Source organism: Mixophyes fleayi, chromosome 1 (assembly GCF_038048845.1).
Source record: "Mixophyes fleayi isolate aMixFle1 chromosome 1, aMixFle1.hap1, whole genome shotgun sequence".
In the NCBI taxonomy this organism is placed as follows: Eukaryota; Metazoa; Chordata; class Amphibia; order Anura; family Limnodynastidae; genus Mixophyes; species Mixophyes fleayi.
The window spans coordinates 440,923,648-441,212,005 of record NC_134402.1 but is presented as its reverse complement, the minus strand read 5'-3'; the positions used below and the strand labels follow the sequence as shown (position 1 = coordinate 441,212,005).

Sequence of the window (288,358 nt, the reverse complement as noted above, 5' to 3'; positions counted from 1 at the left end):
CATAGCCAATGAGCCTAAGGATCCAATAGTTTTTTTGCAACTCACCATGTCTCAAGGATAACTGCCTTTTCTGAGGTACCAGTTGCTACACTGCCCGAGGTCCCAAAGATGACAGCCTGCACCAGGTCCCAGAGATGGCAGCCATCCCTAGGTCCCAGAGATGGCAGCCGTCCCTAGGTCCCAGAGATGACAGACTGTCCCTAGGCCCCAGAGATGACAGCCTGTCCCTAGGTCTTAGATGACAGCCTGTCCCTAGGCCCCAATGATGACAGCCTATCCCTAGGTCTCAGAGATGACAGCCTGTCCCTAGGTCCCAGAGATGACAGCCTGTCCCTAGGTCCCAGAGATGACAGTCTGTCCCTAGGTCCCAGAGATGACAGACTGTCCCTAGGCCCCAGAGATGACAGCCTGTCCCTAGGTCTTAGATGACAGCCTGTCCCTAGGCCCCAATGATGACAGCCTATCCCTAGGTCTCAGAGATGACAGCCTGTCCCTAGGTCCCAGAGATGACAGCATGTCCCTAGGTCCCAGAGATGACAGCCTGTCCCTAGGTCCCAGAGATGACAGCCTGTCCCTAGGCCCCAAAGATGACAGCCTGTCCTTAGGTCCCAGATGACAGCCTGTCCCTAGGCCCCAATGATGACAGCCTGTCCCTAGGTCTCAGAGATGACAGCCTGTCCCTAGGTTCCAGAGATGACAGCTTGACCCTAGGTCCAAGAGATGACAGCCAGTCCCTAGGCCTCAGAGATGACAGCCTGTCCCTAGGTCCCAGAGATGACAGCCTGTCCCTAGGTCCCAGAGATGACAGCCTGTCCTTAGGTCCCAGAGATGACAGCCTGCCCCTATGTCCCAGAGACGACAGCCTGCCCCTAGGTGCCAGAGATGGCAGCCGACCCTAGGTCCGAGAGATGGCAGCCTGTCCCTACGTCCCAGAGATGACAGCCTGTTCCTAGGTCCCAGAGATGACAATCATCCCTAGGTTCCAGAGATGACAGCCTGCCCCTAGGTCCCAGAGATGACAGCCTGCACAAGGTCCCAGAGATGGCAGCCATCCCTAGGTCCCAGAGATGACAGCCTGTCCCTAGGTCCCAGAGATGACTGCCTGTCCCTAGGTCCCAGAGATGACAGCCTGTCCCTAGGTCCCAGAGAAGACAGCTTGTCCCGAGATACCAGAAATGACAGCCTGTTCCAAGATACCAGGGATGACAGACTGCTCTGTAATCCCAGATGATAGCTTGGTGTCCTGAGGTCTCTTGGATGCTTGCCTTGACTCCAGAGACTTCTGAGGTAAATGAGCTGCTAGAGGATCCTGAGGCATCTTAGTTTTCAGAGTACTTACCATTTTTCTATGGAAATCTTTCAGTTACTTCTATTCTTTCAGCAGTCTCTTAAACAGCTCCGCTCTGCAACAAATTTTTATGCAAACCCAAGGAGCCGAGTGGCCACAATGTTGCAAATATTTTGAGTAGAGTTGTTCTGGTATTGGTTTTAGTTTTGAATCTGGATTAACTTTGTGTTTTGGTTTTGGGAAAACCGCCCTTGCGTGTTTTGGTTTTGGTCTTGGATCCCGATATTTTTCTAAAATCCCTATTTTTTTTTTTTGCTAAAATCACATATTTTTGCTTTTTTTTCCCCCTACATTTTGAACACCTCACAGGTTACAATATTATTTTCAAACACTTTCAAACAAAGACTGCAGATTTAGAAGACCAAGACTATTATTTGTAATTGACGATGAGCAATGGAGCAATGGATCTCTCCTCTTTGTATGTTACCTATATAACACCGTACATTGTGACTACAGATTTGGAAGACCAAGCCTGCCAGACCTATTATTTCTATTTCAGCAATGACAATTAGCAATGGAGCAATGTGTAAACTCTCTTGTAATGATAATAGAGCTGCACGTTGTACAGAATCTCCCTGAATCCTCCTGATCATCAGCACACGTAGAAGTCTTCAGGGGAAGTGAGAGCGTTACTCATTTGAACAGTACTAGACGCTATGGCATGCAGATGAGACCCCCTTCATTTGAAAAAAACCCAAGTCCTAAGCATTCATTACTGTAGGTCATATACTTGTACTATTTAAAGTTTAAGAAAATATTACGACTGTATAACAATTAATGTTGTGTTTGATTCATTTTAGGCGCAAGAAAATTGATTTATAATGGAATAGGAATAACGTGGGCTGGTTTCTATAAGAATACCACAGGACTAACAGAAAAGGAAATTGTTTATAGCAATTCAATATTCTCGGTAATACACAGTATTTTAAATAATAATGGAAAAGTTGTCTCTTTTAGAGAAATCTGAATTGTGTTTCTATTTACACCATGCACACCTGGAGACATTTATGAAAACTGGTCCAAAGGAAAACAATGGTGTTGCTCATAGCAGCCAATCAGATGTTTGCTTCATTTTGAGAAGTGTACTAGATAAATGACAGCAATAATCTGATTTATTGCTGTAGTAAGCACCACATTTGGCCTTTGCATCAGTTTTTAAGCTTGTGTGAATAACAAGTTAAGATATGCCAGTAGTCATGTCCAGGTGCATGATTTGCCAAATATATACCTAGCTTAGCAACTCTTAACTTTAATTTTACCGCAAATTATGCAGAAGCAAAAAATATGCAGTACACCTGAATTATTCATGAGAACATAGTCTGTAAGTTCAAAGTGTCTTCTGCCTGAGCGATGTCACCTGTTCCTAGATAATTGATTGGCCAAGCCTACAATCAGTTTTCTAGGAGCTAGTGACATCACTGAGCTTCTTTCTTAATGTACATTTGGAAGTAAAACAAATGTTCTATAGTTGTTACTTGAAATAAGTGGGTTTAATACTTGTTTAATACTAATTTATGCCGAGATAATCAACATAAATTAGGATGTTTGGGTAGTTTGGTGTAAAAGATCGTTTCTCCTGTTAATATTTGTCAAAAAAGTTTAAACCAAACATATATTTATGTATCTGAATGAATATATTACATTATGACTTTTTATGAAGTCATAAAAACACAAATTGTATGATTTCAGCATCCAGATACTCTGAGCCTAGGAGTGTTGACATTAAAACCAGACGCTTTCTTGGATCCGCATTATCACTTAAATGCGCACGAGTTGGGATATGTACTCAGAGGCTGTGGTAAGGTAAGCAGGTTTAACATTTCCAAATTAGTATTCTGTCTCAAATATTAGTAAAAATACAGTTGCCTGATATTTGCCATGAACACAAAGTGTACAGTCAAGTCCATAAATATTGGGACATCGACACAGTTCTCATATTTTGGGCTCTATACACCACCACAGTGGATTTGAAATGAAACTAGTAAGATGTGCTTTAACTGCAGACTTTAAGCTTTAATTTGAGGGTTCCAGAACTGTAATGGCTTTTTTAGATGTTGTTTGCCAAACTCTAATCTGATCTTCCTGTTTTTGTGGCTCATAAATGGTTTACATCTTGTGGTGAACCCTCTATATTCACTCTTCTGAAGTCTTCTCTTGATTGTTGACTTTGACACATATACACCTACCTCCTGGAGAGTGTTCTTGATTTGGCCAACTGTTGTGAAGGGGTTTTTCTTCACCAGGGAAAAAATTCTTCTGTCATTCACCACAGTTGTTTTCCGTGCTCTTCCGGGTCTTTTGGTGTTGCTGAGCTCTCCGGTGCATTCTTTCTGTTTAAGAATGTTCCAAACAGTTGATTTGGCCACACCTAATGTTTTTGCTATCTCTCTGATGAGTTTGTTTTGATTTTGCAGCCTAATGATGGCTTGCTTCACTGATAGTGACAGCTCTTTGGATCTCATATTGAGAGTCCACAGCAACAGATTCCAAATGCAAATGTCACACCTAGAATCAACTCCAGACCTTTTACCTGCTTAATTGATGATGAAATAATGAGGAAATAGCCCACACATGTCCATGAAATAGGTTTTGAGTCGATTGTCTCATTAGTTTTGGTCCCTTAAAAAGTGGGAGGCACATATAGAAACCGTTGTAATTCCTACACCATTCACCTGATTTGGATGTAAATACCCTCAAATTAAAGTTGAAAATCTGCAGTTAAAGCACATCCTGTTAGTTTCATTTCAAATCCATTGTGGTGGTGTATAGAGCCCAAAATATGAGAATTGTGTCGATGTCCCAATATTTATGGACTTGACTGTATATTGTGTTAGCACCTTAAGAGTCAGGCAACCACCCAACCACTGACGCGTTTTACCATTGTGCCCACTTGATACTTCCCAACATTTAGAAGTGCACAACTGACACAACCTAAGTAGAAATGCTCAAATTATTTGATTGGAAATTTATTTGGTTAGTTCAAGGACCTCAAACTTGTTTGTGACATGGTGGTGATAATTGGGCCTGATCGATTTAGGTTCATGGTTTAGAGCTCAAGTTTGCATTTAAAACTTCCCAAAAATATTTAAATACACTATAAATTGCTGCTTGTTCAAGATTAAATTGCTACATTTTATAGACTTTGTAATATTCTCCTAATTCGAACAGTAAACATTACTGAGCTCAAATTCAAAGTTCTAGTTCGCCGTTCACATGGAGAACTCTTAGAAATACTATATAATGTAGCCAAATAACCTTGAACAAGCTCGAACATGTTAGATCTGGGTGGAATATGGTCGAATCTGTTCGCCTTGCTTGAATTTCGTTTTTTAACTAATTAGATGAACTGGTTTGAAACCACTTTGAAATAAACTTGAGCAACTCTAATACTAAATCCTGGACTGATTCACAAAAATTTCTTCCCTGATCCACCAAAACATGCACACATTTAATTCAGGCTACATCCACTTTCAAATAAAGCCTGCCCCCTTTTTTAACCTGCAGCTGTAGGTAGTTATACATCCTTTGTCAGTGACAATAGAAGCAGCTCTTTTTTGGCTGCACCAGTATTCATAAGACTGCTGTCTATCAAGGGTCTAGTAACATTACTTAGGTAAGAGACAAAAACCTTGGGCATGAGGCGTATAGTTTGTACTGAATTCCAAATATTAACATACAAAATGGCTGTCTCCACTGTGTGTAAGACACACTACCAATGGAGGTTGGTGCACTGTGGCTACCAATGGAGGCTAGTGCATTGTGGCTACCAATGGAGGCTGGTGCATTGTGGCTCCCAATGGAGGCTAGTGCATTGTGGCTACCAATGGAGGCTGGTGCATTGTGGCTCCCAATGGAGGCTGGTGCATTGTGGCTACCAATGGAGGCTGGTGCATTGTGGCTACCACTGGAGGCTGGTGCATTGTGGCTAGAGATGGTCACTGACCCCCGTGTTTTGGTTTTGGATTCGGTTTTGGATCTGGATTACCGTCGTGTTTTGGTTTTGGTTTTGCAAAACTGCCATTGCGTGTTTTGGTTTTGGTTTTGGTTTTGTTTGGTTTTGTTTTGCTATTTTTTGGGAAAATCCATGTTTTTGGGCCTAAATTAACCCAATTTAGTGCTCCAACTGTTTTAGAGACAAGTAATCTAATTGTTGAGGTAATAAATCATCCAAAAAAACAGTTTAATTCTTCGTTGGTAGGCCTATTCTACACACAAAACAGATTGTCTTCCTCTCCATCTATGCATATTGGCAATGCAGCCATCGTCTTTGAATGTATATTACACCCTACACTTATAGTTAAATATGTAAAGAAATGGAAAAAGCCAGTTTGGTTTCTGTCTCTCAAGGCCCCCCTCCACTTGTATAAAATACCAAAAAATTCAGCCATTATAGACTGTACAATATTAATTGACATGGAGAAAGCCAGTTTGGTTTCTGTCTCTCTAGGCCCCCCTCCACTTGTATAAAATACAAAAAAATTCAGCCATTATAGACTGTACAATATTAATTGACATGGAGAAAGACAGTTTGGTTTCTGTCTCTCTAGGCCCCCCTCCACTTGTATAAAATACAAAAAAATCCAGCCGTTATAGACTGTACAATATTAATTGACATGGAGAAAGCCAGTTTGGTTTCTGTCTCTCTAGGCCCCCCTCCACTTGTATAAAATACTAATAAATTCAGCCGTTATATACTGTACAATATAAATTGAAATGGACAAAGGCAGTTTGGTATCTGTCTGCATCAGATCCTCTCTCCACTAGGAGTAAAATAGAAAACTATTCAGCCGTTATATAATCTAGAATATAAATAGAAATTGAGAAAGGCAATTTGGTATCTGTCTGCATCATAATCATCAACATCATCATTAGCGCCCTCGTCGCCTACACAAATCTCCCCCTCATCCTCTTCTAATTCCAAAGTGGCATCCTCAATTTGGGTATCACCAGCTACACTCGGGCTATTAAGGCACACATCAGCAGAATGCTCACGATTAGACATCCCACTGTTGGATGGACTCTCCACAGGGATTGTTGTCATTTGTGAATCAGAGCAAATATTCTCCTGTAATGCCTCACTGTTATCTTGCAGCTCGGCTTTGACGCGTAACAATAGTTGTGCACCAATTGTAGGCTGGGTAACTTTTTGGGATCTGCCACTAATAGCCAAAGGTGAAGGCCTCATTCTCTCTTTGCCACTGCGTGTGTAGAATGGCATGCTTGCAATTTTTTTTTTATCGTCACTTAACTTTTGCTCAGTTACACTTCTTTTTCGCTTCAATACAGTAAAAAATTTTTTGGTTTTTGTTTTTTGCACTAATTTGAAAACACTCTGTTGTTTGACATCGCCTTGGCCAGATGACGTACTGGGAACACTAACATCAGGACTGGTGACAGAACCTGGTTGCTCATTCAGATCATATGTGGACTGCTTTGAATCCATTCTGAGCGCAAATCACTGGGGAGTGCTAAAAATTATTTAGTAGATACTGCTGACAGATATGACTTTTGACAGCCAGAAATATTAATGCACAATTAGGGAGGACACCCCAAAAGCACTGAGGAGTGCTAAAAATTATTTAGTAGATACTGCTGACAGATATGACTTTTGACAGCCAGAAATATTAATGCACAATTAGGGAGGACACCCCAAAAGCACTGAGGAGTGCTAAAAATTATTTAGTAGATACTGCTGACAGATATGACTTTTGACAGCCAGAAATATTAATGCACAATTAGGGAGGACACCCCAAAAGCACTGAGGAGTGCTAAAAATTATTTAGTAGATACTGCTGACAGATATGACTTTTGATAGCCAGAAATATTAATGCACAATTAGGGAGGACACCCCAAAAGCACTGAGGAGTGCTAAAAATTATTTAGTAGATACTGCTGACAGATATGACTTTTGACAGCCAGAAATATTTATGCACAATTATGGGGGACACCCCAAAAGCGCTGGGGAGTGCCAAATATGAAGAAAAAATAATAAACCTCTATCCTCCTCTCTGCACTAGCGATTTTGGTTAGAGCAATTGCAAGAACAATATTGTATTCTCTGTCCCTGCTCTAATTAGCCTATGACTACACCCTGCTTTCTCCCTCTGTCAAATGGCGATGGATTGCTGTGGAGGCGTGTATTTATAAAGTTGAAGTATCGCGAGAACCGAGCCCCGAGATCCGACGACGTCACAATGACGTTCGGCCTCGATTTGGATTCGGAATGGGCGGGAGAGTACCGAGCTGCTCAGCTCGGTACTCGGATACCCAAAGTTCGGGTGGGTTCGGTTCTCGGAGAACCGGACCCGCCCATCTCTAATTGTGGCTAACGATGGAGGCTGGTGCATTGTGGCTACCAATGGAGGCTAGTGCATTGTGGCTACCAATGGAGGCTAGTGCATTGCGGCTACCGATGGAGGCTGGTGCATTGTGGCTACCAATGGAGGCTAGTGCATTGTTGCTACCAATGGAGGCTGGTCATTTGTGGCTATCGATGGAGGCTGGTGCATTGTGGCTACCAATGGAAGCTGGTGCATTGTGGCTACCAATGAAGGCTGAAACATTGTGGCTACCAATGGAGGCTAGTGCATTGTGGCTACCGATGGAGGCTGGTGCATTGTGGCTACCGATGGAGGCTGGTGCATTATGGCTACCAATGGAGGCTAGTGCATTGTGGCTACCGATGGAGGCTGGTGATTTGTGGCTACCGATGGAGGCTGATGCATTGTGGCTAGCAATGGAGGCTGGTGCATTGTGGCTACCAATGGAGGCTGGTGCATTGTGGCTACCAATGGAGGCTAGTGCATTGTGGCTACCAATGGAGGCTAGTGCATTGCGGCTACCGATGGAGGCTGGTGCATTGTGGCTACTGATGGAGGCTGGTGCATTGTGGCTACCGATGGAGGCTGGTGCATTGTGGTTATCGATGGAGGCTGGTGATTTGTGGCTACAGATAGAGGCTTGTGCATTGTGGCTACCGATGGAGGCTGGTGCATTGTGGTTACTGATGGAGGCTGGTGCATTGTGGCTACCGATGGAGGCTGGTGCATTGTGGCTACCGATGGAGGCTGGTGCATTGTGGCTACTGATGGAGGCTGGTGCATTGTGGCTAGCAATGGAGGCTGGTGCATTGTGGCATGCATAGTATGCAATAACTTAATATATATTTTATTTGTCTTAAAATAAACCGCACCAAATAAAACATTAACACATTTAAATTAAATTCAATTAAAAAATTTTTTTTTTCCATTAGACATCCTGTAATTTTAACTAACCAATGCATATGTCTCGAATACTGTTTCATTAAGGAAACCCTACATAGTTCATCTGTATGCAAAGAAAATAACTTTTCTGCAATATATTTCTTTATTATATCCAGGTCGGAATGACTGGGGCACAAGCCATTGAATTTGACATTGGCGTTGGGGACACGGTCTATTTCCCTATTGGGGTCCAGCATTACATAAAAAATACATGTGAAGACGATTTTATTTTGATCCGAGCTTTCAGTACATCCGGACAGGTAATATCTGAGACCTATATTTAAATGTGTCCTTAGTATTGGTGGAATTGTAGCCTATGACACCTAATGCAACACTGCTGTTAATCTGTCAGATGAAGGGCAAAATTGTACCCTTCATGGTCTGTTCAAACCCTTCATATATGGAGGGTAGAACTCTTATGTTTAGATAATGCTTTGACAGTGAGGATCATTTGTGAACTCTAAAAAAGAATGCGGTGGATCCCATTTCCCAGACCTTGGAACAGCCTCCGGGAAAACTATCTGCGTCTGACATTGAAGGGTTTACAGACCCACCCAGAGATGTGTATGGTCAAACAAGGGAAAAGTCACAGTTAAAACCAACACCGCCTTTATTAATAAAAATGTGGGAACATCATGACTGTCTTTATTACATTTGTCTTTGAATAGTTGTGTACTTACAATTTCTGCAACAAGCATAACTGATCAGGGCAAGATGTGCCCCATTAAAAGTATAAGGGGTAGAAGCGATCTCCACCATATTTTTTGTGGAGAGAAAAAACTTGCCCCTTCACTGTCCATGCAAATCTATGTATCTCATTAAGATAATCCTGAAATGACATCTAGTTTTTTCACATGGGTTCAAAAGTGAGTGCACTCCTGTGCTCAGGGCCGGATTAAAGGAATGGAGGCCCCTGGGCTAAGGGGGCCTCTATTCCCCCGTGAGGCCCCCAATATGATCCGCCCACTGCCTGCCATCCCCCTTGAGGCCCCCCCAAGCACTTACCTGTCAGTACAGTCCTCCTTCCGCGGCGCGCTGTAAGCTCCTTACTGAGGAGATCTCGCGAGAGTGAACTCTTGCGAGATCTCCTTAGTAAGCAGATTACTGAGCTCCGGGGACGGATAACTGCAGTGACAGTGCTCAGCAGCATTGACCGCCCTTGGACCGATTAATAATGCTGCTGAGAACTTTGAAGGGCCCCCTGGATGCCCAAAGCCCCTGGGCTATAGCCCAGTTAGACCTCGGGTTAATCCGGCCCTGCCTGTGCCTAATCTGTCCTCGGTAAAGAACATCCACAACACGCCCAACATCTTCTAATCAACAGAAACAAATTGTGGCTTTGTAGGTGCTGCTTTCTTTGCCACAGATCCATGTTCTTCTACATAAACCAAGCAAATTCGCGCAAAAGAAAATGTGTGACAGCACATAAGAGAATCTGTTTCAGGGATAGATAAGGATACCTTTAGGTAAAATATTTTTATTTTATGGTCATGACATAGGGAACAATACACAATAAATTATTCTTTTTCACGATTTCCATAGTTAGTTTTACACCATTAATACAACTCCAGATAATTTCTCCAATGTGTAACCAGCTAATTGTCCAATTATAATGATACCAAACATATGTACTTATTGCAAACTCTGATGTAAGATATGGATAAGGGGCCTGATTCATTTTGGTACTTAATTAAGAAGTTTCTTATTTCAGTCTCCTGGACAAAACCATGTTGCAATGCAAGGGGTGCAAATTAGCATTCTGTTTTGCACATAAGTTATATACTGACTGTTTTTTCATGTAGCACACAAATACTTGATAGCTTATTTATACACTGAAATTTAAAGTTGATATTTTTGTGCTACAGGAAAAAACAGTCAGTATTTAACTTATGTGCAAAACAGAATACTGATTTACACCCCTTGCATTGTAACATGGTTTTGTCCAGGAGACTGAAATAAGAAACTTCTTAACTTAAGTACCTTAATGAATCAGGCCCAAGAGCCATAGAATTCAATTAGCCTTTCGGGCGCAAGATTTTTTACAAGAAATCTCAGCTGATTTTTCCTCGCACCTGTATGGGGTACGAGGAAAAATAAGCTGAGATTTTACTATAGTAATGGTAAAATTGAATGATCCCATTAGGGCTAATTGAATCCCCCGCTTAGGGTGGAAGTATGAGGGTACAGAAACAATAAGCAGCGGGGATTTCTGTTCTCTGTCACATATTTATCAAGGGTCGAAAAATCCTTGTTCGAAAACCAGAGTTTTTGTTGATAATACGGCTTACTGTTAGGAACCCCAGCAGCCAGTACCACAAAACCCGGAGTCCACTCCGAATGTCTGGTGTTCACTGTTGCCCCTAGTGGTGGGGACAGACTTGGCTGCAGACAAACGGAGGGTCGTGAGATGTGTACCAGCTGCGGAGAACCCAGGAAGGGAGAGTTATGGCAGACAGCGTATCCAGAGAACAAGTCAATGTCAGGGGTCACTTGCAGAAAAGAATAGTCAAAAACACGCCAAAGGGTCAGGGTCACGAGCAGGTCAGCAGAATCCGAGGTACAGGCCAAAAGATCAGGGACACAGGCAAGACGGCAAAATCGAGTAAGCAGGCAAGGGGTCATATACGAGTAGTCAAAAATCCAAACGCAATACACCAACTGAGGCACAGGAGCAGGCTAGGCACAGGAGCACTGAACTATAACCGGCAGGGAGCCCTCCCTGCCTTATAAAGAACCACTGGCCAATGGGGTAAGAGGAGCGACCAGCCCTAGAGGCTGTCCTATTGGCCCTCACTTGCTAATTAGCGCGCGCGCCCGGCTGCACCTAATGCCGGGACGTGGCGCTATGTCCTACAGCGTCAATGGCCGGGACATGACCCGGAAGTGATGTCCCGGTTGTCATAGCGACGGCCGGGACGCGGAAGAGAGAGTCGCGGCAGCTGGGCACCGCCGCGGCTCGTAAAACTTACGTTCTCTGCACCTTCTACATCAAAGGGGTTAGCGCCAGAGATAACTTTATTATCCCTGGCAATAACCCTGCCACCCGTAAGAGGTACAGTAGTATGGAGAACACTATTTAGCAAAGTAAAGCAGTAAGTTAACTCTTTCCACTCCTGGCTAGTGTCACTGGGGCAGCTGAGTGTCGATCAGCTGCCAGGGTGAAATTTTTTGATAAATTCTGGCAATAAGTGATATATTGTTTATTTTTATAACTGCATACTTATTGCCACCTTGGAACTCCGAATAATAAAACAGACCTACCGTCTTGGGAATGGGAATATATAAGATAGGAAAACAAGGTTTTCTGTGTTTTAAGGTTCATTTTTTTTTTTTTACTTCTAGCAATTTTTTCGTTTCACGGGGTGAGACTTTTTAAGTATTTGTCTGAATGGTCTCCTTTGCACACCAACACTAACACAATAGCAGCTTGCATGCTATTAGAGTTCTAAATATCTTAATACAAGTGGTTAATATGGTACACGTCCCCTTATCAAGCTGAATGAGCGTGCTTGCTATGCGCACTATTTTAGAGCTGGTCACCAATGGAAACACAAAAATAAGTCAGCAAGCTTACATTTTTATCTCTATAATTGAATTTAAATAAATACACCTTAAAAGTCATTTGGCTCTTCTTGACACCCCTTGGCTGTGGGCTGCACTTGTGGGAGTATTAATGGCAGTGCTAACATCCCATGTACTGGCAGGACCATGCTCACTGCGCTCCAGGGAAACTTTTCATGACATCATTAAGCTGCCAGCTCTCAGTATGGCTTTGAATGATCACATGATTACTGTCCCCCATCTACCCTACCATCCTAACAACTAATTTAAGTCACCTCTAATTCTATCCCTTTATTACACAGAAAGGTAGGGACATTGTTTTATAGCTGATTTTTCTGAAGAATGGTATGGTTAATAACTGTATATTGCAATTAGGCAAAACTGTATATTGCAATTAGGCAATAGTATGCCCTACTCAGGGCATACTATTAATGTTATAGTTGTTTTTCAAATGTCTAAAAGATAATGGTCTGGACTCTCACATCCCCTCCTTCTATATTGACTACTAATTTTGCTTGTCGAGTTATCCCAATGGGGAAGGTTTTTTGTCGGAAATTATAAAGGTCTATAGCTGGTGTTAATAGAGTTCACGCAAGAGTTAGGATTTCTCAGGAAATTAAGGGTGACCTGATCATTTGGAATAAGTTTTGATTCATTTCAATGGTATTCGTCTTTGGATTAAACCAGCGGTGTCTAGTAGAGAACTACAACTATTCACGGACGCGGCAAGTTCAGTTGGTTTTGGAGCTTACTTTGAGGGTTCCTGGTGCGCGGCTCACTGGCCTACAAAATGATTTTCATCTGGGTTGACAGCCAATTTACTTGCACTGGAGCTTTTTCCCATCATTGTGGCAGTTAAGTTCTGGGCTTATCGTTTACAAGATTGTAAAATAGTTTTTTCGTGTGATAATTTAGGTGCAGTTAAGGCAATATATCAATGTAAAAATGAACTAAAACCCTCAAAATAAGTGTATGAAACAGGGCATCCCATTAAGTGACATCTGTCTACAAAGAAACCTTCCCTGGTGTGAAATCCCATGAAACCAAAAGGTGATGGGTGTAAAGGCAAAAGACGAAACGCTGATTCTATGTCAACGGTTCAGGGAGCTGCGAGCTGAAATCCGACTTAGTATTACTGTAATAACGGTAATACTTTTAACACTGCGGGGAAATTCAACAATTGAATATACCCCTAAGGAGGAAATGCACTATTGAGAGGTTTTGTGTATGGTTTTAAACCGCCGTATAACGCATGCAGTTTTCATATAATTAGGAGCAGTCCTTTATGTATAGAGGCTGATCCTGATTGGTTGACTATGTATAAAGTAGGTGGGCTAACTAGAGTGTAACTCATTTGGAGTCAGTAGCTCAATCAGGAGCAGTCCGTTTCGTCTGTGTGGGTTTTTTTCCCCCATACGGATTCCACTGAATCCAGAAAATAAAAATATTCCAGATATGTATTTATTATGGACACTGTACTACAGAATAAATAATAATAGGAACAAAGTAATTATTTATTTTTAATATTAAGGGTGCACAGACCAATATTTCTAATACTAAGTGGCCACAGATATATATTTATTATACTAAGGGGCCACAGACATATATTTATTATACTAAGGGGCCACAGATCTACACTATATGGACAAAAGTATTCGGACACTTGACCATTACACCAACAGGGACTGCAATGACAGTGATAACAGCTTCCACTCTTCTTGGAAGGCTTTCCACAAGATGTTGGAGTGTTTCTGGGGGAATTTGTGCCCATTCATTCTGTAGAGCATTTATGAGGTCAGGCACTGATGTTGGACGAGAAGTCCTGGCTCGCAATCTGTTTTCCAGTTCATCCCAAAGGTGTTAGATAGGGTTGAGGTCAGGGCTCTGTGCGGGCCAGTTAAGTTCTTTCACACACCAAACTTATCAAACCATGTCTTTGCTTTGTGCACTGGGGCACAGTAATGTTGGAATAGAAAATGGCCTTCCCCAAACTGTTGTCACAATGCTGAAGCATTAAGATTGCCCTTCACTGGAGATAAAGGGCCTAGCCCAAACCCTGAAAAACAGCCCCATACCATTATCCCTCCTCCACCAAACTTCACAGTTGGCATAATAGTCAGGCTGGTACATGTTTCTACTGTTCCACAGTCCAGTGTCGGTGTGCTTTACACCACTCCATCTGACGCTTAGTATTGGTCTTGGTGATGTGAGGCTTACATGAAGCTGCTCGGCCATGGAAACCCATTCCGTTAAGCTTCCGCTGCACAATTTTGTGCTTACATTAATGCCAGTGGACGTTCGAAACTCTTCAGCTATGGAATCAGCAGAGTGTTGGTGACTTTTACGCACCATGCGCCTTAGCAGTCGTTGACCCAACTCTGTGATTTTACGTGGTCTTCCGCTTTTTTGCTGTTGTTCTTAAACGCTTCCAATTTCTAATAATATCACTTACAGTTGACAGTGGAGTATCTAGCAGGGATTAAATTTCACGGACCTTCTTATTGCAAAGGTGGCATCCTAGCACAGTACCAAACCTGAAGTCACTGAGCTCTTCAGAACGACCCATTTTGTATCACAAATGTTTGCAAACGGAGACCGCATGGCTGGGTGCTTGATTTTATACACCTCTGGCAACGGGTCTGATTGAAACACCTCAATTCAATAATTAACAGGTGTGGCCAAATACTTTTGTCCATATGGTGTATATTTATTATACTAAGGGGCCACAGATATATATTTATTATATTAAGAGGACACAGATCTATATTTTGTTATTATACTAAGGGAGCACAGATCTATCGATTTACATTATCTAAGGGGGCATAGGTCTATGTTTATTATACTAAGAGGGTACATTTCTATACCTATTATACTAAGGGGGCACAGTTTTATTTTTGCAACATTCTTTATTCTCCTAAGGGGGCCAACCTTTGCCTTGGCCGCTACTATGGCACTACAAGTGCAAGTATGCACTAATGCACTATATTTGAACATTTTAACCCTGGTCACCACAGACCAGGGGTAACAGGAGGGGCCCACTCTTACTTAGCATTGGACCAGTCATCTCTAGGTGCAGGGGCCCAATCACTTGTTTACCCACCCACTAGAAGAGCGAGCCAAATGCTGAATTGCATGTGCCCTTATAGAAGAGGAAGGAGGCTTTCTTTTCCTTATTTATTTCAGTATCATATCCAAAAATACTGCCATTTTTGTGGAGGATTTACATGCAGTTTTGCAAGCTACATGTTCCTAATCCCACAGTTTGTATACCTGTCATTTAACAAAAAAAATTGGGATATTGTGTGAGGTTTGGCCTTTAGTAAATGTCACGTTTCCAATAGCACATAGAATCCTACCCAAATGTGGGGTTTTACAAAACTGCACATTAGTACATTCTCGCCTACGGCTAGTACAACTATTCTCTTCCCAACTATGCAGAATAATGGACATACTTATTTTTCTTTCAGGTCTACACTTTGTTTATGAAATATTATTTTCAAGCCATACCTGTAAATGTATTGGCACAGCTTTTCCAGAAAAATGAAAGTGATTTTAGACAAATTCATGCTAACATTTATAATATCAACATTGTGTCTTCTTATGGAAATATCTGCAAAGTTCCGCAAAGGACAACCCCAGCAACTACATCAGAATCAACAACAAGCTCCTCTTCAACAACATCATTTCCCTCAACAATCCTTCAGGCTTCTACAACATTCAGAGCAAATACAACCACACTCATTACCACGTCATTACCAAAATTAACTGGAGCAACCAAAGCAACAGCCGCTACAACCAGGACATCATCCTCAATGACCTTTGCTTCAACTCCACCAACTAGAGCAACAGCCTCTACAACCACATCACAAGCTACAATAACTACCACCACCACTGAGTCGCCCCAATCAAAAACTCTAGCAACTACAACACACACTACAACCACACCAAGACCCTTAACAACTGTAACAACAAAACCCAGTACCACCACAGTATCTTTCTCTACAATTGTAGCAAGTACAAAGCCACTTACTAGCACAACAACACCCTCTTCAACTGCTCAAGATACTACAACAACCTCACCCACCAATTCCGCAACATCCCCCTTAATATCTTTACCAACTACAACAACATCCATTACTTCCGCAACATCACCTTCAACAACTTTACTGTCTACAACAACACCCACTAGCACTGCAACATCCCCCTCAGCAACTTTAAAAACTACAAAAGCATCCTCCTTAACAACTCTAGCATCAATAACAAAACCCACAACACCTGTTACGTCTTCCATAAAAACTGTGTCATCTACAACACCACCCAGTAAACTCTCAACATCACCCTTAACAACTTTAGAAAATACAACAACACCCACTACCAATACGGAAACACCCTCAAATGCACTGGCAACTACAATAACACCAATTACTACTGCAACACCCTCCTTAACAACTCTAGTATTAATTAGACCTACTACCTCAGCACAGTCTCCCTCGACACGTATATCAACTTCAACATCCACTATCTCTACAACTCTTGAAACGACAGGGACATCAACTACTACTGCAACATCTCCCTCAACTTTAGAAACAACAACACCAACTACAACTACAACATCACTCATATCAACTCTGGAAACTACAGCAACACCCACTACATCTCCAACAACTTTACCAATTATAACAACACTCATTACCTCCACAACATCTACCACAACACCATTAGGAAATACAACGCCATCAACTAGCTCTGCAACTTCACCCTTAACAGCATCAGCAACAAAATCAACACCCAATACACTCGCAACTTCACTGTTCTCAACTCTGGAAACTACAGGAACACCAACTACATCTCCAACAATTTTATCAATTAAAACAACACTGATTACTTCCACAGCATCTCCCACAACAACTTTAGGAACTACAACACCATCAACTAGTCCTGCAATGTCATCCTCAAGAACATTAGCAGCAAAAACACCCACTTCAACTGCAACACCACTCATATCAACTCTGGAAACTACAGCAACCCCCACTACATCTCCAACAACTTTACCTATTGCAACAACACTCATTACTTCCACACCATCTCCCATGACAACTTTAGAAACCACAACACCATCAACTACTCCTGCAACCTCACCCTTAACGACATTAGCAACAACAACAACACCCACTACACTGGCAACATCACTCTTATCAACTCTGGAAACTACAGCAACACCCACTACATCTCCAACAACTATACCAATTACAACAAAAATCATTACCTCCACAACATCTCCTCGAACAACTTTAGAAAGTACAACAACATCAACTACTCCTACAACTTCACCCTTAACAACAATAGCAACTACAGCAACACCCACTACATCTCCAATAACTTTACCAATTACAACAACACTCATTACTTCCACAACCTCTCCCACAACAACTTTAGAAACTACAGAGACATCAACTACTCCTGCAACCTCACCCTTAACGACATTAGCAACAACAACAACACCCACTACACTGGCAACATCACTCTTATCAACTCTGGAAACTACAGCAACACCCACTACATCTCCAACAACTTTACCTATTACAACAACACCCATTACTTTCTCAACATCTCCCACAACAACATTAGAAACTACAACACCATCAACTACTCCTGCAACTTTACCCTTAACAACATTAGCAACTACAGAAACACCCACTACATCTGCAACATCACTATTATCAACTCTTGAAACTACAGAAACAACAGCTACATCTCCAATAACTTTTCCAATTACAACAAGACTCACTACCTCCACAACATCTCCCACAACAACTTTAGAAAAAACAACACCAACAACGACTCCTGCAACTTTACCCTTAGCAACACTAGCATTTACAACAACACCCACTTCAACCGTGGAAACACCCTTATCAACTCTGGAAACTACAGCAACACCCACTACATCTCCAACAACTATACCAATTACAACAAAAATCATTACCTCCAAAACATCTCCTCGAACAACTTTAGAAAGTACAACAACATCAACTACTCCTGCAACTTCACCCTTAACAACAATAGCAACTACAGCAACACCCACTACATCTCCAATAACTTTACCAATTACAACAACACTCATTACTTCCTCAACATCTCCCACAACCACTTTAGAAATTAGAACACCATCAACTCGCCTTGCAACTTCACCATTAACAACATTTGCAACAATAACAACTACACCCACTGCACTCACAACATCACTATTATCAACTCTGGAAAATACAGCAACACCCAATACATCTCCAATAACTTTACCAATTACAACAAGACTTACTACCTCCACAACATCTCCCACAACAACTTTAGAAACCTCAACACCATCAACTAGTCCTACAACTTCACCCTTAACAACAATAGCAACTACAATAACACCCACTACAACTGTGACAACACTCTTATCAACTCTGGATTCTATACCAACACCCACTATATCTCCAACAACTTTACCAATTACAGCAACACTCATTACTTCCACAACATCTCCCACAAAGACTTTAGAAAATGCAACACCATCAATTACTATTGCAACCTCACCCTTAACAACAATAGCAACTACAACAACACCCACTACAACACTGACAACACTCTTATCAACTCTGGATTCTACACCAACACCCACTACATCTCCAACAACTTTACCAATTACAACAACACTCAATACCTCCACAACATCTCCCACAACCACTTTAGAAAGTACAGCACCATCAACTAGCCCTGAAACTTCACCCTTAACAACATTAGCAACAACATCAATACTGTCTACACTCGTAACATCACTCTTATCAACTGTGGAAACTACAGTAACACCCACTACATCTCCAACAAATTTACCAATCACAACAACATTCATTACTTCCACAACATCTCCCACAACAACTTTAGAAACTACAACACCATCAACTACTCCTGCAACTTCACCCTTAACAACATTAGAAACAACAACAACACCCACTACACTCACAACTTCACTCTTATCAACTCTGGAAACTACAGTAACACCCACTACATCTCCAATAACTTTACCAATTACAACAAGACTCACTACCTCCACAACATCTCCCACAACAACTTTAGAAACCTCAACACCATCAACTAGTCCTGCAACTTCACCCTTAACAACAATAGCAACTACAATAACACCCACTACAACTGTGACAACACTCTTATCAACTCTGGATTCTACACCAACACCCACTATATCTCCAACAACTTTACCAATTACAGCAACACTGATTACTTCCACAACATCTCCCACAACAACTTTAGAAACTACAACACCATTAACTAGTCCTGCAACCTCACCCTTAACAACATTAGCATCTGCAACAACACCCACTACAACTGTGACAACACTCTTATCAACTCTGGATTCTACACCAACACCCACTACATCTCCAACAACTTTACCAATTGCAACAACACTCATTACCTCCACAACATCTCCCACAACAACTATAGAAAATATAACACCATCAATTACTATTGCAACCTCACCCTTAACAACATTAGCATCTACAACAACACCCACTACAACCGTGACAACACTCTTATCAACTCTTGAAACGACAGCAACACCCACTACATCTCCAATAACTTTACCAATTACAACAAGACTCACTACCTCCACAACTTCTCCCACAACAACTTTAGAAACTACAACATCATCAATTACTACTGCAACCTCAACCTTAACAACAATAGCAACTACAACAACACCCACTACAACCCTGACAACACTCTTATCAACTCTGGATTCTACACCAACACCCACTACATCTCCAACAACTTTACCAATTACAACTACACTCATTACCTCCACAACATCTCCCACAACCACTTTAGAAAGTACAGCACCATCAACTAGCCCTGAAACTTCACCCTTAACAACAGTAGCAACAACATCAATACTGTCTACACTCGTAACATCACTCTTATCAACTGTGGAAACTACAGTAACACCCACTACATCTCCAACAAATTTACCAATCACAACAACATTCATTACTTCCACAACATCTCCCACAACAACTTTAGAAACTACAACACCATCAACTACTCCTGCAACTTCACCCTTAACAACATTAGAAACAACAACAACACCCACTACACTCACAACTTCACTCTTATCAACTTTGGAAACTACAGTAACACCCACTACATCTCCAATAACTTTACCAATTACAACAAGACTCACTACCTCCACAACTTCTCCCACAACAACTTTAGAAACTACAACACAATCAACTAGTCCTGCAACTTCACCCTTAATAACAATAGCAACTGCAACAACACCCACTACAACCCTGACAACACTCTTATCAACTCTGGATTCTACACCAACACCCACTACATCTCCAACAACTTTACCAACTACAACAACACTCATTACCTCCACAACATCTCCCACAACCATTTTAGAAAGTACAGCACCATTAACTAGCCCTGCAACTTCACCCTTAACAACATTAGCAACAACAACAATACCATCTACACTCGTAACATCACTCTTATCTACTCTGGAAACTACAGTAACACCCACTACATCTCCAACAAATTTACCAATTACAACTGGACTCTCTACCTCCACAACATCTCCCACAACAACTTTAGAAACTACAACACCATCAACTACTCCTGCAACTTCACCCTTAACAACCTTAGAAACAACAACACCCACTACACTCACAACTTCACTCTTATCAACTCTGGAAACTACAGCAACACCCACTACATCTCCAATAACTTTACCAATTACAACTGGACTCACTACCTCCACAACATCTCCCACAACAACTTTAGAAACTACAACACCATCAACTAGTCCTGCAACTTCACCCTTAACAACAATAGCAACTACAATAACACCCACTACAACTGTGACAACACTCTTATCAACTCTGGGTTCTACACCAACACCCACTATATCTCGAACCACTTTACCAATTACAACAACACTCATTACTTCCACAACATCTCCCACAACAACCTTAGAAACTACAACACCATTAAGTAGTCCTGCAACCTCACCCTTAACAACATTAGCATCTGCAACAACACCTAGTACAACAGTGACAACACTCTTAACAACTATGGAAACTACAGCAACACCCACTACATCTCCAATAACTTTACCAACTACAACAACACTCATTACCTCCACAACATCTCCCACAACCATTTTAGAAAGTACAGCACCATTAACTAGCCCTGCAACTTCACCCTTAACAACATTAGCAACAACAACAATACCATCTACACTCGTAACATCACTCTTATCTACTCTGGAAACTACAGTAACACCCACTACATCTCCAACAAATTTACCAATTACAACTGGACTCTCTACCTCCACAACATCTCCCACAACAACTTTAGAAACTACAACACCATCAACTACTCCTGCAACTTCACCCTTAACAACCTTAGAAACAACAACACCCACTACACTCACAACTTCACTCTTATCAACTCTGGAAACTACAGCAACACCCACTACATCTCCAATAACTTTACCAATTACAACTGGACTCACTACATCCACAACATCTCCCACAACAACTTTAGAAACTACAACACCATCAACTAGTCCTGCAACTTCACCCTTAACAACAATAGCAACTACAATAACACCCACTACAACTGTGACAACACTCTTATCAACTCTGGATTCTACACCAACACCCACTATATCTCGAACCACTTTACCAATTACAACAACACTCATTACTTCCACAACATCTCCCACAACAACCTTAGAAACTACAACACCATTAACTAGTCCTGCAACCTCACCCTTAACAACATTAGCATCTGCAACAACACCTAGTACAACAGTGACAACACTCTTAACAACTATGGAAACTACAGCAACACCCACTACATCTCCAACAAATTTACCAATTACAACAAAACTCACTACCGCCACAACTTCTCCCACAACAACTTTAGAAACTACAACACCATCAATTACTACTGCAACCTCACCCTTAACAACAATAGCAACTACAACAACACCCACTACAACCCTGACAACACTCTTATCAACTCTGGATTCTACAGCAACACCCACTAAATCTCCAACAACTTTACCAATTACAACAACACTCATTACCTCCACAACATCTCCCACAACCACTTTAGAATTCACAACACCATTAACTAGCACTGCAACTTCACCCTTAACAACATTAGCAACAACAACAATACCGTCTACACTCGTAACATCACTCTTATCAACTCTGGAAACTACAGCAACACCCACTACATCTCCAACAACTTTACCAATTACAACAACATTCATTACTTCCACAACATCTCCCACAGCAACTTTAGAAACTACACAATCAACTACTCCTGCAACTTCACCCTTAACAACATTAGAAACAACAACAACACCCACTACACTCACAACTTCACTCTTATCAACTCTGGAAACTACAGCAACACCCACTACATCTCCAATAACTTTACCAATTACAACTACACTCATTACCTCCACAACATCTCCCACAACAACTTTAGAAACTACAACACCATCAACTTCACCCTTAACAACAATAACAACTACAATAACACCCACTACAACTGTGACAACACTCTTATCAAATTCTACACCAACACCCACTATATCTCCAACAAATTTACCAATTACAACAACACTCATTACTTCCACAATATCTCCCACAACAACTTTAGAATTTACAACACCATTAACTAGCCCTGCAACTTCACCGTTAACAACATTAGCATCTACACCAACACCCACTATATCTCCATCAACTTTACCAATTACAACAGCACTCATTACTTCCACAAAATCTCCCACAACAACTTTAGAAACTACAACATCATCAACTACTCCTGCAACTTCTCCCTTAACAACATTAGAAACAACAACAACACCCACTACAACCCTGACAACACTCTTATCAACTCTGGATTCTACAGCAACACCCACTAAATCTCCAACAACTTTACCAATTACAACAACACTCATTACCTCCACAACATCTCCCACAACCACTTTAGAATTCACAACACCATTAACTAGCACTGCAACTTCATTTTTAACAACATTAGCAACAACAACAATACCGTCTACACTCGTAACATCACTCTTATCAACTCTGGAAACTACAGCAACACCCACTACATCTCCAACAACTTTACCAATTACAACAACATTCATTACTTCCACAACATCTCCCACAACAACTTTAGAAACTACACAATCAACTACTCCTGCAACTTCACCCTTAACAACATTAGAAACAACAACAACACCCACTACACTCACAACTTCACTCTTATCAACTCTGGAAACTACAGCAACACCCACTACATCTCCAATAACTTTACCAATTACAACTACACTCATTACCTCCACAACATCTCCCACAACAACTTTAGAAACTACAACACCATCAACTACTCCTGCAACTTCTCCCTTAACAACATTAGAAACAACAACAACAACAACCACTACAACCATGACAACACTCTTATCAACTCTGGAAACTACAGCAACACCCACTACATCTCCAACAACTTTACCAATTACAACAACATTTATTACTTCCACAACATCTCCCACAACAACTTTAGAATCTACACAATCAACTACTCCTGCAACTTCACCCTTAACAACATTAGAAACAACAACAACAACACCTACTACACTCACAACTTCACTCTTATCAACTCTGGAAACTACAGCAGCACCCACTACATCTCCAATAACTTTACCAATTACAACTACACTCATTACCTCCACAACATCTCCCACAACAACTTTAGAAACTACAACACCATTAACTAGTCCTGCAACCTCACCCTTAACAACATTAGCATCTGCAACAACACCCAGTACAACAGTGACAACACTCTTAACAACTATGGAAACTACAGCAACACCCACTACATCTCCAACAAATTTACCAATTACAACAAAACTCACTACCGCCACAACTTCTCCCACAACAACTTTAGAAACTACAACACCATCAATTACTACTACAACCTCACCCTTAACAATAATAGCAACTACAACAACACCCACTACAACCCTGACAACACTCCTATCAACTCTGGATTCTACAGCAACACCCACTACATCTCCAACAACTTTACCAATTACAACAACACTCATTACCTCCACAACATCTCCCACAACCACTTTAGAATTAACAACACCATTAACTAGCACTGCAACTTCACCCTTAACAACATTAGCAACAACAACAATACCGTCTACACTCGTAACATCACTCTTATCAACTCTGGAAACTACAGCAACACCCACTACATCTCCAACAACTTTACCAATTACAACAACATTCATTACTTCCACAACATCTCCCACAACAACTTTAGAAACTACACAATCAACTACTCCTGCAACTTCACCCTTAACAACATTAGCAACAACAACAACAACCACTACAACCATGACAACACTCTTATCAACTCTGGAAACTACAGCAACACCCACTACATCTCCAACAACTTTACCAATTACAACTACACTCATTACCTCCACAACATCTCCCACAACAACTCTAGAAACTACAACACCATCAACTAGTCCTGCGTCTTCACCCTTAACATCATTAGCAACTACAACAACACCCACTACCCCTGTAAAACTCAGTACTACTGCAGCATTACCCTCAACACTAAAAGAATCTGTATCGTTTATATTTATTGATGAAGAGGATTAGTAAATTAATAATTATTAAGAATACCAACATAATCACCCTGACAATGCAACTGCAGTTGTGGAATCCAGTCATAATTTTAAGATTATATAGGCTGAAGAATGAGTGTTCCTGCATTTAAAATGTTTTATGCTTTGATAATTTTTGGAAAAACAAAATAAAGTATGATTATTTATTCCTATGAAATGTCAGTGAGCTTCTCATCAGTTTCACATTGTGTTGGAAAGTACAAGATGGCCCAGTGTCTCAAAGTGACACAATGACTGGTGTCTCAAAACTTATTCTGGGCAGCACCATGGCACAGTGGGTAGCATTGCTTCCTGACAGCAATGTGATCATCAGTTCAGTTCCAACCCGGGCCCTATTTGTGTGGAGTTTATCTGATCTCCCCATGTTTGCCTGGGTTTCCTCCCTCACTCCAAAAACATAGTGGTAGGTTAACTGGTTTCTGACTCAACTAGCACAATTGTGGGTTTGTAGGGAATATAGATTGTAAACTCCTTAACCGTCAGTCCGTTACCCACAGGCCAGTTGTCCCTGAAAGATCCCCAGCTCTTTTTACGGTTGGTAGTCTTTGGGGTAGGGAAGGGAGGCTTGCTCGTCTATTGAGGGCCCCCCCCAAAATTGTGCCCAGCCAGTCTGGCGCTGGTTTCTACTTTGTATCCTTGTTTCAATGTTGACTTGGGGGGACAATAAAATATACAGTAGTCGTCATTATCAACTTCTTACCCAGGCCATTTAAACAGCCTGGCCCTGGGAAGAAAATGATGATGACGACTGCCTCATTTATTTGCCATATGCTTCTATATACATATATACATTTTATATATATATATATATATATATATATATATATATATATATATATATTAGCTGAAATCCCCAGCTTTGCCCAGGTTTAAGTTATTAAGTTATTAAGTTATCAATGAGGTGGATGTTACTGTCAACATTTTAAAATTAATTAGCAGCTTCAGCACTTCCAACACACCCATGAGGTGGCTGCCCAGGTTCATTTTTGTTTTTATTTTAAATGTCATTCAAATCCATCTAATAGAAGGCCCAGAACAGGCTCCCTGGTCAAAGTTCTGCCCAGCGTACACCAACGGGAGGTCCGATCGGGAACCGAAACCTTCTAAAAGCTGGCCAGCATCCCACTGACAGCATCCCCTGCACCTCACATTGGTTTCATGCCAGTCGGTGCAGAAGTGTCTGAATGTGTAACCAGACAGACAAACAAACCAAATCCATCCAGTGGAAGGCCAAGATCAGGCTCCTCGGGTCAATGTTCTGGTGCGTGTACACCAACGGGAAGTCCGAACAGGACATTAACCCCCCCTAAAGTGTCTTCTCAGAGCTAATGTTACCAGTCTGTGAAGTTTTTGTCCAAATCCATACTGTAGAAGGCTCAGAAGAGGCTCCCTGGGTCAGAGTTCTGTCGAGCATACACCAATGGGAGGATCCAACTGGACTACTTTGCATTGGTTTCATCCCAATCAGTGCAGGGGTTTCTGAGTGCAAACAAACCAAATCCATCCAGTGGAGAGCCCAGAAAAGGCTCCACAGGTCAAAATTCTAGCCCATGACGAAATTCAAGCAGTAGACCCGTTCAGCATTAGCGGGTGCAAGGCCCTGGCCAATTAGGGAGATTGGTATTGTTTGCTTCTGGATGCATACTAGCTTGTGGGCATAAGACCCTGGCCTATTAGTAGGTGTTGCCATAATGGAGGGAGATCTTGCAGAAGTAGTGGTTGTTGTAGTAGGTAACTTTGTTGAGAGTAATGATGTGTGTGTAGTGGGGGATGTTGTAGTTTGTGTTACTGGTACCAGAGTTGATGAAGTTGTTGTTGTAGTGTCTAGTGTCTAGAGCAATTGAAGAGAATATTGCAGTGTTAGTAACTGCCTTTGTAATTGCTACAATTGTAGAGGATGATTTTGTGGCGGTGGTACTGGGTATAGTTGTTGTTGCCATTGTTAAAGGTGTCAGTGCAGCTGTAGTGTATGTGGAGTTGCTAAAATTATTAATTGGGATGATTCAGTGGTAGTGGGTGTTGCTATAGATGCTACAGTTATTGAAAGTGATTTTGTAGTGGTAGTTGTTGGAGTTAGCAATGTGGTTTTAGTGGCTGTTTCTGTAATTAGGGGACTTAAGGATGACGTTGGGGTGGTAGTAGCCACCACAAGGTCAACCTCGTTGTGGTGGTAGTCCTCTATTTATCAGTGCTGTTGAATTTATTGTTGTGGGTTTTGTTGTTTTTACTGTTGATAATGCTGTAGTGACAGTGGGTGTTGCTGTAGTCTCCTGGATTGTATTTGCTGAAGATATGTCTATGTTTCCAGTAAATGTTGTTGAAGTCAGAAAGATTGTCCCAGGAAATGATGTTGTTGAACGATAGCTTGATTTTTGATTGTGGTGCACTTGCTGATGTTGTCCTTTGTGGTGTTTTGCAGATATTTCCATAAGAATTGGTGATATTTACAAAATAGTCTGTATAGATGAACGCCATTAAATTGAGACAGTGTTTGCACCTGAGCTTACATTTACCTTAAGGGGTTAACAGCAGTTACAGGTCCGACCAATGACTGTATCATGGGAGGGTCTTGGGTTCCTTTATAGGTCCTCTCACTGACTGGTTGCCTCATTCTGCTTTGCAAGATCCAAGGAGAAGAGCTACAGGAAACAGATAAGAATTTTGTATCTAACAACCTTTTTTTTTTTGTCTCGTCCTCTATAATTCCCTTTTATTTTTTCTCTGTTTTCCCTTTTTTTTCTAATTCATATACATCTCTTTATCCCCTTTTTTGTTGCATTTTCTTCCCCCCATCCCCTTACTTAATTTTTCCTCTGCCCTCTCCTTTTACATTTCTCCCAGCTCCTTCCCCTTTATCTTCTTTTCCCCTTCCTATCAGAGAATATGCCCCTGCTAAATCAATTCGTCTCCAGCTCGGGACGCCCCCTCCCTCCAATGTTTCCTTCTCCTCCCCCACACGCCCAAATAGTCATCTCAGGTCATCTATCCCTCCACCGTCCACCACTCAGCTAACCGCTCTCCCTTACCAACACTTACCTGCTCACCGTAGCATGCGCAGCTCCCTCCAGTCGCGCAGGGTCCAGGAGCGGTGACCGCGCGCTTGCGCAGATCTTGCGCCCTGGGACAGGGAGCCCATCTCCCCAGCCCCCGGAGTGTAAACAAGGTGTGGGCAGTTAATTCAGGTGGCTGCGGGTAGAAGCAGCTCCCCCCGCAGAGCCACCTCCACTATCCTCAACGATTTTGTCCTTGACAGTCCCCCCCACTTCTGCATACAGTCAGGGTTTACTTCCAGGTAATCTACCAGCAGGAAGAACCCCACAGCTTGGTTCTAGTAGCCACATGGCATGCAATTAACCCCATATATGCCCGATATAAACGTACAGTTAACAGAACAATACCATCCGGCCCCCCATCAGTTATTTTTCCCACCAAGCCCATTCTTACCAAACAGTAACAGAAGCGCTGCATGGGATGCACAATTTTATAGGAGTCCTCCGCATGCAAGCATGGTCTCTATATCAAACGACACATAGCCAATACGAGACAACTTCGTACCACAGAGGTTTTTCCCCCAAAGAAAGTGACAAACTACAAGGGCAAAAGAATTCATGTATGACACCCAGGGTTTTATGCCGCAAAGGGAGTTGTCTGTGAGGCATTAACCGAACCGCGTTACAGGAAATACCCCATACACCTCAAACAGAAATCCCTATAGACATAGCCAATTACATCATCAAGGATTATCTCCCTCTCTTTTGTCTCAAGTGAACTAGAGTGTACTTGGGAACACTGCTAGGTCCATGTGGTCATAAACAGTACAGGGCACTGGCTCATTCAATCCCTCCACACACTACAGTCCCGCTATAACTCGGTGGCAGAATATATTATTGATTATCACCACAGCAGTGTTGATAACCCATCTCAGTGGCCTTTCCACCATTAGATTTCCTTGACCTTCCCAGGTGCCAGGTTACTTCATTACCCCTCCACTCCAGGGAATGGCAGGGGCCCCAACACAGAGAGATATGAACCTTATCCCCTCATTCCTGCACATAGTAGACCAGTAGCCACATCTAAATTCGCCTTACCCAGTTTAATTGCACACGAGACCACACGAGTGCTTGAAGTCAGCTCCAGCTTACCAGATGCTATCAGGGATTTGTTTTCAGTCTTTCAGAGCCAACATCCGAATACAGATACAGCTCTACTGTCACAACTTAGAATATTCTGCTTACTGGTTTTGGCACTACTCACCAAAGAGGCGCAGAGTCTAACGTGTTCCAGGTCTTCACCAGGAACCCCCGCAAGCGAGTATGGTCTTAGCTGCAGGAGACAGGCAGGTCGCGGCCCTCAGAGGGAGCAACCAGTGAAGCGGTAGGATGGAAGCAGAGTCAGGCAGGCTGGGTCAGAACCGAGAAATCAGGATATGCCACAAGGAGAATTCAATATCGTAGTCAGGGATAGCCAGGTCAGAACCAAAGGTCAGGATATGCCACAGGGAGAATCCAATATCGTAGTCAGGAATAGCCGGGTCCAGGGTCAGAAGCGCAGGAGAGAATAGTCAGCAAGCCGGGTCTAGTACACAGGGAGAACAGAGGGAGAATGGTCAGGAACAATCCGGGTAATTCACAGAGGAACAAGAACTGCACAGGAACGCTGGAGCTAGGGTGGACCTAATACTCTGGCACTCTCCTGGCACTAGGAGAGTGCCAGAGTGGAGTTTAAATACCTGCACTAATCAGCGGTGGTGGTGACGCTGAACACCACCGCCGGAAATACTGGAGAGCGTTCCGTTGCCTAGCAACGGAACGCGTGACCGCTGACCCGGAAGTGTGCTCGGTTGCCTAGCAACCGAGCGCTCAGCGGCAGTAACAGGCATCCGTCCCTGTGCAATGGACACAGCACTGGGACGGCGCCTGACATCTACCTCAGTTCTCCGGCGGGGGCACGGAGGAAAACGAAGCAGCACCGGACATTCGACCATCTGTCCAAGGAGTGCAGGCCCTCCTGGCTGCTTCGGAGGTTTCTGAGGAGCAGACGAATACTGGTACCCCAGCTGCAGGCGCAGTGTCCAAGATCATTATACCCGGTACAATTGGTAAGAACAACTTTAATACTACACAAGTCTCGTAACACTAGCCCTCCTGGATAAACCACTAGTGAGGACTCATCCGATTCAGACCAAAAGTCACGTAAACTTATTAAAATTCTGCAGACAAAACTGCTTTGGAAACAAACAAGCAAGCCCCAGCAGGTTCTAGGCCCTGACAGGGTTCTATGGGCTGGGGATTTAGGGCGAGTTGAGAATTAAGCTTTAATGTGCGACAGTAGGCCAAGTGCCAGGGATAAAATTAAAAGGGGAACGTGTGTTGATATGTTCACGCTTACGGAAACGGGCAGGAAGAGTTTCATAGCGGCTTGCGACAAATATGGCATAGGTGAAGAAAGTTATTGGTCATTCCCCAGGTGGGTCAACGGTTACTAAGTATTCGCAGCCGTCTACACAGAATTTCGGTCCGAAGAGCATATCGAGGTATGGCATTACTTGGACTTAATCAGTGACTTGTATGTAAAGGACAGCCCCACTATTTGGAAAGCATATGATGAACTTTTCAGGAAGAAAATGAGCTAGGCTCCCTCTCGGCTTTAAGGATATCAACACTTGGATGCACCTAATGAGGCCCAGTAGCCAAGTTCCCAACTTTACCAACACTAGGCGGTTTCCTGGGGTGGGGAGGGAGCAATCACCCCACCCCGCCAAAGAAAAATGCTTCGCATTTAACTCAGGTCACTGACTAAGGGGCCCATCAGGTAAGTACATGCACATTTACTCAACTTGTAGTGGCCAGCTTACTGCCTCGGTGTGCAACATATTCAGAGCGAGCGGAGGTAGAGGACGGGGAGATATATCAGCAACTCCTTGTCAAGGCCAAGTCCCCAATTAAATTAGAAGAACTTAATATGTGACTCAATCTTTAAAATGACAAAAGTTCAGCAACCCTAATTAGAGACGGTTTCCAATTGGGTTTTAAAATCCCAGTGCAAAGAATGTTATAGCACCCAATATACCGTAATCTTAAATCGGCCTTCTCATTTTCCGAGGTCCTTAATAGTAAAATAGCTAAAGAAATTAGGTTTGGTCGGATGTTAGATCCATTTGCCCGCTTACCTATTCCCAATTTAGTTGTGTCCCCGATAGGGGTGGTTCCCAAAAAACAGATGGTAACTTTAGACTTAATCAGCACTTGTCCTACCCTGAGGGCGAATCTGTTAACGACACTATCGATCCCACGGTTAGCACAGTCAAGTACCAATCATTCGAGTCCGCCCTGTCTTTAGTGCAAGAATATGATGGCTAAAATTGACATAGAGTCAGCCTTTCGTCTGTTACCCGTCCACCCTGAATCATTATAGTTCATGGGTTTTAGACACTGCAGCGACTTCTACGTAGATGGACTGCTCGATATCATGTGCCTTGTTTAGCAGCTTCCTTCACTGGTGCATTCAGGCTGAAACCGGTCACATGGGAATAGCTCACTATCTCACTATCTGGATGACTTTTTAGCAATAGGCCCAGCTCATTTCCCCATATGCCTAGGTACGTTGCAATCAGCACAGGCTCTATTTATGGTACTAAGAGTCCCCATTGCCCACAAAAAATGGAGGGTCCAACCCAATGCTTATCATTCCTAGGCATAGAAATAGACTCATCGGAAGGAACCTCATTTGTTACATAATCTAAGTGTGTATAAGTGTGTATTGCTTCTAAAAGCTACTGGCATTGGAGTTTCGGCTGCTGACCGTGTGCTGAGGATTTTGTCTGGGAGTATTGTGGCTATTGGATTATAAGCTTTTCCTGGATTTGCAAACTCATTTGCTCTGCCTGGCTTATTCTATTAAGCACGGACATCATCATTCCCTTATAACTTTGACTGGTAAAGAAAACCTATTTTCGTTATAAACAATTTGGGGTTATTGAACACTGGGTTGTTACTGGGCGATGGTTGAAGTTTGGTGAACACTGGGTGTTGTTTAAATTATTGTTTGATATATATATAAGCTATTGTTTCCAGTTAGCTGTAATAAAGATACCGTTGTATCCACACCTTTTCTTTGCCTGTGTGATCCTGAACCCCTAGATACCAGGACTTTCTTCTGGGTTTCTACCCTAACATCCTGGTATCATCACAGGCAGAGTATTCTGCCGTAAGCTACAGAGAGCCACTGCAGGGAGAAATAGACCACATGCGGCAGTTCGCCTTTCAGTAGAAATAAAAGATGATCTTAGAGTTTGGCTGAAATTTCTGAAAGATTTAAATGGCAAGAGAATATGCCCCACAGCTCCAATAGACCTCCAATAGAAAACTACTTTAAACTTAATTTGTTCACTGACGCTTAAGGCACCCACGGCTTTGGCGCATATTTAAATGGTCAGTGGTGCGCTGAGCGATGGCAGAAAGCTGGCACAAGAGCGGGATAGTAAAAAACCTACTGGTCCTCTAATTATTTCCTATTATAGTGGCCGTTGAGTTGTGGGCTGTCTACTTAAGAGGCAGACACATAGTTTTTTGGTGTGATAATTTGGGTGCAGTCCAGTCCATGAATAAGCATGGCGCATCCTCACGTCACCTCATTTTACGCTGCCTGGAACACAAAATATCATTTAACGCTCGCATGTCCCGGGGGCCAAAAACAGCAAAGCCTATGCTCTATCTCATAGATTTAAAGAACCAGCTCCTCAAGCCAACAGCATAGGCATTCTCTGTCCCTCTTGTGTTTGGCAGATCATCACGCCAGCATAATGGGGCTGGTGGAATGCGGATTAGCACAATCCACAGATGTGGCAGTCACAGACTAGCCTCCCCTAGTGGACACATCAGAGTCTTGTCAGAGGAACGCAATTATGATATTTATGTGGCCGAATTTCAACGATGGGGCTTCTAAAACGAGTATGGCCGCTACATTGGCTGGTACTTCCTGTATAGCCCGCCTTATAGGATTATTTGATTTCACTACAGGATTTATCATATCGAAAGCACTTAAAGGATGGACGAGGCAGAGACCCATTCCGGCAGACTCCCGACAATTGATCACAATACAATATTAATACAATTGATGCTGGCTCTGACATCAGTCACTAGAGATGATTATCAACGACTGTTGTTTCGCACTGCTTGCACACTAGCCTTTTTTGGTGCTTTCAGAACTTCTGAAAGAGTCGTTCACTCTGAAACACAGAACGTATCAGGATTACTAGCCAAAGATTTCATAATATGGAGCAATCACCTGACTTGTAAGATAAGTAGATCCAAAACGAACCAGGCCGGTAGAGGCAACTGGTTACAAATTCATGAACACCACAATAAGGATATATGTCCCGTTACCCTAGCCCCGCAGCTTAACTTAGTCAGACCAGATAGCCCAGGTTGCTTAGATCACCAAAACTGTTTACAGCTCACTAGGTACCAATTTCCCGCCATACTGAAGCAGTCAATAAAAACCCTCGGTTTAGATCCGTTATTATACGGCTACCATTTATTTAGGATTGGAGCGGCTACATCTGCAGCCTTGTCAGGAGCATCTGTGGATAACATAAATGGGTTAGACAGATGGAAGCCTACAATGTTTGAGTACCATGTTGGTTGTTTTTGTTCTGTTTGTCTTTGCCTTGTTTCCGTCTTTCTCTATTCCCATGAAAACTACTCATCCACTTTCTTCCCACCCCTCTTCCCCCGCCCTTCCCCTCCTGCATCCTTCCTTTCACACCTGGTTAACCAAGGCTCTTCCGCTTGCTGCTTTTACGCGAGGGCATGATTGGATTTTTCCCATTTTTACCCTGGATCAAGGCCTCATCAGTGGTGAGCCTACAGGGTTTTATTCTGGTTTTTACCTTCGTTTGGGTGACCTACCTACTGATCTAAGCAAGGGAAAGTCTCTGGATCTTATTATATAAATTAGAGCTGACTTACAGCTTATTAGAAACCAGATGGTTGACAGTTACAATAGGCTGGTTCGCTTTAATACCCCGGCTAACTTGGAGGTCTGCAATCCCACAAAAGACCATTTTAAGAATGGCTAGGAAGCTCAACAGTACCATTCGGAAAGTAACTAGGCCCCTAGCGGGTTTTGTCATCGATCACCCAACAACAACGGCAGAAAAGGAACATCTTTACAAGAGGGACGGGGTTCACCTAACAGATAAGGGACTAGATATTTTTATCGAGTTGATATTGTTGGAACTGAGGGTTTTATTCGCTCGGATGGTGGCCGGCTGCGTTGCCCATAGGGCCACAGCGTGGTAGGAAGGCACTACGATCAGCAGCTAATACATATGGGACTATCGTGATTGGCCACAGGTCGCTGTCCCCTTCGAGGCAACAGTAACTCTTTGGTCCTTCAGTGAGGAGGGTCCCTTGTCCGGCTCAGTGAGGTAGGGCATTGGGAGTTTAGAAGGGGTGCAGTCACTCTGATGCCAAGTTAGCGCCAGCCAGGCCATTAAGGACTAGTTTACGTTTTAAGTTGATGCAGTTCGCCATTTCCCCGCTTGATTTTGGTTATCAGTCTGGTAGCTGTACCACAGTGCCCTATCTCCACCACCAAATTATTTAATAAAACTGTGACCTTCTTTAGCCACCTTATATATGTCTCCTTGTCTTTATTTTAGATAAGTAAGTTAAGTAAAGGTCTTGTGAAGGGGAAGATGAGCATACACAGTGAGCAATTTATATAATTGTTACCAGGAATTTGTCGAAAACCAATCTCATATATTTGGAAAGTTGTGCTAAATTATTTACAGGCATGGCTTGAGCCATGTTAAGTATTCTGCATTATTGTTAGAGATCAGCTGTAAGGAGGTAGATTTACTAAAACTTCTAAAAAGGAAAAGTGGAGGTGTTACCAATAGCAACCAGTCAGAACGTAGCTAACATTTATCTGGTACATTCTATAAAGTTATAGCTAGAATATGATCAAGCATTGATGTTACACTACTGACTGACCTTTTCCTCTGTATGAGGCCTCTGCCTGCAGATAATTAACTTAGGGCTCCTTTCTCCACCCCAAATCTCACCTAAATTAACAGCATAATTGGGAATTGGTTCCCATAACATATTTTACCTTATTTGGCATCTAAATGAAAATATGGGGTAGATTTTGTGGCCTGAACAAGTTTCAGATCATGTGGTTGTTGAAGTTTTAAATTTTGAAATTGTGGAAGCCATTAGTTAACTGCTCCTGCCTTTCCTCTATCACCTCCTCCCAACATCATCCTCATCATCACCTACCCAAGCCAGCAGTAGGGGAGCATAAGGACTTGCCACCAGCCAGAGGGGGTACAGCCAAGCTCCACAGCCTGTGGGGGCACCAGTACCAGGCTATAGGCTTGTGGGCAGAGTCCAGGCTATAGGCCTGAGGGCAAGTGTGACGGAAGGACCACCTATGCCACTGTGTCTGTTGTTGCTAGGAACCGACTGGGCTTACTTCCCTTCCCTTTCGGTATCCCAAAAGCACCCTCTAACCACAGTAGGAGAGGCTTACAAATAATGCCACAACTGGACTCCTTACCGGCATCCAGTACCGGGTATCTTCTTGGTAACTGACGCTGCCACTGTATCCCATTACTGGTGTACCTGGGCTGGTACTCCTGGGGGTAAATGTATTAAGCTCCGGGTTCTTCAAAACCCGTGAGTTCGGCAACTTCGGCGTTTAAATTTAAAGTGGCGCTGCCTGTAAAGGGAAGGCAGCGCCAGCCAATGTAACCATATAAGCTCACAGACTTCAGCAATATCTCTTAGGTCTTGATGAAACTAATGGTGTTGAATAAAACACATATGAAAAATCCACAAGAGTGTCCACTTTGCATAAGGTAGGATAACCTAAAATAAACAAAGTTGATTGCATAAAAAACTGACGCGTTTCTTTATCCAGTTGATAATTTCTTCAGAGGGGAAAAGGTCTAACCAGTGGTATCACAGTCTGTAGAGATTCACTAGTATTGTGTTTACATTTTTAACACAAGTCAATATATGAGTGCACTCTAACTCATTTAGCATGCGTAGTGTTGACACTAATGTTGTGTGCTCACTTTAGGCTGTACTTGTGGGATGGGATGGTTTCACAATGTTACCCAAATGTGAGCTCTAACAGTGCATGTTTTCTGGATCACAAGTGAAATAAAAACTATGTCAGTCAGTAATGAATAGACATGTGCTGAAGTTAGGAAAACATGCACTTAGAGCTCCCTGAGGACTGGAGTTGAGAAACCCTGGTTTATAAGATCATATCAGTTTACAAGCGTTGTACTAATGTAAATAGCACCAGTCGTAAAAAAGCATGTAATTAACACCAGTGCGTACGAGGCCTTAGAGTCATGTTCACACTCTTACATTTGTCGCATAAAGACACAACACTTTCCAAAGGTAACAATCAAGTTGCTGCTTAAGGGCGACAAAAACACAGAAAATACAGCTTTCGACGTGACTGATGTCAGAAGCGGCATCAGAGGATAAACCAAGAACAACAAGGTCGGATTACAACTACTTTCCTTTTTATATTGCTTATTAAAGTTTTAATAACATCATGAAACCGCTTACCACTGTAATAATATTGTAATGTACTGTATAAGCAATTTAGGAATGCAGCCAAACCAGAGTGTGTGCGATACTAGGAGTGCCCAAGGGCTGGATCTGCCACATTTCATAACAGTAATTATGATTAAGAAACTAAGACAGAGGATTATTTAATAATGTTTCGTTTAGACAAGTGTTTAGTCCACATCCACAACGTGGTGATCTCTAATCCAACTTGCCCCAGCAGCTATGTAGTAATGGCACTTACATGGCCATTCAGTCCATCCATCTTTCCACAAATCAACCAATAGGTGGAAGACGGTGCTAGTGTGTATCCTGAATACAATTCACATATATAATAACGTTTATAAAACACCAAGGGGTATACTTACTAAACTGCGGGTTTGAAAAAATGGGGATGTTGCCTATAGCAACCAATCAGATTCTAGTAATCATTTATTTAGTACATTCCACAAAATGACAGCTAGAATCTGATTTGGTTGCTATAGGCAACATCTCCACTTTTTCAAACCCGCAGTTTAGTAAATATACCCCCGAATTTAAAGCAGATGAGGAAAAAGTTTTCAGTCTCCCACAATTCCGTTGGGCAAAGAAAGATCACCGTGATTATTTCAAAATTCTTTCAGAAGAAGAAAGCTTTGGGGCTAGATTTACTATCAGGCGTGATGCATGGCGGCTTCAAACCGCCATGCATCGCGGCGGTTTTCCGGCGTGTTTGCATTGCAAACAGCCGGATTTACTATAGGGCGACTTGAGGCTTCAATTTAAAATGACTGGCGATGTGTGGCGGATTGAAAAAGCTAAACCGCCGGCGGTTTTGTTCAAACCGCCGGCGGTTTGGATGAAACCGCCACAAAACCGCCACAAAACCGCCAGCCAAAAGACAGGACAGGACAGTTTTAATACCTGCTTCAGAATGGCTTGATAGCTTAAATATGCTGTTTGAACTATTTTGCCATTCAGAACATTAGAGAAAGTACCATTGACATTTAAATTATGTTGGCAATCATTATTTATTGATTAAGGGGCAAAATGAATAAAATATTATCTTATGAGGGAATAAAAAATTTTCATTATATAAAGGGGATAAAATTATTTAATTATTACATTATTTGGACAATATGTCATGACAAATTGTGCAACATAAATAATTATATCCACCATTAACAATCTGTTATTAATATTATATATTCACATTTTCTACAAAATATAATGCTATAACAGTGTCCCTTTAAAAAAAAAATATAAAAAAAAATTATTTTATAAATTATTATTACATTTATTTTGTCCCTTTAGCAATAAATAATGATTTTCCAAATGATTAAAATATCAAAAGGTGCTTTCTCTTATGTTCTGATTGACTAAATACCTGAAACAGCAGCTGCTTGAACAATCTCGCTGCTCACAAGCAGCGCTTTCATTTTGGTCTATTGAATGGCGGTTTTCCGGCGGCTTTATAAACCCCCTAATAGTAAATCCGGCTGTTTGTATGTTGAACATTGTTGAAACCGTCATGGCGCTTTATACAGAGGCGGGTTTGAAAACATAATTTCTGGCCGTTTGGACGGCGGGTTTAGCCTTAGTAAATCCGGCGATGGCTAAACCGCCGCCAAACCCGCCGAAAGTCGGCGGGTTTACAAACACGCCTGTTAGTAAATCTAGCCCTTGGTTTCAGATATGAAAAAGCAACAAAAAACATATTAATTATTCCACAAAAATGGAATAATTAAAACCAATAAAAAAAAATCAAAAAATTATTAGCAGTGAAACCACTGGAATAGAAATCACACAAATACAGAATTCTTTCAAAATATCCAACCGGGTTACAGGTGGGTTCTTACTAGGGATGATCACTGTCCCCCGTGTTTTGGTTTTGGTTTTGGTTTTGGATCTGGATTAACTTCGTGTTTCGGTTTTGGATCTGGATTAACTTCGTGTTTTGGTTTTGGATCTGTTTAAAAAAAAAAAAATAATTGCTAAAAAATGGTAAAAGCACATAATTTGGCTCTATTTTTGCTCCTACATTATTATTAACCTCAATAACATTAACTTCCAGTCATTTCCAGTTAATTTTTGTCAAGTGACAAGAACACTGGTACCCCTCCTGTGTCTGTGTGAGCAATGGCACTGAGAAATGGCACTGGAGAATGGAGAGTTATAAGAACACTGCTACCCCTCCTGTGTCTGTGTGAGCAATGGCACTGAGAAATGGCACTGGAGAATGGAGAGTTATAAGAACACTGCTACTCCTGTTTCTGTGTGAGCAATGGCACTAAGCAATGTCAGTGGAGAGTGACAAAAACACTGCTATCCCTCCTGTTTCTGTGTAAGCAATGGCACTGAGCAATGTCACTGGAGAATGGAGATTGACAAGAACACTGCAACCCCTGATTCTGTGTGAGCAATGGGGTTGGCTCTCCTGGGGAGGGAGGTACTTATGGAATCCAAAACCCCAAGATCTGACAACGCAATGATGACGCTTTGCCTCAATTCAGATCCGAGGGCGCGCTAAAGTACTGAGCTGGCTTGGCTCGGTACTCGGATCTGTGACGTTCGGGTGGTCTCGTTTTTCGGAAAACCGGCCTTAAAACTAGAGATGGGCGGGTCCGGTTCTCCGAGAACCGAACCCACCCGAACTTTGGGTATCCGAGTACCGAGCTGAGCAGCTCGGTACTCTCCCGCCCGTTCCGAATCCAAATCGAGGCCGAACGTCATTGTGACGTCGTCGGATCTCGGGGCTCGGTTCTCGCGATACTTCAACTTTATAAATACACGCCTCCACAGCAATCCATCGCCATTTGACAGAGGGAGAGAGCAGGGTGTAGTCATAGGCTAATTAGAGCAGGGACAGAGAATACAATATTGTTCTTGCAATTGCTCTAACCAAAATCGCTAGTGCAGAGAGGAGGATAGAGGTTTATTATTTTTTCTTCATATTTGGCACTCCCCAGCGCTTTTGGGGTGTCCCCCATAATTGTGCATAAATATTTCTGGCTGTCAAAAGTCATATCTGTCAGCAGTATCTACTAAATAATTTTTAGCACTCCTCAGTGCTTTTGGGGTGTCCTCCCTAATTGTGCATTAATATTTCTGGCTGTCAAAAGTCATATCTGTCAGCAGTATCTACTAAATAATTTTTAGCACTCCTCAGTGCTTTTGGGGTGTCCTCCCTAATTGTGCATTAATATTTCTGGCTGTCAAAAGTCATATCTGTCAGCAGTATCTACTAAATCATTTTTAGCACTCCTCAGTGCTTTTGGGGTGTCCTCCCTAATTGTGCATTAATATTTCTGGCTGTCAAAAGTCATATCTGTCAGCAGTATCTACTAAATAATTTTTAGCACTCCTCAGTGCTTTTGGGGTGTCCTCCCTAATCGTGCATTAATATTTCTGGCTGTCAAAAGTCATATCTGTCAGCAGTATCTACTAAATAATTTTTAGCACTCCTCAGTGCTTTTGGGGTGTCCTCCCTAATTGTGCATTAATATTTCTGGCTGTCAAAAGTCATATCTGTCAGCAGTATCTACTAAATAATTTTTAGCACTCCTCAGTGCTTTTGGGGTGTCCTCCCTAATTGTGCATTAATATTTCTGGCTGTCAAAAATCATAACTGTCAGCAGTATCTACTAAATAATTTTTAGCACTCCCCAGTGGTTTGCGCTCAGAATGGATTCAAAGCAGTCCACATATGATCTGAATGAGCAACCAGGTTCTGTCACCAGTCCTGATGTTAGTGTTCCCAGTACGTCATCTGGCCAAGGCGATGTCAAACAACAGAGTGTTTTCAAATTAGTGCAAAAAACAAAAACCAAAAAAAATTTTACTGTATTGAAGCGAAAAAGAAGTGTAACTGAGCAAAAGTTAAGTGACGATAAAAAAAAAATTGCAAGCATGCCATTCTACACACGCAGTGGCAAAGAGAGAATGAGGCCTTCACATTTGGCTATTAGTGGCAGATCCCAAAAAGTTACCCAGCCTACAATTGGTGCACAACTACTGTTACGCGTCAAAGCCGAGCTGCAAGATAACAGTGAGGCATTACAGGAGAATATTTGCTCTGATTCACAAATGACAACAATCCCTGTGGAGAGTCCATCCAACAGTGGGATGTCTAATCGTGAGCATTCTGCTGATGTGTGCCTTAATAGCCCAAGTGTAGCCGGTGATACCCAAATTGAGGATGCCACTTTGGAATTAGAAGAGGATGAGGGGGAGATTTGTGTAGGCGACGAGGGCGCTAATGAGGATGTTGATGAGGATGAGGTTGTTTGTGTAAGTCCTGCACCAGTGGCAGCAGTTCTGGCACGTGACAAGAAAAAGGCCATTGTCATGCCTGGGCATAAAACAAAAAAATCCACTTCTTATGTGTGGAATTATTTCTACCCAAATCCAGACAACAATTGTATAGCCATTTGTAGTGTATGTGAAGCCACAGTCAGTCGAGGGAGGGACCTTAACCATCTTGGAACCTCGTCTATGTTACGCCATTTAACGAGAGTTCATGGCAAAGTGTTGGGAAAAGCTGAAAGTTCTTCCCAAAAGAATACAAGCACTCCCTCATCAGCTAAGACCCTCCGCTCACCGACATACCGACGGCTACAAAATACACCCACCACACCATCCTCATTAATATCCTCAGTAGCGCTCGGAGTTAGCCCGGCATCCCACTTAAGGCTGGATGACTCCGGCACTATTATTGATTCCTCTGAAAAAAGCGTTAGTCCTGCTGCTGCTGTTGCTGCTGCTGGGGGTGAATCGTCATCCCAGAGGCAGGTTAATAAAATGAGCAGTCCTACATTTCAGCAATTAACTGTGAAACAATCATTTGCGAGGGGAAGCAAATATGACAGCAGTCACCCAGTCGCCAAGCGAATCACAGACGCCATGGCTGCAATGTTAGTGTTAGATCTGCGTCCAATCTCCACAATAAACGCAGCTGGTTTTTCACAGTTAATTGAGGTTTTGTGTCCGCGTTACAGAATTCCATCGTGACACCATTTCTCCCGTAAAGCTATTCCACAACTATACCAAAAAGTGTGTAAAAATGTAGAGATTGCGCTGAAAAATGCCATTCTGTCCACTGTTCACTTAACCACAGATATGTGGACAAGTGGAAGTGGCCAAACCAAAGACTTTATGACTGTGACAGCCCACTGGGTTGGTCATTCACCTTCACCAACAGGAACAGCAGCAGCATGTACACCACTACGTAACATTTGTCACAGGCAGGCCACTCTTTGTATCACCGGCTTCACTAACAGGCATACGGCTGACAATTTGTTACGCAAACTGAGAGATGTGATTGATGCATGGCTTATACCACTCGAACTCTCCCCAGGGTATGTCATTTCAGATAACGCCAACAATATAGTGCGAGCATTACAGCTGGGTGATTTCCAACATATTCCCTGTTTTGCTCACACCATCAACTTGGTGGTGCAGAGCTTCCTACGAAATAACCGTGAGGTGCAGGAGATGCTTTCGGTGGCCCGTAAAATTTCAGGCCATTTCAGGCATTCAGCCACAGCATGTAGGAGATTACAGCAGCTCCAAGAGCAGTTTAACTTGCCCTGCCACCAACTTAAGCAAGAGGTGGTAACTCGGTGAAATTCCACCCTGTACATGCTTCAGAGGATGGAGGAACAGCGCAAAGCCATCCAAGCATATTGCACAAGTCATGACATTGGGAAAGGAGGGGGGATGTATTTCACTCTTGCACAGTGGGGAATCCTTTCAGTGCTGTGCAAGGTGCTGAAACCATTTGAAGTTGTGATATGTGAGGTCAGTGCAGACTCTGCTAGTTTGAGCCAAGTCATTCCTTTAATTAGACTATTGGAAAAGCAGCTTGAGAAAATGAAGGAGGAGCTGAAAGCAAGCAATTCAGCAAAGTATGTTGGCCTTGTCGATCAAGTACTTAATTCGCTTCACAATGATCCTCGAGTTATTAAGATCTTGAACTCGGATCAGTACGTTTTGGCCACTGTGCTTGATCCAAGGTTTAAAACCTACATTGAGTCTTTACTTGTAAATGAGCGAGATGTGAACTTTTGCAAGGAGCTATTGCTCAGCAAGTTGGCCGCTGAACTGGGCCTCGGCTTGACGACGTGTCCTCCTTCACTTTCTCAAGCTGTTGCTCGTAAAAAATTAAATTTCCAAAAAAGAAGCAGGGAAGACACAGGGGGCAGACCAGAACAATTTAACATCTGGGCTGGTTTGAAGGATTTTTCAAAAAAATGTGTCACTTTGCCCATAACTCCATCCAATATGAGTATAAACATGCAAAGGATGGTGGAGGATTACTTTCAAGAGGTAGTTGATATGGAAATATCAGACAGTCCCTTTCCTTACTGGGAAGAAAAGCAGGCCATTTGGAAACCCATGTACAAACTTGCTTTGCAATACTTAAGCTGCCCACCCTCCAGTGTGTACTCCGAACGAGTGTTCAGCACAGCAGGGAACTTAGTCAGTGATCGCCGTAGAAGGTTACTTCCCAAAAATGTGGAGAAAATGATGTTTATAAAAATGAACTACATCTTCCACGAGGAAGGCCTTCACCATCCAAGACATCCAAGCACTGACTGTTCTCTAATGGCGGATTCAAGCGGCGATGAATTGATAGTCTGTGATGATGATGTACACACTGATGAGGGTGAGGATTAAGCTGAAGATGATGCCGATAACATCTTTTTAAAACTTTCTATGTAAGTGTAGGGTGCAATCTACCCCCAAAGAGGAAAGGGACTTGTGGCATTTCCATATCACATACCATCTTGAAAGGCTGCTGTTAGGGCAATTTATCCTTAAGGGTAGGGTGTCATAGACAGAGTGACCCTAAACTGGCTTTGTCCATTTTTCATAATATTGTACAGTCTATAATGGCTGAATTTTTGGGTATTTTATACAAGTGGAGGGGGGCCTAGAGAGACAGAAACCAAACTGGCTTTTTCCATGTCAATTAATATTGTACAGTCTATAATGGTTGAATTTTTTGGTATTTTATACAAGTGGAGGGGGGCCTAGAGAGACAGAAACCAAACTGTCTTTCTCCATGTCAATTAATATTGTACAGTCTATAATGGCTGAATTTTTTAGTATTTTATACAAGTGGAGGGGGGCCTAGAGAGACAGAAACCAAACTGGCTTTCTCCATGTCAATTAATATTGTACAGTCTATAATGGCTGAATTTTTTGGTATTTTATACAAGTGGAGGGGGGCCTTGAGAGACAGAAACCAAACTGGCTTTTTCCATTTCTTTACATATTTAACTATAAGTGTAGGGTGTAATATACATTCAAAGACGATGGCTGCATTGCCGATATGCATAGATGGAGAGGAAGACAATCTGTTTTGTGTGTAGAATAGGCCTACCAACGAAGAATTAAACTGTTTTTTTGGATGATTTATTACCTCAACAATTAGATTACTTGTCTCTAAAACAGTTGGAGCACTAAATTGGGTTAATTTAGGCCCAAAAACATGGATTTTCCAAAAAAATAGCAAAACAAAACCAAACAAAACCAAAACCAAAACCAAAACACGCAATGGCGGTTTTGCAAAACCAAAACCAAAACACGACGGTAATCCAGATCCAAAACCGAATCCAAAACCAAAACACGGGGGTCAGTGACCATCTCTACTTAAAACCCTCCCTTCATATGTCTTGCTGATTGCTAGGTTTCTCTTGAGTTTTTCTCTCTCCATACAGGGCAGACACAGTTCTATGGGAAGGCATTTGCAGTCAGCAACTAATTCATAAGGTGCTTCCGCTGATTGGCCGCAGGTCACTGCCCTCTTCGAAGTAACCTGGCTCTTGGTCCTTTTGTGTGGAGGATCTCTTGACCTGCTTTGTGAGGGCAAATCATTGTGAGTCGAGAAGGGTTGCACGCAGACACGAGATTTAGCCAATCATAAAGGATAATATCCTGGGACCAGTAGTTAGTGCCGGATGGCCATACACTGGTTACTGCTATTCGTTGTAGCCGACTTGCAATTTGCCTTCTCCACCACCATGTCTTGTTTTAATAAACTGTGACTTTTATTTGCCCAAAAATTTCTGGTGTCCCTGTCTTTATTTTATTTATAAGAAAATAAAAAGAAGCATTAACAGTATGCAGTTTAATAGTGCAGCCTGAAAATAGATTGTAATGTAAAGTTATTAGTACACATACCATTGTTGGAAAAAATAAACAGCTCTGAATGTGGGCCTCTCCCTCTAAGGCCCTTAGGCATTATTTTAATTAGCTTTTGTTGTGTGACACTGATCTCATGAAGACCAAGAAGGCACCAATGCAAGCTCCCTCTCCGTGGCCTCTTGGGTCCATAATACAATAATATTAAATCCTTAATACAATGAAAAAATAACACATAACAAGGCATTTCCCATCCCAGCCATAACCCGCCCTATAGTAAATGCGGCACTTTGGAGCACTATACTGCTGGCAATGTGTGATGCTTTGTTTTGCTTTGTATTTTTTAAACTTTTATTAATTTTAGTAAATCTCACCCTTAATGTCTTTTATCTGTTTATTTGACCTTAAGTCAATACACACATATGAAAAGAGGAAACAGCATCACACGTCACCATATCACACTATGATTCTGCCAAGGACAAACATAACTCAAATAAGAGGAGAAACAAAATATAATAATACTACATACTGACATTTATATACATTTATTTAAATATACAAATTAAGTACAATAATATTTACACGGTTCAGAGCATTTTTAAAAGATTTTCCACTTCCAAATGACTTATTTGCATGTACACACCCTCCGATGATTTTACTCAATACATTGTTTTTTATGTCTGGCTTCATTCTGTGCGTTTCAGCCAAGTATCTCTATTATCAGGCACAGATTCTGTTTGCTGTTTGCTTGTTCTTGTTTTGCCTACAAAACAGCTCTGCACCCCTCTCTACATTGGCCATGATTTCATCAAGAGAGCTTCTTGCTAATATCCCAGGACAGTGAAAATAAACAACTCTGCCTGATGATATAAATACATGGAAGGAACGCACAGACAAGAGCAAAATGTATAGTAAAAGTCTTGAGTGAGCATACAATATGAATTGTTCTCATACTGGGAATACCAGGCGATGATTGCTGCTCACTTCACAAAAGAGTTTAATCTTTGCATATTAATGTTTAATAGACATGCATATAAACATAATTGTAATGCATCACCTAGAAAATGATAACTATAAATCACAACTGTATAATGAGCTTTAAAATTGTTTTCATTAAACAGAAACCTATTTATGCATACTGTGTGGTGTTCACATTAGTCATAGCCCCTGCAGTAAGATGACATATTAAGATGATTCAAAATAAATATTTAGAAATCGAGTTTAATAAATATACCATTATGGTGAATGTAATTTAATTTCAATACACTGTTAATTTATTTCTCTGGGCACTGGTCATGAAAATGTGGGGATTGTGACTAAACAGCCATTGTGAGTGGATGCGTTCTTGCTGGGCTCCAGGACCATGTCCTAATATTTCACTCCATTGGATCCTGAGAGCCCACTTAGCCAGATTCGCTCCCCCACCCCGAATGCAGAACATTGAAATAACTTTCTGTCGCAGTCGACAGCATTGTGTTTCTCCCCACATAGGCCTGTCTAGTCCTCGGAGTCCCCAGAGTCCTCTATTGCTCTTGTTGGTAGGGATTAATGCCGCTGTTGTGACTGCTAGCGTCTGCTGGTTAACTCTGCAGTGCAGGTGAGTGGGGTACTTATCGGACCTAATTAGCGTTGAGATGATTGGACGCTGCATGCTGTCTCCATTGGCCATGTACCAGACCTGCTGTGCCGTCCAGTCCATCTGGGGTGTTTGCTGTGCATGTGCAATGCGGTCTGCCAGAATGTCTACTGTTCATGCACAATGCTTGTTCTTTACTGCATATGAGTGTCATAGTGCTGTGCGGACTTAACTCCTTGTCGATTATCCTGATCAGGGTCGCCGAGGGGGGTACTAATTACCCGGGCGTGCCAGGGGCCCAGGCCGGGGCCCTCACTGCCGACTGTTTTTTTCTGTTGGTTTTTTTTAAACCTATTTTTTTCTCCTTCACTGGCGTGGGAGCAGGGTACTAAATAGGAAAAAGAAATACTCACATGATCGCGGCACCGGTGTCCCTCCTCCTTCCTCTCTCCTCCATTGCACTGAATGTTTGATATTCAGTGAGGAGCGGCGCAGAGAGGACAGAAGACAGAAGTGAAGAGATGAGATGAAAGAAGGAAATACAAAGGTAAGTAAAGGAACGGAGGCAAAGGGAGGAACACAAAGGCACTGAGTGATGAAGGGGACGGGGGGGGGGGAGGCAGGATGGCACAGTGAAGAAGGAAAGGGGGGAGGCAAGAGGGCACAGTGAAGAAGGAGAGGGGGGAGGCAAGAGGGCACAGTGAAGAAGGAGAGGGGGAGGCAAGAGGGCACAGTGTATTCAATAGGGGAGCAGCATGGCACAGTGATGAAGAAGAGGGAGGCCAGGATGGCACAGTGATCAAGGAGTGAGGGGCAGCATGGCACAGTGATGAAGGAGAGGGGGGGCAGGAGGGCACAGTGATCAAGGAGTGGGGGGCAGCATGGCACAGTGATGAAGGAGAGGGGGGCAGGATGGCACAGTGATGAAGGAGTGGGGGGCAGCATGGCACAGTGATGAAGGAGAGGGGGGCAGGATGGCACAGTGATGAAGGAGTGGGGGGCAGCATGGCACAGTGATGAAGGAGAGGGGGGCAGGATGGCTCAGTATGATTAAGGGGGAGCAGCATGGCACAGTGTGGTGAAGGGGGAAAAGCAGTATGGAGGGCGCAGTGTGATCATAAGGGGGCACAGCGTGGTGATGATGAAGGGGCACAGTAATGTGTGTGTGATGGCACAAGGGGCTTGTGGTAATGTGTGTGTGATGGCACAGGGGGCATGTGGTAATGTGTGTGTGATGGCACAGGGGGCATGTGGTAATGTGTGTGTGATGGCACAGGGGGCATGTGGTAATGTGTGTGTGATGGCACAGGGGGCATGTGGTAATGTGTGTGTGATGGCACAGGGGGCATGTGGTAATGTGTGTGTGATGGCACAGGGGGCTTGTGGTAATGTGTGTGTGATGGCACAGGGGGCTTGTGGCAATGTAGTATGAGGTAGGTGGTTGCTAATTAATGGGTGCAATTTTGTTTGTGGGGTGATGGTGGGGCAATTTAATAGTGGGGACTATTAATTTAAGATGGGGTGGTTTGGGAGCTATTGAATGTGGGGGTGAGTTTGGGGAGAATGAGGTCTCTTTATTAAATGTGACTTTGAAATTTTTAATGGCAGTGATGGTTGCGGGAAATAGGTATATTTATGAAATGCAAATACTATTAATTTATTGCTGGGGCTGTTTACAGGGAGGGAAATAGGTTTATTTATTAAATGGGAATACTCTTTTAATGTTGGGGCTGGAGAAAGGCCTAATTACTACTCGTGGGTCCTTGGAATTTTCTAAATGTATCCTTTTTTTTTCCAAATAGGGCCCCCAACATTCCAGGATCCAGACAAGCCGCAACTAAAGAAACCTGCAGCCACAGGTGATGAAAGTGACAAGAACAGGTATGAGAGAGCGGAACAGTCTGTGAAATGTTGTGATTCTAGTGGGACAATTCCAATTTTTGGTGAGTGTTCTGCCCAATGTAAGGGGCAGGTCAAGACTTTGAACTCTTAATGTACACACTGCATTCTTTATATACTACACTATGGTGCTAGATGCACCTTTGTGGAAATTAATACACAACAATGCAGGGTTTTTTTCTGTAGGAGGGTGGCCTAGTGCTTTTCACCTGCTAGCCACGTCCCAATGGTGCATGGCCACGCCTCTAATTGTATGGGGGGGGGAATTTCCATGCTCAACTCTAAGGGGGGACCCATGAAGTTGTTGTACCAGGGCCCTGAATTCCTCTTTCCAGCCCTGACCCTGATATCATAAGCTTGTTTACTATATATACAAACCTGTATCCTGTATTCAATAAATCAATGTTCTGGTTAAGAGAAAACGTGTGGATTAATCTCTTCACTCACATCTGCTGATACCTGTTGCAATCTAATAGGCATCTGCCAATAATTAGCAGGAGCAGTGTCTCCCCTCATATAACAAAGTATATTGATTACTAACAGCATGACCAGTGTCATCACCCCACAATCTGTTAGCAGCATCCTTGGGGGCCCCTATAGCAATCCAAATTCCAATTCTCTCGCCCCTTCCTGAATGGAGTCCCTTGCACAAGCCACAGATATATAATTAGATCAGCGATGCTTTCCTGTCCGTGCATTATCCAATTGAGGGCCAATTTAAAAGTCCCCTCATCAATCCATGCACACAGCCTGGAGGTGCAGGCCATATTCAGTACTGGGGACAGACGCGGGCTGGGAGAGGCGTGGCTGGGGGGCACACAGGCGGCCGCATCTCATGAAAAGGGATGCGGCCTCCTGTGCGCTGACGCGGTCGCATCTGATGTCATCAGATGCGGCCCGGCCCTAATAGCGGCCAGACCGAGCGGCCCGGGGGCCGATGCCCCCCTGCCCCCCGGGCCAGCCCGCCACTGACTGGGGAAGTCCCTTAGTCCTATACTCACAGTGTGTTCTCTCTAGGCTGGGCACAGGGAGCGTTTCACCCTACTTTCTGCAGCTGAGTGAGTAATGTTGTCATCAACCTCTATGTGTCGTTCGCGATTTGCTGACATTATGAGCCTGATTCATCAAGGAATGCAAAGTGAACAAGATTTGCTTTTTTATTTTTTTAAATGGACGGAGATTGCACATACATACACCTGTATTCAAGCACAAGCGGATCTGAAACAGACATTAGTATGCTCTGGCTATACGGTACTTCCCGTATGCACACAGACAGAACACACTGTAGGATAAAAACAGTGTATATGTGCAATATAAAGTCCCATCAGCACACGGAAAACAAATATTAAATACACCTGATAATACTATAATCATTGATAAAAATACATGAAAAAAATTTAAAAATATAATTAATTTTTTTTTTAAATTAAGAACATATATCAGGATGTTATTATACTGTACATAAAACGCATTTAGTTGCTCTTAATTAACCCATGTTGTGGCTGCCTACGCGTCCGTCGCCACTATCAGTTTGGCTCTTACACCTGAACTGCAGCTGGTGTAAGTCACATATGTGAGAGATTACATGCACTTGCATTCACTGGTGTATAGTCCGTTTCTGATTATGCGCAGAGCAAGTTCACGCAAAATACGGCACATAATGGGACTTACGTTTCTTAATGATTCAGGCTTTATATGTGCAAGTGCTTTTGCTACACAGCATCATCAACTAAGGACTGCACAGCATTGTCTCTGTGTTAGGTACCAATAAGCTAGACATAGCAACAAAGCCCTCAACTACAGCATTATACAGCCACACTACTTAGGAGTGTTTTTGCTGCCACCTAGTGGTGTTTGAATCTGCTGAACTGCCATTTTCCAGCACGTATCCTCTCCTAACTATAGATACACACTTGCCACATGCTTCACCTTGCACAGTTCAATTAGGCTGCCAAACATTATATCCTTCTTAATCAGATAATGTAATAGCCACCCCCACTGCCACAATGGGGGTACTCTGATCGACTGCCAATAATTTTGATGTTGCTGACATAGCTACTCTCTATGTCTCCAAAATGATGCAATCAAGGCAGATGTCTTATCTTAACACTCGCTACACCCCTCCCATTATGGCCCCTCTTGCTATTGCCCGGTGGATATCTCACTAACCCACTACATGTTTCATTCCAATCATGGAGTACTTCCATGTAACATTTATGCCCACCACTTTATGCACTAATCTTGAAAAACCATTGTCCTCTTAAATTGCCCTCATAACATCAGCAGTCATTCACCATTCACCAAGTATGGAATTTTGTTTGCCTACATGCTATCGAGCTTGGGTGTTTTTATTACACCCATGTATCCTTTGTACGTAATACCTATTGCATTTCTATCTGCGTTGACATGATTTTCATCTGTTTTGTGTTTTGATGTTTGCTTTGTTTCATGCCCCAATTTATTTGACCATCCATTTACGCAACACTCCCCCTAAGAATTGGTCCTGCTGGCTCAACGAAAGCCTCCTGCAAGGCTTGTATTGCAAATCCCAGATAATCAATGCCATTGATGAGTATGTTTCCCTTAATGACAATTTGCAACTTGCAAAACTAATTATTTGGGAGGCACACAATTTCTTTGAATTGTGTCTGGAGTATGTCACTCTATCATAATACACTTAAAGCATATCTTGATGATGTTCCGGTACTGACAGCTCCCAGGAAAGAACCACTTGGTTGGTGTAGCTATCAGAGACACACCACATGCCGGCCAAGCCACTTAGTCTTAAGAGAACTGGTTATAGGTTACAAGCTGAAGTCAATGGATTGTAGAAGAGAGAAAACTGATGGATAAAGCCAATGTCAAGAGACTAGAGAAGGTAGAATATTGGGTGATGAAGACAAGGCTGAAGGATTGGAGAAGGTAGAATTGTGATGTACAGTCAAACAAAACAAGTCTTCAAAACACAAGCAGAGAAATCCAAAACATAATTTTGCTCCTGCAAAGGTTTGGAAAATCTGAGGGACTATATAAAGCTACAAACAGAGGACATAAATTGTTCTGACTGACTTGACCTTTTCACTGAAGGGCTAATTGAGAGTAAAGAAAGCTGTGCAGAGTCCAGGTGAGGTGACATGCTGTTCTGAGCAGAGTGCTGATTATAGCAATTAAGAGTAGCTGTTTGTGGCTGTCATTGTAATATGTTTTTCTGACAGCTGTCACGTGGAGCTAGTGTTATGAATCCTCAAAGTAATAGTTTTCCAATAACTGTCATCTGGAGCTAGTGTTCTGAATCATCACCATCATTCTCTACAATTGTAGCAACTACAAAGTCACTTACAAGCACCACAATATTCTCTTCAACTGCTCTATACACTAAAACAACATCATAATCAACTGTGGCAACTACAGTAATACAACTACAAAAATCCTCACTACACACATAAAATTACCCTCAACAACTTTCCAAAACTGCAATACCCACTATTTCTGCAATATCACTTTTAACAACTTTATCCATTATGACAACCCTCACTAGCACGGCAACATCACCCTCAAAAATTTTAGCAACTAAAACAATACTCCCTACCACAACACCATAGTCAACTCTTGCAACTATTGTAACACCATCTACTACTGCAGCATCACCCTTAAAAAATTTAGCTACTACAACAATGCTCACTACATCAGCAACATCACCCTTAACAATTGTACCAACAACTGCACTCGCTACTACTGTAACATCTCCCTCAAAAATTTTAGCTTATTCAACAACATTTACTACTTCAGAAACATCCCTCTGAACAACTTTAGCAACTAACATAACCGTGAGTTTGCCCACAACATCACCATCATCAACTCTGGCAAATACAGTAGCTACAGTAAATACAGAGAATATAGTGGTGTTGGAGATGTTTGGAAGGCAGGAGACTCATGAGGGAGGGAAGACAATAAGTTCAAGTTTGGCTATGTTAAGTTCAACATCCAGGAGAAGAGGGCTGAGAGGCAACAGGACACCTGAGAAAGGTGGGAATGGGAGAGGTCAGGACTTAGGTGTCATCAGCATAGAGGTGATACTAGAGGCCAAAGGAACTGATGAGTTCCCCCAGTGAGGAGGTGTACAGAGAGAAGAGCAAAGGGCCAAGGATGGAGTCCTACAGAAATCATAGAAAAGAGTAGGAGGATCCAGAGGTAGAAACATATAATGAGCAGTTAGAGAAGAAGGAGGTGAATCAAGAGTAGACAGAAAGGCCAATGGTGTGAATGGTGCACTATAGAGAAGGTGAACCATGAAACAGTGTCAAAGGGTTCCTGATTGTTTTAGATGATTTGTCAGGGGGGTATTAATATCTTGGAATCCCTTTTAGAGGAAAACACTGAGCAGGATGCAAACAAAAAGGATGTATAGATATTTAATGTTAATGAGTCTTTGAATTACAATTTAAGAAAAAAATCTGAATTTTATCCCCCTTCAACACAAAAGCATGTATATAGAGAGGTTTTATCAAGCTACGTTAGATGACAAGAAGGCAGAGAAGGTTTATCTGAGGGACAATCTTTCCTGTAAGGAGAGAAAAGCAATAAAGAATCTGGCGGTGGACTCTTGGATCATAATAAAGCCTGCTGATAAAGTGGTGGGCTGGTCATTCAGAATGTAAATGACTGAGTGAGGCAAACTGACAGCTAGTCGACACTAGATTCTTAATCTTACTAACCAATTGTGACTAGAATTTAAATTTTTGTACAAAGCCGTAGGGGTGCTATATCGGAAGGTATCTGGCAATTTTGGTTGCACTTGATTTTCCACTTGTTTTCATCGGTGTTGGGTTTTTGACTTCTAATTTATCATATTTTCTTTGCAAAAGCACATTGATACATTAAAGTCACCACTCAATTTCTCAATTTGGTCAAATCCATGGTGGAAAGATAGATACTACTTTTTTACTTGTGATGTTGAATCATGACTTAGTAATATTCCACATAACCTTGGCATAGAAGCAGTGAATAAACGTATTATTTTATTTGAGACACAGTTTTATCTTCAAACACTTGGTACGGCTATGGGGATCAGATTTGCCCCAAGCTTTGCTAACCTATAAATGGATGTGTTTGAGATGGAATACATCTGAGGGTGTAAGTTTTTGGCAAACCTGATCCTGCTGATACATTGAATGTTTAATCTTTATTTGAGAAGGGGGATTCTGTTTCTATCACCGATTTTGTTGAACACTTAAATAATTATCAGTTTAGTTTAAAATTCACAATAATTTTTCCACCGACACAGTTTCATTTTCTTGATATAGCCCTCTCAGTATGAAATTATTAGAGACTTTTCAGGAAAAGGTCGACTGTAGCAATTTTTAAATTATCAAAGCTGGCATCTAAACACTAGAAAAGAAGGAATCTCCTGAAAGGACAAGTCCTATAAGTTAGGAAGAATTGCTGTAAAGAAACAATACTTCACAAGCAAGATATACCACTGCTTAGATCCTTGGCTGATCCTTCTCTTTTGAGAAGTGACTCTTATAGATAAAGTATCATTGTTAATCAGCATGGATGATTCTAAGGGCACATCAGACCCATTTCTATCATTTCTATCTAAATATAATTCATATTCACATCAAGATAAAATTATAGTTAAGAACTTTACATTGTTAAAACTTGATATAATATTGGGACCTTTTTTGTCCGATACACCAAGAGTGATTTTTAGAAAATTGAACACGTTGAGAGAAAAATTAGCTCCTAGTATCTTCATTAACAAGAACAAAGGACATAACGTTAGGGACCAGGCAAATTGGTTGCCAAATAAACCGATGGGCTGATATAAATGTAACAATAATTTAACAGTAATAATTGTATAACCTGTAAATGTATTAAAAATAAGAGGCGCGACTTTCAATCATCCATCACAGGTGAAACCTTAAATATACAAGGTTTATTCACTGTCAAATTGCCTTTGTAATTTATCGTATAAACTGTAGGTGTGCCTTACAATATGTGTGCCGTACCACTAGGGGCTAGATTTACTAAGCTGCGGGTTTGAAAAAGTGGGGATGTTGCCTATAGCAACCAATCAGATTCTAGCTTTCATTTATTTAGTATCTTCTACAAAATGACAGCTAGAATCTGATTGGTTGCTATAGGCAACAGCCACACTTTTTAAAAACCCGCAGCTTAGTAAATCTAGCCCTAGATGTCTGAATATTCGCTCTTTAGAGCATTGGCAAAATATTTTGAAACAAAATGAGCACCATAGCATTAGAGACACCGGTTCGAGCTGTCATAAATGAAATATTCTAATCTAACTAATGATACTGTGAAATCCACATCAAATGGATGTGATCATTATAGGCTACATTTTATAAGAGAGGGCTGGATCTTCCATTAGGCATTCTTTTTCCAGCAGGCCTAAGTGAGAACATTGAATCGAATGATTTGTAGAGATATTTTTACACTATATTAATATAATATATATTAATTAATATATTAATTATATATATTATATATTATATATATATATATATATATATATATTAATATATTAATTAATATAATATATATTAATATAATATATATAAAGTACATAATACTATACAAGTGTATAGGAGACCTTTGAATCATCATCTATTTATATAGCGCCACTAATTCCTCAGCGCTGCACAGAGACCTCGTGCACATCAGTCCCTGCCCCATTGGGGCTTACAGTCTAAATTCCCTAACACACACACACAGACTAGGGTCAATTAGTTAGCAACCAATTAACCTACTAGTATGTTTTTGGAGTGTGGGAGGAAAACGAAGCACCCGGAGGAAACCCACGCAAACACAGGGAGAACATACAAACTCCACACAGATAAGGCCATGGTCGGGAATTGAACTCATGACCCCAGTGCTGTGAGGCAGAAGTGCTAACCACTTAGCCTCTGCGCTACATGCAGTTTTCCAATATCTTCTATGATTATCATTCCAGTTCTCTGTGTTGTTGAAAATGATGGATAGCTATTTTGCAAGTCTGTCCAAGAGTAAGTTAATATCTGGTCCTCATAATATTATTAGCATCTATTTTTATGATACCAATATTATTATATTATATGTTAACATATAAATATCTAGGTTGGTCTATGGATTCAACATCGTTAAATGTTTCTATGCTGAGATGTGTCAAGAATATATCTTATCTGATTTCATATAGTGACTGATATCTTATTATAATATTTATTTCTTGCTTTCTGTATTGATACTGACATTTATTAATTATTTAAATATATAGTTAGATGAACTCTATTCCGTGAGTTTAGTATCTGAAAGTTTGATCTATTGCTAAACCAAAAATTTACCATCAAGGGACTGGAAGGGAGACTTTCATTTTTATTCCTGCTCTTTAGAATTTTATCTTCTTTTGTGTGGCAAATAGAAGATTTATAAATGTACTAATGTATAAACTTTATCTACAATGGAAGTGATTGACACTCATTGGTAATCACTGAACCTAGTCTGGATACATGCACATTTGGGTTGAGAATGAAGTAAAATTTTACATTTGAAATCTGTATAATTTTTTACATTGATCATGTGAGTTGTCCCCAGATATAGTATATTATGTTTATGATCACTTATATAGAAATTCTGTGATTGGATTTATGAATTATGAAGTGTTCCTAAGTCAATGTAGGTAATTACAGATGTGTTTAGACTTTGGATTCAGGTTGTTACAATACTCAAGATTTTTCAGATCCAGTGATACACACTCTGATGAAACGAGCTTGCCGCAAGAGAAACTCATCCGGTGAATGATCTTTTAAACAGGATTGCTGACACTGCTGTTCTCCGATACACCAACTATATTGTTGCGTGTGACGGAGCATCGGGGAAACAAAGCGCATTATATTTCAAATGTCCATGTAGAAGTGACCTGTGGGAGTGGACTGTGTCTTGTGATCTGCCATCCCGATAAGCAGGACCCCATAAAGGAACGATCTTAATTTCAAGTACACATAGACTGTATAGGCTGTATAAATCAGTGTTTGACTCATGAGCGTTACAACCTATAAAACAACCTTCATATTACACATATCCATGAGAACATACACCAGGGGTGTCCAACCTTTTAGCTCCCCTGGGCCATATTGGAAGATGACGAGATGGTTTGGGCCGCACATAAAATACACTAACACTAATGATAGCTGATCATCCAAAAAAAACATAGAAAACATAGTTTTTATATATATATATATATATATATATATATATATATATATATACAAGTTAACCAGTGCATGATACTCATGCATTCTAGTCAAATCAAGCTACTTAAGGTGTTAAAAAGGTTCTTGTCATGCATTTGGGCCATAGCCCAGACCTCCTCAGGGGAAGAGCGTTACTTCCCGACGCAAGCGCCCTTTTTTAACGTGGTTTTGTCCACATGTCACCACCTCATCATTTTTCTCCATCACCTCATCCTTCATCTTCATCAACACATCCTTCATCAAGCTACTTAAGGTGTTAAAAACTCCCCACTGTCACCCTCGGCAACCACCAACCACTCCCAACTGTCACTTCTCCTTCAAGAAATATATAGGTCAATGTATAACTCTGCCCAGCAGGTGGCGCTGCAGCTTGGTTTTTTTTTTTCACACATGCCACTAGGCATTTATATAGTAGATATATATATATATATATATATATATATATATATATGTATATACATATATATCCTTTTTTTTTCAAATCCCCCTCTACTTCCCTTTCAATCTCCCTGTTTAAATCCTCTCTAGTTATTATACTATAATCACTTTTTGTTTTGTTTCCATGCAATATCAATAAAATGCAAATCCAAAGAGAATAATATATAATGCCCCATTAGTAATACAAGTAGAATTATGTAGCAGGGAGATAAGGTCCGTGATGCTCCAGGACCAGGTGATTTTTATGCACTGGTCAGCGTCCCTTGAAATAAAAAAAAAAAATCCCCCTTAACTTACCTTATAATCGGCTTGTTCTCCTGTCCTCTTCTCTTCTTTTCTCTGATTCTCTGCTGCTGATAGTTCTTCTTGAGCGGGTGACTCCTCTGTGCTGCGCTCCGCAATGGACATGCGAGCGCAGCACGGAGGAGGAGACCAGGGAGAGAGCCGGAGCGCCGGCTGACGTGACCACGTGACCGCAAGGTAAGTATTTTCTTTTCTTTTTTTTCCAGGATTTTTTTTTTCCCATTAACATCGCTGCCCCCTTGCCACAACCAAAACTCCTGCTGGGCCACATTTACAGGCGTGCTGGGCTGCATGCGGCCCGCGGGTTGGACAAGCATGACATAGACTGAGGGTATATGGATATACGCCTATGAGTTATCTCCGACAATGACATATTAAGCTTTCTGCCTATGTGAGGCCTCTTTCATGTATTGTGGGTACCTATAAGCTTTGTCTTTACAATTGCAATCCTATGTAAATAATCAATGCTGATAAGCTTTTTTTAATTGTTTTAAATGTATTTGAGATGAAACATTTGAAGTAAATAAATAAGAAGCCTATTCTGATAAATATTGCTTAGCAATGCGACTTATTTGTTATTTTGAATATCATTAGTTTTATATGGGTATCTAAAAGAATTATGTGCTTCCTTTTCTTTGTTTTTTTACTACCACAAAAACTCCCTACACAACTTCAGTAACTATAACAATACCCACGACCATCACAAGTCCTCCTTTAATAACAACACCATCAACTACAACTGCAGCATTCGCCTTCACAACTTTAACACAAAAACAGCAACACCCACTACACCTGGAACATCACTATTAGCAATAATAGTAATTACAACAAACTCCACATAACAGTAGTATTAAATTAAATTCAGACTGTTGTATCTACAATGTAGCACACATAGCTAGTTATTGCTCCCATTCAGTCAGAATAAGGGATCTATATATTAAAGTGCAATGAGCCATTAAAATGGAGAAAACAGCAGTTTTTTCCACAAAATCACAAAATGCGTGAAGGGTTTATGGAAGTGTCCCTGACCACCGCAACTCTGTCTCCTATCAAAGGAGACTTAGGGTTATTTAAGGGAGTCTCTGGCACCATTAAGGTGCCAGAGTATTTGGTCTCACCGTTGCTCCAACTCTTGCCTGCATCTGTTCCTGTCTGTGTTCTGACCCGGCTTCCCTCGGACCTTCCCTTTGGATTTTGCCTTGTACCCTGCCTCCAGCTCCGGTTTCCTGATATTTGGCCTGTCTCTGACTATTTTTCGGATTTCCCTTTGGTATCGTGCTGCCCGTTGGTTCTGACCCGGTTTCATTGACTACGCTTAGTCCACTCTGTTCTTACTCTGGTGGGTGCCTTGGAGAACCGAAACCTGCGCACCCCTTGCAGCGAAGCCCAAACTCCCTTGCGGGGGTCCCTGATGAATACCGGGGATGCATTAGACTCTGCGCCTCCTTGCACGGCAGCGCCAATTGCAGCTAGTAACCAGTATGTGACATCAGTCAGATAGGGAACAGGTGGGGAGGGCTGAAGAATATCGTATTATACCCTTTTGCTGAACTGAGATATGATAACAAGGGTGACGTGTAGGGAAAGTTAGTTAGGCGACAGAGACTGAATTTAATTTATGAAGAACCGCACCAATTGCCTTTCTATTGTTTACCACATGTAAGAAAAGTTCATGCTGGGTGAGGAGCGAGGCAGTCTATGTTATTGAAGCAACTACATGGTTATGTCAAGAGGAGAGAGGATGTAACAAATGTGCAAAGTGTATGCCATACTTATTGTGGAGCAAAGAAAGCCTACTGAATCCCATGTTATTTAAGGAGAATAATATAGCAAAGTGCTGTTGATTGCGACATCTGAGTTGAATCCATAACGAGGAGCCTAAGGAGTTGAGGCATTGCTTTTATTATTATTATAAATTTTTATTTATAAGGCGCCACTAGGTATCCGTAGCACAGGGACATACAGAAACACGATACAGGGTGAGACAGCACGGTACAATTAACAAAAAGCACAGTAACTCAGAAGCTCAATGTACAGCTAGATGAAAGGTGAGAGCCCCCAGCGGTGAAGCTAGAGGGGCAGAAGGGCAGGAGGACCTCACGAAGGAGACCAGGAGCTGGAGAGCAGAGTTAAGGTGGTGGAGAACAGGAGGAGAGGAGGCCCTGCTCAAAGGAGCGTACAATCTAAGGGGAGGGTAGGACGGACAGAGACACAAGGGTAGGAGGAGGAAAGGGGAGAACGCAGAGAGGGAGAGGGGGGAGAGGAGGGAGGCAGGAGGAGGGCAGGATAGGGAGGGCGGTAGGTGGGAGGCTGGAAGGAGGTCGGTTAGGCGGGGGACTGGAAGGCTTTGAGGAAGAGGTGGGTTTTTAAGGCCCGTTTGAAGCCCGTTTGCTTTGTACTATTAGCTGTTAAACGTTTAATACAACTGAGGAAAAGAAGGAGTGGATTGAGTTGATACTACCTCATTGCAGAAAATACATATTTACTTATGTTAGTTTGATTTCAAATGTTTTCTATGCCTTGTGTTTTGCTAACATTAAAGTGACTGTGATAGTACCAAATACATATTTTTGTGCTTAGTTATCTTTGCTAGATAGATATTGTACAACTGTGTTAGAGGGTAAAGAGGTACCTCTTATGCTAGGTACACACTACACGGTTTTCGTCCAATAATCGGCTCAATCAGCCGACATACGACCGCTCGTTCAAAAGTCGGGTTAGTGTGTGTAGTGACACGATGGTCGAAAGTCTGCCCAAATGGACAATTGTCGCCTCATTTGGTTGGTCGTACGGTTTAATATTTTCGTTCCAATCTCATTTCCGTTGTGTAGTGTGTATAAACTTCCGACCGATCCACAACGAAATTGCAATCATTGCTCACGACAACATGGCTGTAAAAAGTCGCTAAAGGGACGTCCGCTCTTCCCTTTATCATCCTAAACAAGGCTAGTGTGTATGCAGTCCATGGGCCGAGCGATCGGACCATCGATCGCATGTAAAATCGCTCGGCATGAAAAGTTGGTGGAAATTTCTGTAGTGTGTACCTAGCTTAAGTCACTGCATACCAGAATGACTTGTTTACATATAATAGATAACAGATACTAGATAGTACTGTTCACCAGTTTTATGCGAGTGTTTTGTTTAAATTTCAAACGTCTATTTTTAATGCAAAATTCAGAAAAACTTTAAAAGGCTCATGCCTCCTCAACACATGTGCCGGTGTGGCTTCTAAAGACTAATGTGGTGTGGTAATATATTATTTGTGTGTACCTATGGTCCATAGTAGGGGGGTGGAGGGCACCTTGTTCTCCCTCTTGGGTGGCTAAAGCCAAGACACTACCCAACGAAGACTCTACGGTACCCAGACCAAGGTGGAGGCACTGCGTAACATGGAATACGAGGTAAAGAATTAACTGGAAAGCAAGACACACAAACTGATACATACACCCTAGCCGGAAAAGTGGGTGTTACACTTATAAAGCGCTAGGAATTTGCACTTTTTTTCCTTTGAAGGGAAATCTTAACACTACAGCATGCAATGACATTATACAGGGATGTGTGCTTCTAACTTTGTGGCAGCAGCTTAGGAGAGTATCTTTCCTGCTTCGGTATGACAATGCCCCATGGCATAAAGAGTGGTACATACAAAAATGGTTTCCTGGGGAGCTACGCCCATCGCATCTGTTTACCTGGCACCTTCTGCACTTATACCATTCTCTAGAGTATATTCTACCCTGATTCCATTCCTACGTCACCTTAGGAGCCCAGGGTCCTGAAGTTCTGACCCTGAATTGCTACTGTAGACAGCCAGCACGTTCCTGAAGGCTCCCAGAACCTTGGGTGCCATCTTAGCCTGTGCATCGTGTCGGTACCCACCACCTCTGCTACTGGATGGCCACAGATCCCTGTGTATGCCAGATACCAGTCCCATGAAGACATCTCCTGCACATTGCTGTTCTTCACATCCAACGCTGTCCTCTGCAGCTACCCTCTACCCTACTCAGCGCAGGTCTGCAGTTTTTCATCAACGCGGTGCTGATCACTACTTCCACAGCGAACTTTAAACCCAACATAAGTCTGGAAGTACTTAATTCCTGAATCAAGCATGCAGTATATATTGATAAAGACAGTCCAATAGCACGCAATAAATACTGAATGGCCCTTGGTTTCGTTTTTCCTATTTCTTTTCACACTTTGAAGGGCAAACTGTATTCCTCACCAGCAATAGTGGTCTGATATTATAACTTTATTGAAGTAAACTTGCAGCAAAAGACTCCAGCTAGATATATACTTAGAGCCAATGAGCCTTAGTCATTAAGGAGAGCAAAGCATAAAAAAAGGAGTAAATATGCACCTTAGCAAAACCATATTGCATTGGAGGGGGAGGTCAATTTAAAATGTGTGGACAGACTTATAGTTGGGGTAGGGCATGCACTTTTGCATTACTCTGTTAGGGCCAGAGCTGTCTTTTTATACTTTTCAACCTTTCACCTTGCCTGCAGTACTAGCTAAACATTTAAGTGGCTCTGCTGCCACCTGGTGGCTAAATATCATTATGTCACCTATTAACGTTAATTACAATTTCCCTATAGGCAAAATCAATTAAATAGTGACAGTGTTTGCATTTGAGCTTACACTTACCTTGAAGGGGTTAACTGTGGTTACAGGACCGACCAATGGATGTCTCATGGGAGGGTTTCTTTATATGGTGTCTCATTTCCTGGTTTGCCTCATTCTGCTTTGCAAGATCCCACCCACCCACGCTTGGTGCCGGTTCGATAGTTAGTGCCTGCTTTAACCTATTTCCCCTCACCACTAGATACGGCACTATCATGATTGGCCGCAGGTCTCTGTCCCCTTTGAAGCAACGGTAACTCTTGGCCCTTCAGTGGGGAGGGTCCTTGTACGGCTCAGTGAGGGAGGGTATGTGAGTTTACAGGGGGTGCAGTCACTCTGACGCCAGGTTAGCGCCAGCCATGCATTTAAGGGCAGTTTCCTTTTAAAGTGGATTCAATGCGGTTTGCCATATCCACGTTTGGTTTTGGGTATCAGTCTGGTAGCTGTCCAGTAGTGCTCTTTCTCCACCACCAAATTTAATTAATAAAACTGTGACCCTCTTTAGCCAGTTTATATATGTCTCAGTGTCTTTATTTTTAGATAAGATAGTTTTAAGTATGTAAAGGTCTTGTGAAGGGGAAGAAGGGCATACACAGTGAACTATTTAACATATTTTGCAATTGCAAATACATTGCACAGTCCCAACTAACAAAACTGTGTTTTTTCATCTATCACCAGCACAATATGCGCATCTTCATATGTGTTTACAAAAGATGAACAGATCCTACCTACCAAACTTATCCATGTTGGTGCAGATCTGAATGCTAGAGGCATATGTTCTGATCATCAGTGAACTAACCACAATGATACAGTCATACTCCTGAGTTCCGCTCTGATTATCCCATTTCCTCTGTGCTATTCTACCCCAACCGTGTCACTTAGGCAACCATGCCTATGTGACACGACCTGCCATGTTAGGAAGAAAAGAGAAGTCTGGACTAGACACCTCCATTGTAAGTGCTTCTCCTTCCCATGAACAAGATCTGGAGGAGACCCACAATCCAGGAATGATCTGCTCAACTCCAGAGTGGATGATACTTATTCAGACCACTATACATACTGAAATGAGAGCAGTCATCCAAGAGCTTAAACCAGTGGTGGCGGCTCTAGGATCCTGAACGGATTCCATGGAACACAAAGACGATGATAAAAGTAGCTACCAGGAAACAGTAGAGCAGAAGAAACTGGCAGAGGTGCAGGAAATGGAAGCCATTGAAAGGACATAGAAAAATCGCTCACCCGGGAATAATATCCCAGAGTCTGTAGATATAGACATTATCCCAAAGTACCTGGAAGGTCTATTCCAGAAATACATTCCCTGATTTACCGTCTCAGTCTTTCAGGTCGACCATGCGCACTGCACAATCTAAACCATCTGCTTACCAACTCCCAAGAGTGGTGCTGCCCTGAAACGCACCAGATATTTCCCTATTCAGATCACAACCTGCAGATATTCCAAAATGTGGCACCTTCTGGAACCTCATCATCATCACGAAAGCCCTTAGGAATCATAGAATCCGCTATAGCTGGGACTATGCATTTCACTTCCTAGTTATCCATGATGGAGAAGCTCATAGATTTAAAATACCCTGAGAAGGCCTTACTATGTTCAAGAATCTTGGAATCCCACTAACTCCTGCCACATTGATGGGTCAGTTTGTCCACTTGCTCAGAAGGAGCAGGCCCCTGCCTCTTTCAAAGCATGATCCCCCAAGAGGGCCTAATACCAAGTTGATCTAGACTATAGGCCTGATTCATTAAGGAAAGGAAAGCAAAAAAATTTGTAACTTTTCACCTTTGCAAAACCATGTTGCATTGGAGGGGGAGGTAAATTTAAATTTGGGGACAGATTTATAGTTGGGGTAGTGAATGTCCTAGATCAACTTCAAATGACAGTGTAAAAATAAAGCTATTAAGTATTTGTGTGCTACATGAAAAACAGCCAGTATTTATCATATGTGCAAAATAATAAACTAATTTGCACTGTTTGCATTGTAAGATGGTTTTATCCAGGAGAAAACTTACTACTTTTTTTGCCTTACTTTCCTTAATGAATCAGGTCCTATGTTGTTACTCTTTTCCTAAGTTTGTGCTTGTCCTAGGTTTTCACTGCAGGTTACGCAGAACAACTCTCTAAAATATAAAGACCTCAGAGGCATATTTACTAAACTGCGGGTTTCAAAAAGTGGAGATGTTGCCCATAGCAACCAATCAGATTCTAGTTATCATTTATTTAGTACAGTCTACAAAATGACAGCTAGAATCTGATTGGTTGCTATAGGCAACAACTCCACTTTTTTAAACCCGCAGTTTAGTAAACGTACCCCCAGGAATCCCTCACTCACTTGGTTGGTGACACCTCAACCACCTGTAACACTTAAGCTGGGTACACACTACAGAAATTCCAACCAACTTTTTATGCAGAGCGATTTTACATGCGATCGATGTTCTGATCGCTCGGTCCATGGACTGCATACACACTAGCCTTGTTTAGGACGATAAAGGGAAGAGCGGACGTCCCTTTAGCGACTTTTTACAGCCATGTTGTCGTGAGCAATGACTGTAATTTCGTACTCACTGTTGTGGATCGGTCGGAAGTTTATACACACTATACAGCGGAAACGAGATTGGAACGAAAATATTAAACGGTACGACCAACCAAATGAGGTGACAATCGTCCATTTGGGCAGACTTTCGACCATCGTGTCACTGCACACACTGATCCGACTTTTGAACGAGCGGTCATATGTCGGCTGATTTAGCCAATTATTGGATGAAAACTGTGTAGTGTGTACCTAGCTTTACTCTGTTTATTCTTTCCATTGCTGAGTTTGTGTCACACCTCTGCGTTCACACCTCTCTCTGTTCATCCTACCAGTGTTTACAGACACCCAACTAAACAATCCAACTTTGTTGTGAGATATGCTGAGAGTGAGGACCCTGACAATACTTTCCATAACCTGCTACACTCTTTTTGTTGTTCATCTCCTCTCTGTAATCTTTCTCTTTGTCTCTTATCTGCTTTAGTTTCTTCTTTAAAACATGTTCCTTATTTCATCGGTTATAATTTTGCTCCTTAAACATGTTGAATACACGTGCGGATCTCGAGATGCCTTTCGATTTAAATCTGGGTATAAGTACGCACTTTCTAAACGCCACATGCCGCATGTTAACAAACACAACAGAGTGCAGGATACGCACATTCAGTCACCTCAGAACACAGTCTACAAAAAATATTTAGCAACACATAATACTATAATCATACAAATATGGGCATTAAAACAATTTTTTGGTCATTTTTGTTACATTACATATATAAATGAGGACGTTCTTAATGTGTACTGTACATACAATACATTTTATAGTCTATCTTACGGGCATACACATATTATGTGCTATCTAGTGGCCCATATGCATGTGCCAGGGAGGGATAGAGGAATTTCTTGAAGGAAATGAGGGAGAACCTTGTGTTCTTGGATCCTATATAGGCTTGTTTGTTATTGGATATAAATTCAAAACAAGCCATGTTTTCGCAATGAAGAGCACCTGTAAACATTAGAGAGGCTCAGGCTGGTTTCCCTGAGAACCGAACACACCCTAACTTAGCAGATCCGAGTTACTTTCGCGCGCCCTCAGAATGGAAAACGAGGCAAAACATCATCATTACATTGTCGGATCTCGCAAGCTTTGGATTCTATAAGTACCGCCCTCCACGGCGATCCAGGGCCATTTCACAGAGGGACACAGAAGGAGTAGCACAGTTCTTGGCAGTCTCTAGTGTAGTTGGACAGCATCATAGGTAGAATAGAAAGAGGAGGGGTAGCAGTGTTCTTCAAAGTCTCCAGTGACATTCTGGAGAGCTCCAATGCTCCATTGCTAATTGTCATTGCTGAAATAGAAATAATAGGGCTGGCAGGCCTGGTCTTCTAAATCTGAAGTCACATTGTACGGTGTTATATAGGTTACACACAAAGAGGAGAGCTCCATTGCTAATTGCACCACTTTTCTTTTCTGCCACTGCTGTGTGGCAATGTTTCCTAGATGTGCTATGAACTGCTGTGTGTTTGTGTCATTGCTCTGTTCCTTAGCATCCAGCCAGGTCGCTGCAGTCTTTGTTTGAAAGTGTATGAAAATAATATTGTGACCTGTGAGGTGGTCAAAATTGACTGCAAATGACTTGAAATTAGTGTTATTGTGGTTAATAATAATGTAAGGGGGGAAGCAAAAATATGAATCTGATTGGTTGGTAAAGACAACATCTCCACTTTTTCAAACCCACATTTTAGTAAATATACCCCTAAGAGACAACACGTCCATTTCCCCTACTGTTGTTGGGGCATTCATTATAACGGTGTTGAAATTGCTATTCGCTATATTATAAAACATGAAAATATTCATATTTACTATATCTTCTTCTTAATTCCAGAAGCCAGGATATTGGTATAGAAACAACTTGGACACGTTTCTTTGAAAACACTGAGAGACTGACAGAAAATGTAATAGCTTGTGGCAGTTATATATTCTCAGTAATGGTAAAACATAATTATATGGGAATCTTTGCTAAGTAATTGAATTTGAATTGTATCACAGTTTTTTCATTCCAATATAGTGTGAAAACATTCCGGTGTAGTTTTAAATTCAAACAACAGAGCAGATCAAGTTCTAAGTACAATCCACTCCAAAAATGAGGTGTTTTTTTTAACATAATTCTATTTGGTTACCTGTAACAATGCACACAGAGTTGTTTGTCCTCAGGTCTTTCATTCAAGCTGCAGTTAATGATTAACAGTTTGCTAAGGATCACGCTGTCAGGATACCAGGGTGTTTGGGCAGAAGCCCACTAAGTAACTCAGGTATCTAGGGGTTCAAGCTTACACAGGCAAAGAGAAGCTGTGGATACAACTGTATGTTTATTACAGATAACCAGGGCTTTTTGTCATGAAACGCTCAGAATGGAGTGGCCAGGACACCATTCTGTAATCCCAAGGACAATATAAACCATGATGTGTCCATATAACCCACCTGGCTTATTTAAGAACCAGATGACACTAAGTTCATAGTGTGTACCCTGGATATTTGTACCAGTTCTAATTCTGCCAGCCCCACTTGAAGTGTATCTTTCACACCTGTGTAGATACTTCAAAGTCCATATTAAAGTTGTGACAGATGTAATGGCAGATGAGCACGTTGTCACACATGCGATTACCCTAGAAACCACAGTCACATGACATATGAGGCTCTAAAATGTCCATAGCATAAAACCCTAACCTCCAACTTTTGCTGCCATCATGTGACCACTGAAGAGTTTTCAGACTGACTGGCTCAGTGTTTTGCAGTAGCAGCCATATATATATATATATATATATATATATATATCTGCCAAAGAGATGAAACACAAAATTATAGGAGGAGAAATTATCAGTTTCAGCTTCATGTTAAAGAGGTACAATATGCGGTTCTAAATCGCTGGTGATTTAAAGCTCCGCATTTACTATAGGGCCAGTTTGGGTCTGGCTTTACTTCCCGTGCTTTACTCAAAATCACCAGCTTCTGATACATAAATGGAGTCTTATGAATTATTGTGGCAATTATTATTTATTGATTATTGAAAAAAAAATATTTATAATTAGCTTAAAGGGCAAATTTTATTTTTTCATTATATTAAGGGGCCATATTATGCCACAAAAATTCAGTAGTCAGTGGTGCTTCAAAAACTCTAAAAACAATAATATTCTGTTTTTTATTCTCCTGTGCCTTCTGATGGGACTTTATATTCCGCATATGTTTTGTATGGATCTTGCAGTGTGTTGTGTCTGTCTTAATACGGTAAGTGCCATGTAGGAAGAGCGTAGCTAGACCCGTATTCAAAAAGAGATGCGCTTGTTTAATACAGAAGTGCGTATGCCAGAATTAAATGCGGGTTTTTTTTAAAAAAAAACGCACTATACGTTCCTTTTGTGTGCCTTAATGAATCAGGCCCTGTATGTAATTTAAGAATTGGAATGTAATAAAATTTTTAAAAAAGGAATGGACACTTTTAAAATCATGTATTTTGATGGGAACATACTCTTTTGGTCAGTGACTAATGTTTAGGTGAAAAATATAATTCAAGTTGAACATATATTATCTTTAATTGTCAGCAACTGTAAAGCAAAATAACAGAACACAATAAACACCTGAGCCCCATTGAGCAACTACATCACTTCTTGAACCTTCTCCAGTAGTCAGCTAGACTGCTTACTACTCTCTATTTGAGGCCTGGCCAACTTTTGGCTCTCCAGGTGTTGAGAAACTGCAAGTTCCATCATGCCCTGCTGGCTATCCAATGGCTATCTACTTGCAAAGCATGCTGGGGCTTGTAGTTTCACAACACCCGTTGAGCCACAGGTTGGCCAGGCCTGCTCTATATAGTAGTTGAAAGCAAGATATACTAGAACAAGATATTGCTTAACTAAGGTTCCTCCTCATTCAGTCACAGTGGTGTCTCTGGGGTACATTTACTAAAGCTTCTTAAAAGGAAAAGTGGAGGTATTGCCCAAAGCAACCAATCAGATTCTAGCTATCATTTTTTAGCATGTACTAGATAAATGATAGCTAGAATCTGATTGGTTGCTTTGGGCAACACCTCCACTTTTCCTTTTCAGAAGGTTTGATTCTTTTCCCCTCAGATCTGCAACACTAACGTATGTGCTAGGAGTTATATCAGGAGTAAGAAGTGCGTATTCTTACAGCCGATGATAGCATAGAGAAAGCGCAGGGAGAGTGTATATATAACATAGAGGTGCAGCTTGACAGCGTCTGTTGTAAATGTGAAAGTCGCATTACCCTATTAGTACATAATATAACAACGTAATTAAGTGTCACATTCACAATAGTTTCTTGACGGTGTTATTAATAAAAGTCACATTCACCATATCAAATATAGTTAAATGCAAATACAACATTTTAATTTAATTTAAAAAAATATGTTTTTCCCCTTTAAAAATCAAACGCCGATCTTTTTTCCAACACAGTCCACATGAAAGTATTAACTAAGTAATGCGGCTATACGGCTGCATCCTTATATAATATAGCCACCACACTAATGAATTAAGTAGTATCAGAGGGAGGGGTCAAGACGAAAACAGCCAATCAGCGGCAGCCAGCTAGCGTTGCAGATTGTCATCATTATCATCACTGCGCCTCATTGCACCAGTCCTCCAGTACCCAGAAGAGATGACGGGCGTATGTGCGTCTGCGGAGAGATCCACCCCAGTTTCACCTCTCTGAGCATAAGGAGTTGTAAGTGTATGATACAACCAAATCTGCAGAGATTTAAGCATGCACTTTTTTGGGGCACAGCGGTAGAATGGAAATGTATTTTACAATAAAAAAAACACACTTGTCTGCAACTCAACAAGAGCCCCAGTATGCTCAGGAAACTTTTAATCAGCAGCAGAAAGAAAGAAAGAAGTAATAATACCACTGTATAGGTCATTGGTGCGACCTCATCTAGAATACTGTGTTCAGTTCTGGAGGCCGTATCTCCAGAAGGATATAAATACATTAGAGACTGTACAAAGAAGGACAACTAAACTGGTGCATGGTCTATAGTACAAAACTTACCTGGAAAGACCAAAAGATCTTATTATGTATAGTTTAGAGCAGTGAAGGGAACGGGGGCACATGATAGAAACTTTCATATATATGAAGGGTTATAACAAGGTACAGGAGGGAAACATTCTACAAAGGAAGAGAAGTATTAGAACACGAGGACATGTACTGACACTGGGGGGAAGAGAAGTATTAGAACACGAGGACATGTACTGACACTGGGGGGAAGAGAAGTATTAGAACACGAGGACATGCACTGACACTGGGGGGAAGAGAAGTATTAGAACACGAGGACATGTATTGACACTGGGGGGAAGAGAAGTATTAGAACACAAGGACATGTACTGACACTGGGGGGAAGAGAAGTATTAGAACACAAGGACATGTATTGACACTGGGGGGAAGAGAAGTATTAGAACACAAGGACATGTATTGACACTGGGGGGAAGAGAAGTATTAGAACACAAGGACATGTATTGACACTGGGGGGAAGAGAAGTATTAGAACACGAGGACATGCACGAACACTGGGGGGGAAGAGAAGTATTAGAACACGAGGACATGTACTGACATTGGGGGGAAGAGAAGTATTAGAACACGAGGACATGTACTGACACTGGGGGGAAGAGAAGTATTAGAACACGAGGACATGCACTGACACTGGGGGGAAGAGAAGTATTAGAACACGAGGACATGCACTGACACTGGGGGGAAGTAGGTTCAGAGGAAATGTGAGGAAAAACTACTTCACAGAAAGGGTAGTGGGTAAGTAGAATAGCCTCCCATCAGAGGTGGTAGAGGCTAATACAGTAGAGCAATTTAAACATGCTTGGGATAGACATAATGATATCCTTGTAAATAATAAATGATCAAATAGGGTTTGCAGTTACCATAGGTTAAAAAATAAGCAGACTAGCTGGGCCAAGCAGTTCTTATCTGCCATCAAATTTTATGTTTCTAAGTTGATTTATCTGCAGCTTAAATAACAGTAAACTTTATCTTCACAAGCTGTGACAGGAGAGAGTTAATTAATACAAATACACAATAATTTATGATTAAAATTATATTAAGCTCCTCTATCTAACAGAAGCTTTAAACATATAAATATTCTGCTCTTATTATACATTGTGGGGCTCATTTGTATAGTCACTGTATATATGATATAATGGGGCGTATTCAATTGTTCCTCCGGCCGCCGGAAAAAAAACGAGCGCGTTAAAACTATTACCATTTATACGGTAATATTGCGCGTAAAATCCGTTTATACGGTAGTTTACTCGCTGAATTTCATCTCGCAGCAATTCAGCGAGTAATTACCGTATTAACGGTAATAGTTTTAGAGCGCTCGTTTTTCCGGCGGCCGGAGGAACAATTGCATACGCCACAAAGTATAGTAACTCTGAGGGGCGTATTCAATTGTCAGCGTTAACGCTGAAAAACGAGCGCTCAAAAAAAATAATGTTTATAGGGTAATTATGCGCGCGAAAACCGTTAATACGATAGTTCACTCGCGGAATTCAAATTCCGCGAGTAATTACCGTATTAACGGTAAGATTTTTTGAGCGCTCGTTTGTTAGCGTTAACGCTAACAATTGAATACCCCCCTATGTGTAACTCAGACATTACAGAGATAAAATAAGTGAATGATTTCACATTTGCAGACTATTGTGCTAAACATAGATGAAGTTAAAATGATTTAAGACTGTATTTGACTATACATTATATTTTGTTTTGTTGGACTGTGTAAGAATCCATAAGCTTTAGATGTGATGTTAATGACACTTTTATACTTACATAGAATTTTACTGCCCTCTACTGTCTAAATGTAGTATTGCATTCTAATTATATCTTATGAAACTGAAGAGACAATATAATGAGTTGAAGAAACATCCTGTCATTCCGCTCAAATTAAAGATTCTGGAAGTTGTTGCATAATTTAAATTTGAAGGCTGCAGACTTGATTGGGATACCCATACCAGGGCCATCTTAACAACATTATGGGCCCCCGGGCAAAGCAGTGCACCAGGGCCCCTACATATATAGATATAGATGTATAGAGATACAGATATAGATATATAGAGATAGAGATAGATAGATGTACTTGCTCAGTGACCCTTGAAGGTTTTGTTTTTGCAGGTTTTTTCTTTTGCAAGATTATTTATTCTCATTAAGAGCCGTGCCTATGGGGCTCCCTTGCCCGTGGGGCCCCCGGGCACCTGCCCATCGTGCCCAATGGAAAAGATGGCCCTGACCCATACTGATTCCAGAGATTTTTTTAGTTGTGCCAACCTTATTTTTTAAATTTAAGTATAAAATTTCCCCATACATTTCATATCAATATCTATATCATCACATAATACAATAATATGAACAATATTACAACTTCATTGTGGTCTACTAAATGGTATAACATTATCAACAATATTACTTACAAAATGATAAACATCTGAATGAGCCACAATCACAATATTTACTGCAGTTGTTATTAAAACATTGTCAGTTATATTACCTGCAACATTATAAATATCACAACCAGCCAGCACTGGACAGTGGAGGAAACAGAGTACACGTACAATCGGGACATACAAGGTAGACAAGTAAATGCAAATGTAAAAACAAAAGGTAAGGTAGGGCCCTGCTCATAAGAGCTTACAATCTAGTGGGAAAAGGGCAGAGCTGACACAAGAGGCGTGGGTGTGACGGCTGCAACGTTGTACCAGTGTGAGTAGTATAGGTGGTAGTGTGGTCGGCTTTACAAAGAGTCGGGGAGAGTCTGATTGGGCATGGTAGTGAATTCCTTAGGTACGTAGCAGCACGGGAGAAGTCTTGTAGGTGGGAGTGAGAGGTGCTTATCAGAGAGGAAGCAAGGAACAGGTAGATACTGTAGGTAGTGCAACAATATCAATAATATTATCTACAACACTGGAAACATTAACAGCTTTAACAACCAAGGTAACTTCATAATATGCTTCACTAGATGGTAAAACACTGCCTATTGCAATGGTATTATCCTTATTACCTACAACACTTAGAAGCATTACACCACCTTCTGCAGGGTGGTATATTACAACATCAGGGTTACCTATGACAGTGATATTTCTTGAGTGCTCTGTGATCAGATAAGGTGGATCAGATTAATACGGCCTGCCAGAGAGTGAGTGCAATGCAGGTCTGGTATGTGCAAAATCTCTGATTTACTAGACATCAGTTTATGAAGTTCAGATTACGTAGACATTTGCCGATCGCGCAAGCGTATAATATATGGCATTATGCCAACAAATTTAAAAGTACACATCTCAAGGCTAAGCAGACTAGAGAACATACATTAGTTGTGGGTATAATGATATTTCAACGCATTTCGCTAATAAGCAGGTGCCTTATCTATACACGCCATACGACCTTAAGAAAACGCCTTATCTATACACGCCATATGACCTTGGATTCAGTAAGTAACAGAATACCGTTTTAACTACTTCGTTTCATCTGACATTCCTTTGAACAAAGACAATATAACCGTTAACTCTTTCACCTAGAAAACTACAAATAACAGAACCCACCACACCAACATTATCACAACCTGCATCATTGGATTTTATAAAATTATCAACCATTTTCCCTGCAAAACTATAGACATCAGCGCCATCCATAAGCACAGGTTCCTACATACAGTAGTTCCCTCACCATCTACATCAGTATTTACTTAATTACAAACATAATTAGTAACCACAAGAACTATCATTATCCGTATCACTACATAGAACATTTCAACATGATTACCAACATGGAGAAAATCATGACATGGATAAAATACTGACAGTGTGATTGCCGACAGTTAAAATGCCAACAGTCACTCTGCGGCATTAAAACGGCAATGCGAGCGGCGGGTCCGGCGGCAGTAACCTCCCCAGTCATATTAACCCTAGTGCTGCCAGCCTAGTGCTGGTCAGAGGAAAATCAGGGGGACAAACAGCATGGGGTCACCCCTATTTTCCTCCAACCAGCCCTAGGCTAAGCCAGCCGGGGATGGTAGCATCATAGCAGGTGAACCCACAGCAGGGGATCCCCCAGCTGCGATGTTAACCAGCCCCAAGTTGGTCAGCACGGAGCTGGATTACCTAGGGAGTTGGGTTTTGGGTTCCTCAAAAAGAATCCATGTACCCTCCCTACGGGTACCAAGTACCATGCTGACAGCACTAGGGCTCTTCCCACACCCATGGGTGGTGTTTAATAAATAGGCCTTCTTACGCCTATCATTAAATTATTAGCGCCTACATTTAATAGAGAGGGCCCACATTACATTATTAGCCCTTATAATATAATAGCACCCACTATCCCCACATTAAATTAATAGCCTGCACATTTAATAAAAAAGAGACATCATATTAAATTATTACTTCTATCTGGTGATACATTATATAAATAGAAGCCATATTACATTAATACCTCCCACATTAAACAGCCCCACCAATGAGATTACATTAATATCCCCACTACATTAATACCCTTCCCCACACATTATATTTAAACCCCACACCAACTCCAAAATTATATTAATAGCCCTCCCCACACATTAATTTAATATCATCCAAACACATTTCATTAATACCCAATCCAAACAATTACCATGTTCTGAAAAAGCTTGAAGTGTTGTGAAGTAGATACCTTTGTGTGGAGTTTGTATGTTCTCCCCGTATTTGCGTGGGTTTCCTTCGGGTGCTCCAGTTTCCTCCCACACTCCAAAAACATACTAGTAGGTTAATTGGCTGCTAACAAAATTGACCCTAGTCTCTCTCTCTCTCTCTCTCTCTGTCTCTCTGTCTGTATGTCTGTGTGTGTATGTTAGGGAATTTAGACTGTAAGTTCCAATGGGGCAGGGACTGATGTGAGTGAGTTCTCTGTACAGTGCTGCAGAATTAATGGTGCTATATAAATAAATTATGATGATGATGATAATGATGTCTGCCTTCTGCATAGTCACAAGTGGTGAAGAAAGGAGGGGTGCTGACCTATGCAGAAGGGAAGAAAGGAGGGACATGCAGTTGCCTACCTGGATGACATTGTGGTATTCAGCCAGACCTGGGAGGAGCACCTGATCCATCTAAATAGTGTGTTAGGCCGAATTACTGAGGCAGGTCTGACTATCAAGCCAGAGAAGTGCCAGCTTGGCATGCATGAAGTGCAGTACTTGGGGCACTGTGTAGGGGGGGGGGGCACTCTCCGCCCAGAGCCAGGCAAGGTAGAGACTATCACGGCTTGGCCGACCCCTACCATGATAAATCGGTCATGTCTTTCTTAGTTACAGCTGGATATTATCGAAAGTTCGTGCCCCATTATAGCACCCTAGCCAAACCTCTGACAGACTTTACAAAAAAGAAATTTCCACAGGTGGTTAATTGGACAGAGGATTGTGAGAATGCATTTACAGCTCTGAAATCTGCTTGGGACCAGTCCCTTGTGCTACAGGCCACAGATTTCAAATGGAGATTTATAGTACAGACCGACGCGTCTAATTATGGACTAGGAGCTGCCCTTAGCCAGGTGACAGCGCAGGGGGAGGAGCACCCTATAATTTTTTTAAGTATGCTATCATTGAACGAGAGTGCTTATACATCGTATGGGCACTGTAAAAGCTACACCCCTACCTGTATAAACTGGATTTCACCATTATTACAGACCATTATTCTCTAAGCTGGCTGAATAGAGTTTCTGGGGATAATGGTAAGCGTTTAGGATGAAGTTTAATTTTGCAGCAATATAATGTCATCATTCAGAACCAGAAAGCAGCAGAACATGGAAATGCAGATGGCCTCTCGCGCCAAGGGACAGGAGTGGTGAATGGGCAGGAAAGACAGTAACAGGTCACAGTTCACCATGCCCTAGGTTTAGGGGGAGGTGTGACGATTATGTAGTATATCTAATGACTGATTGTTTTTTTCTGTTGAATTCATGTATGACAATGTATATTGTCTGTAACCTTATAATGTAATCTCAATGTGTGCTTTGCTATAGGACAGGAGTTTGAACTTATGCAAGTGCCATTAATCTGTTGAAAATATCCAGACCAGGGAGAGATAGGATCTTGGAGGAGTTTGACGCCCTAAAGTTGTAAACCATCTATCTACTCAAGCAGAACGAGCAGAGGTGAGAATTCAAGGTCCTGTGAACATTCCCAATCTCAATACATCCTTAGCTCACTTCGAATGCCCTGTGACATTTGGGAGATCAATCTGTCCTTATTGACCGCTAAACTCCAAAGGTAGGGGGTGAAAGCTATGTGGAAAAAGGTTTAAAATCTTCTGACTTAGACAATAAGGTGTGCATTTTCATGAGGGGTTCTATCAAGACTGGAATGTCCCAACTTTCTCAATTGTGTTCCCTCACACATCAGGTATTAACTAGTAAGTAGCGACTCTGCTTTTATTTCCTATTTTATTTTCTGAAACTTATTTGTGCAATGTATTGTATCTCTTGTTATTAATTTTTGTAACTAAGCCTTGGACCATTTTTCAGATTAAATAAATTTAATCTAGTGTATTCTCCGTGAGTCTTTGTGAATTTACAAAGCCCAGGGAGGCTCACGCTACATGTGTATATGATTTAAGTGTGAAACATTAATAAGTGGTTCTGGTGAACGGAAGGACACCATAATAAATCCTTCGTAGGAGCAGAAAAGGTGTATTCATTGCTAAGTGACTAAGGTGACACCAGTCATGGCCAGCTGTTAAGATTGCTGTATCTGGGACAGGCTGGGCGTTCATGATAGCATTCATGTCCCATTTGTCAGGGAACCTGTCCCAAACACATGTACAGGGCCCCTCTTATCTTAATACCGATAATACAAGTCCCCTTTGAACAGATAGCTCTGGACCTTGTGGGGCCACTGGAGAAATGGGAACCAATATATACTATTGGTGCTTGACTATGCGACCTGACATCCAGAGGCAGTTCCCCTATGGAACCCAATGTCCTGTACGATAGCTAAGGGGATTGTATTGATGTTTACACACTTTGGAATTCCCAAGGAAATTTTCACGGACCAGGGCACCCTGTACATGTCCAAGCTGATGAAGGACATGTGCCAGTTGTTAGAGGTGACGGCTCTTCACATCTCTGTGTACCATCCACAAATGGACGGCTTGGTGAAACGCTTTATCCGCACATTAAAGCACATGCTAAAGAGAGCTGAGATGCAGGAAACAAAATTGGGACACTCTTATCCCATATTTCATGTTTGCCATCCGTGAGGTACCTCAAGCCTCAACTAAATTTAGTTCCTTTGAGTTATTTTTCGGGAGACCGCCCAGGGGTATCTTGGATATGTTAAAGTAATGGTGGGAGCAGCAAGGCCCCAAGGAGACAAATCTGGTACAATTTGTGTCCCAAATGTATGAGAGGCTCAAGAACAGCAGTGGCGGATTTATGATAAAAGTGCTGTAGTTCAATCTTCTAAGTCTGGGGACAAGGTCCTAGTCGTAGTCCCAACCCAGGAAAACAAACTTTCCGCTCACTGGCAAGGTCCGTATGAAGTCCTAGAGGCTTTCAGTCCTGTCAATTACAGGGTTCGTCAATTGGGGAGGAGAAGGGAGGAACAAAAACCACATCAATCTCCTTAAACCTTGTTATGAAGAGGACACCTCTCCTTGGGTAGTAAGCACTGTCGTTGAAAAGTCTGAAGTGTCCATAGAGCCAGCTTTATCTGTTAGGCATGAACAACAGACTGAGGAAATGATACACCAGAACAGGGATGTCTTCACTCCCGTTCCCGAGCGCTCTACTTTAATTGCACCTGACAGTGTCACTCCACCAGGAGTTGTCGTAAAGCTGAAGCCATACCACATTCCCGAAGCCAGACAAGCTGACGTGACAAAAAGGAAATTGAGAAGATGGTCCAGCTGGACATAATTGAAGATTCCACTAATGAGCAGAACACCCCCATTTTACTTGTCCCAAAATACAATGGGAGTATTAGTTTCTGCAATGACTTTAGCTGGCTAAACAGTGTATCCCAGTTCGATGCCTGCCTAATGTCACGTGTGGATGAACTGGTAGAAAATCTAGCTGGTAGTAACTATCTGACTACTCTTGACCTAACAAAGGGGTATTGGCAAGTTCCCCTGACTTCCTTAGCCAAGACCACATTTTTTTTATCCCTGATGGTCTTTCCCAAAATAAAGTCCTACCCTTTGGGTTGCATGGGGCACCTACCACCTCTCAAAGGGCCATTAATAAATTGCTACGACCCCATACAGCTTATGTAGCTGCTTATTTAGTTGATATAGTGTCACACGCTGCTCATTCGGCTTCCATAGACAAAGACTGAGACACTCACATGTGTCTCATTAACAGACTTCAAACCTCTAAGTTCTGATCTGCGCATGTGCAGACTGATTATCTGGCTACTTCTAATTAAGATTCCTATTGGTTCCTGTTTTGGCTCCAGACTTGAAAAGGCCCTTCTTCCCTTTCCTCTGGGCCTGTTGATTAAGTTACCTGTCTGGTTAGGTTTCTACCTATTCAATGAGCTCTCATCTGGATTGTCAGTGCCTTTGCTGTGTTGCAGTTAAGGACTATACAGCTCAACCTGCACCTGTCTCTGCTGTGTGATACTCCACGGACTATACAGCTCAAGCTGCACCTGTCTCTGCTGTATGATACTCCACGGACTATACAGCTCAAGCTGCACCTGTCTCTGCTGTGTGATACTCTACGGACTATACCGCTCAAGCTGCAACTGTCTCTGCTGTGTGCTACTCCACGGGCTATACCGCTCAAGTAGACCACCTCTGCTGTGTGCTACTCCACGGGCTATACCACTCAAGCTGCAACCATCTCCGCTTTGTGTTACTCCACAGGTTATACCGCTCAAGCTGCACCTGTCTCCGCTGTGTGCTACTCCACGGGCTATACTGCTCAAGCTACACCTGCCTCCGCTGTATCGCTGATCCTAGGACTGGACTGCTTAAATCACACCTGACTTTGTCAGGCTACTATTCTACTGTTTCAAGTCATCTCTCTGAGCCGTCCTGTTCAAGCTTCATCTAGTCCGCATTGGCCTCTGTGGCTCAGTGACAGTACAGGTTGTATCATCAAGCTGCTTGTTGTTCTCTTCTCTGGCTGAACTGTTCATGTATTAATGAAAGTATTAAGGCATTGTATGGTACCGGATCCCTGCCGCATCTTTTGTGATTATATTGCTAACTGGACTGTTACTCTTTCCTCTGATGTGTGCTGCTCTAATGTGATACCATATATCTGCTGCCTTATTCTTTCCACCTTATTGCTGGACTGTTCATTCTATGCCATATCTAAATTACATGCTGATTGTTCACATTGCATATGATATTGCCGGTGGCTCTGGCCACCTTATACTACGTTCCCAGTGTCTATATATATATCAAGACTTTCCTGTTAATTCATCCAGTCATCATTAAACTGCTGATTGTACTTTTATCCTGCATCTGTCATCTATTTACTCTCGGGTACTACTACCACTTGCCAGTGTGTTACCTTACTCTCACTCCCCGAGGATCCATTCCTACAACACCTATTGAACGGATCCAGAGTCCAGAATACCAAACCGTGACATATAGTGATTTATACTCCAAACTGGTAGTCACATCTGGCCAAATTCAAAGCGGTTTTAGCTTCATTGAGGCCTGCGGGATTAACAGCTAATCCAGGAATGTGTTCCATAGCTATGAGAGAAGCCATTTGGGGTACAGTATTTGGGGTACAGTTTCAGGCGAGGGCAAGTAAAACCCCAACGAGACAAGGTGGAAGCAGTCAAAAACTGGCCATGACTGGGAAAGAAATCACAGTTAAGAACCATCCTAGGCTTAGTAGGTTACTACAGGTGATTCGGTAGGTGAAGCCAATTCACCACTAGAGCTCCTCCACTTAGGACATGTTAAGGAACAGTTGTTCAGACAGGTTATCCTGCTCTGACTCTGCAGAGGCTGCTTGGTCAGATCTTCGCTCAGCCCTCTGTTCCTCTCCAGTTCTACAAGCATCTGACTTTACCCTAAGTTTCTTCCTCCAAACTGATGCCTCCGGTGTTGGCTTAGGTGCACTCTTATCACAGGAGAAGAATGGAGTAGAAAATCCTGTCGGAAGTTGCTTTCAAGGGAACAAAATAATGCAACCATGGAGAAGGAATGTTTTGTCATCAAGTGGACTTCAGAAGCACTGCACTATTGTCTCCTAGGCAGAGAATTCTCATTAACAGATCATGCACCATTGCGGTGGATGCAGAAGAAGTGGGAGGTAAATGCCAAGTTAGCCTGCTGGTTCTTGGCACTGCAACCTTTCAGTTTCTCTGTAGAACATATACACAGGATTCTGCATTAAAATGCAGATGCACCCTTGATGCCGAAAAGGCGTTTGATCGAGTGGTCTGGCCTTTCATGCACCATACCCTATGGGAAATAGGCTTCATGGGCCCATCACTTAGGGGTATCTTGGCAATACTACAACTCCACAATGTCCATCTTGGCTAATGGTTGTATATCAATCCTCCTCCTGATCAAGAATGGTACCCGACAGGAGTGACCGCTATCTCCCCTTCTATTCACACTAACAATGGAACCTCTGTCGGCCTCCCTCCGCAACCACTCCAACATTATCAGGATCAAGGTTGGTCCACAAAACCACAAATTGGCCCTCTACGCGGATGACATCCTGCTCACTTTAACCAACCGACAACGTACCATCCTGATCGTGTTAGACGTGATCAAGGAATATGATCAAATATCCAACTTTAAGTTCAATACCGACAAGACAGAGACACTCCCACTGAACATCCCCCAACCTTTACTGCACACTTTGAAATCTACATATCAGTACCGCTGGCAATCACACAAACTAAAATATCTTGGGGTACACCTCACCACACGCTATAACCAACTGTTACAGGTCAATTCCCCCCGATTGATTGAAATACTCCAAAAAAATCTCCGTACATTGGCCTCTCAGCACATTTCATGGATTGGTAGAATAGCAGCAGTCAAGACTCCTTTACCTCTTTTAAATCCTGCCGGCCAGAGTCCTCTATTGTCCTCAAAGACCTTCAAAACTCACACTTTTGTTTGGGTATCTAGGAGACCCAGAATAGCCTGAAGGTGATCTATATGCCCTGCCTGCACAAGTACTATTTAGCCTCGCATCTCACACAAGCTGTACTCTCACACTAGCACCCACGCACTAGGCTTTGGGTAGACATCGAGGCCCACCTGCTCCACATGCTCTATCCCTACCCCATCTTCTGGATTGACCCTAAACATTACTCTCCACCCTCTCAGCTTCCCCCAAACATGTGTTTCTCGCTCTCTGTTTGGATTTATTGCACACAAGCATTCCACCTAATCTCCAACCCTCCCCATATGTCCTGACTGGATGGACCGCCTGTGCCACCCGGTCTGTGGTTGCTGGGAACTGGTTGGGCTTACTTTACCACCGTTCCCTTTCTTTATCTCACATGCGCCCTCTAACCGAAGTAGGAGGGGCTTAAGCAGCTGCCACCATTGGACTCCTTCACGGCATCCAGAACTGTGTTCCTTTTGGGTAACTGTCGCTGCTAGTGTATCCGCTTGCTGGTGCACCTGGGCTGATACTCCTGACCTCTTCCTGTAGATCAGGATTGCTGTAGATGGATCCCCTCTGGCCTATCACACTGGCCAGAGCTGCTGGGTAGCGAGCAGAGCGGTGGTACTGGAAAGCTGGGTCCAAACCTCAGAACAGCCGGAAACATATTAGAGTTGGGTCTAATCTGTAGGTCACAGGAAATTACAACGGGGAAGAAGTTGTCAAGCAGGTTTTGAAGCAAGTAATGTTTATTAGCTCCAGTGTCCTCACAAGGACAGTTCACACTAGTTGAAGGTACCAGTGATCAGAAAGTCAGATGGAACAATAATGATACATTTTAGTACAAACCAGTGCTGTTTTATACAGTATTGGGCACAGCCTAGCAGGGGATAAGCCAGCCCCCTGAACCATTTGCTGGCCCCAAGAAGTCTGAGCTATTTTTAGTATCAGGATGCAATATGTTTCTCCAAACATTGATTTAAATGTAATTTATACTTAACAAAATTTACAATGATCTGCTATAACCCAAAACCTTCTGTGTGCACTATTCAGAAAGGATCTGAGATGCATGATACAAGCCAACCAGAGAGGCCGCGCTGCCCCCCCCCCCCCCCTTCCTGCTGGTCGAACAGACGTGTTGGCCACTGGGATGAAAAGATCTAATTAACATGAGGGACTTTCTTTAAAAAACATACAAATCCAATCATGACATCCTGTCTCAGAAGTTACAAATCAATACCTCAGAAATGAAGGCATTTCCTATACAAAGTGCCACACGACATAATTATTATTATTAATTATTATTATTAATTTTTATTTATAAGGCGCCACTAGGTATCCGTGGCGCCGTACAGGGACATACAGAGACGCGATACAGGGTGAGACAGCACGGTACAGTTAACAAAAAGCACAGTAACTCAGAAGCTCAAAGTACAGCTAGATGAAAGGTGAGAGCCCCCTGCGGTGAAGCTAGAGGGGCAGGAGGACCCCACGGAAGAGACAAGGAGCTGGAGAGCAGAGTTAAGGTGGTGGAGAACAGGAGGAGAGGAGGCCCTGCTCAAAGGAGCGTACAATCTAAGGGGAGGGTAGGACGGACAGAGACACAAGGGTGGGAGGAGGAAAGGGGGAGAACGGAGAGAGGGAGAGGGGGGAGAGGAGAATTAAGAGGAGGGAGGCAGGAGGAGGGCAGGATAGGGACGGCGGTAGGTGGGAGGCTGGAAGGAGGTCGGTTAGGTGGGGGACTGGAAGGCTTTGAGGAAGAGGTGGGTTTTTAAGGCCCGTTTGAAGCTGGACAAGTTGGGGGATGTTCTGATGGAGCGGGGGAGCTGGTTCCAGTGAAGGGGGGCAGCACGGGAGAAGTCTTGGATGCGAGCATGGGAGGAGGTGACCAGGGGGGAGGTGAGGCGACGGTCATTAGCCGAACGCAGAGGGCGGGATGGAGCGTGGATGGAAATAAGGTTGGAGATGTAGGGAGCAGTGGAGTTGGAGAGAGCCTTGAAGGTAAGTGTAAGGAGCTTGAACACTATTCTGTAGGGGAAGGGGAGCCAGTGAAGGGATTGGTATAGGGGGGAGACAGAAGAGGAGCGGCGAGAAAGGAAAATGAGCCGATAATAAAATAAGTACATTTCCAATACACAGTGTCAAGAGTTAGTATATTTGTAACTATATAAATTGGCACACTGTGCTAATAATTTCAATATATTATCACAATAAGTTATTTATAGGTGATCCATCCAGATGTCCCCTTTATGGAACAACCCCGAGTTCACTCCAGGACTTGACCCCAGTACATTTAAATGTTGGACAGAATGTCAAATTCTTCCACAACATCATCCCCACAAACTTCTTCTGAGATCTCTGACCTCCAAGATCGATTCGGACTACCCTTAGCCATATTTTATCATTACCTACAAATTCACCACTTCTACCAAGACAAAATAAAGAGCAGAACCCCTCATCTCCCCTTCCCATTAGAAGCCTTCTGTCTTCACAGATCCACCTCCAACAGACTGATTTCAACATTTTATTGAATACTCCTGAAACATAACCAACCAGATAAGGAACGACAGTTGGGAGGAGGATATGCATGAGGTCATTGGCCCTGAGGATTGGCCCTGAATCAGAGAAGCTGTGGCCAAGAGCTTCATTTGTACGCAGCTCAGGAAAAATTCATACAAACCCCTTGTCACGGTTTGGTATTCTAGACTCTTGGTTCCGTTCCATAGGTGTTGTAGGAATGGATCCTCGGGAATTGAGAGCAAGGTAACACACTGGCAAGAGATAGTAGTACCCAAGGGTAAATAGATGACAGATGCAGGATAAAAGTGCAATCAGCGGTTTAATGATGACTGGATGAATTAACAGGAAAGTCTTGAGATATATATATATATATATATATATATATATATATACACACTAGGAATGTAGTATAAGGTGGGCGGAGCCACCGGCAATATCATATGTAATGTGAACAATCAGCATGTAATTTAGATATGGCATAGAATGAACAGTCCAGCAATAAGGTGGAAAGAATAAGGCAGCAGATATATGGTATCACAATAGAGCAGCACACATCAGATGAAAGAGTAACAGTCCAGTTAGCAATACAATCACAATAGATGTGGCAGGGATCCGGTACCATACAATGCCTTATTACTTTCATTAATATATGAACAGTTCAGCCAGAGAAGAGAACAACAAGCAGCTTGATGATACGACTTGTAGTGCCACTGAGCCACAGAGGCCAATGCGGAGTAGATGAAGCTTGAACAGGACGGCTCAGAGAGATGACTTGAAACAGTAGAATAGTAGCCTGACGAAGTCAGGTGTGGTTTAAGCAGTCCAGTCCTAGGATCAGCGATACAGCGGAGGCAGGTGTAGCTTGAGCAGTATAGCCCGTGGAGTAGCACACAGCGGAGACAGGTGCAGCTTGAGTGGTATAGCCCGTGGAGAAGAACACAGCAGAGGTGTTTGCAGCTTGAGCGGTATAGCCTGCGGAGTAGCACACAGCAGAGACAGTTGCAGCTTGAGCGGTATAGCCCATAGAATAGCAACACAGCAGAGATAGGTGCAGCTTGAGCAGTATAGCCCATGGTGTAGCAACACAGCAAAGGCAGGTGCAGCTTGAGCTGTATAGTCCGTGGAGTAGCACACAGCAGAGACAGGTGCAGCTTGAGCTGTATAGTCCTTAACAGCAACACAGCAAAGGCACTGACGATCCAGATGAGAGCTCAATGAATAGGTAGGAACCTAACCAGACTGGTAACTTGATCAACAGGCCCAGAGGAAAGGGAAGAAGTGCCTTTTCAAGTCTGGAGCCAAAACAGGAACCAATAGGAATCTTAATTAGAAGTAGTCAGATAATCAGTCTGCACATGCGCAGATCAGAACTTAGAGGTTTGAAGTCTGTTAATGAGACACATGTGAGTGTCTCAGTCTTTGTCTATGGAAGCCGAATGAGCAGCGTGTGACACCCCTCTTCCGCTTGTACCTATAGCCAACAAGACTTGGAGCTATCTACCCAAATGCTTCAACTTCCTGTTGGCGTATTTGTGGAGGAGACGGCATTCTGTCCCACATCTGGCGGACATGCCCCAAGAGATCATACTTTTGGACTGAGGTCTGCCGTCTACACACACGTTTAACTTAAATCACAATACCCGACTACATCTCCTACCATCTACTTCACCGCCCAATCCCTAATACCCCGAAACACACACAAAACTGATTGGGCACGTCTTATTAGCTGTGCGATGTCTAATCACCCTAAATCTGAAAAACGCAGCACTCCTCCCACCATCCAAGCACTAATCCCAAAAGTATGGCAAATACACCAGATGGAACACATCACCAGCATAATCCGCAACTGCCCCCTCCAATTTTCCCACACTTGGAACGGCTCACCTCACCTCAGAACACTGAACACCTCCCCCGTATCTCCAGTACTAACATCTCCCAGGTATTCCCTCCTCCCCTGTCCTCACTCCCCTCCTTTGCCTTTCTCTTCCCTTCCCCATCCCACACATTGAACTCCCCCTCAAGCAAAACAGCGCCTCCTAAGTGAGCAATAACTGTGCTAAGCATACTTGTAAAGAATTGCAAACTTGTCTCTTTAATCGTTTAAATTGTATACCTCGCACCCCGCCTTCCCTTTTTTTTATTTCTGTATCCCTTATTTCCCATTGAACTGAAAAAACTCAATAAAACAGATATTAAAAAAAAAAAATGCAGATGCATTGTCATGAAAAATTGCGCTCCTCACGAAGTTTGCGCCCCCCTACTTGGTGATGCTAGGGGGAGGGATATGTGATAAAGGGAGGTGTTTGCTACAGGCTTCTAAAAAAGGAGTTAGACATTTAGCTGGCAATCTGCATAGAAAGGTTACAAACAGAGTTGCACATTTGTACAGTAGTACACCTAAGTTTAAGAGATACAGGTGGAGGACATATGTGTGACAAAGTAATATTTACTTACTTATTTGTATTTATTTACTGGTACTGGCATGTGGTGTTGGTGCAGTAGTGTAATGTAGTTAGTGTTGTGTGTTTTACTGTATGTCATAGGAGTCAACTTTTTAAAGTGATTGGGGGTACGCACGTTACCCCTTCCCTCTCCCATATGACTGAAAAATACCATGCATAGACATGGTTAGTGGCGGCGGCAAAACAAATATTGGGGGGGGGGGGGGTGCAAGCATGTCTATGTTACATATTATAATGAATTGTGAATTTGGCTAATATTTGTATAAAGGTCTCAAAATTTCTCATCAATTTTCCTACAAATCTGGTCACCTTGCTTTAACATCCTAAAAAAAAATATTCGTGCTCTATCGAGCCAAATGACCTGCTGGGACCTCTAGTTCCACAACACCTGGAGATCCACAGACTGTCTGTCTTCCTATATATAAGTCAATTTGAAGAGATAGGGGTCTATTTATGACCCATTGTATTTATCCCATGTTAGTTATTTCTTATCGCATTGATAAAAAATAATTTAACGTGTCTATTTATTAACATTGTTCAGCCAGGCCAGCATCTCTGACAGTAGACTGTCCAGGAGAATAGTTTATAGTAAAGTGATGGCAACTGCGATCACTTTACATACAGGTTCCTAAGGCCAGGCAGAATTTGCGATGGGGAGGTATACAAAACCTGCCGGCAGGGCCATCTTTCCCATTGGGCACGATGGGCAGGTGCCCGGCATAGGCAAACCGAGGGTGGGGGGTTTCCTAGTGCCTGGAAACCCCCCTCTCAGCCTGGGGCACTGTATAATTGAGGTGGCTGGACCCTGCTCCCGCTTCACATGGCTCTGCTTGAAAAGGGAGAGCTGCGCGCACCTAACAGTAGTGCACACAGCATTGCCCATGTATATTATAAGGATAGGAAGAGTTGTAGAGCAGCCAAGCACTGTCTACAATTATAGCCACGCCCCCATGCATGCTGGTCACGCCTACTGGCGGAGTGGTGTGGAAACCCCCCTCTACAAATCCTGCGTTTGCCCCTGCCCGGGGGCCCAGGGGGAAAGGGGGCCCTGGCAGGTCTGCTGTAAAAAATCCTGTAAAGAAAAAAAAAAGAAGAAACTTACCTTTTGCGGTCACCTGACCTTTCAGGTCAGGTGACGATCCGGCTCACTCCCTGGTCCTCTCTTCCGTGATGCGCTCGCAGTGAATGTCGGGCGCCCGACATTCACTGCGAGCACAGCATGGAGGAGCACAGCATGGAGGAGCACAGCGACGAAGTACAGAAGAGGATTCAACGCATCGCGATTGAAAGGTAAGTTAAGATATATATATATATAATCCTTTTTTTTACTTATATATTTATATATAGGGGCCCCGGTGCACTGCTGTGCCCGGGGGCCCATACTGTTGTTAAGGTGGCCCTGCCTGCCGGCGGGGACAGGTCCCAAGATCCCGCTCTGCGATGCTCTACCCATAAACTACAATGACTAACGCCATCTCGTTATCTGTCAGAGTCAAGCTCAGAAATTCGCAACTTGATCAATAGTGGAAAATCACAGTCCCCATAGACACCTATGGGGACTGGATTTGAGAAGAATATGGCTGGGACCGTATTAGATTTCGGAGTCCTAAAATCATAAATAACCTTGTTACTAATTAATGCAGTAATATTATCCTCTTCAGAGGTTGATACATAGACCCCATAGAGACATATTTTCTGCACCAACTATACAGTAACTACACATTATTTTATTGAGCATTTTGCTTTTAATAAGAAGCCTATTTAATTCAGCTTATGCATAAATGTTAGAAAATAACAGCAGGTGTGTTTGACATTCACATAGAGAGCAGACATTGTTTGGAAGCATTTGGCACCCAGTAATGATTTGAGGACGGCTACACCACCCCTCCTATGACTGCAGGGGGGCTGTCAGTAAACATGTGATACCTCAGCAGCAGTCACAGTGTGTGTGTGAGGGGTGGAGTGTAGGGCCCGGCAGAGAGAGGGAGAGCTGCAGGCAGGCAGGCAGCGTGTCACTGGGCTAGGATCTGGAGAGAGTCTGTGTCTGGGCAGAGTGGATCTCGGGGATCTGCTCCCTGCATGCACTGCACCTGATCCCCTGGTATCCAGCCTGCATCCAACCTCACTCCCAGTCTTCCCCCTTATTGATTGCAGAGGAGGCGATGGAAGCAACAGTGTTGTGAGCCGGGCAATGGACTGACACATCCATCAGACAGACAGACACAGCATCTCAGCCCTGCACAGCTAAAGCGTAGGTGTATATTTATATTATATTGCATTTATAGAGCTCTGCACACTGTGTACACTCTATGCATTGTGCCAAATCCACAAGTACCCCCTGGAATCATATACAATGAGGAGGGGTATCTGCTAATATCAGGCCTCGAACTTACAGCACTTCCAACTTTGTGATATATATATTTTTTTTAATGCTACCTGATTGTGTGTCAATTAGTATATAGAGTATGTGGCCATGATTATAGGGCATATAACCACTGTGCTTGGCAGACCCTGTCTCCCACTGCATGGAGGAAAAATTGCTAAGTTTCTGAATGAACCCAGTTTGTAGACTGTGATTGACAGGTTTGCAGTATTTATGTGGACATTTTGAATTCATTTTAATTATCATTCATCACAATCCTGCTGGTGTCATTTGGAAAGCAGGTGTATATATGTAAAGCATGTTTAAATGTTAGGGGCTTAGTAAATGTGATTGAGCATTTGTAAGATTATGAAGTCTGCATTCCCAAAAGCTCTTTCATTCTATATACTCCTGTGCTAGCATTATTATGTCTGATACAGTGTATTGTCCTCAGTCACAGACACTTTGTGTATCCAACTGTTCAAACAAGTTGTTTTTTTTTCACTTCACAACAAAAATTAAAATTTGCTGACAGTATGTTCATGCGTTATGAGTATTTGAACCATTTTTCACAGTCAGTGATTTGTCTGCGATCTGTTGTTATGCTTTAACCACTATCATTATAAGCCACTTGGATTGCAATTAATTCTTGTGATAAGTACATTATTTTTATTATGAATATGAAGATATACCTATGTTGTTTGTGCTCAAGGGTGAATTTGTAATAGAAAGGTATTAGTTATTTTCTTAACTATTAAAAACTGGGTGTGAATGTTGTGATGTCTGATATTTCATGTCTTCGTCTTAACTGGACCGTCTGGGTTCTTTCCTCTGGGAATGTTTAAGCCACAGTATCTGTTTTACTAATAATCCATCATTTTAAATCACCTACTGTGGATATTCAGAATTAGTGAGAATATTTTGCTATAATTATGTGTCGCTGTGTTTGACCCTTTAAATGTGTTATTCAGTGGCTTTTATGGTTCATTTAATAAAATGTTTATTGGTAAATTTATCAAGCTACAGGTTTGGTTATAGCAGCCAATCAGATTCCATCTGTCATTTTGTAGACTGTACTAAATAAACGGTAACTAGAATCTGGTTGCTATAGGCAACGCCTCTACTTTTTCAAACCTGCAGCTTCATAAATTTACCCCTTAGACTGTAACAGAGACAGAGGTCCAGTATGTGATTCTTTAACCATAATGTGCTTATACTGTAGATGGCTATCCATAATTTTGTTACATGCACTCTGAACAGTACAACAGTTTATATCTTGAATTGCATATAGGCACTGTGTGGCTTTCCAGTTGATGTGGAACTACAAGTACCAGAATGCAATGCACCCAGAGGCTGGGACTTGTAGTTACACAATGACTAAGGAGCCACTGTATGCCCGAGCCTGCCTTATATGAACCTATGTATTTATGTGCATTTAAGGACTGTGTATTGTACGACTTGACAGACATGAGATTGATTATTTACCATTTATAGCGCTATGGAGGCATTGATTACTTGCCATTTATAGTGATATGAAGGCCGATTGATACCGAAATCGCTGTTTTTTGCGTTACTTTTACCACTTGCTGTAGACATTGACCCTTTAGAACTCCATCAGTCAACATGTGGTCACGTCTCTGGATAATTCAGATAATTATTACATCTGGCTTCCAAGGTTTTATAATCAGTTTACTTGTAAATGGGTTTTTCCTGTGGATTACACCAGGATTGTGGTAAATCGGAAGGCAGAATTCTGTCTCCTGGTACATTACACAAAGTGCACACAAATCCCAGAAACCTTCCAGTTTTATAAGAACACTTGAAAACATCCTTTGTAAAATAAAAAAAGATTTGGCACTAAGCTAATTGTTTTTTAAAATACAGTCATAATGGTTTAAACTTAAGATATTTGGTTTAGTTTTGATCAAGTACACATTTATAAAAGTTACATTACATTCGCACAACTTATTTGTAATATTCATTCTTAGATATACGTTTCCTAAAGAACCCCCCCCCCCCCTTCCACTATTATGCTTGTCTTGTAAGTTGTGCCATCATATATACTCAGTAAACAAGCCACACCTACTTTCATGACATCACTCGTTTTTCCTTGATATTATGGTCAACTGAAGACAGGGACATCCCAGGAAAGAAGATCCCTATATATATTATCTTTTGTATTTTCTACATTCTATTCGCCCCTGACATGGTATATCACAGTGCTGGCTAACCTGTGACACTCCAGGTGTTGTGAAACTACAAGTCCCAGCATGCTTTGCCAATGTATAGCAGCTTATTGCTGAAAGGGTATGCTGGGACTTGTAGTTTCACAACACCTGGAGTGTCACAGGTTAGCCAACACTGGTATGTCACAACATTTCCAGGCTGTATAAATGTTAATGCTACCACTGAAGAATTTCCTAGCGATCGAAGCAAGATGGTTTATTCCTTGGATGGTCAATTATGACCTTGAGGTGGAGAGCAAGACCGCTCTTCTTGTGACGTCATGAAATGATACGTGTGAACTGTGTGCTTGGTTTACAGGATACTGCATGGATTTACGCATGAACGTGTTATCCATTGCAGAGTGCAGTAATCGTTTGTGGGACGCTGGGAAAATCAGGGTGGATGGAGGGGCTTCTCTACAGCGCGGGTAGGTGCAATGATGTCTCAAGACTATTTACCCAGTAAGGGGTCTATTTATTAAAGTGGGATCAGCCGTTATAACAAAGGAAACGGCAGTTTTCTCCGTAAAATGGCCATGGCTCAATTAGTGAATGATTTATTGCCCTTCATTAAAGTTATCTTCTGCCATTAATGTTTCTTAACGCAGTGCGAATAGATTGATATGGGGACTGCAAAGTTCTAAAGTTCATAAAGCTTTGAAAGCTCAGCTTTCCGCAGCAAGGTAAAGCCATCTTAAGGATGGCGATAGATGTAATTTTCAATGGGATCCAACCAAAGCCTCTCCGGCTACGCTGGATCACTTACACGTGGAAGTGTCATGCACATGCGCCAATGCACTTCCTCCATTCACCGGCAGCGCTAGGCAAAAACTGGTTCATGCTGAACCTAGAGTAGAGTAGCTCCTAGAGTAGCTCCAGCATGGTGAATTACAGTGGTGATTTGCAGCGTTGCATGTTGATTGTCCTCGCACTGTTTTAATGAGTTGAACCCCCCCCCCCACTAAGAATAAACAGGATGTGATATAATATGGGAATAATGATATGCAATGATCTGTTAAGGGTATATGAAGGCGATCCAAAGTCAAATGTTTCTGACTTGAAATGAAGGCAGCCTTGAGGTTTCCTGATATTTACGGAGTTACGAAACGTAAATGAGAGTCAAATGAGAAGTGTATCAGTATGTAAGGAGGTACAGCCCTGCAAAATAGATACAATTGCACACATCTAAACATGCAGTGCTGCATACGTTTGTCTCTTCACTGTCTGTGATCTCGGTGGACATCGAGTAGACGAGAGTCCTGATCGCCTAAGGGAGAGACTTTTTGGAGAACTGGAGCTGTACCAGATGCATAAACTCTGGTTCTACTTAGCAGGTGGAGAATACATTCATATGCTGCCCAACCAAAGGTTATATACATTGCTGGACTTTTATAAAAACTGGTTCTCAATAAAATTCAACTAGTTGTCATAATTGCTATTTGCTTTTAAAATATTTAAAAAGGGAATTTGTTTAATCTATGGTGCTCACTTCAGCCTTGTATTGGTGACGTTACTGTTTCTGGTTGTTATTTTTATCATAGATTTGTAAGGCGCCACAGAGCTCCGCAGAAGGAAAAACAGGACATATATAAAACAGGGACATAACACGGTAGACAACATAAATACAGGCATGGAAACAAAGGGTACGGAGGACCCTGCTCGTGAGAGCGCTTACATTCTAAGTGGAGGAGGGCACAGCTGAAATAGGACCGAGTGTGGCTCAGAGTGGAGATTGGGACAGTTGTGTGCATTAATGAGGGTAGTATAGATGGGAGTAGGGTAAGCTCTAATAAAAAGATTTGTTTTCAGAGAGTGCCTAAAGATTCAAAATGTTATGTGTCACAGCAATGCTTGCCACCTTTTCTGGAGTCAAGAGGGCCCTGCGTTGTCCCCTTGACCTGCGGCCCATTTGCACACAGATGGCCTGATTATTGTTCGAATGCACGTCCGTCTTTGTTCCGTATCTTGCGCAAAATAGTTCTGCACATGCCCAGAAACGGGCCTTGCGCCAATGAATGCAATTTATGTCTGTAGGCAAATGACACTTGTGACTGCTATGACTTGGGAGGCAGAACAGGGCGGGAAGGGCCGGATTAAAATAGGCCATGTACAGATTACTATCGAAACCTAGCTTGAGAAACGTTTGGATTTGAAGACTGCCGGAACGGCGCCCACGTTTTTTAAAATGCAAGCTGCCTCCGAACATGAATTCAGGTCCAGAGTGAAACGGAGACACAGACAGGTAGGCATAATACTGATGACCTTGGAAGTGTTCTCTCTCTGAGTCCCGGTTTCCAGAAGTCCCAAAATCACTGCATCGCTACGACTTAGCTGTCCTGGTAGCTGGAATAAATTTGCGCTTACGGCTGATGCACTGTGCTGTTTGCTCCACCTCTCTCCACGCACTGAATCACTGATGAGAGCAGGCAGGATGGGGGTTGATATGAGCAATTTTGTGACCCATCCACCACTTTCCTGGTTACTGTTTTTTGGGTTTTTTTTTCCTGGGAGGGGGACCCAAGCATACATTCCCACTTCATACAGGACACACCCCCGGTTTCTGTCCCATTTTTTTTTTTTAAACGGCCAGTCATCGCTAGTTGCAAGAAAGATACTCTGCATAATTATAAATGCAATTATTTCCAGATCGGCTGTTTCCTGCAGAAAATGGGCAACATAAAGATATTTCGCTGCATATTTAAACTGTACCTGTCAGTTGCACACAGTGGAGACGATAATGTGTACATGTTAAAACCAGAATCTAATCATTCAAATTTTTTCATTTCCTATAACTGAACAAAGTTATAGCGAGGGAAGAACGAAATTAAATATTCCTATAACACAGAAGAGGTAGAAGTGTAAATTTTACGCTTGGCAGACAGCTCGCAGTTTTCAGCAGCGCCACAGAAGATGGAGAGTTCTGTAAGAGAGACTTCCCTTGTGTGCCTTATAAGAGCTTTCATGTGTTAACCAGCATCCTGTGAATAAAAAGTGCAGCTTTTAATATTCATAAACCTACTTAATGTATTGCAAAGCTAATCACCATAAAGAAATTCTACCATCAAAGCCTCCGTGCTATTAAAAGACAAAATACTTCAAAATTGAAGATGAAATGCTACTTCGGGGTAGCAAGAGTGAGTTGGCATCGCTGTGTATTAAATAGAAAGTTCTGTCTCAAGTTCAGTTCTGTCTGTCACGTCTGTCGCTTTTATTGGCTTGACAGAGTTCAGCTGCTGGTGCCGTTGGCCGGGTAGTCGGGGTTTTTAGTGTTTTACTGTGTACATGAATGATTCTGAAGCAGAGATGTCTTGGACACTGTTCAAAAATGTTTAACTTGTTTAGTTCCTACAATTTTTCCGAATGCTAGCTAACTGTTACTATAAAACGGCACTCTCGCTGTTCGTTTCTGCTTGAAGGATATCTCCACATTGCACACAATATACGCCTTAAGAAAAGCAAAGGAAAAAAAAAAGGAGTAAACTTGCTCTTGGACAAACCATGTTACAATGCAAGGGGTGCAAATTAGTTTATTATTTTGCACGTAAGGTAATACTGGCTGCTTTTTCATGTAGCAAATACTAGCTTTATTTTTACATTGAAATTTAAAGTTGATCTAGGACATGACTTGCTCCAAATAAATCTGTCCCCATATTTTAATTCACCCCCTCCAATGCAACATGGTTTTGCCAAGGTGCAAAGTTACTCCTTTTTTTTTTTTTGCTTTGCTTTCCTTAATGAATCAGGCCCTTGATGTTGAATTGCAGTAATTTACCAAATGCAATATAGTGGTCAAATATCCCTAATTTCCAGGGATAGACACGGATTTTAATGATTTGTTCCTGGTATGTAATCATTCACCCCGTACCACACACTCACAATAGGGTTAGAATTTGTCAGAAGCCAGATAACCTACCAGTGTGTTTTTGGACTCTGTGGGAGAACAATCAAGAATGCAAGAAAAGATGCTATAAAATAAAGTAGTTTTTCCTGTATTTTTTTTTTTCTTTTTCAATAAAGCAGTTTTATTTTTTTTAATAACAAACTTTATTTTTTTGCTGATACTGGAAGTCTAAGTCCAGGCTTCCAGTTCCAGTGTCGGCTCACACGTGTGCAGACAAGAGGTTGGAGTCCTCTTACTACTGCCAATCAGTATTACAAGCTGCCATGGCAACGTTTTTGTCTTTAAAATGGATGGAAAAATATTTTTAATCGCTGCAATAAGGATCGATCAAAAATTTACATTATTGCCGGGTCTTCATAGCTAAGACTCCTATATTAGCTAAAATGACTCTTCGTATACCTCCTAACATTTTCACAAACCAAATCAAGAAAATGGAGTAAATTCATCAAGCTGCAGGTTTATAAAAGTGGAGATGTTGCCTATAGCAACCAATCGGATCCTAGTTATCATTTACTTAGTACATTCTACAAAATGACAGCTAGAATCTGATTGGTTGCTATAGGCAACATCTCCACTTTTTGAAACCCGCAGCTTGATAAGTTTACCCCAGTGTGTGCGGGCACCTCTGAAAAGAATCATCATTATGCCTTTTTGGGATATGCCACGCCCCTGTGGGTGTGCCTGTCTTTCTGGCGCTCTAGGCCGCCTCCAACCTGCCCTCTATTACTGAAAAACCCTGAATTTCCACGTGGCATGTGCTCACGATGAACATATGACAATTTGGAAAAAACTGTTTACATTTAGGAGAGCGGGACGACGTTCTATATCAGGGGTCAGGGAACTTTTTTACCTTTTACCCCAAAATATATTTAGAAATGCCGACGTTATCCCCTTGATTAGAAATAAAGGAAATAATAATAATAATAATTAAGGAAATCCTATATTATTAATTATTTGAATTCAAACCTGTATGGAATCGACTTCAAAATTCAGGTTTTGGAGAAATGATGTTGCTTCATTGTTGATACGAGAGCATCAATATTGGGGCATTTTGATGTCGGAGCAATTTGGATACAGTCTTCAGCGTCCAATCGATTTCTCTGCTTTGTTTTTATGTTCGTTAGAGTGGAAAATCCTTGTTGCAAAGATAGATTTGACGATGATGATGAGACTTGATGAAAACTGTATAAAATGAACACATGGAAATTGATTTAAGCACCAATGTAAAACCATCCAAAGAGAGAAAAAGACACCAAAGCACCTCTAATTGAGCACCAGGTGGGGCCTGATTGTTGTGCAAGGCTCTAGTTAAGCATCTAATAATAATGCAATTGACTATATATATATATATATATATATATATATATATATATATATATATATATATCCTCCATACTCTCTTACTTCCCTTACCCTATATGCCTCGGAAAAGTCATTTTTACCCTATTTGGGGTAATTTACCCCTGTTCGTCGGCCACTGTTCTATATTCTCCTGTGCTCGCATTATTATGTCTGATGCTGTGTCTTGTCCTCATTCAGACACCTTGGGGCGATTCAATTCTGCCGCGAATAAAGCAGCGTTAGCAGTTCTTCTGTTGTTACGATAAAACTGCGCATAATTACATTAAATACGGTCATTTCAACGCTGCATTTTTACTCTCGGCTCTCTGAGCTGCGAGATGAAATTCAGGTTAAAATTACTGTATTAACGGTAATATTAACGCCGAGTTATTCGCGGCAGAATTGATTCGGCCCCCTTGTGTTTCCACCCATACCTCCCAAATGTCCTGATTTCAGTGGGACAGTCGCAATTTTATGGCTCTTTCCCGCTGTTCCGGCCAGAGACATGTTTGTCCCGCGCGTGGGAATGTTGGGGGAAGGGAGGTTTGTAAAAGGCAGCTTAGTGCTTTACAGCGCTAGGCAGCCCTCTGAAGGCTTGGCCACGTCCCTTGGGCAACGTCGCTAGCCCTCTCTCTCGCTGCCGGGGGCAGAAATATTGGAAGTTATGCCCGCCTGTTCAAACAAGGTTTCTTTTTTTTTTCCTCTTCACAACAGAAATTAGGTTTAGAGGACCATATTAATGCATTCTGAGTGGGCCTATTTGAGACATCTGATTCTTTTGTACAGTCAGTGGTTTCTGTGTGATCTTGTGTTAATAAGTTTCAATTATAAGCCTCTTGGTATTCTGATTGAAATTGGTTTGTTATGATGGGAACGTTATGATTATTATGAATATAGAGATATACCAATGCCATTTCTGCTCATGGGTGAATTTGTTAAAGATATTATTAATTAATTATTAACAACAACTCAGTGTGAATGTTGTGGTATACCGGGCCTGATTTATCATGGATCGCAATTTGCATATTTGTTTTACAAAAAAAACAGACGAAAATTGAACGTATGTACGCCTGTATTCAAGTACAAGTGGACCTCAAGAAACTTTTCCATTTGAATACGGGTGTAAGTTTGCTCTGGCAATAAGTGTCTGCATACGGCAAGTAAGACACAACACACTTCAGGATAAGCACAATGCATTTGTACAATATAAAGTGCCATCAAAATGCATAGAAAAAATATTAAGTATATTAACATCAATGCTATATTAATAAAAATACATTTAAAAAAGTGTTTTTAATTATTTCTTACATGAAATACAGGTGTCATGATGTTACCCTACTGCGCATAAATTTCTTTTTTTTGGCAGTTGCTCTTATCACTATTAATCCTACTTACACCTGCCCTGTAGCTGTTTCAAGTGATGTGGCTAAAAATCACATGAGATGTCCAGAGCTTGAATCAACCTTGGTAAGCCCGTATTGTACATTGCCTGCGTACATACACCACTTCCCCTCCCACACTTCAAATCGTAGGCACTTTAAAGTGTCATTTGCATTCGAAATTGAATTCTATGCACTTGCGTTCACTAGCTTTCAATTCGTTTCTGAGTATTCGCAGAGCAGTTCCACGCAAAATACGGCATGCAACAGGTCTTGCAGTACGTTCCTCGATGAACCAGGCCCATCTTGTCTTAATCTTCAGTGGACAGTCTGGGTCCATCCTATGCAGAATTGAAAAATACAAATGTCACTGGTCTGCACCTGTGGATCTGTTGGGGAAGATTTGAGATCACGCCTACAACACGCAGAAGGGAATCTAGTTAAGAGCGATTTGCTGAAATTGCTATCGCTGCATATAAGTATTTTGTGCAAACTAATTGTTTTTAAAAAAATGTGTATGTGGACTTTTATGGTGGAACCCAAATATCTCAGCAACCTGACCTCCTGATCTTTTGTACTTTACCCCCCTTCCCCTTTTCCTAGAACTGATTACTTTGATTTGTAAATAACTTTAATAAATTCTATACCATAGAATATAAAGTACATAAAACAAATGTGGCATATCATTTACTGGCTGCAAGCAAGCAAGGAACGGTGTCCATAACACCTCAAATGACCCTTCCAGGTTGTCAATTCCACCTATAGAAATCCCATAAAAGCAACGGCCATGCGCATTCTAAGTTAGAATGCTGGGCATGAGCATAATCCTCCAACCCAGCCGAACATCTTAAACCTTCTCAGCCAAGCCCTCACACTTTAGAGCCATGGCAAGGGCATTCTATCCCATTAACTGCTCTGGGTTCCTAAATCCCTTGAAGAGAGAGAATAAAAGGTCCAATCTGATTTTATTCAAATGCACCCTATAAAGGCCAGATACCTCTGAATAAAAATGTGTTTGAGGTACAGATACACCATACAATTCTTGAACAAAAGTGACATTCTCTTGTTCATCCTTTGTCCTTGCCCTCTCAACACCCTTCACATCACGCAGTCTGAGGGCTACTTCTAAGCAGACCAATAGTAGCTCAATTTTAGGGACCACCCCCATAGACTGCCCCCTAGTAGGGATGCCGAGAAGTGACCTTCCACTCTCCTTCAAAATCTTCAATGATCTTGGATTACAAGTACACCTAGGCACTTCTTCGTCTACTCGTGGGAAAATAAAGCTGACCACAACAAACAAATGATTGGCATACTGGATGAGTAACTCTTCTATGCTGCTAACCTTCACCGTGGTGGACGCCCTGCTTTCCAGCCTTCCAAACTACTTCTCAGGTTTTCCCTTATAGAAGTACACAGTAGTAGCATGCTGCAGTGAAAGTGCTCATGTAGAAATAGAGGTATCCCAGTTACAGATCCTATCATTGTACTGCCAACAAATCCCACAGTGCTGTGTGCCCGCCCAAGTTCAGCTGACAGCAGAATTGGGCACCACAGGAAAATATGTCTCCTGCAGTACTACGAGAGGCCTCTAGAGGTTGACTTCTTGAATATCCTACCATGCATATGTTTCCTGCTACCCAAGTGAAGTTCGGCATGTTTATCTAATGCACAGAACCAGATGGGGCACTAATCCTCTTAACTATTTTATTTAAAGAGGATTGTGACAGGATGGACCGCCTATGCCACCCTGTCTATTGTGTTGCTGAGGACCGGTTGGGTTTGCCTTGCCACCGTTCCCTTTTCTTTATCCCAAATGCGCCCTCTAACTGTAGTAGGAGGGGCTTAAGTTTCTGCCACAACTGGACACCTTAATGGTATCCAGAACCGTTCCTCTGGGTAACTCTCCCTGCTAGTGTACCTCCATGCTGGTACATGGAGGTACACTAGCCCCTGGTACCCCAGACCTCTTGCCTTCAGATCAGGGTTGCTGGCCAGAGCTGCAGGAGCGGGAAAATCGTTGGTACTGGAAAGCTGGGTTCAAACCTTAAAACAGCCGGAGGACAGATTAGATTTGGTCTAATTTGTGGTCCCAGGAATTACAGCAGGGTAAGTAGTCGTCAAGGCAGGTTCTTGAAGCAGTGATGTTTAAATAGCTCATGTATCCTAATAAGGACAAACGCCAGTCTGTTGTACTAGCGGTCTTTCAATTGTTAAAGATGGAATGATAACTTACTTTTTTTATACAGTTTTGGACACAGCCTGGCAGGGCGTAACACCGCCCCCTGATTCTAGACTGTTTTGCCACATGGGTGATATTTTTAGTATCAGGATGCAATATGTTCCCTACACATGGATTTAAATGCAATGCAAAGTTAACAAAATTTACACTAATTTGTAATATACTAAAACTTGCAGGTTACATTATTTGGACAGGATCTGAGATGCCGAATGAAAAGCCACCCGGACAGAAAGAAAGTGACCCCCTGCTGTGTATACTGGCTAAACAGACGTGTTGGCCAATGAGATGAAGAGGTCTAATTAACATGAGATTACCTGCCTTCAGACAGTCACAGAAAACAAAACTAAATTTCCTTTCCTGGCCCTGTCTCAGAAATAAATACATTCCCTACACACACAAGGCTATTGCATTAAAAATCAATACATGAATATGAAAATAAATACATTAAGACTCCTAGCGCCCAATGCAGGGACTTAGCCCTTTCTGGCGCTGTGCGCCAGTTATTAACCGGCACCACAGCGCTCATGCATTAAATATTTACATTTAATTTAATAGATATACCCTTTTAATACATATTTAATCCTTTAGTGGCTGAGGTGTAACGCATTAGATGCTCCCCCGGCCTCAGGGATGCCCGTCTAAATTTTGATATAGCATTTCTCCCTGACTAGCGTTTTAAGTTAGTGATTTAATCTATTCATTGAGAGCCATAATAATTGTACCACCAAATAATAAAAGGAGGTCCTTTATTCAATTAAATTGGACCTGTCAGGAGGTTGGTATAGGCCATCTTTGTTTAGCCATGATACCAGCTTCCTCCCCCTGCAAAATAATGTGCTTCATATTTGAGTCGCTCACTGGACTTCTCCACACCAGTAATGATCACTTGTAGCAGGGGAGTGTTCTGGAGGTGAAGAAAACAATCTTTACCCAGCTTGACTCCGATTGTCTTTTGCATAGTGATGAAGCTGAGGAAACCTCACCACCACAGCCACCAACTCTACATTAGGACTTTTTGTTGGTGTAGAGCAGATAGTTGGATGTAAGTGGAGCGACAGATCACTGGTCTCCAACTGGTTTGTATACTGAGCATCCTTTTGTAAGGAATTCCCTGACCTAATGGGGGACCTTATTAGAATGTATATGTTGGCAAGTTGGGACTTATATGTGTCCATAACAAAGCACAAATGAGTATGGCGTGTTTACGTGTGTATTCTCATTCGCAGACATCACAAGATGTGTTCAGCTCTGCACCGGTGGATATACACCATATGCCTACATCCGTTGTACATCAAATATACTTGCACCCAACTCAACCCATTTGTGCATTGTGAATGTTCTGCAACTTTCCCATTTGTAAATAATTGTTTAGATATTTGTTTTACTAGTGAAGACTCATTCGCTACAATACAGCAGGTATAATTTTGCACCTTGTGTGCCAATGACAGGTAGCAAAAACTTCACAGTAAAAAGAACTCACAAAATCATATCCTACAGATACGAGCAATAAAGAAAGCGCCTATCGGCATCAATAGTCAATTCGCAATTGGCCAATAGGAAGCGGCTAGCTAATGCTGACGTCCGTCATAAGCACTGATCAATGATTAGTAATGGGTAACTCACAGTAGCTGAAAAACAGCTGTCTAATGCTGCCCCCTCTATTGTGTGCTTCACCATCCCTGTACCCACTCTAGCTAAGCATGTATGTACTATGCATGCACAGTACAAGTGCAGGCTCTGTGTCTTTACTCCTCGCATCTAAAACATTGTCAGCCAAGACAATCCGGCAATTAGAATCGGGCAGTATATGATATGTATTGAAGAGGCACTTTTACATAATTGAAGGCTTAGCATTAGTTACAGGTAATGCTAAATAAAAGCTTTTCTTATAATTACTAGCAATTAAATAACATTTCAGAGTGCATTCCTTACTTTGAGTTGTCAGAAGCATATAGATGAGACTAGGCAATTAATTGTACTCAGAGGCATAACATTAGCAAATAAAAGTCAAATCAATGTTTGACATGCCCTGGAATTAAGCAAATGGTCTAATGCAAAACCTCTGGAATGTCAATCCTTTCTGTAAATGTTATACGGTCATATATATTGTGGTTATAGCATGAAATATATTGGTTTTGTACCCCATTCTTATAATGTTTGCAGATGGGTTATATGTACTCAAGATGTTTTACTATTAAACATACAGTAGAATATGTAATATTTTTTTGTTATTATTTACCCTTCTATTACAAAAAACCCCAAAACACAATTGTATCAGGCTAGATTTACAAAGCTGCGGGTTTGAAAAAGTGGAGATGTTGCCTATAACAACCAATCAGATCCCAGCTGTCATTTTGTAGAATGTGCTAAATAAATTGCTAGAATCTGATTGGTTGGTATAGGCAACATTTCCACTTATTCAAACCCGCAGTTTAGTAAATACATCCCCTAGTGTTTTATCAAAAAAGTTCCATCGATGGGGTAATTCCAATAAGGGGGTAAAATCTTCTCATGTTTGGAAGTGCAAAGTTGTTTTTTTTTCCAGTCGACAGCGATATCAACATTTTAAAACCGTTATCTACCCTAGTATTCCTACTTTGCAATTGATCATTTTTATTTTTGATTAGAATTTAGTATAGGATGCAAACATTCAATTTAGGCTTTACTCATTGGAAGGGATGACGACACTGGTGGATCCTCATTCATAGTTGCATGGTAAGTTTAAAAATAAACAATAAGTCAATCAGATTCAAATATTTAAAATTCTGTTTACCATAAGGCGGCTATACACAGATATTCCCGGTTACTTGACCTGAACATACATGCATCTGGGTCTCCAATCTTGATGGATCATTTCGACCAAACAGACGCACCCGACAGGTCAATATTAGCATGATTAGATGCTGACAACATGAGGTCATCACCTACATCATCTACATTTATCATCCATCCTAAAAACATCTGATGGATCCTGATCTCATGTGAATAGGGATCGGTTGTGTTTTTGGGCCATGCATGGCTCATTCCCTGTCCTAATATAGACGTGTATAAGCACATTTCATTCATAAAAAGGAGAATCTCAATTGTACCGCATTCTATTGTGTAAAATTAGGACACACAGTAGTGTTTTTTCGTTCCTGGATCAACGTTCCAGCATAGCACAATTCAGTATCCTTGTACATGGTATTTTCCTTAAAAAGACTCCTGGCTTCTGCTTTGAGGAGGGGGACTTTTTCCTTCTAAAATGCTTCTTGGCTTAGCCTCCTATGTGGCCTATATCAATTATGAGACTTTGGCCAGAGTCATACTTGCCTACTGTTCCGGGAAAAGTAGGGCGGGATCTGAGAGCCTGGCCTATCTTCAGGCAAAGTGGGTACGACCTGATGATGGCATTGCACAGTGGGTGGCAAGGTCATGACGGTACCAATCATAAAGTCACTTTCCCACTCTTGCCCATCTCCCGGAAGCGAGGTTGAACAAGTAGGCTAGTGTTGCCAGCATGCACCTGGAAATGAGCTTCTATGCTGAATCAGGTCCTATTAAAAGTGCGAGATGAAACCAGGTATGAGGTGCAGAGTGGAAATGGGTATTTGCCCCTCCACATGGCATGGAATGCCCCTGCCAATGCAACTCTCCACCCATTTATCGCTTTTCAATAATCTTGTTTTCCGCACCTAGTACGTGCTTTGCTAGTGCTGCCCAACTCCTCTCTGCTAGTGAAAACTGGTGGTCCTCTGCAAATGCGCGCATCCTATACGCCACAGTGGAAATCTAAGTACATTTGTGCAAATCGAGCCACTTGCTGTATGTGCACTAAGGATGCTTTCAGCACATGTGCAGGAAACTAGGAGTTATTGGTAAATCAATGTTCAAAATAAGTTTTTATTGAGATTTAAGAACATAAAAAGGTTATACAAACATTTTCAACAGTATTTGTTCTGATTGGTAAATGCTAAAAAAAAAAAATACAACCTCATGACATCATGCCAAGGAAGAATAAATGTATCAAAAAGAACAAACATTTCCAACCACATAAGGAAAGCTGTTGATAACCTAGTACATAAAACACAAAGACAAACACAGGGGTGGGGAAAGGGTTAAAGACATAAGGAAAGGGTGGGAGGATAGCATAATGAGAGCCCTCATAACACCAGATCCATTCCGGCCTCAGCTAATTGATTAAGATATATCTAAATCTTCTATAAAAACAAGTTTGTAGAATAGCCTAATCCAACAACCATATGGGTCCAGTATATCTCTGTATCTACATATACATAGTTCAGGTGGATATATCTAAGGCTGCGAACTCTGGAGAATCAATAAAGTTCAACCAATTGGCCCCAACTAATATAATATGTTGCAAAAGAATCCATAGTTCCCAAAGTGTGCGCTGCGGCTCTCAGGGGTGCCGCGGCGCTGTCACAGGGCAAGCTGCTGCGGGAGAGAGGAGGCTGCTGGGTCCTGGCGCCGCGCGGATTTTTAAGTTTCTGTGTTCTTTCTTTTTTTTTTTTATGGCTGGCGCGGTGCAGAGTGAGAAGGATCGTGACAGCGGGGCAGTGTGACAGGGGGCAGCAGAGGGGGCAGAGTGTCTGGATGCAGTGGGGGCAGAGTGTCTGGATGCAGAGGGGGCATTTTTGCATACAACTAAATAAGTATTTCTGTCCTGACCTAAATACTTATTACAATTTTTTGACCCAACTCCTTCTAAAACAGGACTGCTCAGTAATTATTTTGGAGGGGTGCCTTGAAAAAATTTGGAGACTCTAAGGGTGCCGCGAACTGCAAAAGTTTGGGAACCACTGCTCTAATCTATTAATCCAGTCCCAGATATTTGGTGGTATGGTTGTTCTCCATCTTACAGGTATAACTGCCTTTGCAGCTGATATCACAAATTTTAACAAGGATTTTTTAAAGCTGAATATAGTCATATCTATTTTATTGAGGAGCCAGAATACTGGGGTATCGGGAATAGTTTGGCCAAGCAAGTTCCGTGTAATGCCTATAACCTGTGACCAAAAAGGTTGTAGTATAGGACAGTCCCACCAGGGGGTAAATGTATTAACATGCGGGTTCTTCAACACCCGCGAGTTCAGCGTCTTCGGCGATTAAATTTAAAGCGGCACTGCATTGTAAAGGGAAACTTCCCTTTACAATGCAGCGCCGCTTTAAATTTAATCGCCGAAGACGCTGAACTCGCGGGTGTTGAAGAACCCGCATGTTAATACATTTACCCCCAGATGTGTAGTAGTGAACCTGGTTCCTGCGTGCATCTCCAGCAGGCACTAGACAGCCCGCTAAAAGATTTTGCAAATATGTTGGGCATATTACCACTTTGTAAGAACCTTAAAGTGTTGCTAGTTGCAACTCTATTCCCAAATCCTTTTCCCACTCTAAAGTAAATTTCGGGAGAGACCTAAAGAGATGCCCCACTAGAAGCTTATAGATAGTCGATAGAGAATGTGGAGGGTAATGTTATCTACTGCAGAGGGACTCAAAAACCGTTAAATTTCTGAAAGTGTTTAAGCTGGAGGTATCGCCAAACCTCTTTTATCAGGTAAGTCCCATTTAGATTGTATCTCTGTAAATAAGAGGACCCCAGTAATTCCCACCAACTGGCCGACACAATGAATTCCTGCTGCAACCACAGATTAAATGCTAATGGAGTGGTACCTGGAGGGAACATTGGATTATTGAACAATGGAGTTAAGGGGGATATTAATGAAGAGATGTGAGTTAAGAGTTCTGAGCTTGGACCATTTTGCAAGGGTAGGTCCCAAAGTAGGATGTGATGTCTTAGGTAATTTGGCGAGCCAAATAAATGTAATACTAGGGGATTCAAGGGATAAAGATTCAATCTCTACCCATTGTTTTCTTCCTGCCTGGACTGACATCTACAATATTCTGGTTAAGATTGTAGCGTTATAGTACGAGGGAATGTGAGGAAGCTGGTGATCTCCCAATTATCTACGTCTAAATAATATCTTGTGTTTGAATCTAGGGTGCCTCCCACTCCACACAAAGTCCCGCACCAGACACTGGATGTCTTGAAACCATGAGTCGGATATAAAAATAGGTAACGTCTGTATGCGGTAGAGAATTCGGGGTAAAACATTCATTTTGATGTTAACCCTACCTATCCAGGAGAAATTCTTATTCTACCACTGTCTCGGAGACTGCCCAGGAGTGCCTTAAAGTTGAGGTCATACAAGCGCGAAAGATCGCTAGAGAGTAAAACGCCTAAATATTTCAGTTGAGTGGGATGTCAAATAAAAGGAAAGGCACCTTTTAGGCCCTCCACTAAAACGGCCGGGGTCTTAATGTTTAAAGCCACTGACTTGCTATAGTTAATTTTAAAGTTAGATAATAGGCCAAACCTTCGAAATTCTCCTACCAAGTTGGGTAGAGAGACAACTGGATTAGTAATAACGGCCAAAAGATCGTCTGCAAATAAAGCGAGTTTATGTTCTCTCTCTCCCCAACCGGGACACCAGATATATCCGAATTGGCCCTGATGGCTCTTGCTAGTGCCTCCATACACAATATAAATATGAGTGAAGACAGTGGACACCCCTGTCTAGTTCCGTTATTTATCACTACTGATTCCGAAAGATCCCCATTGATTTTGATTCGAGCCATGGGATCTCGGTAAAGTGCTAGGATTCTATGAAGTCCCATCGGGCCTAATCACAAATATTCAAGGAGACCTCTTATGAAAAGCCAACTTACGCGGTCAAAAGCCTTTTCTGCATCAGTAGATAGAATCATTGAAGTCGTTGTTGAACATGAGGCCAAATAAATCAAATCTATCACCTTGGTGGTGTTATCCCGTGCCTCACGACCTTGGACAAAACCTACCTGATCTGAATGAATTAGATCTGGAAGCATAGATTTAAGTCTATTCGCATACAACTTAACATCCATGTTCAACAAGGAGATAGGCCTATAGCTTGCACATGAGAGGGGTCATTCCCCTCTTTGGGGATCACCGTTTTATGGGCTTCCAGGCTTTGTGAGGAGAAATAGGAATCACTGGAAATCGCATTAAAGGCCGACACCATCAGGGGTATCAACTTATCCTTAAAAGTCTTATAATATGAAATACAGAAACCATCAGGACCCAGACTTTTACACGAGGGTGTAGATTTAATTACTTCCCTCAACTTGCTTTCAGTGAAGGGTTGTTCTAATTTGTCTACTTTAGAACCTGAGAGAGTGGGGAAGGCAATCTACTTCAAATATGTCGTAATCTGAGCTGATCTTGTACTACCTACAGTGCCCATTTCTTGAGTTTCAAGATTCTATAGTTTGGTGTAATAAGTGTGGAAGGCGTTGGCTATATCTGAAGTTAGTTTACATTCACGGTCACTACCGTCTTTAATCATAGCAATGTATATCTTTGCTCGTTGTTTACGTAAGGCCTTAGCCAACATGGTGCCTGGTCTGTTTCCCCACCTAAAGAAACGGTGACTGCATCCTTGGAAATCTAACTTAACTTTCTCATCAAGTAAATTATTAAGTGTCGCCCTCGTCTCCGTCAGCTTAATTAACAGATCTTTTAGACATTTTGGATTTATGTGTTGTCTCTAAATCTCTAATCTGTTTGAGTAAATGATCACGGTATGCAATTTTTTTCTTTCTTCAAGCGGGAGCCTAATTCCATAAGTTTCCCTCTTATGACACATTTATGTGCTTCCCAGATAGTTATTTCTGAAATCTCAGGAGTAATGTTATCAGAAATATAATCGTCTAGAGCAGCTGTTAAATGGTCTTTACAATATGTGTTTTGGAGAAGAAGCTCATTAAGACGCCAAGTGCATTTTCTAGTCATTAAATGGGAAAGTTGAAAAGTCACTGATATGGGTGCGTGTTCTGACCAAGTTATTTGACCAATTGATGTTGATAAAAGTTTAGGAAGAAACCTATGTGAAAGGAATAATTAATTTGTGAATATACATCATGAGGGTGCGAGGAAAAAGGAGTAATCTCTCTCCCCTCGATGTTGGAGGCGCCATGTGTCAACCAGCTGGTGTTCGTGAAGGGTACTTCTAACCTTACAGCGTTGTGATCTGCGTACATTCGTCCGACCGCTGGAAGTGTCCAATTCTGGTTGAAGGGTCCAGTTTAGATCACCTCCCACAATTAGAATTCCTTCTGTATATTCTGCTACTTTATCTAATACCTGTAAAATAAACAGTGGTTGACCTTGATTAGGTAGATATAAGTTTACAAAAGTGTATGTTACATCAAATAACCAACACTTTATTAGGAGTGCTCTTCCTTCAGCAAGACGAATTTTTGGAAAATCTGAAAAAGGGAGTCTTTTGGAAAACAGAATAGCAACACCTAGAGTCTTACCCTCACTATTATTACTAAAATATGAACTAGTATAGAAGCCATCTGAGAGCCGTGGAGCAGATCCCTGTTTAAAATGAGTTTCTTGGAAGAAAACAACATCTGCTCCCAGGTGTCTCATTTCTTTTAGTGCCCGTGATCTTTTTTCAGGAAGGTTAAGACCCTTGGCATTTATTGAAACTAATTTAAGTTAATCTGTCATAGGGGATCAGAGTAACTCACAAAGGCATTTCTGATGTTCTCAAGAATAAATAGTTGGTTTGGCATTTGTGAATAGTAAATGACCTTAGACTTTATAGATATGTAGTGAGTTACTGAATTTAAGGCTGGTGGGAAAGTGAGGGTAGGGAAGCTACATAAGGGAAAAAACAACATACCGTCAAACCGCTCCAGGGAAATGGGTGTGGAGAAGCCACAACCATCTTTTGAGTTTCTTCCAGCGGTGGGATATAAAGGGGGGGGGGGGGGGTTAATGACAGTGACTAACAGTCATCTTATCAGTATATCAAAAAATTGCAATAGGATAAAACATTAATACTAATAAAAATAGAAGTAACAATAGCCATCACATAGCAATTATCATAGTAAAAAGAATATATTCTATCTAATCTATTAATTAATCTATCTAATCTAGAATCACCTATTGTAAAAATTACTAAGAAGACCAGAAGCAGGCATAAGATTAGGAATTTGAGGATTCTGGTGGATCTTGACGTCTCCTTGTCTCATCTCTGGGGCTTCCTATTTTTTGCCAGGTTACACTGCAAGTTGGCTGTGGTCGGGCAAATTGCTGTTGCCATTCCTGGAGTTCCACCTCCATTAAACCAAAGTGAGAACAGAAAGGTTTAATGTGTTGTGTGGGGTGTTCTCAAGAACTCTTGTCTTTCCGTTGTTGGACACTTGTAGGTTGAGAGGAAATCCCCAACGATATTTAATATTCTTAGAACGTAATATGTCTGTCAAGGGTTTGAGCATACGGCAATGTTCAATCTGTGCGCAGTGGCTCTGGCCGAGCACGCGTTTGCTAAAGAGTTGAATAAGCCTTAATTTTAATACAGGCTTTACCGGCACCCTACCTGTGCTTTATAAATACCCTTAAGAAAGTTTCTCTCCTGGTAATTGCGTGAGAGAGCTCAGGCTACTGTTTATTTTACATCTAGCTTATTTATGTTTCTTTTGTCCTTTTGTTTCTCATTGTCTGAGCAGGCTGCTTTTGTCAGCTGTATTTATACTTTGTAGCAGCTTTTTAATTTTTGCTTGTTCCATGTGTTCCTCCTCGCGCTGCATACTCCTATACATTGATAAAAGACTTTAACTAAATCCAATGCCCTGCTGGGTTTTGTACCATAAATTTTCCCATTATGTTGCTTTTATTCATCAAACAAAATCTCAGAAAATAAGTCCTCTGGCTTTGAGGATATCGGCTTAAAAACAGTAAAATCTGATTTTCTTGTGAAAATGTACCTTGCTTGGTTGTAATCCCTAAAATAAGCTATGTTCCAATCTACAGTCATGGCTAAAAGTTTTGAGAATGACACTAATATTTTTTACAAAGTCTGCTGCCTCCGTTTTTATGATGGCAATTTTCATATACTCCAGAAGAGTTACCAGATGAATTGCAATTAATTTCAAAGTTTCAAAGTCCCCCTTTGCTATGACAATGAACTGTATCCCAAAAACAACATTTCCACCGCATTTCAGCCTCACCACAAAAGGGACAACTGACATCAGATCAGTGATTCTCTCTTTAACACAGGTGAGATTGTTGATGAGGACAATGCTGGAGATCACTCTGTCATGCAGATTAAGTTAGAATAACAGACTGGAAGCTTTAAAAGGCAGGGTGGTGCTTGAAATCATTGTCCTTCTTCTGTTAGCCATGGTTAGCTGCAAGGAACCATGTTCAGTAATCATTGCATAAAAAAGGCTTCACAGGCAAGGATATTGCTGCTAGTACGATTGCACCCATATCAACCATTTATCAGATCACCAAGAACTTCAAGGAGAGAAGTTCAATAGTTGTGAAGAAGGCTTCAGGGTGCTCAAGAAAATCCAGCATGCACCAGGACTGTCTCTAAAGTTGATTAAGCTGCACGATCGGGGCACCACCAGTGCATCTGCATGCACAGTGAGGCGAAGACTTTTTGTGAATGGCCTAATGTCAAAAAGGCCATCAAAGAAGCCATTTGTCTCCAGGAAAACCTCAGGGACAGACTGATATTCTGCAAAAGCTACAGGGATTGGACTGCTGAGGATTTGGGTAAAGTCATTTTCTCTAATGAATCCCCTTTCAGATTGTTTGGGGCATCTGGAAAAACATTTGTCGGGAGAAGCAAAGGTGAACGCTACAATCAGTCCTGTGTCATGCCGACAGTAAAGCGTCCTGAGACCATTCATGTGTGGGGTTGCTTCTCAGCCAAGGGAGTGTGCTCACTCACAATTTTGCCTAAGAACACATTCATGAATTAAGAATGGTACCAAAACATCCTCCAAGAGCAACTTCTCCCAACCATCCAACAACAGTTTGGTGATGAACAATGTCTTGATGGAGCACCTTGCCATAAGGCAAAAGTGATAACTAAGTGGCTCGGGGATCCAAACATCGAAATTTTGGGTCTATGGCCAGGAAACTCCCCAGACCTTAATCCAATTAAGAACTTGTGGTCAATTCTGACAAGCATTTATTAGGCCAGAATGGGCGTCCATCAGTCAGTATGTGGCCCAGAAGCTGATTGACAGCATGCCAGGGCGAATTGCAGAGGTCTTAAAAAAGAAGGGTCAACACTGCAAATATTGACTCTTTGCATAAACAATGTAATTGTCAATAAAAACCTTTGACACTTATGAAATGCTTGTAATGTTACTTCAGTATACCATAGCAACATCTGATAAAAAGGTTGTGAAAACCAATACTTGTGTCATTCTCAAAACTTTAGGCCATGACTATATGTTTTATATAATGTGTAAGTTACATTAAAAATATGGCAACATACTGTAAACTATGGGCCTGATTTATCAAGACATGCGTACTGAAAGCAATCTGCGTTTGGTTAGAAAATGCATGTATTTTAGCTTTGCGCACGCCCAAATTCATCAATGTAAGGATCTCAAGATACGTACTATGTTGATTTCAGGTGTAAGTCTGCTGTACTCTGAGACACTGCACGATACGTCCAATACCTATTACAAAGTCCCAAAAGAACATGCAGAGAAAAGTATGTATGTGTATATATATATATATATATATATATATATATATATATATATATATATATATATTATTAACGATCAATCATATTAAGGATCAAATGGTAGAAAATAAAATACATTACATTTATCAGGATAATGTTAATGTCTACTGAGCATAATTTTTTTTACAGTTGCTCTTGATTACAAGCACATGTTATAGCATGTATACGAGACTGTCATCACTACTGATCAGGACTGTAGCTGAAGCAAGAGATGCGGCAGAAACACAAGTAACTTTGCGATGCCCAAAGCTAGGTTCGGACGTGACTGCCTGCACTTGAGTTTGCTATGGCCAAATGCTGATCCCCATGCTGTTTACTCCCCTAAATTGTAGACTGTAGTAAACGTTCTATGTGTGTGAAGACTGAGCATACACGGCAGCGCTTACTGGCGTATGTCCCGGTTCTGGGCATGCGCAAAGTGATTTTGCGTACGATACGCTCAAAATTGTCTTAATGAATCAGGTTCTATATTGTTAAGATTAGAGTGCGGTAATGCTAAAAGTTAAGGTTAAGTGAATAAATGGTATAATCTGGTGCTGCTGTAGTTTTATGAAAATGTAACCTAGTAGTACAGCCTGATTGCAGTCTACAGGTATTAAAATACATATGATGATTGAGAAGAATCACCTATAAAAATGAGACCCTCCCTCTCTGTGTCATAAATACCATTGGGTAGAGGCACATTGGTTCTTTCTGCACTCCCAACATCTACCCCATGAACCAGCATTTTGTTAATTATGCCTGTTAGCTATACATGGAACATAGAACACGTCATTGCGCCACTACCCTGCTCATTATTAATGCATACTTGACAACTTTTGAAGAATCATTTCAGGGTGACTGTGCTCAAAGCATGGTGCGCCATAGAAGGGGTGTGCTCTGCTCTGTCTAAGGGGTGTTTCTAGTGTCATGTCCAGCATCACCAGGTGGAATATATATAGACCCCTCTGACCGCCGTTACCCCACAGTCTTCTTCCCCTTCACCCACAGACATTCTCACCCTCCCTCCTGCCCTGTTTCTCTCTCCCCGCTTTGGACAGTATATATTGAAGTTGGCTTTGTATGAGTAAGGAGATCCTGTGACACTATTATCATGTGATCAGTCAGAGCCTATGCTCTGAAAGCTGGCAGGTTGATGATGTCACAGGATGTTTCTCAGGAACTCACTGAGCATGCTCCTCCAATACATTTATTCCCATGAATACTTGCAGCTGCCCAGGCAATGGCTAACTTCACGCTGAGTAACCAAACTGTTGTAACATTCAGTGGATGTAACATATGTTTAATTTATATATTATCTGTTTTGAAGCGCAATTGTGTTTTTTCCAGGGCCATGTAAAATGTGTTGTCCTGTGGCCGTACTTCATTGTACAAAATAGTCATTGAAATGTAAGGGATAAATGTGTTCGTTATTTTAAATTATATTTATGTACGTTTTTGTAAACCATAGGCAAATAACCTTATTTTTTTTTTGGCATATTTGCAAAAATTAAATTAGCCACAGATTAGTGTGATAGTTATAGTTTTCTGTTGATCTGCATGGGTGTAGCTGTGGGGTGATAAAATATTGGTTCAGTGCCCTTTGTGGTCATAATATTCAATGAAACAAAATTCTAAAACGCCATTCTCAAAGTGCTGCATGGGCTTCTGGGTAATATCATTTATTCCCCACCTACTGGGTTTTTAGCGCATTGCACAGCTTCTGCTGACAGAACTTCCACCCGCAGACAGGGAGCCTGAGGCATCAAAACATACTGAGCGCAACGTGTGTAAATTGGCTCTGCGTACTCTCAAATTCAGCAAGGAGCGGATCTGAAGATACGTGCGCTGAGGAATTCGGGTGTAGGTCTGCTGTGCTCTACTACACAATACACTGCAGGATACGTCTGATTCCTATCTGCAATATACATTCTCAGAAGGATGTACAGAAAGATAAAAAACCTATTCAATTAATTTCATCTGGCAATAATATAAGCATTAATGAGAACAAAAAAATTATTTCTCCACCTTTATTAGGATGTTCTTATTCTCTACTGAACATAAGATATGTTTTTACACTTGCTCCAGATTGCAAACACATGCGCTAGCATGCATCATCACTAGTAATCAGGACTAGGACTAGCTCTGTACCTGGAACAAGAGATACACATTACTTTGAGATGCTCGGAGCTGGATTCAGACATGGCTGCATGCGCTTGAGTTTGGCACGCCCGTACGAACGCTCCTTCCCTGTCCCATTCCCTCACAGAAATCGTCCGTTGTAGAAAAAGACCTTTGCAAGGGAAGATGCATGTGAATGTGGCTGCGTTTTGTGCATGTGCAGTGATTATTTTTTTTTGTATGATCTCCCCAGTCTGTTTTAGCCTTGTTTGACCTCCTACGTGCAGGTTAGTTTTTTTTCTGGCCAGGAAGAGTTCTAGAGCTCTTAACTGAAAAACGCTTTTAATGAGGATGTGTTAAAAAATACAGTGTTTTTTTTGACTTGGCAAAGTTTCTCGGCAGGTGAAATTTTTTCCCCCTCGCAACCTCCACCAACTTAGCCTGCAAATCCATGCACTTCTCTGTAGAACCAGGAGCAGTTGCTTATAACTTTGATTAACATACTGAATTTGTGAAAGTTTCCATACATTGACAGAACGTGACATTTTAAGAAAGTATCCATGTTTGCTTTCCAAGTGAATGCAAGTGACTGTTTTCTGTTATTAGTATTTCAGTCCCAGAACTGCTGCTTGCACTGTCACTCAGTAAAGACAGGACGTCCGGTGTGCTTGAGAAAAATATCCCCCCCCCCCCCCCCCCCCGTAACCAAAATCTCCGATCTCCTCAGTTCTGATAAGCTCCTAAAACTGATTATGTATTTACTGATAATATTTTTAGCTGTTAGAAGTGTTGGTCATTAGTAGCAATTTGTATTTCATCATTGAACCATCCTACCAGAATTTAGGATATGTGTTAATTAAAAATAAATGTGTTTTAGGAATAGTGTGTGCTAATCATCCAACGAGCTGGACAGGAATGACAGAGTGGTGATAAGAAAGGTGATTTGTCATCAGATGCTGAGAAACCCGTCAGTGGAAATGATAAATGCCCAGTCTTGGCGAGCCAGACCAGCGAGCGTTTGTAGGCATCGCAATCTAATTACTGAGCCTGACTCAAGCCCTTTAATTTCCCATTGCTTGCAGTATCCAAACACTTAAAATTCTCATACATCTGAAAGGAAATCAATAGAGTAAATCTCATAGGATTCATTGCACGATAACTCCATTTGGTCCAGAAGGCTCACTGCTTACACGTCCAGTTTTTATTTAATGCCTGTAGCAGGGCAGCGTGATGCAGAGTTCATGACTTTAATATTGGGATGGCAGCTGATTGACACATAACATATCTAAATGTCTTTGCGCATCAGCTAATTCTGGTTCTATGAATTGTCAGTCTGCGCTGAATGCACACGGTGTGTAAGTAATGCGGCTGAGATATATTACTATGTTGGTCACGATAATCTTGTGTGGCTGTGATTTATACAACAGGTTTCTATCATATAGGTTTCTAAGCCTAAAATATCAATTGTCTCACTTAATGTAACAGGATTAATAATAAAATTCTCAAATATATGTGTACGACTGAAAGACATCTGGGGCTAGATTTACTAAGCTGCGGGTTTGAAAAAGTGGGGATGTTGCCTATAGCAACCAATCAGATTCTAGCTTTCATTTACTTAGTACCTTCTACAAATTGATAGCTAGAATCTGATTGGTTGCTATAGGCAACATCCCCACTTTTTCAAACCCGAAGCTTAGTAAATCTAGCCCCTGGTATCTGTTAATGCAGGTGAGTACAGCCATTGTTCTCTGTCAGCTATTTTAGGCTATAGAGGATTGACTACAATGTCCTTCCATGGCATGACTGACAAAAATGTCTGGTGTTCAGGCAAAATATATCCCCCCCCCCCCCCTCCTCCTATGATTGGAATTTTATCTCAAACATCTTCAATTCTTATAAGTTACCTTAAACTATTTGTATCCAATCACAGTGTTCCATTAGGAGCAAGCCCCCCCCCACAGCCTGTTGTTGCGAAGACCGGTTGGAAGACCGGTTGTAGCGCCTGCAGTGTTCATTTGTGCAGCCTGCTAATATTTAATTTATAATCTCCTGTTTCCTGACCTTTGCATTGTCTGGAATTTGCTGTCTGCTGCCCTTCTCAACCTTTGGCATTGTTACCGGACCTCCTTGGTCATTGCCCACCTTGACCTTTGCCTTGTATTTCGTTATCCCTGCTTGCTGCCTGCCTTAACTTTTGCCGCCTCTCTGGTTATTCTCTTGCACACCGTGTACTTCCATTCTATATATCCTTCGCTACCTTGTACTCAAGATACATATTGTACAGCCCTCTAACCTTCAAAAGGAGCTCACATTACTCTGTATTTCAAGAATGAAAGAACAGCATGAAAACAACCAAATGCCTGAGACCCCCACTTGCCACAAAATACCCCCACATGTACTCCAAAACTTCCCCCACATGCCCTCTAGACCTCTGCCCAAATGCCCATCATAGTTGTGCTACATGCCCATCAAGACCTGCATCACACACCCCTCACATGCTCATCAGACCTCTCACCCATGCCTCTCCCACCTCCTCCTCCACATTTGCTAGCTAGATACTGCTTTATGTAAAGCAAATATAGTTGATCGAAAGCAGCGGCTGGGGACCGCCGGTGTAGGCTATCCCACAGGTCGCCTTTTACACGGTGCCTTGCAGCATTACAAGAGGTAAGACAGGGGTTGTGGACCAGGAGGCAATGTTTTCATTACTTTTATTGTACAATTTCAAAGCACAGAAGTGAAATTACCGCCCCATCTCCCAGCTCCCATGCCCCTCCAAGCTTCTCGAGAGAATTGCCTACACTCGCCTAACACACTTTCCTACAGCAAACAACCTATTGGATCATCTTCAGTCAGGCTTCCGCTCTCAACACTCCACAGAGACTGCGCTGACCAAGGTTGTCAATGATTTGATCACAGCAAAAAGTAATAACCATTACTCTCTTCTGATTCTCCTGGATCTCTCTGCTCATTCAAACGCTACAATCCCTAGGTCGTGAAGACACTGTCCTATTCTGGTTCTCATCCTACCTATCTAATCGCTCTTTTAGTGTTAATTTCTCTGGATCCACCTTTGCTCCACTTCCTTCATCAGTTGGAGTACCACAAGGATCAGTCCTAGGTCCTCTGCTATTCTCTATCTACACCACTTCTCTTGGAGAACGAATAAGCTCCTTTGGATTTCAGTATCATCTCTATGCGGATGATACACAAATCTATCTATCCTCTCCTGATCTTTCACCATCTGTGTTGTCTCGCGTTACTGACTGTCTTTCTGCCATTTTATCTTGGATGTCTTCTCGCCAACTCAAACTCCAATCTTTCAACAGCTGAATTAATAATATTCCCACCCAAAAACAGAAGCTCCCTGCCTGACATTTCTATTTCTGTTGATAATATGACCATAATTCCCACCCCGCAAGCTCACTGACTAGGTGTAATCCTTGACTCACAACTGTCGTTTATTCCCCACATCAACTCTATATCTAAATCATGTTATACACCTAAAGAACATTTTCAGAATACACACATATCTGACACAAGACACCGCAAAAACGTTAATTCATGCACTCATCATCTCCTGCATTGACTATTGCAATTCCCTCCTTACTGGTCTTCCCAAAGTCAGACTTGAACCCCTACAATCTATTTTGCACGCAGCGGCTAGATTGATTTTCCTTGCAAACAGTTATTCCTCTGCTGAGCCACTCTGTCAGTCTCTACGTTGGCTGCCTGTATTTCAGCGAATCCAATATAAAATTCTTCTACTAAGATATAAGGCCGTCAACAAAATTGCACCGATATACATTTCCTCACTTGTCTCAAAATATCTCACAACTCGGCACCTCCGTTCTGCACAAGATCTATGTCTCTCTTTCACTCATCACATCCTCCCATTCTCGGTTACAGGACTTTTTCCGGGCTGCACCCACTTTGTGGAATTCCCTCCCTCGCACAGTAAGACTTTCCTTTGGTCTTCAAACCTTCAAGAGTTCTCTGAAAACCCACCTCTTCAGACAAGGTTATGATATTCCTCAACCATCATCTTAATCTCCCCTGTTACCCCCCTCTACACAGCTAACACAAGACAACAACCCTCTGACCAACATTGCCACACACACAGCCCACTCAATACTTTTACTTTTGCATTCTATGATGTAGCACATGTCCTTGTGTTTCAAACTCCCTATAGATTGTAAGCTTGTGAGCAGGGTTCTGTTACCTCTATGGCTCTGTCCAGTATTGTCTTATTAATGTTTGTTCCCAATTGTAAAGTGCTATGGAATTTGCTGGCGCTATATAAATAAATGTTGATGATGATTAAGTGACAATACAAAGAGGTGGACATTTCTGAAAACTGGTGCTAAGGAAAATGTCCTGGGCACTGGGATATGAGGGCAGATGTGAAGCCTGGCAAACTCCTTCATAAGGTTGTCTCATTTGCATATTGATGAAATAGGGGCCAAAAAAATGAGACTTTTATTTCATTAGCCATCATATAACATTTACATGCCTTGCTTACAGCTTTAGTTGTAAATTAAAGGGGCTATTCCTCTTTGGGTTCACTAGGTAAAAACACTACGTCCTCCCCAGATTCAGTGATCCCCCTGTACCTATGTGCACTAGCACTGCTTTAGCAGAGCTATGGGGTCTGACCAACTGGTACAGATGAGAGATGGCCCCTGATTGGACAAGTGCAGCTCTGACCAACTGGTACAGATGAGAGATGGCCCCTGATTGGACAAGTGCAGCAGCCATCTAATCAGGAGTAAGGTGCACCTCCCTCTCCTACAGAGGTCCTAGTGCAAGTTAGTATCGGGGTCATCTGCATCGCACATTGGCCGTGGCTGCCCTAATAAAGACCCCCTTCTTTTGGGTCGTAACATGTCGCAGGGTGAAATCTGGGTCTCACAGTTCAACCTACCTTGAATTTAACATCTGGAAGAGAGCGTTGCTAAAGAAAAAAAATTCCCAGGATAACATTGTTATTTACTACAAGATTGCTTTTTTCACTCATTTTTTAGGAGTACCTGTTTTCATTATTCTTTGCAATGTCACTGGATTCTGTTGTTGGAAAGTTAAGAACGACTACGCGTCAGAATGAAATATAAGTATTATTTATTCGATTGGATAGTACTGTGAGAGATCAATAACACTTTAATCCTTCTTGATTTCCTTCTATTTCTAATAATTTGTCAGCTGGTGTATGGTTGACGTAACATTGAGCTGCAATTGATAGTGAAGCACTTTTTAAACTCACTATACTTTCATGATGGAAGCATGTTCAAGTTCCTGATGATTATATAATAGATTTGTTCTGACGTCTGTGGATGTCTGTAAGTGAATTAGGCAGGGCCACCATCAGGGAGGTATAGGGGGTACATCTGTAAGGGGCCCGAACTGACTCTATGGCATGGAGTGACTAATGTACACCCCGTGACCTGCCAGTTCCGCCACCTTGAGTTTGAAAAACTTTAAATTATTTTTCTTTTATTTTGGTGAAGCAGCCGCTCCCAGTCCCTGATGTGTGCAGCTCCGTGATGAGGTCACTGGGCGACACTCTCCCACTTTTGCATCACATAATGAACGAAAAGCTAAGGTAATTGGGTTAGGGTTTTGAATGAGATGGGGAGATGGAGGCAGAACAGGAAAATATTGAAAATATTGCACCATGAAACAAAGGCATGCAAAGATTGGTTTCTCTTTGGAATTGTAGAACTAGTAATCCCGCAATGGGAGCAGCTTGATAGAAAAGCCATCTTTATCTTCAGAATTGAACCACACACTTTTTCTACTTATTTGCTATGGTGGCTCAGTGGTTAACACTTCTTCCTGACAGCACTGCGGTCATGAGTTCAATTCCCAACCATGGCCTTATCTGTGTGGAGTTTGTATGTCCTCCTCGTTTTTGCGTGGGTTTCCTTCCACAATCCAAAAACATACTAGTAGGTTATTTGGCTGCTATCAAATTGACCCTAGTCAGTCTGTGTGTGTGTGTGTGTGTGTGTGTATATTAGGGAATTTAGACTGTAAGCTCCAATGCAGGGACTGATGTGAGTGTGTTCTCTGAACAGCGCTGCTGAATTAGTGGCATTATATAAATAGTTGATGATGATTCAAGCCCCCAAATTTATAAGATGATTTGCATCTTATTATCAGATTTGGAGCTGAAAGGACCAGTGTGTGAAAGGATAGTACTCTGAGCTCTCGGATGACTCCTAACCCTTTCCTATACACTACAATAGAACTCAGCATGTAGACATTACTTAGCTACACTCTACAAAACAGGTAACTCTTGGCAGAGAAAACAGTCACTTTGATTGCACCTATTTCCACATTTATTGTGTTTTTCACACATTAATAAATGCATTAAAATAGGACAATCAGATTTTTTTTTTTTTACTTATTACACCTCACTACAGGGAAACTAGCAGTGAATGGTGCTGTTGCAGCTACAATTCGTGTGAGTGTCTGAGACAACATAGATTAATCTGCACCAGCTGGGAATGAGCCGTGATAGGTAGAATATGTTCCACAGGCCTCAATAAATAATGTTATGTGTATATTCTTGTGAGCATCAGCAAGTAAGGAAAACTGCTAAAAAGGATGGATATATAATTCACGCATGGAATATGGATTTATCAGGATTTAAAAATACTGTTCCCTAAAATGCTTTTCACATATACTGTAGTCATGTCACGTTCAGCAAAGTCTTTCTCCCTGACAGATTTTTTTTTTTGTAAATCAAATATAGTTCACCTGATCTTTGGTATTAATAGAGTATAAGGAAATCAAACGTTACAGAAGAAGATAACAGCAGACGGGAAGTCTTATAACACTTATATCACCAGCTGAGATCTCCTAGCAACAGCCAGTATATAGTGTGCTATATTGTTGGGGAATAATTGCACAAGGCAGATGGTTCCTGTAGTATTAATATTTTAGGGAAGGTTTACTGGGCCTTTTACCAGTAGAAAGGTCTGTGCTGCGCCTTAAAAAAAAACCAAAAAAACTTGTGCTGCTAAATAGCAAAAAAATGATTGTTACCGAGTATATAGGGCACAGAGTTAGCGAGAATCTGATTGTATGTGAACTGTAATATGTAATAAGTAAATAGAAATGTTTTACAGTTAATAAGTATATATGCTGGGGAACAAATCCTTGGCTGTTGCAGTAGGTACCGAAAAGGGTACAACATGCACCCCAGTCACCCCTCTCCCCATGTAGACGCTTTCCACTTCTTACTTGGCTTGGAATGAGGGCAGTATCTTCTCCTTTGTGAGTGTGGTGCTGGTCCTTGACACCATAGCCCAGTATTAAGAAATATGAGCTCTCCTCTTTGTTTGATCTATCATCTGTGCAATCACTACTACTACTACTACTACTACTACTACTACTACTACTACTACTACTACTATGTGTAGGATCTATTCAGCTGGTTACTAGGCAAATGTGTTCAGCTCTCAGTCTGGCAGCCTCAGGTGTACAATCACCTAACACACTCATGCAACTAAACATTCTGCGCTTCTGATTGGTGTTGCTGCCTTTTATAAACCTCTTCCTGGCAGCATACCAATGCTGGTGATAGTTCCTGCTTGACCTAGTGTGCCTTGTAGCCTGATCTGTTCTGCTATCAGTGTTTGACCAAGATAGTGTAAAGGAATTGCTGCTCTACTATTGACTCTTTTTTTTTTTTTTTAAATGGATTTGCTTTCATATCTATACCTGCCCTGACCCCTAGCTTGTTTAAAAGATGCTGCTTTCTTCTCTAATCCTGATCCCTGCCTGTCTTTTCAGAGTTCTGTCAAATGCATTCTGGTTACATAGAAACATAGAATTTGATGTCAGATAAGAACAGTTCGGCCCATCTAGTCTGCTCATTTTATTTAATTAACCTATGGTAACCTCAAACCCTATTTGGTCCTTTAATCTTTGTAGTAATATTCTTATGTCTATCTTAAGCATGTCTAATTTGCTCTACTGTATTAGCCTCTACCACCTCTGATGGGAGGCTATTCCACTTACCCACTACCCTTTCTGTGAAGTAGATTTTCCTCAAATTTCCTCTGAACCTACTTCCACCCAGTGTCAGTGCATGTCCTCGTGTTCTAATACTTCTCTTCCTTTGTAGAATGTTGTTAAAACGCTTGATATATATGCCGACTACTGCCCCTCTATATTAGTGGCCGGTGATCCGTGAGGGGTAACACTGTGACAATAAAGACACTGAATAAGTGACATTGTTACTTTTTCAGTGTTTTTGGTACCCCCTCAACTCTGACTTCTTAGGTAATTTCCGAGGTTCAGCTATGGGCAGCGCCTGCCCTGGGTAAAGAAAAGGGTTAGGCTCAAAGACTGTCCTCAAGTCCGATGCATTGAGGACCATGTTGGGAAATATACTACACATAAAACAATTCTTTCACCATTTAGGACATTCTTAAAATGAACTTTGTACTTTACCATTTGTTTAAGCTTTTTAGCTTTCAAGCATATTTTGCCTAGTATTTCATAATCCTTACATTGAAAGGACTATCAGTAAACTTTAGATCATTTTTTTTATAGCGAACACTTGCACTGTTGGTTTTATTACATGCTGACTTTAAGTACATTCTTAATTATTGAACAACTCCATCAAATATACTCTTACTTGCTAGAAGACATTCATAGTTATTTTTTGCATATTACTGATTCCTGTTTCATGGTCTTAATCCGATCCTCACGTAATATTTGTATCTTGTAATTCTGCAATAGCCGGCTATCTACATGTCTAACGCTGCTGTAGGGCGTCTGAAGAGATATATAAAACTGCTACCGCTTCAGTATTTAAGACCTTGTTCTTACAAAAGTCCTTGAAGCAGCATTTTGACTATAAGGGGCAGATTCATTCCCGTTAGTGTAGGAATAACGCCGCGCTAGTTATAAAAATCAGCCTTAAAATGACCGTACTAACAGTAATACTGCGTACTTTTACCGTAGTAACGCTAATAGTGCGCATGTCATGTTATTCCTAGAATAGCGCGTTAAAATTGAATCGTCCCCTAAGAGTACTTGGATTTTGTCTAAGATAGTCTGTAATAACTAATGTACATCAATTATGCTAATTATTGTCTATAATTGCACCTTATATGTTTATTAAATAATTGGTTATCTTTTTTTTTTATCAATATTGACATATTAAAGCCTTGTACCAACTAGTGATTTTCATTCATTTTTCATTGTTGGTAAAGGCGAAATCACTGTGGCCTCCCAATGCATTTAAACGTGTCAGATGAAAAAATGGAACAATTCCTGGCCCGAAAAATGGTACAGAAATGGTACACCATGAAAGTGAAAAGGTCAATTGATTTGGTAACAGTAGACACAATGATTTCTAGTGTCGGATCAATTTACATTTGTTTTGCAAACATTGAAAGCGCTTGTAAAATACAGTTACAAAAAGTAGGTTGTGATGCCGCATACTAATTTTTTTTTATGGTTTTGGTTGACTGATGTACGCTTCAGAGGATCTTTGTTGGATTCTAGTCCCGACAATAAGTATTTTAGGAGAAAAATGAAAACGTAATTAACTAAAGAAGGAAAAAGTTATAATAGAGGGGACTTTAAAGTTGGCTTTCAATCCCACAAATGGATGTACACAACCACTGCACTGAGAAACTCCCAGAAGCTGAAAGTGGACATTCTTAGTACAAGGTGGTCAGATAGGTGCATTTGTGCAAAATTAAATTTTTTGCTCACCTTTATATTGTTAAATGACCCTTATTCTGTCTTAATGGCCTTGATCAGACGCCTGTTTCTTAAAGTATTCTCAATTTTAAACAGAGTATAATTTTAAATGTCATTTCTACTTTTTTAGTATGGTTTCGACATGATCCCCATATACAATTTTCTAGTGTGCAATTATAAGATGTATTGATGTATATAATCTTGAAACCATAATGCATTCTGAAGATGGATAAGAATATAATCTTCTACACTGGAATGTGGCACAAAGAGGTTGTTTTACTGCATAGTATGATACTAGACACCAATCAAAGTTCTATTGTTAGATTTGTACTTGATAAGACTATCCTCAGAGTAGCGGATGAAATTCATTCAAGTTTTGCAAATATGAAAAGACTTTTTTAGACGTATAATAGGGGCAAGTTTCCTCTCTCATCTCTCCGCTTCTGCCTCCCGTCTCTGCTACACTGGTTCCCTTTCCCCTTTTAGAGTCCATTGCAAACTCCTCACCTACAAAGTCCTCAGCCCCCCACCCTCGATATCTTCAACCTGTCTATCAAAGCCTGCCAGTCTACGTCTTAACTCCACCCCCAATTGACCCACCCACCCTACTCACACGCCCTTTGTGACACCAGCCCCTGTGTCAGCCTCGCCCCCCTTCTGGATTTTAAGCTCTCACAAGCAGGGTCCTCCTATCTCTTGCCTTATCTCCTCCCACCTCTTCCACATCAGCGAACTTGCCCACACTTCCTGCATATTCTGTAAGTCACCTACCATACACCCTGTGCACTATATCTTATGCACTGTATTATGCTTTCTTGCTGTATCAAGCTGTTCTGTCTCATGTTTTCCCTCTGTGCCCGTTGTCCTTCTACGTCTTTGTTCCACGCTCCGCACTTCATTGTTCTGTGCTGCAGACTTTTGTGGCGCCTTATAAATAAAGAACAATAAAGAGTTTACACACACAGAACATTACAGCATTTTGATTCATAGCTGGGCTGTGGCTAGCAGAACTTTCTTTTCCATCTGATGATTTGACTGTGGGGTCTCAGATAATTTAATAAGGCTTTGCCACCCCAATGGTTTCCAATTAAAGGGAAGGGGTCCCTTAGATTGGGCAGGAATCTTAGAGACAGCTGTCCATTATATTGGGACCACATTATAGCAAATTGTTACACCAGAGTTTCAAATTTGTTAATTATATCAGGCCTCTGCAGCCCCCCAAGAGGAGGGGGGGGGGGGAATAAGAATCCCAACCCTTTCAGCAAACTGATTTTTGTGCAGCCCTCTCCCCATAGAGAGACACCAGCCTGGAGCTGCTTTTCACTATAGGGTAATAGTTATTTATAATCCACAAAATCTGATTGACAGTTACCTCCACTTCGACCACAGGTGCTGCCAACTCTTTCATTTAACCTGGGACACAAGGAAGTAACTTGATTTATAAAGTACAGAATGCTCATACTATATAATTTTCATTCATCTGATATGCATAATACAAGTTTCTCAATGTTTGATCTGGTGGCAGATAAATACATTTACTTAAATTTTTCAGTATTCCGCTTTGGGAAAGCAATTGACCCAATGACAAGCATGGATGTCCGACCATCCGTAATACAGAGTGCAGGCAAAGTGTTCCTGTGAATAAGATGGGTTAATTTCTCCAGTACTGACACTTTCTCGTCTGCATGCAACGCTCTTTGTGGCTCAATTAATCTTTGGGCTCCGGGCTACATCCCCGTCTACCCTTATTGTATTCTGTCACTGGCTGTGAATATTTTATATGTTTATCGGCTTTTTCCCGATCAGTAGTTGCATGGAAGAAGTGGAGGTTTACAGGCTTATAGGCAGCCTTGATATTCATACAATGGTTTTTCCCCTCGCAATATTAAAGGAAGTCCCAAAATTAAATATTCGGATGTTAACCATGAAAGTAGACAACATTGCTCAGTGTTTCCTTTATGTTCCAGTGTATCTGTTAAAAAGTAATGTCACTCCTTTACAGAGAGCTAAAGCTCCTTGTAGATCTTTAGGACAGTGTCGTAAGGGCATCGGATACAGGGCAAAAAGTTGAGAATGCAGTCATTTGAGCTGCTGTGACATCACAGGCTATGCCCCTTTGTGTGGACCAACCCATTCACAGTGTTCATTTCTGCAGTGTAAGTGGTATGTTAGAGAAGTGTCTGCCGCTTAATATGCCAACTTGCTGAGATAAAGCATGGCGGACATATTTAGATAAGTTTAAGCTCTCTAGTTAATGTATATTATTCAGCTCAGTAATGCACGGCTTTTTGTATATATTAGCGTTAAACAGTGTCTTTATGTGTTGTTTAAGCTCTGGACCTAACCTTCTCACCTCCCCTTTTTATAATCCGTCTGAATGTTGCGAATGTCTTCTGTGTTTGCGTTCTAGATCAACAGAACAGTTATATGGAAGAGTTTGACCTTTTTTCCAACCTTTAATATGCATGTAATGACTTTTCCTTTTGCAATATTAAATGTGATAATAATGCACACAGGGTATATCAATGTTTCTGCTCATCCCCTGATTATCCCTTCAGAAGGCTTTGTACTGACTACTGCAGGATTGTTTAGGATGAAATGATGTAAGTAAACCGCAGCCCATTGAGTATTAATGAGCAGGATTTTCTAAAGGTTCAACCCTAACAACTGTCATATATTGACTAAATGTAATTACACAAGTGGAGCATTCAACCAAGGCTGGTTTCATCCTTCGAAAGAAAAGTGCAGCACTTGTCTTTAATAATCTTCACATGCTCTTCTGTCTTGTCATTTTATATTGTATTCTCTACAGTTCATTGACTGGGCGCAGGAGCCATCTGTTGTCGTCTGATTTTAGGTTCCAGTGATTATATTATAAATGTTGTAATATATTCATTATTTACCGCTTGTTATGCCTAAGATGGTTGTTTGTGAGTTCAGTCTATGGTGCATTGCTAACATTAAACTATGCATTTGGAGCCAATGCAAACTGATGTTCATCATTATCGTCAACATTTATTTATATAGCGCCACTAATTCCGCAGCGCTGTACAGAGAACTCATTCACATCAGTCCCTGCCCCATTGGAGCTTACAGTCTAAATTCCCTAACATACACACACAGACAGAGACAGACTAGGGTCAATTTTGTTAGCAGCCAATTAACCTACCAGTATGTTTTTGGAGTGTGGGAGGAAACCGGAGCACCTGGAGGAAACCCACGCAAACACGGGGAGAACATACAAAACTCCACACAAATAAGGCCATGGTTGGGAATTGAACTCATGACCCCAGTTTTGTAAGGCAGCAGTGCTAGCCACTACGCCACCGTGTTCACCCTCAGAGGAGATTCAGTAACAAATGAGGTAGATCTAGCATTTTGATTTTGGGGAAGTATTGTTTGTGTGTGCATGCTGGTCCTTATAGTCCCACAAGTGTGCAGTATAAATGATGCCATCATTAAATAATAATCGTTGGCTCCATCATAAATAATTATTGCCTCATTCGCAACCCAGCAATACAATATAATTCACATAATGAACAATAATTTTGCTCCTTTTAATATAATTATAAATTCAATTTGCCCGCTTGAGCAATAAATAAAGATTAGCCCCATAAGTCAATGCTGCCTCCTCTAGTTTTCTGAATGGCAGGATAGCCCAAACAACATGCAGTTTGGTTTAGGGAATCTCCACACATCACTGGACATTTGAGTTTAGACCCTCCATACGTAATACATCTGATGGTTTGGAGGTGAAAATTTTCAGCAATGTGCGAAGATTAATTACTTTTGGATCATGTGCGTTATGTTGTAGATTATTGTAGTAGAGTTTTGTAACTTGTTCTACTGATAGTTTTGTTTATGATGGTATATGTTCATGTAGGGAAAACGTTGGAGTGGGGGAGTTTTTACAGACTTCCGAGAGAAGTAGCGTCACTTTGGTGACCCCTTTCCCTTCGATCGCGTGATTGCGTGGTGGGGCGGAAGCAAAATGATGCAAATTGGTGCAAAATGACCCCCTACTCTTGATACTTGACCTCCCCACCGGGAATATAAAAATTTGGAAATATGATGTGAGTGTGTGTGTATGTATATGTATGTAGATTGTAAGCTTTCGAGCAGGGTTCTCTTACCTCTCTGTCTGTATGTATTACCCAGTATTGTCTTATCAATGTTTGTTCCCAATTGTAAAGCGCTGCGGAATTTGCTGGCGCTATATAAATAAATGTTGATTATGTGTTGTGTTTGTGTGTGTGTGTGTGTGTGTATGTATATGTATGTGTATATGTGTATATATATATATATATATATATATATATATATATATACATACACAAACAACCGATACCACATAAAAGGGGGCGCGTAACCCTATTCAGTACACAGTCACTAGGCGGGATAAATACACCTGAAGTCCAATGTACAGGAGGCAGCCAGTTCCAAAACAGGAGGTAAGTCTGGAAAATCTATAGAGGAATAAAGGAAACACGGCGCCACATAGTGTATTACCACAATATAAATAAGTAATATGGTGAGAGAAGATAAGGTGTGATGAGTCAGATGCACACTCAAGAATTGTAACAACTCTCCAATATGAAAGATGGAACCGAAAAGGTGATTAGAGATATACACACGTGACAGCACACAGTAGTCAGTGCCACAAATAAATAACCATATATCTGCGTACCAGATGGTAGAACTAGAAGGTGTAAGAATCAGTTAAATGGTGTCTCCAAAGCTGTACAGATGTTACCAGTAACGTCACTCATCCATATGAATAATCTCGTTAAGACTGGAACCTCAGCATCATAGGAGCAATAAAAAACTCATATAGTGTAATATTGTAAAAATCAGATTTTACTAATTAGCAGTAAGTATCACACTTACATAAAAACACAAGGTAAAAAGCATATATTGGTATCTTGAGGTACTCATCTGGGAAGCATTCAGAGATGTATAGATAGATATCAATCAACTCATAGATGGATCTCCACAGCGCTCCCACCACTCTAGTACCACGATGTCCAAACGATAATAAAAAGGTCCTCAGATACTCCTCAACGCGTTTCGTCTGGTGGAATGTTCAGACTTCATCAGGAGGTGAAAATTGTATAATATATATATAATATATATATATATATATATATATATATATATATATATATATATATATATTAGTGTGTATATATATGTATATTTATATTATTGTATATATTTATTATATACATACACACACACACACACACACACACACACAAGCTGGTTATCAATGTAGACAATGAAACATAACATATGTTGAAACTTATTGCAGGAGTGAAAAACGAATAGTAGAGGTGTTATGGTAATATAATACATTTTTTAATGTAGTTATTATTCAATATAGCAAATGTAAAAAGCATATACTTCAGACTTCATTATAAATTATTTTATCCAGCACACAGCATACCTATCCTATAACCTCAAAGTGCAGTATATATACTGAACTGTACAAGTTGTCATGCTGGTGCAAGTTATCCATTAATGTATACTTGCCTAGCAAAAAAAAAAAGGGGTGGGAGGGTTTTGATGACCCAATGATGCCATCAGACCCATTGCCACTTAGTGCTTAGTAAGGTCAGCGGAAGACGTGTCCTTCCACGTCCATTTTGAGCAGGAATGGTAAATACACCCCTGCCCTTCAAGTCTGTAATAGGTCCCCCCTCCATGGTGTCCCCAGTTACTGGTGTTAGTTCAGGTGCACACTCTAGAAAATTGCTCCTGATGCGATATTGTTAATGATTTTACCAACAACTGAAAGTCCTGATCAGCAGCTGATTCATGTGTACACACTATACATGATTTACCTTCAGATCTGTGCTCTTTACCTAACATATATGGACACTGCCGGTCCTGAGTGGATACACACTGCAGAATTGGCACGACATCGTTTATAGAAATGTTTAGTCCCATTTATAAAATCAAACGATACGATGTTCTTAGGAACGATAAAACATGATCATTGGAGCATCCACACTAGTGCGATATCAGACCTGACAATCGTTTATCGTGTCTTTAGCACAATAATCAGGTGATAAGCCTGTATTGTGTACACAGCCTTAGGGGTATATTTACTAAACTGCGGGTTTGAAAAACTGGAGATGTTGCCTATGGCAACCAATCAGATTCTAGCTGTCATTTTGTAGAATGCACTAAATAAATGACAGCTAGAATCTGAATGGTTGCCATAGGCAACATCTCCACTTTTTCAAATCCGCAGTTTAGTAAATCTAGCCCTTAGTCTGTAGACAATGTTTATATGGTTTTGCAATAGAAGATCGTTTCTCTTGTGTCTTTTTTATTTACACATTACTAATGTTGAATCTCTTTAAACATTTTATAACATTTTAAATGTACATTTTTAATATTTTATAAGGAGCTTGCAGAAGTGCTCATTTACCAATGCCCAAATGCAAACATAAATTATGCAGGTGCTACTAGCAAATTCTGAGACGCAGAGCACAGCTTGTTCTCATTTAACATCATTTTGTTTTTTCAAACACTGAGCCAAGTAGGAGGATAATCAAATAACAGGCTGCCATCGAATGATGGAAATTGTATAAGCAAGGTGAGAATCCGATAAAACGTAAAGAAACAAAATCAGATCTTGGTTTTTGCAGATTGTGCAGGAGACCGTTATTTTAACACAAAATTAAGGTATTGCCTTTTGCAACAACAACAACAAAAACTCGTAGCTTTGGGCATTTTATTTTTCACGGGTTCTTTGAACATGTAATTAATTTTGCTAATATAACCTGGAGCATGACATTGAATACTTGTTAGTATGCAGCAAATATACTTTCAGAGGATAGTGGGATATAAAATGAGTGTAAAGGGTATTTTTTGGCTTTTTTTTCAAACACACATACTTAATTTTTATTTGAAAAAAAACCCAAAAAACACCTTTACACTCATTTTATATCCCACTATCCTCTGATCGGATATTTGCTGCATACTAACAAGTATCTAATGTTATGCTCCAGGTTATATTAGCAAAATGAATTACATGTTCAAAGAACCCATGAAAAACTAAATGCCCAAAGCTACGAGTTTTTGTCGCTGTTGTTGCAAAAGGCAATACCTTAATTTTGTATTAAAATACGGTGGCTCAGTGGTTAGCACTTCTGCCTCACAGCGCTGGGGTCATAAGTTCAATTCCCGACCATGGCCTTATCTGTGAGGAGTTTGTATGTTCTCCCCGTGTTTGTGTGGGTTTCCTCCGGGTGCTCCGGTTTCCTCCCACACTCCAAAAACATACTGGTAGGTTAATTGGTAGCTATCAAAATTGAACCTATTCTCTGTCTGTCTGTGTGTGTGTATGTTAGGGAATTTTGACTGTAATCTCCAATGGAGCAGGGACTGATGTGAGTGAGTTCTCTGTACAGCGCTGCGGAATCAGTGGCGCTTTATAAATAAATGGTGATGATGATGATGTTACGTTTTTTGCCTGCCTTAAGAAAGCACTGCTCCTGTAGGAGTTGATCCAATATTAAAAGATATCTTGTAACATTAAAAAAAAAAGCAAATGTAAGTGTTTCTATTCTGGGACACGGTGCAAACCTTACTAGTGAACAAAGGTAAGGCCGGGTACACACTACAGAAAACTTCTCCTGATGCAATATCGTTGATTTTACCAACGACTGAAAGTCCCGATCAGCAGCTGATTCATGTGTACACACTATACACAGTTTACACGATTTACCTTCAGATCTGTGCTCTTCATCTGTCATAACCATCGGCTGAAAAGTCGTGACTCTAAACTCTATGGAGATCTATGGACACTGCCGGTCGCGAGTGCGTACACACTGCGGAATTTGCCCAACATCGTTCCATCGTTTATAGAGATTTTTAGTCTGATTTATAAAACCAAATCAAATGATACGATGAGGTTTAGAACGATAAAACATGATCGTTGGAGTGTACAGAATAATGTGATATCAGACCTAACGGTCATGGGCAGCACGGTGGCTCAGTGGTTAGCACTTCTGCCTCCCAGCACTGGGGTCATGAGTTTGATTCCCGACCATGGCCTTATCTGTGTGGAGTTTGTATGTTCTCCTCGTGTTTGCGTGGGTTTCCTCCAGGTGCTCCGGTTTCCTCCCACACTCCAAAAACATACTGGTAGGTTAATTGGCTGCTATCAAAATTGACCCTATTCTGTGTTTCTGTCTGTGTGTATGTTAGGGAATTTAGACTGTAAGCTCCCATGGGGCAGGGACTGATGTGAGTGAGTTCTCTGTACAGCGCTGTGGAATTAGTGGCGCTATATAAATAAATGGTGATGATTTATTGTGTGATTGGCACGATAGATGGGTGAAAATCCTGTAGTGGGTACCCAGCTTAAACTGTTGCTTTGTGTAATCCTTCACGTGTGATTCCAAACACCTATTAAACCTACGTTTTAAAGAGAATCTGTCAAAAGGTTTTTAATTCAGTAGAGAGAGTTAGAAATATTATTCCCCCTCTAACAAAATATCCCATCTCCCCCTACTTTTAGCCCTGAGTGCAGCAATACGTATTATTAACAGATCAACCCAAGTATTATGTCCGTCTCTGATGAACAACACTCGCTGGGCCTGATTCATCAAGGAATGCAAAGTAAATGCAGCCTGCGTTTTAAAAGATTGCATGTAATTTGCACTCATGTTCGGGTGAGTTCAAGTACAGGAAACGTTTCTATTTGAACACGGGTCTAAGTACTCTGTGGCTTTGTGATACTCGCTACTTACAGACAGATAGAACACACTGTAGGATACGCACCATGCATATGTGCAATATGAAATCCTAACTGTACACATGGAAAAAATATTAAATACATTAACATCTCTTAATACTATGATCATTAATAAAAAAAAGTTTTTTTTACATTAAATACATATATTGGGGTGTTCGTAATACCTACTGTACTTAAAATGATTTTTTTACAGTTTGTCTTAATTGCAAATATATATCACGGCATGCATACGTGTCCGTGATTTCTTTCAATTGGCACTTACACCTGCCCTGTAACTGTAAGTAATAGGGCTAAAAAACACGTACCCAAGAGATTCCCGGAGCTTGAATTGGCCGCTCCGCCTCGGCACGCCCTTACTCTACATGGCCTATGTTAGTCCTCACCCATTACACCCATCAAATCATAGGCAGTCTGAGGTGTCATTTGTATTCGACCATGAATTGCCTGCAGTTTCGTTCTCTGATGCAAGTGTCATTCTGGAGCATGAGCAGAACGATTTTACGCCAGATACGGCACGTAGCTGGACTTGCATTCCTTGATGAATCAGACCCCCTCTATGTACTTCAGCCGGTGTGTTCTCTACACCAGTAAGAGTCACCGACGCTGATGTAGAGCAGGAAGGTTGGAAGAGACCAAATGCTGCCTAGTTCACCTCCCCTGTGCAATCCGTGGTAGGGAAGAGAAAATGCTTTAGTCCTAGTAAGCTTTAGAAATAATTCCTATGTATAACTGTTACTAGTACTGTCTTCACACACTTTAAGAGCACATTTTCTCAATTTTCAAAATGCTCTGTTCACCCAGCGATCAGTGGAACGCTAACTGGCCCAGAGCATAGGGAGGGATCATAGATTGAATGAATAGATACTGTGGGGTCTATTTATTAAAACGGTGGGGTGACATTATGCATCCCTGTAAATCGCAGCAATGTATAACGAAGCACCGCTGAAAATGACAGGTTATGCCATTCTGAGATGGCTTTTATCTGCTTAATAAATTGCAAAACGTTGCAGTCCCCATGTGGATACAGGACGTCTGCGTTAACAAAAGCTAAATAGGTTATGGCAGGAGAAAACTTTGATTTCTCTGCCGTAAACCCTTCATAATTTGTGCGATGGGCATTTTACGAAGAAAACTGCAATTTTCTCCGTTTTAATGGCAGGTCACGCTTTAGTAAATAGACCCCCTAGGTCTATGTATTCAGTAAAATAGAGAGGCAGCACTTTTTCTCTTATTTCCTACATATTTGCTTCCTCTGAACTGCATTGCTTGGCTGTCCATCGAGGACATACCTGGATTTAATGAGCGACTTCCATCATCCTTGTATTTCACAGTAAAGGGCACATATCCAATAAATTGACGCACTAACAGCAAGTTGCTATAGGAGGTTCCTGCCTTTACAAACCTAAAAACATGGGGCCTGATTCATTAAGGATCTTAAATGAAGAGGATCCTTATTTCAGTCTCCTGGACAAAACCATGTTACAATGCAAGGGGTACAAATGAGTGTTCTGTTTTGCACATAAGTTAAATACTGAGGGCTAGATTTACTAAGCTGCGGATTTGAAAAAGTGGGGATGTTGCCTATAGCAACCAATCAGATTCTAGCTGTCATTTTGTAGAAAGCACTAAATAAATGAAAGCTAGCATCTGATTGGTTGCTATAGGCAACATCCCCACTTTTTCAAACCCGCAGCTTAGTAAATCTAGCCCTGACTGTTTTTTCTGTAGCACACAAATACTTGATAACTTATTTGTACACTGAAATTTAAAGTTGATATTTGTGTGCTACGTGAAAAAACAGTCAGTATTTAACTTATGTGCAAAACAGAACACTCATTTGCACCCCTTGTATTGTAACATGGTTTTGTCCAGGAGACTGAAATAAGAATCCTCTTCATTTAAGATCCTTAATGAATCAGGCCCATGGTTCTTATTCTATATTGGGGTCTTGGCTGTTCCAGGGACAGTATATTAAGAGTCACTCGTTTGTCCATTGTGAAGAGATTAGTCAGCTGATTGTGAGAGTGTTTCTTAGAACATTATCACAGATGTGTATGTCACAGTTTCATCCCGATGCTATCTGTACTTGTTCTCATCTGCCAGCCAGATACAGGGTGTACAGACTCGAGGTCAGGAAATAACAGTGAGCACGTAAGATAAGACTGTTTTACCAGTGACGGTTATATTAAAGCACATGCTATGGAAAGCTGGTCACATGCATTTATCAGCGTGATGACTGTCGATAAGGCAGAACTGCAAGGGTTAATCTGTTCTTGCTTGTGCGGCTGTAAACGTCTCTTTTAATGTGTTGAAAACCAGGCACTGTACAATTCACAGGTTGCGGTGGTTTCACATGTGCGGACGTCTTATCAGAGTGAAAACATTTGTCTCCTACTCCCTACACCAGCAGTAGAACCTGATACATTTTGAGGGCCACATGTGTGGCCCTCTAAGCTTGAAACATGCAGCACATAATTTCATACTTGCCAAATCTCCTGGAATGTGCAGGAGACTCCCGCATTTTGCTAGAGTCTCACGGACTCCCGGGAGAGTGTGGAAATCTCCCGCATCTGCCCACTTCCTAGTGAAGTGGGCAGAATTGGCCCCGTCCCCCGCTGTCAAATGACGCGTCTGCGTCATTACGTCATGGGGGCGGGTCCAAAATGACGCACATTTTGGAGCACCACCCCCCGTCACGCCCACCTCCTCTGCAGGCTCCCGGAATTGAAGATCATAAAGTTGGTAAGTATGCATAATTTCAGTACTAAGATATTAATCACTGCATGTCCTTAGGATAGACTGAAATCCAGCAGACACCCAACTTTTACCTAACACATCCCTAAGCTCACTCACATTTAATAAGAGCTGAGGCCATGGGGTGAAGCCTGGTGGGCCATAAATCAGAGAAGAGGAGGTGGGTCTGACAGCTCATAAAGGGGCATATTCAATTGTTGACGTTACCTGGAAAAGTAACGCGGGGTGCGCACTATTACCGTCATTACGGTACCTTTAGCGCTGGATCCCTGAGCTGCGAGCTGAAATCCGGCTAAGAATTACCGTAGTAACGGTAATATTTTTAACGCCGCGGGAAACTTCAACAATTGAATATGCCCCAAAGGATGAGTCATAAAGCAGGAAGTAGCGGGGGCCGCAGGTGAAGGTTGGGGGACGCATTTTTTTTTTCATGCAGAATTTTCAGGTGGATGTTATGCAAAATACAGGAAATGGCTTTGTGTGCCTTGATTTGTTTTATTATCCTTTCAAAGGAGACACATTTTCTGGACACCACCTAAAAATGACGGAGTGACTTTGCACAGCAAATGGCAACAACTCTTCTATAACACATTATTTTTTATATATAGCAAACTGTAACCACCATCGTCATACCCAGTAAGTCTTGCCCTCTGCGCCCAATTCATAGAGGATTATAATATTCCTAAATTAGGATGTAAATTTCTCCCCATTACTAGCTATATGTTTCCTAGAAATCCTCCCCATCCTCAGATGTATTGTACAGGTTTCCCCAACTGCTATCAACCATATATAAGCACAGGAACGTACCTGATTGCAAGCCACAAATTTCAGAGAAATACCACCATTGCCCATATGCCAATTGGCAATCGTAAGATGGAAAGATATCCCCTCTCCCCATCTACCAGCAGTATACAGCACACGTTCCCCTAATTATCAGCCATACTCGTCGAGATATCCCCAAATGGCCATCTATTGCACATTTACCAACACTTGTCAGGCCTCACACCGCAGCTATCTCCCAGTTATTAGTTCCTCTTCTCCCGATGCCTCCACTTCACTCTCTAGGATTGTCCTGAATGATCCCGGAGGTGATGTGAAGGCATTAGGGTGACATGCCACTGTTGGGGGCAAAGAGGCCTATGGGAAGGAGGGAATGTTGTCTCTGTCAACGTCCATAGATTCTGTTTTGTATGATATTATTGTTAACGGGGTCAGCGCCCTGTATTATGGGCCAGGACAATGTATACAAAGGGTCGGAGCCAGGCACAAAATCTAGGAGCCCGTAAATCTGTCAATAAAAATATCTGAGACACACAAGGGCTGTGCACGTGGGAGCTATTCACATTATATTTTACACAAATACAGCACAAGTGTCCAGCACGATATACACAGTTCAGCATATTATACAGACCAGCAAGTGGCATTCAAAAATGATTACACCAGCCTGTCACCCTAAACTGACCCTTGTGCTACAAAATTATACACCCAACCAAAACCATACAGTGGCCGTCACACAAAATGATTACATACTGTGTCCTGATTGCAGTACTTGTGTTCACACATAATGATTACACCACCAGCCTCTGCCTCCATAAAACGATTGCACTTCAGCTTGTGCTATCAAAAATTATAATTACACACCAACGCGGCCGCCCAAATCATTTTAAACTAGCCAAAAATATTAAATACTACAAATCAACCTGTGAATTAAACACCAGACTGCGCTACCAGAAAAATTAGTGCACACTAGACTGTGTAACCAAAAATGTTTACACGCAAGTCAGTGTCCCCATAAAATTATTGCACCGCAGTCAGTATCGCCAGAAAGATATTTACACTATACTCAAGCCTGTGCCACCCACAAATAATTATGCATCAGTCTATGTTGCTCCAAAATTATTACACTGGGTTCTAGCAAAATTGATTTTGTTAGTAAGGACAGGGCTACCAGTGATACGGGCTGTGTCAAGATGAGAGGAGGGGAATGGAGGCAGCAGGAAGCCACAGACTGAGTGCTAGATTTACTAAGCTGCGGGTTTGAAAAAGTGGGGATGTTGCCTATAGCAACCAATCAGATTCTAGCTATCATTTTGTAGAATGTACTAAATAAATGAAAGCTAGAATCTGATTGGTTGCTATAGGCAACATCCCCACTTTTTCAAACCTGCAGCTTAGTAAATCTAGCCCTGAGAGTTATATGGTGGAAGGAGCTGGGTCCTCCAACAGCACAGCTTAGAGATATAAGGCTCCTATTAAACAGATTCAGGAAAAATTATGATGTCAGACACCTATATATCATGTGAAGTTCATACGTCTAACGTGTTTGATTTGTATTCTGTCCACAAGCTTATAGTTGTAATACTTATGTAAGTATCTGAACACAGTTACTATTAATTATAGCATATCCTATATTTCAGTGTGTTAATTGTTTCATTATAAATTAATTAAAATGTTGGTTGTTTTGAGGTATCTTGATTTTGTTTTCTATACCTGCTTTCCATATTGGTCACATTCACACATGGCCTTTATAGGAACTGCTGTTCTTTGTATGAAGAAATTGCTGCATAATTGACTCACAGGACGAAGGAGATCATCTAAACAGCAGGACCTAAATAATTAAATTGTTTCTAATCCGCAAGAAATGTCAAAGAATCCCCAAGATATATCACAAGACATCCTGCTTATTATAATAACAATAGTAATTGAACCAACCTAGCATGACATAACATTGTTACACAGGAAAGGCCATTTCATTTCAATGTTTGACTTTCTTTGTTTCATTTGAATGTTTGCAGATACTTTTGTTTTTGTATCGCAAAAGTACAGGTAAAAGACAACACCTTTAGGGGCATATTCAATTCCGATCTCGTACCGCGGAAAATGCGCACTACTGCCGGTAATACGGTACCGCGGATTAGGTTCGCGGCCCGTTCCGGCGCGATCCCTCGGATCGGGATCGTAATTGAATATGCCCCTTAGTAAAAGTGTCAGTAACTAGCTAAATATGTCTCCCACGTACAGAAAATAGGGGTGTACCCTCTGGTAGGTCACCATTTACCGAATCCACAAATGGATCACTCAAAATCGTGGTAGTTTTGTCTGGAGGGTAATTGGCTTCCATAGAGCTCAAATATAGGGGCACATTCAATTCCGATCGCGCCGGAACGGGCTGCGAACCTAATCCGCAGTACCGCAACAACGTGGATTTTCGTTCGCAGCCCATAGGGCTGCGTACGAAAATCTGCATTATTGCGGTACCGTATTACCGGCAATAGTGCGCATTTTCCACGGTAACGCGCGTTACCGCGGATTGGGATCGGAATTGAATGTGCCCCATAAAGTTAAGACCCTGAATGGTAGGGACAATATTCATTTTATACTGAAAGAATGCTTGTTGAATAATGCACACAGATGCCACTGACACAATGCTAGCAGTAATAAAAGTTGGACTTGAAGTTGAACAAATTAAATATATAAACTTCATTTTACATAAAGGTGTGTTTTACACTTTATTGTGTTTATGTTGCTAATTCAGTTTGGTCAGTTAACTTTCGGCATGTGAATCTTCTACTACTTAATTTGGCTACAGCCATGTGAACGTTCAATTTTTGATTGGCTGCAGGTTGTTCTAATTCTGTCATTGTTCTAATTGGTTATCAGATTGATCTAGCCCAGTGAACATTCTAATCTTTTCATTGGCTACACATTGGTCAAGGCCCCTGAATATTCTGATGTTCTCACTGGGTTACAGGTAGGTCTACCCTGTGAAACGTTATGTTCTGATTGATTACAGTTTCTTTTTCTTATAATTAATATATATTTATATAGTGCCAGCACACACCATAGTACTTTCCAATTTAGAACTTTAGGGTTTAGATCTCGGAAAGTCCTAACGGTCTGATTGGCTACAGGTTGGTCTGGCCCTGTGAATGTTCTATGTTCTATGTTCTGATTGGCTATGGAATAGTTCAAGCTTACAATAGACAGAGTGGAGGCTCCCACACTTGCTAGATGACCAACCCTCCAGGAGATCCCAGAGGTGAGAAATCAAAAGTTGGCAAGTATGCTTAAACACGAGGGTCGTTAAATAACAAAAAAGTGAGCACAATAGGTACTCACAACCCATAGTAACACACCTAGAGGCCAATTTAATAAGCTGTGGAGTGCCTCCGGAATGGTTGCAAAGGCACTTCGTGGCTATGTAACATGGGGAAATATTGAGGTATAGTAGTACTTGAAAATGTGCGCAGCCACGTTGTTCAGTGCTGCTAATGGAGAGTCCCCCTAAAAGGAGCTGTATATAAAAATGTACTAATTTTTGGATTAATTAACAAGTATGTTGCATAGGGAGAGTGATGTTTATTTTATTGTTTTGTTTTTTGTTGTACTTTTCAGGCAATCAGAAAATGCAAAACAAACTGACAGTTGTCAGCGCTTATCCTTTTCACTGCATATCTGTGTGTGTCTAGCAAAATGAAAACATGAGGTATTAGTTCATATTTTTATCAAAACATTTAAGCCTGCATCCCAGCGTGAAGGGCACCTTCATTATATGCAGGTCCTACACCAGTGTTGGCTAACCTATGACACTCCAGGTGTTGTGAAACTACAACTCCCAGCACACCCTTCCAGCAATTAGCTGCTATATATTGGCAAAGCATGCTGGGACTTGTAGTTCAACAACACCTGGAGTGTCACAGGTTAACCAACACTGTCCTACACTGACCTATATGCTTTAAACACCATTAAAATGCAGTTAAATTCAGATGCACTCACCTCCCAGGTATAGGGGTTTACAACTAGCAAGGGCTGGCTTGTGAGCCACACCCAAATGTGCCTTAAATAGGCTTGATGGACAGCTGCTATGACAATAAGGCAATATTATGAAACAAAACCAGAGAAAATAAGCCCGCGCTTAAAGAAAATGCACTTTACCTATTTTGGATTCACAATTCTTTTATCACCCCAAAACTTGGCTTGCTGATATTAAAGACACAAGCAGATATATTTATGAGACTACTGACCTTGTCTAATAATAAAAGTAACAACCTGTATATAAAGGTTTCATTATTAAGTCCTTTGCTACTTTATGTATTGCACGTACTCCAAAATCAAGTCAAGCGTTTTGTTCCTCAAACTTTATAATTTGAATAAAGAAAAAAAATGTTAATAGGAAACCTTTAAAGAAAAAAATAATGATGAATCGCTCACTTTCCTTTAGGACACAGACAATGTGTTATAAAGTTACAGTGAACAGTCTGGTAAATGAACGTTTAATGTGAAGTTAATTACCCTAAGAATTATTTTGCAGTTTTTAGAAATGATCTTGGGAGTTTTTGATGGCGGATTCTGAAACACAATTAAGAATATTTAGAGCATTTTGTCCTTTTTTATGTAGTATATTATTCCTGTCACTAACTCATTTTATAACCAAATTATTAAATAATGATCGTTATTTTCTTTATTGATGTATAATAACTTCATAGCTGGTTTCATTTTGATCTGTATTTTTGGCACGCCTAATGTACTGTTTTATAAAGAATTGTAGTAAGTTTTATATTTGTTTTGTTATTAACACTATATATAACACGATGGCAGCAATCCTTGTTGTACATATGGGGTCTGATTCATGTTTGGACGTCCGTCCAATTGCATAGTGATTCGTTTGCACCCACTCCAGGGCAGGCATTAATGCTAACCTGATAACTGATACGGCCTAGGCTTTGAATTAAAATGTACACGTATGCGTGCCACTGGCTAGCACAGAACAACTGTTTGTAAGTAAGATATACTATAAACATGTATTGTATGCACAGTGCGCATTGACATCATCTTTATGTAAATAATATAAAATATATATATATTTGAAAAGACATATTTATATTTATATATTAATAGCATAAGTTCAACTTTTATGAATAACTTATTTCTATGATGCCATTGTCTAAGGCAATGCACTTCATATACCAAATTAAAAGTCTTGGCCTGTAGATTTTCAGAAAAATATTGGTGTTGTTATTGGTTTCATCGTTTCAGAGATATTGCTCAAAACGTCCGCCTGCCGTTTACAACAATGCATTACCGTGGTCTTGTCGGAAATGTGACAGTTTTACAATACACCTGTGCACCTGCTGGTTGCTCTGGAAACTGTGACAGTTAGTGAACTTTCCCTATGCACCTGCTGGGTGACATGGAACATGTAGCCGTCTGGGTGGTCTGGAAACTGTGTCAGTTATTTGCAACCACATATGTCGGCGCATCTTGCAGGGCCATACCCAGCAATGTAACTTCGATGGAAGAAGTTATACATATATTGTACTGTATAAAGGAATTCTTTAGTTCCTTTAATTTAGTGATAAGGTTATTTATTCATTATGCTCGGTTTTAAAAAATTCTACATGTAATGTAGTGTATAAAGTTATTTCATTCTATTTATTATATTTCAGTTTAATAAAGGCAGTTACCGTTGGGCTTTTCTAGTAAATGATTATACCGTTAAGTTATTTAACATTTTGATAAAAAAAAAAAATTATGCGTTTTATTGTGACCTTTTATTGTACCTACGCATATACATGTACTGCAGTCTGTTCTGTGTCTGCTTGCAGCAAGTACAGTTTAGACAGAGTGTACTTACACCCAGATTCAAATTTAAATGTATCTTCAGATACGCTTGGATTTGAATGCGGGCGAAACTATGCACAAGTTGTGTCCTCTTTTTAAACAAGCTTCTTACGTGCAAGTTGTGTTTGGGCTTGAATCCGGTCCTTTGACCGTTAAAGGGTATCGCTATTTATGTAAGAATAAAATAAATCTATTTAACTTAATACTAATATTGCTTTATGGTTAAAATACAGCATTTTTGAGTGCTCTTAAATCCTATTTGTTTTCATCTGCAATAGTGCGTCTGAAAGACTCCAGTGCCTTCCTTTTAAGCTAGATACACACTACAGAAATTTTCACCCAATGTGTTCTCTATAACGATTTTACCAACAACTGATTAAAAACAAAAAGTCCTCATCAGCAGCCGATTCATGTGTACACACTAAACACATTGTACAAGATTTACCTTCAGATCTGTGCTCTTCATCTGTCATAACCATCGGCTGAAAAGACCATAAACTGTATGGAGATCCTGATTGTGACTGCATGCACACTGCGGAATTGGAACAACATTGTTCCATCGTTGAACGATACATTTTTTTGTTTAAAAATTCTAATGAAATGATAGTCTCTTTGGGAACAATAATCGTTGCAGTGTACACACTAATGCAATATCGGGCCAAACAGTCGTTTATCATGTGATTGGCCCGATAGTTGTCTGATAACCCTGAAGTGTGTACCCAACCTTAACGTTGGCTGCTTGATTTGATCAGAAGTGAGTTTGACGTGGATGTAAAATCCCTGACCAGATTCTAGTCAAAAGAACCCTTATTACATTAGTTTGGAGTTCCTGCTAATACATTGTTTTATGTTTAAAACAGCATTTATAAGTGCTGTATTTTTTCCATACCTCAGGATTCAATTTTGTAAACTTATAAATAGGATGGTCATGTGACTTTTTTTTCAGTTACTAAAGCGAACTCCTTCTTGCAATGTGAGATTTAAGTGTAGTAAAATAGTCCTGATTAAAATAAATAACCGTAAAATCAAATCAAACGCTTGTGGGTGCTTATGGGCATTCCTCATCTTTTTTAAAATTATATTATCTGCTCATTTATTTAATTTCTGTGGCTTAATTTCACAACTGCAATACTTGCGACCTATTAAGTCTATTAAGCAACGTACTCTGCACGGGGATATGGTTTATTTTGTTTAGTGGAGGACTAATATATATTTGATTTAGGAAAAAGTAGCACCCTTATTGCTAGATATTTCGGGCCTGAGTCATTAAGAGAAGTAAGGCAAAAAAAAGGACGCAATTTTATTCTGGACAAACTATGTTACAATGCAAAAGGTGCAAATTATTTTTTTTGCTTTGCACACTAGTTAAATTCTGGCTGCTTTTTCGTATAGCACACAAATACTTGTCAGCTTTATTTTTAAAGAAATGGAAGTTGCTCAAATCAATTTATAGGCTATAGCAGGTGCATGAAATGGTGGGGTTATCCTAAAAGGAACAAACGCAGAGAGATCCCCCAGCAAACTGCTATAGCCAGCAACATATCTGCCATTCTTACTGTAGATAAAAATGCAAAAGTCTTAGTTGCACACATTTGCAAATGTATGTTAAAGCCACCCGCCACTCGCGCTTTTGCGCCGTGGAGTGTCCCAAATACATTTGCAAATGTGTGCAACTAAGACTTTTGCATTTTTATCTACAGTAAGAATGGCAGATATGTTGCTGGCTATAGCAGTGTGCTGGGGAATCTCTCTGTGTTAGCTTTATTTTTACACTGAAATTTAATGTTGATTTTGGACATGCCTTACCCCAAATATAAATCTGTCTCCATATTTTAAATTTACCTCCCCCTGCAATGCAACATGGTTTTGCCGTGGTGCAAAGTTACTCTTTTTTTTTTTTTTTCTTTTGCTTTGCTCTTCTTAATGACTCAGGCCCTTTGTGACTCATCAGCACCCTAATTAATTTCTATATGTGATTATTGATCAACAGCGATGAACTTCCAAGTGGTGTTGACTGTGGCCGTCTACTACTTCAGTGGTCATCCCTCTGGATTTGCAGTTTGTGCACTTTTATTCCCCAAAAGGATTGAACTATTGCTTTCTGAAGCTCTTATCACTCATGTAACTGGGGTGTCTTTTGTTGTCTTCTGTTCTCATTTATTCCTCCTGTTCACTTTTTTGTTTTTGTTTGACTGTTTGTGCACCCATCGGCATTTGGCTATAGACCAGGGTTAAGCATTATTTGGAGCTAGCTGTATGTATTGTTAATGAGCACTTTTCCTTTCATCTCTTTTTCTTTTCTTTTTTTTTCCTATTAAAAAGCAGATGCTGTTTTTCTATGGTGAACGTAATAACATTGTACATGTTTTGTTGCATTTTTTTTTTTCTACCGTATTTTATCCCGTTTTAAAACAACAGTTTGCAGCAGTTTTTGTCGTCTTTTTTTTTTTAAACATTGAGTCTAAGGAAAAGATCTACAAACACCTATGTTTTAAACATGCATTTTAAAACATATCCCTGCAAAATCCTAGAAAGAATAAAGAAAAATAAAAAAAAAAACAGGGAAGCATAAAAAAAACATGTAAAACCACATTATACTATAAAAAAAAAAGCAATAAAAACTCAGTACATTATGTTACAAAACATAATAAATCCGTATGAAAAAATTGTGATTAGGGTAGCTTGGGAATGAAGGGCTATGTATTTATTAATCATATATTAAGCTTGCTCTTTACATAAACAGCCTTAAAGCAAACTTTTATATTTATATTATTGCAATTAAATGTGAAGGATATAGTACAACCTCCCTTGAATACTAATATGGCATGCTATACAATTGTATCGGTTAGTACCTTAATGGTAGCTCCAAGTGTTGTATTTTTTTTTCCGTTTGTTATGTTTTAAAGTTAAACATGGGATACTATCTTGACATGGAGTTATACATTTTGTTTAAAAAAAAAAAAAAGAGTTGACTCAAATATGATATGAGTTTTATCATGACGGTTGTGGGCACAGACCAGTACTTATCAGCGCAGAAGGCCCTGGGAAGATACGTACTGTGTCTGTCATACTGATTAATAGATTTCTATCTTGACGAGTTCTGCTGCTGCACCGCATCCTTCAATGAACGAGGAGCAGGGGAATGTACTAAGGGCAGGTGGGCATCTGACTACTTACCACAATGTATTAATACTATTCACAGTATAGTGGCATGAATAGTAAGAGCATTAAAAGCCCATGGAAAACATATTTTCATGTTCTACCCTCCATTGAAAAAATATAAATAAAAAGTGATATGATTCACCTATTTGTTCTTTGTAGGATATAGATAGATATATATATATATTTGTTGAAATTTGGTACTTCATGTGGCTTCACGGGTATGTCCCAAAATATGTGGGCAGGTTAATTAGGTGCGAGTTGCTTCACATGTCGTCTTTCCATGTGTACTGCACCGGACAAAAATTTGACCAGTTGTGGGTGGGGTTTGGGCGTAACAGGGGCGGGGCTTACTTTGTCACGATTGTGTGATTCTAAATGTTGAGAGGTGTAAATGTGAGAGTCCCTTTATCACTTTTCCTTTGTGTAATGAATGATTATCAGAATTAATTTACACCCTTAAACCATACTTAAGAGCTGTGTCCTGGTGCACCCAGCTCTTCTCATAGATCTGTGTGCTTACATGTAAAAAGTCCAATAGTAGATATTGTTTTAACATTTACTTTCCTGGCCACATCACAAATACATGGAGGACATTGTTGAGGTTTGTGCCCTACATCATCTTAGTTACCCCAACTGCTTGCACTTAGGATGGGCAGTTCCTGCATCGTAATCTATTGAGTCCTCCTTTGTACATATAGAGCAAGGCAGTGCTCAGTAAAGACAGTTGTAATCCTATGCTGGCCAAATACATCATCATCTTATCACAATGTCAACAAATTGGTGAATCCCTAAAGCTAGGTACACACTACACTGTTTTCGTCCAATAATCAGCTCAAACAGCCGACATACGACCGCTTGTTCAAAAGTCAGGTCAGTGTGTGCAGTGAGGCGATGGTCGAAAGTCTGCCCAAATGGACGATTATCGCCTCATTTGGTTGGTCGTACCGTTTAAAATTTTCTGTCCAATCTCGTTTCCGCTGTGTAGTGTGTATAAACTTCCGACCGATCCACAACGGTGAGTACGAAATTACAGTCATTGCTCAGGACAACATGGCTGTAAAAAGTCGCTAAAGGGACGTCCACTCTTCCATTTATCGTTCTAAACAAGGCTAGTGTGTATGCAGTCCATGGACCGAGCGATCGGACCATCGATCGCATGTAAAATCGCTCTGCATAAAAAGTTGGTGGAAATTTCTGTAGTGTGTACCCAGCTTAAGTAAATCAACAAGGGTTATCCTTTAAAGTGACAAATCCTCTAGATAGTAAACTGTATTTGAGCAGAGGTTGTGTAAATAAACATTTTTTATGCTTACTATTTGTGGAAACAGTACTTATTGTTCTATACTAATCCTAATCTTTGCATAACAGTTTATAGGAACCATCTTCTTAACAGTGTTAAATATTCGTTGAGAATGCACCAAACAATCAGGTTGTACACTCTAGAAAAATTTATACCTAGAATCTGATTGGTTGCTATGGGCAACACCTCCACTTTTCCTTTTATAGAATGTTTAATAAATCTACCCCTTTGTTAGAGCACAAACTGCTATTTTACATTGTAGGTTCCTCGTTGGTCCTTCATGTTCTTACGAGAATACCTAGTGTCAATTCCACTTCAAGAAGCGTCAAAATTGAGGGTGTGCAGCATGGATGTTTTTAAGGTGCATTTTACTAGTGTCTGAGCGTCTTTATGTATCCAGTCTACTGATCTTCAGGCATGTCTTAACTGTTTTGGAGTAGGAGGGGATATAACAAATTATAGTCAATCAGATCATTAGAATTTTTCACAGCAGCAGAAGATGAGACGATTTTGTTGGATGCAGTTGCAGCCTGTGTACTTGTGTCATTATTTGTGAGCACAGGGCTGCATATGAAAGGGGCGGTGTCATAATGCGAAGAGGGGATTACAGCTAGAAGCCAAACTCTGAGAGTTAGATGGTGGAAGGTGCAGGGTCTCCAAACAGCACAGAGTTGTGATGTATTGCTCCTATCATATGGGTGCAGGAATACTCATACATGCCTACTCAAATAGAATCTCTGATAGTTCTCCTGGATCCCACCACTTCCTAGTGAAGTGGGTGGGATGGGGGCCTTCATGATGCATTTCACTTTAAGTAGAGTAATTTTGGGCCACACCTTGCAGTGTGATTACACAGTTCATCATCATTATTTGTATAGCGCCACTAATTCCACAGCGCTGCACAGAGAACTCATTCACATCAGTCCCTGCCCCATTGGAGCTTACAGTCTAAATCCCTATCATACACAGACACACACACACACACACACACACACTGAGAGAGACAAAGGGCAATTTTAATAGGAGCCAATTAAACTACCAATATTTTTTGGGAGTGTGGGAGGAAACTGGAACACCCGGAGGAAACCCACGCAAACACGAGGAGAACATACAAACTCCTCACAGATAAGGCCATGGTTGGGAATTGAACTCATGACCCCAGTGCTGTGAGGCAGAAGTGCTAACCACTTAGCCACTGTGCTACCCACAGTTGAAGCATTTCGTTTTGTGGCAGGAGTGAAATGGCACGATTAGCGGTGCCATGCTCCTCCCTTGCATTACCATTTCTCAGAGGCAAGTATGGGAATACTGTTGTTTCAAATGCTCCTCTGCATTAAAAAAATAAATAAATGTATTTTTGTCTTTTATGCCTTTCTTCTAATTTTCTGTGATTATGCTTGTTTCTAAGAAACGAGACGTTAAGAAGCATGACAAAAATTACAAGATGAGCAAATATTTTCCCAATATGACTGGTGGAGGGTGGTATTAATTTCCAAAGCCTACCCATTCTCATTCTAGGGGATTACAAATTCCCCATCAACAACCCTACTGGAGCAGTCACCTGTCACACTTACCTTTTAACCTGGTTACTCCTGGTGGGCATCATCTTCCACCCCATTGCTTTGTACACTCCCTAATCCTTATGTTAGTCTCTAGCTTCTCCAGTTGAACCTTCCCACTCTCTGATCACAACCTGCACTTAATTCCATGCAGAAACAGACACCTAAAGTCTCCTGTTTCAATCCTCTTTTAAGCTTCACTTTGACCACTCATGTCTGTTATTTCTACCCTGCCCTGCCCCACGGCTTCAGTTTCATTCTACAACACTATACTCGCTGCAGTCCTAGACGGCCATCTTCAACCACCACACATCTCCAGTGCTTCAAACCCCAACTCTTGCACTCCAAAGAGACATGCAAACTGCAAAAATGCTCCATGACTACTGAGCGCCAATGAAGAAACTGTCGCTTTAATTTTGACTTTCTGGACTTCGATACCCTACTTCCAAGGCAAAATTGACCATGCAGCTCCGGTACCCCTACCCAGTGTCCATTCTCTCGCTCCCATTACTGAGGACAACGTCTTCACTCTCTTCTCTTCCTCTTCTGACCCCTAGATCCAGCTTCTGTTACCTCCAGAATCCATTTAAAGATACTGAGCTTCTCCTTGGAAGTTCTCACCAACTCTTCCAATTCATAAATTTCTGATCTTGTCACAAGACACTCTCCCGCTTGTCCTCTTAGTTCTGCCTCTGACCTGTCCTTCGATTTCTCTCTGATAACCACCTCTCGATGCCACTTCCAAGACTTCGCTGGTGCTGCTCCCCACTGATGGAGTTCCCTATCCCGCTCGACTCTCCCTCAACATTCATTCTTTCAAACGCTCTCTCAAAACCCATCTCTTCATTATAGTCTATCCTAACCCCACTTGATACTACTCCCTCTGAACTATCTACCAGCTCCAATGCCATGCACACTCTGAGTCCTATTGACTCCGCACTACCTTCTCTCGCTTGACTGTAAGGTCTCAGGAGCAGGGTCCTCTCTACCCTACCTACCTAACTACCCTCATGTCTGAACACTTCTTATCTACATCTCTTTTTATCTCTGATTTCTCATTCTGACTGTCCGGACCAGATTGGTATAGCACTGCAGAGGTGGTAGCGATCACATTTAGTATAACGCATTTTGCACAGTCTAGGCACACTTTAAGAGGGAGTTCATTAATAATGCAAACAGGCACACAAACCATGTAGCAAAATAAAAAATTGTGAGATGTGAAATAAAGGCACAAACAGACCAGGAAAATACAGCATTGGTGTGTACACCCTTGTAGGTGCTGTATAGAAAATAGGTTCATTTGCATTAGAAATATTACAATATTGTGTCCACTTTAGTGAATGACTCTCAATGACTAAATCAACTATTATTTTTTTTGTAGACTAATTTATACTTTCCAGCAAAAGACAAAATGTTAAATGTAATTAAAATCTTATGCTGAATGTGAACTACGGGTGACTATATTGGGGAAGTACAATAGTTGTAATTTGTTAATAGTTATAATTTGTTTCCCAAATTACAGGAATTGCATTTTACTGAGTAACACAAGGAGGAAATTGGTGTAAAGAATCTGACTGTCAGTGTTAATTGCCATACACGAATAGTGAGAAGTTCTTGATTAATTGCTAGTTATGACTGTAAGGAAATGTAACTGTAATTTTATAGTAGTTCAAGTTAAGATATGTACAGCGCTAAATACTTTGACTTAATTTTTGACAAAGACAAAATATATGTTTGCCTTATTAAATGAACTGGTATAAGTACAACTTTGGAAGGATAGTAACTTAGTGGGGCTTACTGAAGGGCTCTTTTACTAAAATTGCATTTAGGTGGACAATTGGCACTAAACCTCTGTGTCACTTGCTTTTGTTGTCTAATTTGCACCAGATACATAAAGAGCTACTTTACGTTTTTTTTTTTTCCGTGGTTCAGTGCACAGTTTGCACCTAAATACACTAAGTTAATTAGCTGTGCTGTGTTAAACTGTGCAGGATTATTCAGCCTCACAACACCTGAATCTTGTTTAAGGTAGGTGCAAGCTGACTCCTGCATTCAAGATTTCACTCGGGCTGCCCCCCCCCCCCTTTTACGGAACAACCTCCCTCGTTCTATTAAGATAGTCCCTAGCCCAATGCTTCCCAAAGTGTTTGCTGCGGCTCCATGGGGTGCCGTGCGCTGTCACACGGGTGCCGTGATCAGGGCAAAAAAAAAAAGAAGATACTTACCAATTTGGTGGATCCCGAGACTCTGCATCCTCCGCCTGCCTCCCTGTTCTCTTTTTACTGAATCTCGGGCATAATGTCATCACGTCCAACATATTCAGTGAGGAGCGGCGCAGAGAGGAGCAGGAAGAAAGAAGTCCAAGTAAGGTAAGTAAAGGAACAGTGGGGAAATGGTGATAGGAAACAGCGATGGAGGGGCAAAAGAATGAAGGAGGGGGCAGTGTGAGCATTGACGAAGCACAGTGTAATGGTGAAGAGGCTGTGAGATCATGAAGGGGCACAGTGTAATGGTGAAGGGGCAGTGTGATCATGAAGGGGCACAGTGTAATAGCGAAGGGGGCAGTGTGATCATGAAGGGGCACAGTGGGATCATGAAGGGACACAGTGTAATGGTGAAGGGGCAGTGAGATCATGAAGGGACACAGTGTAATGGTGAAGGGGCACAGTGTGATCATGAAGGGACACAGTGTAATGGTGAAGGGGCCGTGTGATCATGAAGGGACACAGTGTAATGGTGAAAGGGCCGTGTGATCATGAAGGGGCACAGTGTGCTCATGAAGGGGCACAGTGTAATGGTGAAGGGGCAGTGTGATCATGAAGAGACACAATGTGATGATTTTTGTACATATTGTTGTTTTATTTTGTGTGATCTTATTCCGCTTAATGATAGCTGTAAATTGTTCTTTGGTAGAAATATAATTGAAAAAAAATATTTAAAAATAATACTTTTACTTGGATTTATGTGTATTATTTTTGCAAGCAATACTTAATAAGTATTTCTGTCTACATTATTTTGACCCAACTACTTATAAACCGAGACTGCTCTGTAATTATTTTGGATTTGGATTCCCAATTTTTTTTCATTATTATTAAATATCCCTGGAGTTGTCACTCAAAAAAGGACCTATCTGGAGTTTATCTGGCACATGATAACCCTATATATGCTAATATGATAAAGACATTAAAGCTGCCACTAGGGAGAAATACTGTCCCCTTGTATAACCAAGGATAAAAAAAAGCTAAAAAATAGATGTATAATTTGTATGCTGAGATCTATAACATAATATTTGTTAAACATTTTATTGAGACTGAGTAAACTTTGTTAACACACAAACAATGTCAGTTTTTATATGGACATAGAAGTCACCCACTCAGCCATTTTGCAGGCTGAGCCAACATTCATGAGATGGTAGCCCACCAATTCTCTAAGAACTAGTGCCATCACTAAGACACGGGGCACTGTATTTTGTTATTGGTTGCTGGTGACTAGTTCTGTCTTTAAGCCCACAAAATAACTGCTTCCACTGTCTGCCAGCTTCAATTTATTTTTATTGTGACTATAAAACATAGTATATTGAAACTGTGGTTGGATCCTCAGGTAGAATGTTTAGAGGACTGTAGTTAATTAATTTTTTTGTCTCTATGATGTCATTGGTTCCTGATGAATTGATAACCTCCATTGTCATGACTATTGGATCTTCTCACAAAATCGCAGCTGAACATAGCGGATAGATGAGATGAGGTGATGCTCTACCGTCAAAATGGAGCAGTTTTAGTATACTATCGTGTGGGTGTTTGTGTGTGTGTGTGCTGCTAATAAAACTGGTTCCCTCCACCTAGTTGACCTAGGTAATACTTATCTTCCCGTAGCCGTGGAGCGCGGGCTCTGGTGAGATATTGTGGTCTGGATTTGCGGCTTTTGTCCATGAAGTGTGGTCATTGCTATGTGGTTCAGGTTAGTGGAACTGGATGGTGTTTGTGGTGTCGAGCTAAGGTGGTTGTCCCAGATGAATGTTTGGTGCAGGATGGAGGAGATAATGGAAAGGGTTAGAGGGTCATAAACGGGAGTTGCAAGTCTGAGTATAAAAGGTCAGAAGAGAAATGTTGTGTAATGGGAAAGGTGATGGGGTAGAGATGGAATTCGAGGTATAGTTATAGCGGAAATGGAGGTGTAGGCAATTGGAGAGTAGGAAGTGTTTTAGATGGATATGCAGTTTGTGGTGGTGTAGGAGTGATTAAGGCTAGAGGTGAAGGTTAGGTGTCATAGGAGTGTGAATTTGAATGAAAAGAGAAGGGTATAAAAAAGGTGGAGATGAGTTGTGCAAGTATAGATAAGGATGTAGATATTGATAGATCCAAAAGTGGAGTAGGAGTAAGATTATAGTGGAAGTGGAGTAGATGTAAACGTCAAAATTCAGGCAACAGGGATGAATATATGGATTTTATTTCACTCCTATCTCCAATTGTTAACCAAATTGGGTGGTAGTACAGATGTGGGAGTATAATCTTAGAGTTAAGATTGTAGGTGGAAAATACAGGTAAGGTGAAAAACAATATTAATAGAGGATAAAGAATGACATTACAATATTAATAAACAATGCACATAGAAATATTAAAGATATATATAGAAATAAATGAAACTGAGGATGAAAGAAAGAATAATAAATAAAAAAACAAACAAACAAAACCTGGACCACATTGCAATGACCATACTTCAGGGACAAAAACCACAAATCCACACCACGACATCCCACCAGAGCCCGCGCTCCACGGCTACGGTAAAATGAAACAGTGATTGATAGGCACATCTGACTTTTCATTAATCCTTAATATTTGAACTGCGCTACTGAATATCTTTTTACCAATTCATCTTGAATGTCCTCTCACCACCACAAACTCAATCTTTCCAAAACCGAGCTAATAATATTCCCACCAGTTATGTGCCTGCCATCTTTATTTCATGGCAATAAACCCTACCCTACCAAGCTTGCTCTCTAGGTGTGATCCTTGATTCACATCCAAATCCTGTTGCCTAATGCTAAGAAAAAGTTCTAGAATACGCACATATCTTACACAACACAGTGTGTGATCATTCATCGTCTCCGTCATTGATTATTGCTATGCCGTCCTTACTTGCCCTAACCAGAGTTTCACCCCTACAATTTATTTTTCTTGCAAAATGTTCTGCTCCTCTGCTCTTGTCATTAACTACTCTGTACAGACGAGGGCATCAACAAAGCTGCACCAACATACATCTCTTCACTTGTCTCCAAATGTCTTCCAGCTCGATTCCTTCACTTGTCTCAAATTATCGCCCAACTTAACACTTCCGTTCTCTCCCCCACAGTCATTATCTGTTTCCGTAGATGGTTACAGGACTTTTTCAGATTGCACCTTGTCTGGGGATTTCCCTCCCTCGCGCAACAAGAGTTTCCTCTAGTCTACAAAGCTTAGGTTCCTCTGAAAACTCACCTCTTCAGAATAGCTTATCAAAGTCCTCAACCACCCTCTAAATCTTCCCAGCTATTATACCCTATTACCACCCCAGTTCACACAAGGCTTACATGTGTTCTTTCTGTACTCAAACAACATTGCTGTGTGACTGGATCATATAGCCCACTAAGCACTTTTAACCTTTGCAATCTGGCTTGACCAATATGCAATAGGTAGCATCAAAATCCCATTGTCTCATAGATTGTAAGCTTGTGAGCAGGGCCCTCTTACCTCTCTGTCTGTAATATCCAATCTTGTTTTATGACTGTGTTTGTTCCCAATTGTAAAGTGCTACAGGATATGCTGGCGCTATACAAATAAATGTTAATTATAATTCTAGTATCCATATTGTAATAATGTAATCTAGATTCTCCTGTCAACAGACAGCTGAGAATATTTTTCCCGAAAATTTCAGCCACGTCCTATAAATACAAAAAATGAAGAGCTGTGAATTGGAGATAAATTAGACCAGCTGTCGGATTGACGTTGTTGTGACACTTTCTGTGTTTACATAGGAAATACAGTTGGGCGGATAAATGTCTTGCTGTAAAAACATATTATCCAAGCTTAGATCTTTCAGTGCAGACTTTTACAGGCTGTGAGATCATCTAATCTAATACATATCTCCATTTACTGCAAACACAACAGCATATCTTATCTCAATTAATATTAATATTTCAGTATTTTTCTCTACCAATTCACAACCCAAAAACAATGTGGAGGTATTGGGACCCCTTATCCAGAAACCTGTTATCCATAAAGTTCTGGGGGGGAAGGAGAAAGTGACCAATTGCTGCTGATCAATTATAATGTCATAGACACTTAGATAAGACCACTAAGCTTGTCCTCTTGCAGTCACTGTGAGGAACACTACTAAAAAATATAATAAAGTGGGGTGTGTCCGTGTATTTGTGTTCCAAACTATAGGAAGAACTTTTCTGGAATGTCCCCAATGGTGGGCTATCGCAGGCGATAAACAAGCTCGATCCCCAATAATGATGCTTTGGAAACCAAGAGAATCAATACAGGGCATGACGGAAGATGACCACCCATGTTTTTTGAGGGTCGTCCTGTGTGTGGCCATCTAAAGTCCCAAGCAATCCAGATAATGTGTGGCACATCTGCACTAATACATTGTGTATAGTCAGGAGATGCGTACAGCTAGCTACACACTGCAGTTGGGTTGGGCAATATGTCTGTTTCTGTTCCTTGTGTTGGGGCCAACGTGACCGGCTAACTTCATTAAAATTCGATCGGTTAAAGTGGCTAATGGCTGTAATTTGCACCAGTGATGTAAGGTTTCCCGAAAAAGTTTATGGCATAAAAAAAATTTGAGGAAAATATTATTAAATACAATTCTTCTTTTCTTCGCACCCTAAACTTATCTATATTGATATTATATTTTTTGGAGCTAAAAGTTATAAAACAAAGTGTGTGAAATAAGTCATTGAATGCGATCATTTGCACCTCAGGATACCTAGTCTCATCAATCCAGTTTCCTGAGATATCTCTGACCTTTGAAAACTGAAGCTCGGCTCGATTGAGACATCATCATCATCAGTTATTTATATAGCGCCACTAATTCCGCAGCGCTGTACAGAGAACTCACTCACATCAGTCCCTGCCCCATTGGAGCTTACAGTCTAAATTGTCTAACACACACACACACACACAGACTAGGGTCAATTTTGATAGCAGCCAATTAACCTTCCAGTATGTTTTTGGAGTGTGTGTGGGTTTCCTCCCAAACACGGGGAGAACATACAAACTCCTCACAGATAAGGCCATGGTCAGGAATCGAACTCATGACCCCAGTGCTGTGAGGCAGAAGTGCTAACCACTAAGCCACCGTGATGCCCACATAGATGATGGAGCTATCTGTATCGGTCAAAACACAAGTGTCATTAGAAGCTCCTTCGTGCTGAGTCCTTACCAGCACAAAGCAGCTGGTAGCTACAAGCAGAAATCTGCGTTAAAATTACTGTACGTAATCGTGCCCGGGCCACGTTACTCTCATGAATATCGCAGTGAAGTTCAATGTCCCCCTAAATATTTCATAAGTTTGTCTTCTAAAAAACAAAAAAATAATAAAAAAATCACATCTCCAATCTTCATGCATTTGCTGCTAATCGTCGATCATACCTCATGTGATTGTTTCTTCTGAACAGAAGGAGGAGCAGGATTGCAATCATGTGCTGGAGGAATGCAAAGCATCACAAATAATATGGTGGAAGAATTATCATCCGAGAGCTTGTTCATGTGTGCAAAACTGTTGCATGACCCAGGATCAGAATTTCAAAGGGAATTTTCCAAGTGCACGTGAAATACCTGACACATTATTGAAAAATCTTTATTAGGGTGTTTAACCCTCCAGGGATATTGGGAAAGCAGCAATCAGAGCACCAGTCTGCCTCTCTTATTATCTTTTTATATTGCTAGGTGTGCAGCTCCTCGAGGCTGTTTTTTTATTCAGCTTACAGATAATTGATTTTAACGTTTTGCCTCTTTTATTGGAAAACAAGGGGTTATCAATGAAAAGGTGGGCAAACTGACTGTCAGATTTTACAGTAGAATCGGCCACAATTTCTGAATAATGCTTTTATTAATCTTCTTGGCTTGGAATGGAAGTTACTTACAAAAAAGGATTCGGTTACTGTTGGGTTTATCTTATGTTAATAACCTGGGTACCTTAAGTGATATCACACAATAGCTCTTGCTGTGCAGGGCTGCTCCCGTGTGAAAGTCTTATAAGTCTTATTTTTTTGAATACTGCAAACCAGTGATGGGCAACAGGTGGGCAGTTGGCCAGATACGACCACCCAGCGTTCAACTGTGGCCCCCAGCTCCTTCCTTATATTTGCCATCAGGGAATACGGTTGCCATGATGGGTGTACTTAGCCTGCAACAATGTTTAGGTAGCTGGTACGTGTCAACGTAACACCCACATGAATGCCAGGAACCATAGATTCCCAGCAGGGCATGACACTGCCTCTGCCGGCTTGCATTCTTCCCATAGTGCATCCTGGTGCCATCTTTTCCTCAGGTAAATGACGCACCTGAATGTCCACATGATGTAAAAGAAAATGTGATTCATCAGACCAGGCCACCTTCGTCCATTGCTGCCTGGTCTAGTTCTGGCTCTCACATGTCCATTTTAGACACCTTTGGCGCTGGATAGGGGTCAGTATGGGCACTCTGACTGGTCTGCAGCTACACAGCCCCATACGCAACAAGCTGCGATGCACTGTGTGTTCTGACACTTTTCTATCACAGCCAGCATTAAGTTTTTCAGCAATTTGTGCTACAATAGCTCTTCTTTGGATTGAACCAGACAGGCTAGACTTCGCTCCCCACGCTCATCAATGAGCCTTGGATGCCCTTGACCCTGTTGCCGGTTCATTGGTTGTCCTTACTTGGATCACTTTTAGTAAGTACTAACCACTACATACCTGGAACACCCCTGAATACCTGCCATTTTGGAGATGCTCTGACCCAGTCAGCTAGCCATCACTATTTGGTCATTGTCAAAGTCCCTCAGTAACTCAGATTCTTACACTTGCCCTTTTTTCCTGCTTCCTTAATGTTTAAATTCAAGAATTGATGGTCCACTTGCTGCCTAATATAACCCACACCATTCATTTTGTGACTGATCGGTGTATATATACATTATAACAATATGTATAGGAACTCATTCATAGAAATACCTCTTAAAAAAAAAAAAGAAAAAAAAAGTGTACACTAATGGTTTGAAACATTCTTTTTAAATGCACCGCAAGGCTTCTGCACATTCATGTGAATCGTCTCCATTATCAACAATGTTTTTTAAATGTAATGTTTTTGCGTTAACTTGCACATGCAAACCACATTGCAAACACGTTGGTGTGAACAAGATCTAACAGTTCTAATTGTATTTAAGGTGGATCTGCATTCCATAGAGCTCTATTGAGGTGGCGAAAAGCAACATTTGAATAAGCGGTGAAATGCACTTCTAGAATGTTTATCATTCTTATCTTATCTGCGGATGACGTTAACTCTGTGATTCCAGCCAGCGACTGGCTCTGAGGGCCATGACTTGCATGTCCAACGCAGCTAAGACTAAACCTCCCTGAGGGGGTCCCTAAACTCTGTATCTTTCTTCAGTAGTGCCAACTACTAGCGGGTATACGTCCATTCACCCCAGTGTGATTGTGACAGCAGCCATCTGTTACACGCTGAGTGATCTGCAAGTAAATGTTATGAGCCACGGCGGCTCTGGGCACCGCCGCGACTCACTTCCGGGCCCGGCTCACCGTCCTGGCCGTCGTCATGACGACCGGGACGTCATTTCCTCCTGGCCTAGGCAACGGCCAGGACGCTCTTTGCCTCTAGCACCGCGTCCCGGCAGCTGGGCGCGTGCGCACATTATACATAGTTATAGCCCAGCTGGGCTAAATTGTACCTGCTGTGCAGGGCAGGTTTTTCATGTGTTTTCACCTGTTTATAAGGCAGGAAGGGACAAGCCCTCCCTGCCGGTTATAGTTCCTGCTCCAGTGCTGTAGCCTGCTCCCTCTCTGTACCTGCTTATCCTTAATCTATCGCTGGGTTCTCCCCAGTCAGTGCACAACTCTCGACCCTCTGTTGTCTGCGGCCAAGTCTGTCCCCACCACTAGGGGCTCCAGCGAACACCAGTCTTCAGAGCAGACTCCGGGTGTTGATGTACTGGCTGGAGGGGTTCCTAACAGTAAAACACCATTATACAGCGATACTAAATTCTGAGCACTTTTTTACCGCTAAGTGGAGGCAACAGAATTAAGCAGGTGAGGCATTCTGAATGAATGAATGAATTGCAACAGTGAGCATCATTTTGTAAAGTGCAAACATTGTCTATTTTCATAATAAATGCAAACAGAAGTCGGCGCAGCGGGATGGATTAGTGGGAAACAGAAGGAGACAGACAATAAACAATATAAAAAAATTCCAATTGTGTAAGCCCTACCCCACTCCTTTTGGGGAATGTCACTGACGTTACCAGTATGAAATCACACAGTTCTGTCAGAGTGTCTGATGCTGCCCGTGGACACTCTTGTAAGTGTTGTCTATTTTCATGCCAATGCTCTCACTTTTACAGTTAGTGCATGAATTTTGGGCCATACCGCAAAACATTAGCATCTTCTGCGGTAAGGAGCCGGGCGGATTGTGGGTGTTCTCTGCCAAATGTGGACAAGACATTTTTATTTTTGCAGAATGAGATAATTTATAAGAGCTGTTGGGTTGGAAAAGGCACTTTTAGGAGGAGTCATTCCCCAGGGTTTATTTAATATTGCAGCTTTTACTTCCTGTAAAAATACTTGAATTCTCTGCCGGGTCATGGGTGCCATAACCGCCAACTTCAATATTTCTAGTGATACTTATTTTGCACCTCCCAGTTACTTCTGATACTGATTTTAGAATTTTAGAAGAAAAACCGAACAGTTAAAAGGAATGAAGGGGGTGGAACTAAAGTGCTTGTTGGTTGGACATTGATGTGACGTTTTACCTTTGCATTTTCCAGAGAAGCCACCAATTAGGTGCAGATTGGTTTTACATGGATCAGGAAGTGGGTGTACAGTTTCAAATGGGATGTGAATACAATTGCATCAAATAACCAGTTGTTAACATTGCTTGTGGTTTGTACTAAGGACATACTTACCAACTCTCCCTGAATGTCAGGGAGCCTCCCTGAAATAGGGGAGATCTCCCTCACTCCCTGAAGAGTCTGGCATTCTCCCTGATGCTGAGCCAGTACAAGACGTGGTTGGCTTCGCCATCTGTTGCATGATGACACAGTTCAGAAATTGTGTCCTATATCCATGTATTGATGCCTATGGAGGTGGCCATTTTCATGGAGACCAAGATTTAATCAAAGACTGACAGGTAAGACAACATGAGTTCAGTAATGGAGACAGAAATGTAAAAGACACTTCAGTCTCTAGAGATTCATTAGCTGCTTTTCTTTAATGCATAGTTGCCTACTCTCCTGGAATGTTCGGGAGACTCCCGCATTTCTGGGAGACCAGGAAGAGCAGGGCAGCCTCCCGGTTCTCGCCCACCCAAAATAGATAAGTGGTGTTGGGTGGGACTTAATGACGCAAATATAGCAGCATCTTAGCCCCGCGCCCAGCTGTAATTGGCCCAAATTGTGACAATCGTTTAGGGGCGGAGCCAAAACGATGCGATTTGTCAAGCCCCGCCTCCATACGCCCACCTCCCCCGGGATCTCTCTCTAGCCAACGAGGAAAAGTTGGCAAGTATGACTAAGGATTAAACCAGGATTTTGATCTGTATTTATTGTTATGAATTTTATACATTGTAGTAAATCCACTTTATTTTTTACAGGTCATTTTAGGTTTTTGTTTTTTTTAACACTTTGAGTGCCGTACGGCTATATTTCCATTTATATTGCAGCTGCGTTAGATATTTTATTTTTCATTTCTGCTGTATCATTGCCAATTGATTCCATGCATAATTTTTAGGAGCTCTGTCTAGTGCAACCTTGACTTTGACTTGTTTGTTGCCAAGGTGATGCATATTTCCTGCTTTTCTGCCATCTTGTTAGCTATTTATATCCTGATTATATATAATATAATATTTGTACATCTTCCGCTTGATTCTTTTGTATTGTGATAAAATAGCTGCATCCTCGTATTGTCACATTGTTTCAGCTGTAGCTTTGATTACTGTTTTGCTTGTACCTCTGCTGTCACCTCCGTGGCTTCTGTTGGTTGTATTTCTCCAAAAGGAAGCGGTTTAGTTCTAGAAAATGTCAGTTTTACGTGCTGGTCTGGGAAGATTTCTCTAGTACTGCTTAGTTAATTGAAAGATCTATAGAGCCTCGTCGGTCATTTGTTTGTACATCTCTTATTTATAAATCTTGGGGAAATATGGGCATCATGGTGGCTCAGAGGTTAGCACCTTTGCCTCACAATGCTGGGGTCACGAGTTCAATTCCCAATCATGGCTTAATCTGTGTGGAGTTTGGTCTGCTCCGTGTTTGCGTGGTTTTTACACAATATATTTTTATACAAAATATACAAATAGCTTAATTGGCTGCAGACAAAGTTAACATTAATCTGCTTGTGTATGTTAGGGAATTTAGACTGTAAGCTCCAATGGACTGATGTAAATGACACATTTTCTCTGAAAACTGAATTGTGTTAAAGTAATTTAATTGACAGAGATTGTCCCAAAGCTTATTTTGGACTTTTAGCAACCTCTGATCCTTGAAGCTGACGAGTCACAGGACACTTTACCGCTAAGCCGGTGCAAATTTATAAATTGGTTTTATTCACAATTTTTTTTTAAATCAAGTAATTCTTATTGTAGAGTTTAGACAAAAGTGATACGATGTAGGTAAATTTGATTCAAGCAGAGCAGATGGATACATGGATGTATGTAATTAAACATATATATATATATATATATATATATATATATATATATATATATATATGAGAGAGAGAGGACACTTTACAAAACTTGTCATCAGCTCTCATTATGAAGGAACGATTAGAACTAATTTAGACTTTTATAGAGCGGATATTCAATAGCTATAGCTATGTTGCATAGATTGATGAGAGAGAGGGTGAAAGGATAAGTGTACGCCTATCATTCAATATCTTGTAGCAAAGTCCTAATTGGAAAGAATTAAAGGATGTGTGTAATAAATATATATTCGTAAAACTTGCCATCAGCTCCCACTATGAAGGAGCGGCTAGAACTGGCTAGGGTTGTGAGGGTAAAGATATATTGACAATGAGTTTTAGAGAGACTATCATCCAGAGAAATACCAAATAAACATATCTTTGGTGTAAGAGGATGAACCCCATGGACCGTATTACAAATATATGCCCATACCTTGGTCCAGAAATTGTTTACTTTTGGGCATTCCCATAGCAAGTGCCAGAAGTTGCAATCCGTCGATCCAGACTTTGGGCATTTAGAGTCATGGCTTCTCCCAATTTTAACCAGTGAGTATGATGGACCCTATGTAATATGTATAAATTAATTTGTTGATAGCGAGTACATGACGTGGCTTTTTTCCAAACTTTTTAGGATATGGGGTCATTCTTCCTCTTGAATTCGTTAAGTTTCCATTTTGGTTTAAAGGGGTAGTAGACTATCAGATGCGTGATGATAACTTCTGTATACACAGTGGAGATAATTCTACGCTCACCTATATTTTGTAACAAAGCTCTAATGGGTGAAATTTGAAGTGTGGGAGGAGAATCAGCAATCTGCGATTGAATCGCATGTCTGAGCTGTAAGTAACGGTAAAATGCAGTGTGTGGTAAACCAAAGTCTTGTCTGAGTTGAGCAAAAGATTTAAATACCCCACATTCATAGAGATGACCTATTTCAGACTCCCCATATTTGCTTAAAAATATATTATCACTTGGTTTATTCAGTTCCGGTAACATAGTATTGTGTCAAATCGTAGTGTCTGGATCTAGGCCCTCTCCTCCCATTAACCTGTGAGCTATATTCTGTACTCTAATTGCCTGAGACACAATGGGAGGGTCTGACCTAATGGCATCACTAAGGATGGAATTTCTAGAAAAAGTGTACATACTGCCATGTATAAAGTCAGGGGTGGCAGCTGCCACAGCCCCCCACTGCAGTACTCTAAATTCAAGGCCCTGTGGAAGTACTCAGACACTACATGACTGCTTTTGTTGGAACTTAGTGCTGCTTCCAGCCGTTGTGATTATTCTTTGCTTATTAGCCAATAAAATCTGAGGTTGACAGCTGTTCAGAGAATCGGTGGAAAAAACACTCTAGCCGCCATGGATAGCGCTCTGTCCTGTACATTAGCTACCGAAGATATCACCTATGTACCAGATAAGTCACCAGTCAATGAACTCTGTATTATACATCGGCAACAATGAAATAGGCTCTGTATTGTACAGGAATGCTCTGTATTATATCCGAACCACAGAGAATGGCCTATGACTTGTACAATGGCTCAGGTAATGAGCTATACGTTATACACTGGCAGCCAGACAATGGGCTCTGCATTGTATTGTATACTAGCCACAAGCCAATGGGCTCTATATTGAACAACAGCCACCAGGCAGTTTTCTCTGCATTGTATTTTGGACACTAGTCTATGGGCTCTGTATTTATGCTAGTGATCAGTGAATGGGGGCTGTATTGTATCATTCTTGCCTACTCCCTGAATTTCGTAGAGTCCTCCTGCACTCCTGGGAGTGTAGGCCAACCTCCCAGGATTCCAGCTCCTCTTACTCGTGAAGTGACAGTCTTTATAACGCAATTCACATCAGCTACTGACTATGCTGTTCGATGGCGCGATTCACCACTCAATCTAACGCAAACCGCTGTCCAATTTACTCATCAATGTGTTGGACAGTTGGCAGTGCTGCCATACAAACCAGTCTTTCTAATTTCGCTTACTGTTAACCAAAAGAAAATATATTTTTCCGTTTAGCTCCAAAAAATAGCTTGAAACACGAAAGTACAATAAAAATGCTGTATATACAGTATCACAAACAACACAATCACTAGAACTCACAAACAAGCACATGGTGCCAAATCTGGTAGAAAGTCGGAAGACACTTTCGGCAGCTATTAATTGAGATATCAAAAAAAATGCTTAAAAATACCTAACACAGGGCAATAAAATAATGGAGAAAAACAGTCTCCGATTTTTATTGAAACCCACCCGCATGTAGTAGAACTATGGGTGTTTTCCTCTGGTATTCCTTATTTAGAAGTGGTTTTCGAACCTTGCACTAAAGATCAAAAATTGGCATGAAATTCTTAAAATTTAGATGCATTAAAAAATGTGAGCAAAGCAAACATTCAACAATGTTTAGGCTGATTCAACCGTATAGGAACCGTTTTGAGCTTAATGGCTCCATTGTGTAGTATTTTCCACGTAAACCTCAAGCTTCGAACACAGTAAGGTTCACTGCTCAAGTTTAAAAAAAACTGTTAAAATACTATAAGATGCAGCCATTTACGCTCAGACAGGAATCAAGACCCACAATTCACGAATGCAACCACCAACATTGAACCAACTCTTTAACTGGCCAAAAACTATCCAATTTCAAACTGGTTTGAATTATTCGAGCAAATGTGAGTGATCCTGTGTAAGGCAGTCGAATACAGCCGATTGGACAGTTCCACAAGTGGTCATCAACAATCTTGTTGTTATATACTTTAGACTCTTTTGCCTGGAAAATGCAGATTTCGGGAACTCCATTTCGGAAACAGCAGGGACCCATGAGACAGTAGGAGTCTGGAGCTAAAGAATAGGTTGGATTTGTTTGGAAGGGGGCACTATAATATTTTACTGCCTAACTAAATTTATTGCTTTTTTTTTTTTTGCTTTTTACTAACATTTTATACTTTTATGCTTTTTTATGTTTCTTTGTTATGTCTACTTAGTTCACCTGCTCAGAATGCACAATATCTGGAGGCATCAAGCATATGTTAAAATATTGATTTATTCCAGTGCTCAGGAAAAGAGGGAATTGAAAGCACAGAAAGTTTTTAAACATGATGCGGGCTGACCTGTCTACCGAATGTTATTTTAGAATTCTTCAATTGCTATTTCTACAGAATCAGCAGAAAGTCAAATCAGGATTCCCAAGAAACGATGTGATATTCAAATTATTTAAATCAAATATATTCATGAGATTGACTGTGCGTTATTCATAATGTATCATTTCTAAAACCTCATTACCATGCTTTTCAATGCTAAAACACTGACAAGATGTCAAAGACGACAATAACCTAGAAATGTGTTTATTGACAGCAGGGTAATAGTAAAACTACAAGGGGAAAAGACTATAAACTGGTAACAATAACACTTTCAGGAATATTATGGTATGTAGACCTCATGTATCCAACTCCCATTGTCCCATAGACTGTAAGCTTGCTAGCAGAGCCCTCTGTCCTCTTTGTCTGTATTATTCAGTATTGTTTATTACAATGTTTGCTCCCAATTGTAAAGCTCTACAGAATTTGTTGGCGCTATATAAATAAATGTTGATGATGATCATATAATTTAAAAAAAAAAAAAAGTATTTGAAAACTCCGCTAGAATTCTGCAAAGCTCTGAAATCTCCATATAACTCCCAAATTAATGCTCTCCAAACTGCCAATACCTTATCCAATCACCCTACTTTCCGCACTGCACCCACACTATATAATTGTGTCACGTTCAGTCGGACTGAAAATCCATTCTGAACTCTTTTAGGAACGTCCTGAAAATTCTCCCAAATGTTCTTCCCAGACCCAGACTCTGCATCGAGGAGTTCGGGTAAATCCCTTAACCACATACTTGGTCCATCAGATCGGTGAAGTCTATGGCACTGATGGACAACCTGATACACTTTGGGGCCTCGTGGTACAGCCCTCTAACCTTGAAAAGGGCCGCACATTACCCTTAATCTCAGTAAAAAGGTAAAACAGTACAGTTAAACAAAGAAAGAGATCCCTATCTGTAATATTATATCAGGCATTTCACAAAAGTGTTACAAACTATAACAAACATCTCACAATAAAGCAGGAAGGAGTTGGGGGGCCGCAAGTGGGGGGCTTGGAGGGCCGCCTGTTGCCCATCACTTGTGTATGTCCATTCAAACATGCTCCCTGCTCTGAGTAGTCCCTATTTTTGACAAATAAGTGGTGTCCAACTTGCTTTGTAAGAGACAATATTAATGCAGTATTAGTAAAGCTCCGCTCCCAGCCAATTAGCAGATAACTTTAAGCTGATCTCTGATTGGCTGATCAGGAAAAAAAAACTTTTAACAGGCAGCGACAACCGCGAGAGTTCTCAGGACATGCGCTGCTCACCTGCAAGATTCACCACCAATAAATCAGTTTCCTGGAATTATGGAATTACGCCACTAACCATTTTCTTTACATACTAGTCTATTATCACAATTGAATCGTAGCGGTAGTGAGATGATTTACTTAGGAATTATACATCTTCAGGTATTAAGGAGTGAAAATAAGACTAATTTTGTGCCCTCCTGGATGTCCCTCTCACAACAGAAGAGGTGGAATTGGCAATCGCCTCCTTTCCCAATCACAAGGCCCCCAGGAGTGGATGGCATTCCGAATGAACTGTATAAATAATTTAAAAGCTTTTTTGTCCCTTCTTCCCAACTTCTAACTCTCTATAATAGATTACTGGAATCTAATACCATTTCCTCTTCAATGTCTGAAGCATTAATGGTAATTTTACCAAAACCTAGCAAGGACCCCCTATATCCTGATTCCTATCTCATTGTTGGGGTCGGATGTTAAGATACACGCTAAAATTTTGGCCATCCGGCTTAATACGGTCATAAATCAGATCATTCATCCAGACCAAACGAGTTTCATGCCAGGCAGATTCGCTGCCACTAACCTGCGTCGCTTGTATATTAACTTGCAGGTGACTCATGTCTCCGAACCGGGGGCTGCGGTAGAGTCTCTGGATGCCGTCAAGACTTTTGGGTGGATGGATTTAGCTCTGGGAGGTGCTGAGCAGGTTTGGTTTTGGACCTACATTTATTCAATGGATCCGAATGCTGTATCTCAATCCAATGGCGCGAGTGTACGTAGGCGAATACACTTCAGCCCCGTTTAGTCTTGAAAGTGGTAAGTGGAAAGTGGTACCGTCAAGGGTGCCCACTCTCTCCTGCACTATTCGAAATAGCAATTGAACCACTAGCCTTCTTGGTTTGAGCTCATCCTGGTAAACATGGCCTTCCAATTTGTCAGCAACGGATACCATACCTTTATATGCAGATGAAATATTATTGTTTCTGACAGATACTGTAAGGCGCTGTCCCGCACTCTTACCTGGTGCTGGGACGGACGCCCTCTCTGCTGCCGCTCGTCCTGTTGCTAGGCAATGGGACGTCACTTCCGGCCCAACAGGAAGTTCGGGCGCACCCGCCCGAACATCATGTCTCCGTTGCGGAGACGCTAAGCAGCGCTTCCTGTCGGCGGTCAGACCAGCTGACCGCCGACCTCCACTCCCACCATTGATAGGTCTGGCGCCACTATTTAAACTAGACTCTGGCATCACTAGGGTGCCAGAGTATCTAGTCTTATAGTTTGTCTCTTGGCTCCCCTGCTATTTACCTATATCCTTACTGCCTGCATCTCCTGGATTCTGACCCTTGCCTGCTTTGACTACTCTCTCGGATTCTCCCTGGTTCCTGTTTTGATCTCCTGGTTCTGACCCTCGGCTTCCTGATGACTCTCCTGCCTGACTTCTCTGTACTTCGTTGCCTGCACGGATTTGACCTCGGATTGTTAACTACGTTTGTTCACGTTACCTCGCTGGTAGCTACCTGGGAGAACCGCGACCGACGCGTCTCAGCTGCTAAGTCCAAAACTCCTTGCGGGGTTCCCTGGTGAAGACCTGGGGCGTGGTTAGACTCCGCGCCTCCTTGTGTAGCAGCGCTAATACCAGCAGGTAAGGCCTTCCAACTACCTTGTTCGTGACAGATACAAGTGAATCTCTGGATAATTTATTAACAATTGTAGATAACTTTGGTCATTATTCTGGTTTAAAAGTAAATTGGGATAAGTCCTGCATGTTCCCAGGTCATGGTGTCCTCCCATTTGTGCTTCCACCTGGGGTCTCTCTTGAATGGACGCTGCGTTTCATGTACATCTGTCTATGGATTACCCCTAACTCAAAAGATTATAATAAATTAAATACTGATCCCATAACGAATCACTTTAAGCTCAGGTCTCACACTTGGAAGAGGCTCCCGTTGACTGTGGCAGGGAGAATCAATCTACAATGTAACCCAAATATCTTTATGGTTTGCAAAACTCACCAATATATATCCCAAATCGTATATATTCCAATTCAATAAGCGGCACAGAATTAAATTGAATACTCTTTGTAAATCTAAAAGGGAGGGTGGCCTGGCGTTACCCAATCTTACATTTTATTATATGGCTACTCAATTATCACATTTACAAGACTGGTTATATGCTACAGAGGATAGCACTTTAGTTGGTTTTATTGGTGAACGAGCGGGGCCTTTACTTTCCCCACTCCAGGTGCTTCTGATAGGTAAATCCTGGTAACCTCTATAACCACACTTACACCCACTCAAATCTAACTGCACTTGTACCTCTCATTATCACTATACACATAGATGCCAGGCCTGGGGCTGTTAGCGCACCCTCATAATGTGTGCTGCCACTAAACATGTCTATGCCTGGCATTTTCCAGTCACATGGGAAGGGGTGGTAACGTGAGCACCCCCCAATCATTTTCTGTACCTAACTTTCCGTCTAGGTGTGCTTATCCCCCATCCAATTTGACTATACACTGCTTGAGCTAGACATCTCTACTCTTGCTATTTACTAATTTGTTTTATATACTGAGTGCCATTGTGTACGTTGCATGGTGTTCTATCAACAGGTTGTTTTTTTTCTGTATTCACATATCAATATATTTCTATATAATAGACAAAGACATATTTTGTGCATGGGTTTTGTACCACACCTCTGCTCTTATGCTAAATTTGCATTTGTTCTTATACTTGCGTCTAGTCCTGTATTTGTGTGCTGACTGTCCGGCACTGCAGAATCCGTTGCACATTTTAAATAAACAATAATGATGATTATTGACTACAGACATGTCAGGGTTTTAATCACCAAAAGGCATCTATCAATTGTTAACGTTTAGCAGCATAAGACTTTTACCTATGACCTACTTTGTGTTATTACATAAGGAACATTTTTATAAATTATTGGTACAATATACCATATCTCTGAATATCCTGTGGTATATTTTAATAATATTTTTTTTTTTTTATTTATTTTTTTTATATACATTGAATCCGCTGTAATATTTATGTAAGTTTCTGTTGTATATCACTTCTAATGTGAAGCAATTGCATTTCCTAGGTTTGAAATGTTAGTATGCGTCTGAAAGCTGTAATTGTTACGTCCGGTTGGTGCACGCCGTGTGCCAACACATAATTATAAGTGGCATTCCATTAGAAAAGCTCACAGAAAGTTCAAATGTATTTTAAATGCCTTTCAGACATTCTCGGTTTCTTGCAGACACATTTGTCCGTGACGATCTTAATTCCACCCCGTAATTTACAGCTCAATTTTCTGTCTGTGGAGTAAATACCAAGTGATGACTTATTGCAGGATAAGTATCGGTTGGTGGGAAATGCTGAATTTTCTATTATCAAGCAATATACTTAGGTCAGCGTATGTGGCTATAACCTGTCATTTTTCATACCATAATTTTCATTTTGCATCACCAAGTGTCCTGGTACACAGGCGGCTACGTAAACAATGGAAACGTAAGCAAATGAGGGATACAAAGTAAATTGAAACCAGATTCTTCCACAGAGATGTTACATTGTCAGTGAATTAAGATATTATCTTACGCCTAAGGTTATGTATAAAAATGGTAGACAAGTACAGTTGCCCACATTTTGACTACTATGTCTAGAGCAAGAGACCTGTGATTTGGAGAGAGATTTGTTGTTTTTTTTTTTGGGGGGGGGGGGAGGGAATGTTTGGCAGCAAACGAGAAAACTTGCTACTGTTTCACAAAGATCTATAGCTAAGATTTTGTTACCATGGCAGCCTGAGTAAAATATATAGCGTCCACTACGGAGGAAGAGGTTCTAGAATTGTTTCACATCTCTTCAGTAGAGTTCCCGGAACATGTACAATCTGTGTCCTGACTGATAAAGTTATTCTGGTGGTTTTTGGTGCAGTGTTTGTTTAGGCATTTTTATGCATTTTTTTTAAGTGTTTGGTAGTTTCCTGTTTATGAGGTTTGTCAATTATTTAATGCAGGTGGGAGAATTTGTTGGACTAGAGACCTGAAATGAGCTTATAATAATAATAATAATTATTATTATTATTATTATTATTATTATTATTTTGGCAGTTCTAGGATTATTTAAAAGACTTTAAATAACAAAAAATATATAAACACAATGACAAAGTGTAACAATAAAAACATAAGAGCAATACTGTAGACATCAATAACATGACAAACAAGGTATGAGACAAGGGAAAAAAAGACAGATAAAATAGAACAGGGTGTTTGAGCGATGCTCTATAACAGTCACAGGTAAATGGATATGCTTGTTAGTGTTGGCGTGGGGCACCACGGTCTTCACCCAATCAGGTGGCATCTGGCGCTCGCTCTGTGATGGTTGTTGAGTAGCCGCTGCCAGCGTCTTCTCACTACGCTGCTGATTGGTGATAGCTCAGTCTGAACCAATGTGCCGTCACTGCTTAATCTGAATTGATCTGCAGTTATGACCCAGACCGTGTATTGGACTTTGCTCTTCATCTGCCTTTTATGACTTCAGCTTGTGTTACTTTAGTCACCACCTGGTTCCTTCCGTGTCCTGTTCCGTGTTACATGCTATAATAAACTAATCTGACAATAAAGCAGTAAGGAGTCGGGGGCCGCAGGGGACGGCTCTGAGGGCCGCCTGTTGGTACCACTGCTCTATAAGCAATAATGCAAACCTTTTACAATTACAAAACAGATTGATTGCTTCAGTGAATAAGGTAATGGCGTAACCCAGCTACTCTATATGGCTACAAGGGTCTCTGTCTATATCAATACTTGTCATATGTATCCTCTCAACTGCGAAATCTCTCAAATATAAATAATACGGGAGCGAGTTGTGTGCACAGCGTACATTTTAACGTAAGTCACATCTCTACGTGGTAGAAATGAACTTAGGTCCAACTCTAAATCAAGGCCCTGAGTGAGCAGATGGGGAAGACACAACTTGCGGCTTTGTACGCCTGGCCCCACCCATATATGCAAATCACGTCTTTCATACCTTCTCCTGGGAGGTGTGGAAAGTTAGTTTTAGTACGGCATAGATGTGAGACAGAAGATGTGGGTGATATTATTTCTTAGTGGGGGGGACGTCATATAAAGGGTTTAAAATTAGAAACAAAATCAGTTGCTGAACAATAATATTTTTTACTTACTGGACACAATACAACGAGTAGGTTCTTTAAAAGCAAAACAACAATGCCTGGTTGTTTGCTGTGTATGACAACACATTTGTACTGTGGCCTGATATGCAATAAGATCGCATATGAGTCTTTTTTTTTATTTTGTGACGTCTGTATTTATGTGTTACAGATTGCCGGAGGGACCTTGCTGGCCTCCACTGTGAGGTGACATTTTAAAGGTAAGACAGGTGCTGGCAATATGATTGTTGATGTTCTTAATACAGACACAAATGGAATATATAGGAGATATATAGGTGAGGAAATGAATGTGGATGTCTACCTCATTCTGGCCCCGCCCCCTAAACGGTTGTCACAATTTTGGACAATTACAGCAGGGCTAAGATGACATGATTTTTGTGTCATTAAGCCCCGCCCCCCATCTATTTCGGGGGCGAGAATCGGGAGATTGCCCTGTTCTCCCAGGAGGTCTCCCAGAAATGCGGGAGTCTCCCAGGCATTCCGGGTGAGTAGGCAACTATGCGTTAAAGAAAAGCAGCTAAAGAATCTCTAGAGACTGAAGTGTCTTTTACATTTTCTGTCTCCATTACTGAAGTCATGTTGTCTTACCTGTCAGTCTTTGATTAAATCTTGGTCTCCATGAAAATGGCCACCTCCATAGGCATCAATACATGGACATAGGATACAATTTCCGAACTGTCATCATGCCACAGATGGCGAAGCCAACCACGTCTTGTACTGGCTCAGCATCAGGGAGAATGCCAGACTCTTTAGGAAAGTAGTAATTTTATAATATTTGTGCAGTGTATATAGAGCTCAGTATTTTCATACAAAATGTTTACAGTCTAGATTTGAAATGGATTTTTTTGCAGGTGATGTTCCTATCTCTCTGCCTATTTATCATGTAGATGTACACCCTAGTTCCGCTTATGCCCCTGGACAATGGGGGTGTTGCAGCTTTCCGGGATTACAGGTCTGGCTGGAAACGTGCCTGGTGAAAGCATTGAAGATGTCACTTCAGAATCCACCCTCTGACAACTTTAGTACCACTGGAAGAAACTTCTCGATTTTTTTATTTTTTTTTCACCCAAAATATTACCCATCTTGACATGCAGATCCAGCGCGTCCCCTAAAACATTCACAAAAATAAGTGTCTGGTGTCACAAAACGGGCTTTACAGGGAAGTGGGTGGAGCTTTGTTAGAAAGTGGGCGTGGTTGTATTGATTAAGGCGTGTCTGGGATGAGTTAGGGGTGTGGTTTGCTTCCAGGATGCTACGTTTTCAGAGCTGAATTGCTCTGGTGACAGGAAGGAGCACAGCATCACTATGGCAGATTCACTTCTAAATAATTACTGAGTACACACAGCTGACAATCCATCTACAGTTCACTGCGACCAGGGCTGTTTAAGCAAATGGGTAACGGGCATTTGACCAAGTCCACACCTAGGGCTGTGCTATAAGGAGGACTGGCCAGGGCGTAGCGCTGAAGGAAGGCGCAGTTTATGAATATTTTAGGGTCAGGTGGTTAAAATTGAGGAATAGGGGGGGTGGCATTTTTCTCTCTTCCCAGGTGCTAAAATTTGAAGTCACAGCTCTGCTGTAATCAAGTGATATAATTAGTCTCTAGTGAATTGGTAGATTAAACATTGGTCCAGCCCACAAAATGTCCACAGCAACTGTGTGTCTGCAACAGGTGCTTTTAAGGCTATATCCATATTTCATTTAATGTCATTATATTTGTAATACAATTAACATGAAACTGTAATAGTTTTTGTTTTTTTTAACTAAACTAGTCTAGGTCAGCCTAGATTACAGCAACACACATACCATTTTAAAGCTTATTGATGTTAATGTGATTAACTGACTGAGGGGAACCTTTAAAATCTCACAAGCTCTGAAATACAGAACACATGACTCGTCTTTGTTGGAGATGTTAGTAGCAGAAAAGTCTCTTCACATGACCAGACCTTTTCTGTATTGTTCGGACTAAAACTCTTCACATGAAATTCCCTGTCCACCTTAATTTATCAGTACAGGGATTCATTATGAAATCATGCAGTGTGTTTAACAGGGCTTTGTGTTGTGGTTTAATAAAAGGTAGCTCCAGTCAAAATATATGTTGCTTAATTAAAATCATTATGCTGGGACCTGGAAAAATTTGTAATACTTAAAACATGAATTCTGCCTGAAATCGTCAGTTAAAAACTCGGAAACACTGTTACTCTTATTAGATAAATAGGCTGTGAATGAAGAAAGCTGTAGTTTCAAGTTGATACAATTTAGGCAAACCAAGAGATTCATTTATAGATTATTGAGCATAGCTTATTTAATACTTTATGACAGAACCACATTACACCTCCGAAATTGCAAAGGCTCCATATAAATACGTAGACATGAAGCTGTGGACACTTCTGATGTTTATGGTGCTAATTTCATGCGTGCAAGTATAATGAAAAGATGGAAGTAGATGGGCACATGTGCAACGTTTCCGAAGGACTGTTGGTCTTCTGCCAATGTCTCCAGCAGCCAACTCAAGCGTGATAAATGGACGGGAGGACTGCTGACACTGAGGAGAAAGGCTGCTGTGTTTAGGTAGTAAAGAACTGGTGTAAAATCAGGAAATATGTAAAATGAGATAAAGGTCTAACAGCACCACAAAGAACAAGTAAACTAAGGAGACTACACACAAGGCAATTTGTCATTGACCACCGAGGTGTGTTTGTTTAAACAATTTGCTTCTAACATGTTAAAATATCTACACATTGGGAATTTTTCATGAGTAAACTACATGTATACAGTAAAATAAAATGTCAGCTTGAGGAAAAAAATAAACATTGTTCTTCATTCAAACAACCTAATGTTCTGTACTGAACACTTGTACTGAACTGAATGTGACCCCTGAGGGTTTGTCTGTACCCAGACTGGGTTGTGTCTCTGGAACAGAACTAGTGGCCACGTGCACAAAGCTGGGTGGCTTGATTTAGGTTCCTTCGCATGGGAGAGCGAGAGCTGGTACAGGTGGTGAGAGTACAGGAGATTACTAAATGTGAATGGTACTGGAGGATGGCAAGAAGTCAAAAATAGCAAGACGGAGATCAGATGTAGCAGAAGGGACCGGGGCTGGAGCCGGATTGCTGGACGCTTTGTCTGGTCAGAAGTAACTGAATAGACTGCAGACACCTAGAACCCAGGTTGGCGTCTGAGGAATCAACATTGCACTGGCAACGGGTTAGAGCTCCAGACAGTCCTGTTATAGGAACAGCTATCCCCTGATTGGAGGCTGCGGTCAGCTGAGCTGAAATATCCCTCTGACTGGCTGAGAGGGAGCAGGTGACTGGATTCAAGATGGCAGCCCCCAGGCACCGGTCCTGGAGGGATCCTAGGAGTGGAGACAGACCGGGTAGCACCCTGCAGGGAGACCTGTGACCGTCAGAGCCTGCGGACCGCAGAGACAGCGGAGGGGTAAGTAACGGGACCTGAGAGCCCGATGCTTGACACTGAACACTAGTACCGATAGAAAGAACCTACTGTACTCCATACTGTATCTGAAAAAAATTGTAGGTAAATGTGGGAAATATCAGTATAAAGTTAGGGATTTGGGCCCATTGAAATGCATAGTGGAATAAGGGGAATGTAAAAATAAGAACAGAATCGGTCAATGTGTAAAATCGAGATTTGACTGTAGTTACCAGTTGCTTATTTCTAACATTTAATCTCTTATGTAAATATATGGACAGAAAGTCCTACAACAGCACGTTTTTCCTGACACAGGTATTTTTGTTAAGCAGGAGTCACTGGGGAGGGGGGCGGGGATGTAGCTCTTAGACCCTGCTCCCCTCTGTGGAGTCCGAAGTCAGGTTAATGAGCTCCCTGCGGTGTAACTGCTAACATACCCATACTGCTGTGAGAGCGAGCTGGCATTCTGGGACTACAAAATTAAATTCTGCTCAGGGGGCAAGGAAACTCCGGTGCACCCTTTCTCTCTGAGCAAGAAAGTGCAGAGCGGCAGATAGCAGAGGAAGATGACGCGGCCGCGAGTCAGTAAGATATGGAAGGTTGTTCCAATTTAGAAACCTTGGAGGCCCCTTCTAAATTTTGTCCCAAAAATACTAGTTGTGCCCGTGGTGGGGTCATTCGTTAAAAGAAAAAAAAAAGAAAGAAAAACAGAAAACTAAATTTTAAAAAAAGTAGTTTAAAATGAGTATAAAAAATGTTTCACATTTATAAAAAAATAAAGTACCAACCATTTTAAAAAAAAATCTCTAACATTATAGAAAAGGGTAACTGCTAAACAACCCTCTGTTGATGTCACATTGCCATCTCCTGTTAACATAACTCTCTGATGCAACAGCACGGTGGCTAAGCGGTTAGCACTTCTGCCTCGCAGCACTGTGGTCATGAGTTCAATTCCCGACCATGGGCTTATCTGTGAGGAGTTTGTATGTTCTCCCCATGTTTGCGTGGGTTTCCTCCGGGTGCTCCGATTTCTTCCCACACTCCAAAAACATACAAGTAGGTTAATTGGCTGCTATCAAAATTGACCCTAATCTCTCTGTGTGTGTGTGTGTGTGTGTGTGTGTTAGGGAATTTAGACTGTAAGCTCCAATGGGGCAGGGACTGATGTGAGCGAGTTCTCTGTACAGCGCTGCGGAACTAGTGGTGCTATATAAATAACATGATGATGATGATAAATTTTACAAATGTTCAGCAGTATTTTCTCTGTGATGTTTTTTCTGTAACCTGACATTTTCCCCACTTGTCGTCTTCTCTCACAGACAGAGAAATGACATGACTATTCAATCAGCTCAATTGTGTAAGACTAGTTTCTGCCATTGAAAACACAATAACAACCTGTGTCGGATGTTGGTCACAAGAAAGTAATTCATCACCTTTTGGCAAAGTGATTGTTTTTATGTAGCAGATGGAAGAATTAGATCTGTCAGGCAGGAAGAGTAGACCTTCAAAGGTTACTCTGTTCCTACGTGGTGCAGTGTAGTTTGGAATAATTTAATAGGGAAACTGGCAGTTTAATTTGAATAATTGTGCGCTTGTGTATAAAGACAACATTGGCAGAAATCATTAAATCTTCATTTCCAGGAAAATGTATCTTGTAGCAGGAGACCAACAGGTGTGTTACAAGATAAACAACGTAGGCTGTATCAGGGAAAGAAACTTGCTAGTGTTATTATTGTTGTGAGCTCTTACAGAAATTAATTTTGTAGACTATATCGGCATTGATTGTATATAGTATTTTATGTTGAATGGGCAATATACCGAAGCATTGAAACATGTAGTTCCACATTAGTTACCTAGAAATAAAATTCTAGGTAGGACAGCCTTCCGGATCCTGCTTCTCTTTCGTGTCTCTGCAACGCAAGTACATGATTCGTCATTGTACAGAAGCGGGCGGAGTCCTGTAGGCGCAAAATACGTAATTACGCTCCCTTTTATTTGAGGAGAAACACACTGTACCCCCTTCGTTAAAGATGAATCACTACTGTAAATCCACCCTCTCTACCCATTGAATCTCATTTAAACACGGTGGCTAAGTGGTTAGCACTTCTGCATAAGTTCATGGCCTTATCTGTGTGGAGTTTGTATGTTCTCCCCGTGTTTGCGTGGGTTTCCTCCGGGTGCTCCGGTTTCCTCCCACACTCCAAAAACATACTGGTAGGTTAATTGACTGCTAACAAATTGACCCTAGTCTGTGTGTCTGTCTGTGTTTGTATGCGAGTATGTCAGGGAATTTAGACTGTAAGCTCCAATGGGGCAGGGACTGATGTGAGTGAGTTCTCTGTACAGCGCTGCGGAATTAGTGGCGCTATATAAATAGCTGATGATGATGATGGTGATGATGATTTAAACATCTTGTCCTGCAAAACAGAATCACACTTTTGTGTGGGTGCTTAAAACAAGGTGGTTTTGATTACTACCGCTGTCGTCGTCACCTTGACTGACTAATTACATGTGCTTTGCTTCAAATTCCGGCAGATTTGTGCAAGAGGTCAAAAAACGTCGCCTCCGCTGCAGTCTGGAATTTGTCACATTCGTGGATCACCGTTGTAGGCAGCAGGGTTCATGCTAGTGAGAAAGTCAATGTTTATGTTTTGGATTTCAATTTTTAATTTGCAAACACATTATGGCTAATATAAATTGGAGGTGATTTATGTAACCTAGCACAAACGACTAATATGCCATAAACCTTTGAAAACTAATCATCCGTAAAGATTGATCAGCTCATCACTGATGAGAACAAATATCCGACTGGTCAAGGTGAATTACGGCTCGTTTTTGTTGTTACACCATGGTAGCAAAACATCCCCGTTATGGTTTGTATTTGCTTTACTCTGAAATACGGTCAGTTGCCCTTACAAACCATAACTATTGTAGTTACCTTTTATTATCAATTTCATTATTTTCTCTTTGAATAAATATCTTTATTAGAAAAGTGCACATCCTGCAAGTAATCTATATAACGAACACTCATACTGCAGATTACATTTTTTTTTTCTAAATAATTGGGGAGACAGGGGGCTGCACTCCTGTCTTCAGGCCGTGACTTATTGTTTCGATGCAATGACATATTCATGTAAACTGACAGCGATTGGGTGTGAAACAACGGTTACTAAATATATCACTTCATTGTCTTGAGAAAGTTTCTTCTTCTACATAAGTTTGAGAGTTAAAGTCAAACACCGAATTCAATATATTTTATCCATACATTTCTTGTAGCTTAAAGCAGCTATCCCGCATTTTTTATTCTTTAAATTGCAAGTTGAGTACTTTTTTAAATTATGCATCTTCATTTTTCTTAGCCGTCTTCCAAATCATTATCTCTTTTCCAAATAAAATGGCTGCCAGACATGGTCACTCTGCGACACAGACCCACAATCACAACTCCCAGTTTGACATATGATGGCAGAAGGAGGATGTTACAGTGCAGACAGAGCTCAGAGGGTCCGTCCAAAGTCTCTCTGCTCACCACATCATGTGTCTGTGGTTGCCATGGTAGTCCAGAATCATAAATTATTAAATAGCAGTCTGAAGGAAAAACAAGGACAAATGGCAGCATTCCTCATATAGCCTGCCACAGTGATTTATGGTTAAAAAAAAAACACAAAAAAAATACACCTGATTTTTTTCATGAGATTAATGCTTTAAGTAACAGTTTTTCCACGGGTCTCCGTTAGTTTCCAGGTTGCAATAGTTTTCCTCACAGGAGCTTTAAGTCTAATGACAAAGGGGAAGCTATCAGGAAGCTGGAGGTTACAGGTGAATCTTGGTACTTGTAATTTAAAAAATAGTGTAGATGGGGCATGTATTTGGGGAAAAAAATATTTAAGCTCCAAACATTGCAGTATTAAAGCCTTGTAGACCACGACATGCAGTTAGCTAGCTGTCATCCTACCATGTGATGTCATTGCAGCCCAGTGACATTGTTCATGTACGTAGACAGTGATTGGGCTCCTGTGGACTGAGCCTGCTCCTAGGACATTGCCTTGTATATTCTGATATATGTACTTATTCTTAAAACCTTCTCAGCAAAATGCCATTTGAAAAGCGCTGTATAGAGATCTATATCCGTTTATCTTCACAAACACCCTAAGTGAGAGTTTATTGATGACTTTACTGGCATGAGGTTTGCAGTCTGTTATTCAGGAAATAGAAATATACATCGAGCAAAAAAAGAGAGAACTTCAGATATAACTGAAGTTCTTGAATTATTTACATGTATTTTTTCCTACTCTTATGTAATATAAGATGTAATCTGGACTTGTTTCAGCTTCTAAAAATAAATTATTTGTTTAAATACACATAAGAGGTGGTTTGTTTTATATTTTCAAGTTTCAATGTTTCTTTTCACATTTTATTATATGGAATCTTTCTATAAGAATTTTATATTGCCTGTTTAAATCCAATTTACTGTATAAAGAATTTGAAAAAATTATTATTGATGGAAAAAAAAAAAGAATTTGAGAATTAAGAGTGATTTGAAATAAGACACAAGCTACAAAACGATTTCATTGTATAGTCAATTTGCTTTGCGTCTAACGGATAACTAAGCAGATCCAATTGTAAACCATTTCTATATACAGTATATGGACATCCCAATCTAATACAGAAGTGCTTGTGATTTAGCCATATACAGCATTCATTATAAACTTTGGATGAGTGATCAGGGAACAGATATGTGTCTCCTATTTACACCACAAGATTCTAAAATTCAGTTTCTGGAAAAACATGCAAGTATGTGTGTCCTATCATTACCCCCTCTCTCTGCCCCACCCACCTATCCTCTGGTTGGTCCCACCCTTTTATTCTTAGCCCCGCCCCTCCACAAATTACCATTAGTGGGACGATGATTGTGATTAATTTCCATCAGAAAATCAAATGATAAAGGACAATGTTTACTGACTTACCAGTCACACCTCATTACCACTCCTCTCTGCGCACGCTCCAACTTCCTTGGCCCTCAATACATTATATGGACGTTCCACCGTAAGATGGAGGAGAGTCGGATGATGTCATTGGTAATGGACAGGACTCTTCCGGAATTTTTAAACAAAATACCAATGTAGGGTGTTGTCCTGGAGTAAACCGTGAGGCGCCTAATCGCAGACTGAATTGTATTTATTGTTTTTTAGGGTTCTGTTTTTCTTACCCATAACAAATTATATATATATATATATATGTTAACCCGTGCATGATACTCATGCATTGTAGTCAAATCAAGCTACTTAAGGTGTTAAAAAGGTTCTTGTCATGCATTTGGGCCATAGCCCCGGCCTCAACCACCAACCACTCCCCACTGTCACCCCCGGCAACCACCAACCACTCCCAACTGTCACTTCTCCTTCAAGAAATATATATATATTTTTTTTAAAATCTTTATAAACACTTTTAACAATTAACAAATTAAATTAACAAATTAAAAACATCTTAGTATACCAAATTTCAGCCCTTTCTGAATTTTTTTTCCACACACACTAAGAATTTAGTAGATCAGTGTATAACTCCGCCCAGCAGGTGGCGCTGCAGCTTGGTTTTATTTTTTTCACACACTCACAGACAGACTAACACACGCCATTAAGCATTTATATTATAGATATACCGTATTTGCCGGCGTATAAGATAAATTTTTTGCCCTAAAAAACATGCCTCCTAGTTGGGGGGTCGTCTTATACGCTGGGTGCACTTGGGACGGCAGTTGGGATAGACATCCGATACTTGCCCGGTGCGGCCGCGGCAGGTCATCAGCGTGGTACTATCCATACTTCCATATCAACGGAGACTGAAGCGCTGACCAGCCTATATGCGCATGCGTGAAACCGCGTCAACACGCCAGCGGCTTCCGCTTACCATCTCCGGCCGTGAAGTGATCTCTGCACGGACGTGCAGCTCGCAGCACTTTTACATCTCAACGTCCTTCCCGGCTACTAGCCTTGTCTCCAGGCAGGACTGCAGAAGGTTTTCAAGGCGAAAGTGCGGATTTCTTGAGACCGGTACAACAGGTCACAGAGGAACAGGACCTGGGTATTCGAGAGTCAGACTGAGGCATCCTGACCATCCAACCTGGGGAGGAAGGTAAGTGCACTACCCACTACCCTCACTTCCCAGATTTGTGAACGGACTCTGTTTGGATTATCTGTTCACCCTGGTCTGTTCCAGGGGGTAGTCTTATACGGCGAGTATATATCAAACTCTATATTTTGAGTGGAAATGTTGGGGGTCGTCTTATACGTCCAGTCGTCTTATATGCCGGCAAATATAAATCTATCATAGGCAATCCGAGGGGGGGTTCCTAGTGCCTGGAAACCCCCTCCAAGCCTGGGGCACTGTATAATTGAGGTGTTTGGGCCCTGCTCCCGCTTCACACGGCTCTGCTCGAAAAGAGAGCTGTGTGCACCTAACAGTAGTGCACACAGCATTGCCCGTGTATATTATGGGGATAGGAAGAGTTGGAGAGCAGCCAAGCACTGTCTAAAATTATATACACGCCCCCATGCATGCTGGTCACGCCCACTGGTGGCGTGGTGTGGAAACCCCCTCTACAAATCCTGCGTTTGCCCCTTGGTTGTGTGTATGTATGTATGTATATATATATATATATATCTATAATATAAATGTCTAGTGGCGTGTGTTAGTCTGTCTGTGTGTGTGTGGAAAGAATAAAACCAAGCTGCAGCGCCACCTGCTGGGCGGAGTTATACACCGACCTACTAAATTCTTAGTGTATGTGGGGGAAAAAATTCAGAAAGAGCTGAAATTTGTTATACTAAGATGTTTTTAATTTGTTAATTTAATTTGTTAATTGTTAAAAGTGTTTATAAAGATTTAAAAAAAATATATATATATTTCTTGAAGGAGAAGTGACAGTTGGGAGTGGTTGGTGGTTGCCGGGGGTGACAGTGGGGAGTGGTTGGTGGTTGCCAGAGGTGACAGAGCGAGAGGAGTGTGATACTCAGGACCGCTGAGAGAGATCCCTGTGTCTGGATAGACATCTGGATAGATGTGGCGATGAAAATGAAGGATGAGGTGATGGAGAAGAATGATGAGGTGGTGACATGTGGACAAAACCACGTTAAAAAAGGGCACTTATGTCGGGTAGTAACGCTCTTCCCCTGAGGAGGCCTGGGCTATGCCCAAATGCATGACAAGAACCTTTTTAACACCTTAAGTAGCTTGATTTGACTAGAATGCATGAGTATCATGCATGGGTTAACTTGTGTGTGTATATATGTATATATATATATATATATATATATATATATATATATATATATATATATATATATATATATATATATATATATATACTCTTTATGGGCCTTATTTTGGATTGAGTTCCACCAACTGGCAAGTAAGTGCGTTCTATGAGCCTTTCACATAACCATTATTGACATTCTGTGAACTTTACAAACCGACAACAGAACGGCCTTGTCTGTTAGTCTCCGAAGGGCATGACATTGTGTATATTACAATAGTAGCAGTCATTCAGTTCTGTACGTGTTGTAGTGGCTGTACATTAAGGGATATAGTCACATAATCCTCGGTGTTTGCTAGTTTAGCATGGCTCGCAGACGCTTCACAAACATTGTACATAGACGTGTGGAGAGATGTTAAGAGTGACAGAAGGAAACCTCGTCTGGAGTTTTACCAGTCAGTGGTCTTTAAGCATCAATAGATATAGAAAAAATAATGAATAGGTATTGTTATCGCTCCAATGTGTGCTGATTTTCCCAACATTAGTCCGTTTTTCCATTTACAAATCTTTAAGTCACAATTGTGATGCCAAATGGTGTTTGTTTTGCTTTATTTTCAACCTAAAACAAAGTATGGGGTAGCATTGAGAAAACATTGTTACATTCATTGCCAGGTATTTCATTTAACAATTATGGGAGCCCTAGGTTTTCGTAAAGTGAGCTGTGTGGCATTCATGTGGGACTTGGCCTGGAAATGACATCCAAAAATGCCTGTGGAGAATATAGCATGTCCTTGGGCAATGTAGAACTTTACAGCGCTGGGCAGCCCTCTGGGTTGTGACCACGCCCTGTCATGTTGTGGCCACGCCCTTATTGTGACTTGCCCACGCCCCCTCGACCGCTGTCAGGGACAGATATGTTAGGAGGTATGGGTTTTGGAAAAAATATACCTACAGGGACTCGTTAAGGGACAGTACAAATGGCACAACTAGCAAAAAAAATTTACAATGGTACAATTTTTTGGGGCGAGGAAATATAGGAGTATTCATATTATTATAGAATTTGAGGAACAAGAAGAGCGATTTTGTTAGGGCCCATTTATATAGCTTGAGTTAGGGTTATGCTTAGATTTGGACTTGTATTGGGTTAGAGTTTTATGTATGTTCATATTAAGGACTTTAGGTTTTTCTTTTTTTAAATATAACTTTTTAACGTTACATTTTAAGGATTCACTCCCCTTTGAAACAAAGGGGCTCTTGTCTTTCAAGGTCACCATTGGGCTAACACAGAGGTTCTATAATCCTGACTCCATTGCTAAGAAGGGCAATTACCCCATTTGTCCTTTTATTAACAGACCTGTTTGTGTATGGTGTATATTTATTATCTTTTTGGTTTCAAGGTAATGATGCCTTTGAAAACTATATACATCTAGGTCATGGTGATAATTATGCTACTTACACTGACCTGGACAAGGATTTAGGAATACAAGTTCGTCGAAATCTAAGTAGCAGCACTTAATGTCAGGCAGCAGCTGCAAAGGCAAATAAAATCTTTGGAAGCATAAAAAGGGAATAAATGCATGTGCTACCCATATAAAATTATCATTTTATAAGTTTCTGATTAGACCACATGGATATGAGCTATGATTTTGGGCACCTCACTGTAAGAAAGACTTAGTAGAACTAGGTTACTTACTGTACCCTTCCCCTCACCTGCCTCCCCTGCTCTCACCTTGCCCACCTTCGTTCTATACTTAATGCGGCTCTTACAGATTTCTTTTCTAACTCCTCACCCTCACCTACAAGCCCTCTGCCACTCAGCTGCCCCATATATCTCCAACCTCCTCTCCATTCACACTCCCTCCCGTTCCCTGCAATCGGCCTATGACCGTCGCCTTTCCTCTACCCTGATCACCTCATCCAATTCCTGTAACCAAGATTTCTCCCAAGCAACCCCCTTCACTGGAACGACCTCACATGCTCCACCTAACTGTCCCCTAATTTGTGCTCTTTCAAACGAGCACTTAAAACTCACCTCTTCCTTAAAGCCTTCCAGCCATCCACCTAACCCTCCCTCCATGCTCGTTCTCATCACCTCTCTCTTTCCTGCCCCTTACCTGCTCCTCCTGCCCTAGATCCCCTGACTCCCCTTTGTACCAGTCCTCTGTTTGCCCTCCCTTTAGGTTGTAAGGTGTGTGCGTGTGTGTGTGTGTGTGTGTGTATGTTAGGGAATTTAGTCTGTTTAGACTGTAAGCTCCAATGGGGCAGGGACTGATGTGAATGAGTTCTCTGTACAGCGTTGCGGAATCAGTGGTGCTATATGAATAAATGGTGATGATGATGATAAGCTCTCAGGAGCAGGGCCCCCTTCCCTCCTGTCTCTATACCATTTATTCTGTGCCAACCTCACTATGATAGCTATGCTTGGAGTCTTGGTATTTTCGTTTTACCTGTATGGTCTATTGTTTGTATTGTGTACAGCGATGTGCAAACCTTGTGGCGCTTTATAAATAAATGATAATAATAATTAGAGTGTACATAGGTGGGCAATTTTTAATAAGGGAATGGAAGGGTTAAATTATAGAGAAATGTTTGAAAAATAAAATACCTTAGAGGAGACCTTATTGATAAATGTATAAATATATTCAAGGACAAAAAGAAAGAATTGACTAACAAATATTTTGTGCCAAGGACAATAAAGACAACAAGGTTATCTATTGTTGTAAGAAGAAGGATGCTTTTACCATCCGCATAGGGTGGGCTGGGGGGTTGACGGTGATGACCTCTGTAACTATAATTTTTGGAGGATATTATATGAGTGATTTGATGTAAGCAATTTATCCATTTGCCATTTTTGGAATGAGGAAGGATTTTTGACCCCTTGTGAAGCTAAATTGGCAATTATTATATTGCCCTCCTCTGGATCAACACAATTAGAATTAATGGAAGGTTGAATTGAATGATCCTGTTTCTCCCTTTCAACCTTTTTAATTGTGTAGTTGTTTTATTCTTTAAGAATTCCAAGGGAACATGATTAAGACAGAGCGTCAGTATTGTGGGCTTGGCACAAGGCTCCCCCCCACAGTTAGGCATTAATAAATGTGATTGAATACAACTTCTTGGGAACCACTTGCTAAAATTATTTGCTGGAAACTGGAATTCCCCTTATACTGCGTAATTGCTTTGCATTTTTTTCTGCAAAGTTGTGGAATTATTTGGCAATAATGGATGCAGAGAAATGAATTATGTCCTGAACAGCTGATTGAGGATCAATAAAATACCATTAACTTCCAGTCTTCATAATCACTCCTTGTCAGCCTATACCTAAATTTACACAGCACATATATATCCCTTTATTGCTCATAATGGAATTGTATTCCTATTTAATGTGTACTGTAATAACTTATCACCTTTATTGATAGAATAGGACGGTTTACAATGTCTTGACACATGCATCTTTTAGCCTTTGCATTTCGAATGTAGCAATTGTAAATGAGTATTATGGGGACTGCGATTTAATGCGGTAATTTGCCTAATGCAGCAGAAATGGGCTGACTGGGCAAGAGGGTTCCTGTCCCCCAGGCCGGTCCCATAGTGGGCTACCTTGGACTGGGTCACTGGGCCACCTGCATTTCTTCCCCTTTAAAATGTTCCTAATAGGCTGCTGAGTCGAGTCTTGACCCCCAGGCTAAAATATGCCAGACCTTGCAAACCGTTCTTTCTCTGCTGAGCCACTCTGTCAGTCTCTACATTGGCTGCCTGTATTTCAACGAATCCAATATAAAATTCTTGTACTAACATACAAGGCCGTCAACAAAATTGCACCGACATAACGTTTCCTCACTAGTCTCAAAATATCTCCCAACTCGACACCTCCGTTCTGCACAAGATCTGCGTCTCTCTTCCACTCTCATCATATCCTCCCATTCTTGGTTACAGGACTTTTTCCGGGCTGCACCCACTTTGTGGAATTCCCTCCCTCGCACAGTAAGATTTTCCTCTAGTCTCCAAACCTTCAAGCGTTCACTGAAAACCCACCTCTTCAGACAAGCTTATGATATTCCTCAACCACCATCTTAATCTCCCTAGGTTACCCAATTACCATCCTCTACACAGCTAACACAAAACAACCCTCTGACCAACATCGCCACACACACAGCCCACTCAGTGCTTTTTTGTATTCTAGCTGGTCCATTGTGCAATATGATGTAGCACGTGCCCTTGTGTTTCTAACTCCCATTGTCCTATATATTGTAAGCTTGCGAGCAGGGTTCTTTTACCTCTCTGTCTGTCTGTATTACCCAGTATTGTTTTATTAATGTTTGTTCCCAATTGTAAAGCGCTACAGAATTTGCTGGTGCTATATATATATATATATATAAATGTTGATGATGATGACCTCCCCTCCGATCAGCTTTGGGGTTTTCTTAAATTAACTTTTTACTAAAAAAAATGCCTAAACCATGCGGGAAAAAGCAGCTTCTGCATGAGTTAGAGCTTCATATTTAGGCCCCCAAAACTGCAGGAGAGGTAAGTGCCAATTGCACTCTGCTATAAAGTGTTTATAACAAATGGCTACTGATAGTATAAGTTTGTAAAAAATCCACATATGTAGAGTTTTAGTAATAATAGTTATTATTATTAATATAGTAGTTTTATTATTATTATATGATACTATCATTGTTTGTATTGTTATAGTTATTATATAGGGAAATGAAAACATATAATATTAAACAAACAAAAATGTATAACGATTGTGTTGAGAATTTGTTTTGTTCCTAATGTCACTGTTTAGATATATTCTACTACAGGAGGTTACACAACATTAATATTTCATAGTTAAGTGAATGGTAACACAATAAAAACCATCTTAGTATTGATTTTTAGTTTGTAAATAATGTTAAATAAGTAATGTAAATGACATAAGGCAAGCTGTTGACGCTTAGGGTGAGAAAACAGAATTACATTTCAAAACACAGTTTTACTTTTAACCCACTCATGTTCAGTGGCTCTAAAGAACAAACTTAAAATTACTATTGTTATTTATATAGCACTGTTCACCCAATAGCACTCAAAGCCCTTTACATTTGCAGAATAAAAACACATACAAAATAAACATATTAAAGATTAACAGAATACAGAAAAGAGAGCTAACCAATGGGTTTTATGAAAGTAGAGGGACATTAATGAAATGATTGAGTAAACTGATAATTCTTGAGTCTGTTTTTGGAGATTTCTAGAGAGGTGGCCTCTTGGACTGTGTGAGGCAGCGCGTTCCAAAATGCTTGTGCCCAATACGAAGAATAGGAAGTTCAAGGTATTGTTAGTTCTTCATCTGCGGTTTGAGAATAGGGAGTCAGAAGTATCTAGGACACTAATTATGTAGGGCTTTGAGTGTCAATAAGCCAATGTTTAATTAGATTACAGGCAGCCAGTGATATTTATGGAGAACAGGGGTTATCTAGTAGGAACGGGGCAGGTTAATTACCACCCTGGTTGCTGCCTTTTTGTACCGCCTGTAGGTGGTGCAATTTTTCAGGGAGACCCAAGTGTGCGGTCACAAATGTGATGAGGATGAGTGTAGGAAGATCTTCTGGGGGAATCAAATGTTTGGTTCCTGCTCTGTTCCCCAGATGAAAGCATGAACACGTGATTATGTCTGACACCTGGTATTTGGGTGTCAAGCTACAATCAAGAACAACACTAACATTCCGAACGTTTGGCAACTCAGAATCCCAAGCTGTAGTCCAGTTGGTTGACCCAGCTGTAGTCTTTTCATTTAAAGATGTTTCATCAGGATTCAATGTCAGTCCACTAGCAATCATGCAAAAAAAAGTCAACTGCTCCTGTCCGCATGGTGTTTGTATGTTCAAGCAATCTGCGTCCTGTGTACCTTATGAAAACACACAGACTAAAATCCCATCTGTGAATGGATCACGTATAAATAACTTATGATATAAATTTATTTAAAGGAAATAGCGCAGAGCGCTTATTTATATAAATTGCCAATGCACTTATTTTTAATATTGTGTATATTTTGAGATAATCGTTATTTCTGAGACCAGGGTAGAAAATGTGTTTTTTCTGTTTAGCCTCTCTAGAGGAAATGCATTATGTCTGATGTATATATCTGATACAATGAGCCTTTGTTTACAAAGCCTTTGGTGTATTGTGATGTGGGGAAGTGGCTTGTTTTGGGTTTTGTTGTTCTGTGGGAATGTGTATTCGGTGACTGTCTGAAGAAGGTATTCATGTCAGATAGACCTTTTGACTTGCCAGTATGTATCCTGCCTCTCAAATGAGACACAGGATATTACAGCAAGGTTTTTTAGAATTTCATAGCGAAGTGTAAATATTGATAGCTTTGGAATGCATGTAAATCTATGTTTTGGTAAATAGGTTATATCCTGATGCTAAAAACAGCCTGTGTCTAAACTGTATAAAAGGCACTCGCTTGTATTGGAAACTTGTTCTTCTGATTTCAACATCTGACCAGATCACTGGACCCTAAACCAGTGTGATACCAAATAAACATCTTGCTTCAATGACCGGCTTGAAATATTGCTGCATTCCTGTGACCTACAGATGAGACCCAAACTCTAATCCGTTCTCCGGCTGTCTCTGAGGTTTGGACCCAAGCTTTCCAGTACCACCGCTCTGCCTGCTACCCATGCAGCCCTGGTCAGTGTGATAGGCCAGGGGGGATCCATCCACAGCAACCCTGATCCATAGTAAGAGGTCAGGAGTACCAGCCCGGGTCCACCAGCAACGAGATACGCTAGCAGCGTCCGTTACCCAGAAGGAACGTGGTTCTGAGTGCCATAAAAGGAGCTCACTGGTGGCAGCAGGCCCCTCCCACTGCGGCAGGAGGGGCGTATTCGGAATAACGAAAAGGCACGGTGGCAAAGTAAGCCCTGTCGATTCCCAGCAACAACAGACAGGTTGGCATAGGCGGTCCATCCTGTCGCACCATCTGAATTGCTTTTATTCATAGTTTTGGGAGTAATGTACTGATGAACATCACTCTAATATCTCAGTCATTGCCGAAACAGCCTCCACGCTCACCTAGTTCAAAGTGGGCCGATTCTGCTGTTAATGTCGAGAGCAAAGTAAATTTAATTGCATTGATATTGCTTTGCCCAGGTTACCAATTTTTCAATGTGTCAAGTATACAAAGAAAGATAAAATATTATCTTTAGCATACATCAATGTTTATTTAATCTCCCTAGTCAGTTGTATGTGTTTATCAGAAACATAGCATTATCCAGTGAGAAAATTAAAATCCTTCAGATAGCAAAATAAAGTTTAGTTTTCAACTAAAAATCTATACATTTATTTTTGTCATTTTAGTTCCATTACTTGTCAGTTTTAGGCTTCATATTATCCTCGGATATAACTCTGTTTTACATTCTGTGTCATGTTACCTTTAGGTGACTGTCAATCTCTTTCGTTTGGCATTTCTGAAAGTACATAATGTCTGCAATATGTTAATTGTCTCGAGTTTAAAAGTTTAGTTGATACATTACATGTAGACCGAAAGGTGAATTTAAATCCACTCTTTAGAAGTCTGTACTAACAATCCCAGCATAGCCCAATAATTAAAAAAATCAAATTAACAATTGTCCAGGTTTTCTTTTCTTCAAATGCTTGACCTGTTTTTCTCCAAATGTATCTTTTGTGGTTAAGGGCAGAAAGCTACTTGTTCCATCAGACCTCAATACTGCGCACCAAAAATTCTCTGTCTGATGGCTGTCTGTATCGTTATGACAACTCTTTCATGTCAATCATTTTTATGCAAGCAACTGGTACTGTGAACTGTGTTACATGTTGAACTCGTTTATGAGCAGTTATATCAGAGCTTTTAAATCTGGTGGTTAAGTTGTATGACTCCTTATCAGATGATATGGTCATAACAAGTGCACAAACAACATTTAGAAATGCATTGATTGCCTCCTTTTACAAGCAATGGATTCTACAGTTATAATTAGTAGAGAACATTGACTGATTCAAAGAATTTATCAGATTGCCATTTTTAGGCACATAAACACATAACTCCTAATTGTCCAGAGTTCGGCCTGACGGTCCTGATTTTAGGGATTTGTCCAATTGTCCCACCTAGGATTTGTTTGTCCCACGAGTGGTAAAATTGGGGGGTATCTTCTGCCACTGGTGCATGCTGCAGTGTTTAGAGGGGGGTATCTAAGGGCCAGTCTAGTGCTTTACAGAGCTAGACAGCCCTCTGGGGGAGTGGTCACACACCCATCGTGATGTGGCCACGCCCTGTCATGTTGTAGCCACACCCTTATTGTGACTAAGCCAAGCCCCCTCGACCGCTGTCAGGGACAGATATGTTAGGAGGTATGGGTTTTGGAAAAAATATACCTACAGGGACTCGTTAAGGGACAGTACACCTAATCCCGGGGGAGTAAAATATTGGGAGATGTGGGAACAGATGTTTTCCTTCTGTGAGGCTAAATAGACAACTGTTGAGCTGGGTACACACTACAGAAAATTACTGCAGATGCGTTTTCCGTGACAATTTCACCAACGACTGATGATCTTACAGATTCATGTGTACACGATTTACCTTCAGTTCTGTGATCTTCATCTCTCATAACCATCTGCTGAAAAGATGGTGACTTTGTACACTCTACAGATATCTGCCTACACTGCTGGCCGTGAGTGCGTACACGCTGCCACATTTGCCCGACATCGTTGACCGTGATTTTTAGGAAGCTTACAAAACCAAATCAAATGTTACGACGTGCTTTGGTACGATAAAACCTAATTGCAAGAGCGTACACACTAATGCAATATCTGACCAAACGGTCGCTTATCGTGTGATGAGATGAGCACAATGATTGGATTTAAAACCTGTAGTGTGTACCCTTTGTACTTTGTATTGGGGAATTTGCCTCCTTGCCAGAATTGTAATCTTTGAAAGATAGAACTTATTGGACCTGTGTCATTTTTTAACCTTTATTATGTATAGGAGTGATCTATATGCATATTGTCTCTCGGTAATATCCCTAACTCATTTCATTGTTTCAGTTAGGATATTGTCACTAAATAACAATATAATTTGACTCTGTCTATAGCGTAAGTATAGCTGTTTTTTAATGGAAATAATGAACACAAATCTGTAATGTTTCCGTCCTATTAAAAATGGGACATGGTGTCAATGTTATTACCAGCCAGGCTACAACAATGTGGCCATGTAGTAATTAGTACTGAAGCACAAATTGCATAGTGAATATTGTTTTTTTGCAGGTTCAGCTAATCGGACAGAGAAGGGAGCAGGCAACAGATAACCAGTTGTCCGAGGGATGAGGAGGAACTGCCAATAGAAGCATACTGAAAATTACAGGAGGTAAGAGGATCTTCATCAAGGAATTCTGTTATAAATAGAAAGAAATAAGACTCAATGAAACAAACATCTGGGATGATGTTAAACGGCTGTTAGGAATCATTGTGTTGGAACGTTCTAAAGGATAGAACCTTAAAATGACCCTGGCACACCAAGTGCACCATCCTACATTAGAATCTACAATATCTATTGGAACTACCATCAGCTTTGTGTCAGACAGGTGCCAAGTGTATATTACGTGGAAACTGTGCCCATGACTATTAAGCTGGGAGGCTGCCTGGGGGCTATACAGCCCATTTTGAGAAGAAGTTTGGGATTCTAGACCAAGCATCTAATACTCTCCGGCACACCAGTCATTTTGGCAAATGCCAGAGTTGCCACATTGCCAGTCTGGGCCTGTTTGAAAGGACAACACATAATGCCTTTTCTGTGATTGAGGAGGAGCTCAGTCTCATTTTTATGAAGGACATGAGATATTTCAATACGTAGAGTATCACTTAGACCGCATTTACCTTCTGAAAAACCCTCTACACTTACTTGAAATACATTTCAATGTATAGATTCCACCACTCGGATCCACACAGCTCAGCTCAAGGAAGCTCGTCATTATGGTAGAAAAGTACTTACAAGTCCATCTAGTTTTGTTATTTTTGGGTGTGTTATTAGTTTGGGATTTTTTTTGAGGGGAGGGGTTTGTGTTTTTTTGTTCTTAATATTTTTTCTTTATGGGGTAGATTTATCAAACTTAGAGGCAAAGTGAAAGTGTTGCCCATTGGAGCCAATCAGATTCCAGATATTGTGTTCTAGAATCTATAAGATAAATGATAGCTAGAGTCTGATTGGTCTCTATGGGCAACACATCCCCTTTGCCTCTTTAGAAGGTTCAATAAACTTACTACTAAGTCTTTGCAAAAGAAATATGTTTGCCCCATGTATACTTGATTTCTTTTACTGTATTAGCCCCCCCCCCCACTTCTGCTTTATTAAGTTTCGAGCAGACAAAACAATGTTTTAGGTTGGACCGATCCCCTTTTTTTAAAGAAGGAATCCTGGACTGCCATGGAGATTTCTTCTTATATTTATTCCACTACCTGTGTCACGTAGAACTAAGGAGCAGTTGGTGAGCGTCCACTTGGTACAATATGAGAGTAGTACATATTTACTCGCCCTTTCTTAAAAAGTAATTTTTCTATTTTTTTGTATTTGTCTTTTTTTATTCCTCGTTCTAACATGAATAAGTAGATCTGCACTCAGGGACTATGGCAGTTCTTATTCAGAGCCACATAGCCTAGTACTTTGTTAGGACTGAAATGCGTCAGTTGTCTGACAAAAGTCTTTTACTGCATTCACCCAAATAAGACCCCGTACCCACTGGTGTCAAATTGTTTTACTGGTGTGTTTTATAGTTAACAAGCATGTAAATAAAGAAGGGAACGGACCCCAATAATCCCATACTCACCTATGCACCTGTAGTCTTCGATGGTGACTGCTAGATTTACTGCGAATGAATGTATTTTGGTCAGTCGAGTGGTAGCTTATTACCACTTGTCAAACGCGATCAAGCTTGACATGCATGGTCATTATCGCAACACCAGTGGGTAACCAGCCTTACATTTATTTCATTAGTTGGATGCTTCATTGTCCCTGAGAGCAGAATTACTCATTACCGTTACAGCTCTGTGAGCTTGTCTCCCGTTCCTGCAGCGGGCATGCGCTCTAGCAGACGCTCTTATGCGGCTCTCCACCAATCATTGCTTTCTTCAGGCTATTAGTACCATATTATTTCATGGTCTGAATGGTTTATTATTATTTTTAATGAGTATTCATCTTTTTGGAAAGACAGTCTATCATATAATAAAACATAGGCGGTATTAAACATAATAAAATTCGGGTTTAACAACGCCCTCTGGACCTATAGGTATTCCACGCTCTACAACGACAGTGAGAGAAGTCGTCTTTATTCTTCTCGTATGACACCTGCTGGTTCTGTATTCTTGCAGTCATTTGCATGCAGTGCCAGTGGCCAAGGATGGAGGGAATAATTTTGTGTGTGTGTGTGTGTGTGTAGCATACAGTACTATTGAATTATAAAATCGTAAACAACCACTAAACGTGACACGATTAATTTTGATTTTTACAACCCAAATTGTTATATGTATTTTAACACCTATATTCAGGCCGGCTTCAAATGGTTATTGAAAACCCACATGTTTAGAAAATCCTACCAGTCCTCCACTAAATCATGTCACCATGTAGTATACCTCACCCTCTTTCATTCTCCATCTCTCCCACTCTTCCTTCTTGCCCTCAGGTCCCCTGACATTGGCTCACCCTCATGTGTCAACCATTTGTCTTCCTCTTTCCCTTTAGATTGTAAGCTCTAGTGAGCAGGGTCCTCTTCCCTCCTGTTCTCATTACCTATAACCTTTGCTTATCAACTACACTGCGCACCTCCTCCTTGGGCTCTCTGCCCATTGAATCCACTCCTCCATTGTCTCTGCACCTCTTTCAGTGGCTCTAAATCTGTTAGTTGCGCCCACACTAATGGGCACAGGTCTCAGCCTGCGCTGAGTATACCGCTTCTACTCCAGTAGCTGTTTGAGAGTTGTAGTGTTATTTGTTTACTGTATTGTACTGTTATACCATGTACTTTCTTGTTGTTTGCCCTCTGTACGGCACTGCGGACCTCATGTGACGCCCTTTAAATAAAGGTTATTATTAATAATAATAATAATACCAGGACACATCTTTAGAAAAATTGACCAAATATTAGATTCTTTAATTTGGGCACATACGAGAGCTGGAATCAATAAACTAGATATCCCATGTAGACTGATAATGGCTTTAGGGCTGGCTTTTACAAATTACAGACTATTAATGTGCTTTATAGACTGTCCATTTCCCAGCAGCACAGAGTAGGGATGCTGGTCCAGAAAGATTGTGGTATTATAAGCACCACCTGTGCGACAAAGGGCAGTCACCCATCTTGTTTACAAACAGAGTCCGTATGACACAACTTCTTGGACAGCAACAATTGCAAATACACTAAACTATAAACTGCTCTGAAAGTTGTAAAAAAAATATATATAAATATTTTTTTCCCAAGCAAGATCCTGAGCCCCTGGGATCTCCTTGCAGGTCTGTGACTGTTACAGTATCTGAAACCAGCAGCTGAAATCTAATTAATTGCTGTCATGTATCCAGACGCTGCTAATTGTCCTTGCTCTGCAGTGTGTGAAAACCTTTAGGTACCAAAGCGCATTGATGTATCCTGCAAGGGTAGGACAATAAACAAAGTAAATTATTTTCACATGGGACCTTTCATTGAGCATTCTGATGTCTGTCCGATCAAGCGGTAAAATCTGATTCATGAACTGTACTACAAAGGCTTCGGATAAATCTGTATCCTCATTCTGTATGTCTACTTTAATCTTAGCACCAGACCTCCGGGGAGATTTTGCAGTCACTAGCTGCAGCTATGAGGAGCACTTTGATATCCGTTTTATACTGTCACAATTAAAAATATAAAATATTTTATGCACACTAGATTTTTAAGAAGCATGTGTAAGTACTTCTATACACCAATATGTGCTAAATTTACAATTTAACTTGCACTACTGTTTTTTAATTTAAAAAAACAAATGCAGTGTCCCTTCTCTTGCACTGTATGTAGTTGTCACCAATATCTGCTCTTGTTCTTTGTATATGAATGACTGCACAGTACCACTTCTGCTCTGCAGGCTGGGTGCAATTCTCAGCGCATGTTATAACTCGCCATGTTTTGACAGTTGTGCGGTACTACTTTTCTTGTCCTGTATGCAGGATGTAATTCTCAACAATTCTGTGCTTATCCGTGTATGAATAACTGCACACTGTTATTAAATAAAAAAAATAGGAATACTTGTGATGATCCCATAAAAGGTGACCCCTGTTTTCTTATGGGTGTAATAGGTCCTCTTCCCACTAATTCTATTGACCTCTGTGCAGCCTAATTTTATAGTCAAATATAAATTCAGAATGATAGATTGCTTGTGGGAAGAACTGGGATAGTCCTAAAAATCAGTTTTCAATCTAATTGTCCACCTAAACAGTAAGGCTGGGTCCACACTACAGGTTTTTCACCCGATTATCGTGCCAATCACACGATAAACGATCGTTAGGTCCGATATTGCATTAGCGTGTGCTATAGGCAACATCTCCACTTTTACAAACCCGCAGTTTAGTAAATATACCCCTTGGAGTGTGAACGTTTGTGTCCTTGTCAGTAGGTGGCGCTCTTGTTGCTTAGGATTGGATGTATTAGGACAGAAGTGTATTTAGATTTACCAATGCTGGGTGTGAACACAAGATAGTGAAAACTTATCAGGAGCTGGTCAATTGGCAGTATGAATGGGAGCTGTGAGAAAGATAGGGCAGCTTCATGGTAATGGATTGTGGCACTGGTTGAATTGCAGCATTTTAATGTAACTAATATATACATTTTATTATATAATAGTAGTTATGGTTGTTTAATGTTGTCTTTATTCTCAAGAGTTAGCCATTTGTTTTTATTTTGTTGTTTTTCTTTGTAAAGTTATTTACTTTAGAGGGGAAGATTCAATTTCCCCCGAAGTACCGCCGTGTTATAGATATTACCGTTATTACGGTAATATTAACCCGGCTTTCTGCAAAAAGCCGGCATTAGAAGTACCATAATAACGGTAATAGTTTCACGTGGTGGTATTTCGGGGGGAATTGAGTTCCCCCGAGAGACTTTTGTCACTCAGCTAAAGAGGAACATCACAATCTAGAAGTATTTCTTATACAAGCTCCCCATTGAGGGTAACTGTACACGTAGACACATAGGAGGTATTCAATTAAGATGGCAAATCGCGGTTGCTGCGCACATAAAGTGCCAATACGGTATCGCAACATTGTGGATTGCCAAGTGAAACCCACAATGTTGCAGTAACGGGAAGTGTGCAGCCGCGTGTAACCGCGATTTGCCGTCTTAATTGAATACCCCCATTGGTGGTCACTATGAATAAATATGTAATAAACGTAGATAATAAGTGAATTACTCCTGATTATAAGATTGAGTTGCCCGATCAATTTTAAACAGAAGATCATTACCAAGGTGTACAGTATATCGGTGTGTTTCAGCTGCTCACCAGTTCTTCTCTGGCACCTGGTCGTATATCGGTGTGTTTCAGCTGCTCACCAGTTCTTCTCTGGCACCTGGTCGTATATCGGTGTGTTTCAGCTGCTCACCAGTTCTTCTCTGGCACCTGGTCGTATATCGCCATGTTTCAGCTGCTCACCAGTTCTTCTCTGGCACCTGGTCGTATATCGCCATGTTTCAGCTGCTCGCCAGTTCTTCTCTGGCACCTGGTCGTATATCGGTGTGTTTCAGTTGCTCCCTAGTTCTTCTCTGGCACCTGGTCGTATATCGGTGTGTTTCAGCTGCTCACCAGTTCTTCTCTGGCACCTGGTCGTATATCGCCATGTTTCAGCTGCTCGCCAGTTCTTCTCTGGCACCTGGTCGTATATCGCCATGTTTCAGCTGCTCGCCAGTTCTTCTCTGGCACCTGGTCGTATATCGGTGTGTTTCAGTTGCTCCCTAGTTCTTCTCTGGCACCTGGTCGTATATAGGTGTGTTTCAGCTGCTCACCAGTTCTTCTCTGGCACCTGGTCGTATATAGGTGTGTTTCAGCTGCTCACCAGTTCTTCTCTGGCACCTGGTCGTATATAGGTGTGTTTCAGCTGCTCACCAGTTCTTCTCTGGCACCTGGTCGTATATAGATGTGTTTCAGCTGCTCACCAGTTCTTCTCTGGCACCTGGTCGTATATCGCCATGTTTCAGCTGCTCACCAGTTCTTCTCTGGCACCTGGTCGTATATCGCCATGTTTCAGCTGCTCGCCAGTTCTTCTCTGGCACCTGGTCGTATATCGGTGTGTTTCAGCTGCTCCCTAGTTCTTCTCTCTCACCTGGTCGTATATAGGTGTGTTTCAGCTGCTCACCAGTTCTTCTCTGGCACCTGGTCGTATATAGGTGTGTTTCAGCTGCTCACCAGTTCTTCTCTGGCACCTGGTCGTATATAGGTGTGTTTCAGCTGCTCACCAGTTCTTCTCTGGCACCTGGTCGTATATAGATGTGTTTCAGCTGCTCACCAGTTCTTCTCTGGCACCTGGTCGTATATTGGTGTGTTTCAGCTGCTCACCAGTTCTTCTCTGGCACCTGGTCGTATATCGCCATATTTCAGCTGCTCGCCAGTTCTTCTCTGGCACCTGGTCGTATATCGGTGTATTTCAGCTGCTCGCCAGTTCTTCTCTGGCACCTGGTCGTATATCGGTGTTTTTCAGCTGCTCCCTAGTTCTTCCCTGGCACCTGGTCGTATATCGGTGTGTTTCAGCTGCTCACCAGTTCTTCTCTGGCACCTGGTCGTATATCGCCATGTTTCAGCTGCTCGCCAGTTCTTCTCTGGCACCTGGTCGTATATCGCCATGTTTCAGCTGCTCACCAGTTCTTCTCTGGCACCTGGTCGTATATCGGTGTGTTTCAGCTGCCCACCAGTTCTTCTCTGGCACCTGGTCGTATATCGGTGTGTTTCAGCTGCTCCCTAGTTCTTCCCTGGCACCTGGTCATATATTGGTGTGTTTCAGCTGCTCGCCAGTTCTTCTCTGGCACCTGGTCATATATTGGTGTGTTTCAGCTGCTCGCCAGTTCTTCTCTGGCACCTGGTCGTATATCGTCATTTTTCAGCTGCTCACCAGTTCTTCTCTGGCACCTGGTCGTATATCGGTGTGTTTCAGCTGCTCCCTAGTTCTTCCCTGGCACCTGGTCATATATTGGTGTGTTTCAGCTGCTCGCCAGTTCTTCTCTGGCACCTGGTCATATATTGGTGTGTTTCAGCTGCTCGCCAGTTCTTCTCTGGCACGTGGTCGTATATCGTCATTTTTCAACTGCTCACCAGTTCTTCTCTGCCACCTGGTTGTGCATCGGTGTGTTTCAGCTGCTCGCCAGTTCTTCTCTGGCACCTGGTCATATATTGTAATTTTTCAGCTGCTCACCAGTTCTTCTTTGGCACCTGGTTGTATATCGCCATGTTTCAGCTGCTCGCCAGTTCTTCTCTGGCACCTGGTCGTATATCGGTGTGTTTTCAGCTGCTCGCCAGTTCTTCTCTGGCACCTGGTCGTATATCGGTGTGTTTCAGCTGCTCACCAGTTCTTCTCTGGCACCTGGTCGTATATCGGTGTGTTTCAGCTGCTCACCAGTTCTTCTCTGGCACCTGGTCATATATCGCCATGTTTCAGCTGCTCGCCAGTTCTTCTCTGGCACCTGGTCGTATATCTGTGTGTTTCAGCTGCTCACCAGTTCTTCTCTGGCACCTGGTCATATATCGGTGTGTTTCAGTTGCTCACTAGTTCTTCTCTGGCACCTGGTCTTACGGCTGGAGGAGGAGTGAAGAGCCGGCACTGTGACCAGGTGAATCCAAAGCTGGGCACTGTACTGAGAGACTGATAAGACCCGGCAGCTAAAACAAGTCCTAGATCAGTAATAGTTGACCCCCCCATTTACGCCCAACCCCACCCCATAATCCGTGTCTCTCCTGCTGATGTGGAACTAAAAGTCCATGCAGAGGTAATAGAAAACCTGCGGTTTTCCTGGGGTGGTGGAACTAATAGTATCAGCAGGGTAAAAATAGCCAAAATATGGGTCTCAAACATTTGTAGAACTACAAGTCCCAGCAGAGCAGATGTTACCAACTTGTCACTTCCCTATTAATGTGGAGCTACAAGTCCCAGCAGTATGTGGCTTTCCAGGTGGTGTTGGACTATGTCCCAGCACAGCAGATGTATGAAACTTGTGACTCTCCATCTGGAAAGACATGCTGGGGCTTCTAGTTCCATCCACAACGGCAGGGATGCCTAACCCTGTTATTGTACATTAAATACGAATATTCCTAATGTATCATAACAAATGTTTATTTGATTTCTGTATCGCACACTTCTTCAAGTGTGAAACTTGTTTTCGGTCTGCAAAATCACTAATCATCATCATCATCATCATTTATTTATATAGCGCCAGAAAATTCCGTAGCGCTTTACAATTGGGAACAAACTAATTATAGGCATTGTATCCCCAATACCTCTAGCAATCACACCAGGCCATCTTTTCCATTGGGCACGATGGGCAGGGGCCCAACGGGCAAGGGGGCCCCATAGGCACGGCTCTTAATGAGAATAAATAATCCTGCAAAAGAAAAAAACCTGCAAAAAAAACCTTCAAGGGTCACTGAGCAAGTACATCTATCTATCTCTATATATCTATATCTATATCTATATCTGTATCTGGATACATCTATATATCTATATCTATGGGCCCCGGTGCACTGCTTTGCCCGGGGGCCCATAATGTTGTTAAGATGGCCATGAATCACACTGAAGACCTATCACTTCGCTACATACATAATACACACCATTGATGATTCTGCTCCACATTCGCAGCTCCATGGTTCTCTGACAGATACAAGATACAAGAAAACATCACATCACCACAGCTTATTTGTATCACATTATATCTGGGATAGCAAAGGGACAAATCAATACTGACTTTATGATGGGACTAACATTTGTGCAGAGAGTGAAGACTGGAGCATGTTGGTGTCATATTAATATGTGACATTAAACAATCGCTTGTTCCTGTATGTTTCTTAGAACTGCAGCTTGTATACCAAGGGAGGGATTATTAAATAAGGGCAGGGCACAATATATACACATTAGTCAGATATACAAGGCAGTGACTATATGTCATGTGACAAAATATAAACCAGAAGTGTATCAAGTTAGTGAGTTAGGAGCATGCTTAGGTCAGGAAAGATACATTGTATAATAAGCATCTCTATGTAATTTAGGGTAGGGGGAGAGGGAGAATGCTAAGCCCCCTTATTTTTTATAAGGCATTACATAGAGACACAACAAAAACGCAACTGTTGTGCAAGTGTAGAGAAGGGTCTTAGTAAAAAAAAAAATAATAATAATATTTTTTATTTGTTTTTATCAAAGTAGACAGAAAAAGACTAAAAAGTCTAATAATGTATTTGTAGGACTTATCCTACAGCTGATCTTCCTCTGTGTGCTTCTCCCTCTCACATTAGGGTTTCATCTTGTAGGAGGAGATCATTTAAAGAAAATAAAAAAAATTCTACAAGAACCAACATAATCTGGCAGCCATAGGTATGCTGGCACTTGTAGTTCTACAAGCACCAGAATACCTAAGCATTTTAAGACTGCCTGGGTTGGTTTGGACCAGTAGAGCGCCCCTATTAGATAAATATAATTTTCAAGCCACATTTGTAACAACCTGGACTCTTTATTACTAGAAACAATTCCCCATCTCGTGGTCAAAAAAACAAATTGCTTGAACACTCACATAAACGCTTAACATATGTCTGAGCAATGACGAAAGCAGCACACAGTGTCGGGTGCAAGTGCAAACTGTCAATCACAAGCAGTTCGCTAGTACCGGAGACAGTCATCCGCCCCTGACCTCCCACAATTAATGCAGATTTCTCAGGTGTATATGCGTCTTTTTCCCCGGTCTGCTAACACCCCCTTAATGTACTTGTCCTACGTTATAACGTCCCCATCCCACCACTCCGGCGCAGACTGGTGTAAGTGGCAGAATGACGTACAGTTACATGGGCACATATGTGCGCGTCCACCTTCTGGACGCGGACAGAGCAATTTCACACGAGATCCGATGTGCAAAGGGACATGGTGCTCACTCTGCATCAGCCCCTATGTGTTCAGTGACGTTGGCCGAGATATTGAATTGCGTAAGGAATACCAAGGAACGTTTTCCAGGTTCCTTATATTGTTTTTCTTTTTTGTTCAGATATGTAATATTATTATTATTATGGCTGTGCAGACTTTGAGAAGAAGCTATTTGACGTGGCGTCTGTAGGGCATGATCGCTGTATTGCTTTCACTCTTCAGGTGGATTTTCAAGCTTGGCACAAATTTATTTTCCAGCTGCAATTCTAAGGACCAGGTGTAGGTCATGAAATACACTGGATGACAAGTATCCAGGCACGATTGCGCAAAGGAAGAAGCAGCGTGAATCTGTATAAATGTATCTTACTGTCTGGTCCGGTATAGCACAGTGATTGGTTGGTAGATAAACTATTTACCCTATCAGAATCCTCTAAATATAGCTTCTTTACCCTGACAGTCCCAGTACTAAGTATTTTTGAATCTTTCCAATCTCAATAAGTGCACAATGCCAATTGTCTCCTGTATGCATTTAGCAGTATTTCCATACTGTGAATTTATGCACCGACAACTGCAAAATACATCCTCTCTCGTGATGCTTGTTGAGCCCCTGAGCGTAATTATAATGCAGCTGGAAGATTGACATGCATGTCTTCCAACCCTTCCTTTGGTCTCCACGTTGGTATCTGAGCCATGTCTAGAGGCTGGAGTCCTGTCTACAGGCTGGAGTCCTGTCATCTCTGGAATAACCGGGTAGGTTGGTCTGATTAATAAAATAGTCATTATTGGGAGGGGTGTAAAAGTGGTCCTGAGCCTGGGGAGAAACCCCTTAAATGTTTTTAGTTGTTCAACCTAATCAGCCCAATGAAAACAAGAACATATGGGATCAGCTGTGAACAATGAGAGGGTAAATGTGGCTTTTTTCCAAAATATGTGCGATCCGTGGGAGGAATATAGCCTGCGGTAAACTGATTCACTGCAAAGCTCAGGACAAGCAGAGTGTGAATTGGTTACAGCTCAGTGATATTTGCATTACAATGCTAAGGAAAAATGTGGTCTGGGCACAATGTATCAGTGAAAGTTTACTATGTAACAAAAGGTCATATAGGAGGTATGTTGGGCGGAGTCCTCGTCAGTGACCGTGTTTAAAATAAGGCTCTGAAGATGTAACAATGTTCTGTCTTTTATTTTGCTCTCTGCTGTTCGGAGGCGCAGTCGATGTACCCACATCAAAAACACTGGGGGAACACACACACTCCACTCAGATTAGGCCCTGGTTAAAACTGAACTCATGACCCCAGCGCTGGGAGTCAACAATGCTAACCACTGTGCCACCCATCTGTATAGTGCAGTGGTTCCCAAACTTTTGCAGTTCGCGGCACCCTTAGAGTCTCCAAATTTTTTCAAGGCACCCCTCCAAAATAATTATTGAGCAGTCCTGTTTTAGAAGTAGTTGGGTCAAAAAATTGTAATAAGTATTTAGGTCAGGACAGAAATACTTATTTAGTTGTATGCAAAGATGCCCCCTCTGCATCCAGACACTCTGCCCTCAGGCACTCTGCCCCCTCTGCATCCAGACACACTGCCCTCTCTCACACTGCCCCCTCTGCCCTCTGTCACGCTGTCCCCCCTCCTCTGCTCTGTCACGCTGTCCCCTCTCCTCTGCCTTCTCACACGCTGTCCCCCTCCTTTGCCCTCTCACGCTGTGTCCCCCTCCTCTGCCCTCTCACGCTGTGTCCCCCTCCTCTGCCCTCTCACGCTGTGTCCCCCTCCTCTGCCCTCTCACGCTGTGTCCCCCTCCTCTGCCCTCACACGCTGTGTCCCCCTCCTCTGCCCTCTCACGCTGTGTCCCCCTCCTCTGCCCTCTCACGCTGTGTCCCCCTCCACTGCCCCTCTCACGCTGTGTCCCCCTCCTCTGCCCTCTCACGCTGTGTCCCCCTCCACTGCCCCTCTCACGCTGTGTCCCCCTCCTCTGCCCTCTCACGCTGTGTCCCCCTCCACTGCCCCTCTCACGCTGTGTCCCCCTCCTCTGCCCCACTGTGCCCCTCCTCTGCCCCACTGTGCCCCTCCTCTGCCCCGCTGTCCCCATCCTCTGCTCTCTGTCACCAACCTCTGTCCCGCTGTCACCATCCTCTGCTCTCCTCCTCTGCCCGGCTGTCACCATCCTCTGCTCTCCTCCTCTGCCCCGCTGTCACCATCCTGTCACCAACCTCTGTCCCGCTGTCACCATCCTCTGCTCTCCTCCTCTGTCCCGCTGTCACCATCCTCTGCTCTCCTCCTCTGTCCCGCTGTCACCATCCTCTGCTCTCCTCCTCTGTCCCGCTGTCACCATCCTCTGCTCTCCTCCTCTGTCCCGCTGTCACCATCCTCTGCTCTCCTCCTCTGTCCCGCGGTCACCATCCTCTGCTCTCCTCCTCTGTCCCGCTGTCACCAACCTCTGCTCTCCTCCTCTGTCCCGCTGTCACCATCCTCTGTCCCCCTCCTCTGTCCCGCTGTCACCAACCTCTGCTCTCCTCCTCTGTCCCGCTGTCACCATCCTCTGTCCCCCCTCCTCTGTCCCGCTGTCACCATCCTCTGTCACCCTCCTCTGTCCCGCTGTCACCATCCTCTGTCCCGCTGTCACCATCCTCTGTCACCCTCCTCTGTCCCGCTGTCACCAACCTCTGCTCTCCTCCTCTGTCCCGCTGTCACCATCCTCTGTCACCCTCCTCTGTCCCGCTGTCACCAACCTCTGCTCTCCTCCTCTGTCCCGCTGTCACCATCCTCTGTCCCCCTCCTCTGTCCCGCTGTCACCATCCTCTGTCACCCTCCTCTGTCCCGCTGTCACCATCCTCTGTCACCCTCCTCTGCCACGATCCCTCTCACTCTGCCCCGCGCCAGGCGCCAGCCATAAAAAACAAACAAACACAGAAACTTACCAATCCGTCGGGCGCCGGGACCCAGCAGCCTCCTCTCTCCTGCAGCTTGTTACTGACGTCGATATTCAGTGACAGCTGCAGGAGAGAGGAGGCTGCTGGGTCCCGGCGCCCGACGGACTGGTAAGTTTCTGTGTTTTTTTGGGTTTTATTTATGTCTGGCCCGCGGCACCCCAGTGACAGCGCCGCAGCACCCCTGGGAGCCGCGGCGCACAGTTTGGGAACCGCCGGTATAGTGTATTGAGCAGGCCTGTGACATCATGTACTGCCTTCACATAATAGCACATGCTGCAATATCATCAACATCATCATCATTTATTTATATAGTGCCAACATATTCCATAGCGCTTTACAATTGGGGTGAGAAGACCCTGCTCACAAGCTTACAATCTATGGGACAATGGGAGTTTGATACATGAGGTTAAGTCTACATTTTGCATTTCGACCTAGCCAGACTGCAAAAGTAAAAGTGACTCATAAGCTAAATTATTCTGTCACACAACAATGTTGGTCAGGGGGTAGTTGTCTTGTTTGAAATTGTGTAATGGGTGGTAATAGGGTAATGTAGTGAGGTTAAGAGGGTGGTTGAGGAATATTATAAGCTTGTCTGAAGAGGTGGGTTTTCAGAGAACGCTTGAAAGTTTGTAGACCAGAGGAGTCTTATTGTGCGAGGGAGAGAATTACATAGAGTGGGTGCAGCCCGAAAATAAAAAAAATATATATATATATATATATATATATATATATTGTAATATTGTATATATTTTCACTACTTTGTGCTACCATATATACAAGTTCACAGCCCAAGAGAGCTGTAGTTAGCACTGGTGGAGCTGTGGTCATTCCAAAGTGATAATAATATCTGTAATCTGGGCTGAAAAGAAGCCAACGCTGGCGCCCCCTAGTGGTAGGGATTTCACACTTTTCTGGATGCTTGTCTCTCTAGAGGAGAAGCGCGTGTACATGAAAAGTTTACTATTGTAACCTTTTATTTATTTTTGAGACTCTTAACTTATTCTACAACACTAAATGATCAAATCATTTTATTCAAACACAGAGCCTGTCCCAGTGGAACTCGTTTAATGTACCTTCTTGTACAGCTTAACCTTGGTAATTCCAAGCTGTCGGGTACCGTGGTATAGTCCTGGGGGTATATTTACTAAACTGTGGGTTTGAAAAAGTGGAGATGTTGCCTATAGCAACTAGTCAGATTCTAACTGTCATTTTGTAGAATGTACTAAATCTGACTGGTTGCTATAGCCAACATCTCCACTATTTCAAACCCACAGTTTAGTAAATATACCACCTGGTCTTTGTAGAGGGGGGAGGGGGGGGGGGGTGGGTAGCGTCTATCTTCACATTCATAAACAAAAGATGCAAAATAATTTAACACTAGATATTTCAACCAATTTTTGACTCCCTGTTGGCCACATTTCAAAATATTCGAGCCAATTTGAATCCAATCTTTTGATAGAACCGCTCTTAAAAAATATTGACATTTGGGTTGAAACGCCATATTGTTTCATTAATAATGGCTAAAATCTTGCATTAAATTAGAAGTTCAAGTTTGCATTAATATATGTTAAAAAAAAGGCTAGAATATTTTGCTTTTTCTGCTTGTTCAAGCATAAGTGGATAATTGTTTTAATATTACTTGCTATTTTTATATTGAACAATGAAAACTACTGCGTTTGAGTTCCAAATTGCTGTTCACATGGAACAACATTTTAAAAAATAATTGCTGATGAAGCTCAAACCTGTTCTACTTGTTGCTCAATTTTTTTTAGCCTACCTAAATTTTTAGCGTTTTAAGCGGGTTTCATTAACCAGTTTAAAAACATTTCCGAGTATTTCTACGTGGCCGTTTTCTCCTGGAATAGCCTTTTCATGTTTTATTCTTCCAAAGGAAATTTACGTTGTGCTGGGTATGGTTATTTGGTCAGATAGCGCTTTCAATTGTCAATTAAATATTGTCTTAATTTATGAGCATTATATGAAGAAAAAAATGGAATTTTGTTGCAGTAAATAAACCATTTTTATTTTTTTCTTTTCAACTTTTTTATTTTATTGTATATTTGCTTGTATTTTGTGTTTAGTTTTTGTTCAGTATTACTGTGTATGCTGTAACATATTCTTAGAACTCACGGACATTGACCTCCCCGCTCACACTTAAAAATGTTGTCCTTGCATGATGGATGCATAATTAGATCCTATGTACTATTAAGTAGAAAAACATTAATTCAAGGTGACGGGGTACCTCAAGTATTTTTTTTCGTCCCAGTGGGTAAAAAAGAAAAATAATTTCTCTTTGAACTTGTTTCTTTAAGATCCTGTCCATCTCTATAGAGCATCTAGATAGCTATATATAGAATGAGGATCAGAAGTTATATTGTACAGGTTGAACTGATGGATTTGTCATTTCTCATCCCTGTCAAGTTCTGAATGCGAATGTTACAACGTATTAGACTGCAATTTCTCCTGTCATTTTCAAGACTGTATTTGCTCTCACTTCTTATTATCCTGAGAGACACAATCTCTCACTGTGCCATGAAAAGGACTTAAAAGGAAAAAGCATCTGTAGAAATTGAGCCGAAGAAGATTGTTCAGAATTCTCTGAATGACTATTGAATCAGGATAAAAGGGTCGGGAAACATAATGAAAAGAGAGACGTAATCATAGCGAGGGAGAAAAGCAACGCAAAGGGGGGGATGCAGAACAATGGAGATTGGGAATGAAAGTGGAATCTAGAAAAGTAAAAAAGTGAAATTCGAAGGTGGAAAATTAAAGGTAACTGAGGATGGTTTAAGTTGGCATTTTAAAGTGGTTTTGAGAGCATGGCCTCAGAAGTTACTGAACAAAACACATCCTTTATTAGTGAGGCTTCTCTAGCTGTATAGAATCTGAGAGGGCATGAAGCCACTTCAACTATAACCAATGTTTCCTGTGCTCAGAAGTTATTTTCTAAGTATTTCAAAGTCCGATTTCTTGGACTTTAAAGGAAATAATTAAGTTATGTTAATAAAAAGTGATGAAATAATAGGCAACATTGTACAATGCCCATTTAATGTACAGGAAGGACGTGTAAAGGTTAATTCTGAGAAGAAACCAACCTACTAAACCCTGCTCTATTCTCTGCTTAACCCATTTGCTCCCTGTGATTGCCAAGAGAAAGATTCAATCCACAAACTAGGCAAATGTGGAGGGACCCATACAACAAAACGAGTCCTCTCTTTAGAGTCTCTGTGATGGACAGTCCGAGCATTGATAATATCACTGGGACTGTTAGTCACAGAGACAACAGTGGTATAACTTTGGCAACCAGGGGCATCGTTTTTACAGACCGGTATAGGAGCAGCTTGGAAAGAATATTAGCATATTAGGGCAAGTGCTTTTATTACTAAAATTAATCCGTATACATGTCTTTGGCATTTAATGCTGGACATTGTTTATTTTATTTATTAGCCTGCAGTATAGCACCTACATATTACACACTTTAAACATAATATTTAATCATTCACTTAAGTCACTGACACATTGGAGCTTACGGTCTTATTTCTTGATCACACAAACACGAACAAGGGTTAGTATTTGTCAGAAGGCCAATTAATGTATCAGTATGTTTTTGGACCGTGGGAAGAAGCCAGAGCACCCAGAGAAAACCCACACATACATGAAGAGGACATGCAAACTCTACACAGATAGCGCCCTGGTCAGAATAAAAACCCATGGATCCAGCGCACTGCGACAGCAGTGCTTACCACTGTGCCACAGTTCCGTAATATCAAACAGCTATTTGTTACAAAGTGTTACTTTTACAAATGTTCCAATTTAATTTGTACTCCTTCCTGTCCTGCGGACCTTTAAAACCTATTGCCAAAGGTATCCTAGCTCATTGTAGTAATAAAAACAATGTATTGTTGTAGTATATGTATTTTATACACCATGGGGCTGATTTATGGCTAGGAGCAAAACCAGCCACTGGATGCAGAGTTTGCACCTGGAAAACCCATGAAGGGGGAGGGGTTAAAATGCACAACCTGATTTGGTGCTGGGGGGGGGGTAGACGTACCCTAGTATAACGGTACATGGCAGTGTAACATTAGAGGTGACTAGCATCTGTGTGCAGCAATGGGAGTTGAATGCAAGTGCATTACATGAATGTGACTTACGTCAAATTGTTATACTGCGCATGCGCAGACTTGTGCCGGTATTTTGAGCTGTGTATATCTAAGATTTGTAACCCCTGTGCACTTCAAGACATGGATCTGGATCTCTTTTTTTTTTAGGGGTGACCTTATCCCGATAACACTATTCACAATAATCACTTTCACACCTGTCCCAATCTCCACTCTTAGCCACACTCGCTCCTCTTGTTTCAGCTGTGCCCTCTTCCACTTAGAATGTAAGCTCTCTAATGAGCAGGGTCCTCCACACCCTTTGTTGTCATGTCTGCTTTTATCTTGTCCACCGTGTATGTTCCTGTTTTATGTATGCATTGGTTTCCCTACTGTACGGCGCTGCGCAGCACTGTAGCACTTTACAAATCTACGATAATAACAATCTGGGCGTTCACGTGCAATTGCAAGTTAAGCATGCCCCTTTGCAATGTGTCTTATTTTAACTAACACCTATCTTTGAAATATGTTCCCTACCAAGTGTAAATTCTGTTTTGTAACCGACAAATCAACTTTGCTAACCAATTTTAAAAAGTTGGGGATGGGATTGGACGGACCAATCACAAGCCGCAATCACCGGAATTTTCACACTCTCTGTCCAATTATCCATTAATGTAAGATTCAGATAGGTGACAGCAGCATCTTTCTCCAAGGAATCATGCATACGTTTTCTGTTTTATACAGGCTGTAATTAAATTTGTGATAATACAGTATAAATTGTTTTGTAATTGTATTTTTACCTCCACTGGGCAGAGCCGCAGAATATTTTGATTCTACTCAAATTATAAATTCTAATGACCAGTTTCTGAGTTTCTGTAAATATTTTAAGCCAGTGACGTTCCCACCTCTATATATCCAATTAAATCAAACACGTCTTGAGTCAATTAGTCGGTATCTCGTTTCCCACTTGTTTACTGTCAGAGAGACGCAATATAAAATTGCATTTAATTTGTCCAGTTTTATCCTAAATTGCCTTAATCCCTGAGCCCCTGGAGAATAGAGCTGTAAGAGATGAGGACATGTCAGCTGGAATTTAGACTAATGTGGAACGACAAGCTTTTCTACTAATAACAATAAAGCACGCAACTGTGTATAGACACTGGAACCAGAACAAAACATTTTGTTAATTTTGCACAGCTGAAGGGAATACGTACTGTTAAAAAATAAATCAATAAATGAAATATTTTCTTACTGCATAAAACAAACGCTCGCCCATTGTCAAAAATGGAAATAATATTTGCAATAATTGTTATTTTTCACAATAGTTTGTCCACTATGCTTCATTGGATAATGTTTAAAGGTGTAAGGGAAGTGTTGGTGGGACATCAGCGCCTGATTATAGATGTTGGTTAGGCCTGAAAACCCACCATCTCCATAGGCAAACCAAGGTGGTGGAAGGGGGGTTCCTAGTGCCCGGAAACCCCCCTCCAAGTCTGGGGCACTGTATAATTGAGGTGGCTGGACCCTGCCCCCTCTTCACATGGCTCTGCTTGAAAAGGGGGAGCTGCGTGCACCAAACAGTAGTGCATGCAGCATTGCCCATGTATATTATAGGGATAGAATTGGAGAGCAGCCAAGCACTGTCTAATATTATAGCCTCGTCCCCATGCATGCTGGTCACGCCCACTGGTGGCATGGTGTGGAAACCCCCCTCTACAAATCCTGCGTTTGACCCTGGTCTCCAAGTACCCATTTAATTTAAGTCAGTATTTGCCAGTATTTTGTAGACTGTAAGTGGATGGATCCTTCTGTTCTGCTAGTATCTGGGAAAAAACCCTGTAGAAGGTCATCACAACAAGACCCCAAGCTATAGTTCATACTCACTATTAACCACAGTCCCAATGCTGACACTTAGGAAGTCTTCAGTTAGGCTAGGTACACAATAGAGGTTTTTCAGCCAGTTATCGGGCCAATCAACCCATAAACGACCGCTCGGCCACCTATCACGTTAATGTGTATAATCACACGATGAACGACAATTGTTCCAAAGTGCCGATCGGCGTTTCATATGGTTGGTCGTACTGTTTTATAATATCATTCCAATCACCTTCCCATCCTGCAGTGTGTATGCACTCATGATCACCATCTCCATAGAGTTTACAGAGTCATGATCTTTTCAGCCGATGCCGGTAATGAACATGTCCTGGGGACTAAATGTAGAGAGTGCTGTAGAGGGAATAATTCGTTTGTTCGTTCTGATACTGACAATTTCGTTTCCGAGTCACAGAAGCTAACGAAATTCGTTATGACATGTGGATAGCTATAACAAAGCGGTTTATCAGTGTGACATGAATGAATGAATGCACATTGTGCTGTGATTCTCTAAACGACTAGAGGACCAGATGAAGAGCACAGATCTGAAGGTAAATCGTGTGTAGTATGAATGCATGAATCGCCCGACCGGTCGGACCTTCAGTCGTATGTACAATCGTTGTAGATAACCTGTCTTATCTGCAAATGCAATAAAAGTGTAATTTATTCCCTGTAAACCAAATAATTATTAGCATAAGTGTAACTTTATAAAAACTAAGCCTATCTGACAAATGAATTTTTAAGAAACGCATATGACAAAGTCACAATGCTTAATGGCTAAGCATTATGTTTCACGTACAGAAATATAAATGCAAAATGCTTTTAAAAATAGAACAGAAAGGGAAGAACTGCTCTTTCTTAAAGGCCCCTGAAAGAGCTGTGCTGGTATGCTGATCTGAAAAAGTGGCGCTAATAAGTACAAAAATGATTACTTTCTTTGCAGATAGGACAGGAAGTAACTAAAGACTTCCTAAGAGTGTCAGCTCTGGCACTGTGGTGGTTAATAGTGAGTGTGCGCTATATTTTGGGGGGATTTCAGTCATTTTAGACAGATGAGTTTGTGTTGATTAACCCTTCTCATACTTACCCGGGTAGGTCTTGGTAATGGTGTGTTACAAATATACCATAACTCTCTCTTCTGGAATATAGCGGAGAATATGAAATTACTTCCACTAAACATGTTATACTTTTCTCTACATATACATAGGAAACATGATTATGTTATATTGATTCCTTGGGGATATGCATGATCCCTGGAGGTTATGGGACTTTTATATGACATGAACATTGGCCATCTGGTTACTTTCATAAGTTATACATTTATACAGAGGTCTTCACAAACTTGTATTAAGAATATTGTTTGACCAATTATGTTTCCTGTCCTTGGAACACTTAGCAGGCAGTAAAAAAAAAAAAAAAAAAGGTTGATGGCCTCTCTGTGATAATTGGTCATCTGAATAAATATTCAGGGTAAGGTGACATAAAGAACGCCTATAATGTATGTATTTTTCTTCATCAAATACATTAACCCCTTGTTTGTTTACACACAGGGATTTGCTGGAAACCATTCTAAATTCAGATATTAGGATAGATCATGACAACATTAACATATTCATAATTATCCTGAATAATTATTTGTAATTGTGACAGAGATAGATAAAGAGGATGCCCGACATCAGGAGCACAAGATGTTAATCACACACAGCAAGGAAATTCCATAAATGTCTCTCTTGTGAGTCATGCCCCAGTGATGTCACTAGTCCCTAGTGAATATCTGTTCAGATCACATATTGTCTGCCTCCGGTATATGTAGTCAGTAGGTACAGTGTTTATATTATTTACCGCAGTGATAGAAAAGATTTGGCAAAAGTGATGGAAAGTCAGAGTTAAATAACACAGTTGAATCAACAATATCTAAGGACAACCAGCAATAATCTTCATCTGCTAATTAAAGAGGCTGCATATCTCATATCTCTGGATGAATTGCTGATTTTATTTGTCTCAACTTTCATTTATTTGGATTGGACACTTGCCATTCATTCTTAAATCTCTATGAGATTGTACAACATTTCCTGAACTTTTTTTTTTATTATTATTCTGCCATGGCGTTATAATACAACATCTGTGGTGCCCCAAAATCTGAGTACCCTGGGGTGTATCTATATGTTTTTAATTTGTTAATTGTTAAAAGTGTTTATAAAGATTTAAAAAAAAAAATATATATTTTCTTGAGGGAGAAGTGACAGTTGGGAGTGGTTGGTGGTTGCCGGGAGTGACAGGAAGGAGGAGTGTGTGGCATAGCAACAAGTCCACTAACTTTGGTAATAACTGTGAACTCCCAGAAGGCAGTGGGAGGAGGAAAGTTCTAGACCTCTGAGGGAGAGAGATCCCTGTGTCTGTAAGAAGAGAAGAAGATAAGAAGTGAGCCAAAGAGAGGTGTGAGTAAAAAGGAAAGTACTGAAAACAAATAAGCAGTATAGAGATCTGTGACATCACACTAAACAGACTGAGCTATGTACTGAGAACAGTGTGAGAGGAGAGAGAATAGAGAGGTCTGTGAGTACACACAAAAGAGACTGTAATACAAAAGATCATCAGTTTATTTGGTGTGAAAAAGTAATTTATGGGCCCCAACCACGTGCAGCACTTCTACTAAATTCCTGTGCACAGTGCAGCCCAGGACTGAGTGTAAATATGGTAACGTTACCAGTGATAATATTGGTGCACCAAATGTTTTAGATGATGTTAATGTTATGTGATTTACCTGAAAATTGATTTATTGTTATTATATGTTAAATGCTATTGTGCTCTATGTTGCTCAAATTAATATTTTGTCATTACCATTGAGTTGAAGGGGTCAGTGGCACGGTTGCTTACCAAAATTATCTTTACCGCGTTATTAATAAACCCAAGTTATTTGACCAATCCTTGTCCCTTTCATCGAAGTATTTATCTCCTGACCACCGGATGTCCGAATAAAAAAGAACCTGACTCGTGTCTGGAGGACAAGGTAAGGGAAGGGAATCCCATCAGTACTCAGCCACTACACATCCTTCATGCTCTCTCCCTGCATTACCCCCTTTATCCATACTGCCACCTCACTACTCCACTGTTCTCTAGGTAGCATGAATGTACTTCTTTCCTATCTTTGTTCTTGAACTGGAGCATTTTCAACCTTTTGGCACAAATTAAAACTTTTCTATCATCTTGTCTTACTGATAAACCTTAGTGTGGCCGGATCCCCGAGTCCTGGACGCCGCACCCGTTAGTAGCCATTTCTGAAAGTACCCCAGCAACAGGTGGGTTTATATCCGGCGCCGGAGGGGTTAAAAACACTGGCGCTAGGCGCCGCATGCATAAGAATAATGTTTTAATGTGTTAAAATGAATTAAAAGTGTGTATTAATGTGTTAATGCTGGGGAGGGAGTACCCAGAGCCGCAGTATGGAAAGGGTTAAACCCCAGCGCTAGGTGCCGGGGAATGTATAACTGCAAATTTAACAATAAATGTAAATGTTTAGTGTTTGTGCACGCTGCAGCACCAGTAGTTAACAGACGCGGAGCAGTGTAATGGTTAAATCTCGGCACTAGGCGCCTGGAGTGTAAAACAGTGGAAATATGTATATTTTAAATGAAGAAATGGTGTAAAAATGTGAACATTAAGTGCGTAATAAAGAAAAATGCACTTACCTTTCCCTGGTGGTCCAGTGGAGGCTGCAGGGGCAGCCTGGATCCTTTACCCCCTCAACAGCCAGATTCAGTGGCTGCCGGAGGACTGACTAGCCTCCTCGAATCAAATAGATTCTAGCCTCCTGGGGGTCCCAGGAGGCTAGGGCGTATAGTGGAGCTCAAAGAGCTTCAGCTAGCGGCAGTGCAGGACCTGGCTTCTCTCCCTCTGGTACTATTTTCGGCCAAGGGGGAGAGCCAGACCCCGGTGCAGGGTCCCTGGAAGTAATCTTAGGCGGAAAATGTAAAAGATAAATTTCCAGCCTTAGACAGTCTAGCACCAGGGGAGGAGACTGGGCTTAGCCCCCTCTCTCTCTAGCAAATATTGGAAAGGGGGGAAATACACCCCCCCCCCCAGGCCACTGGCCCCAATGTTAAAAGGTGTTAACCCTTCTGGGTAAATTGATATGCAGGCTGAATGAACCAGTCCAGATTGGTTAAAGGGGCTGGATTACCTCCTGCTGAACTAGACTCAAAAACTGTATAAAAGAGACCTGTTTTACCCTGAAAACTATTATACCATCTGTACTTTCTTGATATTACTAGTACCTCAAACTAGTGTAACTATCCTTTTAAGGACTTCCTGGGCTAATAAACATCACTGCTTAAAGATCTTGCTTTGATGCCTGCTTTCATTATCGGTAATCTGGCTGTTCTAAGGTTGGAACCCTGCATCCAGTACCAACGCTCTGCCCGTTACCCTGCAGCTCTGACCAGTGTGATAGTCCAGGTGGAACCATCCACAGTAACCCTGATCTGAAGGCAAGAGGTCAGTGGTACCAGCCCAGGTGTACCAGCAAGGGGTACACTAGCAGACTCCTACTGTGACAGGGGGGGTGCATATGGGATAAAGAATGAAGACGGTGGCAAGGCACGCCCAGCCGGTCCCCAGTAACACAACAGACAGGGTAACATAGGCATCTGTCACACTTAGGCTAAAACTCCAGCCTCCACGTGTCTCAAACATGTCATTCTGGTTCTGCAAACTACAGAAATCCAGCAAACCTCAAACATATCACCTGTCTCCGTCGTCAGAATCCTTTCAATGTGCCCCATGGAATGTGCACCAAGAGAAAGATAACATTCTGACAATGTCAAAAACTTTTTCTTTTTTCAGCCTTTTACATGGTGGCCTCCTCTTCACCCACTCCTCCCTACCTCTGGCACGTAATACTATAAACGAAGCTGAAGTCAGCACCCTATTTTTCTCTGCCCACTCTACTGCTTGTCCACTTGGCCCTATCCCTCACAATCAGTCGTTGCCTCCTGTGCTCATCCTAACCATAACAAAGGTCTGTAACCTCTATGTCCACTGGCATCTGTCTATCGTTAGTCAAGTACGATTATTACTTCTATTCTGACAAACAATAACATTTCTATAGTCATACAACTGTCTAACCCCCAAACCATGTTGGTTTGGGGCTACACGTCTGGTTCGTATAGCCCCACTAAGCACTTTTCCTCAACCCACATTGTGGTAGACTAGTGGTTTGAACATGACATTGATGTTATCCATACATTACTGTCTTCTCAGTAATAGCATTTTGCCACCACCATCAAACCGGTTCCAGTTGAGTGACTTTTTTGTGAAAGAATGTTGCAGCATCCCTTCTGCACAATTCCAATCATTGGTAGGCTCACTGATAAGAGACTTTATATTGGGTCTAGTGGAGATTGTTGTAGAGTATAGATAATATGGTGTGGTTTGGTGGGGAATGGGGTCAATGGATCGTATGTTAGGCATGTGTGTGTCTTTAATACTAATCGATCTTTCCTTTTTTTCACACTGCAATTTAATTAGTAGGAACACTCGTGGTAATTAGTAGGGACATATTTAGAGGGCTATGGATCATCTACATAATTTATACGTTTCATGATTGTTATATTTCTGCCGTATGTCAGCAGTGTCATAACCAGGTGTCCTCTGCTGTGTAATGATAGAGAGAACTCCCTCAACCGTTCAACAATGGAAATCTCCCACTCCTGTAAGTTTAGGAGGTGACTCCCTCCGTCTCGCACCAAGTATTTGTATTCAGTGGTATCAGTCTCCTGGTTTATTCTTTTTCTGGATCCGATACCGTACAGACATTATGGCTTTCATTGAACCTGAAGCCAGTGAAAAAGTAGGACATGTGATGAGGAGCATGGCGGGTATGAGGGATATATAAAGGGACGTGTGTATGTATATATGTGTGTGTGTATGTATGTATGTATGTATATATATATATATATATATATATATATATATATATATATATATGTGTGTGTGTGTGTGTGTGTGTGTGTGTGTGTGTGTATGGTGGTGCCATATCTCCTCCTGCCTTCATTGTAAAACTATCAAATTCATTGACTTTTTCCATTACATTTTCTCTTCTAAATTTCCACTTCAACCATTTTTAAAACCACCTGCCTAAAATTGTGTAGGTCCCCCTTGTGCAGCCAAAACAGCTCTGACCCATCAAGGCATGGACTCCACAAGACCTCTGTAGGTGTCCTGTGGTATCTGTCACCAATATGTCAGCAGCAGATCCTTTAAGTAAGTTGTGAGGTGGAGCATCCATTGCTTCGACTTGTTTTTCCAGCACATCCCACAGATGTTCGATCGGATTGAGATCTGGGGAATTTGGAGGCCAAATCAACACCTTCAACTCTTCGTCATGTTCCTTAAACCATTCCTGAACAATATCTGCAGTGTGGCTGGGCGCATTATCCTGCTGAAAGAGGCCACTGCCATCAGGGAATACTTTTGTCATTAAGGGTTGTACTTTGTCTGGAACAATGTTTAGGTAGGTGGTACGTGTCAAAGTATCATCCACATGAATGCCAGGACCCAAGGTCTCCCAGCAGTACATTGCTCAGAGGATCACACTTTCTCCACCGGCTTGCCTTCTTCCCCAGGTAAAGGACACACGCGCACCCGGTCGTCCACATGATGTAAAAGAAATGCATTTCATCGGACCAGGCCACCTTTTTCCATTGCTCCATGGTTCATTTCTGGTGCTCCCGTGCCCATTGTAGACGCTTTCGGTAGTGGACATTGGTCAGCACGGGCACTGACTGGTCTGCTGCCTTTAACTTTTTCATCAATTTGTAGCCCTTCTGAGGGATTGGACCAGACAGGCTAGCCTTTGCTCCCCATGTGCATCAATGTACCTTGGGCACCCATAACCCCATCACCGGTTTACTGGTTGTCCTTCCTTGAACCACTTTTGGTCCAAGGAAGGACAAGTCTGCATACCCAGAACACCTCACAAGACAAGCCGTTTTGGAGATGCTCTAACCCAGTCAAGAAGCTATCACAATTTGACCCTTGTCATAGTAGCTCAATCCCTTTATGCTTGACCATTTTTCCTGCTTCCAACCAATCAACTTCAAGAAGTGACTGTTCACTTGCTGTCTAATATATCCCACCCCTTCACTTAACTTGTTTAATGTTGTGAATCAGCGCTCCAAATGTTAATTCCTCAAACAGAGTGGCAGTTACTCCAGCTCAGTCTTCTCAGTCAGAATATGAGCGATCTAAAAATGACAAAAGAGAGCGCTCATAGTGTAATACATATGTGTATATATGTGTGTTTTTAAATATCTTTTTCATAGATTTTACCAGTCTTTCACATTGTGAAGTATGTTTCTACAAGGCTCACAAGGTCAGTTCTTACAGCGTTCATTGAAATCATTGAAATATTTATTTAACAAATGCTCTCCGCTCCGGAATTACCAGTACTGTGCATTAGCGCTTCTCTCCGCCTCAAGCGTACCAAGGTCACATTACTTTTCTCAATAATGACAAAATATGTTGTAAATCTGCAGTTTCAAGAGAACTTTTTGTAAAATGTAAATATGAGTGTTGAAAATGTTAGGTTAATGAACAGTGGAAGAAACATTTTGCAGTAACTGACTTGTTAGAAGTCGGATGAAACTGGGAATTAAGCAGAGTGAACTTGGAGATTGTCAATGTTAATTGATTGTGAGAATGCGCATTCAAATTAGCAGTTTGTCTATTTTTTTTACTGCAGTGTTCTGAAATGGGAGGTTTGGGGTTAATCTACGAATCCAACCAAATGCGTCTCGGCTGGATATTGTCTCCAAAATTACTGCTCGTTTATGTCTTAAATAATAAGATTAAGGTGAGTTCAGGACTGTCTTTATTACCCGAGTCATCGTTCAGTTGCTTTTATGACATTGGTAGAAGTGCGCTATCCCATTTTAAATGTCTCCTCCTGCAACAGAAGAACTTGTGCATGATTGTGTGCACAGAATGAGGCACGTAAGTGCCTCTACCTCTCAGTCATGTAGAACGCCCCAAGCTCCTTCCATTACAGGACTTCAATTTTGCGCCCCCAACCCCCAGTAGTATTCCCTCTTTTGGCTCATTAGACTGTGAGCTCTGTGTATTATTTGGTGAATTTTTGCAAAAAGATGTCGAGAGCCTTAGGGGTATATTTACTAAACTGTGGGATTGATAAAGTGGAGATGTTGCCTATAGCAACCAATCAGAGTCTAGCTGTCATTTTGTAGAATGTACTAAATAAATGATAGCTAGAATCTGTTTAGTTGCTATAGGCAACATCTCCACTTTTTCAAACCCGCAGTTTAGTAAATATACCCCTTAGTGTTTCTTTATGTACAATATAGCCCAAGATCAAGTAAGACACTATAAACCTTATTTACTAAGAGCTCTCGAGGTGCTCCACAGAACACTATGATTTTTGCATCCACGAGCATGACAGGTCAACCCCAGCGCTCCTCAAGTTGCACTCTAATCTCCGCTCCTGGGAGAGGTGGAAAAATTGAAAGTGGAGCACTGTGCAAAAATGTAAACCTCAAATTCTCCTAAAATATTGCTCAGGTTAGCCTCATTAATGGCTTAAATAAATCATGACAGTGGGGACATTTTTATTACATGTGGCAGATTTGTGTGCGTGAGGAATTTTATTGCGTTGTTCAGAGTATGACTACAAATAAGTTTCTCTGTCAAGGGGCAACATAGAGGAACAAAAATGGGTCATATTAAAAGTATAGAACATCCCCGAAGACCTCCAGTTCTGAAGATATATTTGTCTTTTTATTAATCCCACTCCAAAAAATGAAATCTAGTCTCACCAGTGGGCATACTTGCCAAGTCTCCAGGAATGTCCAGGAGGCTCCCGAATTCCAGGTAGGTCTCCTGGGAAAGCAGGCCATTCTCCCACTTCCTGCTTCCTAGTAAAGTGGGAGGGGCACAGGCCTTGATGACGCGTTTCGCCATGAATTGTCATTTTGGGCCTGCCCCCACCACAAAATGATGCAACTAATTACACCACGTCTCCCCTTCACACCTGCCCTCTAGGCCTCCATTCAACTTGTACAAACTTCTCTTCTGCTTAGCACGCCTAAGCATTTTGGCAGAAATCTAGTACTTACACAAATTAAATAGTACAGCAGGGCCAAAGCTGATACTGCAGTGCACTTTGCACTTCGCAGATACCCTCCATTGAGTGTTGTTTCCTTACATTGCTCTAAACTAAAACCATATACACCAATAATACATTTGTGTTTTTATGCCTACGCATCACAGATGGAAGCTACTTACAGATAGGTTGAAGGGATTTTACTGCAGACTTGCACCTTTAAGCTATGCCTGTAAGTGACCCTCGCTGACGATGAACATGCTCTGAGTCAGTAGCCAGTTTAGGGGGTTTTCAGTTTCCTGGATATCCCCCAAATTAAGAAATATTGTCTAAAATATTTTTGTAAAGGGGGGAGAGCAGCAGGCTTGTAACCACCAGGTGGCAGGGTCCATACATTCAAACTATTTATTGTAAAGTTAGGTTTAATGACCAGTATTATAAAGAGTGCTACCTTCATATAACTTTCATGTAATATTTTATATGCTCTCCTGCAAGTTTTACTGAATCTCAGAGTTGTTGATATCTGCCCTTGGATATGACACTGCTCAGATTTGGTTTATGCATTGAATACAATTATATCCTCAGAGCAGTACTGTGTCATAATAGCAACAAGTACAAACAATCCCTCTGGATGATATAAAGGCCAAGGTGGAAAGCACAGACGGAAGCCAGAAAGGTGAAGAAGTATATGTTGTAAAAGTTGCACGAGTGCAAGAGCATCAAGACAGTAGATTAAAGTCACCTGAAAGCTCCTTTTAATATTGATTCTTTGGATTCACAATGCAGTGACTTGTTTTATTGTACTTCTTATGAACAGGTGACTTAGTTTGGCACTTCAAAAGCCAACACCTTTCACAATTTAGACATAGCTCAACTAGTAACTTTGTTATGGGTACATATGTAATTATTTCCTATAATTCTACCCGCATGTGAGATTTCATTACAGCTCGTACATAACATAGTAACTAAGAATAATACAGAAGTGGTGAGGATATCCACGCCCTTCTATGTTGCATTTTGAGGATTCCGATCCGACCTGCTTGTCTGCTTTACTCTTAGGGCACTCGTTTCATTTCGCTAAAGGCTAATCTGCAGTATTTTTTTTTTCCCTCTTTCAGAAACACGGTGATAAATTCTAGAGGGGTATAAATACCTAGCATTGTTTCCTTTTGAAAGACAACATTTTTTGACTGCCTGGATCACCACTTTGCATTGCTCCAGCCAATTCCACTAACATTATGTTCTAGTATTTTGCAACGGGTTGAAATTTCTGCGTGTAGCGAATTCTGCTTTTCACACTATCAACAAAAAGTTCATCAATATTTCCTGCTGTGCATTTTCGTGCAGCAATTTTTTTAATTTTTATTTTTTAATTAATTTTAACTTTTTTAATTTAAATTTGAAAATGTGGTTCTTTTTAATGACTTGTCCACAAATAAACAATAATGATGTTTACTAAACTGACTACTTCTACTAAGTAGCAATAGTAAAAGGCATAGTAATTAATAGAACAGCACGGGTGTATATGGGAAAAATAATGCATAGGGAACGGCAAAGGAGGTATTGTAACCCTTAGCAACCATAGCATCAGATTCTATCATTGTTCTAGCTCAGTCTAGAAAATGAAAACAATTGTGTGATTCATTGCAACACCTTTTTTTGGAGATTTACCTGGTGCGCCAGTTTTATGCTTGTCCCCAAATTTTTTGGGCTCAGAGAGCATCATGTGGCTGGAGACTAATTAGCATATCGGTCCACATCTTTGGTACTGATTGATAGGTTAAGAATCCCACTATCATCACCATTTATTTATATAGCGCCACTAATTCCGCAGTGCTGTACAGAGAACTCATTCACATCAGTTCCTGCCCCATTGGGGCTTACAGTCTAAATTCCCTACCACACACACAGAGATAGAGACTAGGGTCAATTTTGATAGCAGCCAATTAACCTACCAGTATGTTTTTTGGAGTGTGGGAGGAAACCGGAGCACCCGGAGGAAACCCACACAAACACAGGGAGAACATACAAACTCCACACAGATAAGGCCATGGCCGGGAATTGAACTCATGACCCCAGTGCTGTGAGGCAGAAGTGCTAACCCCTACGCCACTGTGCTGCCTACGGAGTATAATGAGAGTAATCCAAATCTACCCTTTCTGATAGCTTTTTTTTTTTTTTTATCCGCAAATAAAATAAAATGATCTCATATTAACCAATGTATATTTTTAACATTTAAAATCTCATTCCTTTTTTTTTTTGTTGTTGTTGCTTTACGTGGCATTATTATGTAGCATTTTATATTAGTTAGAGGTCTTTATTATTTTCAGATTGGAAATTCTTCACAGTGTAGAATGTATTTATTGCATTTATCACCCTATTTAATTTTTTTCCCACGTCAGTTAAGCCTCCCTGTGTTTCCTTTTAAAAAAGACATAAAAGTAGGTAACTCATTAAGAATTTATTCTGTGTGGTTACAATGTAATCCTTGTGCATCAGCTGTTATATATATATATATATATATTTTTTCCCCCTACGGCTTGTATGTTGTGGTGTGGAGATATTTTTACACACGTTTGTGTGGGCCAGTATTACACACTCCCATATGTCTGTTTGTGGGGACTGTGCTGTCTGTGATTTAATACGTTAAGATCTGTTGCTTTTGGGGGTTTTGCGTCAGGATAACCTTTGTGAGAATCCCCAGCAGCTCCCTAGATAAAGGACACAAAGTTACTGCGTGGGCTTTGGGAGTCGGAGCAGAGTGTGTATTTTGTTGTAATGTGGTTGAGTCACAAGAAAAGATTTGCCTGAGGTGAGTTCCTCATATCCGTGTGGAGACAGCAAGGCAACGCCTTCCCCTCACACACACACTCTGCTGGGAGAGAAGGCTCCACACTGTGTGTGTGATTAGCCACAAGGGTGCTGCTGTGACATACAGGACGGCAGCGCTGCAGGACGGAGGTACAGACACTGCAAAGTGTAAGTTTATTAAACATTTCCCCCCTTCTTTGCAGCAGAGATTGTATCAGGGGAGTTGTCTGTGTGACTGGGATACAGCAGAGATCTTGTGTCAGGTGACCACACAGAAAGCTCCTTTTTAAACAGGATCCTTCCACTGGGAAAAAGTTTGCAGCGTGGAATGGTTATTTAACACATGTTACAGATCCACGGTGAGACCTGTCAGTCACAGACAGGCCTCGGTTATATATATATATCACACGAGTGGAAGCTTGTCTTTTGAATTAGGCAGACAGTGTTGTGAGATGGTATCAGTCAGTTTGGTGGAGCATATGACATTGGCTCCCCTGGGGCACGGTCTGAGCAGCTGTTATGAAGCAGCTGGCAGTGCCCACGTTGCTTATTATTACGTGCCCAGCGCACGGGAGGCAAATAGATGCAGATAAGACGCCGTGACCAAACACGAGAAGATTGCCAGACACCTTTTTAATGTTTAATCAACTAGTCAGAAGAGAGGTCTTGCCATACTCATGTAATATTTTCATTCAATGGCAGAACTTTCATTCTCTGCATATTGGTCATTCTGATCTTAATGCAGTCATTGTAAGTAACTTGTAGAGTCTGCTCACCAGATGTATTTTATTGTACTGATACTGCATTGATCGCTGGAGCTCTAGAAGGCGTATTTGGGGCGACCTTCCGCAGTCTTGCGCAGGGCCATCTTAACAACATTGTGGGCCCCCGGGCAAAGCAGTGCACCAGGGCCCCTACCTGTGTGTGTGTGTGTGTGTGTGTATGTATATATATATATATATATATATATATATATATATATATATATATATATATATATAAATTATAAAATCACTTTTTTTAAATGTACTCGCTCAGTGACCCTTGAGGTTTTTTTTGCAGGATTATTTATTCTAATTAAGAGCCCTGCCTATGGGGCCCCCATTCCCGTAGGGGCCCCCGGGCACCTGCCCATCGTGCCCAATGGAAAAGATGGCCCTGGTCTTGCGCAGCAGCACCGAAAAGTTTTCTGCGGGTGCCTATATGTTTGTGGTACGTGCCCAAGACATGTAATGAGGGCATCAGTCTAGGCTGGTTTCTGATTTCTACATCCTTTTATCCAACTGTATTTCGATACTGTCATTAATATACAGGTTTACTTTAAATACAGGTTTTGCTTTCAATACTGTTTGACCTTAAATATTAGATTTGTAGCAAAATGTTCTACACAGCGTTTTTCAATATTACTTGAAAATTTCTCTATTGCAGTTTAAGTTTATAGATGAAAACGCTTTGTTATGTATTCCCGGCGAGGTAGATGCTGAGATTGGTGCAGGTTGGACTTGATTGGCGCTGAGACGCGTGGGTTTATGGAGTGAGACAACAGGTAGTTGGGCGGAGTGAGGGTGTTATTTCCACAGTACAGAGTAAGTTTAGAAATAGACTCTTGCAGTGCGAGATTGTTGAAATGAAGTAAAGGGGTAAGAGGGTGCATCTTTAGAGGCATTGTGCGCTGTGTAGAGCGGCCTACAGCAACTTCCACTTCTCCTAAATGACTGACAGTCTTTGGATCTTGTCTTGTAATTTTCATGGGACCTGTTCTGTGGCTCCACGTTGCAATTCGGCACATTCCCAAACCCCCTCCAAATAATGTAATGAGATGCATTCTACACACAAACTTCCCACGTGTAACAAAGACCGTCCCCATGTTCTCTCATACATTTATTTTAAACCATTGTTTTGTAAATGAAAGGAAACATGGCTAAACCAAGCATTTTTTTTACGAGACAAATGGAATGTCTCATGTTATAGAGAGGGTTGGTGCTAAAGTGGTAGGAGGGTGGACTTTGATGGAATGTTGACACCTGTGCATAGTACATTTCTGGAGATTTTTCCTTCTCTCTGCACATCTATGGGCACTTCTGTGTGTCAGAGGTTTATATCTGTAGTGAAGGACCGTCCTGGTCCACTATCAAGGTGTTTTGTGTTGGGTTTCGTATGACCTCTGCTGTTTTTTGCTGGTGTGTGTATAAGTTGAAATGTAAGAGAGTTTGTAGCTAGATTAAATTGGCCAGACTTTGTGGTGCCAATATCATATCAACAAATCAAACTTTAACTGTAACAGAACTGATCATTGGCCTTTGTGTGTGCACATCAGATAATAGGTAACATTACCAAACAACTGGATCTATGGCATCATGGCCTTTTATGTGTGTGGTCACATTGGCCATGGATAGAGGCAGATGCAATTTGCACTTCATGTATAGATCTTATCTGTATCTTATAGAGTCAGTATTACAGAGTTAGACATTTTGTACTAATATCCATGACAACGCAGCTTGTCGATGCTCTAGGAAGCTGCCTCTGGAATCTAGAGTATAACTGTGACATCACTGGCTTCTAGTGATCTGATAGGCTGCATTATCTTGACAATTGTTACAGGCTACAAAAAAAATGGCTCCCTCCGTTGTTTGTAGGCCACAGTTCTCCCTTGCTTAAGCAGTATAAGGTACTATATATAACTCTGCCATGCATTGATTAAATGGTTCTTGCAGTTCATTACAACTATAGTGATCTATTGCCGTAGTCGTTTATTCACATCATCGTACACTTTGCCCCTCCCACTTTATTTTGTGAATTGCATCATTAAGCCCCACCCACATTTCCTTTTCATACCTGGCCTCTGATAGTATGTCTGTGGTTACCCGCTATCTATGTATACAGTACTCCTGGACTACAGTGTGAATTACCAGGCTGTTCCTTGTGTTTAGTCGTGCTGACAATGTGTTCATTTTGATAAATATTTAAAATTGTTATAGATTGCCCCCGAATGGACCCATGTGTAGGCAATTAAAAAAAAAAAACAAGCGTTGTCCATTGATGTAGACTGTACATTGGTCAGTCATTCAGAAGGAAGAGCTCCGCTGTGTTTTGTAACCCCTCTAGTGAATGGGGTCATCAGGTCAGCCATTTAAACCTACCTGACATATATAAATATACATGGCTGCATTGTAATTAGTACTTAGTGATGGCTGGAGGCATGGAACATGGATCTGCACTAATTGGGATAATACATTTCACGTGCCCAGTGAACTCGGCAGCCCTTGTTATGGTCTACGTTTGTCTTCAAGGGGTTTCCACTTTTTAAATATGATTTTCTTAATCACTTACCAGTAATTAGTAAAAAAGTACCTTTATAAATAGCCTAGCCTCTGCTGGTGGCCATCGCCGCTGCACAACTTTCCGTAGCGGTGTAGATCCAACAGTCTTTCAAACAGAGATGTAGCGGATATATCGCTTTTGCTGTAACGGCGTGCCTTAGGCTGGGTACACACTACAGGGTTTTCAGATCGATCGAACGATAAATGATCGCTTGGCTCGATATCGCATTAGTTTGTACTCTGCGACGATTAACTATTATCGTTCCAAAGCTCATTGTATGGTTTCAATTGATTTTTAAACCGAACTAAAAATGGCGTTCAACGATGGAACGATGTTGTTCCAACTCTGCAGTGTGTACGCACACAGGACCGGCAGTGTCCATACATCTCTATGCAGTGTACAGAGTCACCATCCTTTCAGCAGATGGTTATGACAGATGAAGAGCACAGATCTGAAGGTAAATCAATCGTGTACAGTGTGTACACAGGAATCGACATGCTGATCGGGACTTTCAGTCATTAGTAAAATCATTAACAATATCGCGACGGGAGCTAGTCTGTACCCAGCCTTAGTGATGTCACTTATTCCTAGTGTATTGATCACCTGCATTCTTGTCTTTTATAGGTTCAGTCCACATCTGTATGTGTAGGCGATTCATACGGGTAGGGATAAAACAAATGACAAGAGCTACTGTAACAAATGACTAATACTAGCAGCATTTTACTGTGTCTGTTCATTAATTTAACACATGCTTAGGCAACTTGTGGTGCTGTAAATGTTGTGGCACTAGAAATCCCAGCATCTCCTGTCAGCTAGCGCGTGCTGGCACTACTAGTTCCATAGCACCCAATGTGCCATAAAGTTGCCAAAATGCACAATGTAATATTCCCAATAGCTTGAAGGATCATCTCTCATCTCTCTCTATCACCATTGCAGAGCTAGTTAATACCGCTTTATAGTGTCTGGAGAAAAATTTAACTCCACCTCAGATCGTTATCTTGTGCATATTGGAATATGTCTAATTACTGCAGTCATTGTGTCTGTCAAAAACTACCATTCGTTAAAATGCTTTAGGTTCAAATCTGTCCCTTAGCATCTCATAAAATGAGCATGACTGGCCACTGGTGCAAATCATCATCATCATCTATTTATATAGTGCCACTAACTCCGCAGCGCTGTACAGAGAACTCATTCACATCAGTCCCTGCCCCATTGGAGCTTACAGTCTAAATCCCCTAACATACACACACCGAGAGAGACTAAGGGCAATTTAATAGCAGCCAATTAACCTACCGGTATGTTTTTGGAGTGTGGGAGGAAACCCACGCATAACTGGGAGAACTTACAAACTCCACACAGATAGCAACTCAATGGTCGGGAATCAAAATCATGACCCCAGTGCTGTGAGGCAGAAGTGCTAACCACTAAGCCGTCGTGCTGCCCATAATATTTTTTTCACTTTTACAATGAACGATTAGTTATATATAAACGATTAGAAATATTTGCTATTACGACACATAGATAGGCTTAGGAAGCTTTCCTGGAGACCTCAGGTGAAGGCTACCGCCAGCAGTACCAGGCTGGCGGCTTGTTGGTAATTACGATAAATCCCTAAATCCAGCAATAACTTTTTTCTCCTATTGATAAATAGACCCTTTACGAATGAACGATTTCTTCCAACGTTGTTGCATGTTTTTTATGCATAGTCCCAAACATCTTCATTTCGAGAACTGTTATAAACGGTGTCCACCAACAGCGCCCGTTCATATTATCGGTTGATTCAGATGTTTTAAATCTGATTGTATCTAAGCTATTGTCACACACACCTTGACATTTTCCTACGTTTACATTGAAAAGATCAGCTCTTACGAACACATTTTAATGTGCTTAAGAGGTGTGCGGTGGTGAAGTTAGATCAGGTCATCGGTGTCGATCGTTACCTTGTACAGAAGATGGTTATTGATTGGCAAGAATGCAGCTGGGCTTTGTATTGTCCTCTTAAAGTCCTGACAGACCAATTCATCCCAATTCCAGACTTGGCTCCTAGGGTATTATTGTTAATCTTCTGATGAGCCACCTGCGCTCAAGCAGTTATCTCCTTAACATGTCAGAGATAAAACTCTCCCAAAGGACTCCGTTATTTAAGGAATAGTACGAGTGGCATTTCAGATAGTTTTTTATGTATATTTGCACAACAAATGGTTTCCACAGCAACATAGTTATTGTTTGTATACTACTCTGTGTAAATCCGTGTAGCGGTCATATCTTTCCTTATTTGCTGTAATACACAGTGTCTTATTGTTTGTTCATTAAATTAAAATCAACCTGACGACTCATGGATATATGCAGTATATAGGACGTTAGTGTTACTGTACGGGGGGAGGGTTACATGTTGTACAGTAAGGGACTATTGCGCAAAAGTTTTTTTTATATTGCATTTTGTCTATTTTTGTTTTTAGTGATTGTGAGAAAAGGGATTTTTTTAGCGAACAAACACTATGCCCATTATAAAGTATAGATCTTATGCGCAAGATTTTCTCCCAAGAATTCTTAAACAGTGGGGATAAAGCTGAAATATGCTTGAATCTCGGTGTAATCCACATATCAACATAAGTATATGTTTACATAGCTATACTCTGTTTTTAAAAAAATCACTTATATATAGCCCAATTATTCTGTTGAGTATAGTTTAACAATAAAGTAAATAGATGTTATTGTATATATGTACAATGAATTTTAATTAACTTATTAATGTATTTCTAAAGGATTAATGATGAATTTATTAAAATGATTTATTTAATTTAATCATTAACAAAATTGAAGTGTCTTGAGTTCTAAAACCTTTACAAAGACCTTATTTCCATCCTGTGTCTGCCCCAAAACATATGTAGCCAATCGGTTGCTAAGCTGAATTTCCTTCCCGTGCAATGTTTTCATCAGACCTCAGACTTTACCCACGAGGTCGACTAAAAGAATGCAATTGTACCTAATTAAATAGTCCCATAACAGGGCCACAATATTCACAGATCCAATACAACTAATTGGTTAATACTTCTGCCTTACAGCACGGGTCAGGAGTTCAATTCCTGACCATGGCCTTATCTGTGTGGAGTTTGTATGTTCTCGCCATGTTTGCGTGGGTTTCCTCCAGGTGCTCCGGTTTCCTCCCACACTCCAAACACATACTGGTAGGTTAATTGGCTGCTATCAATTTTTTTTTTTTACCCTATTCTGTCTCTCTATCTCTGTGTGTGTGTTAGGGAATTTAGACTGTAAGCTCCAATGGGGCAGGGACTGATGTGAATGAGTTCTCTGTACAGCGCTGCGGAATCAGTGGCGCTATATATATATATATAAATGGTGATGATGATGATTACTCAACTCTTAGGACATCTCTGAAATATTTTGGCCAATGTGTGTTCGTTACATTGACTACTAGCCAAGAGATATTTAGTTATTATAGAAATAGAAGTGTATAAACAGACACTTTAGTAACTAACTTTCTAAGTCCTTTTTAATCTAAAATAGCAGAAATCATCTTTCACGTTTATATCACAGAATCTCCAGCCAATTGGAGTTCACCAAAGAAATGCAAGCTTAGTTTTTAACCAATGACCGTGCTCGTCTGTAGCAGCGGAGCCAGAGAGTAAAAGCGCTGACGGGAGGCTGCATTGTGGCCCCAGAGCCAGCGGAGTACTCGGGGACATGGGGTTATGTTCTGCGTACACATTATGATCTACAGTTGGGTCCAAGATACACAGAGTTTTCTTTTTTTGCCTTAACGTACCAGTTAAGTATTGTCATCTTCACTGTATTTAATCTGTATCCGAGCACACCTGGTAAGTATTCACATTTATTCACCACTGATTGATAAATCCCCCCTAATATCGCACATTAGAAGAAACCGTGAGACAAATAGATTGCCACGAAACAGATATTTTCAGTAATTTTCTTGGCAGAGGTGATAGATATCTGTATACAGAATCATCAGTAAAACATGATGAGGTTACTTTGTCAGAGATAGATGAATGCACCAGGTAGAGGACGGCAAAACATTTATACTAGAAGTTTTAAAACCACAGTTTTCAAGAAAGGAACCTTAATAATAGAGGTTTTAGGGGTCTGTTTATGAAATGGATGGGGCGTCTCCCAATTCTTTGAGGCGGTGGCCCCCGTTGGTGAGCTGTTTTTCCTACTTGAACCGCCGGAATCCTCTTTTCGAGTTAGTCATCTCAGGTTGGCTTGGATAACGCTAGGAAGAGATGTTCCTCAGGCTTACCAGCTTTCTCTTGCACCACTCTGGGGGGTGAAGGGCAAGAGCGTAGGGGGTCCAGGCGCCGCCAATCATGTAATTTTGCCCATTTTTCTCGCCATGAATGCACCCATCTCATCCTCTTCACCAGGACCCAGCAGTTGGCAATTGGTCATAGATGGTGTCCCATGGTAATATGTGACCCAATAGCTTTCCGATCACATCCAGTCCTGTGAGGTCCTTAGTTGATGACTCCCTCACACATGAATTCCAGCATCACGTTAGCAAGCTGAGCACTTAGATGTATGGACATTTATGTGTTCATCCAGTGCAGAGACAATAATGGGTTCTATCGGCAATAGAAGACTAAAGGAAAACTATTCAGTAACTTTTTAAAATGTACCAAAATTCTCATTAGTTTTAAGATTTTTAATTTAACAAAGATATCAAAATGCAGTTGAGGTGTGAAACCCCCTTTATAGATTAAAACAGCTGTTAAACATCTCTACAGCATAAGACCATGTACACACGGGGGGTGAAAAGCAACGTCGGTTAAAAACCAAAACCTTGTACTTTTTGTCTTTGCTTATAACAGAGCGTTCTACTAATCCTCCGAGCCTCCCCGCTACATAGTGTGCTACTTACTGAGTACTAATGCTGGGGAGCGCAGCAGGTCATGTCAGAATTGAAGCATAACAAGCCTATGTGACAATCAGTGTGTGTATTGGTCCTTTCACTTCCATTATTATTTTTACACTATTAAAATTAAAGGGCATTTAGAAGCTCTACTCCTGATTTCTGTGCCTGTGTGTGCAAGGCTTTAAGGGTTAACTGTCTTACCAAGAGCTGCAATATTCTGCCAGCTAAGTAAAATATAACCGGTAGTAGTGGCTGCCTGGCAGACTTCTATCATACTGAATGGGACAGGAAAGGGAGTATAAGAATACTGTTATCAATCCCACTTGATGCAGGTCCGTTGATTGTTAGTAATGACAGTTATACATGCTTATTTATACACCAGAAGACGGTGATATAAGCTATAGTGCCTCATGCCTCAATGATAGCATGTTCTAGTGCCACACGCCTCTGAGATAGCATGTTATAGTGCCTTATGCCTCAGTGATATCATCTTATAGTGCCTCAGTGATAGCATGTTATAGTGCATAATACCTCTGTGATATTATGTTATAGTGCCTCATGCCTCAGTGACATCTTATAGTGCCTCAATGATAGATCCTAATATATTACTGGGCTACATATTCTGAGTATTGGTTTAGGCCACAATATTCCTACCTCTGCTGTGTGTGAGGAGACGGCTATGTGATACCTTTTGTACAAAAAAATCTTATTTTTGCTTAATTTTGGCCAATAGAATATATTTTTTAACACGCTCCGTTATTATTGCGTAAATAACCAATACCATTTCCAGTTACACATTTTCATCTGTTCCACAATTCATTTAGTTTTTCATTCGTACTCCTATATCAGTTTTCGTAAATTGCTTTTACTTAACCCATTTTAGGGTTCACTAGAAACAAAACATTCTACTCATGACACATAACGAAGAAATGACATGATTAAAAATATGCAAATAAGCGTGGGGTGGGGGGGTAATTATTTGATACATTTACATTTTGGCTTTCCTTTTCCCAGGATCGTTCCTCGTTATTAATCATCTCACGATTTCGATCTATATAAAGCACACCCTGGCATTGGTCTCCCACTTATTACAATTAATAGATAAGCCCCAATCTGCTGTGTGTGTTACACAAATGTCTCCAGCTGTCGTATTAATTCCCCAGAATCAGCAGAGTGACTGTCTTGGGATATAAATCACCATTTCTGATGTCAGACTTAGAAGGGATGCGAAATTCAACGTTCGTTTTCTTACATTCATTCACCATTTAATGTTAAAATTTAGCAGACTTACCGACAGATGGATCATAAAAAAAAAAACAAACTTCTATTAATAACCAAAAATTTATTTTAACATGGAAATGTCGTAGACAGTAGTCTATCCATCATATATTTTGCTGTGGGCTGTGTATTTCATAATTGATGGAGCTTTTGGAGAAACAGATGAGTTTTGGTAACATTCTAATACTACCTATTGATTGCAAAGTGACAGAATGCAGCTGCTACAGACATTCCGTCTGTGCTGATGTGTGAATCCTTCAAGTTCAAGGATTCCAGCCAGCACTGGCAAGAGAATTAACCGTTAAAATGGCGCAGGGGCGGGAAGGAAAGAGTATCTTATGTCCCGACCCCCTGCTGTTCTGTTAATTGCAACAAGGAGATTACTATGAAATTCCCTCTTTTTGACATTTTTTTAGGAGCCAGGAGAAATTAGTGCAACATCCAGGAAAGGATAAAATAAGGGAAAGTCTAAAAAAACATCCCAGACTTATAGAAGAATAAGGGAACACACACCAGGAATTTGGCGAGTGTCCACATTGTTTTATCTTTTGGGCAACCTTGCCCACTCTGATACTCTGTTTCCTGGGCGTTGCAAAACAAAACCGCAGTCCCACTGTCCAAGCCTTTAGTGGTCACCTGAACACTGCCAATAAACTGCAGTTATTACATAGAGAAGAAACAAGAGAAGAAACAAGGATCATCATCATTTATTTATATAGCGCCACCAATTCTGCAGCGCTGTACAGAGAACTCATTCACATCAGTCCCTGCCCCATTGGAGCTTACAGTCTAAATTCCCTAATATAGACACACACTCAGACACAGACAGAGAGGGAGACAGACCGGGAGAGACTAGGGTCAATTTTGATAGCAGCCAATTAACCTACCAGTATGTTTTTGGAGTGTGGGAGGAAACCGGAGCACCGGGAGGAAACCCACGCAAACACGGGGAGAACATACAAACTCCACACAGATAAGGCCATGGTCGGGAATCTAACTCATGACCACACTGCTGTGAGGCAGAAGTGCTAACCACTAGGCCACTGATCGGAGGGATGATTGGACTGGAGAGAGAGGAATATTGGTATCTTCTGGGGATTATTACATTTCAGGATGTAGATAAGTGTTCCCAAAAAGCCCTATTGAAATAATCTTCACTGGTAAACAACTGTAATCGGGAATTTTACGCAGTTTGGGAACTTTGGCAAATATATACACCCTCCTTAGCTCCCTTATCTTGCAATAACCAACAGCTATTCAATACCCAACACAAGGTTCAGCTGCTTCCTGCATGAAGAGCCTCTGCAGTATTTTTGTATGATCGTTTGTGAGATGGGTGGAATATTATCTAGAATAATAGCATACTTGTAGGCCTAGTGCTATTGAACAAACAGCCTGCGAATAAAATAATTTGTTGACTTCTAGTAATAACTGTCTTTTCCCTTAATTCAGACACCTATAATGTCTATGACACGTTGTTTATTTGTTTTTACTTTTAACGTCAAAGTACATTTAAGAGGCTGTAAGAACGCTCACTAAAAGCTTGTAATCAGCGCTCGTGCGTACAAGGCCTTAGGGAGTTGGTAGATGTAGGAAGTGGCATTTTACATTTGCCTAGTTGTAGGTCTATGTTTATAGTTGAACTAAAATCTGAAGTGTTAATGGATTCGTTAATTGTACAGTAAATTACTCTGCCGGAACCACTTGACAGTAGTATGGTATCTGGATATTATTTTGCAAAATGTATTGGATTTTTTCTGTTGAGCATGTAATGCTTTCATATTGGCTATTAGGATTCTGCATTCTATATAACATACATATATAACATACACACATACATACAGTCTGCCCAGCCACAAGCCCATTTTGCAAAGACCATGCCCCAAAATCTTCAAGCCTCTCACCTTTTAACCACCAAGTGGTCTGTCTGGACAGTAGGGGGGATATAATGTAAGTTTTCTTAGTAGTTGTCTCTCATTGTTGTTTTTGCTCTATTAGGAATGTTGCTGAATCTGCCTCCTCATTCCCTGGGACACATAGGAAATAGCAAGGGATGCATGTGATTGGATGTGAGCTGGAGAATGTGTCACGTGATTTGCTGACTGGCTCACATCCAATCACGCGCCAGTCTCTTCTGCTCCAGCTGTCGCCTGTTGTAAATTTCTGAAGTGTGTCCCAGAAAATTTGGCTGTTCTTCAAAGGTGACACAACCTGTTTAAAGAAAGACTTGAAAAAATGAAGCTTTCAGGCTCTCTAGTAATTGTATTCTTCTGACTCATACAATGCTAAAACATGGTGCACTTGTAGCCTACGAAATATGACAAAAATGTTAAAATGTAATTTTACCTTAGGTGTATAATTATCGTAGCATAGCTCAAACAAACAGTGATCTTGGGTTGTCTGTTTGATATACAGTTGTTGATCTTCATATTGACCTTGTGACATTTAATCTGAATAGTTTTTATTCATCAGTTCGCAGTCGGTGATATTTCTCAGTGGTATTCAGTCATGTTTCATCCCTGTATAGTACACGATTTGACGGCACGAGAACTTGTATGTACTTGAATCCATGCAGGAGAGAGTACTGTAATACATGTTAATGACCGTCTGCTAATTCAGTTGTGAGATCTGTTGTTACTTAATCGCATAAAAGGTCTGCAAAATACAAACTGACAGGGCAGCTGTTGTGTTGAGTCTAGACACCAGACACTTTGGGAACCAATTAAAGAGTTGGGGTAGCAGTATAAAGGCAAATTCTGCTGTCATTCTTTCAAGCTACCACATGCGGAGTGTAACCTGATGTTTTATACCCCCGGGAGAATTTTTTTTTTCATTTCTCAAATACCCTGCCCGAGTGGGTTGAGGTTCTCACTAGCAGAGGATGGGTTAAATAGCTTTGTCAAAAAGCAGAACAACAAACCTATGGACAAGAAATGGAACAAGGGATGTCTAAAAATAAACACATATAGAACAAAGGAATCTATTCACTGGAGGGACTTATTCATATAACTAGTATAGTCATTCATTAGCCAAAACAATAGAGTGAGTGATAGAGAACCCTTTGTGTCCAAAACTCAACACAAATATGAATGTGTAAGACCTTTAGGTGAACGTCTGGGTGCAGAAACTTGTCAGACACAGAATTCAAAATAGATTGAGGATGGGTAAGCGCATACTTACCTACTCTCTGGCAGTTTGCCGAATTTCGGGGGTAGGCAAGAATGGTTAAGGGTTGAATTTCCAATACAATATGAAAGGTGCTGGGTCAATTCATAACTATTACATTATTAAATATTCCCTGTAAATCGTAGGCGCTAAATAAATAAAGGTTAATAAATAAATTACCTGTAAAATTCGACTAGAATGGTCTTTTGGACATTTTTGACAAATGGTGCCATCTTGATATCCCTTGGAAAATCACCTAGTTTGAAATGATTTTCTGAGGGTAAAACACATTTATTTAAAAAAGAAAAAGCAAAAAAATGGAGCCACAAAAAAGTTTTACCTCTTCGGAAAAGTCCATAAAATAGACATTTCCTTGTTGTATGCAGTAATTATCTTTTTAATGCAACGCAAAGCCAAGTCACCAATGATGTCACTGGTACGGGGTGTGTGCCGCAGAGGGTAAAAATTCCTGCGCCCTCAGCCATTTAGCAATTTGACTTTCTTAATTGCTCATATTAGTAATAAATACAGGTCCTTGCTTGAAAAATTTCCCCACAGGAAGTAACTTACAAGGGCACAATACAAAAGCCAGCTTTGGCCCCATTATGCACCTCATGAGTAATATAGGGGTGTTTGCGGTGGAGTAGGCACTTGAACTGCCTAAGCGGAGGAATTGGGCAGTGTGGGACAGTGTCAAAAGCCTCACTAAAGTCTCGATAAGATACACCTATGCCCCCCCCCCACCCCCCCTTCATCTATTACTTTAGTCACACAGTCAAAAGGTCATTAAGATTTGTTTGACATGATGTCCCCCAAATATTATGGCTATAAACATATAAAAGTGAATTTGAAATAGAAACACTTCACACTAATGTGTGAGCCTTGACCGCTTGTAACGATTGTTTGACGAATATATTTAAAAGCATAAGAAGAACAAACAAAACCTACTGGTAAATCCATGCTGTTTGGGATCCTGTAAGTTACTGGATTTGAGATATTCTACAACTGTCTCTTTTAAGAGTGTTTCCATCAGTTTCCCTACTACTGATGTAAGGCTCACTGGTCTGTAGTTGCTGCCTCTTCCTTGCTTCCACTTTTGTGTAGTTGGACTACATTCGCTTCTTTCCAGTCCTCTGGAATTGCTCCTGTAGCTAGTGACTGGTTGAATAATTCTGTAATAAAAATCTTCACACACACAAAATCGCCACGTGCAATGAAGATTGTCACCACATGCTCATGATTAATATAAGCCATAATGTGGCTGAGCTCAGTAGTTTTGTTTGACTGAAAGGGCTGGTTGTAAAGTGTTCGGAGGTTGGACTTTAAAACGTGCTGAACAGACCATCCAGGCGGATTGGTGCACATCCGAGGACACTGCCACCCATCAGTTTGTGAGTGACCTCTGCGGTGTTCTATTTTAGAACTTTGCTATTCAGATATTGATTCTTCTAGATACATATGAGACAGACAAGTAGATATGAAATAATGTGGTAGATATTCTGGATTACTCCATCAATAAATAACATTAAACATAGCTTGTGGGGCTGTTTTAACATTTTTATTACATTAATCGCCCACATCATCTTTATGGCGGGCATTATCTCAGACAGTTATTAATGATTTTATTATTTACTTCAGACATAATAAGTTTTACTTTCTGGGCCAATCATGGATAAAACTCACCACACAGCCGATATTCCAGTAATGTAGTAATGACTGTAAACAGTACAGATGTTGATGCCAGATGCACTGTATAGGTGTGATTAATATTTACATTATAACTTATAGAATGAAGCATTTGCTATTAGTTGCACAGTAGTAATTTTACGTTATGAGGGTTCTTTATTTAACTCCACATCTGCTGCACCACTTTGCTCCCTGTGTCCTCCAGAATCAAATTCAAATTACTCACCCTTACCTACAAAGCCCTCAACAACACCACCCCTTCATACATCTCAAATCTCATATCAAAATACTCTCCCTCCCGCCCTCTTAGATCTACCTCTGACCTGCGCCTTGTCTCATCTCTTGTAACCACCTCTCACTCCCACCTACAAGACTTCTCCCGTGTTGCTCCTCACTTATGGAGTTCCCTACCACGCTCAATCAGACTTTCCCACAGCCTTCAAATCTTTAGATGCTCTATGAAAATCCATCTGTTTTTTAGAGGTGACCTTATCCCTGATAACACTATTCACACTAATACAACCTCACAGCTGTCCCAATCTCCACTCTGAGCCACACTCGCTCCTCTTGTTTCAGCTGTGCCCACTTCCCTTTAGAATGTAAGCTCTGTAATGAGCAGGGTCCTCCATACCCTTTGATTTCATGTCTCCATTCATTTTGTCTGTTCTTGCGTTACGTATGTACTTTTTTATGTATGTTCTTGTCTTCCCTACATACGGTGCTGCGGAGCACTGTGGTGCCTTATAAATCTACGGTGGTAATAACTGTTTACAGGCCTGTGTCAATATCTACTGTAGTAGGACTATTGTTGTTTTTTTGTGTTTTTATGAACTATTTGTAGCTTCAGTGTTGAGCTCATTCACATGAATGTGTTTAATGTTTTCAAATGAACACTGCATCTAACAGACCGTCATAGGATTTAATGAAGGGGTGAAATGCATAGTAACAGTAATGAAACATAATGAAATATGTTATTTTGGGAAAGGCCAACACAGCACTATAACTGAATAATATTCTTGTATTACTAAGTATTGACAGCAGCTAGTTCTCTTGTACTAGTATTGTGCCTAGCTTATAATATTATAGTGATGAATTCCACTAAGCATTCCATTGTTAGCCCTATACAGCGGTATGAACTAAAAAATGTTGCAGCCTATTATGGATATAAGTCAGATCACGTCTAATATTGTTCCTATTCAAAGAGAACTTGCAAACCTCTCTGATCATAGATCTAACTGTAGTTGGAGATAGTTTGCTGCCTATTTGCTTTCATTCATTCTCACTAGAGGAAGCAATAGACTGTTGTGTTATATATTCTAGGCTGAATGGGAAAGATCTCCTATCTGTCTCTTAAATGATTCCTGTTCCTTATTCATGCGATAAGGATTGATAACTATTTCTCACTTTTGCCGATGATTGATAAATGTGCCCCAAAGTGAAGTAACTGAGACTAAAGTGCACCCAGCGAGGATGCAACGCGCGTTTCGCTGGAGTGTGCTTTTTCAGGGCTCAGGTAACTGTGCAAGAAAGGGTCTGTAACCCATAGCAACCAGTTAGACATTTGCTTTAATTTGTTATGGTGTATTACAATATTCACAGAATCTGGTTGCTCTGGGTTACAGCACACTTCTGGTGCATATACCTGTGCACACACCTGCCTACTGTTGCGGAACACTTTGGAGGTCCCCAGGGCGGGATCTTGATGACGATGATTTGCATTATCAGGCTTTGCCAGGCAGGTCCTGAAATTGCGATTCACATCATCACGCCTCCCCAGCTGCTTGATCTCGGCATTGCGCATGGGGTGATTTCACGATGAAGCAAAATGCGTCGTCATTGACTTTCACCCTTCCATTCTTGCCTCTTGGACCTGCCCTCTGGGATCTCCGGGGAGTCCAGTAGGTTGGAAAGTTCTTAAATGACTCCACCTGCCCACCTTGTATTTGTATGTTATAGGCATTGCTGGTACCACAGCAGCTGAAGAGTCGCAGGTCGTCTACCTCTGCCCAAAGGCATGGAAACGGTTTCACACATTTCAAATAACCCTTTGGCAGCAGTGGCAATTGTGGAAGTTAAGCAAAATATTTTAATGATAAGTAATATTGTTAGTATGTGGTTGGCTGCACTCGCGTCTGTTTACATAGCACTATTTACAGCCAATCCTGTAGTGTCATGTTTTGTCATGTTCAGATTTAGTATAAAATAACTTTATTGAATTGTATTATAACAAACGATGGAGCTCTGTTGTAGAGCTGTGGATTGCATGCAATGCATATGGTTTCAACACTTTACAGCTCTCTGAGGTCAGTCCTATTTCCATACTATGTAGGGTGGAAACTTACATTATTATAGGAATTCATTTGGAATTGATGTGCTGTTGAGTGCCTCTGAAACGCTCCGTGAAGGCACTCCGTGGCGATGTATCTACCCATCAAACCTGTCCTTGTTACAAGAGAGATGCACAGGAAAATGAGTGGAGATTCCTTACCGCAACAGGGGATAATGTGACATCGCAGTTATGTCTGGCGGCACATCGCTTTCGCTTGATTCCCCTCCCAAGATGCGTTGCTAAAAGTTTCCAGTCCCTTCAATATAGTTGTGTATTTTTTTCTCCTTTTATCCCTAGTTAGTGTAGCTTCGAAATCTTCCTAAGGCTAGGGGGCATATTTAAGAAAGCACGGTAGTGCACTTACCGTGAAATTAAGGTCCCACAGTGTCCCCCGCATATGTATTAAAGGTGCATCGCAGCAGATATCATGGATATTGCTGCTTTGCACTACTCTTCGTTTTTGGGAGCAGTCACCATTCAAAAGTATGGTGACTGCTCCCAACCGCAATCTAACAAGTTCCGAAAAAACATTTTTTTTCGGAAACTTGTCATGATAATGTACGCCGGCTGAAGCTGAATTCTTCTCTTTTGTCTCTTCTGTCTTTACTCCTCCTGGCTCTTCTCTCTGCAATTTTAACAGAAAATGACAGACGTGATAACATAACGCCCGACATTCAATGCAAACGCAGCAGGGAGGAGGGGAAAAGGGTGGGAGCCGGATCGCCACTGCCGAGAAGGAGATTTAAAAACAAAATCTTCTCTCTTCCGGGCCCTGCATATGCCTGTCGGGTCCCTGGGCTTTTGCCCAGCATGGCCATGCGGAAAGACAGCCCTGTCCCACGATAATGTTTTATCGTACTAAAACACATTACATCTGCTGATTTTGGTTTATTAAATTTCATAAAAATCACGATCGATGATGGAACGATGTCGGGCAAATGTGGAAGTGTGTACGCACTCGCCACCAGTAGTGTAGGCAGATATCTGTAGAGTTTACAGAGTCGTCATATTTTCAGCAGATGAATCTGCATGATCATCGGGACTTTCTTTAGTTGGTGAAATCGTTACAGAAATTGCATCTGCAGTAAGATTTTATAGGTGTGTTCCCAGCTTAACTCTCCGTGCATTATCTCTACAGTTTGGGTCATTTACCGGGACTCGTTCTCTCCGGCTCTAAATATCAACATTGTTTTCTATTACTAAATCGTGGTTCTAGTAACTAGTGTTTCCTACTTCTAGTAGTATATTCCCCAGTGATTAAAAGTATTTTTATGATAATACAGTTCCCTCGCTGCTTTTTTCACCCGTATCTCATGCTGGGACTTTAAATTCAGGTGAATGACATTTGGGAGGCAGTGGTCTGTCCTGCATTAATACTGATAGGCAGGGGCAGCAGTTTTCCCCAAATATGCCAAATTTCCCCAGGATATACTAAGCTATATGTACTAAAAGAATAAATTGAGACATTCTGTAAATGTAACTATCACCAAAAAACAGTTTAATATATTGCATAAAAATAAACATAATTCGATGTAGCCATAAAACAAATCACAGGTTTTATTATACATTATTTATTTAGCTATACACACACTTTTTGTGGGCTGAAACCTTAATCGACCTATCAGTTCACTAGTAACTTGTGACATCACTGAGGTGTACGGTTCCCAGTAAATTGATAATTAGGCTGAATGTTGGTGCAGCTCACAGAATAGCCGCTTCCATTGTGTGTAGATGGCAGGTAGACTTTATATCCATCAGTTCCTCATTCAGCTTCTAGCTCTCACATATTTGTGTCTGATGCATTCAGGTGTGTTCTGGTCCATCCCTCATGTCAAACAGGAAAAATCAAATAATAGTTTGATATTTGCAGCCAACTTAGAGCTATTACAGATATTTAAAGTGCTCATTTGTTTTCCAGAAAGTAAACTACAGAAAATGTACTTATAAAGGGTGAAAAATATACATGTAGCCGATGGTCATATGTAACACAGAGATAATACATCGGTGCTTTGTCGAATAACTATTATTGTTAAATGACTAACTCAGAGACGTTGAGTTGGGATGAAGAAAACCAAGAAGAGTTTTATGTGCTCTGCACTGCGCTAACAAATGTGCGCAAATAACTTACAAAAGAGAAAATATCGCTGTGGTTAATTTTGTATACGAAGAGCATTCTAGTGCTCACTATACAAAACCCAGTGCATACAAGTGACCACTATGCAATGCTAAACCCATTATGGGGATCACTATACTATACAACACAGATCCCTAAATATCTGTTGGCTACATAACATAGGCCCCCAAATATCTACTGGCTATGCAGTGCAGCCCCCCAGATTGCTGGTGGCTTTAGAATGCAGACCCCCCAGATCTCTGGTGGCTTTAGAATGCAGACCCCCCCCAGATCTCTGGTGGCTTTAGAATGCAGACCCCCCCCCAGATCTCTGGTGGCTTTAGAATGCAGACCCCCCCCCAGATCTCTGGTGGCTTTAGAATGCAGACCCCACAGATCTCTGGTGGCTTTAGAATGCAGACCCCCCAGATCTCTGGTGACTTTAGAATGCAGACCCCCCAGATCTCTGGTGGCTTTAGAATGCAGACCCCACAGATCTCTGGTGGCTTTAGAATGCAGACCCCCCAGATCTCTGGTGGCTTTAGAATGCAGACCCCCCCCCCCAGATCTCTGGTGGCTTTAGAATGCAGACCCCCCCCTCCCCCCAGATCTCTGGTGGCTTTAGAATGCAGACCCCCCCAGATCTCTGGTGGCTTTAGAATGCAGACCCCCCCCTCAGATCTCTGGTGGCTTTAGAATGCAGACCCCCAAGATCTCTGGTGGCTTTAGAATGCAGACCCCCCCTCAGATCTCTGGTGGCTTTAGAATGCAGACCCCCAAGATCTCTGGTGGCTTTAGAATGCAGACCCCCCAGATCTCTGGTAGCATTACAATATAGATTTGGTGAAGACACAATGCAGATCCCAGTAGTATTCTTTCACGCCCCCTGTAGCTCTGTACTGACTCTCTGGTGCATTTTGTTTAGTTATTATGCGAAACCATCATACCCGCTAGTCAGCTCCCGGCACTCTGGTGCACAGCGCAAGCAGTGGGAAGGGGATTGTGGGGTTAATACTGTGAGACTTAGAGATGAGGTCAGACGCCAGAGACTTGTTACCTCTGCACCTCATTATGTGGACAGACGTACAAGGGAATTATATGACAAGTTTGTGGAGCACTGATGACACCTCTACAGTAGGACCTGAGCAGATTTGGCTCTTTCTAAAGCGCGTCATTTACTGTAGGTTCCAGAACCACATAGATTTTAGGTGTGGAAATCGTTCAGCTGTAGACAAGGTGTATTTTCCTGCAGCAAAGTACATTACTTACAGCTCAGCCCTAGGCTCTTTGGCATTGGTCACGCCTCACCCGCTCACTACAATGCCTGCTAAGGTATTATCTGAAATAATGTGTGGCATATGACTCACTTGTACATGCTCAGACAGTTTAACACCATCCCTTAGGTCAGTAAGGCGTATTTAAACACATACAAATGAATCTGTGTACAGATGTGAAGTTTCAAAGGCTGGAAAATTGCAATAGGACAAACCATGTTGCACTGCAAGGGCGGAAGTGCAATTTTTGTTGCATGCCGGGAAAATACCGTCTGCTTTTGCATGTAGCACAAAAATACTGGATAGCTTTATTTTTACATTGTGATATAGTTGAGTTTGGACTTGCCCCCCTTCCAACTCAGACCTCACATTTTAAATTTGCCCCTATGACCCCACCCCGTCGCTCAACTTGGTTTTTGCAAGGTGCACCTTCCAAATCGATTTAAATGAGGCCCACAAGATCTAACCTCTCTCCCCTGCGTTTCTCCGTCTGTCCACCCCTCCCCTTAGATTGTACGCTCCTCTGAGCAGGGCCATCTCTCCTCCTGTTTCCACCACTTCTAACTCTGCTCTCCAGCTACTTGCCCTCCTCCTCCCTCTGGGGGTCTCCCTGTCTTCCGCGCCCTCCTTTTGGGCCCCGTCATTTGCGGATACTCCCCCCGCCCTCACTAGCTGTGCATTGAGCTTACTGAGTTACTGTGCTTTATGTTTACTGTACTGTGCTGTCTCACCTTGTATTGTAATTCGTTTTTGTCCCTGTACGGCGCCACGGACACCTTGTGGCGCCCTGTAAATAAAAATTTATAATAATAATAATCTACATTTGTTTAAAAGAAAGTGCATATTAAAGCTAAGAAATATATAGTATTTTGATTTATTGTCCTGCAAGGTGAACTCCATGATTGTGTCTTTGTTTGGTGTCAGAATAGCTTTTAGTTTATTCAGATAATCGCATCAATAAATGAAATTCCCAGTTAGCTACACAATATACTACAACATGTCTCTATTTTTTTTACCTTCTTAATCGCCCCTTTAAAAATAATGTCAGCCTTTTGGGTCCTATACGACCTTCAGGCCCTAATTCGTAAACCGAAATCTATTGCACAACTTCATTTCTTGATATGTTTTGCCATAGGAAATAATCACTTTATATTTCACTGTCAAAAATAAGCCCGTTCCACTTGATTACATCATTTATTTTGAATGTATGTAATAATTGTGTTTTTAATAATCCTTATAAGCAAAATCCTTAAAAGTTGCCTGGTGCCATCTGGTGTTTAAGAAGGGTTTGTATGTTCTCCCCGTGTTTGCGTGGATTTCCTCCGGGTGCTTAGGTTTCCTCCCACATTCCAAAAACATACTAGTAGGTTAATTTGATACTTTCAAATTGACCCTAGTCTCTGTGTGTCTCTGTGTGTGTGTGTGTGTGTGTGTGTGTGTGTGTGTGTTAGGGAATTTAGACTGTAAGCCCCAATGTGGCAGGGACTGATGTGAGTGAGTTCTCTGTACAGTGCTGCGAAATCAGTAGCGCTGTATAAATAACTGATGATCATACATTAGAGACATTCTATAAGTGAAAGCGGGAGACTATTGAGTACAGAATGACTCATAAATGTTGCAAGTTAGCAGGTGGAGGATATCTACCTGGAATAGCTTGTTCCATCTCCTCCTACAGAATCTGGATTGAGAACTGGTGATTGGGGAGGTCACTTGTTGGGACAGCGCCTTCTTTTAGAGGCTGTACAAGTGAAGACTGATGATCAAGGAGACTGATTTCTCCGCAATGGAGAAAGTCTACAACTCTGGGTTCTGTTCTGTCTGAATTCACTGTGCTTGTGCCCATAACTTATTACACTGGACAAGAAGAAGAAGAGGGATCGGAAGATAGCCCTCTCCACTCTTCGGCAAGTCTTTACATCGGGCAGCACGGTGGCTCAGTGGTTAGCACTTCTGCCTCACAGCACTGGGGACATTGGTTCGATTCCCGACCTTGGCCTTATCTGTGTGGAGTTTGTATGTTTTCTCCGTATTTGCATGGGTTTCCTCCGGGTGCTCTGGTTTCCTCCCACATTCCAAAAGCATACTATAGATTAATTGGCTGCTATCAAATTGACCCTAGTCTCTCTGTCTGTCTGTGTTAGGGAATTTAGACTGTAAGCTCCAATGGGGCAGGGACTGATGTGAATGAGTTCTCTGTACAGCGCTGCGTAATTAGTAGCACTACATAAATAGCTGATGATGATAGGTAATAAGTGCGAACGCCATCCCCCGATGGCTTGGGCATCTGAGACAAGCTGTGAAAAGCTTAATTGCCCCTTTTAGCTATCCCCATAGAGAACTAATAGGGGCCGTGGTATTGTTCATTAGTTAGGGAAAAAAAACTGTTTTTGCAGGATTTAAGGTTTTAATAGGGCAAAAAATTAGACCCTATGATGTTTATAACCAAAGGTTCATCACAACATGTATTTCAGTCTTTTATTCATTAAAGTTGAATACTTGTTATCCGTCCCAGTGTTCCTGCATCATGACACAAAGAAAGTTTGTTTGATCTGAGATACTTTTAATATTCCTCACCTATGTAAATCTGTATGATAACTGATCAGATAACATCATGCTGTACAAGCCACACATTGATTACAGTGCTGTATGTTTGTAGCCGGCTCCCGATTGCCGCAGGAATGTTAATTAATTATTCTACAGAGCTTAATCAATATTGGTAAAGTTGTGTATGCTGGCATTCCATTAATTGATTAGTCATTTACTTATAAGTGCAGAGAAGTCGATAGGTACTGAACCAAGGGTCTCCTGATGGTAGCCACAGCTAAAGCCTGGTTACGGTACTTAAAGTACAAATGTGATGCTTAAGGATTAAATCTATATGTCTTTTACACAAATTGCATTACGAGGCTGTAATATTCGTGATTTTCATTTTACTGATATCGATTATATTTAATTATGTTGTGCATTTTGTCTTTTTCTGATGCATAGTTCACCTTGGTGCATATTAATAGATTTTAGCTAGTGTTGATGTAAATATAACCATCTAAAATAAAGGCAACGGTGTCGTCTATCCAGCCAGCATAGAGATGTTTAGGATGGTGGAATAATAATGGAGTTTCAGAAGCGTTACATACAAAGGAGTTGTCCACTTATGTATAGTAAACAGGGGGTACCCCCAGGTTCCTCTGTTATCTGTATTAGAGATCTGGCTCGCTAGTATTTGTGCAAGCTGTCTATAGCACGTTATTAAAGTTCTGTGGAAGAGCTTCCACAGAATTCTATTGTAGTTCCATGGACGGACCAAGTGCCCCAGGGCTGTGAGCGACTGTGAGAGACTGGTTTCTTATCCAGAAATGGGGGGGGGGGATCTCTGGGGGACCCTCTGTTTGCTATATATACTGGGCAGAATTGATTAACTAAGCATGCTTGACTCATACTGGCCAACATTGTAGACATGCTCTCCCTGTGCTCGGACAATGATCGCCGCCTCTCCTCCACTCTGATCACCTCTTCCCACTCCAGAATCCAAGACTTTTCCCCTGCAGCCCCCCTTGACTGGAATGACCTCCCTCGCTCCATCCGTCTCTCTCCTACTTTGTGCTCCTTCAAACGTGCACTCAAAACTCACCTCTTCCTCAAAGCCTACCACCCGTCCACTTAACCCCCATCTCCTCCGCTCATTCTCCCTTCTCTCCTCTTGCCTCAACTGGCTCCTCTTGTGCCTGTTCTGTTTACCCTCCCTTAGGATGTAAGCTCGTATGAGCAGGGCCCTCTTCCCTCCTGTCTCCATGCCTGTTCTTCTGCTCCGTGTTTATTGCATCAGCCTGCCTGGAGTTTCTGAAGTATTGGTATTTTTTGTTTTTTGTTCTGTACTGTTTCACCCTGTATAGTCTACTGTTTGTACTGTGTACGGCGCCGCAGAAATCTTGTGGCGCCTAACAAATAAATAAATGATAATAATAATAATAAATGCAGGTCTACAAACTAAGGGTGAGCAGGTTGCGGTGATTTGATTACGGTCATCATGGCCCGGCCACCGCAGCATGATACCCTGCCCACCGTAATGTTTCTCCGTGGACTATTCCACAGCCACATTGCGCTGAATTGAATTTCCCCTTTAGGGTGATGTCACCTGGTCGCTTCCCACAGCTGTCAGTGCTGTGACTGCTGAAACACTCTTGTGTGCATGGGAAACATGCACACAAGATTGCACATTGCAATGCTTGTGTCACAGGAGACACATTTCCCAGTTGGAATACAGCATGCGTTTCCGTCTGGAAAAATACAGTGTTAGCAATAAAATTTCCCATGTGACGCCAACTTTACACTTACTTGTAACTCACTTATCACCGTTTTATATTAAGCTTTGTGCATATTGTCTAGGGATACTGGTCTATCCATTTCTTTTTGTTTGCTGTTAAAGACAGTAATAAGGGGATGAAATCTGGCGTTGATCATTATGATTCATCTAGGAACACAATTTGCGTTTTTTAATGGCAGACTGAAATCATGCGCACGTGTGCCCGTATTCCAGGGCAAGGGGATCTCAAGAGGCGTTTCAATTTGAACGTTGGTCTAAGTACACTCTGGCTACACATTACTGGCTATACGGGACTGATGGAACAGATGCACAATGCATATGTGCAATATAAAGTCCTATCACAACGCTTGTAAAAAATATAAAATACATTAACACCTCTTAATACTACTGAGGTGTCTGTCAGGAGACTAACGTCAGTTGCGTTAACTAATGCGCAAAACGATTTTACGCAAGATAATGCATGTAAATGGACTTTCATTCCTTATTATTTTCATTAATACTTATGAGACTGATTGTCTTGTAAATACCCTGTTGCAGAGGCATAAAACTACAATAAAGCCAGGGAGGGCTATAGTTATTAATAATAGTTATTTATTGATTTGACTATTTAAAAAAAAAAACATGGAAGAAATTCCAGGGTTTTCTATTGTGCTTCACATGCTGACCAGAAAACCCTGTCCCACAATAATGAACCACAATAAGGAAGAAACAGAATGTCTGAAGGTGGGATCCTATCGCATGTCCTTCCTGTTTCAAGCTCTGCATATGCAGTGAGTAAAGTACTGACTCCAAGGGGTGCCGTGTAAATTGCACTTCTTGGACCATTTGTAATTTAATTGCCGGCATATGAAGGGAGCAGGTGAAGGCAGCTGAAGGATTATCAAACTGGTCCAGGACGCAAGTATCATTTCAGGTATCTGGAGACAGGTAAGACATACACATAGGCCTGAGCAGATGTCAAGTATCCAAAGGCAGGATATAATGAATTGGACTCCTATAATGGCCAGTGACTACTGGATCGGGCCCCTATTAGTCACTGAGAGCTAATCAGTAAGCCTGAATCTATCGTGTGGCCACACTTGTTCAAAATATCCACCCAGCCTCTGGTACAAGTCCCTGGAGACTGAGTGACCAGAGGAGATCTTAAGGCCCGGCCAGGGAGGTGGGGGGGGGGGGGGGTTGCATGTGCCGGGAATTTATGTGTTATAGTGACATCTTAGAGTGACATCAGGAATTGCCGTCATTGGCCAGGATAAATATTACAGTAGAAATATATAAAAGGAGGGAATAGTGACTCATCCCACTGATTTTTAAAAAAGAAAGAAAATCGAGAAAGGTGTAACACAGATAAACAATCACGTAGTTAGCAACTAATTCTAATTTCCAGGGAAATCACAGGTTTTGGACACTTGTTACTAGATGTGATTTTCCCTCGACAATGTCTGTGTTATTTTAAGAATGCAGAACTGTATGCCATTAGTTCTCTTGTTCTGTGTAATGATTAACATTCCGGATGCCTATTCTTATTCTGTGTATGAAGTATGGGCAACTCCACAGTACCACTTACTTTATTCTTCCTGCAGTTATCAGTATCTGCTTTGGATATATATGGATAACAGCACAGTACCGCTTGCTATCTCTTGCTGCTTTGAATATGGTTCTCAGTATCTAGTGTAGTAGAACTGGATGCATAAGTTAAAGGAGAACTACAGCTCCCAGTACTTTATTCGCTTAAACTTCCCTGACCCAACTAGATGAACTGTGAGAGCCTCTCCCCGCACCAGTACTGACTATATCCTCCGGGCTTCTGTACCTGTGAGTTTTGTGAGCAGAAGTGAGCCAAGGTGTTGGGTCAAGGGCAGCATGGTGTCTTAGTGGTTAGCACTTCTGCCTCACAGCACTGGGGTCATGAGTTCAATTCCCCAACCGTGGCCTTATCTTTGTGGAGTTTGTATGTTCTCCCGGTGTTTGTGTGGGTTTCCTCCGGGTGCTCCGGTTTCCTCCCACACGCCAAAAAACATACTAGTAGGTTAATTGGCTGGTATTAAAATTGACCCTAGTCTCTCTTTCTCGCTCTCTGTCTGTGTGTGTATGTTAGGGAATTTAGACTGTAAGCTCCAATGGGGCAGGGACTGATGTGAATGAGTTCCCTGTATAGTGCTGTGGAATCAGTGGCGCTATATAAATTAATGGTGACGATGATGATGATGAAGAAAGCTGATTGGGCAAGCGTTGGCTCAGACCCTCTTACTAAAGATTCTCTAGGCTGGGGGCCTTGAGAATAAATCGTTATGGATGGCAGCAGGAGTGAGCATCTTGGGGATGGATTGGAGGGGAGTTCCTCCCGGTCTACCAGCTGGAGACCAGACTGGCCCTTTAAGATTTATTGAATGGAAGTATTGAAAATATAGCAGAACAGTATAATTATCACAGTGTGCATACATGAGTATACGTCTACAGGAGGAATGTTATTTTACACTCGTGTTTGGTGCTGTCATTATTTGCAGATCAGGTTCTACCGGCCTCCAGCCTAGTGGAACTTGCTCCGGCAACTTTCTCAGATACTTGTCAATGTACATTCCACACTTTATGTATGCTCACGCTTCTTACACACCCATATCATCCAGAAATACAGAGGCTAACTGGAGGCTTTTAACAATAGTGATAAGCTTACACCGTCCACAATGCTTCTAATAGACTTTATTGTTTATTGAGTTTTACCTTGTCAAAAGTACTGACCATACGTCTCCGCATTCAGTTCTGTGCTGAGACTACCTTGGGTGGATCCTGTTTACACTTAGTAATGATATCCCAGCTTGTCACATATCTTTACTGTAAAGTTCTAAGCTGGATCATTTAGGAACTGGAGCAATGTACAAGTTTCTCCAAGTTCCTTTGTGACTATATGCAGACTGTTATGGTCATTTACCAATGCACAAAAATTTCCACTCATAGGTAATGTTTGTGCCATCATACCCATATGTATTTACAGGGATCTGCACATGAAGAGGGCGGAGACTGCGCAGGGCGTGTTACATTTAGCATGTTCTCATGAGTCTACCAGGGTTGATCGGTTGAGTGCATGAATGAGCCCCGTGCAAAATCATTTTGTTTGATGAGATATTTACATGAGATTTTAGAAATGGGCAGTACGAATTGATGGGGACTTTTCCTGGTTTGCAGGTGATTGCAGAACCTCTTCCCCCCCCCCTCCAGTAAAATAAATCATTTATTTTTGCTCGTGCAAATCACGAGTTTTCATTTCAGTGAGAAGCTATTTGGACCATCAACGTGCATTAATATGCACACAAATACCCAAGTATTATTCAAGTACACTGTAAAAGGATTTCTAGTGTGATTATGGGGTTTTAATCTCCTTAATAATCTGGCAAATGTATGGATGACCATTTAATACGGTTAATTATGCAACCAACTCCTCGCAAAGGTATTTAATCTGAGAAGTATAATTCTTATTTTCCCTTAAATCCACAGGAAAATATTCATGAGTTATGCTCATATCTTCAAGAAAAACCACACACAAAATATAGTTTAATTTAAAATGTGTTGTAGTATTAACATTCTAATTGTAAAACTTATGTATATATTATAAAACAGTAAACAGCGCAACAATATTTTATACAAAGTATAGATTTTGGTGCAATACATTACATTTATTGCCTGTTATATAAATATACAAGTCATTGTGTCTGTGTAAGTGTATGTGTGTGAGTCAAGCTTTAGCTATTGTTCCAGGTGTGTGAATGCATTGTGTGTGTGTGTAGGGGGTGGAGGGGGCAGACCTGTGGGGGACAGAGACACACACTCAAGCATACATTTTAATCTTCCAAATATTCACACATACTCTACAACATTTACCCCTCTATCATTTCATTTCACTTATCTCAGTCAAAGTTCAACGGCCATTATTCACTTGAGAGTTTCTAGATGGCAGCCATTTTACAAGCTTGCCAGATACTAGATCCATTTTCTCTATTGTCTGAACTCAGCATGCTCTAAACACAAGATATTTCACCTTGCTGCTAAATTAACTACATCAACATTTCCAGCAATAAGCCACATTATTTCAGAGATTCAGAGTTACAAACTACCCTTTAAAGCAACAGTATAACAAGACGTTATATTGAACAATCTGACCACTTCCTGAACAATCCACTCACTTGCTATGCATCTAAATCCTAATTTTCGCCACACTTTTCAACAGCTGCATTGTAGACTTTCCAATACCATCTACACGGTTTCTTCACTTTCCCATGAAATACTCTTCCAGCACCACCACTCTATCTAACAAAGAAACTGTGCACAACCATTTCCATACACTTCTATTACACAGCATTTGCAATATTATTACAAGGCATGCATTTATGTAACACTATCCATACCAAACCAAAGTCTTCACTAACTCCATTTTATCTGAACTCAGACAATTCCATTCAAATAACCTAAAAAGACTCCATTACAACATTAGTCAACCATCTTCCATTCAAAAACACATTAAACTATGTTTCCAGACTCACTCACCTTTCATTCATTCCATTCCAAACTCCATTATAACATTTTTCCTGCTAGCCAGGTTCTAATATAAATGACTTCTTCAGGCCCCTATATACAGACCTCCATGGAACTAAGCGTGCAGTCTCCATCAGCTAAGTCCTCTCATCTTGGGAGCAGGGCAGGAAAAGGAAGTTTCTTCCTTGTGTGACGTGTATCAAAAACCTTTCTTCTGGGGGGAGTTTACCTTTCCACCGGAAGTAGATCACAGCATTCATATGCTAATTTGACCAACTTCTCAAAACTTGTTTCTCTGGTATTCCATAGGAACCATAGTTCCATAGTAACATGTGGGGGAAGGGATTGTATATGCACACTGTGCTCATTCAGATATAGCTCAATTCTGATCTATATTATAAAATGATATATAAAATAATAGATTATTTATACTTTTCATCACACAAACGTTACATGTATTGAACACAGTCCCGATATTCCCTCACTCTTATGAGTAAGGCATAAACCATACTTGCCACCTTCTAGAAGGGAGGGGCCTGGTACCACAAATCGTGCAATTTTTGCCCCGCCCCTTCTGGAGAAGTCCCGCGGTCATCACACCAAAGGGGATGGGTTGAAAATGACGTGAATCGCGTTATTGAGGCCCCTGTCCCGCCCACTTCACTGGGAAGTGGTCAGGATCTGTAAGAGAGGCCTGCTCTCTCCCTGGGATCTGGGAAGAAGTACCCAAATTTGTGCGTCTCATGGACATTTCAGGAGAGCAGGCAAGTATAGCATAAACTAAGCTAAATTGGGCAGTATTCAAAATCCATCATTTTAGATTTGAAGTTGACATAATGGTTTCAAGAAATAAGTTCCCTCATACTTTCCAAGCTCCTGGAGATCAAGGAGTAGAGGTCAGGTGACATCAGGTCACCGTGGTCCCGGCCCCCCTGATATGTAATGTCGATATTCACGGCATCAAAGCAGACTGTGGGGCCTGATGACGGGAATTACGTCATTAAGCGCCGCTGGGATCCAGAAGCGTGCCTACTCTTCTGGGTGGACTCCCTGAAATTTGGGAGCCTTCTGAAAATAGACATAGGGCTAGATTTACTAAACTGCGAGATTGGAAAAGTGGAGATGTTGCCTATAGCAAACAATCAGATTCTAGATTTCAGTTATACCAAATTCATATTGCACCAAAATCCCGGGTTTTTGCTGGGGCGAGCTCAAACGACTCGGGTCTTGGTGCAGTATGAATGGTACAAGTCAAAAATCCTGGGTCCAAAAACCCGGGTCTTCAACCCGGGATTTATCGAGGGGTAATTCCCGGGCCGGACCCGGGTTGCCTGCACTATGAATGGTGCAATCCGGGTTTTTCAACCCGGGTTGCACAGAAAACAAGCTGATTGGCTGTCTGGGCTACACAAAAGTGAGTCGTCGACCATGATGAAAAGTAATGTGGTAAACAATCACCACCCACTTTTGCATCATCTTTATGCGTCAAAAAACCAGTCACCTTTCAATGACATCACCATTTTTCAGCCAATGAAAACTGCTCTGGTGATGACTTCCACAAATTGCCAGGGCACAGACTTGTGCAGTATGAATGGGGTCAACCCGGGAAATTCCCGGGTCCGAGGTGCAGTATGAATGGTGTTTCTGAGCTGGGACGCTCCGAGCCCCGGCAAAAACCCGGCTTGAAAAACCCGGGATATTGCCGGGGCGGCAGTATGAAAGCGGTATTATTTAGTGCATTCTTCAAAATGACAGCTAGAATCTGATTGGTTGCTATAGGAAACATCTCCACTTTTTCAAACCCGCAGTTTAGTTTATATACCCCATAGTCTTTTTCCCTAGATGTAATTACTCCATAAGCAAAGTACCGTGTGTATACATACATAGGTGAGCCAATGTAATAAACAGCAAATTGGATGTTACCTTACTATCAGAACAAGAATGAATGAGATTGAAACAAGCAGTATATCAGTGAACATTTTTTATTTTATTACATAGCAGCCAAATGAGACAGAAAAGTGTCCCATCTTTAAAACAGCAGTGGTTGGAGGCACAGATGCCATACCTTGCTCATTCACCGAGCCACACCGCCAGTCCATTCAACCACATTGACATCTTGCCATAAACATAGTGCTAAGCTCCGCCCCTTTAGAATGTCGCAATTTGGAAATTTTCTGGGAAGATTAGGACTATTAAATAGAATGACATAGCCCATAATCAGAAACCTTTGGAAGCGGCCTCAGTTGCGTGTATAATACTGTATAGCAGAAGACCATTATTCATTTTACCATAATTCAGACTTCTGATAGATTTGGATTAACGGTACCATTGGCTCTGGAAAAAGAAGCATCAATTCAACAGTTCAGTGTTCCTGCTTAAAAAAAAGACGGGAGCCTTGTTCATATATGTCACAGAAGAGGATTGTGTACGTTGAGTTCAGGGCTGAGTCTCTCTTGTGCTTACGGTTGCCACGGTTACCTGTTAGTACAGAATCCTGATTTCCACTCACTTTGATTTACCTAGTACCGAAGGAACTTTCATTGAGATGATTAACTCTGAATTAATGTTACACATTTTTAAAAACTTAACTGTGTACAGTCCAGGCACAATCCACGTGTGTTTATTACACAATTCACCACAAAGCAACATTAAATGGGACGGTATTTACTAAGCATTCACCTGTTTCAAAGAACAGAGAAATAGATCCTATATAGTGATGATATACCATATTACAGGCTGCACCAATATTCACAAGGATGTGTCCTGTCTAATAAACTAGAAACTAACCAGTGAATTGATAGGACAGCATCTCTAGTGCCCAAAATAATCAGTAAAAATGAAGTCTGTAAAAATATGAATACAATGGGCCCGAGTCATTAAGGAGAGTAAGGCAAAAAAAAGGAGTACATGTTCTCTGGGCAAACCATGTTACAATACAAGGGGTGCAAATTAGTTTATTATTTTGCATGTAAGGAAAATACTGGCTGTTTTTTCATGTAGCACACAAATACTTTATAGCTTTATTTTTACACTGAAATATAAAGTTGATCTAGGACATGCTCTACCCCAACTATAAACCTGTCCCTACATTTTAAATATACCTCCCCCTCCATTACAACATGGTTTTGCCCAGGTGCAAAGTTACTCCTTATTTATGCTTTGCTCTCCTTAATGACTCAGGCCCAATCAGTGCAATTTATATAAGTATTTTTTTTATACTATAATAAACAGTAATATTTACTTTATAGCATATTGTGTTTGTCTTCTCAGTATCTTTTTTTAATTTATTTATTTTACTGTGAATTGCATCTAGAATTTGTAAAGCACAGATGTGAAGGTATAATAAACTATGCAAGCACATATTTACAATGATATTGATTGTATATTATTATAAAGAAACTAGAAATCTACAATTATAAGATAAGAGTGTAGAATAAAATAGAGTACAAAGTGTATGATGATCAGATGGAGAGGAGCACAATGTCTGCTTGCAGCTATGAAACCACAGAGATCTCCAGGAAGAGACCGTTCTATTAGAAAGATAAGCTGTCACTGTTTAAATAAATCACTTTTTAAATACTGACATTTGCACTATGGATGTGTAAAAAACAAAAAAAATTAAAAACACACAGTAATCCTATGCTCCCTACACCCGGGAGAGAGTATGGGAAAGAAAGTGTGTATTGTATGAAAATGCCCTGATTGTAGCTCAGAGATGGACAGAAAAGAGGGTTCTGCTCACTCCAAGGACACCGACCTCCTACATCAGTCCCCCCCGTCTTGTCCTTAAATCCGTCTTCATCTTTACTGTGCACATCCAGTCTTTTGTACTTTCTTGTCTCTCCCCCCTCAAAACTTTGCCAGAATACACCCTTTTCTCACTCAGGACATTGCCACAACCTTTACCCATTCTTGTATTATCTCGCACCTTGAGGTCTGCAATCTCCTCCTATCTAGCCTTCCCTTCTAGCCTTTCCTAAATTCTGTGTTGAGACTGATCGTCCTGTCTCGTCGTTTCACATTGGACCACTGTGCAAATCCCTGCACAAGTTCCAGAATCCAATTCAACCAATCCAATTGACCTTTAAGCTTTCAAGCGCTCTCTCAAACCCATCCATTACTATAGTCTATCCTACCCCCCCTCTCCCCCCCCCACCCTCCCCTGCTACTACACTCTCGAGCGCTACCAGATAACTTTGTGTCCCACTAGCTCCTATTGTATCAGCCCTACCCTTTCCCTCTAGATTGTAAGCTCTCTTGGCCAGGACCTTCTCTTCCCTCGTCTCACATCTTCTCCATCAACTTTGTATGTTCTTGTTCAGCTTCTATGTATGATTTTTTTTTATTATTATTTTTTTTATATTTTGTTGTACCAACTGTCCAGCACTGCAGAGTTTGGGGCACTTTTTAAATAGATTAGTAAAATCACCTAGGATTGCATGGGATTAATTTATAATGTGTAGCAGTTTTTATATATTGGCAAATTATTTGGTAAATATACAAAAATGATATTTAGAAAATAACAGTTGTTGCTTTGTCGCATTGTTGGTATGTTTAATTGTTTAATAGGTTACTTTTTCAATACTAAATAACTATGTAAGATCTGGCAGCTTTAGCTTAAGAGCTGTGGAAGATATTCGACAACAAATAAACAAATTAACTTCATATACATAATATAAATATATAATATATTATATTATGATGACAAACTCACAGCACTGGAGTCATGAGTTTGATTCCCAACCATGGCCTTATCTGTGTGGAGTTTGTATGTTCACCCCGTGTTTGTGTGGGTTTCCTCTGGGTGCTCCGGTTTCCTCCCACACTCCAAAAATATACTGGTAGGTTAATTGGCTGCTATCAAAATTGACCCTAGTCTGTGTGTGTCTGTCTGTGTGTGTCTGTCTGTGTGTGTGTTAGGGAATTTAGACTGTAAGCCCCAATGGGGCAGGGACTGATGTGAGTGAGTTCTCTGTACAACGCTGCAGAATTAGTGGCGCTATATAAATAAATGGGGATGATGATGAACTGTCTGACGTAGGGAGCCGTAGAGCTGTTGGGTAGAGGAAGCAGTACCGGGATCGTCTGAAAATAACATTTTGGCAAAAATCTGCTCTTCTAAATTATTTTAGTTTTTGAGTTTTTGGGTTTTTTTTGCCAACTACAAGGAAAGAAAAAGAACATAATGAGACTTAGGGACAGGTCATCTTTAACTGACTGTACCTGTCTGATATTTGCAGCAGATTCTTCCTCACTCATTTTATTTAATATCACTGATTACCAGTAACAACCACAGAGAGTGTGAGACGTTTGAAAAGCGCTATTTACCCCACGGTTTTTATAGATCTTACTCGTGTGACAATAACTCAGCGATCACCTTTAGGATGGTATCACGCGGGCGATTTCCACTTCCTGTTTAATGTGGAACACATCATCCGTCCAATTTAAAGCAGTGGCGGATCCAGGGGGGGGGGGGGGGGGGGGCGATCGGGGCGCCCCCTAGCAGACACTTGCTGCCGACGGCTGCACAGTATGTGCAGGTCCGTCCAGCCGTGACAGGCAGGGACAGTGTTCTGCCCGACTGCTCTGATTGTGTTTAAAACACAATCAGAGCAGCTGGGCAGCACACTGTCCCTGCCTGTCACGGCTGGACGGACCTGCACATACTGTGCAGCTGTCGGCAGCCTAAACTGTTACAAAGGGGCGGAGCCTAAATTGCCCCCCCCCCCCCCCCTAAATCGCCCCGGGTACAGTAGTTTTCTAGATCCGCCCCTGATTTAAAGTCATTTATTTCTATGAGTAGAACGGACAGGATGTCACTCAAGCCGACTTTTAAGACCCTGACAGTAACTTTTAGTGTCGCTTATAAACTCTGGGATTTTAGAAGTGCTTCAAAAAAAGTCATGTTGCGCTCGTGTGACATCACCTTACAGGGAAGAGGACAATTGCGGTCACTGTCCTACGAGTATAGTTCAGCATTGTTGGTACAGAACATTTCTTAGACTATTATACAATGTGCTGACTGTTTAGTTTATGTAATAAGTGGAGTTAGCCATTTAAAGGAAGACTTTTTTGCTTTTAGGCTACCACACCCTAATCTAATGGTAATGTTGTAATTTGTAAAGATCAGCGTCTAAAACCATCAGTACGAGTAATTGTGTACATCTGTGTTTCCTCGAGTGTTCTATACATTACATGTTCTACATTAAGTAGATAAATTGGTTTCACTTATTCTTAATTGCATTTGTTACTTATCTGTATTGCCAGAACAGTGTCCATCCACAATGTCAGCCGTGTAACCATTTGCCTGTGTATCTGGCTCATGTAAGATTTGCAGCGTATTGATTTAGTAAGAGCACATTAGTCTGTGGTTAGATAGGATTGTCCATAGCAGAAACCTGGATTAGTCATGTTGTTACAGTGTTGGTGGAAGATACCGAACTGCAACCTTGTATACACATCATTTCACCCAAAAAACAAATATCTAATAAAGCCAGTGTCAATTGTATTTATCATCCGAGTACTTCCCAAAGGAAGTCTGAATATCTTGGTCTGTGGTATATATTACACCCTGAGTACCTGGTGGTAACTTGTATCAAGTATCATTGTTATGAGTGCATAATTTGTGTTAAATATATGCTTGCAGATTAAGATCGTGTTGATTAAATGCAAGATATGTAAATGTTTACATACATTGCTGAAACTTTATTTATTATTTCTTTCATGCACTCTTCACTTTTTTTTTATATTTATAAAGAGAAAATAAACGTTTTTTAGATGCACAGTGTATTTGAGTATATTCCGCTGTTGTAGAGGAGTCTGCACTTGAAAATGGACCACAGGAACCACACCATCTAAACACAATATAGAATACACCCAAACAATTGTTTTATGTTTTTTAATATGTTATATTTTCTTCCCTCTTCTACTCCTTATTAAAATATATTTGAAAAATCTTGAATTTGTGCTTTATATTCATGGTAGTCAAATAAACGATACTGAAGTGTAAGCTGCTCAATCGATTTATAGGTTCACAGCAGGTGCTGGTAAGGACGGGGTTATCCAGAAAGGAACAAACACCAAGAAAAATCCCCCAGCATTCTGCTATAACCAATAAATGAGCTGCTTTTCTACTTGTACATAAAATATAGAATTCTCAGCTACACACATCAGCAAATGTATCATCATCATCATTTATTTATATAGCGCCACTAATTCCGCAGCGCTGTACAGAGAACTCATTCACATCAGTCCCTGCCCCATTGGAGCTTACAGTCTAAATTCCCTAATATAGTCACGCACAGAGACAGACAGAGAGGGAGAGACTAGGGTCAATTTTGATAGCAGCCAATTAACCTACTAGTAAGTTTTTGGAGTGTGGGAGGAAACCGGAGCACCCGGAGGAAACCCACGCAAACACGGGGAGAACATACAAACTCCACACAGATAAGACCATGGTCGGGAATCGAACTCATGACCCCAGTGCTGTGAGGCAGAAGTGCTAACCACTGAGCCACCGTGCTGCCCATATGTATGATAAGACATCCGCCCTGTCAAGGCACTTCAGCTAATAGGGTGGTCCTAACTCTAAACAATGAAAGTCCCTGTATTGGGTCATACATTTATGTGTTTTTAAATTGAGACCTAACTTACCAAGAGGTACCCCAGGAGCCCCCAAATGGCAATATAGCACCAACACTCCCCATCCGCTACGGATGCCATACATGGCTCTCAAACATCAATATGGAAATGAAAATTGCTAAATCAATTTATAGGCTCACAGCAGGTGCTTGAATGCGTGGGATTACCCAGAAAGGAACAAACGCAGAGAAAATCCCCAGCACACTGCTGAGAGCCAGTAAAAGAGCTGCTGTTCTACTTGTACATAAAATATGGAATTCTCAGGTAGTCAAATATACAAGTATTCTGAGATATTTTTGTCAGATTCAGACTGGAAGACAAGTGGAAGTGTAAACTTGCAATTTAAAAAGTTGCGCATAAGTGTTTACGTATGTACGCCGTAGAGCTGAAGCTGTGTCTAGGTCTGAATAATCAGCAGATGCGTCCGTCAGACAACGCACGCACCCCTCAGACACTTCCGTCCAACCTGCCAACATGTACAAAATCCTTTTATGCTGTATGTTACAAACGTAATTGCTAGGAAGCATCATTTAAACATGAATAACCTAGCCTGGAACAACTTCCCCAAACACATACAGGAAAAATACATTTTTTGTATCTTTGCTACAACATGCTCTGCAAATCCTAATCCGAGGCCGAGCGAATACTAATGTCTCAATAAACGTCTGAGAATCCTTTACAAACCTCTAGTTACAAACGGTTCACTTGCCAGCAGATAAAACCACTTTCTCAGCCATATATGCGACTACGCTCCAGTCTGAATCCGTATGTAACACCCCCTGCCGTACATTGCCAACGTTGCACCCCTTCTCTCTCCATCACATCTCTTCAGGCGGAAGGAGTCGTAAGTAACAAAAAACTGCAGGTCTGCATAACCGAAGTTGTGTAGGTTCACTTTCTGAGCGTGCAAAAAACTCAAATATACGCAATGCAAACGGATGTACGTCTCACTGTAATTCAGGTCTTATATTCATATTTGCATGAAAAGCAGATTAACACTCAATACACAGAGCCTTTATTATATTATTATTATTATCATTATTATTTAGTTTTTAACTTTTGGCTGATCGGTGTACACTCTAGATATAACGGGGTCAGGTATTAGGGACCCATGTCCATTATACTAGGACCACTGAGATGGCTACTCCTGGGGTCCTAATCTTGTTAATTACCCTCTCCACAACCTCATCTATTTACATTGCTGCAACAGCAAACCATGTGGTTGGCCATGGAACTGCAAGGGAAACGTATAAATGGTTTGGTGTTTAATATAAGGTTTAATCTTGGAGAAATTGTATAGCGTGGTCTATGTGATGGTGGGAGAAACCCTCAACATTAATTTGGTACTGTCATCTTGACCTCCTAGCTTCTTAAATTTTTATTACCTGGGTTGCACCAATTGTGTGAAAGTAGCTATGGGAAGGATCAAGGAGAGGAGTTCTCTTCTCCAGACAAACAATAGAAAATCCCTTTAATATACTTATGAAAATGGCCCAAAATGTAAATATTGATCTAATCATGAAGGTTGAATACTGCTCTTGAAGTGGATACAGAGACCTTCTACCTTCAGAGATTTCAATGTATTGGCTTTCGTGTAGCCCTGTGCAACTTTTACTAATTATACTACTTTAACATTCTGGCTTCCTTCTGTGCTTTTCAGACAGGACTTTATATGGTCTAGGCAGAGATGTGAGTTTTATTTTTGTCCTTGGATATGACATGAGCTGCTCCATGGATACAGCTGTATCTAATGCATAGAGCAGAGCTGTTCTGTTTGATTGCGTTTAACAGGGAACACTACATATTTGTATTGCCCCAATGCTGGTAAGAAGGTTTGTTTGCAAATGATTGCTATTAATGTCTCTGCTCCCTATATATATATATATATATATATATATATATATATATATATATTTATATATATATTTATATTTATTTTATTTTTTATAATATTCTCATTTAATTCAATTGAAAAATACACTAAACAAATCTCTGGCTCCCCTCCCTAACCTGCTCCCTACAATAGAACTTGGCAGGCAGCCAAGCCTATTGTTACTTGTTTTATTGTTGCAACAATGTTGCAGTTCTCTGTAGAACAGTTAACCTTTACTGCTACATAGATGCTGTTCAATTTATATCTTGTTTTTGACTATAAATTAGCAGAATTTTGTTTTTCTTTAAATATGTGGACATGGATGTAAAGACGTCTATTTTAATTGCTCTCTACTGTAAGTGACTACTTCAACCCAAAACTTAAAATGTCTTCTACTATGTTGCTTAGGACACCCAACCACGAGCAGGAGAGCTGATCTTTTCTTTAAATTGATATCCTCCAATATATATCTGATAATAAGATGACTTTATGATTAAGATTAATCATTATATAAATGCCGTTATCTTTTAACGTCTGCAATGATTATTTCAATATATTTTTTTATGTATAAAAATAGATATTGTGATTTGTTTTGTATCTCGGTTGGCCGTAGTCTTTGGTCTGTATTTCCTACATCTTTCAATAACTTTGCACTGTGTGTGTCGGATGGACAGGCGATTAAAAGAATTGTAAGGGTGACAAGACACAAATGCAAAGTATCTTCGCAAGAATACATTTGGTCAATTAGCCTCATTTTCAGTATATGGAATCTACTTATTGATGTAAATATTATCTGTTCATCTTGTTTGTTTCTCATCATGTAAGACGGATGGTGTGACAACCGGCTGTCACAAATAAATGCATTCTCTCCCTGAGAAGATTTATAGAATTACCTTGTAATGAAAATAAAATTGAGTCTCCCATATGGAAAGCAATAGAGTGTACACAATGACTCATCAATATAACTCATCCTTATTCTGCAGCTCTGACCCTACCTAGTAATGCTAAGATCATCACTGGGGAGTAACAGACCAGCGTGTGTCTGTCCTACAGATATAAATCTTTATCACTCTTCTGCAGGAATCATATCCCATTCAGAACAGAATAATTTATGGATACAGCAACAAGCCAGATGCTTTCAATCTGACCATGTTAAGTAGGGTCTGTCTTTAAGTCCTAATGCTTCTGCAAACCTATAGAATGGAGATTTCCAAGTATTGATGGGTAAAAAAAAAATTTTTAATTCTGTAACAACTAATGTTTTAGTTTAGTTTGGCTGTTTTGCCACAAATGTCAGCACAAGTCTGTATTTTCATTTGTAAAGATCTTTTGTTTAGAGATCTGCAACAACCTGCATCCAGTTTATATGTGGTCACTTGTATGTCGTGGAAAAATAGCTGAGGATTACATTAGTGAAAAAATTAAATGCCTTTGAAATCCATTGGAAATATGGTCATTTAGCATAGTTTTATTGTATTCAATATGATTATAATTTCATGGTGGTCATATTTTGAGAGAGAACCAATTCACTGCATTCTGGTATGCTGGTTTTAACACTGGAATTTTTAGGGAGATTTTCAGGCGCTTGTTTACCCCCCACCCCCCTCCCCTTACCCTACCCAACAACACAAGAAGTGTTATCCAAACAATGCTAATCTAGAAACAAAGTAAGGTGCATTACTGCATATGGCCACTAGATGGTGATGATTAATTCCATTAAATAAACTATAAATTGTATAATGAGCTCTAATAGACTGCACTAGGGCAGGATTCTAATATACCATATTTATCTGTATATTATGTGTTTACAATGCATATCAATTATATGTGCTGTTTGACAAAGTCATAGTAAAATGGTGTCCAGGAAATCCTGTGCTGGCTACAGTAATAGTTACCATTGTACTATATATTTTATACTTGGAAACTCCCTCCTCACCTTCCTAGAGGAAAAAAATCCTACGCTTGTACCATGCACGGTCTATTTTTCCAAATATAAACACCTACCTTAGCTTTAATCATTGGTTAGATACACCCTTTAGCGGAGCGATTCTAACCTTTTAGAGCAAAGCTCTCACATGCAGAGCGCTCTCTACCCTCTCTCCTGCTCCTACTCATACTGTCACATTACTGATGTAAGGAGTTTAAAATCACTGGCGTGTATATTTAGTAAAGAAATACAGACCAATAATTAAAGCTTGGGCAGGGGTTGTATTTAGAGGCTTTTTAGGTTTATTCAAAACATTTATGCTAAACATATAAAAAGATTTTGCTACATACAACGCTGGAACAAGAGATAAGTAGAGAAAGCAGCCACCTTGGGAAATGTTGTCCACAGGGGCAAAGAGGAAATACTCTCAGTTTGTATACTACTGCAGTATAAAATCCTGTACAATTTCCTCCTCTTCCATATCCTGTTAGATTTGACTTTTTAAATAGAGAACGATATACTAATGATCACACAATATTACTACCATGTGATTCTGATGATGTCACATGACAGCAGGGGAGCATAATATAGTGATCGTTTCTGAAGATTTTTTAATGGGACCTTTGATTTAACAACTCGATATCTTCATTAGTAACATGTTGTTGTTTTCCTGGTTCCTATGATGAAATAGTGGCAGTAGAACATTTGCTATGACCTGTAATTATATAGTAGCCCTTATTGGTCTAAATAAAGTATTAAATAAAGTATTCAGATACATGCTCCTTGGCTACTATTGGACACGGAGCATAATTACTCTTTGCAGCGTTGTTGAATAAGCCGTGTCGTTACAGGAATGATACAGTCTTAATTATGCCTCGTAGTCATGTTCTCCGCTCCGTGTACTTCCTAGTTGCCTGTCAGGGCTCGCCCATGATGTCGCTGCCTGTGACTGGGGGGGGACTTGTCTGTGCAGCACTCTAGACAACATCTGGGCTCTTGTGAGTCTTTTGCCTGCAAGGGATTACATAAATTAGCATTATTACATGTATTTTTGTTATTTTTTTTATTTTTTATTTTTTTTAGCTATAGTGCTTTGTGGAATTCCCTCCCTCGCACAGTAAGACTTTCCTCTAGTCTCCAAACCTTCAAGCGTTCTCAGAAAACCCACCTCTTCAGACAAGCTTATGATATTCTTCAACCACCATCTTAATCTCCCTAGGTTACCCTTTTACCACCCTCTACAATGCTAGCACAAGACAACAACCCTCTGACCAAGATTGTCACACACACAGCCCACTCAATACTTTTACCTTTGCATTCTAGCCGGTCCATTGTGCAATATGATGTAGCACATGCCCTTGTGTATCAAACTCCCATTGTCCCATAGATTGTAAGCTTGCGAGCAGGACCCTCTTATCTCTCTGTCTGTATGTATTACCCAGTATTGTCTTATTAATGTTTGTTCCCAGTTGTAAACCGCTACGGAATTTGCTGGCGCTATATAAATAAATTTTGATGATGATGATATAGTGCAAAGTTTGCAGTGTATATAAATGTACAGGTGTTGTAGAAGGTATTCTCATCAGTCTCCCTGCTAACATTCTTCTTTGTGCTCCCATATTTTTCATTTTCTAATGCCTACCACCTAATTTACTAAATGTATACTGTACTGGCACCTGTGGACCCAATTTGCACGGTTACTCTTTCAGATCAATATGTTTCTCCTTTTGGGGTTTAGATAAACTCTTCAATTATCTACCATCAGTACTTTGTATACTAGCTGTCTATTATTTCAGATACAGGATCTATTATCCAGAATCCTTGGGATTTGGGGGATTTCTGACTTTTTCCCGTAATATACATTAAAATAATGACCCCTGCCCTTCGCTGTACTAATCCTGGTTTATCCATCCTAATTAAATTGCTTAACAGGGGCCCTCGCAGTGTGGTCGTGTCTGTTTTATATAACTTTATAAGTAAAAGACCAGCAATTGTTTACTTGTTTCTCTTTGTTTACTGAATTTTTTGGATAATGGGTTTCTGGATAACAGATTTGAATACACTTTTAGTGCTTTAAGCTGTTTTATAAGAAGTTTACATTTGAATCCAAAAACATACTAGTAGGTTAATTGGCTGCTATCAAAAATTAACCCTAGTCTCTCTCTCTCTGTCTGTGTGTGTATGTTAGGGGATTTAGACTGTAAGCTCCAATGGGGCAGGGACTGATGTGAATGAGTTCTCTGTACAGCGCTGCGGAATCAGTGGCGCTATATAAATAAATGATGATGATGAATGTCTGTCCAATGACGCATCATATGTGATTTATTTTTTAGTGAATTGTTTTAAGTAACTGAAACTTTTGGGCAGTAAATGCTTTTCATCACGTTGAACTTGTCCATTAACAGTGGATTTCCCACCTGTCCACATAAATGCTACATGTTCTTAATTGTTAATAAATGTCATATTGACCCTCAGACCTCTGATCTTAGACCTCAGATTATATTTATTATTGACCTGATGATGGAGCCTGGTAGCGATTACAACAGCAGGGTGATTACATTCTTAAATAGCTGCCGCTTCTCTTAATAAATCGTTTCCGCTGTGTCTTGTTGTAGGTTTACCGCGGTATCCACTATGACGGATGGAGACTATGATTATCTGATTAAGCTCCTGGCCTTGGGAGATTCCGGAGTTGGGAAGACCACGTTCCTGTACAGATACACAGACAACAAGTTCAACCCTAAATTTATCACAACAGTTGGAATAGACTTTCGGGAAAAAAGAGTGGTAAGTTTTGGTGGAAAGGCAAATTGTGGTTATTCAATGTAAGATTATTTTCCAGCTAAATTTGTATTTGTGGAAATGCACTTACAACATTCCTAATCTGCCCAAGCCACCCTTAGATACACTCCGTGACAGCAACACCCCGATTAGCTACCCCCCCCCCCCCCCCTGTCCCCGTCCTTTTTCTGGTACTCTACATACCTCTAGGCATACGGAAGTCAAGACATTTGGGGGTATGATTATAGCATCACTTATTTCTTGCGGTTTTATTCACTCCTGAAGTCAAAACTACCAGATCATTATTGATATTATTAAATAAAGGATAACTCCACGCAAAGCTATAAATTGAAAAGTTAAAACAAAAAAATATATGCTTGCTTTGTATGCTCCGTCTACGGGTCTCTAAAGTCCCCATCCTTCTCTCTACTCTACAAAGCAAGCTGAGTTGGCTTTCAAACCCTTCCCCCATGAACTTCGGATTCATCGTCTTCTTAACAATTTTCGAGGTTATCAACCATAATGTTAACAAATACAGTACAGACCAGGTCATATTACAGGACTCCATGTAGTATTCTATTTAGGAAGCATGTAAAGGAACATAATATCAGTGGGGGACTTGGTATTTCTATCCCAACTGACATATACTTTCTATTGAGGAAAGAATATTTTTGTCTCAGTCTAGTCAGATGCCCTATTTGTCCAACTTCTCATTACACAATGTCACCATTATCTTAATATAGAAACGTCACTGCTAATGAATTTCATATTAAACAACTTGTTAAATTAAGGGCAAAGAAGGGGCCTATTACATTCAAGTAACCGGTATCCGTGTAATAAATTGCTAATGCATTTTCTATGTACTCATCTCTGTGATATATGCAATGTATAAATGTATAGATCAAACTCACTTCCTATTGATGAACGATCTAACTTCATGCCTCCAATCCATCCAGAAGAATTGGTCCCGCTGGCAGCCTGTCCTCAGGAAACATCTACAGGTTTTCCCACTTATTCCCCTTTTAGTTCAGTTAAATGTTATACAGACACATCTGCCATTTTCTTTGGTTCATTCTTGATTGCGGTCGACTCCTTGTAATAGACATCGCTCTATTTGTGTATCGGTCACGGGTGCATACAAGTACTGGCACGTGGGTAATCGTGGCATTTGTTTATAGATGTGTGTGCGCTTTATTAAATGACCCCGAGTGTATTAATTTCTATGCTGCTGTGTCCTTAAAGTGCAGAAGTAACCTGCGTTGTTGTTGTTCAGGTTTATAGTAATGCCGGGCCAGGCGGTACACAAGGGAAAGCCTTCAAGGTCCATCTACAGCTCTGGGACACCGCTGGACAAGAAAGGTAACGTATATTCAAGTAGTATTTTATTTATAACTAAAAATGATTTTTATTGACAGGTTAACAACACATAAAATGTCATTTTTACACATTACGCCCACTCCGATCAATTTGAGCCATCAGTGACCTCCAAAATTCAAAAGAACTCTTCACCGAAACTACGTCACCAGTTCTCTAATACAGTCACACCTGTATTAGACACTGAAACAGCGCGGCTTGAATATTCCCTCCCAGGGGTTGACAACTTATCAAATTACAGAATAAATTACAGAAGCTGGCTGTCGTGAGTTCTCCTAAATTGTGGGAGTCCTTGGCATGGAACCCCAGCCCCCCTTGTTCTGCTAGTTGAGTGAAGAGGGTGATGGACAAAAATTGCATTTTAGTTAGAGTTACCCTTTACATTAATAGTAAACCTATTGCAATAGATGACCACAGCCATGAATTATATAGTATTATACTCATCTTTGAGTATAATTGTTCTTGCACTAATTAGACATGCAATAAAGTGACTGAGAAAGCTGGAATAGTGTCGTTAGTGTCTAGTTGTAGAAATATAGATTGGACCAGCGCAACAAGTGTTTCTTACGCCAAAGCAAACCTGTTAAGAGATTTATAAGACACATTTCATTAATAGATCAGCAGATATCCTGTAAAAACTTTTTTTTGCAATATAAAGTTTTAAAATCAACTAACCCTGTCTGTGTGTATTCGTTTATAATGATTCCATTCAAATATTTCTTTACTCAATCACAACCTGTTAAGATTATACCCCAAAATGTTTTATTTGCGGTGTACATTAATTATATTATGTTGTGAACACAGTATCCATGTGGAGAGATCAGTCCATGTTATGATTTATCACATATATTATATCTAAGCGCTCTGTGCTCCCCCCAGGTTTCGGAGCCTCACCACAGCATTTTTCCGAGATGCGATGGGTTTCCTGTTAATGTTCGACCTCACCAGTCAGCAGAGTTTTCTGAACGTCCGGAACTGGATGAGTAAGTAAAACATTGACTGAGCGTTATGTGCCCGGGTGTCATTATCATCATCATTTATTTATATAGCGCCACTAATTCCGCAGCGTTGTACAGAGAGCTCACTCACATCAGTCCCTGTCTCATTGGGGCTTACAGTCTAAATTCCCTAACACCCACACACACATACATACACACACACACACACACACACACACACACACACAGACTAGGGTCAATTTGATAGCAGTCAATTAACCTACTGGTATGTTTTTGGAGTGTAGGAGAAAACCCACGCAAACACGGGGAGAACATACAAACTCCACACAGATAAGGCCATGGCCGGGAATCAAACTCATGACCCCAGTGCTGTGAGGCAGAAGTGCTAACCACTAAGCCACCTTGATGCAGGTTTTATGAACCTGTGGTTTATCCATGAGGTGGACGAGCCTATGAGCGTGATGTTTCCTGCTCACGTCCCAAACTTGTGTATTTATATTTGTGTCTCACTGAAACCTAAAAGACAAGTTCAAATGTTTGAGGGACTGAAACTCTTTGACACAGTGTAATACAGCGCCATTGTAGTTGTTTATGCATCCGGCAGTGTCTGATGGAGCGGCTCACCATCTAAATAATAACTTATATGTAGCTAATATTTTAGGTAAATGGAACACGTGTGACCCTTCGGCTATTGCAGGATGGTGCAGATTTAGGACCTGTCCTGATTTCCCCATTCAGAAGTCCCTCTCTTGCAGATGAGGAGCGTAGCTGTCAGAGAGGGTAACAGGGTAGGCTGGGCATTGTCAGGCAGTATGGGGCGATGTAAACACGCGTCCTGATTTTTATACCTCCTACAGTGTCGAGACCTATAGCATTTTGTATGGCATTTTGACTTTGGCCATGTAATATACTAAATTGCATTTCTAAATGACCTCCTGTCTTTCCTCACACAGACTGTCCTTACATTCAGCTTCTTATTTAACTGCCTCAGTCTCCCGCTGACCGTAGGGAGAGGCTCTAAGTGATCATAGGTGTAGATTCATCAAACCTTCTTAAAAGGAAAAGTGGAGGTATTGCTATAGCAACCAGTCAGATTCTATCATTTTATAGAATGCACTGAAGGATAGGTCAAATGTGATTGGTCCCTAATCTACTACATGTCATCGAACATCAACATTATTAGCATTATTTTTTTAGTTTTTTTTCTTAACTTTCGGGACAAAATGTTTCCAGAGAATACACCTCCCCATTTGTGTGTGTGTATTTCAAGATGCATAGATTTGCATTTATAAATTATTATTTATCTTTATTAAACACCAACATATTGCGCAGCGCTTTACAGAGAATGTTTAATCATTCACACCAGTCCCTGCTCCAGTACAGCTACAGTCTAAATTCTCTACCAGGCAAACACAGGGGGAGAACTTCACAAGGTTAGGGCCCTGGTTGGAATAGAAGCCGTGGCCCCAACTCTATGAGGCAGCAATACTAACCACTGTGCCATCGTGCTGCCCTAAATTGAGATCTTTAGTGGTCATTAATCTGGGCGTTGAACTCAGACAGTCAACGTGCCTTCTGAAAGCCTGCTTAAATACCCTGGGACACTGATGGTGAAAAATAAATGAACCTGTACAGACACCTGCAGTATTCACGAATATTAACGCTTGGCACATAGTACACGTTGCTGTGGGGAGGGATTGAGATCATGCTGAACATTCTGATAAAAGCGAGTACAAAGTAGACAGTTTTGTCTTCACCTCGGACAGGTATTTTTCAGGGACCTTTAACACAAATTTACTATACGTGCCTGTGGAGTACATGCTGAATATTTTGATTAGACTTGTTATGCGAGGTTGCAGTACTTTCGGCAGATTAGCCTGGGCTGTGGTTTGTCTCTTGTCTGGAACAGCAAGAGCTGGAGGACAGACGACGTCTCTGAAGTACTAGTTCAATAATATAAACTCAAGAACTTTAATTGCCCATTTACTTTCAGATTTTGTTTTGAAGTATGTTTACATTAGTCACAGTGTTGTGTAAAGGAGTAGTATTACCACATAGCATGATATTAGTTTCAGTAATTTATATATTACACAACCAGTGTTTACTTTCACTTTATTTCTTTACAAATGTTCCATTCAATAATTGGATAAAAGTTATCCTTCAGAGGCCCCGTCTCTATAAGGGGCAATTTGTTGTTTTGTTGTTTTTGCTTCTTTTTTCTAACTAGATACTCATAGGTACATAATGCAAAATAAATCCCTCCCTCAGTCAATGTTTTGCCAGAGAGAGTCAGGCCTGGAGTGCGAGTAATATGCTAATCAGCCTGACTAGTATGCAAATTGCTGTGTGGAGCTCCACAGCTGCCCTCTGCTTTATAGCCATGCTCTAGACTAGTGAGTAACAGATGTGTCAGGGAAGTCGTTGGAGAGATCTAGTGCTGGCCAGTGGCTAGCGTATTGGGCATGTATCCTACTTGCCCATTTCCTATGGTTAATAAATAGTACCACAGCGCGCTATGCCCCATTGTGAAATATGATATTGCTACCACCGGGAAGAGCTTCTGTGCAGGAGTAGACAGGACATAGTGGGTCTGATTCATTAAGGGACGTAAGCAGCGATTACTCTGTGCATGCCGAGAACCGGACCATAGTCACAGAACACAGCAATGTTCAATTCAAGCGCAAAAGACACTTAAAACAGCCTACGATTTCTGGGAGGGAACAGAGCTGGGAAAGGGCGTATGCACGTAGTCAGTGTACAGTAAGTGGCTGCCGGTCTCAAGCGCACGCAGCAGCGTCCGATTCAAGATCTGGGCATCTGTTGGGTACTTGTTTTTCAGCCATATCTCCAGCTGCAGGTCTAGTCTATGTGCCGATTACTAGTGATGACGGTTGAGTATGCATGCTATAACATGTGTTTGCAATCAGGAGCAACTGTAAAAAAATTGTTTTATATTAAGTAGACAGACATGTATTTCATAGAAAAAAAACAAATAAAAAAAAATATCACTTTTTATTTTTTAATGTTTTATCATTAATGCCTATGTTATTAACAGGTTATTGGGGGGAGAGGGTTTCTGTGCGTTCTTTTGTGAGTTTATATTCCACATAAGTATTGGACGTATCCTGCAGTGTCTGGTCTAGTAGAGCACAGCAGATCTGACCCCGTACTCATCAGCTCATCGTATCTTCACTTCTGCTACTTGTTGTATACAGACGTGTGTATACCCATTTCAAGTGCGTTTTTAACGAAACACACTTTACGGTCGTTTGGTGTGCCTTAATGAATCCGGCCAATTATCTCTAGGAGATGAAAAGGAAAAGAAGCGACATGATATAAAGTAGTAACATTTTATATAATCAATTGCAATATGACACAGCATCAAATAAAGACAGATAAAGGGCTTTGGTAGATAAGTCGATAGAATCTGCTAATTGCACTGTAAGGGCCAGATTTACTAAACTGTGGGTTTGAAAAAGTGTAGATGTTGCCTATAGCAACCAATTAGATTCTAGCTGTCATTTTGTAGAATGTACTAAATAAATGACAGCTAGAATCTGATTGGTTGCTATAGGCAACATCTCCACTTTTTTCAAACCAGCAGTTTAGTAAATATACCCCTAAGTGTGATATTGCAAATGCTTATATAAAGTTTTACTACATTTTATTATACGTTGCTCCTGTGTGCGTCCATTACTACTTACTGACAGAAGCTGCCCTCTGGGTGCACCTGTCATTTATAAACAGGGCAGGTGCTTTGTACCTGAACTAAAACTGTAGGTGACTACAGCCTATGACATCTCTACAAGTCACCACAAAGCACATCCCATTAACGTCACTGGTTCCTACTGAAATATCTGCCGCTTCCATAATGAGCTCTTTCTAGGGGAAGTTTCAATATATGTGGGTTTTAGGATAAGCGATCTGCTAATGTATTGTTAATTAACACACAGATCACCAGCCATAGGCAGACTTACAGCACATTAAACCAACATAACTTTAATGTCATGTCCAATTACATAGCAAACAGTTTTACTCAGCAGATCAAAATGTAGAATTTAATATGTGCAATATGTGGTCCTAGAATAGCATAAAAACCACCAACTCTGGTAAAGAGAATAAAAAACACTGTTTTAGTTAAAGATGAATCCCTTCCAAAACTTAAAATGTACTGTCTGGTAGAGTTTACATTGTTAACATTAAATGTTGTGTTCTTACAGAGCCTTAATGTGATGTTTGTCCGATCCACGGGGCACCTAAAGCCCCCAACACTCCGCACACTTCTTTCCTGTGTAATACTTCTGTTTGTCCGATTCAGTCTGAACGGTGGTCGATGCCCTGGGTGTCATACGTATGTTCTACAGTTACATGATTGACATTTATATGGTCGTCTCCATAATATAGACAGGGTTGAAAAGTCGATAATAATAACATCCACAGTATTATTAAGTCAACAATTCGAATATAGACAGTATTATTTGGTTTAACAATTCAAATGTAGACAGTATTATTAGTTTGACAATAATATCCAAAACCCTATTCCTAACTCTAACAATATAATACTGTCTACATTTGACTCGTTGAGCTAATGATACTGTCGACATTTTACCCGTCGACTTAATGTTGTCGACCTTCTGAATGTCGAACAAAAGAATGTCTAGCCGTTGACTGCCTACCGATGCCCTTCTGCTATGTACTATACACGTGTGAATGAAGTTTTTACTGTGGGAGGGGCATTGACAACAGCTCTGATTATTTGAATCAGGCATGTGGTTCTAGTATACAGCAGACCAGTGTGTGGACCGGATAGATCAGAGGAGACATGTATCACTAAGACACCAGGTTTAATCTTGGCATTCTGTAATAAATCCACCGAAATTTTAAGTAGAATTCTTCTATTAGTTTTATTATTTATTCTCGGCTGCATAACATTTTCATTTTTCTTTTTTCTCTTTTAATTTCAGGTCAGCTACAAGCAAACGCTTACTGTGAGAACCCAGATATCGTATTAATTGGTAACAAAGCTGACTTGTCAGATCAGCGAGAGGTCAATGAGAGGCAAGCAAAAGAGCTCGCCGATAAATACGGGTGAGTAATTTGGCGCCATCTCTTGTAACTTAAATTGCTTTGCAAGTAAGTAAAAATATAAACTTATACACCCTCAGTTCCTAGGTAATGCTTAGTCCTTCATTCTTTGGTTTTGTGGGATGAAGGTGCCCACAAAAGGGCGTTCTGTCACCATTACCCTCTGCTTGAGCCGCATTCCATTCAGCTGTCATTGAACGAAACAGAATTCAAGTAAAGCAGATCATTAAAAAAGGGATCATTGGCTAGTATGAGAATGACAAGGACCGTTCAGAAGGACACTCAGGGTAACAGAGTGAATGCTCAACACAGCTTTCAGGGCTTTTTCCTGTCTGTAGGAATCAGTGATCTCTAATTAATGTTTCATTTGAGCTTTGTTCTATTCAAAATCAGTTGAGCAGAATACAGTTGAAAGGGAGGTGAAACGCGTGATGTATACAGTGCGCACATACCCCAATGCTGGTTGTGGAATACTAGCTGTGAGACGGAACCTCTGTGATCAGAATGAGAACATTCTAAAAGGATGTTTGCTGGTTTATTACCTCTCAACTACTGAGTAAATATTTGACTGGTGAATACTGTCTTGTGACATTATAAGAGGGAGCTGCATGATGTTCAAGTAGTATGTGCAGAACAAGTACATAATTGTAAGATTGATACAATAATTGTATTTAGTTGAATGGATTTAGTTCTTGCAATCAGCTTCCTGAAACATCATTGAATGTAAATAGGACAAGAAATACAGCAAACAATGATGCACAAAGTTCATGCACATTTTAAGCCATACCCAGAATGTCCAGGAGACTGGCGAATTTGGGGCAGTTCTCTTGTACCCATGGGGGATCCCACCCACTTCAGCATCTGCAATGACCCGATTAGCCTCAAATCGTCTCGAGGCAATGATGCAATTGCTACATTGTTCTGTGGGGTACAAGACCAAAATGACGTGGTTTGCGGAGCCTGCCCCACCCACCCCTCAAATACACCTTCTCCACCCTTTGAATCTCATTTAAATAATCCCCTCCCACAAGACAAAATTTTGTATTTGCTTTTGGGGGTGCATAAATAGCCACTTCCAGCATTCCTGCCCAGGTTATCGTGAAATGGGTGAGAGCAGGACCTCAATTATGGAAACCACCGTAAATCGTGTCATTTTGTCCCCGGCCCCAGATATAAAAGGACATGACCGCGACATTTTGCTGGCCTAAAGAACGCGATTCGCGGCTCCTTGACCCCTATCAACACTTACAGGTCACCTACCGACCCCCCGCCAATCTTGAAACCACTTTTGCACAACCCCTAACATATACTGCAAAGTTATAGCTAAACATTTCCATGAGTAAAGCTGCACAACATTTCCTTGTCTAGGTAACTGGTATGCTTTAATGCCCCATCTTCAGTTTAAGCAGCTTCACTGAACTAATTCTGGTTCTTGTTTTGCCAGCATTCCATACTTTGAAACAAGTGCAGCAATCGGACAGAATGTGGAGAAATCAGTAGACACCCTTCTGGACCTGATCATGAAGCGGATGGAGCAATGTGTGGACAAGACCCAAGTGCCAGAAGCCGTTAACGGAGGAAACTCTGGGAAATTAGATGACCCAAAACCGGGAGGAAGAAAGTGTGCCTGTTAAAATCAAAAACAAAAAAAAAACAACATAAAAAAGCAACAACGAAAACAAAAGTAACACGTGCAGACTATAAGAACCTGGTACAGCTAATGTGAACCGGCTGACAAACCACCACAATGCCCCCTAGTGGTCAGTGTCTACTCTACAGCCATTCACAGCTTCATACCATTAACAATTAAAAAAAAAAAAAAAATCTCTCCAGGAAACACCTCCTTTCCCTCTAGCATTGTTATGGTATATGCCAACATCTCTTGTGAAGAAAGTGTTAATCTTATATATTTATACGCAGCATAAATGATAAAAAAAAAAAATATGTTTCTTACGGAAAAAAAAATGGTGACTATGGTTGTAAAAAGGGTATTTTATTTTGGTTTTGAATCATCTGATGTAGAATTTAGGTTGGATTAGGTACGCAAGTCGCTAAAATGTAATTGCAAGCACGTCACTGAATTACGCAAAATGGGCTTTCGACCTTTGTGCTGTTTACATTTCAGGAGTCCCTCGTTCGTCATATCCGGACAATGAGACGTTTCGCTCTCTGCCAAACATTTGTGAATTATTCTGAAGTATCTTTGTCTTATGTTAATGCTCGGTGTGTATGTGTCGCTACGGATAAAACCAACTATTGTTCAAATCAGGGATTTATTCAGCCCTTTTGTCAATGTTAGGGGCTGTTCTATGATCTGGCATTGCTGTATTACAAGATTAGATGTATATGAGTTATTGTACATATCAGTTCTTGTTTTCTGTAAACTGACTCTTAGCTCTGGGGATACGATGGGGGTATTCTATAAAAGTGGAGTATCTGAAACTGTTCATAAAAGTTTCTTTGATGAAATGACTATAATTTTACACCATATTCTATTAAAAAAAAAATTGTTGTCCTATATAGTCCTTACAATTTTCAGTGCTTTCTTCTGACAGGATACATTTTTATAGTCCTTGTATGTTTTCACAAGTCAGGAGAATTTCCTTGTATTTTTTATGTAGAGTCCCAATTGAAGTCAGAAAACAAATCTGTAAAAAAACAAATGATTGCATAAGTTCATATTATCCTCTCCGGGAGATCCCAGAATAGAGGGCAAATGCAAATTTCATAATTTCGTCCCTGCCTCTTCTAATCCCTCCGGTGAATTGCTGCGATTGCATCATCATGGGGCCAAAGCGACGCGTTTCGCAGCAAATTGCATCTTTGAGGTCTCTGTCCGGACCACTTCACTAGAACATGAGCGGGATACGGGAGAAAGGCCTAGTCTCCTGGGAGTCCCGGGGAAGTGCCCAAAATTTCAAGAGTCTCCCAGACATTTCGGGAAAGTAATTAACACGTAAGAAATTAACAATTTCACACAAACTTTTTACTCTTTACCATAAGAAGAGGCGGAAGTGGATGAAAAAAATACTATAACTAATTATAGATTGCAATCTATTTTGACAAAGTCAAAATTTCTATCCCTCCTCTTTTATAGGAAACCCCCCCATTCTGTTCCACTTTGAGGGCGCTTAACATTCCATATGAAGTGCTAAAATCCGCTCACTAGTGTAACCCTCACAAGAAGTGCCAGACAAGAAGTAAGCAAAGCCAGTTGTGGGATTGTAGTGCTAACCAGCGACCATAACAGTGGGTGTGGTTATGCTAAATAGTGGGTGTGACTTTTATGTTGATAGAGAAATTGTTCATCGTTTGAATACAGTAACTTATAAACAGAAATTGAGACTCTAGGGTCTCATTCCAGTGTACAGAGCATTGGCACGTTTGTCTGCACAGACAATGAGAACCAGGGTTGGCTCATGCTCAATGCAGGTTTTTCTTTGTATTACTGTAATGATTCACCCTGGCTACACCCTGGCAGCTAAGAAAGTACCTGGGCTACGCTCTTGTTTCTTGTTTTTGTTTTGGATGTCTGGTGATGGCTGAATATATGAATGGTCCATACAGGTACGGGATCGCTTATTGTCCAGAAACCTTTTATATGTACAATCTGAAAACCAGAAAAACAAACGATTGCGGTTTTTTAGTAACTCCTGTCATACAGGCAGACATTGTCACCAAGTTTCCTTGTATAGTCACTGTGAGGAGCGCTGCTAACCTATTTAATAAGGAAGGGAACAGCAGCGGTAATTTTTAAATGCCATTTAGTAGATTTTAGACATGGTTCTAGAAAGCCCTAAGTTTCAACCATTCTGGATAATCATAATAAATAATGTACCTTATCAAAACCAATATTCACTGCCTCGTAATAATTATAAGTCATGAAGTGGCTCAATGATGTCACTGGTTCCTAGCGAATTGATAGGTTACAATCTCATTAATTCGTCTAACTACATGACGGCCTCAACTGTGAGCAGTCAACAGTCTACTTAATATAATCACCAGATATTAATACTTTAATTTGTTAATAACATTTAAATATGACCTGTTTGCAGTCACCAAGGACTACAGGTGAGATACTGGGTTTTAGAGTAAATATATGTTTTTTAATAAGCAAATATGTCTGAAAATAGCCTAAATAGTGTTTTAATCTGGCGAAAAATAAATTGTATTCCGTCCCTCAGTCTGTTACCAGTTAGTTTTAGAAGAACGTTATTCTGATTCATTATGCAAAGTTCTCCTGTTTGATCAACAGCTTTAACACCAATCGGGCGTTGCTCGTTATTTCTTCCTGCAGTGATAAAGTCCACTTACAAAATGCTGATCATGAAAAGTCCCCCCCCCCCCACCCAAAAAAAACCTTATAAATTGGGTTACTGATATTGTGAAAATGTAAAGATCTTATTTTTGTGCCAATAAATATAGTATGAATGTCATAAAAAGATCTATTAAGTAATACACTTTTTTTGGTGTTTTTTTTTTTGTACTTTACTGCCCTATATCTTTCATTAGATGCATCATATGACGTCCATAGATTTACACAGACATCAAATCGGCACAAATTGTTGTTTGTTTGTTTTTTTATTATTTATATTTTGTTAAATGTCAGGAGCTTCCTGTGGTAACAATAGATCATTCTTTATGTGGTGCTGCCATTGTCTGTAGACCTGGGTGTGTAGCTGTGTCACACATGTATTCCATGCTTGCCTAGCCTCCTGAGAACTCACGAATTTCGGGGAGTCATACTGGACAGACCCCCTCCCGGGTCCCGCTTCATTTCATTGTGAAGTGCGGAGCGCCTTCATGATGAGATTCATGTCACCAGGCTCCACCCACCGCTGTGCATGGATGCGATTTGCGTCATCGCACAGTGGCGGACGGGCCTGATGGTGGGAATTTGTCTCATCACGTTCCTCGCCCTTGCCCCTTGGACCTCTGCTCCGGGATCTTCATGAGGGAAGGTCACAAAAGTCGACAAGTATGATGGATGCCAACCTGTGGCTCTCAAAGTGTGGTGAAACTACAAGCCCCAGCATGCTTTGCCAGTAGATAGTCAGGTGCTAGCTGGCAGGGCATGCTGGGACATGTAGTTTTACAACATCTGGAGACCAACAGGTTGGCCAGGTCTGAGATATGCATATTCAAAATGGTCAGTAGTGACTTAACAGCATGTAAAAGTCGACACATGAACATATATCTGGATGGTTAATGGCCTTTTTGGCATTTCATGATGCTAGAGATGTCCTTGCCACTAGTGGCCCTGGCAGCCATCTTGTGAGCTGAAGCAACAGTCAAGAGAATGCAGCCTATCGATTCGTTAGGAACCAGTGACATCACTGATACATTTCAGGATCAGTATTCATGGGACTCTGGTTCCTGGTGACTTAAGAGCCTGTATTCCCATTAGTCACTAAATGTCAGCGTGATTGTTAATAGGTGACAAGTGGCCTCTAAACACTTGATCTACTGCCCAATTTGGTGGAGCTAAAGACGACTAGACCAGTGCGCCATTGTTCTGGGACCACAAATGATTCGGTTTTACAATAGCCTGGGCTATGCTAGCTTTTGTTTAATTAGGGTAAATCTGTGAATGGGTTTGTAAACATTTTTCAGCACTGTTAAAAATTGTTACAAATCATTATGGATGTCTACAAGGGTGGAAGACGGCACCGCTGGACTCCTAGTAAAATGATGGCCGTAGTTTCACCACTGGATAAGGACAGTGAATATCATGGTAATCTGGACCGATTTGTATCTATTTCTATTACGTCTTGTGCTGGAGTCGTCAGCCAAGGTTTTCCAACAGATACAGAAAGGTTATTAAAAGAATTGTGATTCATTAAGTTAGAAAACGAACGTAAATTGCATTTTTTTAAAAAACTTACGTACATCGGGCGTACAAATGTCCGTTTTCAACTAGAAGCAAATACGCCTGCTGATGAATACGGGTTTAGGTCCACTCTGCTCTAACAGACAATACACTGCAGGATACATTCAATACATTCACAAAAGAACCCAGAAAAAAAAAAAAAGTATTCAATTAATGTCACCTATTAAAAATATAGTCATTAATCATAAAACATTAAAAATACATGCAATACATCTATCATGATATACTTAATGTCTTCTGTACATAAAATGGATTCTTACAGTTACTCCTGATTGCAAACACATGTTCTAGCTGTATACACAGCCGTCATTACTATCACCCGGCACTTACACCAGACCTGTAGCTGGTGCAAGTGATACGACTGAAAGATACGTACCTTGGAGATGGCCAAAGCTTGACTTGGATGTTGCTGTGTGTGCCCGAGCTTGGCACAACCTTACTGTCATTGACTATGTGCATACGTCATTCCACCCATGAAATCACAGCCTATCGCGTGGGTCCTTTGCGCTCGACAATGAATTGGATGTTGCTGCATTCACTGGCGTATAGTCCGGTTCTGACTATGAGCGGTGCGATGGTACCCAGATGACTAGGTGTTGTTGTTATTGTCATTTCTGAAAAACTTTAGTCTATAGGCAGCAAAAGCAACAGTGTTGGTTTCTAAGCTCTCGGTAGAACTTGTGTCTATGACCTGCTCGTCTCAGAGGGAGCATCAGAGTGGCTCTCCCATTATTCTGTAACTAGAGATCCCAGCATGCCCTACTAGCGGGGGCTTAGGTAAAGGAGTTTTAATTTAGCTCCCAACTAAAAGCACATGACAAATACCCAGTAATGACAGGACAGCCCTGCTCAATATCAGCCATCCGTAGATTCTTCTATTCCCTCGGTGCTAATTAAATGGACATTATATAACTTGTGGTTTCCTGAGAGCTTTGTATCTTGGTCACATCTGTCATATTCTCTCTCCATGCAAGCTTTCTACTCTTCCAGAACCAACCTGTATAATTACTAGTTTATAATATATGAGTGCTGTGAATACAGAAGTGGTGTTAATATCTAATATAATATAGCCTTTAAATAACATCTGTATAAACAGTGAGTTGGGATGTCATTGCTTATAATCGGTGAGTTCTGATGTCAACGCTTCACTTTCATTAGAACTATGTGTGTTTTATAAGGGATAATGATTCACCCATATTAATGATTATGGATTTTAGAAGTGACCTAACAAGATTTTATATATATATATCTAATATATAAAAGCCTAGCGGCGTGTGTTAGTGTGTGTGTGTGTGTCACCCGGTAGTTTTTTCCACACACACACACACAGAGTGCTCAAGCTGCAGCACCACCTGCTGGGCGGAGTTATATACTACACTGACCTACTAAATTCTTAGCATTATTTTCTAATCTAATATATAAAAGCCTAGCGGCGTGTGTTAGTGTGTGTGTGTGTGGAAAAAACTATTTTCTCAGAAAGGGCTCATCAAATTGACCTGAAATTTGGTATACTGACATTATTTGACAAAAAAATTATAATAGTGAAGTCAGTTAACTTCCATCATCCCCCCTTCCCCCCGTGGGAGGGATAGTTAAGGCTAAATTTACAAGTTGAGGACTCAAACTTTTTTCGTGAGGTAATTTTACCTCATGAACACACATGCTGTGTTAGTGTGTGTGTATGTGTGTGTGTGGAAAAAACTACCGGGTGACAGAGTGCTCAAGCTGCAGCGCCACCTGCTGGGCAGAGTTATATACTACACTGACCTACTAAATTCTTAGCATTATCTAATATATAAAAGCCTAGCGACGTGTGTGTGTGGCGATGAAGATGACAAGAACCTTTTTAACACCTTAAGTAGCTTGATTTGACTAGAATGCATGAGTATCATGCACGGGTTAACTTGTGTGTGTGTGTGTGTATGTATATATATATATATATATATATATATATATATATATAGTCACAGAGCTTCTCAGCGACTTGTAATATCCATATAACTTACAGTAGGGAGTAGGAGATCCCATATATAAACAGCTATGAAAGATATTGTTGTGTTTGTCAATCTCCAACATCACCAGTCATGTTAGGACATAATTCATGCACATCAGACAGTGACATAGATACTATAGATCACATAAGTTCTTGTAGCGCAGGTCATTTATATAGCGCATCCAATGCATTGCGCGAAGTGACTTGATTTTGCATCATTGAGCCTCTATGGTCCACCCAGGTGCAACACACTTAGGGGGAATTCAATTACCGTTATGGTAATAGTGCGCGTAAATACCATTATTACGGTAGTTTTAATGCCGGCTTTTTGCTCGCAACTCCCTGACCTGCGACCAGAAAGCCGGGTTAATATTACAGTAAAAACGGTAATAGTTTTTACGTGGCGGTACTTTGGGGTACCCCCCCCCTTCCCCTGGAGCTGGTGCAAAATTCAAGTACTGATGAGTTGTGGAAATGGCTGGGATCATCATCATCATCATTTATTTATTTAGCGCCAACATATTCCGTAGCGCTTTACAATTGGGGACAAACAGTAAACTAATAAACAAACTGGGTAAAACAGACAAAGAGGTGAGAAGGCCCTGCTCGCAAGCTTACAATCTATGGGACAATGGGGGTTTGACACATGAGGCTAAGGCTATATTCTGCATTTCGGCCCAGCCAGACTGCAAAGGTAAAAGTGACTCATAAGCTAAATGATCCTGTCACACAACAATGTTGGTCTGGGGGTAGTTGTCTTGTGTGAAATTGTGTAACGGGTGGTAATAGGGTAATGTAGTGAGGTTAAGAGGGTGGTTGAGGAATATTATAAGCTTGTCTGAAGAGGTTGGTTTTCAGAGAACACTTGAAAGTTTGTAGACCAGAGGAGAGTCTTATTGTGTGAGTGAGATAATTTCATAAAGTGGGTGCAGCCCGAAAAAAGTCCTGTAACCGGGAATGTGAGGATGTAATGAGGGTGGATGAGAGACGCAGATCTTGTGTAGAATGGAGTTGCCGAGTTGGGAGATGTTTTGAGACAAGAGAGGAGATGTATGTTGGTGCAGCTTTGTTGATGGTCTTGTAGGTTAGTAAAAGTATTTTATATTGGATTCGGTAGAAAACAGGCAGCCAGTGTAGAGAAATACAGAGTGATTCAACAGAGGAATAACGATTTGCAAGGAAAACCAGTCTTGCTGCAGCATGCAAAATAGATTGTAGGGGTTTGAGTCTGTTTCGGGGAAGACCAGTAAGGAGGGAATTGCAATAGTCAATGCGGGAGATGATAAGTGCATGAATTAAGGTTTTTGCAGTGTCTTGCATGAGATCCGCTCTGCACAGCAAGGAATGCCCTTAAATTCTCACCATATCCACCTTTTTATCTCTCCATCTCTGCCTTTGCTAACACATGCCGTAATCGCACTCTGTAAACCTTGACGGAAATCTAGAGGTGCGTGCGTGAATCAAGGCACATGAGGGTGGCCAAAGATTGTTTTACATTGCCTAATTAACATTCTTTGCTTTGCAATGACCTCCACTTTATTTGAACAATACCTACAGCTTCTCTGCTTCATGTGTACCTTCTGCCACATGAATTACAGTGTTCACATTATACGAGGCAGCACCTTGGTTGCTTGGTAAATAAAACTCTTTAGCCCAGTTAATTGTGAAAACAAGTAGAAGAAGCAGGAAGGAATCACAAATTATCACAATGAAAAGGAGTTATCTTGGAAAGTATGCATTTTTAATACACGTTTTACAATAGTTACCTTTTCTGAGGTTTAGTTATTCCAACATTCTTGAAACCAAGCTGCATTGTCTGAGGATTATATGTACTTTCGGTGTTGTCAGCTATTACTAAATTTAGTTCAATATATACATTCCTTTACGCTGCTTAAAGTGTGCACAACATGTAATGGAATTGCCTCTGCAGCATCACTGGATTATTGTGAACTTTCAGAGCCCCATTCACATCGATTTCTAAGACTATTGGAAGTCTGCCCTAGGACACAGCAAAATAAATATTTATAACAAAGGGATAACTTTCAAAATATTTACAAACCTAATTATATTTATTTCTTACCGAATAACCTTTTAACATTGCACTTAAATAAGGCATATACAGTACACAGATTAGGCATAACATTAAAACTACCTGCCTAATATTGTGTAGGTCCCTCTCGTGCGTCCAAAACCCCTCGAGGCGTGGACTCCACAAGACCTCTGAAGGTGTCCTGTGGTATCAATAACTGCAGTGTGGCAGGGCGCATTATCCTGCTGAAAGAGGCCACTGTCATCAGGGAATACTGTTGCCATGACAGTGGCGGATCCAGGGGGGGGGGGCGATCGCCCCCCCTAGCAGACACTTGCTGCCGACGGCTGCACAGTATGTGCAGGTCCGTCCAGCCGTGACAGGCAGGGACAGTGTGCTGCCCGGCTGCTCTGACTGTGTTTAAAACACAATCAGAGCAGCCGGGCAGCACACTGTCCCTGCCTGTCACGGCTGAACGGACCTGCACATACTGTGCAGCCGTCGGCAGCCTAAGATGTTAGAAATTGCCACCCCCTAAATCGCCCCGGGTACAGCATTTTTCTAGATCCGACCCTGTGCCATGAAGGGGTGTACTTGATCTGCAGCAATGTTTAGGTAGGTGGTACGTGTCAAAGTTACATCAACATGAATGCCAGGACCCAAGGTCTCCCAGCAGAACATTGCCCAAAGCATCACATTGCCTCCGCCGGGTTGCCTTCTTCCCATAGTGCATCCTGGTGCCATCTCTTCCCCAGGCAAATGATGCACACGCACCCGGCCGTCCACATGATGTAAAAGAAACATGATTCACAAGACCTGCCGTTTTGGAGATGCTCTGGCCCAGTCATCACAATTAGACCCTTGTCAAAGTCGCTCAGATCCTTACACTTGCCCATTTTCCTGCTTCCACAACATGAACTTCAAGAACTGATTGTTCACTTGCTGCCTAATATATCCCACCCCTATGACAGGTGCCGTTGTAACGAGATAATCAATGTTATTCACGTCACTTGTCAGTGGTTTTAATGTTCTGGCTAATCTGTGTATATATTATACACTCAGTTCACAGCAAACCAACAACTTGGACAGATAATTATGAATGGAATGTGAGTGTAAACTTATTACATTTTGCTATTTGTATATGGACAAATATTCTGTCATTTCATAACTATAAAAGTGTTACAACAAAATGTTCTTGTTTACGGATCTGACTCCAATTTGTTGTCCTCCACTCATCCTAGACTATGGGAAATATTTATAAAAACTAGTAGCAGTGAAAACGACCAACTAGTTTTAATTAGAAGTGTGAGATTGAGCTGATGACTGTATTTTGTAGCACGCTCAAGAATGTTTGATGCTGTACAATGTGGAAGAATAGAAATAGCTGACAGATTTTTATGTCGATAAACTGGTCACCCTGAATGTAGACCGTACAAATCTACTGGGACTGGAACCAAAGTTTCAGAAGACATAAGTTTGCCTTAATGTTGTTTCCCTCATTGTGCTCACAATGTCAGCGTAAATTAGCGATTAGTATTTAATACGTTTGATCAAATGTAACTTTTATCCTAGTGATATAACTATGCCCCAATACAGGATCTCCCCATAACACTTAGGACACCCTGTACCGTTACACAGGTCTCTTGTCTACGTTCTCTACCATTCTGAGTGCTCTCCAACGTGTGTGTCTCTAGTCTGACCAGCTCACACCTGTTTCCCCCTATGCTGGTCGCCTCTATCTGCCGTCCTCATTCCTGCGTCATTTCCAACATTGTAATATATTTTCCAGGGAATCTTTAGCAGACTATAACAGATTTGTATGGAGTTCTTAAAGGGTACCCGTCGCATGCAAAGAGTGGAGAATGTGTGGTGGACCGATATTCAGCCTCTGCATTTACCAGACAGCAGTGACATCAAATTGCATTCTTATGAATATTGTTCCCACCCACAGAATGGCTGCTTCCACTGATCTGAATGCCACCCAAGGATAATCACTTGCAGTCCATACAATTTATGAGGTCAGAGGGGCTACCACATACTTGCCCGCTTTAAAACTCAACTTTCCACTTGAAACCCGGAGGGGAGGTCAAGTGGTAAGTTCAGGGGTCGTGATGCTACAAATCTGTCATCGCACCACCAGGTGGAGCTAAAATGGCGCAATTCCTGGCAAATTGCATCATTGAGGCCCTTGTCCCGCCCAGTGGGAGGATCTGGGAGAAGAATCTGCTCCTGGTTCCAGGGGAACTACCCGGACCCATGTTACGCATACTTGCCAACTTTGGCAAGTTGGCCTCCAGGACAAATGAATTAAATTAAATGGAATTAATTTAGGAGACTCTATAATGGAAAACAACTTGGGAGTGCTCATAGACAGTAGACTTAGCAATAGTGTTCAATGTCAAGCAGCAGCTGCAAGGGCACATAAAGTATTGGCATTCATAAAAAGAGGCATAGATGCATGGGAAGAAAGTGTAATTTTGCCACTGTATAAATCGTTGGTAAGACCTCATCTTGAATATGCAGTACAGTTCTGGGCACCACTCTATAAAAAAGATAATTTGGAACTAGAAAGGGTTCAGAGAAGGGCGACACAATTGATAAATGGTATGGAGTCCTTAAGTTATGAGGAAAGGTTAGCCAGTTTAGGCATGTTTACTTTAGAAAAGAGGCGTCTAAGGGGAGATATGATTACTATGTACAAATACATTAAGGGTCAATACAGAGAACTTTCATGGGAACTTTTTACCCCAAGGACTATACACAGGACACGCGGTCACCCCCTAAGGTTAGAGGAGAGGAAGTTTCACAACCAGCAAAGGAAGGAGTTCTTTACAGTAAGGGCAGTCAAGATATGGAATTTGCATCCTAAGCCCCGCCCCTGCCACTTAACTAACGGTGGCCAGGAACCGGGAGGTTGACCTGCTCTCCAGGGAGTCTAGTTGGACTCCCAGAAATTTGAGCGTCTCCCGGACATTGCGGGAGAGCAGGGCAACTATGATGTTTTACGTGTGTGCAACGTGATGCATTGTTGAATTGTTAATTCTTTGTTGACATATATAGGAACTAAATAATATATTTTTGTGTGAATGTACATCAATGTGTGGGGGTTTTTTTTCACGCTGCTCTGCAACCTCTAAATCCATTACACTCCAGGACCCCAGCTGGGGCTATACCCAAGAGGTATAAATAAATAAAGGTGGCAAGTTGCAACAAAATTATATTTAGTCTGCTGCTTAGTTGGAATTCTTGGCACATTCTTCTTAATCAAGACTTAAAAACTTTCCATTTCCAAGACCCATTAGTAGTCCAATAAAATTAGTTGGAGAAATGTTGTTTAATGAATATATTATGGCAGACTAATTACAAATTAATAAAACACAATCTGGCAACCTCAGCGGTAGTTTCCATCCAATTCAACAGCTTACGTTTTATCTCAGATCTGGTGTGTTTCAGTTCAGTAGTCCGAAGTGTTAGAGAATTAAATCAAACCGGTTTCTAAAATACAGTTTATATGGGTTGCTCAATATATGAGTTCTACTTTAGTAAATACTAGCAGAATACCCGGCGTTGCCCGGGATTTAAAGAATGTTTATTTACAAAAATCAATCTAAATATTAAACATACATGTAAATATCATGTTAAAATTGGACCAGTAGAAGGTGAAAAGTGAAAATGTCAAACTGTATTTGAACTGTATATGATGGAACGAACCGATAAACAATTACTTCAAAACAGCTTGATAAAGTATATTTCTCGTTTCTTCATTTGGGGCAAATACATACAAATTTCTTGGTGATCCAACTGTTGAGCACAAAAAATATATTTCCAGAAAAAATATATTTCCCCTTTTTTTTGGAACTTCTTCCAAGACATTGTTCCAGACATTCCAGAGTTATGGTTGTTTTTGATGATTTTTAGGTGTTACCCCCCTCGCCACCCCCACCCTTAGGAGTGCTAGGGGTGTCTTGCCCCCACAATATTTGTTGTCAGACTGTAAGTCATATGTGTACCAGGTTTGGTGTAAATTGTTCCAGACATTCCAGAGTTATGGTCATTTTCGATGATTTTTAGGTGTTACCCCCCTCGCCACCCCCACCCTTAGGAGTGCTAGGGGTGTCTTGCCCCCACAATATTTGTTGTCAGACTGTAAGTCATATGTGTACCAGGTTTGGTGTAAATTGTTCCAGACATTCCAGAGTTATGGTCGTTTTCGATGATTTTTAGGTGTTACCCCCCTCGCCACCCCCACCCCGTAATGAATTTCAATTTTAAATTTTTTTAGTTGCCTCCATCATGTTTTAATACACTCGTATGCAAAATTTCATGATCTTCGCTTGAAAAATGTGGATTTGTATAGAAAGACAGACAGAAGGACAGAAGGACAAATTTTCTCTTTTATATATTAGATAGACATAGATTATATATATATATATATGAAAGGCAATATATTCTAAAGATATTTTTTTCATAAGTCAATCATATTCTAGTTTTGTAGAAAGTAGAGAATGCAACACATAGGGGATATTCATTAAAATGTTTCCAAGGTAACTAGAATAGATGGTTTATTCCTATGAAGGTGGGTTATACTGGGGTCAGATCACCTTATTGTTGTTATTCTATATCTGCTGTCTGTCCCCAGTTTTTAGAAGTGGACAGGGACAGTACAACCTGCAGCCAATCAAAGCACCAGCGTGCTCACAGCAGCACAGAATATTATAGAGATGAGCTTGGTAATCTCGTGGTAGGGGTCACGTGTGTGACTGTGCGAGGACAGGGCTCTATGTTGTGGTTGCTGTCTCATAATGTGTGGCTTCCAACTTGCCTCCAGTTTCCTCTGCAGACTGAAAGAGAGACAGTAAAATCCATATTACTGTATGTACAAATGTTTTACATTTTTTAATCTCTTAGTTGTTAATTTGTTCTCTTTGCAGGGTGATGTCTGAACGCCCCTGTTTGTGGTGTAGTGAGTGAAGATATGTGTGGGTGGGCCAGGAAACCCTCTCTAGGTTAAAGCACGTACTGTCCAATCCGTATTATTGATGAATGATAGATATCAAACTATATTTTCAGGCCAGTATTCCCAGAGTCACTGTGGTGCTGTCACCAAACACCATAGTGTTAGATGTGGGGCTGGTATCCTAATGGAGGGGTGCACAATGGTTACAGATCGTAGGGTGGCGATAAGCTGCTCGGTTTTTCTAATTTATCGATTTGTGATCTATATTTTCTTATTCATGTGAATGAGGTTCCCAGTGCAGGTGCAGATCGAACGCTCTAATATGACATCTAGTGGTAGAAGAGGGGATTACATGTTAAAATAAATATAAATTGGGACTTAACGCTTTGATATATTCAGCAACAGTTATGATGTTTCCATAAAGCACCACGTTGAGTTACATGGATGACAGCATGATGCGCTGGGCGTCAATTTAACGCTTGCTTCATCCATATATATTGCTTTTTGATGTTTTAGATTGATGCAGCCTTAAACTCTGGACCTACCTCCTTCCATCCGCAGAGCCAGTTGTATTTTAGTACTACGTAAGCTGAACCGACTATTTCACACAAAAGATTTTTTTTCACAAATAAATTGTCTAAAAAGGGAAACGCAGATGGAAGCGTATCAGGCAAGCTGTTGGAATAATTGACTCTTAATAACCAGCTTGTGTAACACACAAGAAATTTAGGACAATTGTGAACTGACAATGACAGCCACGGTGTTCTGGGCCATGTACCAGACTCCAGTCTCCTTCTCATGAAGCTAATTATTTGCTTTGGGAAGATTAAACCGACAATCACTTGTAATAAAATGCCCGGCCTACCCTCTGGGAGAGTCCGTGTAATTGCTCGCTACAGGGCAACAAACTTTCCAGGAACAGACCACACTTGGGGTTATCTACCAAGCAATGTGCCATGCACACTTCCTATTGATGGAACACAGATCGTGCCCAAGCATCTACCTATAGTTCTCATGCTCACCACCCTCGTTAATCTGACCTAGACAACTCAACTCATCAACGTGCTAGGAAGCAGTGACATGACTAACTAATATTCCAGAGGAAGGACCTATTCATAGCAGCTGATTCCTAATAAATGGATAGGCTACATTCTTATGAGTATTAATTCAGTATACAAACTAGCCCCCTCCACTTAGTGTAGAGGACATGTCTGCTTTAAATTTAAGTTATTAGGACAGTGATGGGTAACAGTAGAAAAATATAAGAGAAAGGGTGTGGGTCCAGAACCAACCAAAATAAGGCATGTTCTCAGAGTCACAACACCAAACTCAGACCCTAAATGGCATTCGTGGTTATACTAAATGGATAAAGAATAGATGTAAATAAAGCTGCAGTCACAACGGGTAGTGGAAATACCCGATAAAGAGATACAAATGTAAAAGATAAGTGTCTGCACTAAATGAATAGTAAAAAGAATATTGCTTTAAAACAGAATAATGAATAGAAGGTCGCATTCCCTATTTGATAAAACATGTAACTACATTTAATAATACGCAAAATAAAACCTTATAATCATACATAGGAATAAAATAAAATAGTAACAATCTGTTACCAAATGTATTCAATAATGGCAAATGCAATATCAACCTATGTAATGAATGGTCAAAAGTTCAAATGATCATGTAAATGAACCAATGAAATATCGTGCTACTAGCCATAGATAACAAGTGATGCCAATGATTGAAATACTTGATGCTAAAAAAAAAATTGATAAGTTGAAAAATAACTGTAGCCGGCTACTCAATTGATGAGATGAAAGAGCTGCATGAAAGGATCAGCCCGTAGGTGTTTGTCAGAGTTACAATCATGGATCTCCCAATTCTGTGTGGTGATGTTCAATAGACAGGTAATGCAGACCACTGGGTTAGAAGGTTGGATGGTGAAGGATGAAACTGTTACGGCTGTGTGTACAACCCTCTAATTGCCTCTCATAGAAATGTCCAAACCACTGAAGGAGTGGAGTGAGAAGGGGAAATCATCATCATCATCACCATTTATTTATATAGCGCCACTGATTCCGCAGCGCTGTACAGAGAACTCATTCACATCAGTCCCTGCCCCATTGGAGCTTACAGTCTAAATTCCCTAACACACACACAGACCGAGAGAGACTAGGGTCAATTTTGATAGCAGCCAATTAACCTAGTAGTATGTTTTTGAAGTGTGGGAGGAAACCGGAGCACCCGGAGGAAACCCACGCAAACACGGGGAGAACATACAAACTCCACACAGATAAGGCCATGGTTGGGAATTGAACCCCTGACCCCAGCACTGTGAGGCAGAGGTGCTAACCACTTAGCTACCGTAATGGATGTAATTACCGATTCCACGGATAGAGAAGTTGGCTCTCGCTTGTATAAATCCTGTGTTGCAGTGCTTAAATTTCCACTATATGCAAACATAAAAAAAAGGGGAGAATGTTGCCAGCTGTAAATGAAGTATTCGGTATATTGCAAGCTCATGGACAAAGTGATGAAGTCCTTGAGGCATTTCAGTGCTGCAAAGCTCTTTCATCAGGAGGATAGTAATGTCTAATTTCAAAAAAACAGGAGGTTATTTATTCAGGTAGAGACCAATCAGTGACTAATTGGATAACTAGAATAAAGTGTGTATTACCTAAACATATAAAGAATCAGTATTCAATAGAAACGGTGTTATTGGTGCAAGAAGTCTGACATTTTACATAATGGCTAGGAGCTAAATAATTGGCAAGATTTTTAGCTTTCCTGAAAACTATTTTTGCTTTTGTACCCAATGCGGGTCTTAGTAAAGGATCTAAACATAAAATATTAAAGTTCTAATTAATAATGTCCCTAATTTTAGCCAAACTATTAGAACGAGAAATGAACAATGGTTCATACTCAAAAGTGAGAGGATGAGGAGGACTTCAGTTTATGGAAATAGTTAGTTGTTAGTAGGTCATCTCTATTCAATGTTAGAGAGGGCTGAAGTGAATTTCCTAATATGGAAACCGGATAATCTTTTTCCTTTAAAAACATTAACCAATCCTTGAGCTTATTCTCTAAATCTAGTATCATTAGAACAGTTCCTCCGTAATCTACGTAACTGTCCAAATGGGATATTGTTGAGCCAAGTTTTTTGCTGGTTGCTCCGATAGTGAATATAATTGTTGGTATCAACCTCCTTCTTAAAAGTAGAGGATGCAATAATGTTATCAACCACATTCAAGGAAATGTCCAAAAAATCTATGGATAACGCATTATAGTGCCCAACAAATGTTAAATTATAAGGATTAGAATTGAGATATGAGATAAGGTCAGCAGCTGATACAGAATCACCTTTCCACACAA

The 288,358-nt window shown here is 41.1% G+C and overlaps 1 protein-coding gene across 4 annotated transcripts; it reads left to right on the top strand.

Annotated features, from left to right (window-relative positions):
• The first annotated feature begins 87,358 nt into the window (after window positions 1-87,358).
• Window positions 87,359-274,575, top strand: RAB27B (RAB27B, member RAS oncogene family). 4 transcript variants are annotated; one of them, XM_075185410.1, is made up of 8 exons: window positions 87,360-87,662; window positions 169,095-169,143; window positions 188,895-188,994; window positions 262,534-262,705; window positions 263,973-264,058; window positions 264,953-265,056; window positions 269,997-270,120; window positions 271,562-274,575. In XM_075185410.1, exons 4-8 carry the CDS (start codon window positions 262,553-262,555, stop codon window positions 271,749-271,751), a joined length of 657 nt encoding a protein of 218 aa, XP_075041511.1. In that variant the 5' UTR covers window positions 87,360-87,662; window positions 169,095-169,143; window positions 188,895-188,994; window positions 262,534-262,552; the 3' UTR covers window positions 271,752-274,575. The 4 variants fall into 4 exon arrangements, with proteins under 4 accessions (XP_075041529.1, XP_075041511.1, XP_075041502.1 ...); XM_075185401.1 differs by lacking the exon at window positions 169,095-169,143; XM_075185428.1 differs by lacking the exons at window positions 169,095-169,143; window positions 188,895-188,994 and having other exon boundaries at window positions 87,359-87,662.
• Window positions 274,576-288,358: the final 13,783 nt, after the last annotated feature.

What these genes read in the sequence shown, in the direction of transcription:
- RAB27B (XM_075185428.1), top strand. Translation starts at nt 262,553, where the DNA reads ATGACGGATGGAGACTATGATTATCTGATTAAGCTCCTGGCCTTGGGA. An exon ending in GAACGTCCGGAACTGGATGA is followed by an intron (nt 265,057 to 269,996) that starts GTAAGTAAAACA and finishes TTTTAATTTCAG; the next exon opens with GTCAGCTACAAGCAAACGCT. An exon ending in GAGCTCGCCGATAAATACGG is followed by an intron (nt 270,121 to 271,561) that starts GTGAGTAATTTG and finishes TTGTTTTGCCAG; the next exon opens with CATTCCATACTTTGAAACAA.